Source organism: Cuculus canorus, chromosome 3 (assembly GCF_017976375.1).
Source record: "Cuculus canorus isolate bCucCan1 chromosome 3, bCucCan1.pri, whole genome shotgun sequence".
Taxonomy (NCBI): domain Eukaryota; kingdom Metazoa; phylum Chordata; class Aves; order Cuculiformes; family Cuculidae; genus Cuculus; species Cuculus canorus.
The window spans coordinates 120,003,990-120,226,060 of NC_071403.1; the positions used below are offsets into that span (position 1 = coordinate 120,003,990).

Sequence of the window (222,071 nt, forward strand, 5' to 3'; positions counted from 1 at the left end):
GACACGTTTAGCTCATCTTGGTGGAAAGTCATGGGACGGGACAAAACTTGGGCCATCCTTGGCTTTCTCTATGCTGTGCACACTTCCAGCATCACTCCCTCCTTTGCTTGCACCTGGATGTTGGTCTTATCCCTGGCTCCATTGTTTCCTGTTTCCCAGCTGAGACCTCTAAGCAGTTCCTTGCTGTATGCATTTGTATGTGTGTGCAATATATTTATTTATTATAGTTATTCAATATATACAAATATTATGTATCAATAGATACAACATGAATATTTTTCTGCATTATATGTAATTTTTACCCTTTAGATTATTATTATATGTTTTTAGATTTGTTATATATATATATATATATTATGTATCAGAGGGTGTACAGGGGAAATATCTGCGAGCAGCTGAGCCACGCGTATGGGCAGGGTATTTCCTGATGGTGTGGGAGGTGTGAGGAGCTGCAAGCCCAGCTCTCCCACTCTTCCTCTGAGCCACCTCTCTTGCACCTTGAGAAAATAAACCATGCTTCAGTGGGTTTGTGACTTGGAGGTGTAACTCCGTAGGGGGGATAGACTCTCCTTGTCCTCCTTTGTGCCTTATTTGAGGCATGGAGGGCAATCATAGAATCACCAGGTTGGAAGGGACCCACTGGGTCATTGAGTCCAACCATTCCTAACACTCCCTTAAACCATGCACAAACCTTGCACGCAGCGACACCGCTTGTGTGTGACTCAAGTGGGTGAAGCTTTTGGCTAAATGGGTTTAGCAAGGCAAAGCCGTGGATAAGAAGACCTTATGATAAGCATACACATAAAAATGTACTTTTTTTTGCATTTTATGCAAAACATGCATAAAAAAAGTCCTCTTAGGTCTGCATCATGTGAGAGGTGCAGGTCTGACGTGCGCTGCTTGGCTTTGCCTCTTGCCTGACCTCGCTTGCTCAGTCGCGACGTTTGCTCCTTGCTCACTGTCCTCCTCGTAGGGCCAGCCAGGAGGAGGGCTTGGGTGCTGGGGTGGCAGTCCTGCTAAACCAGAGGGGTCAGGAAGCAAGGCGAGAGCGCAGCCGTGCTTCCCTTGCATCAGGTCAGAGAAGGATATTTCTGGTGGAGGTCACACAGAGCACCAGCCGCTGCAGTCCTGCTCTGCAGGCTGGGACACGAGGCCTGAGAACGGAATCTACCCCCAAGGGCACAGTGTTTGCTGCGGCAAAACCCTCTGGAGATGCCTCCAGCGTGGCCTGGCATCCTCGGGACTTGATGGCTCTGCTGTTCCAGTGTCTTTTAATGCCTCCAGTGCAAATGAGGTTTGGGATTATTTGTCTTAATTCTCTTTTTTTTTTTTTTAATCCAATGAATTGCAGGTGTTACCTGCAGAAGAATAAGGTATCAGGTGCGCTTTCCTCCTACCACAGCCCAGCTGGAATTTATCCTAATGGGGAATTAATTGTAATGCTCTGGTTTGGCTGCTTTCAAATTGCATCTACCCCCAAGGTCACAGTGTTTACTGGGACAAAACCTTCCAGAGATGTCTTGAGCATCCAGGGTCTTCTAATGCCTCCAGTGCAAATGAGGTCTGCGATTATTTGTCTTAATTTTCTCCTTTTCTTTTCTTTTCTTTTCTTTTCTTTTCTTTTCTTTTCTTTTCTTTTCTTTTCTTTTCTTTTCTTTTCTTTTCTTTTCTTTTCTTTTCTTTTCTTTTCTTTTCCTCCCATTGCAGGCATTACCTGCAGAAGAACAAGTTATCAGGTGCACTTTCTTCCTACCACAGCCCAACTGGAATTTATCCTAATGGGGAATTAATTGCAACACTCTGGTTTGGCTGCTTTCAATTCCAGGTTGGAAAAGCACCCTGAGGTCTCGTGGGAGGTTTTCAGCCCTCTGGCTCCTTTTACATCAGCTAATTACTGGTGAATTGCAACACAGTCTGTGTAGGAGGAATCATCTGTGCAGCCTTTGTGTGAATAACCTGCGGGGAGATGGATTACGATGCTGCCCAAGGATGTCCCATGGGCTCAGCGTGGGATGTGGGGCTTATTCAAGGGGTCCGTGCCCGACCCCAGGGCTGTGGGAGGGAGGCACAGGGGCTGCTTACACAGAAATCCTCCTCTGGCATTGCTTGGCTGTGAGCTTTAAGTCATGAAGGCTTTGCAGCTGGTTTTTCTTCTCCTGGACTTTGCTGCTGTGAGTACCGCAATGGGGCAGTTTCCAGGGCGACTGGTAGGAGACGGGAAGGTGGAGGAGAAATGAAAGGAGCCATCATTTATGTGTTCATCAAGTACACGTCTAGTGGTGACACTCCCTGACGTGTTTATCAAACCAGCCGTTAGGACACAGCTGCTTCTTCACCATGTGAGCTTTCATGAGGTTTACGGTTTCCTTCCTACTGCTACAATCTAATTTTCCCTTCTGGCTGCCCATCCTTTCTCAAGTGTTTTCTTTAAGTGATATAACCCAGAAACAGGGGAGAAGAAACGCCCTGAAAATAAACCAGAAGTTTCTGAATAGCTTTGGATCAGCAGTAGATGACAACACTGGCCTTCTTCCACAAAGCTCAGGCTTTGTGGAAGCAAAAGCCTTATAAGGAGCAGCTGAGGGACCTGTAGTTGTTTATCCTGAAGAAAAGGAGGCTGAGAGGAGACCTCATCCCTGTCTGCAACTGCCTGAATGGAGGTTGTAGCGAGGTGGGGGTTGATTTCTTCTCCCTGGTAGCCAGTGACAGGATGAAGGGAAATGGCCTTAAAATGCACCAGGGGATATTTAGTTTGGATATTAGGAAGAATTTCTTTATTGGAAGGGTGGCGAAACATTGGCAGACGCTGCCCAAGGAGGTGATTGAGTCCCCATCCCTGGAGGGGTTTAAAAGATGGGCAGATGTTGTACTTGGTGACGTGGTTTAACAAGGCCAAATGCCGGGTCCTGCACTTGGGGCACAACAACCCTATGCAGTGCTACAGACTGGGGGAAGAGTGGCTGGAGAGCTGCACGGAAGAGAAGGACCTGGGGGTGCTGGTTGACAGCCGACTGAACATGAGCCAGCAGTGTGCCCAGGGGGCCAAGAAGGCCAATGGCATCTTGGCTTGGATCAGAAATGGGTCACCAGCAGGTCCAGGGAGGGGATTCTCCCTCTGTACTCAGCACTGGTGAGACCGCACCATAAGTACTGTGTTCAGTTCTGGACCCCTCACCACAAGAAGGATGTTGAGGCTCTGGAGTGTGTCCAGAGAAGAGCAATGAAGCTGGTGAGGGGCTGGAGAACAAGTCTTACGAGGAGCGGCTGAGAGAGCTGGGGTTGTTTAGCCTGGAGAAGAGGGGGCTGAGGGGAGACCTTATTGCTCTCTACAACTACCTGAAAGGAGGTTGTGGAGAGGAGGGAGCTGGGCTCTTCTCCCAAGTGACAGGGGACAGGACAAGGGGGAATGGCCTCAAGCTCAACCAGGGGAGGTTCAGGCTGGACATCAGGAAAAAATTCTTCACAGTAAGAGTCATGGGGCACTGGAACAGCTGCCCAGGGAGGGGGTCGAGTCGCCTTCCCTGGAGGTGTTTAAGGAACGGGTGGATGAAGTGCTTAGGGACATGGTTTAGGGAGTGTTAGGAATGGTTGGACTCGATGATCCAATGGGTCCTTTCCAACCTGGTGATTCTGTGATTCTGTGTGATTCTGTGGTTTAGTGGTGGGCTTAGCAGGGCTGACGGAGGGTCTTAAGGACACCTTGGCTGCAATGCCAGTTTCACCTGCCTGCTCCCTCCCCGCTATGGCCAGGATCAATTTGTCTTTAATTTAATCTGAAGGGAATGAGTAACTCTGCGAGCATGGTGATCTCCAAACACACTTCTGGGCACAGGAGCTTTCGCCAGGACTTGTCAGGCTTAGCAGGAAAGCAGGACTGTGGGCAGAACATTAATATGCTTCATGTTGTTCCTGGTAGCTCAGATCTTTCCAGGCTAATCTTCCAGGCTAGGATTAGATTGATTAAATCATTGATCTTCCAGGGTGTTTTGATGGGCTGATGAGTGCTTTTTGTGATAACTGCTTCTTCGCTTTTACTGATAATATTAATTTACTGTAAGAAGTGTCTCACAGCTCTCCCCGTGAACAGTCAGCAGAAGCTGGCACTCCCCCAGGAGCAGCGTACAGGAAACCTTTGGGACCGTGTGAGCTCTCCTGGGCCAAAAATGGGCCAAGGATGGTCCTCACCATCATTGTAGAGGCCTTATTGCTCTCTACAACTACACAAATGGAGGCTGTAGAGAGGTGGGTGTTGATGTCTTCTCTCATTTGATAGGTGATGGGACAAGAAGGAATGGCCTCAAGCTGCATCAGGGGAAGTTTAGATTGGACATTAGGAAAAACATCTTCACTAAAAGGGTTCTGAGGCCCTGGCAGAGGCTGCCCAGGGAGGTGGTGGACTCCCCATCCTTGCAGGGGTTTAAAAGATGGGTAGATGAGGTGCTTGGGGATATGATTTAGCAGTGGACAGATACGGTTGGACTCGATGATCTCAAAGGTCTTTTCCAAACTATTGATTCTATGATTCTATGATTCTCACTCTGGTGGCATTTGCAGCTGGACTCTAGCAATGCTCAGCTGGTGAGCTTTGCCCTTGTGAAATTAGAAGCCTTCATCATGGCCCTGCATTTGTTTACACTTTAATTTCACTTCCATCAACCACTTTGTCTGGACTGTTTCCGCCTGTCTCTCCTCTAACTTTCTGTGATTGTGACAAATAATTTATGTAACAGGCTGAATCAGGATTTGTTGCCTGGGATAAAGCACACAGGCTTCTGCAAAACTCACCTTGGTCTTGCGATTAGCCCAGAAATAGGGCCACTAATGTAATAAACACGTAATAGTCCTGGCTCTTCTCCCTCCTACGGTGACATAAATCAAGGGTGACACTCGGTACTGCAGCTACCTGGTAGGGCAGGAGTGGGCAGGACAAGGTGCCAAAAAGAAAAACCTGTTTTCTTGGATCTGGCAGGGAAATAAAAGCTGGTCCAGCAGGGACCAAATCCTGACAGGTCATCTGCAGATGTAATTTTCAAACTTACAGGCATGGGCACATGCTCTGGAAGATGCTCATCACGCCCCTTGGATGCTCAAGCAATTCCATGATGGGGATAAAAAGCTGTTTTTATGGGAAAAAAAATTAAAGTAACTTGTATTTTCTGCAACCCCATGCTGAATGTCACCCTCCTCTTTAGCATCCTTTCCTACTCCTTTGATATTGCTCCACTTTCCTCTGCTCTGTGTCCTGCAGCAGCATCTCTTAGGGCCTCTTTACAAAGGCCTGGAGTGACAGGATGAGGGGGAATGGCTTTAAATTGGAAGGGGAAAGATTTAGATGAGACATTAGGAAGGAATTCTTCATGCTGAGGGTGGTGAGGCCCTGGCTGCCCAGGGAAGCTGTGGCTGCCCCATCCCTGGAGGGGTTCCAGGCCAGGTTGGATGGGGCTTGGAGCAGCCTGGGCCAGTGGGAGGGGTCCCTGCCCATGGCAGGGGTGGGACTGGATGGGCTTTAAGGTCCCTTCCAACCTGAACCATTCTGTGTTTCTATGATCTTGTCATCCCTTGAGGACCTCAGCTGGAAAGATGTGGGGTGAGAAGGCTTGGGGAGGGAGGGCTCTTTTCCTGCCTCCATCCCCAAGGTGATGCACACCCATACATCATCCTCCAGGGTTAACTCCTCTCATGCCAGCCTGCGCTTGGTGCTGCCCTGAGGCTGGGTCCCCGCGCAAGGTCCTGGCTCCCATCTCAAGTGCCACCCACGGGGCTCTCCAGACAAAGCCAAATGAACAGTCTGGTTGGTAGCTGGTCAAAATCCGGCACTGCCATTTCAGAGTGGGAAAACCAGTGCTCCGCAGGGATGGATGGACCCAGGGAAACTGCAGGATGGATAAGTCAGCCGAAATAACCCCTCCTTTGTTTGGAGTCCCAGCAGCTCCTGGAAAATGAGCTGAGCGATTAACACTGTGGCATCAACGCAGGCTGACACAGCACTGCTAATTATAGAGACGAGGCTCAAGCAACTGCAGCACAATTAGTGTTTCTTAGATGACGCTGCAAGAGCTGTCAGAGCCGCTCGGCTGGCCCCAGATCTCCTCCAGGCTGAAGGAGACAGCACGATGCCCACCAAGAGCCGTCCCACAGCGAGCAGCGCGGATTCGCACTCTGCTGCTCCGAGGGTGGTGTCTGGGCTCATAGTCTGGACTTTAGTATCGGAGCAATCAATTCCACTTGTTTTTTGGACGAAGGCCAGATGCTCCCTACCGGTGGCTCCAGTAGGAGAGAGGGAAGAGGCCAGAGCATGACATGAAGGTTTGCAGCACTGCCCTCTGCCTCCTTCAGCCATGGCATTCCCTGAGGCTCTGTTAGGAAGCATAAAGCGCAATTTTTCAGCACTGAAATGCTGGCGTCTCGCACCGCCCATCTCTAACCACGCAGCCATTTCCTTCCACAGGAGGCAGTTTTTCTGAAGAGAAAAAAAAATGTGTGTTTTGACCAGAGTAAGCAGTGGTTTTCCTGTGCTTGCTGGTTTTGGGGGGTTTGGCAAGGTGGAGTTACTGCATAAACCCCCTATTTAACATAATCCTCATCACAGCATCCCATAGACCACCCTCTGTCCTCAAGTTCTGGGAAAACCCCATGATCGGCACCATTAAAGCACTGGAAATTCTACATTGGCAGGCAGGCATGGTCTCTGCACCCTGATATGTAATGTCCAACACTGCCGTGATCAGTGCCAGCCTGGTCACCGATTCCAGGCTGGAGCCTGAGGAGCTTAGAGAGACCCTTCTTACAGGGCTTGTTGCAATAGGACAAGGGGTAATGGTTTTAAACTAAAGGCTGGATAGAAGGAAGATGAATTTTTTTTTATGATGAGGGTGGTGAATCACTGATTGCCCAGAGAGGGCATTCGAGGTCAGGTTGGATGGGGCTCTAAGCAACTTGACCTGGTTGAAGATGTCGCTGCTCATTGCAGGTGTGTTGGATTAGATAACCTTTAAAGGTCCCAAACTATTCTATGATTCTATGATTCTATGATTCTATGATTCTATGATTTCTGATCAAAGGGTCAAACAGGGACTTGCAAGATCTCCTCGAAGGATGTAAGTGCTCAGGTCTCACGCCAAGGAACTGCACAGGCTATCAGCTGAGCAGGAAGCGTAGAAGAAGTGCTATCAAGCACCGTGTGGCTTTCCTGGAACACATGGTGGTCTGAAGATCATCTATCCCCATTGCCACAGCAAGCAGCTCTCCGCCGACACCCAGCTTGCAGACTTGGGTCCCCAAGGGGTTTCCGTGGTCCTTTTCGATGAGCAATGCCAGCGCCTCTCTCCATCACATTCCACAGCTTCCACTCTAGCACCTCTCAGCAATGTTGGAGGTGGTTAATCAGTTCGGCTGAAGAGTTTGATATTTAACTTATTTCCGTGGCCAGACAGAGGCAGGAGAAGTGACCCAACAAGGTCTCGCTCTGTTTCAGCCAGGAAAAATCACATCTTGTTCTTTTGTCAGGAAAAAAAAAATCTCTGTCACAAGCACATTGCATCTTGTTGTGTACTGGAAGGATCTGTTCCTCACCCAGACTCATGTCTCCTCTTCTGACCTCTGTGGCGGCGGGCTAAAAACTGGCACAATCCCATTGGCACAGCATCACATCCATGCACGTAAGTGCCCGGACTGCTGGCAATTTTAAAGGGTGGCCCACATGGTGCTCTTAACTTAAAAATAACCCCCTTGATTGGGCTCGCTCCATCTCACCCCAGCAACGGGTTTGGGTTTGTGCCTGCCTGCGTGTGCGACTGCACATCCCATCACCACTGCTTTAATGGATCTGAGCAAATGAGCGCAAAACCATTGAGCGCTACTGATTCTGTGTCACTGCCAGATCTTGTACTCAACCTGGGAGGGAGATAAAAATACAGCCTGCCAGGGATATAAAAATACAGCTCGTTTTGTTGATGTCAATGAGGTTTAAAATTCAAGACAAATTAATTGCATCTGTATTTTTTTTGATTGGCGAAGGCAATTTCATGAAGCATTTGTTAAAGATGCCACATAAGGAGCAATTTCCCAACTGCAGAAGTTAATAACTTTAAAACTGCTACTCAGGCTCCCTGCAAATGGGGCTTTGTGTTGCAAATCTCTTTGAGACTCATAATTTAATCCTATTTAGAAGCAAATTTCTTAGATTTAGAGCAATGAATATTTAAATGCTACCAGTTGAAACATTTTCACTTTTGAGATCATTTCAAAGCCAGGAGAGTTTATAGCATTCGGCTACTCCGAAACGCTTTAGCGCCTGCATTGATTTGAACTGTGGCTGAATCTTAAGCAGCTTAAACAGCTATAAAAGGTCAGAGTAGTTTAAAGGGTTAGAGTGGTTTAAGCAGAATATCATGTTTTCAGGGCTTGAGTTAAAGAAACGGGAGTTCACAGGCTGTCAACTGAGCAGCTGCAGATGAAGGACCTGACAAGCTTTGCTAGGAAAAAAAAGGCTCTGAAGTGCTCAGTAAGTTCTCTACTTTCAAACCTTGTCTGCTTTATTTTTTTTTTTCTAGGAAAAATAAAGAAAAAAAGGTTCAAAATGCGCAAGTTGAACAGTCACACAAAATGCACAACAAAGCAAACCGTTTGGGGCCTCCTGTGAAGGTGGGTTTGCTCTGGTTTGTTGCTGCTCCCTCCCTGTCTTTGATGCTTGTTTTTCTTCACTACGAGCCACTTCAAAACACAGCAACACTCTAAAGAGTGGTAATGAAAAAAGAAAACACCCAACACATGAGCTTTGTGGCGCTTGTGTTTAGCGCCTTCGATGTCAGATACATGCAAATTGAAAATGGAAAGATGGAGCTTTTAAAAGCTCTTCCGCGAGCCCAAGGCGGTTCTGCACAAGCACTCGGCCAGGATGATTATTTTGGATGGGAAAGAAGATAAGGGGGGAAGAAGGTCTTTTTTTTTTATAAGATATATTTATGCTGCCCTTAGCCATAGAGAAAAGCCTCTGTGTACCCTTATAATTAATTCCTTTCCACTAAAAGCCGTGCATATTCCTGTATAGCTGCTCCATTCGTGCTGTTAATGCCGGGCTGCTCAAAAAACAATTCAGGATTTAATTCTGAAAAAGCAGCTTTGGGAGAGGGAAAACTCCTTAGCATGGCATAACACAGATGGATGTAAGTGGGGGATCTATTTCCAGGTGTTTCTCCAACTGGACTGGCATAAGGACAGCATCTGTGCTGGTCCGAACAACTCACATAGGTGTTACAAAAGCAAAGTGAGAAATCCTGCAGCCGAGGTGAACCGACAAAGGCTTCTTCACATCACTTGAAGGGGCTATAAGAACGGGGCAGGACTGCGGTACCGGGTCACCTGCATGGCTCGGTCACCCACCGTCCTGCCCCTGACACTCACCAGAAACAAATGTCTGGAAAAGACATAATAACGGTAATAACACTTCCTCCACAACCCCCCTCCCGTCTCCGGCCGTTCGTGGCTTGGGGAGTGCCCGCAGCAGCTGAGGTCTCCGTGCTGGATGATGCCCTGTGGATGTCTCTCCCACAACCACCCAGGCTTCCCCAGAGAGAGCAGGACCAGCCTTTGCCACCCAAAGTCTACTCTGGTAAGGAGTTTCACAGCTTAACCAAACACTAAATTGCTTGTTTGTTTTGAGCCTGGCAACATCAGCTGCTGCCCTTATCTATTGATTTTTTTTCTATTTTATTTAAATGTTATTTTCTATTGGGTGAAGCCATGAACATCCTGTCTCCTGCTGATTTCATAAGCCTCACCCATCATAAGTTTCCCCTCCAGCCATCTCATTTCAAAGACAAGGAGCCATGACCTACTCATTGCCGGAGCTTTTTGATCTTCCCTGCATCCCTTCTCCCAAATGATGGGTGACAGGACAAGGGGGAATGGCCTCAGGCTGTGCCAGGGCAGGTTCAGATTGGACATCAGGAAACAATTTTCCACCAAAAGGGTCATCAGGCCCTGGCAGAGGCTGCCCAGGGAGGGGGTGGAGTCACCATCTCCAGAGGTATTTAAAAGATGGGTGGATGAGGTACTTAAGGAGATGGTTTAGTGGCAGATAGGCAAGGTTGGACTAGAGGTCTTTTCCAATCTGGTGATTCTATGATTCTACGATTCCAAACTTCTCCCTTCCTGCCTGTGGTGAACTGTGATGCCAGACAAGGCAGGACCACACCAGGATTGTACCCCAAAAGCATTGTTGCTGCAGAAGAAATCAACAGCCTTGGACAAATGTCCCCTTTCCAAGGATTTCATCAGGGATGGAATATCTAGTATTGTCAGAGTAGAATCCATGCAATCATTGAAGAGGAGGAACAACTCAGGTGCTATGTAACAAGATCTGACAGAAACGTAGCAGTAAATGACTTAATTATAGAATCATAGAATGGTTTGGGTTGGAAGGGACCTCAAAGCCCATCCAGTTCCACCCCTGCCATGGGCAGGGACACCTCCCACTGGCCCAGGCTGCTCCAAGCCCCATCCAACCTGGCCTGGAACACCTCCAAGGAGGAGACTTCCAGCTTGTTTCAGTGACGGTGCCAGGATGGATGCAGAGGTGCTGGGTGCCTCCAGCTGACAGCAGCATCCTCCCTCAGCCAGACAGAGCCTGTTGTGAACCTCTGGCCTCCCCAGTGGGAGGTATATATGCACTGAAATATTCCATATACTGAGATTCTCAGAGGTCTCGTTTCTCCTTCTGTCACCTTCCTCAGCCCCATTTCCCACCTCCTCAACCCCAAACTGCTCCTCTCTCATTCTATCTTCTCTCCATACCTTCTTAAGACATTTTTTCCCTGCTGGGAGCCAGAAAAACTCTCTCTGTCCATGAGTACAGTATTCCCTGCAGTTCTTACTTTTCGAGTTCCTTTGGAGACATATGCAAAGGACTTGTTTGTCAGAGCAGACATTTCCCAGGAACCGTGTCTCTTCAATATGAGGCAATGTATGTGTTGTCCTCAAAGGCATCCGGTCCTTGCTTTTATACTTGCTGTCCTGGAACCCATGTCTCCATCACTTTGGGCTCTGAGTTAGAGATAGAGGACAAGGATGCTCTAGTCTGGTAGGATTTTCTACACTCTGAGGCCAGCAAGCGGCAGGTGCCCTTCTTTCCTAAAGCGCTTTGCAAGGAGGATGCTTCTATATCACATCGAAAAGGAGCAGAACGCCTGCATCGGTGACTTTAGAATTTTCCTGCATTGCCAAGGATTTCTGGCTTGTGAACCAGGTCCTGGAGCAAGCGACCAACAAACTTCCCACCTGATGTAAAGCACCAGCTGATTTCATCATCCCAAAAACTTTCCAGGAAGCCTTTAGTCAGGAGGTCGTGTTCCCCTTCTCTCACCCAACTCATCGCCTTGGCCTCTGCAGCAGCCGTCAAGCCCAGGGGCTGGAAACGTCATCACAGAAATGGGTTGGAAAAGGCACGATTTGAGGGGAATTCCATATCACGCGTCTTTCTGCTGTGGTTTTGCAAGCAGATCATTTCCATCTTGGCTGGAGCTCCTCTCAGGATCTCCTTGAAGGGTTTTCGCCCTCTGGAGGCCAACAGTAAGAAAGCAAATGCAAGAGGGGAAAAAAAAGGAAACAAGGGAAAAAGGAAACAAGGAAAAAAGGAAACAAGGGAAAAAGGAAACAAGGAAAAAAGAAAACAATTCTTACATTTGCAGAAATGTAGTCCCCTGAGAATAGAGCTGAAAATAGGTGGTGGGCTTCAAAACAGTTCTCCTAAAAGGCTGGTGACGGGCAAGGACAACTCTTGCATGGCATTGGAAGGCTCTCTGGGACCCAGAGGCGTTGTGCGCAGCTTCAGCTTTCCCGTTCCTGCTGGAACAGCACTAACAAATGTCCAGACAATGTTGAATCATCCTGCCTGGACGATTCCAGATAAGATGCACTAATATTGTTCGTTTTACAATGATTTTATTTCCCTTTTGCCCTCCTCACATCTTTGCTGTGGGTCGTGTACTGTAGTGGACTACACAGACGCTGGAATGCATATCAGATTTCTAAATTTTCACAATTAAATGTATGGATGGCTTTTGAAATTCCGTTCATTTGCCTGTGATTAGAACCAGGGGAGGAAAACAGTAGTTTTTTTCCTTCATAAATAAATATTGGAGGGAGAAGGGACATTGAAAACCTGGGCTCAGGTTTGGTTTGCAGTGGACTTGGTCTAGCAGCATCTACATATCAGTCTGATATGATTTCCCTGTGTTGTTCTGCCACGACTTGATCCCAGTTCTCTGGAAGCCCTGATAGCCTGGGAGGTCCTTCTGTTTTTCTGCATTTTTTCTTGCCAGCCTCCAGTATACCCTCTGTCAAGCTGACACAAAACTCGGCCTCATGAGCCTCAGCAAGAACACAGCGAGTGCTGTGCATGGAGGCACGATGCCTAGAACATGCCCGATGAAGGTTGTTTTCTAGGCGTGGGTGATGTGACTCAGCGAGCTGGAGGCAGAGATGCAGAACGTACCCTCCCGGCCAATGCTTCTACTCACAACACCCGGTGTTTTGTGTTTGCTCTCTTCCAGGCAGGCCAGGTCTTTGCACATCTGACAAACAGACAGCTTGAAGCCAGATGTGTGAAAATGCCACAGGGACTCAGCTCCTACTGGTGGCTTAAACACCAGTGGGTGCTGACGAAGGGTAGGAGCCTACCGAGGAATGAAGCTCCCAAACATCTTTGTGAACCCGGATCTTGTTTCCAGAAGAGAAAGCACAGAACAGATGCAAGGGGCATCGAGGATTATTAGATTTCCAGAGCCTCAGAAATATTCATACACTGCATCTTACATCCACCCTACTGACTATTGGTCTGTAAGAATGAGTTGTCCATTTGTGACTTATACACCTCAAGAGCTCAAAAATTTCCTCTGTTCCCTCAGTATGTCACAGGTGTACATCACCATTCATGGTTGGAAGAGAGCTGTGCAACACCACGAGGCAGCCAAGCGCCCCACTCTTACCCTGCCCAGCTTCATGCACCATCTCAATGAGGTGCCCATCTCCACCATTGCAACACTCAACACCTCTGCATGGGGTCACCTCCATCTCATAGGCTGGCAAAGACTTTGCCAAGGGGAAACTAAGAGATTGTGGGAAAACAAAATCCAGATAGGAGAAGGATAATAAGGAAATCCTAGGTGGGATTGGCCGCATTCTTGGTCTTTGACCCAGAGAAGTGGTGTAGGTTTACCCAATGCCACTTGTCCAGTCCTACAGGCTAGGGTTGAGCTGTGTGTTAGCTTCTCTATAGGGCTACTTTCACTTCCCACCCCCAAGCTTATCAAAGTCCTGCTCTGCTACCTGTAGATAGTCCACAGGTAACTCAGACATCCGCGAGGTGCTCCAGGACAACAGCTCACCAGCCGTGCAGGCCTACCACCAGGCACCGTGGTTCCTTGGTGCCAACAACTGTAAGCCTGCGCAGGTCTCAACGAGTTTTGATGTTTCTTGGTCTCTCAGCACCTGGACCCACAGCCATGAGTTCAGCGCACTGGATCTTCATACTCGAGATGTCTGTTTATCTCTGACAGTGACTCTTCCCTCACTTGAATACGTCTGAACTTTGGAAAAAGCCTCTACAAACCTAACCAAAAGGAAAGAAAAAAAAATCACTCACATCTCCCTTTGTCTCAATGAAAAAAGGGAGACCATTTCCTACTGTGCGCTGCTGGGGAACCATGTGCATTCATGGGATTTCAGGGGAACTCATAGATGTTGTAGCCAGGTGGAGATGCAGGTAGCTCCTCCACGGGACCTCTCTTGGTGTGTAAGCAACTGTTTTGTGTGAGGAAGCACGCTACTTAGTTGGGTTTGCTTTCAGCAATTCCCTGTACAAGAACTATGGAAAGACAAGTGGGGGCAGGAACCTGGAGGTGGAAGAAGGTTGCTCTGGCACGATTCCCACTCTAAGGGGTTTGGGGATGATTTTGATGGGACAGTTCCCTGGGTATGGCACTGGGTGTGAATGAGGGCTGTGAAAAGAAATTCCCCCCATTTTTCAGGGATATTATACAGCGTCAATGAACCAAGTTATATTTTAGCAAAAGATTTCATGGATTTTGATTCTCTTTGGGCATCTGACCTGTAACCATGCAGCAGAGGGACAAGACTGGGACAGGAGACACTCGTTCCACCCCCACCCCCAGCAGCTCTAGGTACCACTAGAGTAAGGAGCATCAGTTAAATGTATTGCAATACCTGTGCAACCCGACACCTCCTAATGCGAGCAGAATCATTCCCAGCTCCTGCAGGCAGCAAATTACTTAATAATTGAATACTCTGCTCTACAAAAGAGATAAATCCATTTCAGTGGAGGAAAATGCATTTTAGTGACAGATCACCTCATCGCATGCGGTGAGAGGGCTACAGTCGCAAAGATGTGATCATTACTGCAGATTGGGGGTTGGAACTGGATGATCTTTAAGGTCCCTTCCAACCCAAACTATTCTATGATTCTATGATTTTATGATTCTATGATTCCATTATTCCATGATTTATGGTTGGCTTTGTCAGTGCTTTACAGGGAACCCAGGAAGGCGCCAGCGATGTTTTGAATTCTGTCTGCAGGGCTGGGATTTGTACAGCTGAACAGGTTTTAATGTGATGTTTTCCGAGGCAATAGATGTGGAAACCTGAAGTGCCGCTATTACAAAACTCCCATCCGTGCAGAGGCACATTTTAAATAAGCAATAAAGATGCAAGAGCAAGTCTGCACAGAATAGCAATTCCACTGAAAGATCACAAAGCCACAACTAGGCAGAACCCAATATTTTGTGCATGTTAAAGTAATTGGAAAGTTGCCTTGTAGCTGCTCCTCATCCTATTAAAGGACTTGCTCCTGGAAGGATACGTGGGGTCATTGTCCGCTGTTGCTAGCACTCTGCACGGTTTCTTGGCTGGGTTTCACAGGGTGCCAGTAAAGAGTTACCTGCTTGTTTACTGAAAAAGCAAGAGTTTCAGACCTTCTTTAGAAGGTGATTTAATCTTTTATTTCACATTGTTTCGCACTTGGATAAGCAGGTCAGCAGCCAAGGCTTGAACCAACAGTCGGGTCTGCTGTAGCCTTACCTTCTGCCTCGGGCAGCGCTGGTATGCAGGAACGAGGAAACCAAGGAGTGCACATACATGGATGAGTCTCTGTAGCCTTAGCACGTTTCCTCATGCCTGATGTGCACATGCCGTATTAACAAAATATGAAAAATTGACTCAGCTTGGCCTGTGCTGAGCATGAGTTGAAGCCCTAGCAAGTAAACAAACTCATAAGCCATTCTCCGGTGGAGCTGCCAAGAGGCTCTTCAAGACCAGGCAGAATTCATTGGGTGCCACGCTGCCAGAAGGCATCTGCAGCCGGCTGCTGATAAAAAATCATTACAGTTGAGCTGTCCTTTGGTTCATCTCAGTGTACATGGAGAGCTAATCCCGCAGACTATTTCACAGGAGGAAGAAAGGGAAGGTTGTTTTAGAAAAAGCAGCACAACTCTGCCTTGCCCAGCCTGTGGTTGCTCACTAGGCAGAATTGCACCATCTCATTGTAACCCCAGTGACACAGACATGTCCAAAACATTTCAAGAAGCAGCTGGTAGTTCCACTTAGTTCCAAAAATCAACCTTTGCCATGCTTATAACTGAGCACTGCATTGTGCCTGGTTGAGTCATCATCTACTGGGTAACCATACGGATGTCTCTGAAGTCACACATCGCTTGTGAGTTAGTAACTAGAAACCTGGCCTGTCTCAGCTGAGCCACTCTTTGCTCTGCAAGAATCACAGAATCACAGGATGGTTTGTGTTGGAAGGGACCTCAAAGCCCACCCAGTCCCACCCCTGCCATGGGCAGGGACACCTCCCACTGGCCCAGGCTGCTCCAAGCTCAATAAAAGAGTGTTTCTGTAGAAAGCTCCAGCTGAGCTTGGCAAAATGATAGCACGTTTCCCTCTGGGTTCATTAGCCACTAATATGATTTATGAGATGAATTTGTCACACTCTTAAGAGTATCTAGAAAAAAATGAAAAAATAATCTGGAAAGAATCTTACACCCTATAAACATCTTCCTAATGAACACTTTATGCTTATTAAGAGTGGAGGAAGTAATAGGAGCCAAGCAGAAGCAGAGCAGGGGCTGGTTTGAGATTAAACCCCTGAGGAGCATAACGGCCCGGAGTCCTTGGCTCACAGGAGTATTTAGAGCTGTATGAGGTGCTTGAAGCATCTGGCCTGGCCTCCAGCTGCCACTCAGTGGCTGTTGATGTCCCACCCACTGCACTTGGAGCCCATATCTATGTCTCCAATGTATGTGAGCACCTTGGTGATGCTTGGGGCCTTAAGTGAAGCAAAGCAATGGAGCTCCCGTGGGTTTTGTCACGGGTGCTGCATATCATGGGCTGGCTCAAGGGCAGGAAAGGTAACATCCAGTTGCAGAAGATGGTGTAATCTAAATGGACCAAAATCCTCCAGTGTAGAAGGGACAGTCCGAAATGGCTCCTGGGGACCCAGGAGATGCTCACCCTTGCTTGGGGAGAGAAACACCAGGCAATGACCTACCTAAAGGCAACTGTGTCAGCAAGGCCAGGAATGGAGACACGGAGGTGATTTCTGTTGCACCCCTGATTCCCTCAGAAAGCTGAGCTTCTCTAGGCCATCTTCATTTCTTCTGGGCTTCAGGAGTCCTAAATGCAAACCAAGAAGTGATGCCTGAGGCGTTTTCAATGTCAGGAGCAAACCACCCTGATATCCTCAGCTTCCAACACAAGGTGGCAGGCTGCCCTCAAGGTGAGGAGGTCCCTGTGGCTAGACATGCTCCTTCGTCACCACAGAAAGGGAAATGCTGGTCCTTCTTGTCACCTCTTAGAGGACTGAGGAAGAGCACAAGGTTTCTGTGGGACTTGTGGTGACTTAGGGAGAGCCATATGTGGTGAATGAAGGCTTGTAGCTGTGACAGGCTTCTCCAAGCCTGACCTCTCTCCCAAAACAGCCCACCAGCTTGGGAGGAAGGTGACCGAGGGGTGCCCGCAGCCTGGTTGTGGTGACAGTGGGATGCTGCTGTGGGTGCATCTCTTCTACCTGGAGTTTAAGTACCAGCAGCACCCTCAGCGCATCACCGTTACTGGTTTGGCTACCAGGACTTGGGGCCAGACTGGGGATGTCCCCCTTCCTTTGGACCTGTCTCATTCATATGGACTTCTCTGGTGACCACTGGGCTGTGTCTCAGCCTGGTTACCTTCCCCAGGCCTCAACCTGACCCTGACCCTATCTTGCAGGCTGACTTCGCAGCTTGACCTGGGACCTGTCTCGTGGCCTCCACCTGCCTGAAAGCCTGAACTCTTGGTTGAACCTGACCACCACCTCCAGACCTGCATCAAACCTGCACCACTTATGCTCATAGTCAAGAAGTGAGTCATAGTCAAGAAGTGGGGAGTTGCCTTTGAAGGCCTCTGGGCAGTGCAGACATAACTCTGGCTCAGCTGACCAGGGTTATTCCAAGTGTCCACATCACTCCAGGTATGGGGAGGTGCTGGGGGTGTCTACTCGCTCCCCACCACCCACTGATGGAGGACTGCAGCACCCACATGGAGCACAGAGCTCCCTGCAGAGCAGAAGATTCCCATAGCTCACAGGGCTCCTTGCCCTGAAGTTTATTCACAGGGAAATTTAGTTTATAGTGCAAAGAGCGATGAAGCATGGTGGCACCGTGGAAAGAGCAGTCTCCTTCACCACGTCTCCCATCTGCTGTAGCTGCCAGCACTAGGTGACCAGCTACCTTTGACACTGGTGTCAGAGCCCCAACACACCACACTAACAGCTTGATGCTCTGCCTTCCCCTCTCCCGGCTGGGAGCATCCCGAGCTTGTGAAGCTCATTTGCATACAGCTCTAGATGAAATCACTAAGAAGTGCCAGAAGCAAGAGTGAAACTGGATGAAAGCCTCAACCAGTGGGAACAATCAAAGGAAATCCCAGTGCTCCAGCTCCAGTTTGCCTCAACAGAGGGGAATCCAATTAATGGCTAATTTGATTTGTTTAGCTCAGAGAAAAGACACTTGACCGGGTGGTGGACATATTTTTTGGCTCTGAATCAGCCATAAATACCAGAATCGCTTTAAGGAGGCTGGAAGAAACATGCCAGACCAAGCCCAGCTCCAGCTTCCAGTTGGGGACTCAGGGTGGGCAGCAGAGGAGGCAGAGCTGCCCCTCACTGATGGACAGCTGTGCAACTGCTCACAGGGGTTCTCTTTTCCATGAATCCCTCTCTGGAAGGAGACCCTGCAGAGTTTGGCTGTGCTGGGTCTGTCCTCCCCTCCCATGTGGCTTTCTTACGCCCCACAGCCACCGCATGCCACTCCATCATTGGTGCTCAGAGACCTGCGCAGTTCACTGCACTAGAAACGCACCTTCTCTCTCCAAGAGCTTTTGATCTCGCAGTTGCCTCCCTGGGGACACTGAGATAAGGCCCGTGACCAGTTATGATCAAACTTTGCAGAAGTGATTAGGTATCCTGTGTTACTCATTATCTTCCTGTTATCATTTTCTTTTCTTCCGTTGAAAAAACTGCTGTTGTTAAACCAACCGATTCATCCTTTGCCAATGCACCGGATGAGCAGTGCCCGGCTTGGCTTCCTTCTCCCAGGTTTCCGTCTGGGAGGACTCAAGATGGGTGGCTTCTTAGTGATCCCCTACATCTAAGCCCACCTCTGGTGGGTACCTATTAACTCCTCTGAAGTGCTGGCAGCCCCAAAGCCTGGGGGAACCCCTCCTCCCCATGAGTGCACACGGAAGCTCGGCTCTTGCATTCAAATTGCTGCTGCACTAAATAAAATTAATGAGAACCTTGCTCCCTAAACACAAAGGCCTGCGTGCAGCTGTGCTGCTGCATAAACACAGCCCAACTTTGGTGACTCCCACGGGGACCTTGTCTGCCCCTGGGGTCCCTCTGTGTCTGAAGGTGCTCAAGGACTTGCAGCACCAAGCAAACTCCAGTTCTTGCTCACGTTGGGAGCGAAGAAGCTGAGCTGAGCTGCTCGCAGCTCCCCAAGAGCTATGTCGATGGGGCAGGGTGAGTCCTGGAGGCACAGCTGGAGCTGCAGCTTGTGCGTAAAATGCTTAGAGCAAATGGAACAGCCCTGGGTAGCAAGGAGCAAGCTCAAAAACTAACGTGAACAGGGTGTTCATTTAGTTCCTTTAATACTTCAGGTGTGCACGGGAATGTAACAGCATTAGGGCGTCCTTTTCAAAGGAAAATTCATTTGCAGTACAAAGCAGTCCATCGGGTGGACAACAACCACTTTCATGTGCTCAGGGAACAAAATGGAAATGCACAGCCCCAAAAGGGAGCAATGAACTGATTTAGAAGGATTTTCCCTTCTCATCTTAAGAAAGTCATTGGTGCAGTACTTGGGGTCACGAGAAGTGTCTCTGGGAGCCTCTTGCTTGCCTGCATAAAACAAGGACTTCTTGTTAGGACTGGGCAAAATTCCTCTCTAAATAAATATTTAACTAGGGATAATAGAAGTTTTCTGCTGAAACTGCTCAAACAGGAAAATTCCTATGGGTGAGTTCACTTGCCTTTTTTTTTCTTTCCTTTTTATGACACATGAGGGCTTGAACAGACTTGATCACCTCTCCCTCTCCTGCTCTGAGCCGTGTCCCCTCCTTGTCCTCTGCCCTGTGACATCTCAAGTGCTCCACCAGTTCCTCCCTCTGCAGCTTTGCTTCACCCCACTACGCTGGCCACAAACCAGCCGGGTTTCCTGCCAGCCTGGTGAGCAGAACCAGCTGCCGCAGCGGGGCATCTGCCAGGAGTTCAGGAAGGGGAGGAGGCGGGCGGTAAGAGCAAACTTGCCCGCTTACAGCAGGGATGAGCTGCTAGGACATCCTAGAGGATGCCGTGGTCCTGTGGGAGCTTTTTTGCCAGCTAAAAGTTATTCTTCAAAGTGGGGAGAGGGGCCAGGAAGCCCCAAGCAGTGATTGCACTATTCAGAAGAGCTGTGTCCTCCCAAAGACAAACAGTGCCAATAGTTCAGTGCTCTCTGCCTTAGTTTCCCCCATTAGAACGAATGCCAAAGGCTGGCTGGAGCTGCCTGGGCCAATTTTGAATTCGGGACAAAACTCTGAGGATTTCTATACAAAAGCTGAGGAAGGGGCTGGAGAACAAGTCTTATGAGGAGCGGCTGAGGGACCTGAGGTTGTTTAGCCTGGAGAAGACGAGGCTGAGGGGAGACCTTATCACTGTGTGCAACTGTCTGGAAGGAGGTTGTAGTGAGGTGGGTGCTGGTCTCTTCCTCCAAGTGACAAGTGATAGGACAAGAGGCAATGGCTTCAGGTTGCTCCAGGGCACGTTCTGGTTGGACATCAGGAAATATTTCTTCACTGAAAAGCTTCTCAGCACCGGCAGAGGCTGCGCAGGGAGGTGGTGGAGTCCCCATCCCCGGAGGGGTTTAAAAGAAGGGTAGATGGAGCGCTCAGGGATCTGGTTTAGTAGTCGACAGGTACGGTTGGACTTGATGATCTCAAAGGTCTTTTCCAACCAAGCAATTCTGTGATTCTACGATAAAAGTGGACTGACAGGCTATTGCCAGCCACCTTCAGCAAAAGCTAAACTTCTCTTTCTCTTTTACTTGGTAAAAACTGCATTCAATACAAAGGAAATATTGTAGTCTTGGAACCATTTCCATTTAAAATGAGTGTGCCGGACCAAGTACTTCCCTGGTTTTCCCAACTGCATAAGAAGGAAATATTTATATTCTTGCCAGGCTGAGCAATGTTGGTGGACAGCCATACCTTAGGTTTTCTTTCCTGCTTCTGTCACATCAGCTCATCAGAAAGTATTACCTGTTTACTCAAGATAAGACAAAGAATTTGCTCATCTGGGGCGTCTTAGGATAGGGACAGTGCTTTCAAGTGTAGACTAGTCCTAATTTCTTGCCAGATTCCCTTTTGTAACAGAAAGGATAGCGGGAAAACGATAATGGCAGGAAATGTACAACTGACCCCCGCAAAGGTAGAAGGTTTGCTCTGAATTGCAGAGAAAAGTCAGTGCTAAAAGCTGGTGGATCTTCTTCCTGGACATTTTTTTGTTTTGTTTTGTTTTTTTAGCTGAGAAATACTATTTTGTCACAAACCTTGTGGAAATGTGTCTGACTCCAAAAAACTATGGATGGATCACTGACAGGGTTACACATGCTGGCGGCCAGCCTGCTTTCTCAGTGCCTGTGATCCACAGCCACCACCCTTTAAGCCTCCAAGGAAAGCTGCCATGGGGTCCTAGGGTGTCTCAGACCCATTAGACACCTGGGACCCACATACTGGACACCTGGGATACTCAACCAAGAAGAACTACGTCTGGGCTTGGTGGAAGACCCGTAACACCTTGACCCAGGACAGTTTCTCCCAGTGGTCAAGTTCTGCAAAACTTGAGTATTCACTGATCTGCCTGACAGCTCGCAAAGATGACAGAAACCATCAACATCCATGCAGAAGACTCTGTTTTGATCCCAATATAATCTATCACACATTAAAAATGAAGTATTTTGGTTTTCCTGTATTTTCTTGTCTTAGATACCCTGTTAGAGGTTCAACATCCCAAAGCAGGATGCATATTTCACAGTAAGTGATGCATTTCAGCTGGAGGGAAAGTTCAGCTTTCAGCCACCTCTAATCTCATCCATCTTCAGCCTCCTTATCCAAGTCCCTCAGACAGACTGGACACTCTAAAAATGGAACTAGGGGAGAGTCTGCAACGCATCAGCCCTTCTGTAGTCAGGATCATCACAGTCAGTCTACGGGTGCTTGAGGTGGAGGAGACCAAGAAGAGGGGTTCCATCAACCAGTCCACAGGTCTGGTCCTCCTCTCCATCAAGCTTTGCAAACTATGTTGGTACAAAAGTGGTGTGAGAGGAAGTTTAAGCTGAAATTTACTGTCCTTCCCATTCATCTGGGACCAGTGAGGAGGTCAAATCCATACCTGATGTCAGCTGAGCCTGATGAATGCGTGCCCTAACTTAAGATCAGGATTTATTTTCATGTACACAGTCCACTGTTGATATTTATTCTCCATTTTTGTGCTAATCGTAAAGAAAGAACCACCTTTGTGTTGCATGAATAAAAGGGCCAGGTGTGCTGGTTAACACACAAACAAACCTATTTAATATATCAATGGCATTTTCAGGATATGTTAACCTGAGTTCATTATTGCCCTGTCCTCTGTGCTGCTTTCTCTCTTGGAGGTGTTTTGGGTTCTACAGCAATTATTTTCTCTCCACTTCTGCTCCACAGGTGATATTTATGTACAGAGTCTCTATCTCACAGGCATCTCAGTCATTTCTAGAGGGAAGATCTGAATGGCTGTTGGGAGAGAACAAGTCTGAAAGAAATCATAAAATAGAAATGCAGCCCATCATCTTTGGTTTGGCCAGGGACAGCCTGGAATCCTAGGATCAAAGAATCACTAGGTTGGAAAAGATCATGAAGCCCTCAGCAACGTCTCCCTACATGGATGATGTTTGGACCTGTCCCAGGCTAAGGTCAGGAAGGGACTCTCGGAAACCTCTCAAGCTGAGAGAAACCTAACCAACTGAAGACTGAGCTGGTAGAGGTATCTACAGGTTTAGGCAATGGCTGATCAGGACTTTGAGAGTATTTAGTAGGAGTAGTGATAATGGATGCAGAACTTGGCACCTGAAGAGGTAATTAAGTACTCATATCCTTATGGGCACTTAGGTTTGGCCAGGGAATTGCCTCCTCAGAAAAGCACAGGGACTTTCCAGCAAAAACTGGTCATTATACCCAGCACCTCACACTCATATCTGTTTTACTTCAGAAAACCCAACCTCATGCAGTCTAATCATGACTAAGAGATGTGAATGAAGCTGCACCGCTCTGCTTCTCTCACCCAAACCCTTTGAGGTTCAGTCGGTGGTTGCTCAGCAACACCTACATCGATTCAACACGGGTGGCAAAGATGCCAGACTTAGCCTAGGGGATCAGACCAGTGTGACCGCATACCACGGGGGCATTTTTGGTATTGGCAAATGAGAGATCTCAGGGGACAAATGAAAGCCAAACTTCGGACTTAGATCTGGGGAAGGTTGTGTCTGGCATTTGACGCCTTTGGCATCTACCTCTTTGGCCTCTGTCACTGAGGTGAGTACTTTGTTTGTTAAGAATTTTTTTTGTAGCCAGTCAGATCTGTCTTTCTCTATCAGTCTCCTTTTTTTTCTTTCTTTTTTCAAAACAGAGAAAGCACAGCAGGCTGAAGCCATTAGAGCAGCTGAGGCCCTCAACCATGGGAAAACCTCTACATGAGCCTGCCAAGAGAAGGATCCCATATCTAACAAGGCACAAGAGATTCGGTACTCAAATACCATCCTGTTCTCCTGAATTTCATTCTTGCCTTGGCTGTATCTGAGCCCCGGGGGATACACAACTAAAGTACTGATGGACATCATGGATCAGACACAAAACAAGGAGGCTTAACCAACCACCAAAAGAATGTGGTAGTGCAAAAATTCTACAAGAAGGTGGATGAGAAGAGGATACTTTTGGGAGGGGTGGGAGTGGCATCTGTTGGCATTCCCCTGAGTTGTGCCAGATTCGTTCTACTCTACCAGGAAACCAAACTTTACCCTTCCTTAATGCTGTTTCCGAGCAGAGTTTCCCCGTTTCACAAGGCTATAAGTAAACAAAGAAGTCTCTGTTAGAAGACGGGAATTCAGGTGAACCATCTCTTCTCTTCTAGTAACACAAACAAAAGCCTGCTTATGTGCCCTCCGCTGGAGCCAGCTGCCTTTCCCCACTGCTGTGGTTCCAGGTTCTTCCCTGTGTCTCACACTCAGGACACTGGCCTGGGTTTCTCTCTCCAGAATCCTTAAGGCATAGGAATATTTGGGGCTCCTCAGTAACCTCCCACCTGTTTAGCATAGAACTGTAAAAAGAGAAAGTTGTCCTATGAACCATTGAAGTAATGATTCTCCCCCTCAGCTTTACAGACAACACCTTCTACTGCAATATCGTGGACTCCCACCGTATCATATCCACCATCACTACTCAAGCCACCACCACACCTGCCCTAGACCCTGATGTAGTCCTTCTGTGTCCTCTCTACATGTCTGTTCCAAACTCTTCCCTATATTTCCAACACACCTACCCTTTCCTCCCCATCATAAACGTCAATTCATTTCTACACTCTCCTTGACCATCAGTCAACTCATATGTCTCCTGCCTGGCTCAGCCTCGTTGTTGGCCCAACAAAAGCCTTCACCATAGAGCAACCTCTTAACTGGTGTTTGACTATCTGGACATCCTTTCCATCTGCTGAGCAAACAAATAAAACATATTTGTCCTTTAGTTATTGCTTCTTTAGCCAAACCTCTGACAGGAAAGTGTTTTTTATAACTGAGATTACAAGACATGACCATATTTCTGTCCTTCAGAGAAACTGTGTGATCAGATTAAAAGGTGTAGGGAAGGAACTAACAAACATTGCAATACAGAACACATACTCATGGCTAAATAAACCCCACCCTTCTTCAAATTATTTTGCTTCTCCAGACACACATGGGGTTGTCTCCTAAAAAGTGCAATGGATATCTGGCCAGGGGTACTCTTTGAAAACGTTGTCTTCTTTTCAACCGCAGAAAGAGTGCTTCTTGTCCCACAGCAAAGGAAAACAACAAAGAATTTAATTTAATACAAAGTGCATCTGGGAGATGGACCTGTGGGTCAAAGGGAGCACATGATGGTGAAAACATCTCAGTCATGTCAGCAATGTGCCCTCATGGCCAAAAAGGCCAATGGCATCCTGAGGGGCATCGAGAAGAGTGTAGACAGCCGGGCAAGGGAGGTTATCCTCCCCCTCTAGTCTGCACTAGTGTTGTCCATCTGGAGTGTTGTGTCCAGTTCTGGGCTCCTCAGTTCAAGAAGGACAAGGAACTACAGGAGAGAATCCAGTGGAGGACCACAAAGATGATCAGAGGACTGAAGTAAGCATCTGTCTCTTGGGAGGAAAGGTTGAGTGAGCCTGGTCTGTTTAGCCTGGAAAAGGAAGCCTGAGAGGGGATCTTATAAATGCTTGTACCTATCTAAGGGGTGAGTGTCAAGAGGATGGGGCCAGATTGTGCTCAGTGGTGCCCTGCAACAGGACAAGGGGAAACAGGGCAAAACTGGAGCACGGGAAGTTCCATCTTAACAAAAGGAAAAATTTCTTTCCTGTGAAGGTGACAGGGCACTTGAACAGGCTGCCAGGGAGGCTGTGGAGTCTCCTCCTCTGGAGATACTCAAACTTCGCCTGGACACATTCCTGTGCCACCTGCTGCAGGTGACCCTACTTTAGCAGGGGGGTTGCATTGGATGAACTTCAGAGATCCCTTCCAACCCTGGCCATGCTGTGTTTTTGTGATATGTCTGCAAAGGGGAAAAAAGACGCGATTCACACAGGAAAAGTGTCATTCCCAGGGAATTGTATGAAAAACAAAGGTTTCTGTATGGCCAGAAGTTTCTATTTTGCCTAGACATTTTCTATGCAAAATAGGACATGGCCAGCTGAGTGAACGGATTATATACAGATAGGGACTCTCTGCAAGCTGGAATTCAGAAATCCTTTCTGCATTTGCCCTCCTTTGGGCTCAGTTAGCTGTAGTCATTCATGTGGTGACTCCACAGTTCCCATGGAGGGATCCGACCTTTGCTGTCTTATGCCCACTTGGAATTTGCAGTGAGTTGATGGTCATTTAGAACCAAAGAATCATAGAATGGTTCAGGCTGGAAGGGACCTCAGAGCCCATCCAGTCCCACCCTTGCCATGGGCAGGGACACCTCCCACTGGCCCAGGCTGCTCCAAGCCCCATCCAACCTGGCCTGGAACCCCTCCAGGGATGGGGCAGTCACAGCTTCCCTGGGCAACCTGGGCCAGGGCCTCCCCACCCTCAGTGTGAAGAATTTCTTCCTAATGTCTCATCTAAATCTTCCCCCTTCCAATTTAAAGCCATTAAGTTAGGCATTTAGGGCAGAAGGGGGATTGGGAAGCAGCTGTTTAACTGGAATGCTCTTTACCAGTCAGCAGCACAATGCATAAACATGTTCCAGCCGGGTCAAAAGGACTCTTTTTACTAGAAAGGATATGCAAATCCATGAACTAAACACACATGCAACCCACTGACATGTATTTCAGTCAGCACGTGTTGTAATGTGAGTCAATAGCAGTTTCACAGCCCACATGTTTTTACCTTGGAGCCCCCCACGGGCAGTAGATCCCTTCTTCTTCACCTTCATATGCACGGAAAACATTTTGGAGACTTGCCCAATGTATTGTAGCTTAATATCGTACATGATATTTGCTGCCAGAGGAAGATTTTAAATCCACCTTTCCCCTGGCAAGTTTATTATCCTAATGCTTACCTACGTAAGGCTTCCTCTCTCTTGCAAAGAAATCAAATACTAAGAAAACAGAGTACTAAGTGAAAGGAGAATATGAACATAAGGAAGGGCAGGATGCACATAGTCTATCTTCCCAGTTTTGTGTCTGCCATAGGGAAAAGATGAGGAAAAATGCTCCTGGAGGTCTTTGCCTACATCCTCTGCTCTGCCCCAGGAGGAGAATGTGGGCTTTTTGATCACAACCTAGCACACCAACTCTTCACCATGTTGGACTATGTGCCACATTGGCCAAACTTCAAAAGAAAGGTCTTAGCCCTGAAAGCACTCCCAGCCGTGTTCTTCATGTGCATGAGGTCAGTCCTGTGCACCCCTTAACTCTTCAAGAGGTTCCATTTACACTCTGCCTGAACCCTGCAGGTTCTGCTTATTGCCAGCTCCAGGAGATCTCCTCTTCCCTCCATCACCACCAAGGTCTGGCCTTCTCACTGATGCCTCCACCTGGATTATGACAACATTCTTCCATCTTCTTCTGCTGATGTCTGCCCTTGGACACATGTCTAGCCTGAGCATTCTGTTCCTTTGACATACCAGGACCATGGCCATTACTTGTGTCCCTATCCTTGTCCCATCTGTGCATCTTCCGCAACTACTTGTCCTGCTCTTTGGAGCAGGACAAGTCCTGCTCTTTGGAGCAGGAGCTCTAAGTCTGTACACCTTTAACATAAAAGTGTCCTCCTGACTGCTAGGCTTCTCCATGCTGTTATTATTACTTCTATTAATAACTTTTATGTGAAGATAATTACAACAATAAGTGGGAATTCCAAAGTGCACTGCGTTGTGTGGAGTCCTCGAGGCTCATGTTATGCAGGATGCAGCTTTGCAGAGCTCTTAACACCCAAATCCCTCAGGCGATCATTGCTGGTTTGGTAGTGCACCATTAAAAAGTATTTCCTTCATTGTCCATTGTCAAGAGAAAGGATGGGAAAACAGGCCATTGCCTGCAGCCATCGATTCTAAACAAGGCCCAGCTAACCCAAAGGAAGCTGCCTAAAGTTTCAGAAAGGGTTGGGTGGGTTGTGCTTTGTAGGTAGGGACTCAAAAATCCCCAGAGGAATTGCTGTGTGTTTTCTGCTAGGGGAAATCAAACAATCAAATGAACAAAAAGGCGACAAATTACAGGTGGTTTCCACTTCCTCTATCGGTTTTCACAAGAGCTCAATGAGTTCTCCTTCCTTCTGCAGAAGTCCCATGGCAGGGGCTTGGAATTAGGTGATCTTTAAGTTCTCTTCCAACTCAAACCATTCTATGATTCCATGATGAAATTCATACAAGTGTGGTAATCAGCTTAAAACGAGCACATCGCAAACCCAAGTCACTCAAACCCAAAAGAAACTCCCAAAGCTGGGCAATGGCAGTGCACAGCTGAAGTACTCTAGATACCCAAATGAATTGCCTTATCACTGCAATGAATTCCCGGTGCTTCAGGAAAAATGTAATCTTCAGGGACCTTATTCATGAAGCTGCATAGTTTCAGTTGACCACTGGCTGCTGCCTGCCTGCCCAGCGCACTTCGCTCCTTTTGGTATGAAATTGTGCAGCCTTCAGCACTGTCAGTTCTAAATATATTAGTCAAATCAGACATATAATGAGGCTTTTCACTGCTTCCTTCCTTCTCAGCACATTAGAGCAAAGCGATTCCAGATCTGCTGTCCCCGGTATGAGCAAAGGTTAGTTCTTTGTTTTTTGCCAGGTTCACCAGAATAACTGAAATATCCCTCTGCTATCCCTATGCACAATGGGGCATTGCCACTGACTTGATGGATATGACATTCCTTGGTGATAAGACTGGCTTGTGAGATACCTGTTGTATCATTCTTTTTGTGCATTTAATGACTTATATTAAATATAAATCATATATATAACTGGATACAGTTATACGGAGATGCCCACTCAACTTCAGAGTCCCACAGTGCTCAGCGCTGCACAAACTGATTTCCCTTTGCCATGCAAAGATGGACATAGCAAAAAGATGATAGGATTCTCCTGGGGGCCTGGAAGCCTTTCCAAATCTCTAAAACAGGTTAACCCAAACCCAGGCACACGTTACATTTATTCACACCTGATGAAATACCAAGAGTTCAGGTTTTCCTCATTTCCTTCAAAATTTTGTATGCACACCAGTGTGTGCTTTGGCAAATTGAATTGTCAGATGATGCTCTTGATGAACCATGCCTATCAGGTCTTATCTTGAAGTCCAAAGAGCCATTCCATTTTGCATAATGACACATTGATTGCAGCAAGGTCTTTCTACAAAGAGTACCGTTCATCTCACTTCATTAGAAGTGCCAGCAATGTAGATACCTGTTCCTGAGCCAACCTTTGAGGCTTCCATTAGTCACCAGGGAGAATAAACACCTCTAGTCTGAGCTGGTTTAATTACTTTCTTCTGAGGTGTTTTAGACCTTTATCTAAATGGTCTCAAAAGTACCCATTTCTCCCCAGTTCCAGATGTAAGAGTAAAACCTGCCCCAGGATTTCATGAAGATTTTAAACTGATCTCAGTGTTGAACAGGAACAGTTCTGAAACCTTGTGGGGATGGGAACCATCTTCCATCTAACACCAAGCCCAATAGCAAACTACAATGTAGACTGGAAAGAAAGTCAGGAAACCAAGAATGAACAATAAGGATACCATGACCACATTCTATATGCTTAAAAAAAATAATCACTCAGGTGCTCTGCTTTAAAGAAATACTAATTTTTACACTCTAAGTGAAGTATCTCACCTGCATTTTCTTTCCTAGTTGTCCCAACCATCATATTTTACTCATCCCAGTCAGCAGAAGGAGACAGTTGGGAATAAAGCTCCCAGCTCTAGCCAGACAGCAGGAAAATAAACTGAAAAGCCCACTGAAATTAAGAGATTGCTGTTAGATATAGAAGTTGCTGTTATGCATAAAGAAAAGTGGATCATGGTAATTAATTGAAAGAACGTAAAGAAGGGGTACGCAGCCCAGGCTCTCTCTCTGCCTCTTTTCCTCCCTTTCTGTTAAAGAAAAAAGTGTATGTCAGTGAACATGTTTGAGGTGTATTGAGCAGTGAAACGTCCAAACATCTCTTTTTGCTTTTGTAGTACAAACTGGATCATGATAGAGTAACTAAAACACAATCCTGAGTGGAAATACCAGGTTAATAAAATAAATTTCAGTTGTATCCAGAAAAGAGGATGCTATAAGCAATAGAATCTGCAGCCCTATACACAATTTTCTGTCTTAAGGTATCCTCAGAAAGATGGTCCCGGTACACTTCTGAAACACAGAGAGACTTGCTGTTCTCAGCTACCTCTACAGTCAAGAAGGAGAAGCTGATACCTCCAGAAAGCAATCACAGAGACATAGAATGGTTTGAGTTGGAAGAGACCTTAAAGATCATCCAGTTCTAACCCCTCTGCCGTGGGCAGGGACACCTCCCACTGGAGCAGGGGCTCCAAGCCCCATCCAACCTGGCCTGGAACATCTCCAGGGATGGGGCAGCCACAACTTCCCTGGGCAACCTGTCGATAGCAATAGTCACCACGTATGGCACATGACCTGTGCCATCTGACAGTTTGATGTTGGGTCACGATGCTGTAGTTTGTTATCTTGGAAGAACATCAAAGATGGTGCAAAGCCAGGAGAGACAAAAGCAAGGAAGCCATTACAGTGTCCTTCATTTTATCAGCATAAACAAGACTCTGAGTTTTGGGGAACCACCCTCATCCTCCTGGGGTGCAGTCGTTTGGCTAGTGCATGAAAAATCCCCCCCCCGGGGGCCCCAGAGTGAGGCAGCAGGACCTGCACAGCATAGTTTGTGGGTCATTCCAGGGGTAGCTGTTCTTATGGGTGCAGAAGCCTGCCCAGATTTCTTCTACAGCTTGACAAGGAGCCCTCGTACCACAGCTGCGTCGCTGGGGTGTTGCTGAACTCGAGCTCCATGTGGAAAGGCTCTCCTACAGTAATTTGCAGAGTGTCTCAGCACCTCTTAGCATGAAAGGTACCATAGCTGAAAGTCTGAAAAGCACCTACACAACTTAGGCTCCAGATCACTTTTTATTGCAACAACTGAGGCTCTTAGAAGAGTTTACTCTAGAAAAAAAAAGTCATTTCTTTTACTTCCACACCCCCGATGACCAAAAAAGTGTTTTCCTCATCTTGAAACTGAACTGCCCAGCAGCTTTGTGAGCACCCCTGTCCAAGTGTCCCTTGCATCCACCTTCCTCCCAACAGCAGGAAATTGCTTAGAAAATATTTCTCAGGTTCCTTCCTGGCCAGAGGTCATCTCCGTGTTTCAGATCTGTAGGAATCACTGTGTTCTCTGACACAACAAACGGAGAAGGAAGGTCTGCCCTGCCCATCCAGCATAGCACTTTCAGGCTCGTGGGTTTTAGCTGCAGCTCCACCCCGTGCTGGTGGAGAAGGGATCGGTTCCCACTGATGGCAGGAAAGGGAGGTCACAGGGTTTGCTTGATTAAATCACCACAACCCAAAAGGTTCTCTCTTTCTCGCTTACTGAGAATTGCTCCCAGGCTGTTTAATCTGTTCCAAAAAGAAACTCAAAACAAAAAACAAACCCCTAAGCCCAACAACCGTCAGCACACGCGGAAAAGCAGGTGTGTCTGGAGCTCTTGTGAAAACAAAGGGCAGAGACCGAGGCAGGAGTTGACACTTGGATGGGAAGTTTCCTTCCCAGCACAGAAGGACGAGTTTGGAAAAGACTCCAACACGAGCAGCACTTGTCCTACAGGTATGGACGGCGCGTGTCAAACGTTGCGTTGATCTTGTGTCTTTTCAGAGTTTGGGGCAGCTGAGGGCAGCTTTGAAGGAATTTTCAGGGCTGGATTCTGACATCGGAATATCGGAACGACTGGGAAACTCTCAGCAGGTTTCTGCTGGGAAAGCTGATGGGCGCGCGTTTCATTTTGTTGTGATTAGTTGACAGTTTTCTGTAGGATGATTTTGGATTTTCAAAGTATGAATGAAACCTTTCAAGCTTCTGACACAGTGCTACTCTCTGTTAGCTTGGGCAGTGAATTTTAATAGAGGCTATGATTAATCCAGTTTAAACTCCGGTCTGCAGGGGTAAAGACGGACATGCTCGGAAATACTGTGGTAATCTGGACTGTATTTATTGCCTCCTAAGGCATACTGTGTAGTTTCAGGGAAAAAAAACAGATCAACTGTAACTGCATTTGGATTTTTTCTATTCATTTTACATTTACTGTGGTTGGGATTTGCAATGCAGACAACAGGCACTGCTCGAATATATAAATGGTGGGTTCACTTCTTTTAAGAACAACCTCTGGCATCCCACTTTAGTTTGATATCAGCTGATGCTTGGTGACAAGGGAGAGGGACTTAGGGCACCCACAGGCTGAGGTGATACAATATGTGGAATATTTCAAAGTGGAATATTTTGATTTAAGCTAAAGTACAGTTAAGTTTCATCTAAGCAGTTGTGGTTTTTGAAAGTCAGACAGAATGTCCCTCTGGCAGCATGTTTTCTTTCTCTGATATTGTCCTTAAAACAGTGTTTTTCAGACACTGTCTTTTATTTGAAAATGATAACGTGTTGTGTTCAGTGTGCTCTGTGCTGAACAGATGTCTCTTCTTCTGTAATCACCTCTGTTTGGAGTTTTATCTGTCTTAAAGCCAAGGTCAAGCAGAGAGCTGGAGCAAGCTCCAAATTAACAAGACTTTTGACTTGCAAAGTTTCATAACATTAAAATCAGACCTTGGAAAGTAATAGACTATGCATAAGATTTTTGGGAAATTTTATACATATGCATGTAAGTGAGTTTTTTTCTCTTTGCACTCAATTGATGGAGATCACCTCCTCTTGTGTCCCAGGCCTGAAAGGATACTTGCTTTCTAAAACTCCAAAATAAGTCTTAGAGAGTTTTATTTGCTGACATTTTCAGTACCAGAGGCACTCCGGGGGACTGTGTTTGAGTGCTGTGTTTATCTTGTTTCTCTTCTTTTCTACCTGTGTTTTGAGATGCTCAAATGAAAGCTGGTTTAGTGGTGCCGTGTGGGAGTGCTGCAGCGCTGCTGCCAGTGCCGGGGGGGATGCAGGGATGCCTTCTGATATTTTCACCTCGGTTGATGTCTATAACCCCAAAGACCTGCTCCATCCAAACACCTCTGGCGCAGCAGTATCCACTGGTTGCTTAAATGACCATGTTGCAGAGGAACCACAGCCATGGTGTGACCTTGTATGACGTTTTTGTCCTGCCCCATGAGGAGAAAGTGATGCTCACCTACAGCCTTAAGGAGCTTTCAGATTTGGGGAAGTGTTGTTTGAATGCTGTAACTGTTGCTTTCAGTGACAGCTTTATGAGGGGCAAGGAGCTTATAAGAGGTAAGGGGACAGCAAGGGAAAGGGCATTGGAAATCCGAGGCTCCATTTCTCCTTGCTCCATCACTTGCTGTTGCCTGGTGAAAATGGCATTTCTTAACCCACAAGTCTTCCTCTCACCCAGAAAATTCCTCATCTATGTCTATCCCTTAAGCTGTCGTGCAGCATCTGGCAAAAATTCCTCATCTATGACTATCCCTTAAGCTGTCGTGCAGCAACTTTGCAGAACAAGGAACGTAAGGAAATGTAGGGGTAGATCTTCAGCATCTGCACAGCAGTGACACTTGACTGAATTCAGTCATGGCTTGGCCAGCTCAGCAGGAACCTGGAGTATTTGGCATTTGTCATTATTTGACTTTCCTAGATCCCTCTGAGTTTGCCTCCGGTGATCCAGGTTTAAAAAACAAACAAACATAAAGAACATGCGTAGGCTCTGGGAAGATATCTTTGTCCTCATCTCCTTGATTATTTTTATTTTTTTAACACCTCTTAGACAGGTTTAACAAAGCAGTTTTCCAAAGTCTGAATCGGAGACGTGGGAAATTCCTCAAACTAGGCAGAGCTTCCTCTCATTGTTAAAAGACAAAAGACCAGTGCAGCCTTTACTAGAGTTCCTTTTTTAACCCATTCATCTTGACCAAGAAAGCTTCCCTGCTGCTGCGCCTGCCGTTCATGGCTTCAATTCACGGTTTGCCAGAAGAAATAAGGGTTTACAGTGGGCAAGCACAGATGTGAATTGCATCATCCATGAGGGCGTCAATGGTTTGGGGTCTATATTCACACATTGTATATGAAATGTACTTGCACTTGAAATGGAAATGATTTGCTGCTGGAATTAATCTCAGGCTTGTGTAAGAATCATGGCTTTTTGATATAAAATGGGTTGAATCTGCAGTAAAACCAAGCTCCTTTCAGAAAAGAACTTTCCGGTTTTCCATGAAACAATCTCTTAGGGTTGTTATCTCAAAGAGGGGTCCAACTGCCCTTCCTGAGCTGATTCACTGCAGCTGCATGGCTATGCGGAGTTTATTTCTGAGATGATGTTGCATGCTGCTCAGCACACCTGTAGGCTCTTACCACCCATCAACTAATGTGATCCAGCACCTGCTGGGTGGGGTAATGAGGTTTGTTGCCCTTATTTGTGCTCAGCAACATCCTACAAAAGGCCTGAGCCAGCCCTGTGTGAGGGCAGAAACTGGAGTACCATGATAGTGGCCCTGCTGTGGGCTGGAAGTGGTTGAGATGGAAGGTGCAAGGTAGGTGTAAAGGAACAGGGAGCATGGGAAAGAGCTTGTAGAAGATGATTTGCAATGGCTTGTTTCTCCCTGGCAGAGGATTGATCCACTCTGTGGTTCTTTGCAGGAAAGAGCAGTTCCTGCAGAGCAGGTAACTCCCTGTGGCAGGTTGTCTAGTAATTACAGTACCATATTTGCATGTTATAATGCTGCACTGGTGGACTCTGTTAAGGAATTTTTGACTATATTTGCAGCTACAGCTGGTAGCCTGTAAGAGGTTTCACACTGACAACATCCTATGATGTCTCATGGATATTGTAACTTTAATCTATCACTTCTGCATCCAGCCCATATCTTCTCTCCAAACTTTGGTTTATGTCTGTGGAAGCCCATAAGGAATTCTTCCCCAAAGCCCTCTCTATCCTAACTCGAAGCCAAACAAGCCAGAGTCTGGCTGGGAAAGAGTTAACTTTATTTATAACAGCCCACAAGGTGTTGTGGTTTGGATTTGTGGCAGAAAAGTGTGTTGACAGCGCGACAACGTTTTGGCTATTGCTGTTGCACAGTGGCAAGGCTTTCTCTTTCTCCCACTCTGCCTCTGCAGTGAGGGAGGGGATACAGCTGGGAAAGCTGACCCGATTTCACAAAAGGGATATTTTGAACAATATAACATCATGTTCAGCAATAAAAAACAGGGGCAGAGGGCAGGGTTGTCTTCCAAGCTGGCCATGGCTTGGAGATATGCTGGGCATCTGTCTGCTTGTGGAAGGTTCAGAGGGATCATCTTCATGACACTTGCATTTCTTTCCTCTTCCTTTCCCTTCTTAACCCGTATTTATCTCAACCCACTACTGTTCTCACTTTTTCTCTTTCTATTCTCTCTCTCATCCCACTGGCAAGTGAGGAATAAGGGAGTGTCTGTGTGGTGCTTGGGCAGCTGCAGGCCAGGGTCAACCCATGACAACAGGATGTCTAGCTCACCTTTTAGGTATCTCTTCATGAACTACTTTTGAATAAACAGAAAGGTTTTCCCAGGCCAGAAATAAAATCCCCAAATGTTTAACTCCCCCGTGGCATCTCAGTCAGCTGATTTATGCAAAGTAATATTTGCTTTAGGAAGATCTCAAAGTTCACCAAAAATTCACCACTCTTGGCAATGGAATCCTTCCCTTTGGCTGAAAGGAGAGCTGAGTTTCATTTGCCTTCTTGGTTCTCATTTACATTCTTGGTATCTCTACAGCTCTTGCTTTATCAGGCTGTTAGCACAAGCACTGATGGGTTATTCCTGCCCCAGGTCCCCTCTAAACACCCTGTGAAGTGAGGACAGCTGGTATCATCCTCCTTTGGCAGCAGAGAACTGAGGCACAGAGACAGTGAGGGTGTGATTATATGCTCAGCTGATGTCAACCCAAGCTCCACTTAAAACCCACCTCGAGAGGAAACAAAATGCTGCAGGAGGCCAGGTTTGAGGATGCCTGTGATTAGCAGAGCTGTATGTATTCCCCATTTATATCTTAATACGAAACATTAATTTCCCAATGCTTTCCCCAAAAACATCATAGAGCTCTGATCTAGTATGTAATTTACTGTCCTCGGAAATTCCTCAAAACAGCAGAGCTTCCCACAATTGTTCATGCACAGAGGAAAAGCTCTACTACAATTCCCGCTTCATCTCGCTCCTGTGACCACAGGGTTGGCCCTTGACAACCATGAGGCTGAGCATGTAAAAGCCATCTTCATTCCAAAGCTGTCCCTACGTGCCATACGACAGGTCATTCTCAGCGTGCCACTGGCTCCTGAAATTCCTTCGTTGTTCCTTCTTGAAGGAGAGATTCTTTAAAATCCTGTCTGGGTCCCATGGCTCAGACCCTGGATGAGCTTCTGCGTGTCTCAAGTCTCTCTGACTGTAAAACAGGACTGATGGCACTTCCTTCCTTCCTGTCACCATCCGTCCTGTTCCAGGCCTATGGCTTAAAAAGTTCAACTGCTGTTCGTTAACTGCTGGCCCTTATCTCTCTAAGGACACTCAAGATGTTAGAATTGTAGAATGATTTGGATTGGTTAAGAGACCTCAAAGCCCATCCAGTCCCACCCCTGCCATGGGCAGGGACCCCTCCCCCTGGCCCAGGCTGCTCCAAGTCCCATCCAACCTGGCCTGGAACCCCTCCAGGGATGGGGCAGCCACAGCTTCCCTGGGCAACCTGGGCCAGGGACTCACCATCCTCACAGTAAAAAATTTCTTTCTAATATCTAATATAAATCTCTCCACTTTCAGCTTAAAACCATTCCCATGTGTCCTATCCCTGCGCTCCCTAATAAAAAGCCCCTCCCCAGCTTTCTTGTAGCCCCCTTTAAGTGCTGGAAGCTGCTCTAAGGTCTCCCTGGAGCCTTCTCAGATCTAGGCTAAACAAGCCCAACTCTCAGCCTGTCCTCCTGTGGGAGGTATTCTGTGTTATTAATGAAAACCTGTCTCAAAAACCGCCTGCTATTTCCCATAAATGCCTGGTTTTTTTTAGGACAGCCTTGCCATGGTGGCTCCAACAGTTTTTCAGCATCACAGTACCAAACTTGAGGAAGACCTATTTCATCTGACAGCAGTTAAGGAAGGCTTCCCTTATCCCTATTATAAGTGCAGATTCTTTTGAAGGTGTTGAAGCAGAGGAGGTTCCTATAAAACTAAGATTCCAGGTTGCCTGTGTAGTGAGCAGGAACACAAGTGCCTCTGAAGATTTGCTGTGGGAGTTGCCAACAGAGTTAGGTACCAACCTAAAGTCCTCTGAGCATTAGTAAAAACACTGGTCTCGTTCTTGTTGAGATACTGTCTTGATCTCACACCTAGTGCCAATGATGAAGTTGAAAGAGCTCTGATGATTTTGAAATAGACAAATGTTGCCTTCCAAGAAGTTAAATACTAATACTGTTTAGCATTCTTGAGTTATCCTCTGCTCTGGAAGACAGACCAATATGCAAACAGTGAGGTTGGAAGTGAGAACATTGGAAGAAAATATAAGCAGTTATTTTTTTCTCTCAAGATCGATCCTTGCAGAAGGTATTTATGAGATATGGACAACAGATATGTGCCTTCCCTGCTCTAGGGGTGTTCCCTCCATTTACGTGGTTCTTTCTGCAGAAGGACAATGCTGGTTTGTAATTCTACACTTTTGGTGGAAGGTTTGATGGGTCAGGCCCATAGGCAGGAAATTCCTCCTGTCCAGAGTGGGATTATACAGACTCCAAATGGCTGACACCTACACAACCTGTAGTCGCTTCCTATACAGCCAGCTGCACTCGTAGTAATAACAGGAAAAAAATCAAGGTTAATAAAATGAAATGAGCAGGAAACATCCAGTCATCAGACTTTCTCAGTGTATAGAAGTAGCCCGTGGCTGGCTTCACTTAGGGACCTAATCCAAAACTCATTGAAGCCCATGGAAACTCCACTCCAACAGATGTTGTTAGACCTCACTCTTCACTATATAGATATGGGAGTACATGGAGAGTTCCCCCTCCCTTCTATTAACACAGCGCTGAGCTCCAAATCTCTTCTTTCATTAATGTTTGCTGTAAGATAAGCCTGCCACTAATCACTGCAGGTGTCCCAAAAAGGATAAGGAGAAGATGGGAAAGTCCATGCCTACATCCCCTCTCCCATCCCAGCCATCAGAGGTGAGCAAAAGTATGCTGGTGTGTGCTTTTCCTTTCAGTACAAATGGTACTGAGCTACATGCAAAGAGCTGGGATGGCAGAAATGAAGTCATTGTTTCACATTTTCTTTTTTAATTTGTTTTTCTTTTTTCCTTCTACAAAACCCCAACACAAGGTCAAGTGAGAATCTTTAGCTGGACTTGAGCAGAATCTCCTGAGTAGCAATGAGGATGAAATGCCAGGAAGAGGGCAAGAACTGGGCTTTCCTTTTTCCAGCAAAGTGCTGATTTATATGTCTTTTTCACTTTGGTTTCAGCTGCTACTATTTTCAGCCTGGCAGATTCATGTGGTATGGGGAGAGTTCATCCCTTCGCTCATGAGTGCCATTGCATCTGTTTGCATGGAACTGACTCACAAAAACCCCCAAACTGTCCCCACAACCTCCTTAGAAGCCAAACCTCTGCTCAAGCCCTACAGACCCCTTAGCAGACCAGCTAGCTCAGCCCCATGTGTCATGCTAAGCACAAAGCTGGAATAACACAGTTCTTCAAACATCACAGAGAAAGTACCTCCCAGCCTGTTTGTTGCCTGTTTGAATCCTTATCACTAAGTGGTTCGATTTGGAGTCCTTGATTAACTTGTGTTTATTTTATTTTTGTTCTCATTCTGATGTGTTATCTCAGGTCAATGCGACTTCCCCTGCCCCCCCTTTCCCTTTTAGCCAACTCTCTCATGAAATATTGTTGTGCCTGGGTGTGTGTTTCTTAAAGTCATTGTGTGCTTTATGTCCGAAACAAACATTGTCTGAGCATCCAGCTTATTACGCACTACCCAAAGGTCATGCCTTATGCACAGAAGGGAAAGCTCTTCTGGTGTGGCTGAGGGAGAACAAACTGGATGGGCACTGAAAACAAAGGTTTTAGCCCCAGAGGCTGAGCCTCTGAAGAAATGTTCAGTAGCTGTTGAAAAAGGGTAAACCAGAGCTCAGCTGCTCCTTGGGCTGCTGGGCAGCCGTGGAACTAGAATGCCTTCTGACAGCCACGTATCTGCTCCCTTCACACCTTCCCATCTTTAGTGGTTCCTCTCTCCATGCATCCTTCACCTCCACGCATCTCATGGCGCCATAGGCTTTCATCGCAAATATCTAAAGGCAGGCAGAGCTGTTTAAGCTGCAGGGAAGTGCTGGCATGGGGACAACCAATCTTAATTAGGTTCAAAACAGGCATAGCCCAACTGGAAAGATGCAGAGCACAACAAGTATGAAAGAGGTGGGATGACTGCTGTGCTCAAATGCCTCTTCAGCCTAAACAACTGATGAGGAATTTTAAACGCAATGTGCCCTGCTACAAGGCCCTGGATAAGAGAAGCCATCCAGTTTGATCATTAAGGACCAGAATTGACCCTAATGAGTGGCAAATTCGAAGCAAGCAAAGGAGATTTAGAATTCCTTGCTTTTGGATGTTGGACACTTTTCTAGGTGTTCTTAGAGCTAACTTCATTTTGTATAAGCTTAGTAAGTGCTGTTAAACACCAAGGTCTTGCCTCAGCCTCCAGAAGCCCCTGTGCTTCTGACAGCCAGAGGTGGAAAGGACATTCTGAAGATCTGCTGCTACAAGCTTGCGTTGCTTTTGCATAACTCTTTCCAAGGTCCTCTGCTATAGAGGTGAACTTGACTTTCACCCTTTTCCACTGGGAGAGTGGAGCCTTAAATCCAACTAAGTGCAAATTGCTTATGACCTTAGGCAACCACTACCCATTAGGGAGGTTGGGGAATGGTCTCCTCAGGGGAATAAATGAGCAGAGACACAGCATTAACTGCTTTTACAAACCTTTTTGGAGGTTTGACAAACTCCTAAAGCAGAATTTATGAGGCCAATCACATAGATGTGTCATAGCCTCAGAGAGCCAGGATATGTCTTATATGAGAAATGCAGGTCAGGGTGACACTAGTGACAGTGCGGTATCTTCCCAGCGAGGTCAACCTTACAGCTAGCCAGCAACTGGGACAGTGCTAATGTCTTGCCAAACGTGGCAGGCTTTCACACCATCCTCCTTCCCTGAGTTAATGCTTAACCAATAACTATTGCACTTAATCTATGTCAGAATACCCTCACTGAACCAGCAGATTGCTGTTCTTCACTGACGAGTAGTAAATCCAGCTGTGAAGTGTTCCAGGAGGGCCGAGAGGGTTTACTGTCTGGACTGTTGAAATGCTGATGGAAATTTGTCACCTGCTCTCAGAGCATTATAACTGCTTGAAGGATGTGGTCATTTGGTCATTTGTCTGGGCAGTGTTTTCTGTGCTCTCTGTTATCAGGCTGAGTTGTTCCTATTCCAGCAATAGGGCTTTGTAAACATGAGTTTTGCAGAGTTATTCTTGCAGGAAGCACTACGTGATCATGGTATGATTTGAGCCTGACCTGCAAGTAACTGGGACTAAATTATTATCATTTTCCATGTAGACTGTTTGACTGTGTTAAAAGGTCATCAGTGATTCGTGGGAAGGTTTACTGAGGAACAGAAAAATTTAAAGTCATTGGTCAAAAAGGAAAAGTATATGCTTTGTAAACAAGAATGGAAAATGTGACTTGACATAGAAGAAGGTGCAAACTAAAGCCCTTCTCTGGAAATGGCATTTTGGGGAAACCCTTGACAAGGCTACAGATACAGTTCAGCTCCTCTGCACTTTAACCAGTGGGAATGTTTTGGTGGAGTGGTCCCGAAAGGAATTCCTGAACTCGTCTTAGAATGACTCTAGCAAAGTCCAAATGCAGCTCTGAGTACACAGATCAGTGGTCTTACATCTCCTCTTTGAACTCACTCATTGCACAGAAATTGAAGCAGTGTAGACAGACAGAGGTAATTGGAAGAGGTCAATTGACAATCTACTTGATGACCACTGCCACAAACTCACAGAGAGGCAGAATCAAGAGCTCTCTTTCATGTCAGCAATTTTATTGTCTCTTCTTAAAAACCTCCACTGAAGGGAACTTTGCAGCTGTCCTGGACAGCCTAATTCAGTGCTTTTAATCTTCACAGTCACACTTTGCTTTAGATCATTTGCTTTCACCTCATCCTTCTCCCAGCTGTCACTGTGAACGTATATGTCAGTCCTTTACTAAGTGACAGACTGTTATTGTGTCCTTACCTGAGTCTTGTTCAATCTAAACTGAACCTTCAGCCTGTTCACATCATCACATTCTGCTCATTACCTTAGCATCCACAGGGGTCTCCTTTGGAGGCTCTCCAATGCAGCAACATCTGGACACAGCACTCCAGCCAAGGCATCAACAGCATCAAGTGGAGTACTTTTGTTACTCTCCAGGTCTTGAATTAAAAATACTTGTTAATAAACTTCAGAATGAGATCAGCCTAATTTTCAATAACATCATGCTGAGCAGAGTTAGGTAGCAATTTGCTCCAGATTTCTTTCTGCAAAACTAAGGGGGCCAAAACTATATAAAGTCACATGAGAGAGAGAATAAAAGAAGCCCCCGCATTGTCAGATTCACCTCAAAATCTTTTATCTCAAAATACTTTGTCTCTTAATTCCAGTATGGTTGGATTCTGTCTTCTTCTAAAACACATCTCTGTGAATCGTAGAATCATAGAATCACTAGGTTGGAAAAGACCTTTGAGATCATAGAATCCAACCATATCTGTCCACTACTCAACCAGACCCCTGAGCACCACGTCTGCCCGGCTTTTAAACCCCTGCAGGGATGGGGACTCAATTACCTCCCTGGGCAGCCTCTGCCAGGGCCGCAGAACCCTTTCTGTAAAGACATTTTTCCCAATGTCCAATCTGAACCTGCCCTGGCACAGCTCGAGGCCATTCCCCCTCTCCTGAGAAGCTGACCGTGCAAAATCCAGATTCAAAAATAACAAAAACAATGAATGTTGTAAGAATCTGCAGTGTTTCATCCATCTTCTGAGGAGTTTTGCCATCTTTTTTCTGAGTTTGGTGTACAAGTGGCAGTGGGATTTGATGACACAAACTGCTGAGCTTAGATTCTAGAGAAGGGACTGAGTTATTAACAGCCAGGACTGGGATGAAGATGGGTGAGGTAAGAGGGCTGAATCTTGTTTGTTTCATTTTGTTTCCACCTTTACTTTTGCTTTAAACCGTATCTCTGGGGTTGCACCTACGTGGGAGCATTATGTGGGTCTATTTTTTTCATGCCAGATTAAACGTGTTCCTATGTTTTTGTAACTGTGCTTTTCCAGTGAAATACAAGCTCAGCGTAGCTCTGCCTTGGTTTGGATGAGCGCTCCTTGTTTCGAGTAGATAACCTCTAACACGCCTTTCGCTTGCCCTTCTGAGCCTGTGGTGGCTCTCTAAGTGCAGTCTCAGATGTTTAAACTAAAACTGTCCTGGGGTTGAAGGATTAAAACTTTAAACTCCAGGAAGTTCACAGTTTCTGGTGACATGACAGTACGTGATGAATGCATACAGGAAAAAACAGTGGGATGATCAGGACATCCCCTGTGCTCGCATACCAAGTGGATTACGTACCTAATGCTCTGATATTGTGCAATTTTCACATTCTCCTGAGAAGTGAACCAAGATGTCTCATACCTTTAAGCTGCAGTTCGATCATCCAATGGCTTGAGGAGAAACCCTCTTTTAAGATGTCTTTCACCTTGCTGATGTTCTTTCCCAATTCCGACACCCCAAGGTGCTGTTGGTTAAAATGATTTCAAAGTTACAGTGTCAACAACAACAAAAAAGAAGGAAGAAATGAAATCAGCCAGTTTTCCTGGCTGTTAACAACTCAGTCCCATCTCTAGAATCTAAGCTCAGCAGTTTGTGTCATCAAATCCCACTGCCACTTGTACACCAAACTCAGAAAAAAGATGGCAAAACCCCTCAGAAGATGGATGCAACACCGCAGATTCTTACAACATTCATTGTTTTTATTATTTTTGAATCTGGATTTTGCACGGTCAGCTTCTCAGGAGAGGGGGAATGGCCTCGAGCTGTGCCAGGGCAGGTTCAGATTGGACATTGGGAAAAACGTCTTTACAGAAGAAATGAAATCAGATCAGTCAAGGGCAAGGTGTGGATTCACCACAGCTGACTCGGTCTAAACAAGGAGACAGCCTAGGGAGAAATAGTGGGTGAAAACTGTGCTGATGTTCCTGGAGAGACAACTATGAACTCATGCTGATCTGCTTGTCAGGGCAAAAAGGAAGAGCACCGTTGTCTCCTTATCCTCCTGCCCTTCCTGCCTGCCCCTGCTCCTTCCCTCTTCCCTGCTTGGGGCCATGTATCTGTTCCTTTTCTTGCTCTGACACTCACTGGGCCCTTCTCCGAGTTGATTAAATTTGCTCAGATGAAAGCAAGCCAGATGTCTTGTTGCTGGTTGAGTTTTCCGCAGGGACAGTGAGTTTAATTGGTTCAGAGAGGCATCTGGAAGGCATCAACACACGGCCAGTAGTGAAACCCACCTGCCGAGACAGAGGTAGCTGCGTTTAGCACTGTAGATGTAGCCTCAGTTTTCTGCTTGTTCAGATTCCTGAACCAGCTTAGGTGGGCAATAAACCCGACTGATACCACTACAACGGTGGGGACAAGTGCATCAGTCATACCAATTCAATCACCTTAAAACTGCTGCAGAGTGGCAGGTTGAGGGCTGACTCAGCGCTTTGTGGGGAGCCGCAGGTGACCAGGTTTGCAGAAAAGAGAACAGGAATAGGCTGTGTTGTTGCCAAGGACAATGCACCATCAAGCTGGCTCACGGAAGAGAAGTTTACAGTCACCTACTGTGTTATCCTCAGTCTCCTTAATAGATGCTGGCACCTGCAGCCGCTGCAGGGCAAGCTTTGCTAAACACACATTTTGCTTTCTATGACTCAGATCCAGCAAGAGGCAAAACGCTGGGACGAGATTTAGGGCTGCTTGAAATGGAGTAACCAGCACACTCACCACAGACAGTTGATAGAGGATTGGAGACCTGGAGCCAGCCCACTGTGACACAAAAATGACCACTAATAAATACCCTAGACAGTTACCGCCAAAGGCAAGGCAAGCCAAAATCTGCCCCGTGCTGCCGTGACAGCCAGCCCTCCCATTCCCCTGGAACAGCCCATGCCAGCTGTCAACATGACCCTAATGTAATTTCTGGACCAGCCCTGATGGCACAACCCCTTAATCTGAGAAGCAGTGTCAAAGCGGGAAAGGCATGTCACCTTATCAGGCACCTTATGGACTTTTTTGCTTCCGTTTTCCTTCTGCAGCGTGAAAATGAGTGGCATTTACAGCCTGACACTTGGAGATGTGTGCCCTTTTGCGATGCCCTGGTTTGTCTCACGTGGCCTTCAGCTGCTGCATCTGAAGATCCTGGGGCCCATCTGCCTGCCCTATCAGTCTATTGTCCCCCACCGACTTCTTCTGAGAAGTCAGGATGTCCATCAGGATCTCCAGGGACCATTTCCAGTCTGTGGGGGAACAGGGACTCTGTCCATAGACCTGTCACCTGAGTAAATCACTGTCTAAAAAATAATCCCCCCAGAATGAGTTTATTCCAGGCTTTCCACAGACACTGCATGAGTGGTGTGGAAGCAAATTCCATTGATAAACCGTCTGTGATGGAACACTGTAGGGACATGGGCCCCACTGTTATCTGGACAGACGTCCCCTGTTTGTGCAGTGGCATCCTGGCTCCAGATTTTGGTCAGGGTAGAAACATATATAAGGCATCAGAGTTTCTCATGGTTACTGGGCATTTCCTGCTCTTCCTCATCTTCCACAGTAACCATCAGAGCTGTAGGTCTGCATCTCTGTGCGGTGTTGCCAAGGGCACCACCACCAGGTCCAGCCCACAGTGTGTAGGCTGCCAGCTCAGGTAGGAAAACTTGAATTTTTCCTCCCTTATTATTTAAATCAAAGCCCCGCAAACATTTTACCTACCTTCAAAACACCATTTTACTGTTTTCAGTCCTCAACACCCTCTTTTGTTGGAACAAAGCAGGTGAGTAAGAGCAGTGGAACAAGTTAGTCGGCTAATTTGCAGATAAGACGCTGAAGGACTTAGATCAGTGCAGGGGGAAATAATGAGCACTACCTGATGAATGGTATCAGGAAATATCTCCTTTTAGAATGCCTTGTGGATTTTCTGCTGCAGCATCTCTGGTCAGGTTCACACTTGAAAATTGAGTGCAGGCTCCAGAGGCTCCTGTTTTTCTGGGCAGTACTAACATGTTCAGCTGATTATACAAGTTCCTGTTCTTGGTTTCCTTTTGAGAGAAGAGCCCGGCGGTAGTAGAAAGCAGAGGATGTTTAAGTTGGATCTAATTAGAGGATCTTCTTTTTTAATCACCTGAGAAGGTAAACTATATTTTATATCTCAATGTCTTATTCGTTTTCTAATGTATACAGAATGGTGACTACTGGCCTGGGTGGGTTTGCAAAAGAAAGTAGAATTATTTTGCAAATTCTATGAAAAAGAGAAATTTTACAGAAAAAGGAAAAGAAGGTCCTGTAGATCACCTGTATTCCGGGTTAAAACAGACCTTGCTATTTACCGCTAGGAATTTCCTGCACTTTAAATTAAAACTATAAACAGCATGTTTCAGCCTGAATGCTGAGGAGAAGACGTTTGGTAGCAAACTTGAGTTTCTTTAGCTCTTTGGGGCTTTATAAGTCAGAGATACCCATTGCTTCACACAATATAGTTAGTACGAAAGATTATGAATGCATCCACAGAGCTTCTGTTTTACCAACAGGGAGAGAAATACTTGAGAAATTCCTTCCTGAAAAAATTACAGCAATTCTTTTTCAACAAGACATTAAATGAAGAAGGGGAACAGCCACATGACTTGAGAAGGACATTAATATTTTTTCCCATTTGCTAATTGATACTTGTTTAGTAGTATCCTGGCTTTCCAGATACTGGTTTGGGATTTGGGGACATTTGACTGGCTATCAAAGCCTGGGCAGCAACATGGCTCTCATTTGTATGAGTTGTCCTCTATACGGTTTATTATACATACAATTAACGGGGTATTTATTCTCAGCGACCCACAACATTTGTATAGGAATGCATTTGTGAATAGTGTAAAAGATACATGCAGAACTATAGCAGATGCTGTTTAACCTCATCATAAGCTTTGTGACATAAACTTTAATGACATTTTTTCTTTCTTTTGTCTATTTTATCAACCCATCACCAATACAATACAAGTTCTTTGTACAGATTAACCCGTTGTACCACATGATGTAATCGTATGCTGCATATAGCAATCTATCAGAAATCTGTGGTTTGTTAGTGCTTCTCTTATTAAGTCATATCACTACTTTAAGGACTTGTGCTATGGTTTATAACTTGGCTATGTTTCCCTCTTGATCCATTTTGATCTGCCTTGGTCTTGGGATCAGCCAGATCCATGGAATTCTTGAGGCTGTCACAAGTGGATGATGTCTTCTAAACAGTAAAATAATCTCTTCTGTAGAATGAGGGATGTACTGATGGATACATGCAGGAAACTGAAGAGACACTTTCTTTTCCCTGCCCCTTTCCTTCCCCATCTTTGCCAGCCGTTCAGTCTTTGGATATAAAAGCCTTTAATGTTTTTTTTTTTACTAATGGATTTTGGGGTGGGAAGATATTCTGAATCAATGACATGTCTTACTTTCTTGTTATTCCTACATAGGAGCATAACAGCAGCCATACTGGATCAGCTCAAATATCTACATAGCACAGTTTTTTGTTACTTTTTCTTTTTACCTCTATTACTACCGTAGAATATCTTAAAATTGATTTTCTATTTTTAATTGCAACTCAGTGTTCAGTTGACGTTTCCTCACACCCCATTTCTGAGTGATAACAGTCAGGTCAGATCCATCACAGAATTCATAATTTCAGAACGGTTTTGTTCTGCCGTACCCTTATCAGCACTGAATTTCCCGAGCTTCCTGACCCAGTCACTCCGTCTCCTGCGATCTCTATGCAGATCTGCACAGGCAGACTTCATTTTTGTTAGTCTGTACCATTGAAGTTTTCCACAGTGTCGTATGACTCATCTCTGCCTTTTCCACATCAGTGGAGAACAGAGGATGAGACACAGGCTTACTTGCACATTCTGGAGGAGTTCTGGTGATGTCATCTCTATATTGGAAAAGCAAATAATTTCTTTGTACTTTCATCTCCTATATTCCATCTAGGTCAGTATCCAGGTGAAGCCTCACTGCCGAGAACCACCTTTGGTGAGAAACCTTGACAAATCCCTGCTGGATACCCACGTCTGTGACAACAAGGATATTGCTTAACTCTAAGCTCCTTGCTGTCCTTTATCCGTTCGTAAGGTGAGGCCACAGACAATGTCCACATTATCATTTTCTGCCACGGGCTCTTCTGAGCAGGAAAGTCACAGTGAAGCCACACTCTAGTTGGGAGCACCAACTCTGACATTCAATGGAGTGGCAGTAGAGCGCCATTGCCAATGTCCATCACCATCTCAGGAGGTGCTGATTTTTCTGTTTCCATTCAGAGTCTTTGAAAGCCTAACTTTGTACCAACAGCCTTTTCAATACAAAAAGATCATAATTTTACAAAAGCTCATGATTTGAATCCAGTTGATGTTATCCATTCAGGTACTGTTCAGTACTGTCAAGAGTCTTCTTTCAGTGCTTTATGTTCTTAAAATTATTGTCACAGTCTGCTTGTGTTCTACATTTTCCTGTAGCTCTCTACTAGCTGTTAATTCTGGAGCTAGGAAGTGCTTCCTTAGGAATAATCAGAAAATGCATATTCATAGCAAAATACATATTTTTATGTGTTCTTCAGCTCCCTTTCTCTATTCTCTCTGTTTGCATTAAACATGTCAGCACCTGCTATAAGGGTCCATGTATGCTTTGCCTATCTCTTTATATTTCATTATCTAATCTACCACATGAGTAAATTAGCTTAGATATTAATGACCTGGAAAAGGTTGGGTTTTGTTGGTTTTGCTTTCAGGCACTGCATTATAGTCTATGTATCAGTATTCTTGTGTTTCACGTTATTTGGTTGTTAACATCTGTGCAGTTAATGGAGAAGTGTACTAAAACCTCAAAATTACAAGTATTTTTTCCAGAATATTTCACTTTTCATTGTTTCCCTTATTAGCCAAAGGGTAACAAGCAGGCAGAAATCATAGAATCATAGAATGGTTTGGGTTGGAAGGGACCTCAAAGCCCATCCAGTTCCCCCCCCGCCGTGGGCAGGGACACCTCCCACTGGCCCAGGCTGCTCCAAGCCCCATCCAACCTGACCTGGAACCCCTCCAGGGATGGGGCAGCCACAGCTTCCCTGGGCAACCTGGGCCAGGGCCTCCCCACCCTCAGCGTGAAGAAATTTCTCCTTATAGCTGGTCTAAATCTGCCCCTCTCCAAAATGCAGCCACCCCTCCTCGTCCTGTCACCCCAGGCCTTTGTGAACAGCCCCTTCAGGTACTGGAAGGTCACTAAAAGGTCTCCCCAGAGCCTTCTCCTCTCCAGGCTCAATAACCCCAACTCTGTCAGCCTGTTCTCTGAGCAGAGGTGCTCCAGCCCTCACATCATCCTTGTAGCCTCCTCTGGATCCATTCCAACAGCTCCATATCCTTCCTAAGTTGAGGATTCCAGAACTGGACACAGGACTCCAGATGAGGTCTCCCAAGAGAGGAACAGAGGGGCAGAATCTCCTCCTTCTCCCTGCTGGCCACGCTGCTTTTGATCTCCATCTGGGCCCCTGCTGTTACCACAGCCCTCTCCAAAGTGGGATGTGGTCAGTGTACTTTTGCCAAGTACTACTGCGAGGAATATTTGAAGATCCAAAGGCAACTTTTCTCGTAGCAGGTGAATCTCTAGCACCCAACTTGTCCCTGCTAGGAATCTGCTTAGGACTCTGCTTTCTCCAAACAGTTTCCCTCTGTTTTGAGTCGGTACAGTCAAAGTGGAAAAAAAAGTAGGCATGAAAGAAGCAGTCTGGTGATGATGGCAGAGGAATAATTGCAGACCTTGTTCCATGCTCTGTCTTGGATGGAGTGAACAGGCAGAGTGTGCTGAAAAGGTCTGAACATAATACTTTTGGAGAGTGTGCCGGTATTTCCTACTGTGTGAACCAGCTAAAAAGTCCCTGATCCTTTTACTTCATTTTCTTTTCAGCCTGTACAGCAAAGTCACAGGCCAAATGGCATCCCCGATGACTGCAGGTCTCCCTTGCCTGTTTCTACTGGTCACAGCGTGTTGCCAGACATCACAGGACTCAAAGTTTGAGCCACTCATCCACTACATAGTGAGTATCCTTTCCCAGCCCCATCGGTTTTCATCCGGTCTCTGCTCGTAGCACCCAGCTGCTAAAGCTCTCCTTTAAATCTACAAACGTTTAGGAGAAGACTATATAAAATTGGGTGGGGGAATGGAGCCCAGAGTCTCCCCAGTGTGTAGAAGAGATGGAGATATTCAGGAGCTGGAGTCTTCTTTCTTCTCAGTCTTAAAGCCTCTCCAGAAGGAACTGAGCAAAACTTCTGGTTTCTCCCTTGTGTTAGATTCTAATGGTTTTAAATTCTCAGCCATCCCTCGATAACAGTTACGTGAGCATTGTTCCTGATGGGATTCACCCATCCTATGAGAGAGAGAAACCAAATAAAACTTGCCTAGAAGTAACGTGTCCACTAAACTCGGGCACAGAGATGCTTACAGGTAGGTGACAGGAATCTCCCCACTGTCTTGACAGTAGGAAACATGACCAAAATGCCACTCCTTAGTGACTTGCGTTTAGATGTTGTAGTTGGACTCAGGCTTCACTTCAGTTTCCCACTTTTTCAGTAATCCTCACATACCTCTTTTGTTTCATCAGTTATGTGAATTATGGAAAGTTTTTTGTGATTAGTCCTGGATGTGGGTTTGTTAACAGAAAGTCTTTGCTCAGATACTCCCTAACTAGAAAGGACAAAAGAGGAACAGAGAAACAAAGAGACTGACCAAATGGAAGTTAATGTAGTCTGGTAAAGAAAAGTAGTCTACAAATCCACCAACTCTCAGTCTGTTACAATTATTATTATTAGACCAGAAAATACTTTTTTTCTTCTACATTATGAACTCTCTGAAGCCAAAATGGATTCTAACATCTATGCTCAGGCCCTAGAACCATAGGAACCTTAGTTCTGATGGCCTGAAGAGAGCACAGCATGCTTTTTTTTGAGCATATTGAAAGAAAGGAAAGGAAATGTGAATAGGCAAATGGGAACTCATTAAGCCGTTTCTGCCACCATCCCCTGTTTTGGCAGACCAAGCTATAGATGATTCCAGCAGCCTCATTTGCCCTTTGGCGGCTGTTCAACAATGACCAAATGTCTTGTTGGATCTCCTTTTTTTTCAAACTGTCTCTATCTCAGCACTTAGGAATTTTCATGAAGAGACTAACGCATTTTTTAAGCAACATTGATCCATGGTACTCCCTGTAAATGAGTCATCATTTAATGGTGTGAAATATGTGAAGTATTTAACAAAGTAGCAATATCCTGCAGTTCTTTGAGAGAACAGTTGAAAGAGGGAAACAGAGTCCAAACTGAGTCCAAACCTGAAGAAAGGTGTGGATCTCAGTGGGCTTTCTGTAACTCCCAAAGCTAAACTCGAAGTTGAAGCTGGTACTCCCAGCAGTGCAAAAATGCCAACGCACCTCGAGTTCGTCACTGCCAGCACAGCTGCGAAACGAAGCCCAGCTCTAATCACACACCAGATGGTTCCTTTATGTAAAGAGATGACTTAAGAGTTGCCAAGCTATTCACCCTTTCTGTAAATAAAGACTTCAGTAGGACTCAAGAAACTGGCAAAGCTGCAAATTTCCTGCCTGCGTCTTTGCTTGTCCTTTAGCTTTTCTTGCTAACTCTGGTGCCAGTGTATTTTTAGGGCATGATTAAAAAAATAAGGTGGTCTGGAACTCACTTGGCTGCACCCTACGTGAACTCAGTCATACTGGAGTTGTGCCACCGCTGTGCTGGTCAACCGTGTGCTACTGATGGCCCACAAAATAGCTGACCTGCCACCTGAGCAGGAGCCAAGGCGTTTCAATCCCGTTTCTACTCAGGTTGGCTTTGCTGCTGCAGAGCTGGAAGTTCAGAACAAGCAGGGAAAACAAAGGATAATCTAAGTCCATTTTCTGGATTCCAGGACTGAGTGACCAAGTCTCCCAAGCAGCCTGCAAGGCTGGCCCAGGACTGAGAACATTGCAGCATCCCCATGGCCAACTTGCAGCTCACACAGAGAAATCCTGCTAAGCTGAGGCAATTGCCTTGCAGAGACATGCAATGAGGCAACCACAGACTCGGGACATCCCTCAACTGGTGTTTAACATTTTCTTGCTTGGAAGATATAAATATTCTGTTTCAAGAGGAAAAGCAGGGCTCAGACTGGTGGAGGGAAAAAATACCTATGCTGGTGTTTTCCTCACTAATCCTTTCATATCAACAACAGTAGCTAAAGCTTCACTTTGTTTTGGTTTTTTTTTCCTCTCACAGAGCTTTCATCTCTTTTCTCCACAGATTGGCAGTGGGCTAGGAGAGGAGAGCTTCCAGCCAGAGATGCAGAGGCAGAAGCGAAACAGTACGTACACAAATGTATGGTAGCAGTGCAACTTTCTAGTAAGCCAAGGGTGAAATCGCTTTTGGAGACAGAACCTCTTGAGGTCTTGAGCTGCAGTCATCAAGAGGGAGACAGTTGCTGTGATCTAACCCCACCCAGCAGCTAAGCACCACACAGCCACTTGCTCACTCTCCCCCAGTGGGATGGGAGAAAGAATTGGAAGAGTAAAAGTGAGGAAACTCATGGGTCGGGATGCAGCAGTTTAATTGGTAAAGCAAAAGCCATGTGGGCAAGCAAAGCAGATTAAGGAATTAATTTATTACTTCCCACTAACAGGCAAGTGTTCCACCATCTCCAGGAAACTAGGGCTCTATCATGCGTAGCAGTTACTTGGGAAAACAAATGCCATTACTCCAAATGTCCTCCCTTTTCTTCTTCTTCTCCCAGCTTTTATTGCTGAGCATAACATGTGGTGTGGACGTCACGCTCCAGGTTATATGATATCATATTGGTTAGTTAGGGTCATCTATCCTGGCTGTGTCCCCTTCCAGCTTCTTGTGCACCCCCATCCAACTTCTTGGGAGGTCAGAGGGGGAAGAAGAGAAAGCTTTGATGCTTCACAAACACTGTTCAGCAATAAATAAATCTTGTGCTATCAACACTGTTTTCTTTACAAATCCAAATCTCGCACAAGCTACTATGAAGAAATTTAACTCTTATTCAGCCTAAATCAGTTACGTAGTAAAACCACAAACAAAAGAGGTGGAAAGTTCTGTCTGGTCAGAGATTGACCTATATAAGCACAGCTTCTATGCAAGATGAAATACGTGGTGTAGAAAAAACCCTGAGCCTCTTAGCAGGACAAGGGTGGCCAGATAATCCTGTATGCTGTGACAGACAACACATCCACTTACTGAGCCAAAGGAGAGAAGGGATGAGACAGCTTTTCCCTGTATCCACCACACCATTTCTAACAGCTGAGACCAAAGACCTCTGGCTTTTGTCAGACAAGCAGCAGATAAAACCTGGGCAGAACACCCACTGAGTAGAAAATAAGATCTCCTAAGCAGAATGTCACCCTAAGCTACCGTGACACAGCAACAAAGAACCCAGGTGCTGACATGGAAGCCATCAATTTATGCTTCACCTTCACACATAGAGTCCAATGCTGTTTCTTTTTCAGTGCTTACTTTTAACCTTCCCGCCCTGGAGTACACTGTTGACATTGAAGTAAGCCTTACGGATTCGTCTTTTCTGGAGCCAATCAAAGACTATTTTAAAAACTTTACTCTTCCAGTTTCAACAAATATTTCAAATGTAGAAATGACAGTTTCAGACATCCATGTTACAACAGGTGGGTTGGTTATTTATTTGTGTATCCTGAGCGATGTCTTTTTTTTTTGCCAGTATTTGTTCTCTCCCAGTTTTGCCAACCATCACTCTCAGCAAACAGCAAAACTGACCTCTCTCTGCTGCCTACTAAAGATCCAACAAGACCGAAGCTCTAGCATGCAGCAGCACGGTTTGTTATCTGCATCCCACCACTCCTCGTTATATAATGTTGGCATTAGGAATAGTTCTGAATGTTTTGCCTTTCCTAAGGAAGGACGAAGCCAGAGGAAGCCTGAGCCGAAGGATTTTGCTCCAGTTTGACTAACAAGCAGTGCAAGTTACTTTCAAGTTTCAGGAAGCTACAACAACAACAGCTGTTATCAAACTGTTTACTTCCCTCCATTTGCATTTGATCGTAAATCGCTGTACTTGACCCTGCAGAGATGCAGCCTTTTCCTGATATAACTCAGTATATGTATTCTTACAGGACAAGATATCAGACAGGCTTTATTACATGAGTTGTGGTTGTGCAGCGTCATATCTAAGTAGCTAAAACAGCAGGGAATATACAAACACACCAAGCATTGACAGAGGAGGAGAATTGGTACCTTCCTATCACTGCCCTATAAAGCAGTGAAAGGAAATGTTCATTGTTCTGAAAACAACTTGCCAGTGGGTCTTTCGGAGGCCTAAGCTTACAGTGAAGTTTTGGTTTTGTTTTATTAGAGGGAATCATAGAATCATAGAATGGTTTGAGTTGGAAGGGACCTTAAAGATCATCTGATTCCAACCCCCCTGCGATGGGCAGGGACACCTCCCACTGGCCCAGGCTGCTCCAAGCCCCATCCAACCTGGCCTGGAACCCCTCCAGGGATGGGGCAGCCACAGCTTCCCTGGGCAACCTGGGCCACCCTCAGCGTGAAGAATTTCTTCCTAATATCCTATCTAAATCTTCCCGTCTCCTATCACTGCATGCCTTTGTAAAAAGTTTGTCATTGTAAAATATCTGTCTTTAAAGCACTTTGTGTTAATGTCAACTTCTCTCCCGCAGTGTCTGTTAGGATACAGTCAAAACGACACAGCATCTCACCAGCAAACAGGACTTTGAATAACCATTACATTACAATATTTAAAAGCCTACACATTCACTTTCAGCGCAGGCAGTACAGAAATATCCAATCTGAAAACTACCGTAGGACTCTGCCCTATATGATATTTAGATTTTTAGGAACAGGAAATTTTTTTCACATTGCCATTCAATTACTTAAAAGTAAGACTTATCCCTCTACCAGTCTGATTCCCATTTCTTGTTAGTCATCTATAATTACTATAGTAAGATTTGCAGGGCATCAGATGATCATGCTTGCATCATTCAGGTGAACTCACAAGAAGGGCAACGTCTGGTTGAATTACTGGCATAAAGATGCAGCAGGGGAGATGTATATCATGCGATATTTTATGCCCTATTTTCCATTCTCATAGAATTTGTCTGTCTGCCTCTAGTCTGTCTGCACAGTGATGAGAACAACAGCTGTTGTTCTTGTGAGGATGGATACGCCTGGCCAAGTGCGGTGTGCAGTGAATTGAGAACTTGCTCTTCTGTCAGCCTGGCACCTGACCTACCCTGCGGCTACGTGAAGGAAAGGCCGTTCTATGGGCCGTACTGTGCGCCTCAGGCTGAAGGTAAGGAGAAACAGTGCTGAACTTCATCTTTCTGCAACTCATAAACTGTTTAGAAGATGAAATAGTGTTAAAGGTGTGATAAAGAAGCCTGTGAATATGGAAAGTCCATAGAGATGACCTAGACCTCTTCTCTTTGTGATGTGGCTCTGCTTTGAACCAAGTACTTGGAGACTTAGTGCCATATTGGAGCTCCAGCTCCTGTAATTACTCACACACCTCTATGGGACTTTCAGCTTACACTAAGCAGAGAAAGGGTTGTCCTGGCACATTTTCAAAAGGGTAACTTACAAATATGACCAAAGTGTGCCGTAGCGCTCACAAGAAGGGAAGGAACAAAAAACCTTAGCACATATGTTCTGCTTGGGTTTATTTCATGACTCTCGTGACAAGGTGCCCATGACTTTTTAGGAACTTGTCTGATGACTGGACACTTAGGCTTAGCAACACTGGGGTGGAGAACTACCTGTTGTCTCTGCCAATCAAGACAAACCCTCACGAGTCTCTACCTCTGATTTGTGATGGAGCAGCTTGAAGAGAGACCTCGAGACAGCCCTGGAGCTGGGAGCAGCCCAGTGCTGTCAGCATGCCCATGCAAATCAGCTCTGCTGAGAGGCAATGCTTTGGTCACAGGGCAGCCCTACATCAATCCTGCTGCACTACTCCCAGGACTAAAGATATTGTGTCTTCCATGAGGCAGTCCCACAGCCCTTAGCAGTCCAGGGCTCTGGGTGCAATGCTCCTCTACCGCACGGTACAGACGTCCTTAAACAGACCCAGTTTAGAAAATTCCACTACCTCTCCAAGCATTTTATGCACTTTTGTGCCCATTGATGGGTCATCACCCAGAGAATTACCCTCCCAAAGACATTGAGGGTACTTCCATTAATTTGGGGAAACAGGTGGAGATCGATTATGAGTAACTTCATTATGGAAGAGTTAAGTATCTATGACTTTTAAAAGTCTCTTTGAACACAAACGATTATATGATTCTAAGATTCTATAGTTAAGTTACAAGAAAATGTTAAGAAATCACTTTATAAGCATTGTTTTTTATTATTTTACATATATTTTTATGGCTTTTCCTTACAGACTCATGTGGTGTGGGAGAGCTCGTTGTAATGAATATGTCAGTCAGACTCGACACAGACTTTCAGGAGGATCTCCATCATTCTTCTTCTGAATTATACCAAAAATACAAAACTGACATTGAAAAAGCGGTAATGCCTTTAGCTTTCCATCTCTAAAGGTAGCAAGCCCTCTAAGAAATATATACTATTAACCCTTAAGTGTCTGGGAAATGGGGTGCCCTCTCCCTGTCTCCGTGGGGAGCTGTGAAGTATGCAGCAGTGGTAGCTCCAAAGTGGATAAAAGATTAATTCTATTGAAAGGCAGCTATAAAAATCCCATTAATTTTAATATGCTGTCTTAAAGGGTAGTATTTACGAACCTTTTGCCTCACAAGAGAGAGAAAAAAATCATGTTATTGGTCCCAGCCTAAATCCATGTGAGTGCACAGAAAACGAAGCCATCAATGAAATCATCAACACAGACAATGGAATGGAATGAAACCATTTCATGACAGTGGAGAGTTTCTTATTTTAAGCACACTACAGTAATATACAGAGGATTTATGTCATGTAATATGTCTTTGTTTCCAGTTTAATGCTAGCTACAGCTGTTTACCAGGCTTTGTATCGGCAACAGTAACTGGTTTCAGGTGAGTAAACAACTCCATTTTTTCTGGAAGACACAAATCTCTCTGTTCAGTCTCACAGAGACACCACTCAGCAGAGACTATGTTCGCTCTGGCTAGAACCCACACCCAGTATAGATGACTAACACTATGATGCAAAGGAAAGCCCAACAATTAGTAAGGAAATAGGATTGTGGGTAAAATTCATTACTATACAAAGTCTAAGAAATAATCATTCTCTATCTGTATTTGTGGGAGAGACTGTATTCCACTCAAAAGGGGAAAAGGATGTGAGTATACCCGGCATCATCTCCTGGGTCAAATGGAAGATGAATTAGGACATTGACTCTGTGTATTACACCGAATTTGGATAAAAGTGTCATTACTTAAGTCCACACATATTAAAACGCAGCTGTATTTTAGGTTTTCTAAGGCAGGTTTACTAGAAATAGACAACAGACCAAGGGCAGTGTCACACAGAGGTTTTCTTACCTTGGGAAGACCTGTAGTACAATCTCCTTGTTTACCAGAACAAGTCTTGAGTCGCAACAGGAGCCTTCACATATAAGTCCTAGAAGCGTTTCTAAGCACATTAAATAGGTCACCACAACATGGAAAAACACTAATATGCAAGGATATTTGATTCTTCTCTCATTCTTGTATCTTTCTAGGCCAGGAAGTGTTTTTGTGAACTATGAATTAAAAGCGGGAGCAGTAAGCTTTGATCAGATTGCTCATTCGAGCAAAATTGCACCACAATTTCTAGATGCATCGTATGGACTAAACCACGATACCTTCGTAGCAGAAATAACCAGTAAGTTTAAAGCTCTCTCGGTATTTTCCTTTGACCTTCACTGTAGTATTTCTAGCCTGAACCAAGTACCTGCCATGTACTCTTGGTTATTTGGCACTGGACCTTCAAGAACCATTTGTTTCTCTTGCTGTTTCACTTCATCCTGTGCCACAAAAGCTTAGCACTTACATGAAATAACCATGCAGACAGTACCTCCCATGGAAAACCAAGTTCTTCAAGCTGCTTTCTAGACTGAAACCTGATGCAGTCTCTGCATGGGAGAGAGATTGAATACCCTAAGTTCACATCCAGAACTGAGATAGCTCTTATCTCAATGGGCTGCTCACAGAAGTGGTTGAGTCCCGGTCCCTGGAGGGATTTAAAAGATTTGTAGACAAGATGCTCAGAGATCTGGTTTAGTAGTGGGCAGGTATGGTTGGACTCCACAATCTCAAAGATCTTTTCCAATCAAACGATTCTACAGTTCTATGATTCCATGATATCAGGCTGCCAGCACTTCCCATTTCTTCAAAGAAAGCAAAAAAACCTCTTGCGGTTTTCATGAGAACAGGTTCTCCATGGCTTCCTTGGCGAATTTTCTGTTGTCTGTGTTAAAATTCAGTTCCCCGATAATCGCCCCAGAGGTGCTGTGCTCTCAGCACACTGAGCACTGGACCGCCTGTCTCAGTGGATTACTTTAACCTGGTTGCTTCTCCTCCCAGTTTATCTGCTTGGAAAGTAGTGGTGGTGATAGTATTTCTGTCTCTCTGCATGAAACCTTCTAAAATCTTTGCCTGGCAAAGGTAGTAGAAGAATATATTGTGGGGAAACTGCATAGCTTCTATCAGAGCTGATTCCCTGCGATGATGCTGAGTGCATATTAGTCATGAAGCACCTCAGATTCCCAGGAGATTAAATAGATGTGGGATACGTATCACCAAATAGGTGTGGGATATGTATCAGAGGGATGAAACACATCTGTTGTGAGGAAAGGGTGAGAGATTTGGGATTGTTCAGCCTGGAGAAGAGAAGGTTTCAGGGAGACCTTATTGTAGCCTTTCAATACTTAAAGGGAACTTAAAAGAAAGATGGGGACAAAAAGAAAGATGGGGTACAAACTTTTAGTAGGGCCTGTTGTAGTAGGACGAGACATAATGGCTTTAAACTAAATGAGGGTAGATTCAGACTAGACATAGGGAAGAATTTTTTTTACAATAAGGGTGGTGAAAGACTGGAATGTGTTGCCCAGAGAGGTGGTAGAAGCCCCATCCCAAGGAACATTCAAAGTCAGGTTGGACGGGATTCTGAGCAACCTAATCTGGTTGAAGATATCTCTGCCCATTGCAGGTGCTTTGGACTAGATGACCTCTGGAAGGTTTCTTCCAACATAAACTGTTCTATGATTCTATGACTCTATGATTTTATGACATGAGTTGAAATGACAATAATACAGAACGTTTGCTCTTTGTCTTCCCAGATCGGACAAACTTCACTGTGAGTCCTGTAGACATTTTTGAAGGGGATACAGTAAGACTGACTTGTGAGATAAATTCAGTATCTCAGAATGTGACCTGGTATCACTTCAATGAGATCATCTCAACCAGCTCCAATCATTCAATTAAGAAAATATTTACAAAGAGAACTTCAAAGTCGATTCTTGAAATTATCAACATTACAATGAAGGATTTAGGTATGATTTTCTGTCATTAAAACAGCAGATGTAAATCTCTTGTTTGTCTAACTCCATAAAAAGCGAAGAGAAATGCAGTGACTGCATTTTCCTAGAGTGAATATGAAAAATACACTGTCTCTCACAATTTTCCTGTGATTTATTTTCTTTAATGAACTACACACTGGCTGAAGTGACTGTACAAGCCCCAGGATTCTCAGTGCCAGGTTTCACAGGAGACAGAGATGACTACATGGTTGTGAGGCCCTTTTGGTGTGGTAACTTGTGGTAGAATTCACCCCTGATGGCCCTTTCCCCCTTTTCAAGCATAACTAAACAAATCAGAGCTCAGACTTAGTTTTTCATGTGTTCGTTTTTAGGGGTTTTTATTGAAAATCAGAAACAAGTAAATTGCTGGGAGGAGTTATCAGGGGAATTATCTGATATTATCAGAGCTTTGACTCCAGCTCCCACTCAGTTCTCCTCTTTGGACTCCAAATTTTACATCCAGCTTCAGAAAGCTTAGCCTGTGACCAGGTATTTGGGCAGAGAGGTAGGATCCATGGGTCCAAACTTCTTTGCGCTAAGGATGCCCTGAACCTCGATGTCTCCACTCCTAAGTGTCTTACTCACTTGGGTCTCCCAATGGGGGAGGGGAACCCACATACCTGGAGCACGAAGAGCTCTGAATAACAGTTTCTAACGGAAGCCTGAATACATCCAGGGAACGAGTGCCTGAGAAAGTGGCTGATAAATGTTCATTTCATTTTGACAATATCTTCAGAGCAGTGTACGTGCGCACACTCCGAGTGCCAGCTCTTGTGAGGTCCACTTTGGGCACCTATCTCTCACGACGTATTCTGTGTAGGAACCTTTTGCACAGTCAGTCTACATTCCTACCATAACATATTGATGCCATGTGGACTATGGCCAATATACAGATCTCGAAAACACCAATTTGGCCAGTTTTTAAGTATCTCAGCCCCAGAGTGCTGGTGTCTTCTCAAGTAGCCATCAGCACTAGAGCTGCCTAATCTGGATACATCTGACACCCAGAGTCTGCAGAGACTGGACTGCAGATGACCTGAAGGTGCATTTTGATAAGCAAGTAGCAGAGCCACTGGAAAGCCAGGGAGATGTGAAAACGAAGTGTGGAAGTAGCTCCCAGCTGCTGACTCCAAAAGTAAAGGGGAAAATGGCAAAATGTGTTCTCACTGTTAAAATATTGCCTACGCTTTACAGGTTCCTACAGATGCATTTTCACAAAGAGCAATCATTTGCTGACAGTGATATATAACGCCACGAAAACAATAGCAGTGTCTCCGCTCTACATCACTCCAGACTTCAGGAGCGAGATTACATGCAACAGTCCTGAAGTGCAGACGAATGTGCTGTCCTGTTGTATTGACAAACACTTACCATTACTTAGTGGTGACTGGAAAGTAAATGGAGCAATCAATATTACAGGTAAGAGTAACAATAGATTGTCTTTCAGCAGCTGTTTGTTTGTTCTTCAAAAACATCCTCCTCCTTGGCTACCCCAAAATCCAAGTCCTAGAATGCATACAGGCTATGATCCAAAGGTGAGTGTGTGTGTGAGAAGCATGATGGATGGACAGTGTGGTACAGACTTTGTAGGTGTTGTGCAGGTGCCAGCGGGATTCTGGGCATCTCCATGCACTGAGGAGACATTAATGCTTAAATCCGTGCCATCCTGGATGGAAACAGCTGCCTGGGCCAGCATCATACTGAATATTTCCAGAAAGCTTATTTCTGCACTCTAGTTTTGAGAGCAAGGATGAGTGCATCAGTCTCTACTACTATCTCCAGCAATCTCCAGCAATACCCTTGGGGTACAAAAAGCTTCTGGTTGTGACATATTGAGGTTTGGCAACAAAGAGAGGCAGTGGTACGCTTTGAAACAGCTGCGGCAGAGCTAAATACTTGCTGCACAGTTTCCCTCTCCACCTGTAGCTGTCCTACATTGCATGCCAGCTGGGTCAGTGGCATCCCACAAAGCTTTATGTAATATGAATATGAAGAGTAAACAAAGCACCAAGCAAATGTGTCAAAGTTATGAAATAACATCAATAGAAATGCTCATAAAAGTCTATGTACCATAGTCATAAAGAGCCTACTGCCCTCTTCATATTTTGTGGGTATGGATTTACCATATACCTTTAACTGTTTGTTATATATTAAATTTAGCACAAAGCAGGACAGGGGAATGAGAGAAAACCTTCAAAGCTAACGTGCACAGTCCTTTCCACAGAGGACAGGTACTGGTGTGCGGCAATGCTTGCAGAGAGAGGAGTGATCCTGGCTGGTTTGCCTTTGATTCCCCGTGGCCAGGCTTTCCCCCACGATCTCCACTCTCATGCCGGATGCTGCACTTTCAGCCGCAGCACGGGACAGCTTTAGCGGGGTTTTCCTCTTATAGATAAACCAACACTCATCGGATTTAAAGTTGAGTGACTGTCAGGTACTTCCACATATTTATTTCAAATTAAGTTGACATTAAACCCTGCAGTATTTACTCCTGCTTTACTTCTCATAAATATAGCAGATAATGAGCTTGGGCTGAACCAGAATGTTCTTCATTTGGCTTATCCTGAGGTATGCAAGCAATGCCGTTGCTCTCGGTTAGACTGGTTTTGGCAGCAGGTGCTCAGCACTGTGCTGGGAGCCGCCTTCAGCCCTTTGAAAGATCACTGTGAGCATTGCCAGGGCGAAAGATGTGAATGAGCTACAGCAAAGATGAATTATAAGTGCCCTGCTGTCGAAGGTTACTTACAAACCTAAAAGATTTTCTTTCGCTAGAGGGATTGCTCGGGGTTTCCAGAGCCCACGTATTTTTGGACACTCATAGCCCTTCAAGGAGTGTTTATTTCTCCCCAGGAGTTTCCAGTTTCACTAAAAACTGCACGGAATACAAGCTCAACATCGATGAATCCCTATGTTCACCTGAAAAGTCAGGTACAGTGACAACATACACATGTGAGCTGCAGACAGGACACGGTGCCAGGGGCAGCTACGAGATCACGGTGATGTTCCTCTGGGCAGGTAAGAATCAGGTAGCATGTAAAGCGCCACGAGCACATTAATGCATAGATGACTTCTGTGGCTTATGTAATTTGCAAGCAAATGATTATGACAAGTGGCTCTCAGTAACATGACATCTATCTTGTGTTGTCTCAGCCCACGTAACAATATCTTCGAGTGTAAAATCATCAGTTTCCGAGGGATATCCATTCAGTCTAAGGTGTGAAAGTGATGTGAGCAGTTATGACAGCGTCAGCTGGAAAATCCAGTCTGGAAATAACATCAAAACAGTAGACTGTGATAGGTGCATCAACACCAGCAGATTTCCAGCTGTATCTGTGCTCACGGTGAAGAATGCCACACAGGACTGGAGCGGTGAGTGAACCGGGTTCATATTGGCACAAAGGATCGGCTGAAGTCACTTGGTCTGTTCAGCCTGGAGAAGAGGAGAGTGAGGGGAGACCTCATCATGGTCTGCATTTTCCTCACAGGAAGAGGAGGAGGAGCAGGCACTGAGCTCTTCCTTTGGTGACCAAAGACAGGACCCAAGGGAATGGCAGGAAGATGCCGGGGGGAGGGTAGGTTGGATATTAGGAAAAAGTTCTTCCCCCAGAGGGTGGTAGAGCCCTGGAACAGCTCCCAGGGAAGCAGTCATGGTGCTGAGCCTGACAATATTCCAGAAGCATTTGGCCAATGCCCTCAGCCCCACGGTGTGAGTGTTGGGGTGTCCTGTGCAGGGACAGGAGTTGGACTGGGTGAGCCTTGTGGGTTCCTTACAACTCAGGACATTCTGTGATTCTATGACAAATCACCACACCAGATCATTTACAGCATCCCTAGGCTTGCAAATCACTGGGAAGCCTGGGCACAGTAAATAAGAAAAGAAGTTAAAATTATAACTGCTTGGGGATAGCAAGAGGTGATGCTGCTGAGAACACTGCACTTGTTCAGTTTTAGGGCTCAAGACCATGCAGAGGCACAGGAACGATTCTGTTGACTGAGACATAGTTTTTGTGTCAATGTTTTCAGGCACCTACATCTGCACCTTCTCCCAGAAGTCCTTGGAGGGTTCTGCCAATGTGACGATCGAGGTTATTTCCTTGCCTCGGAAGCAGAACATCCTGATAGACCCCATCGAAGCATCTATACTGTGCAAAGTGCAACAAACTCTTCGGTGCTGCATAAGTCGTAACACCATGGAAGACTACACTGTTAAGTTTGTTGTTGGACAAAATGAATTTCAAGTTGGTAAGAAACAATAAACTCGCAGAATCACTAGGTACACTATGTGTCACAACCCACCCCCTGGTTATTTGTCTTTTCAGTTGGGTCTGTGTAACTAGTTTGTATTTACTGCTAGTATGACAACGCTGAGAGTACAAAAATAAAAGGGAAATTGACTTTTTTTAGGATGATTGCCATGCCTGGGGAGCATGGCTAAGGTTAATAGAAGGCAACTGAAGTCACTGCTGTAGTAATAAATACATAACAGGTAAATTCAATGTTTGATTTGCCTTGCCAAGCAGTGAGCCTCCTCATCGCTGTTCAGATCAGAAATTCCTGAAGTCCATTTATTTGCCTTTATCTTGTACTCTGCCACTTCTTTTGAACTGACTGTTCAAAGATGATCTGCTAATTCATAAAAAGATACAGAAGAGCACATTAGGCATTCAACTCAAAGAATTGTTCTGTTTTCTTCAAGAATACAGGAAACATCTTTAACAGCACAAAACCATAAGATTCATGTCTTCAAGTTTAGATCAGTTCTTAAGATTCTCTGCATGTTTTTATGCACCGGAAGTTTTCTGGTGGGTTACAAAACATTTAATTTGAAAAAAGCGAAGGTGATACAGTTAAACAAACTCAGAAAACATGCAGGAGTGCAAGAAAACAAGAGGTTGAAGTGTAAAGAATGTGGAGATTGAGGAGTCCTTCAGTTGCTAATAAAAATGCCAAGAACTTCTTGGAAGAGGTTGCGGTCCGGGACCCTCAGGAATACTGAAAAGCATTAGGAGTGTGGTACAGATCCTGAGTTCAAAAGGACCAAATAAGAACACCAAAAAGGCATCCAAGCCTAAATGAAATGCCTGTGGTAGAAGCACAAGCAGGATGAGCCTTCTCCAAAACAGCCTGGAGAAGATGAAGCTGAGTGGAGACCTTATTGCTCTCTACAACTACCTAAAAGGAGGTTGCAGAGCTGAGTATTGGTCTCTTCGCCCAAGTGATAGGCGATAGGATGAGAGGGAATGGCCTCAAGCTCTGTTAGGGGAAGTTTAGATTGGACATCAGGAAAAATGTCTTCACTGAAAGGGTTCTCGGGCCCTGGCAGAGGCTGCCCAGGGGGGTGGTGGAGTCCCCATCCCTGGAGGTTTAAAAGGCAGGGAGACGAGGTGCTTGGGGATCTGGTTTAGTAGTGGACAGGTATGGTTGGAGCTGATGATCCCAAAGGTCTTTTCCAACCTAATGATTTTGTGATTCTAAACCAGTTTCTAAAGCAGATTTTTGTTCCTGTGCAGTAAAAGAGCCTTTGGGCAAGGTTTGCTCATACAGCAGTAATTGAAAAAGTAGTGCTCATGCGGCTGCCATAAGATTTAATAAACGGGGAGTGAGAGACAGAGATCAGCATAGAAAAAGGAAGTTTTTCCACCAAGGAAGTTTTTTGCTGTAGGATCCACAGAAAATAACATTTTCTGCTATCTGCCAGCTGATTGACCCCCAAGTCTGTGTTAACCTGTCTTATTCCTTCCACACAGGCAAAGTGGAAAAAGGAAATTTATTTTGCTTCGTGTACAATTACACAGAAACGGAATGCAGCAAAAAGGAGTACAAGACACATTGCAAGTTTATTAACCGCATTGGACAGGAAGTCAACAGTGAATGGATAAAACTGCACCTGATATCTGGTAAGAAAAAGGTTACTGTTTAAAGCTGTGAAAGGAAATTCCAGTATCTTTTTTTAAACCAGGTGTCACAAACTTATCACTAGTGACATCTGTCAGAAGCAGGTTTTGTTGGCCAAGAATTTTTGTCTTTTTTTTGACAGGATATTTTGAAATGCGCAGGAAAATGTCAATTTTGCTGAAATTTTAAAAATAAATAGACAGGATATTTTGCCTTCATTGTATTTGATAGTGGCCCCAGTAGGTTCCCAAGCAGTTAAAAATCAGTCATCTTCTGTCCTTACCTCCTCCTGGTGCAGCCTGCATCACCGAGTGTCACCTCCCATATTGAAGTGTGGTCATGCAGCTCCCAGCTTGCACCAACAATTTAGCAAGAATAAAAGACTGTGATCCCTCAAGAAGTCATCTAGCTCAGGACGTCAGCCTGTGGGAGACTATATCCACTGTAAACACAAGAATGGTAAACCCACGAGACGTTGCAGAGGCCCGGGCACACCCAACTTCCAGTCAGCTCTGCAGGAAATGCTGGATCATTAGCGTCCAACGTTGCTAAATCTAATTTTGGTAGTTCTGACCAGAACTTGGCTGTTTCAGCTTCTTGTTTGAAATTATAAAGAAAGGAATGTTGGACATCTCCATAATGCAAAAATGTTGGGGTTTCCACAGTAGTTGTGGTTACGGTTGAATCGGTGTATCTGGCCAGACTTCATTCTCTTAAGCAATAAATATGCAGACATTTTATTTACTTTAACCCGTAAATAATTACTGATGGGACTAACCCAAATGAGGCAATTAGAAAGACTCGCTGTTTATCAAAAAGGTCCAGGTCTTAATGAATTTCCTCTTTGTGCTACAGCAGCACTGAGTCCTTAGCAGGATAAACTTTTTGTAATGAACTTTAAGTAGCGCCAGGTGAGGTTTAGATTGAATGTTGGAAAAAAAAGTCTTTACTGGAAGAGTGGTGAAACCCTGTCAGAGGCTGCCCAGGAAAGGGTTGGGGTCTACACCCCTGGAGAGGTTCCAAAAATGTGTAGCTGTGGCACTTCAGGACATGGTCTAGTAGGCATGGAGGTGATGGGCTGACAGTTGGACTGGGTGAACTTAGAGGTCTTTTCCAACCTTAATGATTCTATGATTCTATGGATTACTGTTCACTTAATGGTTCATACAATCCCACTCCATCCCTATCTAACTTTGCAATCTACCAGACAAATCCTAAAAGTGTGATTTGATTTGATTCAATTCAGAACTCAACGAACAAGGTGCATTCTTCACTTTCCTTTTTAATTTTAAGATAAAAAATTTGGGAACGCAACACATCTACACCCTGAATGGTCATAATTAATGAAGAAAGCAAGCTGAAATGCTATGTAATTTAAAGACCTTAATGAGGTTACAGATTTAATGGGGGTAAATTATTCATCTCCCTGCTTCTTAGTTTTCATAGAATCGTAGATTCATGGAATCATAGAATAGTTTGGGTTGGGTGGGACCTTAAAGCCCATCCAGTTCCAAAACCCCTGCCATGGGCAGGGACACCTCCCCCTGGCCCAGGCTGCTCCAAACCCCATCAAACCTGGCCTGGAACCCCTCCAGGGATGGGGCAGCCACAGCTTCCCTGGGCAACCCGGGCCAGGGACTCACCAGCCTCATAGTGAAGAATTTCCTCCTTACGTCTAGTCTGAATCTGCCCCTTTCCAGTTTATACCCATTCCCTCTAGGCCTGTCACCACAAGTTTTCTACTTCTGTGTCTTTTTCTCAATACAGATAAGAAAGTTTCCTGCTCAGACACCACTGGCATTGGAATAGAAGGGGCCACGTTAATAAAGCCGTGCTCTAACTCAAATGTTCCAGATGGTTTTACTCGAGGCAGTGTAACTTACAAGTGCTCCAAGAAATCGTGGAACGCTGTGAGGAATGACTGCCTGTCTGAACCCATAAACAACTTGCTGACTAATGCCGAGGTAACATCTATGACTTTTTGAGAGGCTGAGGGTGCGGTTGGTGGCAGAAAGCAAAAAATGTTTGTTGGGTTGGATTCATAATCTCAAATATAGGAAGTGTTAAAAATCAAATATTTAATTAAAACTATGGTTTGAAAGATACAAAGGATGATGGGCTATATCTACAAAAGTCAGTGAAACAGTCTAGGTCTCCTTCTCTGGCCCAGAGGACATCTGGCACTGCATGTACACACGAATGCTCTCTCTCCCAGACATAGTGACTTTATTCATAGTGTCCAGTGAGAAGAGCCACTGGCCTGGGGCTTTCCCTGAACCACGCTCAAGCATCGCCTCAGTGAATGTTGGTTGCCACGAGCTCACAGCGTGCTGCAGAGTACCCTAACAGCGACGCAGCAGACACAGCTGTGGGCCACTGCCCAACATCTGAGCCAGGTCCTGTTTAGTGTGTTCCTTTGGTCACTACACTTCACAGATGGCTGCTGGGTCTCGGTTTTCTTCTACAAACCATCCAGAGTCACCCTTCTCTCAGTCAGGCTAGGTGAGAACAATTATCCTTCTCTCATCAAGTACTTATGATATTTATTTTAGCAAACGAGGCACAGCAAGATCCCAGGCAGAGGTACACCTACTCAATTAAGTGTTTTCTTAACCAGATTGTTCCTTCATATGATTTGGGCCTGGGCCTGCTTTTTTCTCCCCTGAAATTTCCAGGAGCAGTCTGTGAGTTAACACAGAGACCACTCTCAGTACGCCGCTAGGATGCCCTGTCCTGGAGGATCAGTGTTGAACACTACCAGCCTGTCGAGAACATCCCTGGGTCTCTTTAGTTTACTGGAACAGGGGTGGCTGCTGCGAAGGAGGATAAAGGTCCAGCCAAATTGCACCCACATGATGTACTCTTATCTTTTGTTTCAGTCCTTGGTCAACAGTCCTCAGGCAAAAGCAAACCTATCTGACTACCTTGCAGAGCTTAAGAAAATAACAGAAAATGAGCAAAGCACAATAAGCAGTTCTCCTGCAAACCTGGATGCAATTGTTACCATCCTGGATATGGTCTCCTCTATCCCAGCAGTTGCAGACAACCGCACTATTGAAGTAAGGTTTTGTTTTAAGTCTTACCTATATTTATCAAGCCCTTTGGCCCCTTTTGTCACAGAGGATGACACTCTCTTGGAAGAAATTTCACTGTTAGTTAAGGTCAGGAACAGGAAAGTATTAAAGGACTCAGACGAAATGACAGCAAAGATACAGAAACATTTTTGAAACGTCAGAATGATGAAGACAAAGAGCCTATGCACGAAAGAGAGACTGCTGTGTGCTTAGCAACTAGAAATCTTCTAGGGAGCCATAAATGTCTCTGGCATTCTAAGTGAGAGGAAAAGACAAGCAATAGTGGTTGAAAAATTGGAGATGACACAGCAACGTGCGCTTGCAGCTCAGGAAACCGATTGTATTCTGGGCTGCATAACAAGAAGCATGGTCAGGAGATCAGTGGAGGTGAGTCTTCCTCACTACTCTGCTTTTGTGAGACCCCACCTGGAGTACTGTGTCCAACTTTGGAGTCTGCATGGACAAGGAAGACATGGACCTGTTGGAGAGGGTCCAGGGGAGGGTCACAAAAACGGTCAGAGGGCTGGAACACATCTGCTGTGGGGAAGGGCTGAGAGAGTTGGGGCTGTTCAGCCTGGGGGAGAGAAGGCTCCAGGGAGACCTTATTGCAGCCTTTCAATACTTGAAGGTCGCTTATAAGAAAGAGAAAAACTTTTGTACCTGAGCCTGTAGTGACAGGACAAGAGGCAATGATTTCAAGCTGAAAGAGGGCAGATTTAGAATGGACATAAGGAAGAAATAATTCCTTGCAATTAGTATGGTGAGATATTGGACCAGACTGCCCAGAAAAGTTGTGGGTACCTCATCATTGGAATTGTTCAAGGCCAGGTTGGATGTCCCTGCCTATGGCATAGAGGTTTCCTAAGTTAACTTTAAAAGTCAAAACCATTATATAATTCTATGATTAAGAGCAGAAATAGAAAATAAAGGTTGAAATAAAGATAGGGATCGAGCAAGGAAAATCAATTAGATGTTACAACAAATGTAGAGCAAAATATACCTTAGAAGTACTTGGAAACCTTGTTTTTGTGGTACAGAGGAAAAGCACTGCTCTTCTCAGCAGAAAAGTGCAAAGTGATGTTCTGTAGCTGGAGAACTCTATGTGAGAGAAAGTGAGAAATCAAAGATAGCACAAAAGCTGAGGAGGAAGGGAAAGAATGCTGGAGAAGAAAGAATGCTGACTAATATGTGAAAAGAAGTCACGTGACTCCAATTGTGAAAGCCTTAACTTGAAAACAGAGCATGCAGAGAGTTAACAATTGATGGTTTCACGTGGATTGAGCAAAATAAGAAAAAGCTAAGCTTTATCAAAAGGTTATTCTAAGACCACAGAGTAATTACCATTAGAAACAACAATGATCTGTATGGGATTTCAGTAACAGCATTATTCTGTTGTTGTTCCAGAATTTCCTCTCCACAGTGGACTACATTGTTGCCGATTCCACAAGTAAAGCTTGGGAAGACCTGAATGAAAAGGAAATACTCAAAAGTTCTTTGTTACTGCATTCGGTAGAAAATTTTTCCTTGCACCTCCAACCTGTCAATAGTACAATTCCTACTGTCTCTACAAACAGCATTCAGCTACAAGGTATGGTTGTCACAGAAATAAACAACACAGGTTATAGTAAGAGCTTCAACAGTAAGGAAAACTTCACCGTTGATGTGCACATTGGTGAAACTGAAATTCAGACTCTAATGCAAAATTCAACCATTGTCAGTGTGATGTACTCAAAATTTGGACGTATTTTGCCCCAGAATGAGACCGAGCGTGTGAATGGCTTACTAATAACAACGACTGTGAGCAGCAACAGAAGCCAGAAGTTCGATGTTAATATGACCTTTTCAAAGATAGACGCATCTCTAGAGAAACCTCAGTGCGTCTTTTGGAACTTCACACTCGGTAAACAGAGAGGGGGCTGGGATACTCAGGGTTGCACAACATCAGAGGTAGGAAATCATGTAATTTGTTCCTGCAATCACTTGACGTCATTCTCCATTCTGATGTCACCTGATAAATCGTCCCAGCTAATTTCTGAAGATTACATTACCTACATCGGCCTGGCCATTTCAATCTTGAGCTTGGCAGCCTGTGTTATAATTGAATCCTTAGTCTGGAAATATGTGACAAACAACACAACCTCCTACATGCGCCACGTCTGTATACTCAACATAGCTACATCACTCCTGATTGCTGACGTTTGGTTCATCGTCACTGTCTCCATCAAAGACCAAAACCAACAGATGAGCAGAAGTGTCTGTTCCGTGGTCACCTTCTTCATCCATTTATTCTACTTATGTGTCTTTTTCTGGATGCTCAGCCTGGGCCTCATTCTTTTCTACCGACTGGTCTTCATCTTACATAACACAAGCAAGACCGCCCAGAAAGCAGTGGTGTTCTCTCTGGGATATGGGTGCCCCTTCGTCATTGCAGTCATTACCATCGCCGTCACGCTGCCGAGGAACAATTACACCAGGAGTGATGCCTGCTGGCTCAACTGGCAGGACAGCAAAGCTCTTTTAGCCTTCGTCATCCCTGCCTTGGTCATTGTGGCCACAAATTTATTCATCACTGCAGTTGTTATAATAAAAATACTGAGGCCAACTATTGGGGATCGGTCAGACAGGCAGGAGAGGAACGCTTTGTTTCAGATTGGCAAAAGCGTGGCCATTTTGACACCACTGTTAGGCCTCACCTGGGGATTTGGACTTGCCACCATCATCAAAAACAGCCATCGAGCCTTCCATATCCTCTTTGCGCTGCTCAATGGTTTGCAGGTGAGTTACGTGTCTGCACGGTTTTGTTTCCTCTATGACCACTTAAACGCGTAGTGATATTCTTGCAGTGCTGTTCTTAGAGGGGGAATGAAAACAATTTCGTAGGATCATTTGGTTGGGAAAGACGTTGGAGATCATTGGGAAAGCTCAGGGTTACCTCACACATCCTTATTCCCAAAGGGCTCTTTGGGACACCCATTCCAGGAACTCAGCAGTGTTTTGTTTTCTCAGCTGCCTTAACAGATGTGTCTTACAGATAAAGCTGAAACAGAGATAACTTCCAACTTTGCCGGTAGCTTTGAGGAGAACTTTATTCCCAAAGATCAGGAAAACAGCCCTGTTATGTTCAGCTGCAGCATATCTGGTCTCATTTACAGTGCATCTGGAGGCTCTTGTGAGTTCAAGGGATCTTTAAGGTCCCTTCCAACCCAAACCATTCTTTGATTCTATGATTCAAGTAATGGGGCAGTATAAACAACATGAAACTCACAAAGAACAGCTGACTAATACTAATAACAAAGAGAAGAATTGACCAAACTACACATGGTTGAGAGTTTTCAGTCGGTATGATTTTTTTTCAGCATATTTAGGTGGCCAGTAGGTTTCCCAACAATGGGATTTCTTAAGGACACAATAGTTATTTATACTCTGACTCTTAAGAATGGCTTCAAAATTGTATGCTTCAGACCGAGCTCTCTCGTCTTTTACATCGTGAGCCTGCGAGCTTATTAGGGGAGGACGAGCAGGGCACGTCTTCCATATGCAAGAGTCCCTTTTTCCAAACACGTTTCATGCTAGCTAACTATCTGTATCATGTTTGTAGACCAGATATATACAGATTTTGAGTAGGCAAGGCCTGGAGAACTCCTACCACATTATCAGCCAGTTCTGTGAGATGCAGTCAGAAAAAATGCCCTCTGTCAAAAAGTTCAGTGTTTAAATAATCATGATGGACAATATTTGAGAGAATTAGGCAGCACTGCAATTAAAAGGTTGGTGTCATCAAATGACATGTAATTATCTCTCTCCTAGGGATTATTCATTCTGGTGTTTGGGACTCTCTGGGACAAGAAGGTAAGAATTCAAGTTATTTCTTATATTATGCGAAAATTCTGTTGGAATTTGAACATAATTGCTGTATGTACTGATTTTTATTTATTTATTTTTTTAACAAATAGATACAAGAAGCCCTGCTGAAGAGGAATTCAATGTCCAAATGGAGTTCGCAGCAAACAAAGGTTAAATCCTTGATCTAAGACTGTATTTCAGAGTTACTGCTGAATAGTCGAACATTCTCTGAGTGTCTTTTGGGTCAATTGCACTGAATTATTTATTAAAAATTGTCAGAGAAAGAGAAGACACTAACAACATAAATGTAAATATGCCTCCTTTTATCAAAGTTCATTATTTCACCTGTAATTCATGAAAAATGGTAAGGAAGTTGGTGGACATTTACTCTAAATTCCACAAGAAATAAGCCACAAAACGTAACTGAAACTTTAAGTTAGAAAACAGACGATTTCAGTGACACCATTATTTATTCACAACTTGAGAGAAATGCAAAGAGAACTTCTTAGGGAATGTGTCCTTCAGCTGTGAGCAGGAAAGGATGGAGATATTGTGATTTGAACTCATGAAACAAAGAGGCAGGTTGGCCCCTGCTTGACGCTGGGGAGAGAAAAGTGTCTCTTTTGTCGAAATCACGCCTTTGTGTTGCAAAGAATCACATTTCTATGACCAAAAGGCAGAACATAAATGAATAATGTTCTGGAACCAAGTGTCCTGGATGCGCTTCTAGGAGAGACTTGAGTTCCATACCCAGCAAATTTCTGCATTTAGCTCAAAAGTGTCAGTGCCTAAAAAAAATAGAAATGAAGTTGCAAACAGAGATTGGATCCATAAGGAAGAACTGGAAGGCTTCTTTTTCATCCACAGAGACTTTCTCTGGCTCAGTGATTCTTACACTCCTCCCTGCATTGAAACACAGCTTGATTGGGCGTCTGGAAATGCCTCTGCACAGGACAGGCATTCACATTAAAGGCCATTAAGTGCTGTTAAACACCAAGGTCTTGCCTCAGCCTCCAGAAGCCCCTGTACCTCTGACAGCCAGAGGTGGAAAGAACAATCTTAAGATCTGCTCCTACAAGCCTACTTTGCTTTTGCAAAACTCTTTCCTAAGGCCTCTGCTATAGCCCATGTTGGATAAGAAGTGACTGGGCTCAAGGTCCCTTAAATCCAACCAAGTGCAAAGCTGCTTATGACATTAAGCAACCACTGCCCATCAGAGACTACGGGCAACAGTGTCTTAGTGTGAACAAAGGAGTAAAGACACTTTAACAATAGGGTTTGGCAAACTTCTAAAGCAGAGTTTTGGAGGCTGACCACACTGTGGTGGCTCAGTGACCCAGGATGTGTCTTAAAGCCTCAGGAGAGGGTCAAGAGCTGAGGCTTTGGACTGATATTCAGCTGACAAAGAGCTTTGCTGGCTGAAAACATGTTGTGGCTACAGAGTTCTTTGTTATCCTCTTTCCACTAATGCCAAAGGTGTGTTCTTCTCCACTTCTGCTTAAGAGGGACCGGGTTCCCAGACACAGAATATAGTAAAGTTTCAGCCACCAGGAATGAAATACTTCTGTCTGGTGTGGCTGTGTGAGGATGGATACCTCTGTGTATTCTAACACAGGAATACTTGTTTCAACTTACACTTCTGCGTTCCCCTTACAAAAGAAGCCACTCCAGGGTGGGTAAAGGTTTGAAGGCATCAGAACCAAACCACTGTCACTTGGAATGGAAAAAGAAAATGGCGATAAATACTACAGTCACTCTTATATGACAATAAAACTTAGTTTCATATTGGTATCTGAACAGGGTTCCTTTATAAAAGCTTATAGATGTACTGCTAAAGAACTGGGAAGCAGACATAAAAACCATCATAATCAAGACAGATGGGTACTTAGCCTCAAAAAATTAAGGAGTCCGCTAAGGCTGGACTGTCAGCACAGAAGAGCAGCACGGGCTCAAATCACTCCAGTTTCCAATAATCACAGAATGATGAAGTTGGAAATTACATCCAGAAATCATCTAGAACCACCCTACCTCTCAGATCATGGTCCATTAGAACTCAGGGCCATTTCCATTTGGGTTTTGCGTAGCTCCGAGGATGAAGGCTCCACAATCTCTCCGTGCAGCCTTTTCCTGTGTTTGACCACCCTCGCAGTGAAAAAGCTGGGGTTTTTTTTAAGTGGTATTTCTTGTATTTCTATTTGTTCCCACCTCCTCTTGCCCTTTCACTGGGCACAAACAAGAAAATTCTGGCTCTGTCTTCATTCCCATCACCTCTTATCTTTTCTTTGGGCACCAGTGAGAAAAGTCTGGCTCTGTCTTTACTCCTTTCCAGTCAGACAGCTCTCAGCATGTCCTGGTGCATGGGGGTTTTCCTCCCCAGAGACAGAAGGATTTCGCATTTCTCTTTGCTGGACTTCACAAGAGTCCTTTCATCTCATTTCTCCATCCTCTGGTTGAGGTCCATCTGAACAACAGATGACTCATCTGGTCTACCAGCCACTCCTTCCAGTTTTGTGTCATCTACAGGCTTGATGAGGTTGCACTTTTCCCATCATCTTTGTCCTTAATGAAGATGTTAAACAAGTGTCAGACCCAGTAGTGACCCCTCTGAGTGTCCACCCCAGCAATGTGCTGAAGGTCTGGGAGGAGGCAGCCTGTGATCAGCCACGCAGAGCAGTGCTGTAAGTTCTAAGTGCTGTGGAAGCTGCCCCAGGCACTGGGAACCGCAATATTTCCTTGGCAGTTCTACTGATAAGAAATAAATACAGTAAGCTCAAAGCCTTTGGTCAAACTTTAAAAATATGATTATTTTACCTCCTTCCTCCGCCACCTTATGATGTCAGTGACAATGCACAAAACTGCCTGATCACCTCTACCATGGCGTAACCTAATGAATGAAGAAGAACTGAACAGAAAATCACGTGGTTTTCATCCTTTTATTAAACATTGCTTTTGGAAGAATGCCATTAAATTCTCAAATCACTCCAGAACCAAATAGGAAACTGTATTTCAGCACCAAGAATACCTTCCTGCCTGCCTGCACTGTAAAGAGTTGTGTTCCATTGCCCTCTAGTGTGTCAAGTTAAATTTGCGTCGGATTATCTCAGGCTATTGGCCTTTAAAGACCACCCCCAAGCACATAAATCTTAGTTTTCTGGCTGTTTTAATGTATATAGTCCCTCGGACAAGGGACCAGGACTCTGTACTGTCTGATAAGACAGTCTGGAGCCTAAGCCATGTTCGCTGGGCAGCGGTTAGAGACAGGCTGTTCCTATTCTGTGGTTTCTTTTAAAGTTGATCCCCTTCATTGCCATCAGAACCATGCAAACGGGTCAACTTGATGTCTCACAAACACCTGACTTGCCTTTCTGTGGATTGCCTGCTTGCACTACTGAACAATATGTCATTGTAATCTTTCTCTCCCCCTTCAATATGTCTACAAAAAAAGTTCCAGACTTCTGACACAAAGCAATTTTCTATCTTACAGTCGTCCTCCCTGATCCTGGTGACACCAATGCTTGCTATGAGCTACCCATTTTCAAGAACCTTTAACAACTTATGTGGGAAAACAGGTATGTGACAAGAGATTTCTCCTACTGAAGCAGAAACAAGATTTTGCTTGCATTCGCAGTCTCAGGGTCTGCCTATCCTGGTATCTATCCATATATTTGGCTATCTATCCATCCATAGATGGTATTTCACCTTCTAGTACAAAGGAACTGCAATAAGTCATTGGAACCACCAGCATAATTGCTCATAACTGCTCATGATTGTAGCATAATGGTAGCAGCATAATTGTCTAATGCTAAAGCAAGTATTGGATGGTGACACATTTCACCAATTGTAAACCCCACTAACAGAGCTTTGGTTTGAGTTCAATGATGCCATAACATGGTGCCCTTCAGTTGATTTACTGTTCATGTACTTTTCACCACCTTGGAGTTGTGTCTTCAGAAGTTCTCTGGCAGTCTTTTAATAGATGTTACCATTTCAGTTATGACTTTATTTTGCAAGAAGCATCGCAGGAAAAACGAGTCGTTTCTTTCCTAACTGTGAAATCATTGCATCCAACTGTTGCTCAGAGAAGGTGGTGACATTTGGTGCAAATGGGATATGAAGGAGTTTAATGCAGGCAAGCAACTGCTTCTTTAGAGTCTGTTTATTAGTCAGATAATGGAACAAGAAGTTCATTCTGACTGCATTGCAGTAAGTTTACATGGGTGCACCAGCCAGATACAGAAGCTTCCCACCACAAATACGAGGCTTTCCCACAACTGCTTCCCCTGCTGCTACCACCCGAAACTCCCATGTTATTGTTCCTCTCTTCCACACTCTGCTCTTGAGCTCTGGGCACCTGAGTTTTGTGTTCACAAGAGGGAGGGAGCTGGGATTCATTGCAAAAGCATGTGTTCTAGATGTGTCCTCATGCTCAAGGAAGACCACAAAGTCCCTCCTCCTGTGTAAATTACTACCCTATGGCATGATCATAGGGTCAAGCTGATATATCCTGGCAGCGTAACCAAACACATTGACTTCTGTGATTGCTGATATTGCTGTAATCCAGCTAATATCACAGCTGCAGACCAAGTTAAAGCCACCTGGGTCATCAGGACAGGTCTAGCCGTCCTTTCTTTGCAGTTTCAGTATGCCCCATGCTATCTGTCTAACCTCTACGTTCTGTTTTGCAGGAAAATACAGAGTATCTTCCTCAGAGCCATCCAGCTCTTCCTCTGAAAACACTTCCAAGTCATATTCTTTGCTTAACTGAGGCACTGCAAATGCTGAATCACGTAACTCTGAAAGGACCTCTGCCCTTTCCAAGACGCATACAAAAAGCACCCGTGAGTCATCAAGAAGTGGACTACTTCACTTTAACTAAACTGTTCCTTGGTGCATTCTTCTGGAATAATTGTTTCTGGTTAACGTGTAAGGCTGGGAAGGACTGAGAGGAGGAACTTCACAGGTGCTGCCAAGCCCTGAAGAGATGGCAAAGTGTTTCAAACTTAGAAGGATTTGAAGGCCTTCAAGTGGAAAAGGCACTGGGAGTGAAAAATTCTCAGCCTTTAAGAAGGTGCTTAGCACTATGCAGTACTGAGCCATTCATTGCAGTGCTACACACAGCTGTCGTCCAGTGGTTTTAGTATTTCCCCTATCAATGATTCCAAAGGCCTGTGTAGATAGATACACAAGTACCTCGTAGTTTCTTTACTGCCTTTGTGTTAGGATCAGGAAAGTGCCCTGGTATGCCACACGGTATAGTGCTCTCCACTTTCTATTTAAGACTTTCTGGATCTAAAGGTTCATAACTGAGAAGGTCCATTTCAGATCTTCACTTTTGACTCAGATAAAATGAGGACCATGATGATTCCTGTGTGGTCTTCTTTCAGCTGGAACGTACTGAAAGCTCCGTGTGGCACTTGTATGAAGAAAAGGAATCTTTATATCCTTAACTCTAATTGTCCTTTCCGTGATATGTAATTGAGACAGAGATGGTTGCTGGCCTCTGCATTTATTTAATGCATGGTTAAGTATGCAAGGAGTCTTTTGTGTAAAGTCTGTATATTTAGGTCTCCTCTCAGAGGAGAATCACAGTTGGAGGTCTCTGCAGTGAATATAAAACATCATGTGTCAAGCAGGATGAAAGGTTTGTATAAATTATTGCTCTAATGTTGTGTTTGTGGAATCGATTGTTTCCAAGCCCGTGTACCTTTAAAGGCAGGACCCCTGTCTTAAGCAGAGTCCTGTGAGAGAGCCTGTAAAGTATTTATAGTGAGCAGAAATGTTGCAAAACTTAATGTAAAATATGATAGATGGAATTATGAAGATTTAGACTTGAAGGCAATATCAAATACTGCTGTCAGGTGGTGCAGTCCTATTTGTATTTTGGCAAATCAAGGCTAAGTTTACTAGTGGTGAACGTGTTCTCAGGACTTTGGGATGATCCAGGATGGGAAACTGTTGCCTACAGTTACAGATATGTGTGATGGTTTGGTATGGGCAAATAGTGATGACTGGAGACAATAAAAAAGCATCAATCAAATGTATTAGACATATTGAATGTAATTTCTTTTTGCTTGAAGATATAAATATAATACTAGAACTGGAGCAGAGTTCGAGATAAAGATAGATATGGAAATCCAGAATTTCTTTCAACTGCATGGCCAGTGGAACTTTGAAAAGCAGACTTTCAGACATTATTTCAACCCAAATTTGCCTTTTAGTTTAACCGTTTAGTCTAACCCACTCTGGGAGCAGCTTGTGCAATATTGGCCTGCTGCAGAATCCAGTGCCACTCAGAATAAGTTTTATATAAACTATAAAGTACGAGTGCTGTCCCTCTAGGCAGCGCTGTCCCACCACACCTTATCTCTGTAGACATTCTACCTCTGAGGTTTCACCACTCCTGGCTGGAGAACAAGTCTTACAAAGAGCGGCTGAGGGACCTGAGGTTGTTTAGCCTGGATAAAAGAAGGCCGAGAGGAGAGACCTCATCCCAGTCTGCAACTGCCTGAGAGGAGGTTGTAGTGAGGTGGGTGTCTTTTGCCCAAGTGACAGGTGATAGGACAAGAAGGAATGACCTCAAGCTGCACCAAGGCAGGTTCAGATTGGATATCAGGAAAAACTTCTTCACTGAAAGGGTTCTCAAGCACTGGAAGAGGCTGCCCAGGGAGGTGATTGAGTCCCCATCCCTGGAGTTATTTGAAAGATGGGTAGATGAAGTGCTTAGGGATATGATTTAGCAGTAAACACGTACGGTTGGACTTGATCATCTCAAAGGTCCTTTCCAACCTAGGGATTCTATGCTTCTATGATTCTCCCAGTTCACCTAAGTGTGGATCTTGACCCCGTATGAACTAGATGTAGGCTTCTAGGAAATGAAGGAGTGACAAGTGATGCTGAGATGCTAAGATCCTAGAAAATGGCTACAAAATTATATTGAACAATGTTTATGGATACTGAGAGCACTTGCTGCAGGTAAGAGAGCATCTCAGTGTACCCAGTACAAAGCCCTGTGGTTAGCAAAACAAAGCACTTTGGGAACCAAGGAAGAGCAAGGAAGAGAGTAGGCTCTGAACAGGTTCTTTTGGGAAGACTGACAATATCAGTCTTCATATCCCAAGGAAAATGGACTGTGTTATACATTTTCCCATAAAAAGGGCACGTACTGGAATGTTTGTAGAGAGTGATTGCAGCTGGGCCTTTGAGGGGTTTTTTTTTCTGCACTGAAGAGATGCTCTGAACTCTGTTACTCTCAGGTTGAGGAGGAGCTAGTGGGCGTAGAGCCTACCCCTGGGGCAGGTAGGGTGTTTTCCTACCCCGGTGCAAAGTCCCTGTCATTTTTCTCTGCCATCACATTCTGCTGCCAGCAAGCTCTTAAGATGTATTAGAGGAGGGCAAAACCAACTTCCCAGTGCGGGGAGAAGAAATCCCTGCACCCAACCAGCAGCAGCACTGACAAGTCCAACAGCCTCCTTCTGGAGGTTCCAGATACAGTACGACATTGGGCAGCAACAGCAGTTCCCAGCAAGGCCCTGCAAGGGGAAAGGACATGTCCTGGACATGGACTGAACAATGGTTTCCTCCCACTGGAGGAAAGCTGTTCCATCGCCTTGTCTTGAGGCTGGGGACATACTTCTATTCCCATGTTTCAATAGGGAGCCAAAGCATCAAGCAGAGCCCAAATGCACCCAGTAGCATCTGACAAAACATCTTTGTGACTGGATGCTGTCACAAGTTCCTGTAGTAGAGAGGAAACAGTGTGTGGTTTGGCAAGGGTGAAGACTTGGAGACCTTGGATTATGCTGGGAGAGTAGCTTTACACTGGAACATTTGAAAACCTTATTTGGTGAGGTCTCCTAGAAAGACATCTGGCTTTGATAGGAAATTATTTCTGTGCTACAGAATTGGCCAAAATTACAGTAGTGGTTTACCATGAATTTTAAGAGCTACTCAGGTTTGTAAACCAGCACAGATCCATGGAAAATGACTGTTGGTGTCCTGATTCAGACACCTATGGATATGTACCCTTTAAATTTCTTGAGTAATTTCTCTGGGAACATTTTTAGAATTCTAATATACGTGCTTCTGTGTGACTTTTTCCAGTGTTTTGAGAGGTCCTATTCATTATTTAATCTAAGTTCCAACTGTGTTGGAGAATAAATGCATGGACTCCCAGCACTACAGTTTGCTATTGGACAAAGAAACTAAACATTTAAACAGTAGACAAGAGAGGTAGGGTATGAACTTTCATTAGACAGCAGTTCCACATGATGTGCTTTAACTGTGAAGACCTACAGAGTAAACAGATTACTGCCAAGATGTTGATAGAGCATTTCATCCATATGTTGACTGATCTTCTAAAAATTGTATTCATCATTTTTCACTGAAAGCTGTCGTCTTAGGAAAAATAGAAAAAAAAAAAAAGACTGAGATTCATCCTCCCACAGCTATTTATCTTCTAGTGATCACGGAAATGAGGACAATGGTTAATACAATGGTTCCAGCAATTCCACCAATTGTCATTCCCAGGATGTCCCCATGGACCTGTCTCGACTGACATCTCTCACCCGTAAAGAAGAAGGCTTGTCCTGATGGGCACCTGGAAAAACACAGTACAAATTCACATGGATCAGGAGTTTTGTGCTGACCTGTAGGTCCACCTCAAGGTCCTCACACTTACTACCATGGGTGGGTAATTCAGTTTAGAAAGATTCAACTCACAACATCCCCACCTTGTTTGAAGGTTGTTTACATCTCCTGGAAGTACAACATAATGGGGTTTCATTACCTCCCCCTGTGGCTGTTACAGAAACCAGTCAAAGCAGCCGAGCGATTTGTTCCTGCTGTTCCTTGAAAACCTGGTAACTCAGACCTCTGAGGTCCATAGCTCTGAATACTTATTAGCCGCATCATCTGGTTCAGAAGAAAGTAAAAGCAACCAGGGAAGAAGTCTATGATACCTGCAGCTTGCTTTCCCTTTCACATTCAGGCAGACTCCATCGTTCTGGCAGGGGTTTGGGTCACAGGGGTCTGCCAGGTCAGGCAGCCAGTCCCGAACGGGCTCCATGCCCTGGGCTGCTCTCTTCTGCCTTTCAAGAATGTGGCCTTCTACAAAGGTAGACCGTTGAGGTTCAACAGGGACTTCGGTGATATTGAGGTGAGTTATATCTTTTAAAAAGAGAAAGAAAAGAGAAAGGCATCAGGTGAGCGATTCTATACGTAATATTTTTCAGACCAGGAGCTCACAGGGTGCAACGTAGACCAGAATGTACTCCTTGTCTATTTGCCCCTTACAGAGCTCTGCTGTACCACAGCAGTTTCTGCATATTTAAAGCACAAAATAATACCGAAGTGATGGGAACTTGTCAGGTAAATCAGTGATATTCTGTACTTTGAAAGATTGTGTCAGGTGTGGCTGTCCTGTTCGAAAATGAACAGAATAAGGAAGGCCTTTTAGTATGTTCAGTGCTTAGAAATGGACGTAGCTACTGGTTAGGGTGCCTAAAGCTGTCTAAGAAGTTCACCTTCAGTCAGACATTGCTGTTCAGATTCCTCTGAACTCACAATCACTTTAGTCGACATCACCTTTCTGAAACTGAGGCACAAAAATGCTGTTAAAAGTTGATCCCCATTAGAAGAGATGATGACTCGGAGACAAAGGGGTCTTTACCATTAAATTCTGCAAAAATAATCAGGTCATCGTTTTTCAGGAAGCTTCTCCGTCTCATCTGGCTGTGGGATATGAAGTTAGTCCACCCCCAGGCTCTACTCCTATGGCAATTGCACGAGGCATCAAATGTTCCATTAATTGATGGCTTCTCCCATATTGAGACTCCATTAACATCTGCAAAGAGAATGAGTGATGAATAAGACCACAAAGTTCTACAGCTGGAAGTACAGAATGACCTTTTTTGTGCCTTGTAGCATTAAACGGGATTTATGATTTAAAATCAAGTTTAGAACTGAAATGTCGAAACAAATCATGAAGGACTGACAAATTATGGGTGACAGAAGATCCTCAGATATGATCTGCGTAAAGACTTAGTCTGTGTGAGGGCATTTAAATTCCACCACTCCCATTTATGTAACCGAACCCAAGCAACCTCCTCCTTGTCACCACCTAAGAGCTCCTTCCTGTGTAAGAACACTCTCTCATCAGTTTTTAAGTACTTGTGGTTTATGGTTGAGCAGATTTTGTTCATTGCTGCGGTTCTGTTAAAAATATTCACATCTAAGGTTTAAAACCTCCTGCCAAAAAAGTGCAAGCTAAACTTCCACTGGAGAAAGTGAAGAGGGATGGAGATTCATCTCCAGTATTTTATCCAAACTCAGTGTTGTCCTGTTCTTATTTCTTTGTATTAACGCATCCATGGGGAGTCCTAGGGGTGGATGTGGAACTATGGTGCTAGATGACACATGAAGCTGGAGTTAAAAGGTAACTCTGAAAGATTTCATAACCTGCAGTCTACAACCAGCCAAGCAAGACCATCTTCAAACGCTGCAGACTGATCTCACTGGTGTTTTCAGGTATTTTTTTCTTAAATACAGTTATGGTGTGAACCTTGTCCATTCAGACCATGGTTGTGCAAGTTAACCAAGCCTCCAAAATGCAGTTTTAACTTAAAATTTTCTTGGATTATTGATGGAATACAGCCTCCTGCTGGCATTGCACCATCCTCTGGTGATATGTCCCATATCATACTGGGCAAACCGCAGCTAGAATGGGAATTTCCAGCTCTTAGAACAACTGTGTGCTTAGAGTCAAACTCAGAAGTCCCAGGGTCTGTTCATAATAACACCAACCTTTTATGCATCACATTTCACAGCAGATGATCTTTCACAGACAGGAATTCTGAGTCACGCACAGGAAAGTGTTCCAAATTGGGAAATGCAGCCAAAGTTGTCCAGATCCAAGTCCTCCACCCAGTTCTCTGACTTGGATTCTCTGGCTTTCATTTTCACCATTTCTCCAGGCAGACATCACTTACCTGAGGCAACTTGGTCTTTGCTTGTGGTGAAGCTTTTGCTTGAGGACATCCTTTTCAAGACATCGGGGTCCTGGTCCAGGACTGTGAGCATAGCTTGGCGGTTGAGAGCTGGCCACTCCAGAACACCATCGTTCTCTCCACTGCACAAGTGAAAGGCGATGCGAGTGTAGCCACTGATGCTAGCGTGAGGATGCAAAGTTATGCCAAAACCATACCCCTCAGGACTATAAAACCGGGGGCTTTGAAGAACCTCAATGGATGTATTTTCGAGGATTTGGCTGAAGTTTCGGATGACCCACACAGCTGTGGGACATGGGGTCTCTGTCAGAGTGACATCATCGATAACAATCCCACCAGATGAAGAGCTGGGATCTCCCTTCACTCCTTGGAAGAGGTAACGGAACTTCTTCTGAGCGTTGAGGGTTACGTGGGCAATTTTCCAGCTGTGGTCACTATCCGCTGTGGTATAAGGAAAGAACAACCTTGCTCTCAGCATGATTAGTAATACCATGAAGCAGCTTATTCCTAGCCCTTCATTCCAGCTGTGTCTTTAGACAATCGGACCTTTCAAGAACCTGAAGGCTGGAGATCTTAAGTTGATATTGTGATTAGAAAATACATAGACTTATCACCTAAATGTTTTGTACGCATCATACTAGGAACTCTGCACACATCAGTGAATGACAGCCTCTAGTATAAAGAGCAACAGGCCAAGACATAAAAGTGAATGGGAGTCAATGACCCAGAATTAATTAGAATTAATTGTTAGAATTAATTGTTCTCGCTGTTTTTCCAGGGACTTGTCTTTCCCTGAAAACTGCTGCTGCTTTATTTAAGCAGGTTATCACAGATCTTGGGTTTTGACATTGGAAACACGGTGACTGAATTTGTCCCATTTAGCAAAATCGTCCAAGTGGGAGCTCAGTTCACATTTCCAAAATTATGTACGTTTTTATGTTTCCACCTGTATAAAAATCAGGCTGGGCTTCTAATTGCAGATGAGCATAGTTATTTACATCTGAACAGCTCACTGATAGATGATATAAGAGCCAGCAGAGACCTCATCAATTGACCTCCAGCAGAATTTGAGGTCCCCCTCAGTCACGGAGTGTTACGTAACACTGTCAGGAATATTGTGATTCCTGTGGTGGAGCACTTAAATGACATCATTACAGCCCATGGTTTCACTGCTCATGTAATACCACGTTCCTTATTCAAGTTGCAAGATATTCTGGTAGCTTTGGGAAAATCTTTTGGTTGTTGAGCCAATACACTGCATTCATAGACTCAGTAAGACAACTTTTCCTCCCCCGATATTCTCTACACTACTCAAATTTCCAGCATTACCTTGAAAGGTCTGAATTTTCCTCATCTTGCGCACATTTCCGGTGCCATCATCCTCTTTAAGCCAGATGATCAGCTTGTCAGAAAGGCTTCCTGTGATCTTATAGAAGAACTGGAGGCACTGCTGAATCCTCTTGGGATAAAGGATGCGGGACTCTAGGACTGCCACCTCATCTGCCTGGCCAGAGTTGGTGTTGAAGTACATGAAATAACCAGCATCTATGAAGAAATTGTAGAGCATCACCGTCTCCTTCCAGATTTCCTGCTAGGGGCATGGTGTAAATTTATCATTTCAACTCCACTCTTTTAGTGGGCGTAAGTGTAGTACTTAACACGAATAGTAGAGAAAATGGTATATGGTAACCGGCCAAAGTAGACCAGGATAAGAACAGGACTAGTAGTTTAGCATGGAACTCATTGCTGGTGGCTGATGCCAAGTTGGAAGTTCAATGTCTCAGAGATGTCAGAGATAACGAGACAGAGGATTCAGTGCTGACTGCAAGTAACTAGAAAACATAATTTTAACTTGATTTATAGAGAAGATAATCTAAATAATGCTAAAATACCTTGTGAAGAGGTTCAGGCTGGACATCAGGAAAAAATTTTTCATGGAAAGGGTCATTTGGCACTGGCAGAGGCTGCCCAGGGAGGAGGTGGAGTCACCTTCCCTGGAGGTGTTTAAGGGATGGGTGGAAGAGGTGCTGAGGGACATGGTTTAGGGAGTGTTAGGAGTGGTTGGACTCGACCTAGTGGGTCCTTTCCAACCTGGTGATTCTATGATTCTCTGAATCTAAGAGTAAGATAATTTCTTATCAATGATAAAGATAATAAAAAAGGGCTTGATAAGGATAATAAAAAAGGGTTTGATAGAGATAATAAAAAAGGGTTGGACATGGGACTAGCACTCTGCTGACCCTGACCATGAAAAAGCTCTTTTTTACAGCTTGTCCAAAGACTTTTCAAAACTCAGCTTCTCAGTTTGGGGAAACTAAGAATTCCCACCCCTCTAGTTTAGTTTCCCACTGACATTTCCTGAGATGTCCTTTACTCTAGATTTGAAATGACTTCTTTTATCCTTATATTTGCAAGGCCTCCACCATTTGCACATGAATCTTATCTCGGTATCACAGGGACTTCTCACATCTTATCTGTATTGAATTGCTCTTTTGTTATTCATTTTAGTCTATGATTAAATTAACAAGTGGCATTTTTTTAGCTGCGGTGTGAAAGCTTCTTCTGTTGGGGGTTCTGGTCTTGCCTCGGAGTCTTGTCCAAGGTAACATTTTGGGCATCAGCAGTTAAACTTGTAGCTGCATAAATGCAGGACAGTTTCTTGTATGGTTAGTGGAGCTGTTTGAGCCATTAATCGTGTTCTAACCATGTCAGGGGAATATTGTCCATCACCTCCCACATGGTAGGAATACCTACAATCATAGAAATCTTGCCAAGGATACCCAATATCTTTTTGCATGCATGCAACACTTTTTATACATTAAATTTGTATTAACTTTAAGTATGTTAAATATGATTAATGTTACTCCAAGTGAGAAACAAGGCTGTGAACCTCATTATGGTATCAAACCCCTGAATTATCTAGACTCTACCTACTTTTTGATAGGAAGGGGAAAAAAAAAGGCAATATTATCCATCTATGGCAATTCGAAGATGGCCTTGGCAAATTTCAGCATAGGAATACAGGGATCAAATCCAGAGACAGGCTGCCAACTCCTCTCTAAATGTTAGACTGAATTTTCCTTCCTTCGGTTTAGCCAGTGATAAGTCAAAAACCCAAGACGTCAAATCTGTTTGGACAAAACACAGTCTGTCTGTGCTAGAAACCAAAAACTTGCTCCCACTTGAGATGACCGCAGAATGAATTCTCTCCAGATGCCTAAATTCCTAGCGGAGTCAATGATTCTTTGAAGGTCTCCAAAAAGAGAGGCTCTCCCTACACATGCAACTCATTTAGACACTATGGAAACCCTCAAACGCATCTCCTCCTCTTCATTATGTCTTCAGACAATGTCAATATTTATTTTGTGCCAGTCCCTGGATAAGTGACTTGCGTTAAGTGCAAGTGAGGTCCTTACTTCAGACAAACTGGATTTGACCTGATAACCTCAACTCAGCAAAACAATTTTTTTCAACTACAATTAAACTTATGGGGGAAAAACGGAGAGAAAGAAGTAAAAATGAGAATTAGGAGCATGTTTCTATAGAAGCTGTCAAATGGTTTTCTTGTGTTATATTGCATTCTTGGACCTGATGGACAAGTACCACCGCTATGTGAGTTTGGGGATCTGTTCTTTCCAGCGAGTGGGCAATGTGAGGGGAATAGTCTATTTTGTCAAATTTGATCAAGTCAAATTTGTCCTGGATCAAAGAGTAACAAAGCACAACTGAATGTGCTCCAGGCCACGATTCCTTCACTCTGTACTCTAGGCAAAATCTACCACAAAAATTCCTCTTCTTCTGAAGTCTGTAGTAGTTCACCTTATGTAAAGGGTGACAAATCAGGCCCTTGCTTTCCAGAACTGCCTGTGGGGTTTAATCTTTATTCTCACATGTAACCTATCACCTTGCAATTGCGACAGGCGCTGATTCCATCCTGCTGAGATTTTTCTTCCTTTGAAAAAGGAAGAATTGCCACGTGAAAAAGAACATTATCCCTAAGTGCGCCTCATAATACACCTTGAAACTTTCTTCCACCTGCAGGTTAAGTTACAGCACTCGTCAAGGTTAAGTTATCATTCACTTTACAAATACAGCATTTACGAGTGGCTGTGACTGCTGTTTCACTCTTATCATGGGGTAACATAACTCTTACTCAGACTTTGGAAGTTGCTGTAATTCCTTTCCCAGGTTATATTCAAAAGGCTGCTAGTTAAGATTGTTCTTTGTCCCCTTTTATCTTGCTGGTGTGGAGACAATTCCACTATGTTGAAAAAGCTTAATGAGAGTGCGAGTGTCACCATAAAAAGGGTCAAGACATATGGAAAGAAAAAAGGCTTTTTGCTTAACTAGTAACATCACAGCTCAAGTGTTTGCTGGGTAGTGTCTTAAATACGGTCATTTCATCCTGTGTTTTCAGAGTAGCCAGTGCTGGGTTTTTCAAGGGTTGATTACAGTGACAGGTTCAGAGAAGTTATTAAAGATGCTCTACTCAAAGCACACAGACCAGTACAGGTACCCAGAAAGGCACCATTACTTCAGTTAACCCCTTTTCCATAGCAAAGAGTTCTTTTACTACATTTTACCTCTACAGCGCCCAGAAAGTGTGTGGTCTTCCTGCCCGGTGGCACTGCTCTGCTGATGGACCCAGTCTAGATCATCTCTGGAGCCCTGAATCATGCCACATATATTTTCAAGCTCAAAAGAACACTGGTCCAAGAAAGTGTGAGTTGAAGCTGAAAAGAAATGCACAGATGATTATTTCCAAAGCAGTATTTCACTAAAATTTCTGCTCTGATTTTGGGAGGATTATTTACCCTAGGATAGCCATCACATAGAGAAGACAACCTACAGCAGATGTGAACCCAGTGACTCAAAAGAGGAAACATGTGATTCCTGGAGGGACTCGTTGCATGGAGATACCAGCATTTGACCACTTGGCAAAAGGTTAAAAAAATCCCATGAGACAGCAGAAATACAGCGACTGATGGTGGCTGTCTTTGTGTCTACTTTAAAGGCTTGGAGAGACAAGTTGCTCTGTGAACAGTGGCGGTGTTATTTTTCACCATTCTTCTGCTGGAGGTTATTATTTTTCTTGGCTCGCTTGTCTGCATGAGGAGCATGAACGCTGTTCTTCCACTTCAAGCAAAGTCCACCCAGTTACCTGAGGCCAGTTCAGCTGAGTTTCCCTACACGTGGATGATTCTGTGGGCAGATCCACGGGGATACGAACTTATTGCTAATAATCACATGTGGTGATAACATCTTCTACTACCTTAGCAACCAAGTAGACAGAGTGTCGGACTCTAGGCTTAGCAAATCTTGGGTGCAAAATTATCTAATTAAGAGCTAAAGTCAGTGAAAGAGGAAAAAGTACAGTTGCGTTCTCCTCCCAAAGAAGACGCAGTGGAGCTGCCCACACACCGGCAGAACACAAGCACTGTCTGAAACATGAGAAGCAATATGGAAGAAATGATGTGAATGAACTTACTTTCATTGACTAACGGAACACATGTAATGACTGTTAGCAGAGACAAAAACAGGGATAAGGAGAGAATAAACAGTTTGAGTCTCTACACCACAGGCCCTCTCCCATACTACCTCAAGAGCAGCTGAAAAGAGGTTTTGTGGTTTTGGAGACACAAGGGAGCTGAACCAGCCAGGTTCAAGTACAAAGAAACAGATGGCCACGGTTAAATTAGGACTTACTGCAGTTATACATGCGATTCAATCTTTCCAAGTCAATGGCACTTAAGTCTAGACGTTGTCCAATTATGTTGTTAAATTCTGGTATCTTCGCTGTGATTGTGGGGATGCTTGAGTTTTTGTTAAATGAAAATGGTTCGTAGTGCATCAATGATTCATAGTCATACGGGGTGTTCAGGTCAGTGATGTGCTCGTCATCATGTTTCACAAAATTGTACTCTTTGCCTGGTAAAAGAACAGAAAAGTGTTTCATTTTGAAAGAAACTGGGAAGGAGGTGGCTTTAACATGGCCCCTTGGATACCGTTTTCTAAGGCAGGGTTGATATTCTCAAAAGCAATTACTTTACAATAAAATATTTGTAAGATTTAGTTATGAAGAAACTTAGACAACGAAATAATGGGTTTGGATTGCAGTTCTGCACCCTCACATGAGACTTCTGCAAGTTCAAAATCAAATAACAATGAGCTGTAAAGAATGGGCTGTGTAGGAGGTTAGATTAGACGGTCTAATATAAGCATCCATAAACAAGGGTTAGGCTTAAGGATTACAGTACTCAGTCCAGAGCCAGAAAATATTGAGGCAAATGTTCCCTAGGATATTAGATCATATATGAACAAGGAGAGGCCCTGGAACCCTCCACTCATTGAGGGGTAAGGTGTGACAGTCCTGGAATACCTCCAAGTTCTGCTCTTCTTTGAAGCAAAGAACGCATTAGCAATCTGTGAAAAAAATGATGGTTTTACCCTGGATTGTCAATATTGCTATGATATTTGTTTTGAAATGTCCTTTAGAAACAGGTTTCTCATGGTTTCTTGGAGAAAGTTTTTCATTATTTTTCATTAAGTGTCTGCTGGCACAGAGAGAGGGAACTATTTCACATACTTTGGTTTGGAAGTTTGGAACTAGAGGTTGCCAGCATTTCCAACTACAAATTTTAGGCTGAAAGCAAACGGCCTCAAGCTGCACCAGCGCAGGTTAAGACTGGACATTAAGACAAACTTCTTCACTGAAAGGGTTCTCAAGCACTGGCAGAGGCTGCCCAGGGAGGTGGTGGAGTCCCCATTGCTGGAGGGGTTTAAAAGTCAGGCAGATGAGGTGCTCGGGGATCTGGTTTAGCAGTGGGCAGGGACAGTTTGGCTTGATAATCTCCAAGGACTTTTTCCAACCAAGCACTTCTATGATTCTATGATTTTCAGACTGGCATTTGCTCTCCAAGAAGAAACAACACGTGACTGCGCTCGGTGGATAGTTACAGCTTCTATAGGCAAAGGCTGCCCTTCCCTTCTGCAAGTCCATTCGAGGTGCAAAGGTCTTCAGTCCAAGGCTTGGGATTGTATAAAAGCTTGGGATTATTTTCTTACAGATAACTGAATTGCACTTTTAATCGAGAACAGTGAGAATCTTGCTAATTAAGTGCTATCACTTTTTATAGCTGGGATAAAATCTAGGCAGGACACAGGCACGTGTAACGAAGGTGGGTTTCAGATCTCTACCAAGCAGAATGTAACTCCTCTGTGTTTCTAAAAGGAATTAAATCATGTGGTGAGGAGAGTATTTCATTATGCTGTCTTATGTATTTTCTCTGAGTCTAATAAACTTATTAGCTTTTCTCTTAACAGCAACATGAACAGGGAATCTCTTCTTTCATCATCCGGCTATCTGCATCGTAGTTTGTAAAAATGCATCATGGCAAAAACTGCTACCATACTAATTAATTTGGGTTTGCAGATCACTAATAGAGGAATAGATGTGTGTGCAGATAGAAAGAACCATCTTATCAGCCTTATTCTCCTTTAGAGGGGAAGATTGATTTCAAATGGCTTCAGTAGAAATATTCTACTTAATGAATTTACCTAACTGGAAAATCATATTTTATAGTACGGATAAAAACCTACGGAATATATGGTTTGACTGTGATAGTATCAGAATCACACTAAAGTCCATCTCCCACCATCACTGGCAAGAGTTTACGCTCAGTGTCTTTACTAGCACGCCTTCCAGAACTTGTTGTAAGCTCCCATTCACTCTTTTTCAAATATACAATCGTTAAGTAATGTGGAACCAGACCTCACAGGAGACAGCAGGACAAACTCCCTAAGGACTAGGGGGAATGCAGAGAGTTTGCAGAAACTCATGGACTCACTGAGTCTGATGACACTAAGCCTGAAGGCAAGAAGGCAGAGATACGCTGGGCAGGGGAGAGCAGGATAGAGCTCTATTTTATATCTCTCATCTGATCTAATCCTTTAAAGCTTCTTCCCGTATAAAGCAGTTCCTTCTAGTTTCAGGAAAGCCCGAATCTCCGAGTATAAAGATGTTTTTTAGATTTTGAGAGGACCTTTGACTAAAGAAAAGCCACCTCAAAGCTCACCATCCCAGTTAGTTTAAAATTTGCATTACCCAGCGGGACAAAACAGACCCAAAGAGAGAGGCAGTGATTTCTCCAAAATGAGTGAACAAATCAGTCCTGGAGCCAATGGGGAATGAGGTGTTCTGACCAAGCAGAGCCTCTCTCTTCTGGCCTTATAAATTCTGCTGTTTCTACAGACTGACTTTCAGCAATCTTAGGTGTGGCCCATTTGTTCTAAAATCATCTCTTAAAGGAGGTCTTAAAAATCTGAGGGAGAAAATAAGATACTGATAACTCTGCACTTTAAAAAAAAAAGTGACTTGAAGGTGAAAACCCACCTGGAATAATTTCATCCCACCAGATCGTCACGTAGTCATCCCGGTCTGTCCTCGACTGCTCATGATGAAATCCCAAAGCGTGCAGGATCTCATGTTCCACGATTGCTTTATAGTCACACCCTTCTCCAATAGAGAGGTTCTGTCCAGACTTCAAGTCCCCCACCATGGACCAGCACCTGAGAAACAGGGAGATCTTGCCGTCTGCGAATTAGAGTTTTCTTCTCCGTATTTAGGTTCTCATTCTGTTCACTAAATTTAACTTGATATCAAAACAGGTTTAAACATGAAAGGAATAACATAACATTATTTAGGTGTTGACCAACTGCCTTGATACCGTACAAACACGCTGCTCTGAAAGCAGAATAAACCCCCAAAACCATACTCGATACCACCTGCATGAGGCCAGCATCTTACATGCCTGCTAAGATAGACAAGCTCACCTCTAATTTTTGAGATCCATGGAATTTTAGTCCTATATCAGCTGCCATTTTGCCAAAAACATTATACATATATAGCAACAATAAACTTGTCAAGACAGACTGAGGTTTTTTGTAATCAGCTGGGATAGAGAAAGGTTCTGGGAGGGCTTAGAGTAGCAGAATTCGGTCCTTTTGAACAGCAGCTGTGCCATGCATTGGCCCTCGGTGTGAAATTATACTTTTGTGTGAGAACCGAGTTCCTCCTCCAGGACTCAGCAGAAGCTAAACGTGATTGAGGAGGAAAATAGCCCCTCAACAGATTCACTGGGAATTGTTTGAAGTAGCCTGAGGGTGATGTGAGAGGCAACTGCCAAAAAGTATCTGCTTGGACTACAGCTTCATCTGCACATCACAAAGCAATGTTGGGTCAAGTCTGTGGAAGGAGCTCTAAACGCAGTACTGTGGGTATTGAATACAAAGAGATTGAGTCTGTGGTCCCTCAAATATTGGCTTCCAGGGAGTTTCCAGTATGAGGCTCTTCAGCACCAATTTGTTAAAAATCGTGGTGCTTGCAGTCTTGCACGAGAAGTGTCATAAGACATATTACGCAAGGAAGACTTTAGGGCAGAAATCTCAGTGCCTACGGGCCTTTATGAATTCTGGGAGAACAAGAAATAGTCACAGATAATACAGTGAGGAGATTGTTATGTTTTTCTAGATGTTCTGTCAAAACATAATTAGATACAGGAAATAAATTAAATCGTTCCAGTTCCTGGAAACCTGAATCTCTGAGTATAAAACACTTTCAGATTTTGAGAGGATCTCTCGTTAAGGAAGAGCCTCCTCAAAACCCTTGCAATATTACAATAAATGGCTTTCCATAGCTTTGGGTTTTGACCTTTATTCCAAATATTTCCAAACTTAAATTCCGGCTGTTCGCATCCTTGTTAAGTTAAGGAAATGTACATCAGGGTCAATGGAAAACAACCCTAGGTAGGAAAGTGGAAAGACATGATGAAAAGCCCATGATGCTGGGGTTCACCTCCTCAAAGAGTAACCACCCAAATATCAGATGTCTAATCCAAGCTCATCATCTAAATACCCTCTGCAGTCAGCAGAGGGAGGCAGCTGCTTCCAGGCTTTGTGCCTAAGAAGGAAAAATGGTTTGCTTTCTTTTTCTTTGCTTTCTTCTTTTTCTTTGCTGACAACAAACTTGGACTAAACTTCTGGACCGCTGAAGTCAGGGGGAATGAATGCCCAGCTGATTCCACACAGCCGAACTAAACAGAAATTGATACAACCATTACCCATCTCTTTTTGTAAAGTATACGTAGGTGCTCTCTCCTTCATATGGTTTGAAATCAACGCAAGACTTAAGGCGGAACATTTCGAACGCCTGGAGGATGACTCCTTTGGCATTCAGATCTGGAAAACACACATCAGGAAAGGTCCTTTAACACACTGCAGTTCATCCACCCGGGAAAGGTAAGATATGCACACAGATATATGCATGGGACCAAAAGAAAAATGATTGTATTTGATCAAATTATGGTTTTTTAAGGTACTATAGAGGAAGAATTTGGGTCTGATGTAAAGGATCAACCTAGTTATTAATGAATTTTAATGTGAGAGAACCAGTTCTGAAAAAGGCAATTTCTTTTATCATGGTGACTCCAGTATAGACAAGGATTGGAACTAAAATATGAATAAAGTATCTGCATTACCCAGGTCATCAGCCAGAATATAAGGAACGGGAAAATTCCATCTGTATTCCTCACTTCTTAAGGCATTTCGTTGATTTTTCTGAAAAGGGAATGAACAGCTGGTGATGCATCTCTTGTGGGGAGATGAGATTTGTACCAAAGTTGTAATTAGGACAAGAGATAGATGCAGAGTTTTGAATTACTTACAGGGAGCAAGATATCACCCTGAAAGAGATCCAGTCCAGCAGCTGCAAAGCAATTTTATGAAAGGTAATGTAAAGGAAATATCAAATATCAAACGTATTTCACCTCATAAACCATATTGAGCCTGGTTATGCAAGGCTAATATCACAGAATCACAGAATCACAGAATCACAGAATCACAAGGTTGGAAAGGACCCACTGGATCATCGAGTCCAACCATTCCTAACACTCCCTAAACCATGTCCCTCAGCATTTCATCCACCCGTTCCTTAAACACCTCCAGGGAAGGCGACTCCACCCCCTCCCTGGGCAGCTGTTCCAGTGCCCGATGACTCTTTCTGTGAAGAATTTTTTTCTGATATCCAACCTGAACCTCCCCTGGCAGAGCTTCAGGCCATTCCCTCTTGTCCTGTCCCCTGTCACTTGGGAGAAGAGCCCAGCTCCCTCCTCTCCACAACCTCCTTTCAGGTAGTTGTAGAGAGCAATAAGGTCTCCCCTCAGCCTCCTCTTCTCCAGGCTAAACAACCCCAGCTCTCTCAGCCGCTCCTCGTAATATCCTCAGGCATTTATAGAAAAATAAAGAAAATCAGCCTGTTTACACTCAAATATAAGGACAGTAGCTTCTACTCAACATTTACCACTCTGCAAAGTCAGCCTTTTGGTGGTAGGATTGTGATGGATGCCGTTATCCACATCTCATTTGATAACCTCTTGCTGCCAGTCAGTGGCAACAGTCACACAATGAGGCAGTGGTCTGGAGAACACGGCAATACTGAGTAACGCATCAGAAAGAATGTTGTACAGTGCACCATAAAGGATCTGTGGCAATTTGCATTACAGGAAACAAAAAAAGGTAGAGAATAGCAGTACAATGTCTTATGTCTTTTCCATTTGATTTTCTTACCACTTATAAAGAAGTGCAAGAAAACACCTAAGTAAAACTTCATAAAAATCATATAGAGATGCTCATAATTTTTCAGGCCTTGTGAGAACTTAGATTTGAACTCACCTAAGTTTATGTCTGGAATGTCTTTGAATATTTCACCCAACTCAGCATCTGCTCCTGTGAGACAGAAAAAAAACATTACGTGATGAGATGTGGTGTCTCACACCAAGCAAAAGAAACTGCTTCAAAACTCAAAAGAGTTCACAGACCACTTACCAGCTTCATTGGAGAGGCGCCCGACCTGAAAGAGAGCGAAATACAACCCGTATAAGGTATGAGATGTCTTTGGGCTGAGAGGAGCCTATAGAAATCAGGTTTCTACTTACAGAGACAGGAGTACCATGCACACAACATAACAGAAGTGCTGCACAGAGCGGGAAGATGCTGGAGCCCATTTTTCCAATGGGAAAAGAAGCTGGTCTCTCTCATCTCTCAAAATTTATAAGGCATAGCTCTAGGCTGTCCACAGAACATCAGCCAACCAGCGACGGACTTTCCACCTTCATAACATTGTTCTGACAACAAGACTTATCTCCTAGATGGCACATGATGACATTCTTGTTATCAAATGCCCAAGTCCACCTTGGAGGAATGTTATAAAGAGGGATGTGATAACTCGATGTCTTCAGTGCAGCTGGTGAAAGACCCACCCAGATTCCATGTCAGAAGATCTCAATGTGGTCCAAAGTTGCTGACTCCTTCCACTGTGCTTGTTATCTGTCAGCATTAAGATTTTGGCTATGTTGGAGGAAAGTCATGTGCTCAAGCAGAATTATTCTGGCTTTATAGCACTTCAGTGGTATTAGAATTTGGCCTAGTGCTGTTTTCAATTAATAATTAACAGGACTTTGTAAAGATTGGAGATAAAGGAGATATGATTATGAATGTCCTGACAGTGTTTTCCCACGGCTGATTCCATGCCAGGGCTAATGTTGCAGTGCACAACACAACATGTCACTCTTTTCCTCCAGAGATGGTCACATATCTCAGTAAATCCTTGTTCTTAGAGCTCAATGCTGCTCTCTTTTCTCATAGGTTTCAGAGGACAAATTTTTGCCTATAATTTTCTGCCTTCTTTCTCAGAGGACAATGGTCAGGAAAACCTGACTGAGCCAAGGCTCCAGAAAGCTGTAGATCTCCCACAGATCCTGCACCATACCTGTTATCCACTTGAAAATGTCCCATGTGTGCTGGAGAGTCTCTTAGCCTTAGAGTTAGGCAACACAGTTCTACTCCCTCATTTCACATCTGAAATTACAAGTGATAAAGGTGAGGATGTCCAACTCTGAGCTCCTCAATTAAGTAGGAAGAGGCTTGAGGCACACCACCCACTGTACAATCACAGAGAGTTTGCACAGGAAGAGAAGAAAAAGTGCCACCTCTGGAGGTGCTTCACAATTTGCTCCCAGCAGTGTTGGCAGGAGACACTGGACTTTAATGTGAAGAGGTCGCAGAGGCAAGGAGTTTTGGGGGAGGAAACATACATGTGTACAGTGACTACCCTGACGTAGAAAAGAGTCAGTGCTCCAACCTAGAGCAACGTCTTTTCCTCTGAATGCATCAAGGTGAGAAGGTTTTCATATGAGAGAATTTGCAGATGAATTTGTAGAAAGATGTGTTCTTCTACTGAGAAAGGTCCCAGAAGACTGATATTTCTCCTGACACACATAGGCGTTCTCATTACTCAGATTAAAAAAAGCAGTTTAGGAAGTCCATGCACTACAGAGCTTAACACATCACCTGCCCGGCAGGGACAGAGGACCGTGGCTGCCCTGACCCTGCTCTGCTGAGCTCCCCGCTCTGCACCACCATCCTGGGCAATGGTGATGGGACAGGAGAAGCCAGAGCAGGAATGCTGGCAGCGACCAGACAGAGGGCACTCAACAAATCACAGCACTGCCCACTGCAGAAAAACACCTGCTTTGCTTGTGGCTCCTGGCACAGCTCTTCCCATTCAAATCTCCAAGGCTGACACTGACACCAGGGAAGAGAATACGCGGCACATTTGCATTCCTGCACCTGCCCCGCTCGCAGCAGGAGCAGCGCCAACAGCCCCTCCACCACCGCCCCTATAAAGCTCCCGTTTCCATATGTGCCATTCAGGAACAGCAGCTGCCAACCTGCACCAAGCCCTGGGGCAAGAGCCGACTTTTCCGGCACAGCACCGCTCCCCATCTTGGAGGATGGAAGCCTGTTACCCTCAGGTTAAATCCAATGTCACTTCACACAACGCCATGGCTGTGGTCATCATCTCTCTTCAGGCATTTGCTGGCCTGTGGATAAACGTTTTCATTGTTTCTGTGCTTTGCGTTGCTTTGGTGAAAAAGAAAACCTTTAACTCCAATGAGAAGATCTTGCTGTTTCTGGGGTGCTCCAGGTTTGGGTATTTCTGCTTTGTATGGCCAGTCACCTTTTTCTTAGTACTTTATCCCTGGCTCTTTTATATTCACTTCTTATTCCAGGTACTTAATGCTATTCATGACTTCTTAAATTTTTCCAATTTGTGGGTTTCATCCTGTCTTTCCATATTTTATTGCATAAAAATTGCAGACTTCAGGTACAGCTTCTTCACCTTCCTGAAAGCAAACATCGACAGGATCGTGCCATGGCTGTTGATGGGCTCAGCACTTTCATCCCTGATCATCGCCATCGTCTTCTACAAGATCGTTGATGAACTTCCATATAACAACCTCAATGCCACCAGCCTAGGGAATTTCGGAAAAATAAATGTTAAAACGGATGCACCATTTGTCCATATTTTTTTCATCAGTGTCTTCGGATATGCCACGGCATTCCTGGCAGTCCTCTTCTCTGCCCTTCCCCTCCTCTTTTCTCTCTGGAGACACAAATGCAGAATGCAGGCAAACTCAGTGAGGGATGTCAATGTGGAAGCTCATATCAAAGCCATGAAATCCATTCTGTCTTTCTTTTTCCTTTACAGCATTAACTTTATAGGTTCAATCTTGTCATTGATTTATTTTTCGGCAGCGGAGAACCCTATGTCGCTACTCGTTTTTGTATTTGAGCTCAATTTTCCAACTGTCCATTCCCTTGTTCTGATTTTCAGCAATCCCAAACTGGAAAAGACACTGTTAAGGACTCTGCTCTGGGTGAAGTGCAAGGTTTGTGGAAGGTAGGAACTGTAAGAAAAGCTGGAGACCATTAAAAACATTAATGTTTCATAATACAAAAAAAGGTAAATTAATATCTAATGCAACTCTCCAGCCAGAAGAGATGATTCAGGTGTTATATCTTCACCAACTAAGTTAAGATAACTTCTTTTGAATTATTTTATTTGTTATTGTAGTATTAGCATTTAAATTAGAGAATTCTTAGAGTTATGTAATTCATATCTGGTTCATGGGCACATGGCAAATCAGGAATAGAGATTCTGCAGACTTTCTAAAAGTGCTTTGGTGTTTGCAGATCAAAACCACTTCGCTAAACACCATGTTAATATCTGTTGTGATTTTACATTCATTTCTGCTGTCGTTGTGTGCTTTGCAACATCAGTCACTGTATCCCCAGCTTGCTCTGCTTCATCATTCCGGTGGGAATCTGTCACTCATTCACCGGAGGTGGTCACTGAATTATGAACAGCAACACAGAAATGGTCTCGGGTGGACAACTCGGGGTGAGACCCCACTCCCCACCCGGCCTTACGTGTCCTCCCTCTGACCACTTCGCTGAAAAACATCATTTTCCCTCCTGTGTGCAACTGCCAACTCAGCCCAGCAGTGGTGTTGGTGGCTTCTCTGGGAAAAGATGTTCAAGCATGTGTAAAAGCACTGTTTGACAGTGGGAGATGATGAAGCTTGTGAGAAACCATCCTGCAACAACCAAAGTCACAGAAGGAAGAGCAAGAGATGTTCCAGATGCTGGATCAGGGACTTACCTGCAGCCCACGGAGGACCAATGTGGAGCAGATATCCTCAGTGTAGCCTGCAGAGGACCCCATGCTGAGCAGCTAGACAGGACCTGAAGGACGGTAGCCAACGGAAACACCACACCAGAACAGGCTTCTCCTGAAGGATTGTTTCTCACAGGAAGGATCCCACAGCTGAACAGGTGACAGTGTGACGAGGAAGGAGAGACAAAGACAATGGACAGACCGTATGCTTGATGCTCCATGCCCCTGCACTGCTTGAGGGATGGATTTAGTGGAGTTGGGAATGAAAAAGGGAAGTTGATCCTGGGACGAAGGGGAGGTGAAGGGAAAATGTCTTAGTCTGGTCTTCGCTCCTTACCATTCTGCTCTATTTTAAACTGACAATAAATCAATTTGACTTTCCCCAAGTCGAGTCTGTTTTGCCTATGACAGTAATCGGTGAGGTTTCTCCCTGTCTTTATCTCAACCCATGAGCGTTTCCAGCTTATTTTCCGCCCTTGTTCCGTTGAGGAGTGAGGGTGAAGGAGCGGCTGGGTGGGGGTCCGGCAGCTGGCCACGGTCACCCCACCACACCAAATAGTCCAAACTTGAAATAGTTTCAGTGTGAACAGAGGAGAACATGAATTGTTCATTTCTTTCACCAGCTCAGGCCCAGAGGGATGTCCCACCTCACACCAAGTGCCAAATGTGCACTTTTCCTGCATCTCGGCAGGTTTTGTTTCTGCTTTTGTGCCCTAATTTTCAGGCCCTCTGTATTCAAAATCAACCCAGAGGGAGAGACCTTGAGTGGCTCCTGGATGCTAATTAGAAAAGTTAAATTGATGACAAAAAAATCTTAAACTGTAAGCTTTTTATTTTAAGTGTTGCCTTTTCCACAGGCAAAAGAGTACTGCCTTCCCTCTTCCTCCCCGTCTTCAAAAAAATGAAAGAGGAAGAGGTTAGTGAGAAAGTATAAGAAAACATTTAAAAACTATGAACTTTCTCTCCTTTATGGCTTTTCCTGCAGCAGTAAAGAAAAAAAATTACATTCATGTTGTTCCACTAGAAAGAAAGAGCCTGAGTTATCTAATGAAATCCGAGCACTCGGAGCACTTAGCTGCAACTAAGGAACATATACCTTTGGCTGCAACTCAGACCAGATGCCAGACTGCACTGAGCCTCAGCACCACAGCAGGAGACCCTCTTCACCACCTACATTCCCCAGGGGAGGCAGATCTTAACCACCGCATTTGAACATCTGCCCACAGCTGAATAACCTCTAAAGGACAGGCACCACCGCACCTCCATTCGTTCCCTGCAGTTGCTCAGTGCAGCGGTCCTTTATCGTGACAGCCCCCATTGCTGTCACGAAAAGACCACAAGAAATCCTTCTTATTCCCCATATCCCATGCAACACCACCCCTCAAAAGCCTGCATACCACCAGACTCTGCAGGCAAAACCATCACATTGCAGATGTTCTGACACTAAAGAATGCAGCCAGCAGGCCATGCTGAACATACTTTCTTCCCTCTCCATGAAACCCCCATGAGCATGGTGCCCAACACAGCACCACCCCAAGCACCAGCCTCATCCAGCCAGCACTGGTTATAAACCACCACCATCACAGTGCAGAACCCATTTGCTAAAGTTTCCTCTGGAGAGAGGCAATGGTGTGCTCTGCCCTGGGGAAGATGTTCCTCAAACTCAGGACACTCCACCAGCTGCCCCAAGCCCAGAAGCAGGCTTTGGTTTATCAGCATGGGAACAGGCACTCTGTCCCACTTGCACTCCCTCGCTGTCCCATGTGTGTCTCCACTAATTCATCTCTCACTAATTCATCAGCCTGGCCAACTGCAGGTGGAGCTGATGTTTGACATGGCTTGGAAAATGCAAAGGGCAAAAGGCAAAGCTGGGGTTTGGAAGCCTTTCCATCAGCAAAGATACACAAGAAGATAAAACACAGGAAAAAAAAAAAAACAGAAAAAAGTCTGGATAGAACTAAGAGAAGCACTTCACTGCTAGGGCCAAAAAGAATTTGTAAGGACTCTCCAGGTTCATTCCCTTACAGGGGACCTTAGTTCAAATTCTTCAAATACAGAAATGACACAACACAGTTGGTTTAGTGAAGAAATATATTTTATCTTTCACAGCTGAGTGTTTATACTTGTAGTGAAGAGGCTGAGGGCACTTCAAAGATGAACTGGGACCTCAGATTTAATCAAAGGGCTGAGATCTGTAAGAAAAGACAATTGAAGTAATTCATTTCATGCACAGACTATACAGTACCGTTCTATCTATCAGAAGTTTCTCCATTCTCTGCTGGAATGAAAACAAGAACTTTGCATTACTTTTTTCACAAAGAGCAAAGGAGAATCCTCCTGCCAGGAGAGTTCACAGCCTCGTGTTCGCAGCCCTTAGTCTTGCAGAATAAATCTGAATTATCACAGCATACTCTCGACTGTACTGTCTGAAGTGCTCTGAGCCTTGTACTTGGGTCAGGTCTGGTTTAATCATTATTTACTTCCCAGGCACTGACATTTCCAAAGGGAACTCACTTCGGAAGGATTAATCTCACCCACAGCTACTTATCAGTGATGGATTCCTTTGCAGCCAGTGGAGATCAGCACATCAGAAGATCAGTTCATCACAAGTATAACACAGAGGGAATGACTCCCCAGAAGTACTCGTTGCTCTCAAGTGACTCACAAAGGAGTCTAAGAAGTTCATTTTTTGGACACCTAACATGAGGTGCTATGAACACAGCCATCTGACCTGAGGCTACCACAGAGGATGGGAATGTGCAGACCCTTTAGTCTGCTCAGAGGGATACCTGCCTGCCAGGCTGCCCTCTGCACCAGACAGATCTTTTCTTCCTTCTTCCCTTTCCCTGACACCTTTGGCAGAGCAGCTGCACACAATCCTGACAAAAACTGCAACCTCAGGAGAGAAGCTTTGGATCAAACCCACCTTCTGTCAGTTTTCAGGGTTTGAGAAGGACCCCTTTATTCTCAAAACAGAGTTTTCTTAAGCCAGAAATGATACCGGCTCAGTAGCAAACAGGAAGACCGCTACATAGACTGATCTTCAAGATGTGGAGGTATAACCTGTCCTGAAACAGTGATTTTCAGGGATCAAAGGATCAAAGTCATCCAGAGGGCATTCAAAAACCAGGCAACTGAAATCACCGGGCATTTAAAATCCTTGTTCCTGAAACAGGTGACTCTCTACATGTTTGCGAGTCAAACAGAAGAGTATATACCTGTTCCGTTCCAGGAGGGATTCTGATAACTTAATACTTTACCTTCAAAATCAGCAAAGATGAAAAGACTGTCATTTTTAAGGAATTTTTTCCAGTGCAGGTCCTTGTGTGTCAGGAAGTTATTCCAGCCAACACCTGGGCTCATATAACAGTTACAGAAAGAAGAAAAAATCCCAGTGACAGATGGTTTGTCCCACTGCAGGGTGTCATTTCTGCCTGTTGTAGAAAAACACAAAAGGAATTTAAACTGATCTCCAGTCAGCCCAGTAGTGTCAATACGCAGAGAAAATCTTGCCCGGTCTCTTGATTTTCAACACTTTTCCCCACCCTGAGCATTGCTCTTTTTCTCCATGGTGCGCTCAGACTCACCAGACACGAGCTGGTCAGGGTCTGTAGTAAAGCTAAGGCTGAGGGACATCCTGTGGGTTACATCAGGGTCTTGATCCAACACCGACAAGACAATTTGTCTGTGTCCAGCCGGCCATTCAAGAAGGCTATCGTCTGGACTGCTGCAGAGGTGGAAAGTAATCCCCATGTAATTTGTGTAGGGGGAGGAATTCCTTCCGTGAGGATACAGCTGTAAAGCAAAGGCATAGCCTTCCGAGCTGTAAAATACAGGGCTTTGGATATAATGGCCTTTTGAAGTGCTGTTAAAAAGGGTTGTGAAGTTTCTGATGTGCCAGACATTGGTGGGGCAGTTTGTCTCTGTCAGGCTGGTGTCATCAATGGCAATCCCCCCGGCGGAAGTGGCTGGATCTCCTCTGATGCCCTGAAACCCATACCGGAATTTGCTCTGAACACTGAAGGGAAGGCTGGCCAATTTCCAGTGGTGTTCTCCATCAGCTGAAAGGGGAAATAAATAGACATGAGAAAGGAAAGTCGAGGACAATGTTAAATCAAGTGGTGTCTTCCTTAAATGTCTCATGACCTGGTTGGTCGGTGGTTGGCTGATGCCCTGCACCCCAGCTAATCCAAGAACAGTCTTAAGGAAACTGCCGCTGACCCAAATTCTGCTCTCATGGGCACTAACTCTGGAGCTACTCAACTAGAGGAAATGCAGATTTTATGAACTGGAGAGGGGCAGATTTAGACTAGACATTAGCATGAATTTCTTCACCATAAGAGTGGTGAGATGCTGGCCCAGGTCACCCAGGGAAGCTGTGGCTGCCCCATCCCTGGAGATGTTCAAGGCCAGGTTGGATGGGGATTGGAGCAGCCTGATCCAGTGTCCCTGCCCATGGCAGACGAATAGAACTAGATGATCTTTAAGGTCCCTTCCAACACTAACTATCCTATGATTCCTTGATTCTATAAGATTAGATTTACACTGAACATCTCAGTGAACCTTCGTGTGATAAAACTCATTTGTGCTGTCTCAAATCAAAGTTTCATCACTTTAGATGTGAAACTACATTAACACCCACCTGTAATTGTGTGAAGCTTTTGCAGCCGTCTAACATTTCCAGTTCCATCATCTTTCTTAACCCAGACAACAAGCTTATCCTGTAGACTTCCGGTTAGCCTGTAGAAAAACTGAAGGCATTTTTCCTTCCTCCTTGGATAAAGGATGCGAGATTCCAGAAAAGCTGACTGACCATCATGTCCAGTTTTTGTATCTAAGTGCATGAAATATCCCCTGTCTGGGAAGTACAAAACACAGTGGTGTGATAGAAGTTTTCGATCCATTCAGTAATGAAATGCCAGTGCTAAATAAGCTTTAGTGCGGTTTCCACTTGCCTGAGCTCCAAAGTTGCTTATAAAGTCAAAATATATATTTTGATAGAAATTAATTCTCTCTACATTTCAATTCAATGTTAAAACAAAAAAAGGCATTGAAATATGGTTTGCAAGTTAGTGTTTAGGTGATAAAATAAGGTACACACTTGGTTCTGTTCTTTATAAATGAAGTATGACCTGTGCATGTGCCAATCCTGTCAACATGTGCAACTGTAAGTGGATGAACTTGGGCAGGGATTGTTTTGCAGACAAACTAGGGAATTATTGGAAGGGTTCTGTTGAGTCAAAGCCTCTGGTCTTCTGCTTTGCCTTGAAACAGTGCCTGTAAGCCTTGTATCAATAGATCAGACTTCCCTGCAAAAGCAGCTGAAGACTTTTTTGCCTCAGCTATAGGTAAAGAATTTATTAACTTCCAGTCCAATTTCTTTACTTCAACTCATGTCCTCTGGTGCTGATGTGTTCGAAAGAACCATTTTTTTTTTCTTTAATGGTTAGCTTGCAATTCTGTCTGAAGGCTGGAATGATTCCTCCTGGGAGTCTTTGATCTTCCTGGTTACAAAGGCTGATTGCTCCCACCCTCATTCTCCTCATCAACCTGGTCAGTACATTCCAGTTCTAAAAGAAGACTGGACAAGTGCTTAAGCTTCACCCAACAGCCTCAATACAACTGTTCTCTCTATAAAATCGGTGACCGGACAGCAAGGACAGTTTCAAGCTACATCACGTTGGGCGGTTCCAAACACCCTGTAGCTGCGTCTGAAGGGCTGCAGTCTTCCATCTGTCTGGGAGCCAACGGATGCAAAAAGCAGAGATGGTGGAGAGAACGACAGCTATGAATTGCCACCAGATGCCACCCTGAGCTTCACTGCTGCTTCCAGCCACGTGCCTGTGCTTGGATGTGCTCCCAGAAGCACTGCTGGCCTCCTGCAATAAGTTCCTCTACAAATACCCGATAAAGCTGCTGATTTTCCAATAACTCCTAACCCATTTGCTCTCAGGAAACTTCTGAAAGCTGACTACTTATGTTTTAAGCTTGCCTTGTTCCCCATCTTTGAAGCTGAGCAGTGAATTATCCGTCACTAGCCACGAGAGGCAGGAAGCTGCTATCAGCTCCCCAGCCACATGCTCTGTCACACATCCAGTGCCTCTACAGTGTCAGCAAACCGCACACCCTGCAAACCACAAGCAAATAGCCTGACAAACACAGCCCAAGAGACTCATTCCACTACAAACAAAGCATTGTCATCAGCGGGACCCGAACAACCACCCTGTTCATTTTGCTCTTCACTCAAAGGTCCTTCCAAGCTCTCGCTGGTCTTTGCACCGTGCCGTTTGCTGGGTGTACATCTGTCCTCTCGCTCCCCACATGGGATGAGAACAGGAGCATCCCCTCCCCTGCCCGCTACGTGCCTGCTCGCCTCCTCACCACCTGCAAATCTGGGACCAGCGCAGGGTCTCCAAACTGTAACCAAACACATCATTAGGCAGAAAACATGGCCTGTTCCTCCCAAAAGGCACCTCTTGCACTCTCCTCCCTGGGAACAAGTTCCACAAAAATAGCTTTCTTTTCTATTCAGTATTTTTTCCCTCCTCTGCATGGTGAGACACTGCTGAGATGAACCACCACTGGTGTTTTGAGAAGAGGTGACTGGCCATGACCTCTTGTACACAGACCCGCTGCATTTCTTCTGGCTTTCAGTAGAAACTTCTGCTAAGGCTTTTTGGATCATTTACATCTTGCTCCTCTGCAGTATTTAGTTTTCTCCTCGCTGCCTTTGAAACCAACAGACCCTGCTCAGCTCCTGTGTCCTAGCAGCAATCGATATAGTGCAAACTCAGTACGGTCGTGTATGTCCAATCGATGTTCAAATTGGTGCACCAAACCAATCCCTCCATCAAACAGAGCCCAAGCAACGGTCTCCTTAGAAGAAGCAAAATCACTGTGGGTTTGCTTCTCAGACAGTCCTTCAGCCCCTCTATGTGGTTTGCCTCAAACTTTGAATTAGCAACAGCTCCACCCTCCCGACAGAGCTCTGCACCACCCAGCACCCCCTCCCTTGAAGAAATCTACAGGTGGTTTCTCCCTGCTCCGTGACACAGGGCTGAAGCACAGTTTCCTATTCTGATGATCCTGGGCTGCTTTCAATGTCAGAATTTGTCTGCAAACAAGATTCATGTATTCTGATTACTTGCTTGTGCATGGTATGATACTCCCATGGAGATGCTTCAGTTGAATTCCTGTACAATGGGAAAGTGTCAGTTCTGGTAATCTGGTGGCTTTACCTTCATCTCACTGGAGCTACCACCGATTTACCACTGGAGCTAAGTCTCAAACTGACATTTCTTCATGGGATATTAAAATGTAGGGAGGAGATTTAAAGAAGTGTTAAACATTTCAAGTTAAAATTATTAGCATCTCTATCTGAAAACTCAGGAGTTTGGTTTAGCGTCAGGTATACCGCGATTAACACTAATAGTAGGGTATTTCTAATGACATATTTATCTCACTCTCTCTTCATTTTCGCATCTCAGAAAAGCATGGGTGAAGTCTAATGACCATCTAAAACTACTTTTGTTACCTGCACAGTTTCCCACTAAAGTATGGTCTTCATCTCCTGGTTTGCTCAAAGTGTGGTCCCAATCAGCACCATCTTGTCCACTCTGCACCATCCCACAGATATTGATAGATTCAAAGGAGCACTGGTCCAAGAAGGTGAGGCTTGAAGCTAACAGGAATAAAGTAATAGATTTTACCATGTGTATTAATATCAAAGAAGGTTCTCACCGTTAAACCCATTCCAGAGCGTGTATGTGCAGCACTTCACACCAGGAAATATGTTCTTAATACAGCTGAAGACTACACAGACTTTCACATCCACGTCTCTTTTATCACACATAAAGGATGTTTCTTTGCCTTTTTCCCATTCTCGGATGAATATTTCCTTGCAGGTTGACCTCTACATACTAGTTTTCCCTTTCAGACATCCATTCCTTTCTCTAAGTCTGCCTGGGATAGGCTCTGTGCCCCATTTCTCTCTTCAGGGTGTGAATCAGAAGTAGTTCTGCTAGGTCAGGGAATACACTCAGGGGTGTGTTAACACAGCCCATCAGTACTGTACAGCGCGTTGAGTAGTACTGACTTTCAGAGCTTTGTCAGTGGAGCTGGAAAGCACAATCATCCCCATTCGTGCTCCTGACCCTGACTGTCTTATCAAACATCACATAGTCAGAAAAAGGAGGTTGAAATACTCTGATTTTGGAGAAGCCAGTTTCAGACTACAGTTACCTGAAGATTTTATCATCATCAGCTGCATGTTGATCATCATCCATGAAGGAAGCAGGTTCTATGACAGGTAATCTTAGGGGAAAGTCTGTGTTAATGAAAGGTGTTAGACCCTTGATTCACTTCAATAGTGTTCTATAAAGAAAAGGGCATCTGGCCATCACAGAGCTTGGTGCTGCAAAAGAACTATAGTTTCAACATTGCAAGAGGACCCCAAGAGTGACGTGTTCCCACTCCTCTAATGTGACTCCATCCACATTATCATGAAGTTTGACTAAGGATTTCCAAATACATATGTGGGAAGGACTTACTGCAGTTGTACATGCGATTCAGCCTCAGTAAGTCAATCCTGCTGAAATCCAGCCTCTGCCCAATGACCTCATTAAATTCAGGAATTTTCGTTGTAATGGAAGGAACGTTGCTATTGATGTTGAAAGAATATGGCCCGTAGTGCATGACTGACTCGTAATCATATGGGGTATTGAGGTCATCAAGGAAACTGTCATCGTATTTGTCAAAGGCATAGGCAAAACCTAGACAAAAACATACACCAGTGATGAGGCAAGACCAGAAACAAAACTTAGCACTCAACAACGTTTCACCTATGACTAAAGTATGGACAAGTTGCCAAAATGTAGGCAGCCAGCCTCAACCAGAGACATCCTAAAGAAAAGGAATGTTCATCTACAGATGATTGTCAGTCATTTCAGACCTGCATCATACCTTCAATAATTTCATCCCACCATATCTGGACATAGTCATCACGATCTGTCCTGGATTGCTCATGGTAAAATCCCAGGGCATGCAGGATCTCATGTTCCACTATGGCTTTATAGTCACACCTCGCTCCTATAGACACCGTCTGGCCTTTCTGAAGATCTCCCACATAAGACCAGCACCTGCAAGGCAAAGACTCAGACAACACACCCACCTTGCATAACATCTTCTGTGATTTTTATCTGCACATTAACTCAACCTCAAGATCAAGGTAAAAGTAAAAAAATCATAGTTTTTAGAATTTCCCACCTGATTTTTCCAGTCTTGCCCACACTCTAGATTTAAAATGTCAGACTAGAGAACAACATATGCCTTCAGCCTCCAGCCACAGCCTGGCAATGAGTCCCTGTTCCAGATGTGGTTGGCCACCTTGGTTCCTCTTGCCCTTCCTGGAGGGCAGTGCGTGCCCATTCTTCAGCTGGCTGCAGTTCTTGTGAAGGAGGTGGTGGTGGCAAATGCTGTTGCTCTTCAAGTCAGGGTGGCCCCAGCCCAACCAGTACAGGAAGGGGAGTAGCAGAAGACGAGCAGCATAGCAAAGTACAGCAGGTGCCTTATAACCTTGTACGATGTTGTCTACTCTTTCTGTGCAGATTGACCTAAGTTTCTAAAGAAGTGGCCCAATTTCAAAGATGCTGAGCAGCCTCCGGTGAACTCAGATTTCATTGGCTTCCCTGGTTGGGCTCTTAAATACAGATTTAAATCCTAACTTTTCATGTACATTCAAAAATATTTCATCACTGTGTGTTTAAAGAAAAATAGAGAAGTTGCCTCAAAATGCAGTGCACCCATCTCCACACACCTAAAGGTAGATCTACACTGGATTCCTAGACACAGACACTAACTGGTGTCATCAGCTTCCTGATGGTCCTTCCCAGCAAACAGTGACCTCCCCAGCCTTTAGACATCTAAAGTGTTGGCATCTACTGCTGTGTTAGTTTTCCTGGCAAAGTTACAGTCCCTGGACAGTAACAGGCATTTGGGATGTGAGTCACCAGACCTATTTTAGACTTCTATTTTAGGTGAGATAGTTCATGGCCAGCAAGAGTCACCGTCTCCTCACTGACTGCAAAGACAACCTGCGGTGACCTGCACAGCCGGAGGCTGTTGGCTTCAACATTCGGTCAGCTAAACCCAACCCAGGATCTGAAAGCATGGAAGATGTTACATGTTAACGCCAGCACACCAGTGACACACCCTGCCCCTAACCAACACCAGGAGAAGTTATTTGCATGTTTTCCCCAAACAAGTTGAGGTCCTGGAGCGTGTCCAGAGAAGAGCAATGAAGCCGGCAAAGGGGCTGGAGAACAAGTCTTATGATGAGCGCCTGTGGGACGTGGGATTTTTTAGCCTGGAGAAAAGGAGACTGAGGGGAGACCTCATCACTGTCTACAACTGCCTGAAAGGAGGTTGTGGTGAGGTGGGTGTTGGTCTCTTCTCCCTAGTAGCCGGTGACTGGACAAGGGCAATGGCCTCAAGATGTGCCAGGGGAGATTTAGTTGGATATTATGAGGAATTTATTTACTAAAGGTGTTCTCAGGCCCTGTCAGAGGCTGCCCAGGGAGGTGGTGGAGTCCCCATCCCTGGAGGGGTTTAAAAGACAATAAACGAGGTGCTTAGAGATCTGGTTTAGTAGTGGATAGGTACAGTTGAGTGTGGTGATCTTAAAGGTCTTTTCCAGCCAAGCGATTCTATGATTCTATAGTAAGTGCCAAGAATTCATTTCAGTAGCTAGCATGCAAATGGAAATTATTAAAATATAGTTTTCTTATACTAAGAGAACAACAAATGCAGATAACACCTTTGGGCAGTCTGTCTGCATTGGATTTAGCTCCTGTCTAATACAAATAAGCTCTGACAGAATGTCCTTTGTACAAGTAAGAATGAAAATTCATGAGTTGGAAAAACTATCATATCAAGCAAAGTAGCACAAAGCACATCGTTAACAAAAAATTACCCGTCCAGCTTCTCAAATTTCAGGTAAGTCTGTTCCCCTTCATAGGGCTTGAAATCAACACAGGACTTCAGCCTGAACATGTCAAACGCCTGCAGGATAACGCCTTTGGCATTCAGATCTGAAACACACAGCCAGGAGAGTAACAGCACATGTTCTCATTGGGTAATATTAGAAATATCTACATTTTCAGCTAGAAAGTAGGAGCAAGCATGCATTAAAAACATAAACATCTATAAAAATGATCTGCCTGGTGAAAGGGCAGGAGGCTCTGGCACAGTTCCCTGGCTGGGCCAAATTGGGCCAAGTCCATAGCAAGAGATGATATCTTTTATTAGATAAATTGGTAGTGCTGAAACAAACAACCAGGCTTTTGGACATTACTCAGGTTTTGCTGTGTAATTTTATTGTCTGTTATCACATAATTTCCAGTGTTGCAATCTTGGAGCTCAGGACACAGCAGAGATTCATAGGATTTTACCTCTGATTTGCTAATTGTTTTTACTCCTAAATTGTTTAGAATTTAAAACAGACCCCACAATGAGATGAGAACAAGAAGGGAGAATGCTCTGAACTTTTTTTACTTATAAAATATCTGCATTTCCTTTCTTGCTGCCCTGGGCTGTGGCTGGTAAGAGGAGATAAGGTGCAAAGTGTGCAGAAGATCAACAAGCATGTTCTTGAGATGAGGGTTTCCTGACTTTTTTATCTGGAGATCTCAGCCAAATACACTGGCTTTGGTTAAACTGGCTGCTCACCAGCACCTGCTGGTCACGGGGGCTTTATGCTGAAGGGAATGGGTGCCGGGAAGAGCTGCTTCCCTCTCTCTGGCCAGCACTACCCCCACCACTGATGCACCATAACTCGACAGCAAATGAAGCAAAAGCAGCCAGCGACCTGGACAAAACCAGAGGATATCTAAAACAGGTAACACAACGTTATTAGAATAAAAAATCTTATTACCCAGGCTGTCAGCTAGGATATAGGGGATGGGAAACTTCCATCTGTAGGAGCTGTTTCTCAGAGCATTCCTCTCCAGCTGTTAATGAGATTAAGATGCTTGTGTTACCATTTTAAGCCTAATCTACCCTCTTGCTGATGGTACTTTAGATCAGCAGCACATACCGGTAGGATAATATCACCTTCAAACAGCTTCCTTCCTGTCTCTGAAATGAGAGAAACAATTATTTAGGCCACAGTAACACAACAGGAACTACAATGTGTGTATTTTCAAAGACCACACAATCGATGAGGCTGCCTCATCAACCAACCCATCTCTAAACAGCAACTGCCCAGAAGAGAGCAAACAAATGACCATTGCCACACTATAAAATGCCACTCCTCCACCTACAGCTAAGGAGGATCTGGGATTGGATTCAGATTTCCGTAACAATTTCATAACAACAGCCCAGAGGAGTTTTTATTCTTTCTCCCAGGCTTGCATCCTGAAACAGCTACGGACTTCTGAACATTAAAGCTGATATATAGATGGAATGGTTTTGTTCATAAGTTAGACATCTCATAGCCTAACTAATCGGCTAACCTAGGCTGATGATCTGGCATTCCCTATGTGATCAAAGGAGAAAGACAAGAATTCAGGAGAGGGAAGGTGTTCAGACCAAACTGAGTTCAAACTGAAGCAATTAAATCAATGCTCTGTGTGTCTCATATCCCGTTACAGCTGTGTGTCCACCCAGTTGTCTATACGTAGGTGTTTGGTGTCATTTGAGATGCACAAGGGTGTCCAAAATATCCCCTTGGGCTGGTAGATACAAAGTTTGGGAGACCCCTTCCCTTCTAGAGTGTGGCTGGTGGGGGATGAATTTGAACTGGCAAGAGATACCTGCATTTTAAGAAGCAGATCCACATCTTCTGCTCTTTAAAAACACAGCAGCTGAGATTCTAATCTTATAGCCTTACTTTTCTAAGGTGCCAGATTGCCCACGCAGAGCTGAGCCCAAACCCCACCCCCTGTACAGTCCTGGTAGTGTAACATTTTCATCTAATACCCTCATATAAGCACTGTCCCAACACAGGCAGTTCAACTCCACACATTTTGTTACAGAAATAACTTCTCCTCAGAAACATGTGAGAGAAGGAAATAAAAAAAAACCAAATCCCAAACCTACTCCATATTTTCTGTGCTATCAGAAAAAACAGAGGAAGCTTAGACCAGAACACAATGCAGGTAACAGGCAACGTCAGGAAATGAAAACTCTCTCAAGGCCATGTTCTGAAACCCTGGGGCAGGGATGGAGGTACTTAAGCTTCATGCCTTGCTCTTAGGTCATGTGAAAGCAGCCAATTCACTTAAGAGAAATGCACCTCCACGAAGCAGAGGTTGAATTAGAGCCACTGCCAATGTTTCTCCAGGAGCTCTGCTGCAGAAGAGTGCAGTGAGGAGGGATCAGGTTTAGCCCAGTGGTTGCCGAGCCCTCCCCGAGGGCAGTTGCATGTGTTTCCGAACTGAAAGATTAACATCTTGGGCTTCCTACAATATTATCCTTGTGGAAATTCCCCGTGCTTTCCAGTTTCCCTTTACAACACCAATCTTTACAGACATTTCTGTTCTCTGCCCTGTGCCCTACTCTTGCCTTTCCATCTTCTCTGACTGCTGCCAAACTCCAAAGATGAGGTCTTTTCCTTTCTCTCCAGAAGCAGTTGGGGTCCACTCCGCACGTTTTCAATTGTCCTGCAACACTCACGGTATCCGTGATACATTAGGGACTTCTTTCACACGTGAGGGATCTTACGGTCTCCTCTGGTGCCATCACATCTGCCAGCCTCGTTCTTGACAAAGTCTAGCTCAGAGCTCTGTAATCATTCAAAACTCTGCTCATTTACTGTCCTGACTTACCTGCATTTATTTCTGGAATGTCCTTTCTAAGCTGCCCTCCGTCAACATCATCAACTATCAAAATAAATAAATACACATAAGTTAGTGACTAAATGACGTGAGTTGATACAATTTCCCACTCGATGAGCGATAGGCTTCCACTAACATAAAAATATTGCGTCCTTACCTCTGTCTTCAACAGAGTTTTGAATCTGAAACAGAGAAAGCACAGTTTCAAAAATCACAGACAAATGAAGTGAAATCTCACCCTGATTCCAAGCCAGAAAATGGAACAACAGGTGGAAATACCATAAATGCAGAGGAGCAGGTAAGCAGTGCCGTGATGCAGCATATCCTCCAGGAATCCATTTCAGAAGATCCACTGGTACTGCCTGCCCGTGCAGATACAATGTCCTGTAGGTGAACCACCCATACGAGAGCTGATAAGCATAAGCCATCAAAAAGTTGGACTTTAGAAGGAAGAGCAGATTTTAATCTTATTAGATACAGCCCTAAGGCAACCCTGCAAGCAATCTGCCTCCCCATTTTATAACTCTTCTTGGCATATTAACCCTTGTGGAGTTCAGGGTCTACCGAACTATTTAATAGGTCTGTGATCTCTTCAGAGAGAATCTCACTCTTCTCTTCAGCCTTGTGAACCCTCCTGGCACCATCCTGACATGAGGCCACCAAAGCTGCTGAGTATGGAGGTAAAAACCTCTTCAAAAGAAGAGGCCTATGGTCTGCCATCTGAATAAATCACTTTAAGAGAAGGTTTGCTCCATGGGTTTTTTTGTATTCCCAGAAATATCTCGGTAGGTGCAAACCAATTTTTGTTTCACCTGATTCTATGGGTAAAGCATCTTCTCTAATTTACAAACAGCATTATTTTTCTAATCAATAGAACGACAGCTGTCAGCTTCCAGCAAATCGTGTTGGTTCAGGTTTCCTTGGCAGATCTCAAAGACTTTGTGTCTCAGAGTACGAGTACAATGAGGGGTCCTGGCTTGGTTCTGCTCATGTACCTATGAAGCCATGTGCTCCCAGTGTTTTGCATGGGAATCCCACTCACGTCTTTCCCTGTGAACTGAAGTCATGTGGGCCAGGGTGAAGCAGGGCAGGAGGAAGACCCCTTGGTGAGAAGGTACGGGGGTAAGGCTGAGATTTGCCTCCAATGTTTGCAGAGTTTCTCCTCCTGGCAGCCCCATGAAGGGGTTTTGAGCACTCCTGCAGCTCTTTCTCCCACAACTCCCTGCACGTCCTCTTCCTGTCTTCACACCACTGATGCTACCTTTGCCTTCCCTTTGCTCCCTTGTGCAGTGTCACTCTGCAGCTCCATCCTTCAGGAGAAGGACTGTCCCAACCTGACTGCAGAGTGGGGAAACGGGAGACATTGAGCAGGAAGATCCCTGCCCATGTTTTGCAGCCTCCCAGCAGTCTTTCTTCCCCAGGAGAATGGGGACTTACAAGAAGAGGAATTGCCAAATCAGCCTCCTGGAGCCCAGCTTGCAGGGGAAGAAAACCCACTAATGACAAGCTGGCAAAAGCCATCCCTGAGTCCTGGACTCAAGGGCATGTGAAAATAAAATGGAAAGGGTTTGCCTCCTTGCCTCCCCGTCTGTAAAAATTCCATCATCTTTAGGAATAAAAACAATGGCAAATGAGATGCAAAGAAGTAGGTGATTTACTAAATGCTGCTCCTACCAATATTCCATTGCAGGGCAGTGGTGTTGTACCCAGAACCTGTAAGGCTGCTCTTCACACATGTGTCTGTCCTTCCCCCACACACAAGACAATTCTGATCATTGTCATGGTTTGAAAACTTCATTCCCAACTTTTTGGAGGTCTAAAGAACCTGGAGATCATCTGGTTTCACATTAAGTCTTGCATTTTTAGCCTCAGAGAATCATAGAATCATGGAATCATAGAATCATAGAATAGTTTGGGTTGGAAGAGACTTTAAAGGTCACCTATTCCAAGCCCCCTGGGATGGGCAGGGACACGTCCCACTAAATCAGACCACACAAGACCCCATCCAACCTGGCCTTGAAGAAATGTTTTCCTTAGACATTTCTCTCTTCAGCTGCCAGACAATTACCATCTGTAATGCAATGACTCTCTCAAACGTCATCTCAGTCAAGCACGACAGGTTTTAAGTAATCCATAATGCTTTGAGTGACTGTATCCAATCCTAGCTATGACATCGATGTTATCTAGGCAATATGGAAAACAAAGGGTGGTGAAGATCTCACTAGAGCTTTTATTTAAAGCCACCAGACTATCTGAAAAGGTTTTATGGGAACATGTGATAGGTACCATAGTTTGTTGTGGAGATGAACTCTGGGCATTTTGTTGAAATGTTTCAACTTGTTAACGCTGTAGCGAGGCGCCTAGCAAAAAATAAAAACAAAGAGGAGCATGAGATAACACTACACAAAGAGAAGTACTTGCATTTATAATCCTCAGAAAGCAAGTGCATCATTCTGAAGACAGAAAATTATGGTTGCTTATTTCTTGTGGAAACAAGGTTATTTGTTGTGCTCTAAATTTTTCCTACTTACTCAACAGGATCAGCCCAGATTTAACTGGCAGCTCTGGTCACAATGCACGAGGTCCAATGTGCCCAGTGTGGCCTTTCACTTGCCACTCCGACATTACCACTGGGAATACTAACACGGATGTCAGGGCCCTCCAAGGACAGAAATGAGCTCCAGATTCCAACCCCTTGGTTGGCTTTGCAGTTCCTGCCCGGCAGAGACAGAGGACCGTGGCTGCCCTGACCCTGCTCTGCTGAGCTCCCCGCTCTGCACCACCATCCTGGGCAATGGTGATGGGACAGGAGAAGCCAGAGCAGGAATGCTGGCAGCGACCAGACAGAGGGCACTCAACAAATCACAGCACAGCCACTGCAGAAAAACACCTGCTTTGGTTGTGGCTCCCGGCACAGCTCTTCCCATTCAAATCTCCAAGGCTGACACTAATACCAGGGAAGAGAATACGCGGCACATTTGCATTCCTGCACCTGCCCCACTCGCAGCAGGAGCAGCGCCAACAGCCCCTCCACCACCGCCCCTATAAAGCTCCCGTTTCCATACGTGCCATTCAGGAACAGCAGCTGCCAACCTGCACCAAGCCCTGGGGCAAGAGCTGACTTTTCCGGCACAGCACCGCTCCCCATCTTGGAGGATGGAAGCCTCTAACCCTCAGGTTAAATCCAATGTCACTTCACACAACGCCATGGCTGTGGTCATCATCTCTCTTCAGGCATTTGCTGGCCTGTGGATAAACGCTTTCATTGTTTCTGTGCTTTGCGTTGCTTTGGTGAAAAAGAAAACCTTTAACTCTAATGAGAAGATCTTGCTGTTTCTGGGATGCTCCAGGTTTTGGTATTTTTGTGTTCTATTTATGGGCACATTTGTTTTAACAATTTATCCCTGGATCTACTACATTCACCCCATACCACAGCTCGACAATGCTATTCAAAGCTTTTTCACTTTTTCCAACTTATGGGCTTCTTCCTCTCTTTCAGTCTTTTATTGTATAAAAATTGCAAACTTCCAACACAGCTTCTTCACCTTCCTGAAAGCCAAAATTGACAGGATCGTGCCATGGCTGTTGATGGCCTCAGCGCTTTTATCTCTGATCATCTCCATCTTTGCCTACAAGTTCACTGATGAAATGCACTGCAACAACACCAACGCCACCAGCGTAGAGAATTACCGGGGACTCAGTGTCAAATTGGATAGACATTTTTTACGCATTTTTTTCATCTCCGGCTTTGGATTTGCCACGGCATTCCTGGTAGTCCTCTTCTCTGCCCTTCTCCTCCTCTTTTCTCTCTGGAGACACAAACGCAGAATGCAGGCAAACTCAGTGAGAAATGTCAGCATGGACGCCCATATCAAAGCCATGAAGTCTGTTCTGTCCTTCCTCTTCCTGTACACCATTAACTTCATATGTTTGACCTTGTCATTAGTTTATGGCATGAAGCAGAACCATGAAATATTACTAATTATAGTGTTTCTGAACAATTTTCCAGCTGTTCATTCCCTTCTTCTGATTTTCAGCAATCCCAAACTGGAAAGGACACTGTTAAGGATTCTGCTCTGGGTGAAGTGCAAGGTTTGTGGGAGGTAGGAACTGTAAGAACAACTGGGGGCCGCTAAAAATGTGTACATTTTATTATACAAAACTCGTAAATTAATACCTAACGCAAGTCTCTTGTCAGTAGAGATAATAGAGGTGATCTACGTTCAGTGACTAAGATAAGAAAACTTCATTAAAGTCTTCTTATTATCAGTTGTAGAAATCAGTATGGTCATGTGATTAAGAGAATTCTTAGAGTTAAGTTGTTGTCAATAATGAACTAATTCAGATCTGGTTCATGAGCTCAATGCAAAAGAGGAATAGTGATTCTCCAGAACTTCTGAACCTGCTTTGGTGTTTGCTGATCAAAACCACTTTGCTAAACAACATGGCTGTACCTCTTTTAGTTCACGTTTCTTTCTGTTGTGGTCATGTGCTCTGCAACATCAGTCACTGTATCCCCACCTTGCTCTGCTTCATCATTCCGGTGGGAATCTGTCACTCATTCACCGGAGGTGGTCACTGAATTATGAACAGCAACACGGAAATGGCCTCGGGTGGACAACTCGGGGTGAGACCCCACTCCCCACCCGGCCTTACGTGTCCTCCCTCTGCCCCACTTCACTGAAAAACAACTGTGTGCAACTGCCAACTCAGCCCAGGAGTGATTTTGGTACTTCCTCTGGGAAAAGATGGTCAAGAAAGAGCAAAGTTACTGCCGGGCAACAAGAAGGGATGAAAACTGTGAGAAACAGTCCTGCAACAAAGAGAATCAGAGAAGGCAGAGGAGGAGATGATCCAGATGGTGGTACAGGAAAACAATTGTAGCCAATGGAGAAGACCTTGGTTGAGCAGATATCCTCACTGCAGCCTGTAGAGAACCCCACGCCAGAGCAGGAAGACAGGACCTGAAGGACGAGACGCCACACCAGAGCAGGCTTCCCCTGATGGATTGTTTCCCACGGGAAGGATCCCACACTGGTACAGAGGAAAGCCTGAAAAGGACGGAGAGACAGAAACAATGTCAGAAGCGTCTGCTCCATTCCCCATCCCCTTGCACCGCTCGAGGGATCCACGTAGAGGAGTTGGGTATGAAGGAGAGAAGATCAGCCTGGGACGAAGCAGGGGTGGAGGGAAACAGTCTTGTTTTAGTCTTTCTTTCTCACCATTCTACTCTATTGTAAACTGACATTAAAAATAAATTGATCTTCCCCAGGTTGGAGTCTGTTTTGCCTGTGACAGTAATCGGTGAGGTTTCTCCCTGTCTTTATCTCGACCCACGAGCATTTCCACCTCATTTTCCTCCCCTCTTCTGTTGAGGCGGGAGGGTGAAGGAGCGGCTGGCTGGGGGACGTTCACCTGGCCAACGTCACTCCACCACACCAGATTATCCAAAACTGGAATACCTTCAGCATGAACAGAGCAGAACGTGAATTGTTTGTTTCTTTCACCAGTTGAGGCCCAGAGGGAACGTCTCACCTCACGCCAACTGCCGGATGTGCCAAAGAGGGATGAAGGCCTCACTAGAGTTTTTATTTAAAGCCACCAAAATATGAGAAAAGATTTTACAGGAACACGTAGTAGGTAGAATATTTTGTTAGGGAGATGAGCTCCAGGCCTTCTGTGGAAACATTTCAGCCTGTTAAAGCTGTAACAAAGTCCTTCGCATAAGAATGTAAATAGGAGCATGTGATAAAAATATGCAAAGAACAGTCCTCGCATTTATATCCCCCCAAACAGAGAACCAGTGTATCATCTAAAGAGAGAAATGATGCTGCTTTACTTCTTGAAGCGACAAAGCTATTTGTTGTGCCTTAAACTCTCCTGCTTCCACCTCAGGATCCACTCAGATTCTGCTCCCCATGTGCGAGGTGCAACGTGCCAGGCCCTGTACAGCCCCAACTCTGCAGACAGCCCGTGCCCTGCACAGCTCAACACCCCTCGTCCCTTCAGAACCTGCAGTTTTCAGGACTCAGAGTCCTTTGGAAGCCTGAGGGGATTTCATTGTGGAGGGAACCCAGCTTGGCCCTGTCCCTCAAACCCCACTCGTTGCTGCCAGATGAGTTCCGAACCCTGGTGCAGGACTCGTGCTGTTTGCCTTTTTCCTCTGGATGCCCCATTTCAAAGAAAGTCCCTTTTATTCTCCAGCGCCTTCCCCCGACCACGTGGCCGTTCACTTGCCACTCCGGCATTACCACTGGGAAAACCAACATGGATTTCAGGGCCCTCCAAGGACAGAAATGAGCTCCAGATTCCAACCCCTTGGTTGGCTTTGCAGCTCCTGCCCGGCAGGGACAGAGGACCGTGGCTGCCCTGACCCTGCTCTGCTGAGCTCCCCGCTCTGCACCACCATCCTGGGCAATGGTGATGGGACAGGAGAAGCCAGAGCAGGAATGCTGGCAGCGACCAGACACAGGGCACTCAACAAATCACAGCACAGCCACTGCAGAAAAACACCTGCTTTGGTTGTGGCTCCCGGCACAGCTCTTCCCATTCAAATCTCCAAGGCTGACACTAATACCAGGGAAGAGAATACGCGGCACATTTGCATTCCCGCACCTGCCCCACTCGTAGCAGGAGCAGCGCCAACAGCCCCTCCACCACCGCCCCTATAAAGCTCCCGTTTCCATACGTGCCATTCAGGAACAGCAGCTGCCAACCTGCACCAAGCCCTGGGGCAAGAGCTGACTTTTCCGGCACAGCACCGCTCCCCATCTTGGAGGATGGAAGCCTGTTACCCTCAGGTTAAATCCAATGTCACTTCGTACAGCACCATGACTGTGGTCATCATCTCTCTTCAGGCATTTGCTGGCCTGTGGATAAACGCTTTCATTGTTTCTGTGCTTTGCGTTGCTTTGGTGAAAAAGAAAACCTTTAACTCTAATGAGAAGATCTTGCTGTTTCTGGGGTGCTCCAGGTTTGGGTATTTTTGTGTTCTATTTATGGGCACATTTGTTTTAACAATTTATCCCTGGATCTACTACATTCACCCCATACCACAGCTCGACAATGCTATTCAAAGCTTTTTCACTTTTTCCAACTTATGGGCTTCTTCCTCTCTTTCAGTCTTTTATTGTATAAAAATTGCAAACTTCCAACACAGCTTCTTCACCTTCCTGAAAGCCAAAATTGACAGGATCGTGCCATGGCTGTTGATGGCCTCAGCGCTTTTATCTCTGATCATCTCCATCTTTGCCTACAAGACCGTTGATGAAGTGCACTGCAAAAACACCAACGCCACCAGCCTGGAGAATTTCTGGGGACTGAGTGTCAAATTGGATAGACATTCTTTACCTATGTTTTTCATCTCCGGCTTTGGATTTGCCACGGCATTCCTGGTAGTCCTCTTCTCTGCCCTTCTCCTCCTCTTTTCTCTCTGGAGACACAAACGCAGAATGCAGGCAAACTCAGTGAGAAATGTCAGCGTGGACGCCCATATCAAAGCCATGAAGTCTGTTCTGTCCTTCCTCTTCCTGTACACCATTAACTTCATATGTTTGACCTTGTCACTACTTTATGGCATAAAGGAGAACCATGAAATTTTGCTAATTTTAGCGTTTCTGAACACTTTTCCAGCTGTTCATTCCCTTCTTCTGATTTTCAGCAATCCCAAACTGGAAAGGACACTGTTAAGGACTCTGCTCTGGGTGAAGTGCAAGGTTTGCGGGAGGTAGGAACTGTAAGAACAACTGGGGACTGCTAAAAATGTGTACATTTTATTATACAAAACTCGTAAATTAATACCTAATGCAAGTCTCTTGTCAGTAGAGATAATAGAGGTGATCTACACTCAGTGACTAAGATAAGAAAACTTCATTAAAGTCTTCTTATTATCAGTTGTAGAAATCAGTATGGTCATGTGATTAAGAGAATTCTTAGAGTTAAGTTGTAGTCAATAATGAACTAATTCAGGTCTGGTTCATGAGCTCACTGCAAAGGAGGAATAGTGATTCTCCAGAACTTCTGAACCTGCTTTGGTGTTTGCTGATCAAAACCACTTTGCTAAACAACATGGCTCTACCTCTTTTAGTTTACGTTTCTTTCTGCTGTGGTCGTGTGCTCTGCAACATCAGTCACTGTATCCCCACCTTGCTCTGCTTCATCATTCCGGTGGGAATCTGTCACTCATTCACCGGAGGTGGTCACTGAATTATGAACAGCAACACGGAAATGGCCTCGGGTGGACAACTCGGGGTGAGACCCCACTCCCCACCCGGCTTTACATGTCCTCCCTCTGCCCCACTTCACTGAAAAACAACTGTGTGCAACTGCCAACTCAGCCCAGGAGTGATTTTGGTACTTCCTCTGGGAAAAGATGGTCAAGAAACAGCAAAGTTACTGCCGGGCAACAAGAAGGGATGAAAACTGTGAGAAACAGTCCTGCAACAAAGAGAATCAGAGAAGGCAGAGGAGGAGATGATCCAGATGGTGGTACAGGAAAACAATTGTAGCCGATGGAGAAGACCTTGGTTGAGCAGATATCCTCACTGCAGCCTGTAGAGAACCCCACGCCAGAGCAGGAAGACAGGACCTGAAGGACGAGACGCCACACCAGAGCAGGCTTCTCCTGGTGGATTGTTTCCCATGGGAAGGATCCCACACTGGTACAGAGGAAAGCCTGAAAAGGACGGAGAGACAGAAACAATGTCAGAAGCGTCTGCTCCATTCCCCATCCCCTTGCACCGCTCGAGGGATCCATGTAGAGGAGTTGGGTATGAAGGAGAGAAGATCAGCCTGGGACGAAGCAGGGGTGGAGGGAAACAGTCTTGTTTTAGTCTTTCTTTCTCACCATTCTACTCTATTGTAAACTGACATTAAAAATAAATTGATCTTCCCCAGGTTGGAGTCTGTTTTGCCTGTGACAGTAATCGGTGAGGTTTCTCCCTGTCTTTATCTCGACCCACGAGCATTTCCACCTCATTTTCCTCCCCTCTTCTGTTGAGGCGGGAGGGTGAAGGAGCGGCTGGCTGGGGGACGTTCACCTGGCCAACGTCACTCCACCACACCAGATTATCCAAAACTGGAATACCTTCAGCATGAACAGAGCAGAACGTGAATTGTTTGTTTCTTTCACCAGTTGAGGCCCAGAGGGAACGTCTCACCTCACGCCAACTGCCGGATGTGCCAAAGGGGGATGAAGGCCTCACTAGAGTTTTTATTTAAAGCCACCAAAATATGAGAATAGGTTTTACAGGAACACGTAGTAGGTAGAATATTTTGTTAGGGAGATGAGCTCCAGGCCTTCTGTGGAAACATTTCAGCCTGTTAAAGCTGTAACAAAGTCCTTCGCATAAGAATGTAAATAGGAGCATGTGATAAGAATGTGCAAAGAACAGTCCTTGCATTTATATCCCCCCAAACAGAGAACCAGTGTGTCATCTAAAGAGAGAAATGATGCTGCTTTACTTCTTGAAGCGACAAAGCTATTTGTTGTGCCTTAAACTCTCCTGCTTCCACCTCAGGATCCACTCAGATTCTGCTCCCCGTGTGCGAGGTGCAACGTGCCAGGCCCTGTACAGCCCCAACTCTGCAGACAGCCCGTGCCCTGCACAGCTCAACACCCCTCGTCCCTTCAGAACCTGCAGTTTTCAGGACTCAGAGTCCTTTGGAAGCCTGAGGGGATTTCATTGTGGAGGGAACCCAGCTTGGCCCTGTCCCTCAAACCCCTCTCGTTGCTGCCAGATGAGTTCCGAACCCTGGTGCAGGACTCGTGCTGTTTGCCTTTTTCCTCTGGATGCCCCATTTCAAAGAAAGTCCCTTTTATTCTCCAGCGCCTTCCCCCGACCACGTGGCCGTTCACTTGCCACTCCGGCATTACCACTGGGAAAACCAACATGGATTTCAGGGCCCTCCAAGGACAGAAATGAGCTCCAGATTCCAACCCCTTGGTTGGCTTTGCAGCTCCTGCCCGGCAGGGACAGAGGACCGTGGCTGCCCTGACCCTGCTCTGCTGAGCTCCCCGCTCTGCACCACCATCCTGGGCAATGGTGATGGGACAGGAGAAGCCAGAGCAGGAATGCTGGCAGCGACCAGACACAGGGCACTCAACAAATCACAGCACAGCCCACTGCAGAAAAACACCTGCTTTGGTTGTGGCTCCCGGCACAGCTCTTCCCATTCAAATCTCCAAGGCTGACACTAATACCAGGGAAGAGAATACGCGGCACATTTGCATTCCTGCACCTGCCCCGCTCGCAGCAGGAGCAGCGCCAACAGCCCCTCCACCACCGCCCCTATAAAGCTCCCGTTTCCATACGTGCCATTCAGGAACAGCAGCTGCCAACCTGCACCAAGCCCTGGGGCAAGAGCTGACTTTTCCGGCACAGCACCGCTCCCCATCTTGGAGGATGGAAGCCTGTTACCCTCAGGTTAAATCCAATGTCACTTCGTACAGCACCATGACTGTGGTCATCATCTCTCTTCAGGCATTTGCTGGCCTGTGGATAAACGCTTTCATTGTTTCTGTGCTTTGTGTTGCTTTGGCGAAAAAGAAAACCTTTAACTCTAATGAGAAGATCTTGCTGTTTCTGGGGTGCTCCAGGTTTGGGTATTTTTGCGTTCTATGGATAGGCACATTTCTCTTAATAATTTATCCCTGGATCTACTACGTTCACCCCATACCACAGCTCGACAATGCTATTCAAAGCTTTCTCATTTTTTCCAACTTATGGGCTTCTTCCTCTCTTTCAGTCTTTTATTGTATAAAAATTGCAAACTTCCAACACAGCTTCTTCACCTTCCTGAAAGCCAAAATTGACAGGATCGTGCCATGGCTGTTGATGGCCTCAGCGCTTTTATCTCTGATCATCTCCATCTTTGCCTACAAGACCGTTGATGAAGTGCACTGCAACAACACCAATGCCACCAGCCTGGAGAATTTCTGGCGACTGAGTGCCAAATTGGATAGACATTCTTTACCTATGTTTTTCATCTCCGGCTTTGGATTTGCCACGGCATTCCTGGTAGTCCTCTTCTCTGCCCTTCTCCTCCTCTTTTCTCTCTGGAGACACAAACGCAGAATGCAGGCAAACTCAGTGAGGAACATCAGCGTGGACGCCCATATCAAAGCCATGAAGTCTGTTCTGTCCTTCCTCTTCCTGTACAGCATTAACTTCATATGTTTGACCTTGTCATTAGTTTATGGCATAAAGGAGAACCATGTAATGTTACTAATTATAGTGTTTCTGAACACTTTTCCAGCTGTTCATTCCCTTCTTCTGATTTTCAGCAATCCCAAACTGGAAAGGACACTGTTAAGGATTCTGCTCTGGGTGAAGTGCAAGGTGTGTGGGAGGTAGGAACTGTAAGAACAACTGGGGGCCGCTAAAAATGTGTACATTTTATTATACAAAACTCGTAAATTAATACCTAATACAAGTCTCTTGTCAGTAGAGATAATAGAGGTGATCTACGTTCAGTGACTAAGATAAGAAAACTTCATTAAAGTCTTCTTATTATCAGTTGTAGAAATCAGTATGGTCATGTGATTAAGAGAATTCTTAGAGTTAAGTTGTTGTCAATAATGAACTAATTCAGATCTGGTTCATGAGCTCAATGCAAAAGAGGAATAGTGATTCTCCAGAACTTCTGAACCTGCTTTGGTGTTTGCTGATCAAAACCACTTTGCTAAACAACATGGCTGTACCTCTTTTAGTTTACGTTTCTTTCTGCTGTGGTCGTGTGCTCTGCAACATCAGTCACTGTATCCCCACCTTGCTCTGCTTCATCATTCCGGTGGGAATCTGTCACTCATTCACCGGAGGTGAACAGCAACTGAATTATGAACAGCAACATGCAAATGGCCTCGGGTGGACAACTCGGGGTGAGACCCCACTTCCCACCCGGCCTTACGTGTCCTCCCTCTGCTCACTTCGCTGAAAAACATCATTTTCCCTCCTGTGTGCAACTGCCAACTCAGCCCAGCAGTGGTGTTGGTGGTTCCTCTGGCAAAAGATGTTCAAGAAAGTGAAAACCACTGCTTGACAGTGGGAAGTGACAAAGCTTGTGAGAAACAGTCCTGCAACAAACTGAGTCAGAAAAGGAATAGCAGGAGATGCTCCAATCGCTGGTACAAGGAAACACCTGCAGCCCGTGGAGAGGACCACTGTGGAGAAGATATCCTCACTGCAGCCTGTAAAGAACCTCACACCAGAGCAGGAAGACAGGAATGATGGATGGTAGCCCATGGAGACACCACACCGGAGCAGGCTTCTCCTGAAGGAACATTTCCCAAGGGAGGGATCCAACACTGTAACAGGGGAAAGTCTGAAGATGGCAGAGACAGTGGCTTAACTCTATGCGCCGTTCCCCATCCCCTTGCACAGCTCAAGGGATGAATGTATGGGAGTTGGGTGTGAAGGAGGGAAGTTGAGCCTGGGGAGAAGGGAAGGTGAAGGAACAATATTTTTGTTTCAACCATCATGGTGTATTTTCAACTGCCAATAAATTAATTTGACTTTCCCCAAGTCAAGTCTGTTTTGTCTATGACAGTAACCGCTGAGGTTTATCACTGTCTTTATCTCAACCCTTGAGCATTCCCATCTTATTCTCTACCCCTGTGCTGCTGAGGAGGGAGGGTGAAGGAGCAGCTGGGTGGGGGTACTTCACCTGGCCAAGGTCACCCCACCACACCAGATTATCCAAACCTGGAATACTTTCAACACGAACAGAGCAGAACATGAATTGTTCATTTCTTTCACCAGCTCAGGCCCAGAGGGATGTTTCACTTCACACCAACTGCCAGAAGTGCTCTTTTCCTGCATCTCGGCAGGTTTTGTTTCTGCTTTAGTTTCAATCACTTCCCCAGTGAAGTGCCTTTGCCAGGGGTGCAGCCCAAACCTCAGAGGCCTGTTGAAGCTCTGCAGAATTCCTACATATCCACACCGCTCTCCAGGGATCTGGCTCAGCCGTAGTATCAGCCCTGCTCAACATGGATTCACTCTGTAAGCAACCATTGTGCTTTCTCTCTGCAGCATTTTTTATAACAGCCCTTAACATATTTCTACTGGCAGAAAGCTTCTCAGAGTTTCTATTCCCACAGTAAAGTATGGTCATCAATAAATGTTTTTTCTTTGGGAGAGAGGGCCCTTGATGAGTTGGCAGGAGCAGGGCTGAGCTCTGCCTCTTTGACGGGTTTCTCCTGGCAGCCCATGAAGGTGTTCTGCACACCCCTGCACCTCTCTTGCTCCCACAGACTTTCTGCACTTTCTCCTCCTTGCGTCTTCACACCACAGTTGCTACCTTTGCCTTCCCTTCGCTCACTTGCCCAGCATGTCTGTTGTAGCATCAGCCCTCCCAAACATGGATTCACTCTACAGGAAGCCATTGAGCTTTCTTTCTGCTGCAAAAAGACCATGGAGAATCCTCTCCACCCCCTACTTCCCCACGCGACATCACCCCCCAAAAGCTCTCATACCACAAGAGTCCGCAAGCAAAACCAACATCTTGCAGATGTTCTTACACTGGATGCAGCCCAGCAGGCCACACCGAATGCACTTTCTTCCACCTCCATGAAACCCCCATGAACATGGTGCCCAACACAGCATCATCCCAAGCACCAGCCCCACCACAACCACAGCGCAGAGACCATGCGCTAAAGTTTCTCTCTGGAGAGAAGCAGCGCTGTGCTCAGCCCTGAGGAAAATGTTCCTCAATCTCAGGACACTCCACCAGCTGCCTCAGGCTTAGATGCCGGCCTGTTTAGTTTATTAACACAGGAAGGCACAATCTGTCCCTCTTGCACTCTCACTCGCTGTTCCACAAGTGTCTCCACTTGCACTCACTACTTCACCAGCCAGGCCAACTGTGGATGGAGTTGATGCTTCATACGGTTTGGAAAATGCAAATGACAAAAGGCAAAGCTGGAGTTTGAGGCTTCTCGAGTCATGTGAGAAGTCCTAAACTATCTGAGACATCTGTATGGGTTTGGGAGCTACAGCATAGGACCTTCTGGAGACCTGCAGGGTCAGCTTAGGTGCTCAAGAACTTCTCAAGTGGCAGGAGACACCTCTGTGTAGACAGCTGAGTCAGCCCCTGGCAATATCGAAGAGGGAGATGGATCGGAGAGTTGTTGGTTGCCGTTGCAATGCCTGAGGGCTGTGCCTGCATGCCAAGGACACACATAACTGAGGCATTCCAGAAGGACCAGATATGGGTAGAAGAGGGGAAGCAGAGGGGAAGGGAGGCAGATGCATAAGGAAAAGGGAAGCAGACATGTAAAAGCTGTCAAAAGTCAATACAAAGGGGTGCCCAGAGCTGCTATGGAAAACTGCTTGGAAAAATGCAAACCTTTTATAGTTGAAAAGTGAAACAGCTAAAAATGTTTTTGCCATCGTCAAGAGCAGAGGGATAAGCTCCGGACTGGTTCCACAGCATTCCTGTGAGCAGAGACACACAAATGGCTGAGGGCACTGCTGAAAATAAGGCAGGGCTCAAGCTACCTTGGCAGCCACAGATGTCTAAAAGCAGGAACGAGGGAGGATGTTTTCCCCACTGCTGGGCCAAGAATGGCAGATACAGGCTGCTAGACCCACATGTCCAGTAAAAAGTCAACATTGACATCTCCGGTTCTGCCAGAAGAAGTAACTACACCCTGCTCCCTAAGAAAAGAGAGGCAACCCCAGAGGCTACAAACCCCTGTACAGTCTCCTGGTTGACACAGGACCAGAAGAAAATAAGCAAAAGCCACAGACATCACCAGAGAGACCAGAACCACAGTCCCAGATGCTTTTATTAATGATGTAGCAGCAAAACTAATTCTCTTTCAGACAGTATGTGTGCTTGCTGTAATTTCTGTAAATCTATATATTACAGTGACTTAGAGCATCAGCATTTTTTAACATATCCAGCAGCTTTCTGCTATTCCCAATCTGATTCATGCAGACACACAGACAGATGGAAGCATTCCTACCTGTTCCCTGTTAATGACAGTACGTACAGCGTGTCACAAAGATGTGTTCTTACTGCCATCTGCTTCTCCTGTCGAGCCACATTTCCTCCTGCAGATGTATCTGAGATCCACCAGTCTTTGCTCCACACTATGAGCTGTCAGTGGCACCAAACAGGCAGAGCACACTATTGCTTCCCTGGGTGGTTTTGATTTTTCAGAGCAGAGGATGTGTAGTTCTCCCAAGAACACGGTGGGTTTCTCTCCAGCTCTTCTTTCTTGAGTTCCCAGTCTTCATCTGTCTGGTCTAAGGGGATTCCCTTCATTGCAGCTGTCCTGCAATAGTTTCTGCTCTCCACCTCTGCTCTGGGGAAGAAAGCAAGAGTGCGTCTTCAGATACTGAGTCCAGCACAGTCACACCACCCTCCATCGACAGGACCAGAGGATCATTATTCCTATGGTCAAAACATTTGCCATCAATACATGAGAAAACACTGAGGCTCATCCCAAATCCAACAGCATTCATCACCCCAAATGACCAGGTACTGACTGACAGTTGGGCTGAAGCGGAAAACCTTTGGTAAGCATCTACGTTGAGAGTTCTACCACTGGGATCAAGATTTTAACCATAAAAAAAATTAATCATAAAATCAGATCTGGAATTTAGGAGGATTAGTACACAGTCATTCTTTATAGATATCAGATATTACCTAATCTGGATCTAATTCAGCCCTGAAATTTTGCTAAACTTTGAATTCAAATCCAAAACTGAACTTGAAAATACATCTCCATTTCTGTTTCAAGTACTAATTTCAATTAAGCGATGTCATAGAAATAAAGCTGTGCTCCAGAGGTTCAACTTTTGCATGGGAAACCATTACTGTAAAAGACATGGGTTTCCCCAGCCCAGCGTCTCCACACGCAAACAACTCACAGCTCTCCTCTGGTTGCCACGGTTTTTAGCTGTGTTTTTCAAGATATCTCCATGATTTCAAAGGGAACTTAAAGCCCATCCAGTCCCACCACCTGCCATGGGCAGGGACACCTCCCGCTGGCCCAGGCTGCTCCAAGCCCCATCCAACCTGGCCTGGAACCCCTCCAGGGATGGGGCAGCCACAGCTTCCCTGGGCAGCCTGGGCCAGGGACTCACCACCCTCAGTGGGAAGAATTTCTTCCTAATGTCTAATCTAAATCTTCCCCCTTCCAATTCAAAGCCATTCCCCCTTGTCCCATCACTCCAGGCCCTTGTAAATAAGTCCCTCTCCAGCTTTCCTGGAACCCCTTTCAGTACTGGAGCCTTCTCTTCTCCAGGCTGAACAACCCCAACTCTCTGAGGCTGTCCTCACAGCAGAGGTTCTCCAGCCTTCCAATTATCTTCGTGGTCTCCTCTGGACCCATTCCAACAGTTCTGTATCCTCTTTATGTCTGAGATTCCAGAACTGAACACAAGATTCCAGGTGGGGGGTCTCATAAAAGCATAGTAGAGGGGGAGAATCCCCTCCTTGCTGGGCACACTGGTTTTGATGCAGCCCAACATATGGTTGGCCTTCTGGGTTGGATGGCTGTCCTTCTGGGTTGGATGGCTGCCCTTCTGGGTTGGATGGCTGTCCTTCTGGGTTGGATGGCTGTCCTTCTGGGTTGGATGGCTGTCCTTCTGGGTTGGATGGCTGTCCTTCTGGGATGCATCACAGAGCAAAGCCGCTGGGTCCACAGATACATGCTACATAGCTTGGGCTTACTGGATAGAGATGGAGATGGAGATGGAGATGGAGATGGAGATGGAGGTGGATAATAGAGATGGGAGATAGATATGGAGATGGAGATGATAGAGATATAGAGATAGAGATGGAGAAATGGAGATGGAGATATGGAGATGGAGATACATAACAGAGATGGAGATGATATAGAGATAGAGATAGAGATAGAGAGATGGAGATACGGAAATGGAGATAATAGAGAGAGAGATAGATGTAGACATAGAGATAGACGTAGACATAGATATAACATAGATGCACACAACCATATGTATATATATGCATATATATGCATGTGAATAAACAGATGCGTATATAAATGCCCTGGGTTTAAATAGCAGGAACCTTTGGTGCAGTTTCAGCGCCTGGCACATTGTAGAGGCTGGCAGCAGGCATGAGCTGCTCGTCTCAGTGTCACCTCGATGCCATTCCAGGCAGCTCTCACAGCATCCACAGCAAAGCTATTCTCATGCAAAAAAATCTGATGTAAATTAGGTGTTTGTTACTCGGAAACAGCTGGGGTTTTAAGGCTGTTTCCCATTCTTTGCACATCCATGCAAACCTGGGTGAGTGGTACGGTTACTGTGTAGCAGAATATTCCTAATATTTACATGTTAAGAATATTTGCATGCCAAATTTCCATGACATTTCCATGTCAATGCAAACAGTCCCCAGCACAGAGCGGTCGCTCAGCCCAGGTAGGCAGGCGTACGTTCACACTGCCAGCAGCACCTGGAGTCAGAAACAGCGTGCGAGGATCGTGGTGGTGCCAGAGGGGGCTGAATTGGGGTTTAAGAAGGATTTGGGTGCTCAGAGCCCTGTTTAGATAGGTCCATCAGACCTGCATTTGGCACAGCCTCCTCAGACTGTTAAAATGGCTTTTCTCTCTTTTTGCATGACAGGCAAATGTTCAACATTGACAGTGATGCTCTGTAACAAAATATCCCTCATATTTACATACCAATGCCACAAACACTGTGGGCAGAGGGCACACCTATCCATCACACACTTCCCTTTCTCTCTGCAGCGCACGTCACTGCCCAGGTCCTGCCACAGCCACTGAGCGCTGCCCAACCATGGACGTCACCTCTGGGACACTCTGAATGAGCAGAAGGTAATTGTGGTTATACTACAAATGCCAATTATTCCGCCTAGTTACCTGTAGGTTTGCTGACATGAGGAGGTGAAGCTGTTCCATGAAGGTTCTCATGAAGAAAATGTCCAAGGCCAGGTTGGATGGGGCTTGGAGCAGCCTGGGCCAGTGGGAGGTGTCCCTGCCCATGGCAGAAAGGTGGAAATAGATGGGCTTTAAGGTCCCTTCCAACCCAAATCACTCTATGATTCTAAGGTGAAGGTGTTCAGCGTGGCTGTAAATTATAATGGTTGGGCTGGAAAAAGTGGTTCCTGAGCTCTGGTGATAAGCTCTTGGCTGCTCACAGGTTGTGTTACATAATGAGGCGATCATAGAGGCTTCACAAATCTTGTAAGGTGTCCAGGGCATGGGCATTCAAAGCATCTTCCCTGTGATTAAGTTCTCCCAGCCACGCTCCCAGCTGAGCCAGGCAGCTGCAGGCTGAGTCAGGCCAGCATGTGGCTCTGAAAGACAAGTTTTCCACCTTAAATTAGTCATTCACCTCAGAAAACCCTCCATCAGCTACATGAGCTGCCCGAGGCTGTTGCCTAGGTGGCTCAGACTGGGGTGTTAATTATCTCATCACTCATCCAGCCACTCATCTCCCAGCCACCTCCACCAGCACCCATGCCTTTGCCTGCTTGAGGCATGGCCTGTTGGCATCACCCAGGCAATGCCCTCACCCCTGCCGTCACCTCGCTGGCTCTGGAGCACAGCCAAGAGCACAGCGAATGCTACAGATTTGGCAGAACTTGATAAGCAGGATTTAATGGCGAGATTAGTGCAAAACCAACAGCACTGAATAGGTAAGCAATTACTATAAATGATTAATAGAGGGCAACAAGCCTGCACACCTTTCACTCTCTAGACAGACAATATTTACCTGTTCTGATACAGAAACCAAGCAAGCCAAGAACGGAGAATAATATAAAGAGAAAATCTTCCTCTGGAAGAAAGATACCATTCTCAAAGAACTGGCAAATCTGAGCTTATCCCAGCTAGGGTTAATTAGCAAAGCTTAGGTATCAGCTGCTTGGTGTTTAAATTTCTTTATAGTGAAGGTCTAGGGGCAATAAGAGTTGATTCTTCTCTGCGAAAGGAAAGTTTTGCAGTATGTTAACTCCATAGATAGGCAGGAATCAGCTGGGAAGTGTCCTGGATGTGGGATGAGCAAGTGAAATCCAAAGGTCCCATCAGCTCCCACAACAGCCAGAGCTCAGAAGCAGGAACATACGGCTCCTCTAGAAAGTCTTCTGGGCTCTATACAGGGGAATTTTGCAAAGTTTGGGTGCCTCTCCCCGTGGAAGGGCACCGATGCTGTGTCAAGATTAAAGGTGGTCATGGAGCAACTCAGCAGCAACCAACAAGCTGTAGGAGTACAGCAAAAGGACAACAGGACCTACAGAACGGTTTATGTGGATTAATGAGGACATTTGCCCGGGCACCATGCCTGATTTTGAAGTTGGCAGCTCTTGTGTTGAACTGGCAAGCTGGAGCCTTTGAGTTGGGTATGTGTCTATAGAACAATCCATGCTTCATAGGGTGCTGAAGCAGACTTGAGAATGTGGCAGCAATAAAAAAGATGGTAGGTAAGGATGATGGTGGGACTGTAAATTCGCAGAATAATGCAGGGAGGAAAAGCCTTTCGGCAAGAGAGTTGGGGTTGTTCAGCCTGGAGAAGAGAAGGTTCCAGGGAGAGAGGCCTTCCAGGACCAGAAGTGGCTCCAGGAAAGCTGGGAAGGGACTTTTTACAGAGGCTTGTAGTGATAGGATGAGGAGGAATGGCTTTAAATTGAACAGCGGAAGATTTAGTTTAGACATTAGAAGGAAATTCATCCCGATGAGGATGGTGAGGCCCTGGCCCAGGTGGCTGCCCCATCCCTGGAGGGGTTCCAGGCCAGGTTGGATGGGGCTTGGAGCAGCCTGGGCCAGTGGGAGGTGTCCCTGCCCATGGCAGGGGTGGAACTGGATGGGCTTTAAGGTCCTTTCCAACTCAAACCATTCTGTGATTCTAAATAATTATTAATTGTATTATATTAAATCATTTTAAAGGATGGCTCTGCTCTCTACTACAAGAAAAACTAAATTATGCACATATGCTAATACACCTCCCAAAGGGCTGTTCTTAAGCAACACTACTACTGACTACTGTGTAGTCAGTATTCACCTCCCTAAAGGGTTAATGCTCGTTAGCTGTTGCTTTCACTTCCATTGCTTAATAACGGCTCTGTGATATCTCTATAAAAACAACACCATGCGGTAACGGTTTTAAAAACATACCAAGGCAAACCACAGCAGGCAGTGGAATTACGGAATCACAGAACTCTAGAATCATAGAATCACCAGGCTGGAAAAGACCTCTTAGATCATCAAGTCCAACCTATCTGTCACTAAACCATGTCTGTGAGCCCCTCGTCTACTTGTCTTTTAAATACCTCTAGAGATGGTGACTCCAGCCCCTCCCGGGCAGCTCTGCCAGTGCCCAATGTCCCTTTCTGTGAAATTTTTTTCCTGCTATCCAGTCCGAATCTTTCCTGACGCAGCCTGTGGCTGCCTTTACTTCCCAAAGGCTTCTCCTTGACAAAGACCCATATTTGCTTCTCTAATTCTCGTGCTTGATGGCATTAATAGGCTTTAGGTGGAAAGCTAAGTCACACACTCCTATTTGTTCTGGTTCTCCATACAGCAATCAACTTCATCGTCATTGCTGGAGCCCCCTCGGCTGCTGCGGCCGGACCAGCCATCGCTACTCACGTTTCTAAGAACATGGTGCAGTCTTGGTGACCGTAGATCTCCGCAAGCCTCCTGGGAGTGTCGCCGAAGAGGTCGGTGGCATCCATGGCAGCGTGCAGGGAATGAAGGGTGCGAAGCACCCCCAGCCTCCCCGACTCGGCAGCAAAGTGAGCCGGGGTCCGGCCCACATCGCTCCGCAGGCAATGCCGGGCGCCGTGATCCACCAGGAGCTTGACCAGCTCTGACTGCCCTTGCATTCAGCGGCAGAACAAGGAGAGAAGATGCCCCTGCATTAGACTTTGTATCTTCAGGATGCAGAAGACGGTGACACACAGCTGAACAGAACTCCCTCAGTCATGTAATGATGGATTTTACCTATGACCTGGCCATTTGTTTTATCAAGTAAATGATACTCATTAGAAAATGCAGGGTTTTTTTTTTCCAAACTAGACCGTTTCTAGAAGCATTTTGCAACAAAAACAAAATCGAAAAGCTTTCTACTCATTTCTGAACAGTACGACTCAATTAATCATTAACTAATTGCTTATTGACTACTTAGTTGTTTCATTTTGGTTTTTAATTCAATACAAAATAAAAATTAAACATTAAAAAACTGGAAAACCTGTGAACAACTTTGCTGAAACAATGGATTTTTTTTGTTAGGAGATAGCAAAATTACTTGTTTTCATCCACTTCCATACTTTTCTAACATGCAGAATCATTTAAAGAAGCAAAAAAAGCTATTTCTACCCTACTTCACAGTGCCTTGACTGAGCTAGAGCATTCCCAAAGGCATCTAGGCCATACGAGTCTCTCATCATCATTTCTTAACACCTCAATTCCATTTACTGCTGACCAACTGAGTATTAATCCATCAGTGCAAAAGGAAAACACGGTGTCAGGTGCAAACCAGCAAATCACACATTTGATTTCCGAGCAAAGGCAGATGTGATGATGCAAGATCTCAACGTGTAACAAGTGCTCTAAGTGAAGGAGAACAGGTCCTGTGTCTTTTTTTACTCTGTCTACAATTATGGATCTTATAGTGTTGCATTAATTTCTTTCTTGGGTTGCAAAGGGATATTTAACTTTAACAGACACTTCTGAGGGTGAAGGACCAAATGGGAGCTGCAAATAACCCGGGGCCTGTCTTGTTCATTCAGCCAGGTGGGATAAAGATTCCCAGACAAGTCCTGGATGTGTATCCATGGAGGGGTTCCAGGCCAGGTTGGATGGGGCTTGGAGCAGCCTGGGCCAGTGGGAGGTGTCCCTGCCCATGGCAGGGGGTGGGACTGGATGGGCTTTGAGGTCCCTTCCCACCCAAACCATTCTATGAATGTAAAACACGCTGTAATTATCTTGTTCCCTTGGGTTTGATAAACACTTGGGATAAATACAGTGGGTTTGACTTCCTGCTCATTCATGCAAGTGCGCATGAGAAACGATTCCTCTGCCCTGCATGAAGCCACCTCTTAGAAAAGTAATGTGGGGGCCAAGCAAACACACTAAATGTACACATTGTGTAAATTTGCATTACAGAAGAAATGCTAAAAAATCACTTTGAGGGTAAACACAAATTATTTTGCAGGCAAATTCTGATTTAAATTGGTATTTTTGTCCTTTACAAAGGCTTGTAGTGATAGCATGAGGGGCAATGGGTATAAAATGGAGAGGGACAGATTTAGACTGGACATAAGGAGGAAATTCTTCACTATGAGAGTGGTAAGTCCCTGGCCCAGGTTGTCCAGGGAAGCTGTGCTGCCCCATCCCTGGAGGGGTTCCAGGCCAGGTTGGATGGGGCTTGGAGCAGCCTGGGCCAGTGGGAGGTGTCCCTGCCCATGGCAGGGGGTGGAACTGGATGGGCTTTGAGGTCCCTTCCAACCCAAACCATTCTATGATTCTACGATTAAGGACAAAAGGACGATGTATGAGGATTAATTGCTATCCTAGCAAGACATAATTACAATTGCCATCACCTTTTATGACACTAACACTGCTGTACCAGAGCATGGGGTGCCGTTACCTTTTGCAGCAGCCCAGTGCAGCGGGGTCCTGTCATGCCAGTCGACATCCTTGTGATTGGGGTCGCAGCGCCCTGTTCTCAAAATCTCTTCCACCAGGTCATAGTCCCCCAAAGCTGCTGCTTCGTGGAGCTCTGTCATGCTGCACACTTCAGAAAGGTGCCTGGTGAAAGGGTGACGGTCCTGTAGAGGGTATTCACTGATGTATCAGCTCCTCCCAAGGGCAATTTTAACAGATCAAGTAGCATCTGGATTAAAAATGAGACATGCACTGTGAAAAAAAAGGAGGAATTCTCCCCCTCCCAAAAAAAAGAAAGAAAAGAAAAGGAAAAATAAGTGAGAGGAAGAGAAAAATTAACAATTTTTCTTCAAATCAGTGATCACAGGTGATGGTGATGTTTATTTTACAGTAATGGAAATGTGGAGCAAAGTGCAGTCCTTTATATAAAGGACTCGTAGACAAAACCATCATGCATTTCTAAAGGATGTTGCTAACCAACAGTCAGCTGAGGGAAAACATTTGCCACGGGTCTGTTGGTACTCACGGACCATGGAAACCGGCTCCTCCCTTGCCAACACTGCAGATATAATATCGGCAGCTTTTTTTCGTAGTGAAAAACATTCCTGTGCAAGTATCTCTCCATCTTCTTTGATGTCAATAATTAAGCTATGGCACGGTGCTTAAAAACTTTGTCTCCCTAGCCACGGTTTCCTAGAATCATAGAACTGCTTGATTGGAAAAGACCTTTGAGATCATCGAATCCAACTGTCCCTATCCACAACTAAACCAGATCCCTGAGCACCTCATTTGCCTGGCTTTTAAACACCTCCAGGGATGGGGACTCCACCACGAGTCCATCCTGCTCCTCTAGCCAGTGGGACAGGAGCAGAAGGCTTCTAAGCTGAACCATTCTAGGATTCTCCTGAACAGGAGAGAGAGAAGGCGTTTCTGTGGCAGGGGGATTGGAATTCTACGATCTTTAAGGTCCCTTCCAACTCAAACCATTCTATGATTCTGTAGAGGGACCTTGAGCCAAAGGTCTGTCCTCCTCACCCAGCCGTGCTGCAGCTCCTCGGAGGGATGTTGCAACCCAGACCGAGGGATTTACTAACACGGGGATCCCGGTGCTTGACCCAGACTTACGGCAGCGCCACAAGGGAAGCCAGAAACTCCCAGCCACATGCAAACAAGCCCATATATAAACCTGTCCTTGCCATAGAGAGGCACAACCCAGCACCTAAAGAGCTGCAGGACCCCCTGGAGCGTATAAGTGCTTTTTGGGAATGGCTCCATGCCAGAAACTTGTTTTCCAGGCTCGGGGAAGATCTCTTCCAGAAAGATTGTCTCATCTGAAAAGTAAGGCAAAGTTTGGTCCCTCCCATTCGGGGAGAGCTGGGCAGTTGGGCTGCCTGCCAGAGAGACGTCCCGCTGCGGGAACAGCCGCCCCTTGCTTGGCTCCGAAGGGCTGCCGGTGGCCCAAGAGTCCATCCCGCTCCTCCGGCCAGTGGGACGGGAGTGGAAGGCAGCCGAAACACCACACAGCAGGTATGTGGAGCACCAGGCACTGCTAAAGCTGGGAAAAAAAAAGGGTCTCGGAGAGCACGGGGATGAGTCACGTTGGCGTGAGTGGGATTTTAAGGAGCGGGGTGGTTTCTGTGCAGCTTGGCAGTGCGTCTGCTCCTTGGTTTCAGCTCAAAGCCTGTTCCCAATAGGGTCTCGCACCCTGCTCGAAGGCTCCCACTCCTCTGCCTCCCCGCTTTCTGCCCCTTATCTGCCCCCAAACACCCGTGTGTCCCTGCAGAGGGAGGGGTCACACTGGCCAAGCTGCAGGAGGGGATACAGCAGACGTGTCCCTTCCCCGCTGTGTGTACAGCCAGTGCTCCGGGAAAAAGCAAATCGAGTTTTCCTGCAGGGAAAAGTAACCCCTTTCCTGAAGTATACGTGCGCGGTGTGGGCATGGGAAGCAGCAGCCCCAGGCTGCAGCAGGGGAAACTCCGACTTGATGGAAGTGAGGGGGGAAAGAATCACAGCAAGGCTGATTAAACCCTGCATCAATGCGCTGATTAAACCTGCAGCTCCGTGCGCACCCTGCTTTGAGGGGGGGCGTTGGACTAAGCAACCTCCAGCGGTCCTTCCTGACCTAATTTCTTCCAGGGGGGCTGGCAGGGGCGCAAGGCAGGAGGTTCTGGGTGCTCTGCCAGCATGGCATTTCTCTCCCTCCAAACCAACCATCTGCAAAGTGGACACCTGCGTGGGACCCTGTGCCCTGGCTGACTTTCCAGCCGGTGGGGAGAGAGAGGGTGGGTTTAGGATGTGGTTCCTCCAAGTCTAATGAGCTCAGATATAGGTGAGAAGGTGGTGGACTGTAATATTAGTCAGGGAGAGCCTGCCTGTACTTTGCCCTGTGACACAACCATCTGAGCCTCTCCAGGAGCAGCAGGTGGTGGCTCCTCTGGGCAGGAGCTGAGGGCAGCAATGCCATTCAGACCTGCACTCACCAACCGTGCTGACATGATTTATAGCAGCCGAGAAGCTGTCGTGGCTTCTTCTTGCTGCGGACGTGCAGGATCCTCCAATGGGCAGCTCTAGGAGGAAACCGGAGATGCTCAGACCTCGATCTTTTGGCTGGTTTTAATCCTCAGCCTTCCCCTTTTTCTCTGCCTGCTCAAAGTAAAAAGCTTTATCGCTTTGAAATAGCTAATATTAGTGGTAGCGGGACCTCTCTGCAGTGGAGCTGTGCTGGCAGAGAAGTGAGAGAGGACGTTCCTGCTGAGGGAGGTACACCTGGATTTAGCCCTTGGATCCATAAGTTCCACGGTTTATGGAAAGACTGAACCGAAGTGCCTCCTCCTGTTGACTCCAAAGCTGCTGCCTGCTGCTTCCACCTGATGTCCCCACATCCCAGCTTCACAGCAGGCAGATTTTTCCACCACCCAGGTCCTGCTTCAGACCCAAAGCTACAAACAAAGGGTGAGATGAGTTGCCTCACTGCATAAAATGGAGCATTTAAGAGCAGGAACCAGAACTGCAGCTCTCAAGCAAATGCTGTCACAACACTTAGGAGTGCTTTTCCACCCCCCCACCGGCCCCAGTGAACGCTGAAAAGCTTGGACACACGGTGTAGTAACTAATGCGATCCCATGCCTTGGCGATTAGAGTTGTCTTTAGTTCAATGTCCAGTGCCAAATTTGGCAGGGAATGTATTTAAAACAAAGTACTCAGTGCTCAAGAAGAGGACAATAACACCTCCATCTGCTGGGGAATATCTCACTGGGGAGTGTTACCAAGATGAGCACATGACAGTGCCCTGAGATGTGACCGGGAGGCCTTGGTCTAACCAAGGATGCAGCAGCACCACCCGAAAGGCCAATAATCACCCTGACCATAGCATGCTTTGGGTTGGAAGGGACCTCAAAGTCCACCCAGTCCCACCCCTGCCATGGGCAGGGACACCTCCCACTGGCCCAGGCTGCTCCAAGCCCCATCCAACCTGGCCTGGAACCCCTCCAGGGATGGGGCAGCCACAGCTTCCCCGGGTGACCTCTCAGTTTCTGCACCCCATCTTGGCAAGGGGGATGTACACCCCTCCCCAGCCCTGTGTGCCATCTGTGCTCACCATGATGAGCTATCACCGAATTCCTGGGCTCAGCTTCACCTCTCTACTAAGCCACACCAAGAGACCAGAGGGAAGCAGCCTTTAAAACCCGCAGCATTCTTGTTTACTGGGAAAAAGCGGCTCCAATCAGTGGAAAAGTACACATTTGCATTTCAGTGACAGCCTCAGCCCTTTATACCCTGCAATACAAAAGGCATCAGTGTGAAGGACTCTTTACCTCCTGCACATTCCCCAAGCTCAGCTCCCCCGCTCTGGCAGCCTTCAAAGAAAGGACAAGCCAAGGCCAGGGGAAAAAATAGAAGGAAACAAAAACCAAAGGCGGGGGGAACCCCCATAGGCCCTGATAAAACTCCCTGAGCACTGCCCACCATCCAAGCGAGAGCTCCTGCACAGCAGCTGCTCACTGTTTGCTCTGCTAGAACCCCCCGTCACCCCTCCCTCCCTCCCTGGAGAAGATGGTACTCCTCCAGCCCTCAGCTGCTGGGACAGACATTTGTGGAGGTGGCAGAGATCAGGTTTTATCAGGCACCAGGACAATCCACTCTGACACCAGCACCACCATCCCCTGTCCTCCTCCGCCAGTAACAAGCTTCATGGAGATGCTGAGCAGCCTGAGGAACAGCAAACCCACTTCAGAAGGTGCTGGGAAACAGCACAGTGACACTCATGACCACATCCTAGAATGGTAGAATGGTCTGGGTTGGAAGGGACCTCAAAGCCCATCCAGTTCCACCCTCTGCCATGGGCAGGGACACCTCCCACTGGCCCAGGCTGCTCCAAGCCCCATCCAACCTGGCCTGGAACCCCTCCAGGGATGGGGCAGCCACAGCTTCCCTGGGCAACCTGGGCCAGGGATTCACACGGCACTCTTACGTGCATAAGGTCTCCTGTTGCAATCCCCTGGAGCGCTGGAGGGGAGCATGTGCAGGATCTGGCCCCAAAAAGCACAATGCCATTTCTACTGATGTTGGCTCCAGGCTTGGGATTTATAGAAAGCCTCCGTGTTTATCCCAAGTGCCAGGAAAGGCTGTCGGAGCTGCTTCCTGTGCCCTTTCAATCCCGGCTCCAGAGCCGCTGCAGGAACCAGCCAGCCACAGTCCAGGATGTCAGCTCCGGCAAACAGACTCGAATCATGAGCTAAAGACAAAACACCATTAAACACGAGGAAGCCACCATCTGCCCGATTGCGATCACGAGCCAGAGCGTGGGTGTGCTGCAATCAGATGCAACTTCCATTTTCGGATCGAGATGCTGCTCTGTTTATCGCACTTGAAGTGGTCCCAGACCTCCTTCAACGCACGCGTGGACTCCAGCCATGAGAAACTTAGGACACACATCTCAGATCTCAGCTACTGTAGAACCATCGGGGCCACAAGCTTCCAGAGTTAAAACACACACAGACATATAAAGACACAAAGTGATGCATTATGCGCTTTTCTAGCACATAAGGATTTGATTTCCAATATTGCAGGAGTAGAGCAGGGGTTACGGATTCTGTTATCCCACAGCATCCATAGGGAAATCAATCTGCTACCATTGCCATGGCTTAATTTAACTGCCCACAGGTTTTTGGTTCGTTTCTCTTCTGCTACAGAAGACACTGGAAGTGCACAGATGAATGAGTAGTTGGTTTAGGACAAAAGGAATAGGTTGATGATCCAGTGGGAGGTGTCCCTGCCCACGGCAGGGGTGGAACTGAGTGGGCTTTGAGGTCCCTTCCAACCCAAACCATTCCATGATTCTACGATGTAAACTACAGCAGCTGAAGGGCTTGAGGCTCAAGATTTCATTTGCTGCTCTTCCTTCAAGGCCTGGACAAGCTGGGAAAGCAGGAATTTACCATCTGAGGACCAAAACGCCTTGTACAGGGCACATCACTGTGCTGTTAAATATTTAAATTCCTCAAAAAGAGTAAAGCAGAGCAAACAGAGCATTTTTACCTGAACTGGGCACCTTCTCCCAAGGAACGATTTTATTTTTCCAGATGAAAGCTGGAAAGATGTATAAAAAAAAATCACATTTCAGGTGCAAAACATGCAAAATACAAATTTGTATTTCTTTCTGTACTTCTTACCATAGACAAGGTGCTTGCCCTGAGAAAAAAGGTTTTTAAAGCGTTAGAGGTGAAACTTTACTGAAATAAATTCAAGTAAAAAGATGAGTAGTTCACAGGGCAAGCAAAGGGGGTTCCCCATCTTCTTTGTGTCCTTCTCTTAATATCTATTACTGCTTTAAATGCATTAATGCTCTGCTTAACGCATTTGGCTTCGGAGAATGGTAGGAATTTTAATATTCAGTTTGCATTTTATAAATCAGTCCTAATATTTGATGACAGTTTCTGGTCCTGACTTAGTAACCCCCAAGCATCCCTCAAAACAACTTTCCCAAACAACTTTCCCATTCCAAAAAGCCAAGCTAAAGCATCCAGCACCCCGGAATGGTGGCTGCCCCCCAAACTCAGCATTTGGGATGGGTGTTCACAGCCCCATTCAAAAACCTACTGCCAAATCCTTTCGTAGCCCTGGTAACGGAAAGCACTTCTGGCCAAAAGCACTTTAATTCGGTAACAGCCTTGCAGCTATCATAAAAAAAAAGATTACATAAAAAAGTTACATAAAAGAAGTTGCAAAACTTTTTTTTTTTTTTTAAATAAATAGAATGACAATGAGGGCTGCCTGGAGTGTTTAAAAATCAGAAGGAACCTTTAGAGAAAGTGTATCATAAAATAGCACACACACTTCTGGAACCTTTATCTAGAAACTATATCATATAAGATATGAAACTATATCATAAAAGAACACACACATTTCTTCAGTAACTTAAAAAAAAAAAAAAAGGATTTATTTTTGCTTTTCTGCTCTATAATAAGGTTCCCCACAGACCCAGAAGGCTTCCCTTGGGTACTGATTTTTGTTCAGTTCCTGAACAAAAAGGGCCCCAAAGGTCACAGTTATGGTTAGGAGATCCAGAGGTTAGGAGATCTTCTGCTCCAAGGTCAATTATTTGATCCCAGTTGGATCCTGCTCCATAAATGATGCCCAACTGCCAGCTGGAACCCCACACAACAAGGATACTGAACTCGGACGATCCAACTCTTTATGACTTTATGATCCCCTTTATGAATTTACAGGAAAATAATTTTCCTGTTTTAATTCCATTTTTGGCCTCAAACTTCTGCAGTTCCAGGAATGCAGTACTTGGCCCTCCTTGTTCTCTGCTGACTCCAAACAACCCCCACCTTTGGTACACAGTCCTTGGAATCAAGAGAAAACCCTTCCAGGAGCAGCTCCTCCAGGTGCCACACCCTCACCAGCTGAAGAAGGAAGTCTTTGCAGGGCAACTTCTTGGAGAAGCAGCAGCAAAGCTGCCAAACTCAGTCCCAAAACTTGGCCAGGCTTAAAAACCCTTCCAACAGCTCTTAATTAGCAGCTCTTAATAATCAGCTCCACCACAGCCTCTCCTGCAATCCGACACCTTTCGAAGCACTTTTGTTTTATGGGAAGCAATTATAACAGAGGTGGCTTATCCGGCATTTTCTTGGAGAGATGGATGTGGAAGGGACGTTTCTCCATGTGGATGAACAGAGCCCGCAGGAGTGAAAGGGAGCGAGGAGCAGTGCCATACTTCACTAGAAGCGAGTACGTTTCCCCCTTTCAGGTGTGCTTTGGGAGAAGGGGGTAACTATGTTGTAGCGAAGCGGGTGTTGCTCTCTTCTCCCATAGGATGAGAGGAAGTGGCCTCAGGTTGTGCCAGGTGATGTTCAGATTAGGTATTAGGAATCATTTCCTCACAGAAAGCGTTCTCCGGCCCTGGCAGAGGCTGCCCAGGGAGGTGCTGGAGTCTCCATCCCTGCAGGGGTTTAAAAGACGTAGAGATGAGGCGTTCAGGGATCTGCTCGGATCATAGGTATGGTTGGACTCTATGATGTCGAAGGTCTTTTCCAATCAAACAATTCTACGTTTCTATGATCCGGTGGTGGCACCGCTGTGGTTTTTATTGTCATGTGTGTCCTAAGGCACAGAGCTGGGAGGCGAGGGCGGCAAGGGCAAGCGTGGGCAAGTCTCAGCGAGAGCAGGAGTGGACAAAAGCGGACAAGCAGGCGAGAGCAGGATGGGCAAGAGAGCAAGCATGGGCAAGTGAGAGCAAAGGAGGGCAAGAGTGGAAAAGTGAGAGCAACTGTGAGCAAGAGCAGGCAAGAGTGGAAAAGAGCAAGTGTTGGCAAGCACGAGCAAGCATGGGCAAGAGTGGGCAAGCTTGGGTGGGTGAGAGTGAGCAAGATCAAGCTTGGGTGAGTGAGGTCAAGCTTGGGCTGGCGAGAGCAAATGAGGGCAAGAGTGGACAAGCAAGAGCAAGCATGAGCAAGAGCAGGCAGGAGTGGAAAAGAGTGAGCAAGTGTCGGCAAGCACGAGCAAGAGTGGGCAAGTGAGAGCGAGCTTGGGAGAGTGAGCTTGGGTGGGTGAAAGCGAGCTTGGGAGAGTGAGAGCGAGCTCAGATGAGTGAGAGCAAGCTTGGGCGAGCTTGGGAGAGCAAGTGAGCTCAGATGAGTGAGAGTGAGCTTGGGTGGGCGAGCTTGGGAGAGCGAGAGCGAGCTCAGATGAGTGAGAGCTTGGGAGAGTGAGAGTGAGCTTGGGTGTGTGAGCTTGGGCAGGCGAGAGCGAGCTTGGGAGAGTGAGAACAAGCTCAGATGAGTGAGAGCAAGCTTGGGAGAGCGAGAGCGAGCTTGGGTGGGCGAGAGTGGGCTTGGGAGAGTGGGAGCGAGCTCAGATGAGCGAGAGCAAGCAAGATCAAGCACAGGCGGCCGAGCTCGGGCAGCGCTCCCCTACGCAGCCAGGTCGAAGTCGTCGCGCTCCTGGTTGTAGTCGAGCACCTTCTGGCGCAGGCGGGAGGCGTCCACCCAGGTGACGAAGTCCTCGAGGGCGCGGGGCACGAGCAGCGCGGGGTCGGTGGCCACCTGGGGCCCCACCCGCACGTGCCCCTGCTCCACGAAGGTGACGGCGTGCCGCAGGTCCTGGGCCATGCGCAGCCGCAGCAGCACGCAGGGCAGGCGGCGCCGGCAGAAGGCGGCGGCCGAGACGCGCTCGCAGGCGGCCAAGGAGCGCGTGTCCCGCAGCAGCCCCAGCGCCCACAGCTTCTCCAGCAGCCTGGAGCTGCAGCGCGCCCGGAACGCCTCGCTGCCCGCTCCCAGGTCGCGCAGGCGGCGGGCCAGGGCGCGGATGCTGCGCGCCAGGGCCTTGTACTGCACCAGGTCCTCCCGGCGGGACACGCGGTAGCGGCGCAGCGCCCGCACCTCGGCCAGGTTGGAGCCCGCCGCCTCCCAGCTCACCAGGTCCAGCCGCCGCAGCAGCTTCTGCTCGTGGAACTTGAGCTTCCGAACCATCTCGCAGCCGCCGCTCGCCACGCAGAAGGCTTTCCGGGGAGGAGCGGCGGCAGCTCCGCCCTGCTGCTTCCGACGGCGCCGGGAAACGCCCGGGAGCGGGGGGCGGTGCTTCTGCCCGCGGAGGGAGGAGGGGTCCGGCCCCGGCGGGGGGGGCGTCCGGCTCCGGGGAGCGTCCCTCACCGGAGAGAACATCCCTTCCCGGAGAGAGCATCCCTTCCCGGAGAGAGCGTCCCTTCCCGGAGAGAGCGTCCCTCACCGGAGAGAGCGTCCCTTCCCGGAGAGAGCGTCCCTCACCGGAGAGAGCGTCCCTCACCGGAGAGAGCGTCCCTTCCCGGAGAGAGCGTCCCTCACCGGAGAGAGCGTCCCTTCCCGGAGAGAGCGTCCCTCACCGGAGAGAGCGTCCCTTCCCGGAGAGCGCATCCCTTCCCGGAGAGCGCATCCCTCACCAGAGAGAGCACCCCCTCCCGAAGAGAGCACCCCCTCCCGGAGAGAGAATCCCTTCCCGGAGAGAGCATCCCTTCCCGGAGAGGGAGGGCATCCCTTCCTAGAGACAGCCTCCAGCCCCGGAGAGGGAGGGCATCCGGCCCCGGAGAGCATCCAGCACCGAAGAGGGAGAGCATCCCTCACCGGAGAGAGCATCCCTCACCGGAGAGAGCATCCCTCACCGGAGAGAGCATCCCTTCCCGGAGAGAGAATCCCTTACCGGAGAGAGCATCCCGGCCCGGAGAGGGGCTCCTGCCGTCGAAAAGACATCCCATCCCAGACACCGATTCCCGCCCCGAAGAAAGGGTCCCAGCCCCGAAGAAGGAATCCCTGCTCGGAGAAAGGAACCCGCTCCGGAGAGGGCATTCTGCCCCGGAGAGAGCATCCCTCACCGGAGAAAAGGTCCTGCCCCGAAGAGGGGGTCCCGCCCCCCAAAAAGAGCATCCTGCCCCGGACAGGGAGAGCATCCCTTACCGGAGAGAGCATCCCTTACCGGAGAGAACATCCCGAACCCCGAGAGAGCATCCCTTACCGGAGAGAGCATCCCGGAGCCCGAGTCCCTCCCCGCAGGCTCCGGTGTCGCTGCTGCCGGGAGAGGAGGCGGCAGAGCGAGGGGCCGGGGATGCTGCTCACACCCGCCGCCTGAGCTGGGATGCAGGGCATCCTCTCACCCCCAGGGACAGCCCAGCTCGCAGGTGTCACTCCAGGTACGGGCAAAGCTTTCAACAGCTTCTCCTGCGGGAACAGCCCTGCCTTTTCTTTCCAGGTATCAAATCCAGGTTTCATCATTCCTCTTGGCGCAATGGCTACAGCGCTGCCTTTCTCCATGGCCTCCTTCAGTCCCCCAGATGCGTAGCCTGGGTTTGTTTACCGAGGAACTGCAGAAACTTCCCTCTCGGCTGTTCATCCGAGGAGGAGCAGCTCTAGGTCAAAGCCTGGCAGGGAGGGAAGAGCCATCGCCTCTGAAACTCGCTGTTTTCAGACTCGTTTTTCCGTGTTTGTGCCCAAGAAGCGAGGCTGGGGCTGCTCTGCACCCCGCTGCGGTGGCCCCAGCTCAAGGTTTTCTCCCTGCCTTTCTGTTTGGTAGTGGTGAGGTCTGATCCTTGGATTCAGGACACTCTGCCTCAAGGAAATTCCCTAAGAGAACAGGTCAGGTTGGTGTCACGGGGTTTTTGATACTCATAAGTAGATTCTTGTGTCGGCTCAGCCTTGAACTTCCTGCTCCTGGACCTTTGATGAACGGAGTGTCTTTCAGGGTAGGTGATCCATGGAGATCTCTTGATGTGCTTTGTGTTTTCCCGCAGGTTTGTCGGTGAAGGCACCCATGGAAACGGGGAGCAGCAGCACAGAGAAATTTTACAGGATCCCCGAAGGAAAGGGACCACACTCGGTTGGATGCACAGACCTGATGACAGAAAATGCCATTGAGGTAAAGCCCTCAGTGCTTCTCCCTTTTGATTTAAGCCACAACCTTAGCTAAACAACGTGCTGCAGGTTTATCAACAGATTCATCTGCAGATGAATCAAGCAGAAGGTTTTGTCTGCGTGCAGGGATGTGCCATGGCTGATGCTCACAGCTGAGCTTTCTGTCCTCTCTGTCCCAACGTAGGATTTGTACTGGGCACAGTTCGGGATATATCAGTCTCTGCGCCCGTAGCTGTTCTCAACACGGAGATCCCAGTGGGATTTGGCAGGGTTGGGTGATGAGGATACGTAATGTTTCAGCTGCAGGGTAAAGCAGGAGGTGTCTCCTCAAAATTATATCTGTCTGAAAAAGACCAGGATGTCTGTTCTGCCAGTGAGAGAAGCCACCAGAAGAAGGGGGGGACAGGAAACGGCCACCTAATGAGCTCACATGTGGGTTTCCATTTCCAATCCTCTGGCTTTTTTAATTTTTCTGTGAGAACGTGCCTGTAATTACTCTGTGGTTTTACTCCTCAGACTGGTTGGGTAGAGTGGAACTTGGGTATCAATGTGTAGTGGTTCTTTGTGTGTTGTCCTTACGCTGTATTAGCACAAAGAAGGTGTGAATCTCTCCTTGCACTCAGCCCGCGTGTATTTCTTAGATAAGCAATCTGTGTAATTACAGTTCTCTCAGGCACAGGTAATGAATCTCTACCCCTTCCTGGGACACGATTGGTCACCGGGGGAAGCTCACTGGGACTATTCTGGGATCAAATTAATATCATCACCTGTATGGATGAAGGTCTGATGATTTCTTCCTTAATGGCCTTTGTGTCAAAGGTTGATTTAAGTTTGATGAGTAAATCATAGAATCCCTAGGTTGGAAAAGACCTTTGAGATCATCAATTCCAACTGTACCTGTCCGTTACTAAACCAGATCCCTGAGCACTTCATCTCCCCGCCTTTTAAACCCCTCCAGGGATGGGGACTCCACCACCTCCCTGGGCAGCCTCTGCCAGGGCCACAGAACCCTTTCTGTGGAGAAATTCTTCCTAATGTCCAATCTTAACTTCCCGTGACGCAGCTTGAGGCCATTCCCTCTCATCCCATCATCTCTCACTTGGGAGAATAGACCAGGACCCACCTCGCTACAACCTCAATCCAGGCAGTTGGAGACAGGGATGAGCTCTCCCTTCAGCCTCCTCTTCTCCAGCCTAAATAGAAACAAGATTCACTAAACAGACTTTTGGTACTGGTTGTGTATGAAACTGATAAACTAGTGTTCAAGAAACCAGACTTTATTCCAAAACTCACGTTCTTTTCAGCCCGAGACTTACCACGTTAAAGCAAAAGTACAGATGGAGCAAGCACATTTGCGTAGGGTGTCGCAAATTCCTTTGCAAACCAGGAAGTATGAATGCAAATTGCAGCCAGTTCATCTGCTTTAAGGTGTGCCATTGGTACATTGCTGCCTGCGTGGAAATAGTAGTGGCAAAGAAGGCATGGAGGGTCCACGTGAATGTGGGCAGCTTGGATGGTTTCCTGGAGCGCAGGCAGTAAGAGAAGATTCATCCTGGTGGTAAGAAATAGAGGAGATAAACCACAGGTTAACAAAAATTGTGTTTTGAAAGATGAACCACGACAGACTCGTAAACATCTTGGCTAGGAAAGAGAACGGTGTGTTGTACTTCTTTGCTGTGTAGCTGCTGGAGAGATTTACAGACAGCCTTTTGCTCAGAGTAGGTGGGAACACTATAGCCCCGTTGAGCTCATGGCTCTGCCTCCACATGCACCTCCTCTGCTGGACCTCACTTCCAGAAACTAACTCCCAGGGTAACATTTCTCTTGCTAACCCAGTGGAAAAAGATAACTTCTAGGAGGATCCTTTCTAATGGATATGAATTGGAGAGGGGCAGATTTAGACTAGACGTAAGGAAATTCTTCCCGCTGAGGGTGGGGAGGCCCTGGCCCAGGTTGCCCAGGGAAGCTGTGGCTGCCCCATCCCTGGAGGGGTTCCAGGCCAGGTTGGATGGGCTTTGAGCAGCCTGATGGGAGATGTCCCTGCCCATGGCAGCGGGGTTGGAATTAGATGATCATTAAGGTCCCTTCCAACTCAAACCATTCTATGGTTCTCCCCCAGTTTATCAAGCTGGATTGGGTCAGTAACAGACCATGGGACAAACCTGTGCTAAAAAAGCAATGACAGCTCCCAGCTGGAAGGGTGGATAGGATGCAGTCACCCCTGTTAAACCGATCAAATAGCATCGTCATGCCATTCCGCAAAGGGAGGCGCAGTGAGGAGGACAGAAGAAAAGATCCACCAAGATGCTGAAATAAATGGAGCAAGTAGGAAGTGAATGTTTGTAATGATTAGCTTTATTATTATTATTATTATTATTATTATTATTATTATTATTATGGGGCATTTTGAATCAGCCAGTGGGGTGTGAGCAGGGGCGGTGTAGCTCTACCTGGATGCCCACAGTTGTGCTACTTAAGACTGATTGCAGGGACACGAAGATACTGGCATAGGATTGGCCTCAAAGCCTTTGGAGCTTTAGAGTGATTTTCTTGTGAGATACAATTCTCCTGAGCTCTCATTCTTGTGTCTGGAACCCTCAACATGTTTTTATTTTACTTTTTCTCTGTTTTATGAAAATAAATATCAACCTTGAGTTTTCTTTTTTTCTCTTGATCCCAGGGAAGCTTCTTGCGCCTCTATTATCCATCATGTGACGCCACAGATAACGAAGAGGCACCGTGGATTCCAGATAAAGAGTACTATCAGGGACTCTCTGACTTCCTTAATATGTACCGGGTAGTAGGAGAAAGGCTTTTCCAGTACTACGTTGGTAAGACTGGTTCTGGTTTTATTCCTTGACTACCTCATCTGCAGTGTTGTGTCCAGTTCTGGAATCCTCAGTATAAGGATATGGAGCTGTTGGAACGAGTCCAGAGGAGGCTACAAGGATGATGCAAGGGCTGAAGCACCTCTGCTCTGAGGACAGGCTGAGAGAGTTGGGGTTGTTCAGCCTGGAGAGGAGAAGGCTGTGGGGAGACCTTAAAGCAGCTTCCAGTGATGAAAGGGGCTCCGGGAAAGCTGTGGAGGGGCTGTTCACAAAGGCTTGTGGGGATGGGACAAGGGAGAATGGGTACAAACTGGAGAGAGGCAGATGTAAACTAGACATAAGGAAGAATTTCTTCATGCTGAGGGTGGTGAGTCCCTGGCCCAGGTTGCCCAGGGAAGCTGTGGCTGCCCCATCCCTGGAGGGGTTCCAGGCCAGGTTGGATGGGGCTTGGAGCAGCCCCTGATCCAGTGGGAGGTGTCCCTGCCCATGGCAGGGGTGGGACTGCATGGGCTTTGAGGTCCCTTCCAACCCACACTATTCTGATTCTACTGCAACGGCACGAGCTGTGTGTGCGGTGTGTTAGTGCTGCGGGACAAAAAAGTGGTTTTGCGAGGAAGTGTGTTTGTTTGAGATGTGTTTGTGGAGAGATGCTTCATGTGAACGTGACCCAGTTTCAGGCAGCCCCGCTGTCCCTGGCAGCTGGGGATAGGAGTGGCTGCGTGGTTTGCTGGAGGAAGAGCTTGGGTAAGCTGCGCCTGTGCGGGAATTTAAATCCCACAGGGGAGTTTGCAAATATACAAAGGTGAGGTTGATACTAAGCTGTGAATGCCTGAGTATTCTCGAAAACCTGGTTTTGCAGGATTTAACAGATCATAAAGTCATAGGATGGTTTAGTTTGGAAGGGACCTTAAAGCCCATCCAGTTCCTCCCACTGGCCCAGGCTGCTCCAAGGCCCATCCAGCCTGGCCTGGAACCCCTCCAGGGATGGGGCAGCCACAGCTTCCCTGGGCAGCCTGGGCCAGGGCCTCACCACCCTCAGCGGGAAGGATTTCTTCCCAGTGTCTAGTCTAACTCTACCCCTTCTTTTTGAAAGCCATTCTCCCTCGTCCTGTCACTCCAGGCCCTTGTAAACAGTCCCTCCTCAGCTTTCTTGTAGTCCCTTCACGTTCTGGAAGCTGCTCTAAGGTCTCCCTGGAGCCTTCTCCTCTCCAGGCTGAACAACCCCAACTCCCTCAGCCTGTCCTCACAGCAGAGATATGGAGGCCTTGTGCTGGACTGTGGATGGGAGGAGGAGAAGGAAAGGATGTTCTTCTAAGCAGAAAGTATTTTCAGAACCAGATCCATATTTGTCTTTTATATTGTAAGGATGACATTGGTACCTTATCTTCATCATTGTTCTGAAATCAGTGGTCACCAGATTCTTGGCATCTCTCCCACAGCAACGAGTGCTTTCTCTCATTTCAGTAATAATGACATACGCTTCGATTTTTATCTAGGTTCAGTGACCTGTCCTGCAAAGTCAAATGCTGCTTTTAAGCCAGGAGAAAAATACCCACTCCTCATTTTTTCCCATGGACTTGGAGCTTTTCGGTAATTCTGCAGTTTGTTGACAAACTATTTTTGTCGTCTGTGGAGACAGCAGTCTCCAAGGATGGTTCTGAACAGATCTTCAGTAGGGGAGTGAGATCCCCATGGAGCTAAAACAGATTTGAAGAACAGGCTGCTGTGTATCAGTATGCCTCCACTAAAATCAACAGCAGTAAAGGAAAGCAGGGTGGCTCTATTTATTTGGGTTTTCCCTTTATGTTTTCATAGCATCCTAGAATGGTTTGGGTTGGAAGGGACCTCAAAGCCCACCCAGTCCCACCCCTGCCATGGGCAGGGACCCCTCCCACTGGCCCAGGCTGCTCCAAGCCCCATCCAACCTGGCCTGGAACCCCTCCAGGGATGGAGCAGCCACGACTTCTCTGGGAAACCTGGGCCATCATGAAGACTTTCTTCCTAATATCTAATCTAAATCTTCCCCCTTCCAATTTAAAGCCGTTCCCCCTTGTCCTATCCCTCCATGCCCGTGTAAAAAATACCCTCTATTAGGGGTGAGGGTATTTACCGACTATAAGGATGCTGTGAAAATCAGCTACTTGGGTTTTGGGCCGCTCTTTGTGTCTTATGTGCTACTTTTTTTTTAATTATCAGCATTTTTCCTCTGAATAGACAGTAGAACAGTAACAAGTGTTTGCGAACAGGCTTTAGCGACTGGCGTACAAAAGCCTGCTCTACTGCTGGCAAATTCAAATGGAAGGAATACTGATTGGGGGCTAGCACGTATGTAGTAAGGTCAATGTTTAAAGAGCAGCGTAATTGGAATAATTATGTTTGCACCTGTCTCACTAGGCTGCGGTTTTGATTGCAGGACGATCTATTCTGCTATTTGCATAGAGATGGCTTCCCAAGGCTTCATAGTGGCTGCTGTGGAGCACAGGTGTGTATGGGGCACGATTTTCAGTTCTGACGGAAAGAAACTTTCTCATGTTGAATGGAAGGGTTTTTATTGTAAAGAAGAATTATAGAATCATAGAATAGTTTGGGTTGGAAGGGACCTTAAAGGTCATCTAGTTCCAACCCCTGCCGTGGGCAGGGACATCTCCCACTGGCCCAGGCTGCTCCAAACCCCATCCAACCTGGCCTGGAACCCCTCCAGGGATGGGGCAGCCACAGCTTCCCTGGGCAACCTGGGACCTTAGGATTCTTTTTAAAATGAAAACCTAATATATCTTCTTCAGCCCTGCCCACACTGTTCCTCTGGCTTAACTCTCATCTAAGGGGCTTTGCTTAGATACACCCTTGGATTAAGTCCCGTGATGGATGTCACTTGTCATTCTTCATGCATGCTGTTTCTCTGTTATTGTTAGAACCTGGAGAATATAAAGGAGATGGGAGTTTTGGTGGGGTTGCTGCATTATGTAGAAAGTCTGTCTGCACTCAGTAGTGATTGCAGCAGCACTGGTTGGTAGCTTGGATCAGTTGAGATACCCAAAATCTAAAACCTCTGATGACTTCATCCCAAACCGAATGGAATACATCCCCAGAAATAACCTTTCATTGATATTGCAGAGATGAATCTGCTTCAGCAACGTATTATTGTAAAAAAAAGTCCGTTTCTGAACCACAGGAAGAGTCTACATCAAACATGGAGAAGGAGTGGATCTACTACAGGAAACTGAAAACTGGAGAGGAAGAGCGTTGTTTGCGCCATAAGCAGGTACCCATCCGCAGTCTGTGCTCTAGGAAGTGAGGCAGGAGTGGTGTGTTCAGGACTAAGTAGCAGATTCCTGCCCTTTGGCCATGTCTGAGTCTTCTGGCATGACTCAGAGGGTGCATAAATACGCATCAGGTCTCACTTTCCTGAAGATGTGAAAGCCAACAACAGCTTTCTTCAGAGCATGAGCTGCTTCCTCAGCAAGGCTTTCTTACAAAGCTGCACTCTCAAGCTTAGTCAGCTGTTTCTCCTCTCTTTCCACACAACTTTCTGTTTCTTCTCTGTGTTATCACACTTTTGCTGCCCAGCCCGGTCTTTACGTGACACAGAGTTGAATTCAAATGTTCGTGTGGCCGTAGGCTGCTTTAGCTTTTGTTTGCTGCTGGGTAGCAAGAGGAATGCCGGCTGCTCTGAGAGGGACGTTCACCTCATCATCTTCAACATGCTTGGAGGAGGGTTATAGCAATGGAAACAAGGCAGACGTCCTGTTTCTGGGCAGCATCCATGCTAGGTGTGATATGGTCATGCTGATGAGCTCCTCAAGTGTAAACTTGACCTTTAAAATACAGGAATGTTTTCTTCCAGCTAATGCAAACTCGGCCAGGGAGGTGTTTATCTCCCTGGGCCATACAGACAGCAGTACATGTGTCACTTCCTGTGGGCACACAACATCCTACTTACGACTCTAAATCCATAATGTCTGAGTCTGGAAATAACCTCCAGAAGCTGTCGCCAGCATATTTCACTAGTAGAGAAGTCAGGAGAACTGAGAGCTTGATTTGAAGTCCTGCAATGCACATCTTGCTGGCTGCCTACACACTGCAGTCCCCAAGGGCTCTACTCTTCTTTGGTTCTTTTTGGAGCTTTTCTTCTAGTAAAATATCAAAATCAAAATACCTTCTTATACCAAACAATGAAAGCCTTTACTTGCAGCAGCTTTACTACAGTTTTCAAGGATGTGCATATATATAAAACAGGAAAGGCTTCTTGGTTCTTGGGTTTAAGACAGTTAAAGACAGTTTCAAAGCTACCGTGCAGATGAGGCAGGTGATGTAATGACATTTGCTTATCAAAGTGAGCCTGAGAAGGAGCTGCAAGTCAGTCTTTCTTGTAGTTGTGTAACTTACACCTTTGCTGCACATCCCAACAACTCCTTTTCTGAGCAGCGATGGGACAAAGGAGTCGGTGGTCTTTGGTGCCTGTTATAGGGATAAATTCCTCCTTCTGCAGAGGATCTACCTAAGAGTTTCAACTCTTTGGATGTCCAAAAGTCAGTTTTGTAGTTGGTCAGACCTCACTGGAGTTCCATTCTACAGATCCATTCTGCAGTTCAGAATAGTTGTTACCCTATCAGACACTTAGGGAGCAAAAAAATCCGACCAAATTTTGTGTCCAAAGGGCTGGCAAGCCTAGAAGTTGCCCAATAATTCCTTACACCGCTCTGCCCCAACTTCTTCTTCTCTGCAGGTGCAGCAAAGAGCACAGGAGTGCATCAAAGCTCTCAACCTCATTCTTAAAATCAATTCAGGAGAGGAAGTAACGAATGTACTGAATTCAGACTTTGACTGGAATACCCTAAAGGTGAGTGAGAGGCGGTGACTACGTTTTGTTAAATGCCTAATGATGCTTCTGGTTTCCCTCTTCTGTTTCTAAACTGGTCCCTATAAACTGTTCTGAAGATCATGCCATAGATCAGCATAGGTCATGCCAAGCTGGATAGATAGTGATGGAGCTGAAATGATGCTCTTATTACTTCAATAGCATCTATTGCCTAAAAAATTATTCTCTTTCAAAAAAGAAGAGTTTGGGAAAGAACATCTCTTACAGCCCTGGATGTTTTTTTTGACAGGATTCTGTTGATACGAGCAGAATAGCTGTGATGGGACACTCTTTTGGTGGTGCTACAGTTATTGAAAGTCTCAGCAAAGAAACAAGATTCAGGTAAGTATGCAAAACAAGGCAAGAGACATTTGGCACTTGAGAGATGTGGAGCAGGGGACCTTCCCTAAGATTCCTCAGCCACTAATTAGCTCTTGAAAAGGCTTTTCTTTTTTTTTTAGCATGTCCTGTTTTCTCAAGTTGAAGTTATGCTTCCTTCAACTGTGGGAATGTGGTGGAGCATATTAGCTGTGTCATGCTATGTCGTGATACTGTGGGACCTGCAGGAGCTCCTGTGCCCAGCTGCACCTGGCAAAGGAGACCGACAAATGCAATCATGGATAAATTCTCTTCCCCCAGAGCAGAAAGAGTTTCACAACAAAATGATTCATTAACCTTTTTACCTTTCAGTATCATAGAAAGTTTCTCTTTCCCATCTCCTGCAAATTGAAGCATGCTGAGAACTTCCACACCAAGCTGGGGGGGTAGGACAATGGGTAACAGTTTTAAGCTGAAAGAGGGGAGATTTAGACTACATCTTAGGAAAAAATGTTTTCCTGTGAGGGTGGTGAGGCCCTGGCCCAGGCTGCCCAGGGAAGCTGTGGCTGCCCCATCCCTGGAGGGGTTCCAGGCCAGGTTGGATGGGGCTTGGAGCAGCCTGGGCCAGTGGGAGGTGTCCCTGCACATGGCAGGGGGGTGGGACTGGGTGGGCTTTGAGGTCCCTTCCAACCCAAACCATTCTATGGTTCTATGAAACCTTTCTGGTTTGTGACCATATCAAGGTTTTTTGACAGGTGTGGCATTGCCCTCGACGCGTGGATGCTTCCAGTAGGTGATGACATTTACCAAAACAGTGTCCAGCAACCACTGCTTTTTATCAACTCTGAAAAATTCCAGTGGGCCGATAATATCTTGAAGATGAAGAAGCTCAGCTCCAATGACACAAACAAGAAAATGATCACTATCAAGTAAGTGTCTGGGATCCATCCTTTCTGTGGTTGAGGAGGAATCTTTCTCTGTTGTTGAAGCTGTTCAGTTACCTGCGGCTGCAGAAGGACAGTCACTACTTCCTCACGGCTCAGGTTTTCACTGTTTAGATTAGACAGCAGTATCCCCCCCAGTGGAGACAGACCCCTCAGAGCAGCCAGGAACCCAAAGCTGAAGATCCTCCAAAGTCTATATCCCTGTTCTGCAGCACAGATTTTGCCCTGGGCCTCGTGCATCATCTGTATCTGAGCACGTAAACAGCTTTTGGGTGCAGTTCTGCACTCACTTATTGAAAGCGCTGAAGGGGAGCAGATGGCTCTGTAATCCTTACACTGGGAGCAGGGAGACAACTTGGTCATGAAGTTCTGCCAGGCCCACTCTTTATGGCATTCCAGTTACAACGACTTACAGTAAGCGTCTACAAAACTTCCTTCTGTGGTTAGGACAGAACTTACTGCTAATCTTCCACGCTCAAGACATTAACCTGCTTTATCTTCTGCTAAAGAAGTCAGCATAAGATGTGCAACTGTCTTTGAAGAAGTTTGTGCAACCCATGGCATCTCTTAATCAGATGACTGCACGCTTCTAAGCCTGTTGATCATTTTTCTGTTCGCAGGGGCTCAGTACATCAGAGCTTTCCCGACTTTACCTTCATCAGCGGAGAAATCATTGGAAGATTTTTCAAATTAAAAGGAGAAATAGATCCAAATGAAGCTATTGATATATGCAATCACGCTTCATTAGCCTTCCTGCAGAAGCATTTGAGTAAGTATCTGTCCACAGCAAAGTATTAAGTTTATAATACTTAATTCCTATGAAGCTTTTTACATAACAGTTCAGTTTAGAACAAGATCAGAAGCATGTGTGTCAGAAAAGGCTGATGGGAAAAGCCAAGTCCGACTTTTTCTAGAGGTTTGTTACTTTTATGATCTGAGCAGCTCAGAGTAAAATCATTGGAGTTTTGTTCTGATACTTAAAAACCTGGAGTGTCGTTTTTCCCTCCTCTACATTGTCAAGTTGATTTAATATTTCAGTGTAGCCTTACAAAGTGCCCATCACTTAACTCATTGCCACTTGTTTGGTTTTTTTTCCCCCCATTTTATAGATCTTAAGAAAGACTTCGATAAGTGGGATTCTGTTGTGGATGGCATAGGACCCAATGTTATTCCTGGTACCAATATCAACTTATCTCCAGCTGAACCCGAATAAGGAACACAAAGGAATACTGGAAATACCACGGGCATTGGGACACTAATGTTAGCCAGACGTGATGGCTTTGGCCACCTACACAGCTTTTGGGGTGTGGAACAACAACAAAAAAAAAAGGATAAGGCATTAGGTTACATTATCACGAAAACATAGAGAGGTTTTAGTTCATATGTGTTATGGGATGCTCTGAAATACTGTTAACAGAATAACTTCTGCATTATAGGCAGCTGGGGGAAAAAAATATCACTTGATGGTATTTACTCTGGTTTTGACAAAGAATCAAGTTTCCTGAGAGATTGAAGCTCCAAGGAATTCACCTACAGTTCTGTTTACCAAGCTGTAGGTCAGTTTGCATCCAGTGAGCCTCTCTTTACGCTGCAAGAAAAGTCTTTAATATGTTATTAAACTACTTAGTATTTCAGCTGTGCTCTGACAAGTTGAGAGTTGGAGCAGGTTTTTGCTCCTTTAGTCAGAGGTGGAAGGTTCTCAAACTGTCTTGTTAAAACAGAAGACACAGAAAGAGCTACAGGAAATAAATTTATGATAACAGCAGAAAAGGAGTTTAATCAGACACAGGACTTCTCATCTGAACCTAATCTACTTACATTTAAGATGTGTATTTACTGCCATGCTCAGAGAACATTTCCCTTCCAAAAGCTGCTGAAATGGTCACTCGTAGCAACCGTAATTCCCCTTCGGCAAAGCTCCAAGCAGTGCCTCTCTCTTAATCGCTGTATTACCACTATCACTTCATCATACTGTGGTTAGTGAAGTTACGGAAGAGACATGTCACTTTTGCCACTCCCTTTAAAAAGAAGTAGGGACGCATTGATGTCTCTCATGGCTGTAACGCTCCTCAGACACTGCCTTTGCCCCAGCACCAGCCTCCCCGTCTGTAGCTGTCAGGAGAAAGAGTTGACTACATCGTTGGCTAAAGAAGGCTCTGATTTATAGAGGACTCTTTGAAGCTGCCACGCAGAAGGATGACTTCTAAGTGAGTAAGTCTTGCAGAAGGGGGACTACTTGTAGCTGTAGCCTGTTTGTTTCAAAATCGGGCTACAGACAAAATAAGTGAAGCAGGCAGAGCAAGCAATGCAGTTAACAGTGTAATTAAATATTTATATAATCTGTGATCTTAACATGAGACTGCAACAACTTTTAAGACCTGTTTCCAGAATGTAATTAAATTCTCTCCAGCCTACCACCGTGTGTTGTCTCTGTTAAGGCAACAGAGAGGCAGCATTTCCCTTACACTTGAGATCTACTGTGATAGATCTTGTGCAAGATCTTTGGTTCCTATGTCATTACAGCAGCATGAAAAATCCAGAGGCGACAAAGAGGAAGAAAAAGCTATGATGTATGGGAGCGTGGAACAGGACTGCAAAAGAGAAACCTCTGTTCAACACACAAGGAGGAGAATAAAAGGTGAGAATCTGCAGCTGTTGTAACAAGTCACTACACACAGCAGGAGCAAACCCATTCTGCTAGGTCTCCTTTGTGTTTAGAGGAAAGGCTTCCTCTTTAATTATTACAATTAAGGCCATGTCATAAACACAAGTTCTATTTTGTACATACCTGCATTGTGTTTCAAAGCATTTGGCGTGGTTCACAGTGTTCTAGAGAACTAATTAGAGTCAAACCCAGTAACTGCAAGACATGCATAGATCCGACTCCAGTACACTAATCTGTATGCGTACAGCATTTGAGTTTATATGTAGGGAAAGAACACAAGTCAGTAACCAAACACTCAGCATATACCAGCCAAAGCTTTATTCCAGCTTCTTCCATTGCTTTATAACAGCATCAAGTGCAGTGCAAGACCCAAACCAACTGTTTCCCTACAAAGAAAATGCTCCCCCCCATATCACCCCAAAAAAATACTTTTAGGAAAAAAAGGAAAAATACACTTAATGCAAATTTTCCAAAAGCAAACATCAGAAAGCAGTCTTGTGTAACACAGCAGAGAACAAGTTTGTTGAAGAACTACCCACCAACAGCTACAGACAAGTTGGTGCACACACATTCAGCAACGAATCCCAATTAAGAGGCCAACTCTTATTTAAGAAAGCACAGCTATAAGAAGCCAAGCTGACAGCAGTCTGCCAACAAGCACTACTCCTTCACAGAAAAGTATAGTTGCAACAGGCATTTGTTCAGTTAGGTAGAAGAAAACTCTTTCATGGGAGTGTTTGTGTACACAGGCACTTGTTCAGCTTCATGTGGTGAATGGGTCACTTGGGTTCAGGAACATTAGAGGACACAAGGATCTTCAGCTGAATCTGAACTGCAGCCCGCTTGCTTTTCTACAGGGAATAAAAACAAACACATCAAGATGTTTCTCTAAACAAATATAGTCATAGCTTTAAACACTTCAGACTAAATATCAACATATTGAACTCTTAAGAAACTAAAAGTTTTGTATAAGGACAAGACAGTGGAAACAATGGAGTTGCTCTTGCCCAATCAGATGAAGCAAGCAGTGCTCCCAGACTCCAGTTACGAGTTCAAACCCCTCCATCCCTCAGTGGGCTTAGCATAACCCACTGCCGGACATTTTAATGCTGTGGACCAGGTACCTTTGACTCAAAACTGCCTTTCCAGCCAGCAGCCCACAAAAAAAAAAGCAAAGAAGCACTCAGATTTGGAGCTCAAACTTCACAGAAGTTGGGAAGTTTCACCTTTTGTGAAAAAGCTGTATTAAATTTGTGGCTTACTTCCAGTAATTGTACAAAATGATTGCAAACAGCATCAATTTTCACTTCCTATCCAGAGCTAGTAAGCCCACATCAGGGGGGTTGGAACTAGATGGTCTGTAAGGTCCCCTCCAACAGCGACATCGGTTCTGTGCCACACAGCTGCATGACCTTGCCTTGCATGTTCTGCGCTGTTGCTGAGAAGGTGCCTACACTACTATGGGCAAACCCGAACAATAATGACTGGCAAGAAGTAAAAAGGCCCTCAAATGGAGTGGTCAAAACTATAAAGTATTATCAAAAGCAGAAACAGCAAGATCAAGAATAATCCTGCATTTGAGTGATGCAATGGAGGGAGGATTTGTAGATTCATCAGTTTAACATTTTAATCAAGTTTTTAACTACTTAGCCCCACAAGTTAAGATATCTGCTGCAGACTTCATTATTTGTTACCCATAAAGCAGTCAGCTTTCATTACAGTTGTACTGAAATGCAATTACCAATTCAATCACTGAATACCCAGATGCTGCCTCTATTTAGGCTTAGTTCAGTGTCCATCAGGCAACCACTAGTCAAACACAGGAACAGCTTGCCCAGAGAGGTGCTAGAGTCTCCACCCTTGGGTAGATTCCAGACTTGAAAAGCAGGCCCTAAGCAACCTGATCTATTCAACCCTGTTCTAAGCACCTCCAAAGGTCCCTTTCAACCAGAACTGCTCTGTGATTTCATAATTATAGAAAACAGTACAGAATCAGAAAGAAGCTGTACCATTTTCTTTGGTACACAACTAGGTGTTTTCCAGTAACACCTCGCAATTTAAGTAACATGCACTATTCAAACTATCCTTACAACAACTAAGACAGTATTATGAGTTTAGATTAATAAACCAAGACTTCAGGGATCGGGACATTCAAATCCCAGACTACAGTGCTTAGTACTGTCTGCCTAGCTCACTGTGCCTCAGAAATATGAGCAAGAATAGCGTGCTGGTGGTGGACACTCAAAACCCTACAAAAATCTGTAATTTAGGTGCACTACCCCAGCTTGTCCTAGAGGCTCAATCCACTGGGTTAAATATATAAATACCAAATTTCTTAATCAAGACAGTAGCAGCTTTCATTGCACATACTCACCATTAAACTGAGAGTATGTAAGCTAACAAGAAAATTACAATATCAAGTAAACACATAAGCTCAAAAAAACCCTGTATTTTCTAAAATAAAGCATTTTCTAGAAAATTAGAAAGCATTCAGACACTGAGTACACAACCTCTTTGGGAGGTTTAAAGTTATGTTACCTTGAAGTAAGGACTCCTCTGTTATGGACTGCAAGTCTTCAGTTGCAGGGGTCACTGCCTAAACAAGAGGAGATTCTGTTAGGAAGCTGGCACCATCACCAAGATAGTTTTCCACAATACTAGACTAACTTTTTACATCAGCACTGATGGACTCTTATTTAACTTTGTTTTCCCCCTTTATAACTCACTACAGAAGTCCTCCATCCACTTTTTGCTTTGATGTAAATACTGCATGAGAAGAATGAACTGGAAGTTCATTTCGTTATCACTGTCAGTACCCATGGCTGATGACCACAGTCTTGGGTTCCAGACACAAGTTCTTCATTAGCTGGTACTTCACAAAGAACACTGGTGAAAGCCTTACTATCATTTCCTAATTGCTTTGTAATAGAAGTATTTTTCATGGCTTACCAGTTAGTTATGTGCTCTACTAGCATGACCCGCCAAAAGCCAGACATCAGCTTTGTTCTACGGTTCTGGATTATTAGTGGTCTTCCCGCAAGATTTCCTCCCTCCAGCTGTTTGCATTAATCTGTTCCCAGACTGAATTCAGAGTCCTCAGGCCAAACAGCTGACAGTTTATATAAACCTATATATGAGTTTATATAAATTATGTCAGTTATATAATAGATTCCTACAAATTTCTGTAGCCTCCACAGAGATCCATTAGAGAAGGACAACCCAATGTCTTAATGAAAAAACACTGTGCTTCTAGCAGCTGGCATGAATGCACAGATTGAGAGTAATGCTACCTAGCCTTTCTGTTCTTTCGGCAACACAGGAACAATCCCCACTAGCCCAGAGCGCCCTTCCTAGAAATCAGCAGTGTCTCCCCCAGCCCCCTGTCACACCGCCATACCTCAGATGACCTAGATGACTGGCGAGCCCGGTCAGGAATACCGTTCCAGACATTCTCAGGATCCACAATCTCCTCACTGCCACTGGAGAGGTTCAAGACCTGTACAGACAGAGCCAAATGATATCTAACACATCAATGAATATCAAGACCACACTCGGCAATTAAGACATAGTAGTATGAAAACACAATTGAGGACTCCTTGCCTTTGAGAAGGCTTTCAGTCTGGATCTTGCAAGGAATTAAGTTAATCTTCAATAAATTTGAATATTGCTACTAAATCTGCTCAAAGCTCTCCAGGGCTTCTAATCCAAGTACAGCAAGAGGAATGCTGGAAAACAGCTACTCTATCAGAACCACTAGGGAACTGGTGAATAGGGATATGGCTATATACCTGACAATGACACTCCTCCGAATATAGCTGAGGTTAGCTTTAGATATCAAAGGAGTTTGCTAGCAAAAGAGGTGGCTTCCATGACCTCAAGCATTCAATCTTCCAAAAAGTTACTTTTATTAAATGATCTTTTAGATTTGCAACCTTAAATTACAATTTTAAGGCTCTTTTACGGAACTATAATGCCTGTGCATATGTGTACATACACATAGGCTCTCCCTGAGCTGGAGGAAGACTTCTCACTTCTCAGGTATTCCAGTACCTGAAGGGGTTATAAGAAAGCTGGGGAGGGACTTCTTACCAAGGCTTGTTGTGAGAGGACTAGGGGCAATGGCTACAAACTGGAGAGGGGCAGATTTAGAGCAGATGTAAGGATGAACTTCTTCATTATGAGACTGGTGAGTCCCTGGCCCAGGTTGCCCAGGGAAGCTGTGGCTGCCCCATCCCTGGAGGGGTTCCAGGCCAGTTTGGATGGGGCTTGAAGCAGCCTGGGCCAGTGGGAGGTGTCCCTGCCTGTGGTAGGGGGTGGACCTGGATGGGCTTTGAGGTCCCTTCCAACCCAAACCATTCTATGATTCCATGACTCTATGATCTCATAGCTTAAACAGCAGTAGAACAAGGCAGGCATTTGATTATAGTCTACTGTTAACTTTAACTCCCACCAACCACTAATTCAATATTTCATCAAAGTAGGAATAGTTGTGTATTCATTATTAATTACAGTATAATTTAAGTTTCTTCCCAAGTTTCTACAGTTCTAACACCCATTCCTCAAAACATCAGTAAAATAACGCAAAGCTTCACAAGCATTTCCTGGTAACACAACACCACAGCGGAACATTAACTTGCAGGCCAGACAGAACCACAGACATATGAGGATGTATCTCAAACTGGAGCCAGTTCTTTCAGTCTTCCCAGTCAATGCAAGGGAATAAGACGTTAAGATGTGAAGGGAATATCAAGTGGTGACACAGCATCCACTTGGTTTGAGATGCTGCTTTTTCTATGTAGTCTGCAAGTCCAGAATCAGCCTCTGCAATACCAAGTCTTAAATTCTACGATAAGACTTCTGTAAAATATGCAAAGTTTGGAGAAAGACCAAAGAAGGAACAGATCTTAAGCACACAGAAAGAGTATGCAACCCATACTTACCCTAGTACCTTTTTCAGATATCTCCAAAATGCGAGCCTCACACCATTTTAAAGAAGTCCACACCATACATTTGGAACCAACAGCAAAGCCCTTGAGGTTACAGGTATACTCACTGTGTTCTACAAAAATGACATGTCAGTGAAGGGAGAAGAAAACACACACACAAACCCAACCCCTGAAACATGTCACCACCCTGCTCCCATACTGCCCTGTCCCCCTGCCAAACTACTTTTGCGTAATTTACATTCAGAAGTTAAAAATCTGTCATCATGAATAGTCTTGAAAATGCATCGCACCTTCAGAAATAGATGCCAATCAAAATCATTAAAGTAAGATTAGTTGCTGTTAGACTGTCAGTTATCCATGAGATATTATACTTGGTCTAATGCCCTTAACTCAAAGCACATTCACATTAACGTTAATACAGTAACTTAATCAATAAAAATTGGATTTCTATCAAAAAAGCTATTCTCATGTTTGAATGTGCACAACATTTTGATTATTTAACTCCTTAGATTTAGACACTTACCTGCACTGCGGTCAGCCAAGATCTCATTTTGTTTTTTTATTACTTCTTCAACCCCAGGCTTAGAGTCTGAAGACCACATGCATGTATTTCCACATTCTTTAAATGAGCCAGTCAAGTCTTGTTTCATCCATTCTTCCACATAACAGTCCTTCTGCCACTCCTTATGCTTCTCAACTTTGCAGTCACGTGATCTTACGGTGCAAACAGGCCTCTGATCCTTTAAGTTTTTTGTACAAAATGAAAATTGACTTTCGCTATTTGTAGAACTTCGCAGTGCAGTGTGTCCCAACCCTAACAAGTCCTCCTCACCACCTTCTCGAGATGGCTGCACATCAGGCAGCACCAGTTCCAGAAGGTGCTCAATTTCAGCACCTAGCACTGACAGCATGTCATGGGTCTTCAGGTTCTCTTGTTTCTCAGGTCCACCACCAGATGAGGACAGCCTTAGGGAAGGAGGCTTTACTTCCATCCAATCTTCTTCTGTAGCTTCGGCTTTATGAGCTCCAGACAAGTTCAATTCCAATTGCTCTGCCTTCTCTCCCAAAGAAAGCAGAGCATCAGATGGAATCAGGTCTATTGCCTTCTCTCCATTGCTAACTGAAGGCACCAAGTTCTCTCTCTCATCACACGATAAGATATCAAGACATTTCAGAGCTGCCAACTCCTGCGTCTCCTCACTAACAACTGGCAGCTGAAACAGTTCCCTTTCCAAAACTTTCTCTCTTGCTTCACCAGCTGACGCTGTCTGCATGTCAAGTGAGACTGTTTCCAGAGCTTCCTTTGTTTCTTCACCCAAGGAGGACTGCACTGAGAGTGCCTCGAGCTCCAGTATGAGCTCTTTCAGATCATTATTATACGAAGTCTGCATTTGTAACTGATCCAGTGCTACTAACAGCCCCGTTTCATCACTTGAAGATGACTGCACAGGGAGCACTGGCAATCTTGGCAGTTCTTGGTCATTTCCTAGGAAAAGACTGGCTGCTGAAGCACTGCTTGGCAGCTTAGCACCCTCTCCAAACAGCACTTCAGATAATTCCTGTTCTGCAGCTTTTCTTTCACTCCTCAAAACAGAAAGTCCGCAGCTTCTCCTTGGTTCTAGTAGTACATTGTTATCCCTCTCTCCTTCCAATAGAGGTGTCTCTCCATCGAAATTGCTTTGGTGCTCAGCTGTTTCACATCTATCATCAGCCTTCCCAGACAAATAATCAGCTGCTCCCACTGACACGTTTGCCTCTACAGTATTTAAACACACAGCTGTTTCACCCAGGAAGAGTTCAGAACACAGTAAAGCACTTTCACTTTCTTCTGGAGCTAATCCGCAAGCAGCAGTAGTTTCTGTTTTGACACAAAGACCCATATGGTTTGAACATCTGTTTTCCTTTAAGGGGTTCTCAAGGTCTGAGAAAGCGTTGTCACCGGTCCCTTTATTAGCCTTCCAAAAAGGCTTCATCTCTTCGTTAATGCTCTTGCCAGAAGCCTCCAGCTTGACAACACACAGAGGGACATCACAAGTTTTATCTTCCCGAGTTTCTACTACCACAGCTTCTAATAAGAGGTCTTTGGTCATATCATAAAACCTATCTTTTGCTTCACTAAGCCAGGAGCCCTCTGAGGATTCGAAACCTGACAGGCAGCAAGGAAATGCTTGATTAGGTACTTTGAGCAAATCACAGGGAATTTGCCTGACCATCTCCAAGCTAACAGCTTCCTCACTTCCATAATCCACATGTCTAACAAATACATTGCCACCTTCTATGCTGCAGACTTTAGCTCTGTAGAACCTTCCATCTTGACTGTATTTTGCCAGACAAATATCACCGCTTTTAATACAAGATCTGCAGTCGTTCAAAGACTTTAGTCCAAGGTTTTCAGCTTCTTCTATTTTTTCCTCTATGTATTTCATGTCCTCTGTTTCAGCATTGAAACTCCAAAAATATTCTGGATCATTTACCAGCGAGACATAAATCTTTACAGACTGACCTGCCTCTGGAAACTTCCAGATAAATGATTTGCAAGCACTTACGCTGGAAGTTTCATTTTTTTCCTGAGGAGGCAAAGGCTTACTCACAGTTAACATCTTGCTGCTCTCTGTTGAACTAGATCTTTCCCCACCTGCAAGATTTTCATTGGCTAAATCTACTGTTATTATACCTTGATGGTCACTGAGAATAACTTCCCATTTATCCTCAACCTTCTCTACAAATTCACAAGTTAGCAGAGCTTCACTTGTTCTCTCGGTGAAGTAAAGCACTGCTTTCTCTGCCCAGTCTGCACTGGGCGTACATTTATGTGCACTTAGGAAGCAGTGAATGCTTATTGCTGGAATAGATGACAAGTCTTCAGGGAGCCTGTGCGCTTGATCAACATTAATTACTGAAGTATTTCCATAATCAATATACTGTACGCTTATCAAATTGTCAGAAGTCTTCTCTTTTACTACAGCTCGGTACCACAGACTGTCTTCCAAATAAAGAGCACTGATTAAGTCTCCTGCTTGGAGAAGCTGTCCACAAGCATTCTTTGCTGGTGTCCTGTTGTTTAAGCTTTCCGAAATGCTGTTAAGCCGTGCCTCATCACTTTCTAGTTGAACATAAAAATCTAAGGGGTCATTTATACAAGACACATACACCGACGCTTTCAGAGCTGGCACTACCTTCTGTCGCAGTGGATCAGGTACAGTAAGTGTTACACACCGGCCTTCAGCATCAGATTTAATATCCGACTGCATATACATCTGGACAGAGAGCAGGGACTCCTCCCTTTCTTTATTTAAGGACAAAGCATCCTTCTTAATACTAAAGATTTCATCAGATTCTAGTAACCCAGCTGCCCCATCTCCCTTCGTAGCAGGCTGGAAAAGGTTTACATAATCTCTGAAGTGCCTTTCCCTTCTTTCCCCTCCTCCCTGGGCTTCAGAGCTGCATTTTGTCCTTTCAGGAAGGGAAAAGTCCCTGTTTAAAGGAGACTCTGCAGACTCATTCCTCTCATTCACATCCGTATTTCTAGAGCACAAAGTTTCATTTTCTACATGTCTACACAGTCCTGTACTGTTTATTAAGCTGAACTTCTCCTTCAGTTTTGCATTTATTTGAGTATTGCCATCAAATAACTCAACCAACAGTTTACCATCAGATTCCTTTGCTACTACGATCAGTTTTAATTGCTTTTCTAAGACAGCTTGCTTAAACCACACTGTAGCTTCATCGGGAACATCAGATATATCAGATAAGGAACACTTTATAGCCTGCATTGGCAAAAGCAAGATATCAGAAGCATCACTGGGTAAAGGCAGCAGATGATCTTTCTCTATTGTCTCTGTGTTCCCAAAATCCACAAAGAAGACTTCCGTCTTCGGTGTTGTTTTCATAGTTACAGCCCTGTACCAGTGATTATCAGAATACTTTGCTAGACACAAGCTCCCAGGCTTTTGCAAGGTTTCTAAACTGGTAATTGTTTCACTTAGGTGACCAATGCTATTGGTAAGGCGTGCCAAGATATCCGCACATCTTTCAAGCTGGCAGTAAAATCTCCATGGACCATCAACATGAGTAATATAAACATCTTCCTCACTCCCAATTTTGATACCGTGCATAGAATAATAGTAAGAATGAAGCCGAACCGAGGATACCAGAGGCATTTCAGGAGATAAAGGTCTGGCCATTCCTCTCTTGGTCAAAAATTGGCAAGCACTCTGAAAAGGTGTCATTAAATCTACAATGTTAAACAGTCCCTTATTGTTAACTGAAGCCAAGGCAAACACTGTACACTTCAGTTCCAAGTGAGATTTTGAAGTATCAACAAACTCTTGGAAAGCCTGAATCGCTTCTTCATCCCAAGCAAACGGATCCTGACCATTTGGCTGGATTAAGTTAAGGCTGCACCTGAAAGCCTGAGCCTCTAATCTAAGAAACTGCTCATCAGTTGAGCGAATGTTTGTTAGAGACACCAGGTCTCTGTTGCCATAGTCAACATACAGAACTTCTACTTTTTCTGCAGAAGGAACTTCACTGAGAATTAAAGCCCTGTACCATTTTTCATCCTCCGAGTACTGGGCTAAACACATAGAACTTGGCCAAGCATGTGGGTGGGATGAGTTTCCACAATACTCCTGAATCTCTGTCATTAACACCTGAAGGTCACCGCAGTTTTTAGTTAACTGACACCAAAAATGACTAGGACTTTCAACATACGACACATCTACATTAACTGTACTTCCCACCTCTAACCCACCTCTGTAGGAAGAGAATGGCTTTATTTCCATATCCCCAGAGACGGGCAGGTTTTCTTTGCCCTCATATTTCTGAACAGTTAGAGATTCACTACTTTTAGAATGGTGAATAGCTGCAACAGGGCTCTCTCTGACCATCACAGCCGCGTAAGGACTAGGTGCTCTACCAAATTTATTTAGATCAGATTCTTCTCCAAACCTCTTCTCCGTGTTTATTTGGTTTTCCTTCCCAAAACGTGCTGGGGAAGAGGTCTGGTGCTCAGCCTCACCAGATGATTTCTGGGGAGCCTCAGGTACTTTGCACCTCTGGTACTCAGCATGGCCTCCCTCGGCCAGGAGTTTACTTACACTTTTCTGTCCTAACTGGGACTGGTCAAAAATTTCCACCATGTATTTGTCACCCTGCACGCTCAAAAAATGCACCTTTAGTTCCTTGTTCAGTACAATCTCTCTGAATGCAGACACAGATGTTTCACTCCAGCTCCCTCCCGGAGGAGAAGCATCTGCCAAACCACACTTGAGAGCTAAAGAGGGTAGTTCCCTGAACCGAGGGAGCAGCTCCTTCACCGCACACTGATCTACAGTTTCTATATTGCCTTTGTCCACCAGGTATATTTCTACCCCACTGTTCAGTACCCTGGTGATCATCGCTCGATAACAGGCACCCTCTTTCCCACTGGCACAACAAAACGATCCAGGCTGCAGGTGCCACCCAGAGCCACACAGCTTCGTAGCATGGGCATAAAAATTCCACATGCTTTGCGTCAGCTGCCTGAGGAGCCGGCGATGCTCATGGAGCTGCAGCCAGAACTCAGATGGGTTTTGGATGTGGGAGACACACACATCATCAAACACACCCAACTTGAGATGCACACTGACTACAGGAGCAGAGGGCAAATCTCTGTGTGTTAAACCCACAGAAGGTGCTCCTGGTTGCAATTCTAGTTCTTCGCCTGTCAATTCTGCACCTTTTGGTTGGTCCAGAGCCTCTGTTTGGCTGACCTGCCACGGGCTGCTCAACAGGCAGCAGGCCTGCACCCCAAAAAGCTGGTTCAAGTTGATGCCATTTTCCCCATACAGGCTCACACAGTACAGGTTCTCAAAAGAGTTAAAGGCATCGATGCAAGCGCTCACTGCTTTGCCCAGCACCAATGCTTTCAGCTCAGCAATCTGTGATGGTGACCAGCCGCGACCCCAGTCCGAGATACCCTGAAGGGCACACAGATAAGTCACTACAGGCATGCGAAAACACTCAACAGGCAAATGGCGCAGGTTAGTTCTGGGCACAGCCTCCTTCCTACCATAGTCCACAAAGATCACCAGAGCCACTTGCTGGTCTTGCTCTCCCACAAGAAGGTCCAGGAGGAGGGCACGGTACCACTGGCCATCTCTGCCACGGGCAGCACAGGGTGAGCCTACTTTGGGTAATAAATCCTGCTCCCACAGCACAGACATGTGGCGCATAGTATCAGAAAGGCAATCGATCTCCTGGGACAGGCTCTGCAACTGGCAGTAGATGTGATGTGGGTCATAGACGTGGGTCACAAGGACAGGCTCTCTCACACCCAACTGAAGCCGTGGGTAGAAGTAATCCAAGACAGGGGACATGGGCTGATACAAGAGCAAAGCATGGAGAAGCTGTGGCACTGCAGAAGTTATACGGGAACATGCTGGAGGCTGCATGCTGAGATGGTTCCTTAAGTGGCCAGAAGTTTGGCAGTGCCTCAGCAACTCGCCGAAACAACTGGGAGTGACCTGTCTGGCCAGGCCCAAGTGGCTCAACTGGGCCACAAGCTGGGGCAGCTCAAGCACTATGAGGTGCGGATTCAAAATCCCCCGTACTATGCCAGACACTTCCTTGCCATGCAGGTGGCTGAGGAACTCCATCGCCTCCACTGCCCAGACGGAGACGGGTGCATCCCCACAAGCCACCACCCTGGAGCACCTGGCAGGCATGACATCGGCCACAACACAACCCAGCACCTCCGGGGCCAGCTGGAAAAGCTCCCTGCATCCCCAGGCCAAGTAACGGGCAGAGGTGACCACCATGCAGCCCTCGTCCAACAGGAAGACGCGGTAGAGCTGGCCGCAGCGACTCACCACGCAGCAGCGGTACCACAGCCCCACTAGCTCTACCAGCAGCAGGTCCCCCACGCACAGCTCGGCCCCGCGGGGCCCTAGGGATGCCGACGCCACACGGGGCCCCGCCGACACTTGGATCTCATGGCGCAGGCGTACGTGCTCAGCACTGCGCTCACCCAGCAGCCCCCAGAGCCGCAGGATGGGCACCTCGGGCCGCAGGTCGACGGCGCAGACCCGCAGGGTCACGGCGGTGCCGGGGGTCGGCATCCCCTCTCCGCCGCCTCCGCACTCCACACGAAGCCAACAGCGCCTCCTGCCCTCGGCCCATAAGGCCACGCGCCGGCCACGTGACACCCCCCGCGGCCGCCCGTCACGTGGCTGCCCCGCCGGGCGAGTCTATTTTGACCTTTCCCCCCTCTGCCCGGGGGATACACCAGAGGGGAGGGAGGAAAAGAGAGAGGCGGGGTGGGGGGAAAGGAGGGAAAAGCTAATACGCAGCGTCCATGCTGGTATACGAGGCTTCTTGAAGGCGCTAAAAAGAGGAGGGATGTCCTCAACGAAGGCTGGAGCTGCGACGGTCAGCACGGACCCCGCCATAGCTCCCCTCAACCAGAGTGGAGCGCTCCGCGCCAGCCTCGTGCTAGCGGAACGAAGGGGGGGGGGGGGGGGAGGCGTGCGTAGCTGCCATTGGCCAGAGCGGGCGCGAGGGGCGCGTGCAGAGCGAGGTTGGCGGTGGCCCCGGGGTACTCCGGACCCCATCCGGGCTGCGCTCGGCACCTCCAGGGGTGGGGCAGCCACAGCTTCCCTGGGCAGCCTGGGACAGGGCCTCCTCACCCTCGATGTGAAGAATTTCTTCCTAATGTCTCGCCTAAATCTTTTCTTCTTCCAAGCTAAAGCCATTTCTTCCAATCTAAAGCCATTAATATTCCAGAAGCATTTGGCCAACGCCCTCAGACACGCGGTGTGAATGGTGGGGTGTCCTGTGCAGGGACAGGCGTTGGACTTGATCAGCCTTTTGGGTCCCTTCGAACTCAGGATGATCTGTAGTTCTCTGGTGGAGCCATTCCGTGGTGGCTCTCCCCATGGCAGGGACACCCCTCAGACAGCTGCAAGATTGCCTGAGGCTCCCTCAGCACCCCAAGGTGGAGGCTGCCTCCTCCACCCATCACCACCCAGTCTGTGGCCACCCCGTGACGCTGGGCACCTGCTGCCACCAAAGCCTGTCCAGTTCAACCACCTGCAGCACTGGGAGGGTGACACCAGCCTGAGGGACAGCAGCATCCAGGGCTGTCCTGGCCACAAGCACACATCCCCCCCCCCCCCCCGCCCCCCCCCGAGGTCCTTGGGAAATGGCAAACGTGTGCTGCTTTGGTGGCCCCCTCGAGATCGCTTGGGCTGTCACACTGCTCTGTTTCTTCTGTTCAGCTCTGCAAGGGTGTCTTTTCTCCCTGATTTTGTCCCCTTCATCCAGGCAGCCCTTTTGCTGCCTTCCATCCTTTAGGGACAACCGTCAAAAGTGGAGGTGTAAGGAAGAAGAAGTCCCAAGACTTAACAAGCCTTTCTTAGACCACAGGAGAATAGAGACAGGGAACCCCGCTGGCATCCTTGGGCGAATTCTTGGCTTCCAAAACTGAAGCTTTAAATCTAAATATGTCCAAGTGTTTCACAGAGTAGAAACTTCTGCTTGAAAGATTTGGAATTAAAGCACGTTGAGAAGTAATGCATGAAGTGGCAAGTTTCCATATGCAAATTATTTATTTAGGTTTTAATACAAAACTCTTAAGAATCAGCACTATTATGAATCTCTTTAGTGCAGCACGCTCAGAAAAAATAAAGAGCTTTATTAACAGTTTAAACAGTTCACTACAAGACCTTTAAAATTACTGGTTTTAACTCAACAGATCAGGTAGTTCTGCATATCCACAGAGCATCTGAGTAACAGGATTGCAGGCAGGATGGCTCAGGATGTAACTGAAGAAGCAGCTTTGACTGCTGGTTTATATCGCTTGTGATGGTATGCAAAGAGGAAAGAACTCAGATTAGTTTCTCAGGCTAGCAACCAGAAAAAGAACAGTATTTCTTTATAAAAGCTTCTGACCTCCCAATAATAGTGAGATTAATTTTTCCAGGCTGGACTCACACCAAAATGCATGCAGCCGCAGCAGACCTACAGTACAACGAAAAAGTACAAATGCAAGGCAAGGAAACGCCTAAACTATATTTAATCCGAAACTGGCTCGTTGAAGATACTAATTACAAAGACTAGGCTTAAAGAAATCCTGAGTATTTATTCAGAGCTAGGTCTTGTACACTCATTCCATTACTAGATATTGCTAAGTCAAAAGACAGCTTTGTTCTGTTTATGTTACGATTGCTTTCATACTGCATTTTTGCCTCTTGATAAGTCTAGTGACAAACAGCAACAGTCCCCTTTCCTATGAAATCTGGAAAGCTTTAGGTTAAAAAAAATTAAATCACCGTATTCAAACATTTTGTGGTTTTGAAGAGAACATTGTATTTCCACCTAGAATCAAAATGGGCAGAGTGTGTATTTCCATGGAAAAGCAGTGCCTTGATGACCTTGTCTGCCACGTCAGCACTGGCACTCCTAAAGGACAAGTAGCTCAACTCAGTCCTATGGGCAGCATGTGTATTATGAGTCCTTCAGGAGAACAGAACGGAGTAGGTTGGAAAAGACAATTAAGATTATCGATTCCAACCACAAACCTAATACTGCCAACTCTACAACCAAACCATGTCTCTAAGTGCCACACCTACACATCTTTTAAATGCCTCCAAGGATATTGACTCAGCAGCTTCCCTGGGCAGCCAGTTCCAATGCTTGATAGCCCTTTTGGTGCAGGAGTTTTCCTAATATCCAATCTAAACCTCCCCTGGCACAACTTGAGGCCATTTCACCTCATCTCATCCTTTGTTACTTGGGAAAAGAGACCAGCACCCACCTCACTACAACCTCCATTCAGGCAGTTGCAGACAGGGATGAGGTCTCCTCTCAGCTTCCTTTCTTCCAGGTTAAACAACCCCAGGTCCCTCAGCTGCTCCTCATGCCCTTTGTTCTCCAGCCCCTTCCCCAGCTCTGTTCCCTTCTCTGGATGCGCTCCAGCCCCTCAATGTTCTTCTGGTAGTGAGGGGCCCAAAACTGAACACTCTGAGCAGTAAGAAGAACACAACCCCTTCCACCTTTTGTGCAAAGCAAGTTTGACATCAAGGAAACCGCTTGTATCTTTTCCAGTTCCGAGCACTACAGGCTTGGTTTGCTGAGACATCAGACCAACGAGAGGCAGTTCTTTATGTTCGTGCAAATGTAACAATAACAAAAATTCCTAAATAACTTTTTAGACCGCTTAGCCACAGAAGTTCATAGAATCATAGATTTACATGGCTGGAAAAGACCTGTGAGATCATCGAGTCCAACCATTCCTATCCGCTGCTAAACCAGATCCCTGAGCACCTCATCTACCTGTCCTTTAAACCCCTCCAGGACTCCACCACCTCCCTGGGCAGCTTCTGCCAGGGCTTGAGAACCCTTTCAGTGAAGGCATTTTCCCTGATGTCTAATCTGAACCTGCCCTGGTGCAACTTGAGGCCGTTCCCTCTTGTCCTATCGCCTAGAAATGCTGTGTTGTTCAGCCTGCTCTTGTGCTTAACAATAGGAGCCACCTCTATTATCAAACAAGCCAACTGTACTATGTTCTACTTGCTTGGCAGATTTCTCTCTGTTTACTGTTTCAGAAAGTTGATGCGGACTCCCAGCCTGAGTATTACTGTGACACTTTTATCCTATGCATAACTTTTCTTACAGCAGTCTGACAAGCAAGTAGTATCCCCACATCATGGCTACTCCTAACCAGTAAGAACTGGGTTTGGGCAGGAACTGAAACAAGTGATCCACTGCCAGTCTCCTAAATGAATTATTTCTCTATGGGGTGGTGATGCCATGTGCAATGAGAATTCAGCTTTCTGGTTCTTCTTTGTTTTGTGAATAGTGAAGTGGTTTCATGATTTTAAAAAGAACTAACGCCACAGATCCTTCTGATTTGTTCATACGTAAGCCAGAATACCAGTGACCAAGGAGCCTGTGAAAGCAAGCACTGAAGTTAGAGGCTTTAAACAGAAGCAACCCAATAAACAAACCCATTAGATTCAACTGTCTTCTCTTAAAAGTGGTATTATTATGCTCAGTCGCATATTATGGCTTTCATACAAAAACTGTAGTGTTAAATTCCTCAAGACTTAAAGAAAAACAAAAAGGTAGTCACATCTAGATTTGGGTTTGGGAATTGTCCCTTGCCCAGACTAACAGTCTAGACAGCCAAGTTGCAGTTCCCAGGCTCTGACTTACTGCTTGGCTTAATTGTACCAATGTAGCTTTAACAGCCCAGCAGTGAGCAGGAGAGAGCCACAGCCTGAATACAAGAGGGGCAAAAGGGAGATCCAGGATAGAGCAGTAATAAAGCGATTCTGGGATCAGGAGAGGAGGAATGAAAGCAGGAGAGATGCAAAGGGAGTCCAGGTCTGGGAACAAGAAGGGAACAAAGGAGAGTTTAGGAAGAGGAAAAGGGAGGAACCTGAAATCATAAAACAAAAGCAAGGAAAATCATTAGAAATTAAGCAGAACAACATTTTCCAAATTAAAGAGATGCGAGATGTGGGAGAAGCGACACTGCATGCGGTTGGGTCATCCACACTATTCAACTATGCTAACTAGAATTAAATAAGTGGAGAGACCCAAATAGTTTTAGAGAAGTGCTGATACTGAAAGAACTCTTTTACACTTGAATGCCATGTTGTTCAACTATATTGTTGAGAGAGTTAAAAGGCACTTACCATTCGCATCCAGGTTGGTATAAAGCCTTTGTACAGAGACATAAACCCTTCACCCTGTACAGTTTGAATCAAGCAGTCCATGGAAGACTTATACAGCAGACCTCTGGCAACATTCAAGGAGAACAGGTACCATTAGGATTACAGATACATGATCCAACACCACCCACCCCAACCCCAAAAAATAATCTGGATCAGATGTATTTATACAAGTTTTTTTGTAGCTCACTGAAGTCTCCTAAGACCTGAAATTCAATGAGTGATTGGGTTTGCTTAGGTGGCCATCACAACCACCCCCAGATATGTGAACCTAGAACAATGAAATTATCATCAGAAAGGTGAAGAGCAAACTAGAGACTTAGCACTTCGCTCCCAGTGAAATCAGTAAGATTTGAATTTTCTGCTGAGAAGTCCGTCTCTGAGGTGTCCGTACCTTCCCTGCTTATCTCTCGGCTGGTTCATTATCCGGGTTTTGACCACATCAGCAGGAGTTCCCAGAACAGCAGCCACCAGGCCAGAACAGCAACTGTCAACAGCAACAGGCACTTCAGGAAGAAACCAAGATTTATCACGACAATTTAAGCATCATGATTCCATTTCCAATAATATGCAATAGAATATACTAAAACAGTTATTATAAAATCATGAATAATACCTCATAACTTAACAGAAATGTGATTTAGGAGAAGGCTTGCTAGCATTGCTCTTGCTCAGATGTCCTCCCAACACCAGCTTCCCTCACCTCTGTGTGCAGTTCTAAGGCAGGGATAAAGGACCCACAATAGGCAATCGATTATATTGTTTATATAAAGCAGATTTCTTCATAATTTAATGAGTAAAAGAGGTGGTTCTGCAGAGTTTATACTGTTAATTTTTACTAATTTTGCTGAAATTTAAACTAAGTTAGACAAAATAGTAGCAGTTCTAGAAAACTGGAGATTCCTGTGCTCTTACAGGTGTTTAAATGCATCAACAAGGAACTCTTGGTGAGGGCAGCTTTGTAGCAATGGTTGCATCCTTTGTCTTGTGTGTTTTGTACAAAGATGTCCTCTCTGGCAAAAGTTCTAAAGTTATAGTTATAAAGTAGTTATAAAGGTGCTTTTTATTAGCAGCTCATGACCAAGGAATTGGGGCTTCTGCTGGCACAGAGAGGCAGATCAAGACAGTGAGGCTAGAAATGCTCCACAGTGGAAAAGGGTTAAGTGGGGAATAAGGCACCTGGCAACGCTGTGAGTGAAACTATTGTCCACGAGTGGCGTGTTCAGAAGCAAAAAGTGCTTCACTGAGTCGTAAGTGGTCAGATCTGTAAAGAAGATAATGAGAAAAACCAACATTGTCAGAAGTAAATGGTGGCAGTGCTGTTTATCACTGAGCGAGGGTGGAGGCTTGGCAAGACCCAGATTTCCAGCGCAGCTCCTCCCATTGGCACAGCTGGCACTCTGCCCCTATTTTCTGATGATGGTTGTGACACCTAGGTCCTGGCTTTAGACACGTGGATATGTGCTCCTTTCTACTACCTTCTTCTCTGATTTACCCCACAAATGATAAAATGGATCCTAAATGGAAACTGCTGCAAAAAACCACATTAAGCCAACCCAGAAAAATCATGATAAGGATGGTTCTACCTCTCCCACCTCTGTGCAAGTGTTATAAGAAATATTAGACACAAAGAGTAGATGATGTCATGGAAGTGATATCATGTTCTTCTGAAAGCAGACACGAGATATGGCATCTGGGCATCTGAATGAAAGACTGATCTTACAGTTACCAGCACCCTGGAGGTGTTCAAATAACATGTAGACTTGGCACTTCGGTTCATGGTTTAGCAGGCATGGTGGTGGTGGGCTGAGAGTTGGACTGGATGATCTTAGAGGTCTTTTCCAACCTTAATGATTCAATGATTCCGTGTTTAGATGCTGAGACTGCACATTAACATTGTGTATGGAGATACCTTAGCTAACAGTCATTCTAAAGCCCTCATTTAGCAGCTCCCATTGCAAACATTATCCATCCAGTGATTTTTTTATGGCTGCTCAGCAAGGTGTAAGCTTACACCACCACTGATTTTCTGTCTGTCCTCAAAGATATCTTTTTGGTCATGCTGCTAACTTATCCCTGGGCTGAATGACATAGAAACCAGCAGCCAAAGAAATTTAAGCATACAAAATAAAAAATTGACAAGGCAACACTAATATGTGCCACCAAGCAGAGAGCAAGTGTTTATGGTGGGCACCCACAGGCGGCGTCTTTTGGTTACAAAGACATCTCCCTCCTTACTTTATAAACAGAACCTCAGGAAGGAGAACAAAGACCATCCAATATATCCTAGCAGTTTTGGAGAGACGCAGGGAAGCTCTATCAATGTGTGGAAGGTGTGAGTGCTGCTTGGATCAGCCTAGAGCTGAGGCAGCCACTTCCCCTTATAACCCTCAGTCCCTGCCTGAACTGCACTGTAGGTGTCCCCACCTGCAGCTCCATCACACCATGCCTGGGCCTTGTTGATCTGGACACTGACCCACAGACTATCTCCCTAGCTCAGCCTTGGACCTTTCTTATCACCATGGACCTGCTGGTGACCATTGAGCTGTGTCTGACCCTAGTGACCCTCACCAGACCTGATGCTGGCTCAGCTTCCTGGCTTGGCCTTAGACCTGCCTCGTCACCACACGCTTTTCTGAAGATCTGCATCTAGATGGAACCGGGCTTCCTTTTGTGTTCTGCTGCACGTATTCACCTTGCTTGGGCATCAGGGAGCTGGGCTGTGGCTGGCGAGGTCCCTGCTTTGGTGGCTGTGGGACCCTCTCAGCTCCCAGCTCTCACCATCCCTCAGGCTCAGGCACAAACTTATCTTTAAGGAAGTTGATTTCCACAGGAACAAAACACTCAAGGCAGAAGTGACCTGCAGTGCACCTCAAATAGGTCCCCAGTGTAGATAACCAACAGACAGAGACCAGAGGAATAGATGACATCTCCTTTCTTAAGGCTTAGATGTGGCCTTAAGCGCTGCAGACCAAGTTATGAAACTCACCTCCCATGTTCACCAGGGCAGCTCGCTGGACGTTTGGCACCCATCCTGCCCAAAGCCCCCGTATCCCTCCTTCTGACAGGATCTTCACAAATGCATGGTGCACTCCTCGAAACCTGGATTCAATATGCCCCCAATAAGTAGAGAGCCCAGCCACGGTAAAACCTTTGCACAGTCCAGTACTTTGCTGCACCATGTCCTCATGTAGGAAAGGCAAGTTGTCCCTGGCCCTCTGGATCCATTTTACGATCCATTTTTGGATCCATCTTTGACTTTCGTGCAGCAATATGTTGCCAAACATACTGATTTCCCTGCTGAGCAGCAGTCTGGTAACTAATGACACTGAGGTTGCAATACTAAATGTACAAGACACCAAAGGATGCCAGCAGTTTGGGATGCAAAGAACAATGTGTCCAGGCATCTGCAGGAGGGTCTTGAGCCCTGCTGTCTGCAGGCAGCCCTGCCCTTCCCTGTGCCTGTGATCCTGCTTGAGCTGTTTCCTTCATCCTTTCTTCCATCTTCTCTTCTTCAGAAAGCATCCTTCTCTCCTGCCAGCAGAGCACTGGCACGGATGTGTTGCACATGTAGGATAGGCAAGGGTTTATGGTCTCTGAGACTGATACATCAGAATAAGGAAGGCGAGTATAAAAGGAATAAGGAGGAAGTCTCGGATCCCCCACCCTTTCCGCTGCCCAGAGCCACTGCGTGCCTTCCAGGCACTGCTTTTCCCTGAAAAGGACTCTGAGCAGCTGGAGAGAGGCAGTGACAGAAAACAGAGAGAACCACACCCTTGGCCAAAGAATAATCATGAACAGGAAAAGAACATCAGTGTCGAGAGGAACTGACCGTAACGGCTTTCCTTCCAACTTCCTTTTTCCTTCCATTTGCATCTGCACCTTCACCAGATCAGTCGGGCTGGCAAAAAACTGTCCGATGGCACCGGCAGACATGCCTCCAATGACAGCTTTCCTGCCAAGCAGGGAACAAAAAGCTGCTTCAGAATACACTGAAAATCTTCACAAATCGCAGTGCTGGAGCCGAATAATTCAGCAGCACACATCAAGTGAAACAAGGGACAGGCTGAGATTTGGGGCTGTTCAGCCTGGAGAGGAGAAGGCTGCACGGAGACCTCAGAGCAGCTTCAAGAACATGAAAGGGGCTACAGGAAAGCTGACGAGAGGCTTTTTGCAAGGACATGGAGTAATAGGACAAGGGGCAATGGCTATAAATTAGAAGAGGGAAGATTTAGATTGGACATCAGGAAGAAATTCTTCACACTGAGGGTGGGGAGGCCCTGGCCCAGGCTGCCCAGGGAAGTGGTGTCTGCTCCATCCCTGGAGGGGCTCCAGGCCAGGTTGGATGGGGCTTGGAGCAGCCTGGGCCAGTGGGAGGTGTCCCTGCCCATGGTAGGGGGTGGGACTGGATGGGCTTTAATGTCCCTTCCAAGTCAAACCATTATATGCTAACTAAAAATTAACAATTTTTCCAAAACTTCAATAAAATATCTTCTCATTCCCCCCAGGCAAAGAGTTTGTTCTGTGCCTGTATGCCACTTGCTTTGTCTAAGAAGGGACTGAACGAGATTTAACTGTTGCTGAATTAAACTTGCAAAACAAAAAATGTTTTTGCTTTTTATACAGATCGCTCCTCTCCTTGGGATGGCTGCACAGATTTAACGTAGGCTGACTTCTGGCTTCCATGCAGAAACAAAATAGCATTTTTTCCTTCACAATCTGCCTCTTCAGTAGCCAGGCAGATTCCATCTCTCAGGTTAAGATACAACACCAGAATTGGCAGACTTCTCTATTCTCTTGCTTATAATCCAATGGCATAATAATTCCTTATCCAGGCAGTAAGGCAAAGCAGCAAAACCGCAAAGTATTGCCATGCTGCTGCTGCATAACACCTGGTGGGGCCCATCCCTTCAGCAGCTGGAAATCTGAGATGTACCACTGCTCATTTCTTTTCTGCAAAGCTCCAGAGGTTGTTTGAGATGTCCATCACGGCTTTATAAAGGTATCCTGACCCCATGGGGAGCTAATCAAACTCTTGAGTGACCTGGAGGTGATCAGGGTACCAGCTGCAAGTCCAGCTTGGCTCACCTGAACCTGTTCTTTGCGTTACCTCCAGCTGGAGGATCTGTCTGCAGGAAAGCTGGGGAGGGGCTCATGATCAAGGAGTGCAGGGATAGGATGAGGGGGAAGCTTTTCAGCTGCAAGAGGGGAGATTGACATGAGATCTTAGGGAGAAATGTTTTCCTGCAAGGGTGCTGAGGCCCTGGCCCAGGTTGCCCAGGGAAGCTGTGGCTGCCCCATCCCTGGAGGGGTTCCAGGCCAGGTTGGATGGGGCTTGGAGCAGCCTGGGCCAGTGGGAGGTGTCCCTGCCCATGTCAGTGGGGTTGGAACTGGATGATCCTTGAAGTCCCTTCCAACCCAAACCATTCCATGATTCATCACAGTTATGCTGGTGTTGCGTTTGTGCAATAGCACACAGCTTCTCCAGCAGCCCTCACACACAGCTGCCATGACTCACGTGCACTTCCCAACTTCCCCTGCCCAAGCGAAAATAAAGGAGTTGCCTGTATATCACAGCCCTTGAGTCGTGCTAAAGCTGCCCTGCCTCCTCTCTGATCCAGGCTAATTCCTGCCCTGGGACCACTGCTCCAGTCAATGTGATTTGTCATGTTTCTCCATCTTTTTTTAGCAGAATGTCCTTATTGGAATAATCATGGTCCTAGTTAAGCCTCTGAGAAACTTATTTCAATGTTATGGCCTCGAGCGGCGCCAGGGGAGGTTCAGATTGGACATTAGGAAAAAAATCTTCAGAGAAAGGGTTCTCAAGCACTGACAGAGGCTGCGCAGGGAGGTGACCGAGTCCCCATCCCTGGAGGGGTTTAAAAGGCAGATAGATGAAGTGCTTGGGGGTATGATTTAGTAGTGGACAGGTAGGGTATGACTTGCTCATCTCAAAGGTCTCTTCCAACCTAGGCGTTCTATGATTCTGTGGTTTCTTAGACCTGTTCCCAGCTGAAAGAAAAGATACTGCCCTGAAACTGAAATCAGAAAGTCTGTATCAGTGCCTAAACCTCTACTTTATGTTTACCCTCCTTAGGGTAGGTAAGCCACGAAGAAAAGACAGCTTGCAGGGCCGCAGGACTCCTGCAATAAGGACAATGCCCAAACAGTAAAAGTGTAAATATGCAACCTTACCAGAAAGGAAAGCTTTCATCCTCAGATCTGCCAAGCACAGAGTCACGGAGATGTTCATACACAACCATCCGAACACCAGAGTACACTGTGGAAAACAAAAGCAAGAGATGATTCTTGAGTCTGCCATTTCTGGAGGTCATGCTGTTGTAGAAAGGTCAAGAGACTGGTGGTAAAACCCACTGGAGCTCGCCTGGGTCAGGTGGTGACTGCTCTCACGTTTGTGATCAAAACAGAGAAATCTTGAGAGCTGCCTGGTAGCAATGGTAAAGCCAGAACCTTGTAGCATCAGAGGATCTTCTGACTGAGCCATAAGTCTGCCAAGAGCCAGCATGGCTTTGCCCTCACGCTACGGAGATGTGACCACATTGCTTCCCTCTCAACTGCTGCCAAGCTCAAAACCTCCCACAAGTGCTTTTGAGGTTTGTTGCTGTCACCATATTTCCAAATAAGTCAGAGAAATCTGTTACCTGTGGCCAAACCGCTAATGCATTTCTTCATCTCAGTGCTTGTAACCTTATCTTTTTCCCCAGCCCGTCCCCACTTTCTGCAAACAGAAGATATTTATTGTTCTGAGGATTCTTTGAGTATCTGCTTGAGCTGAAGATTTTCCAGCAAAGACCACAGGGAAATTATATTTTGTTTTCCCAGAAGCTAGAACAAGGCTTTGAAGGAATGGGCAAGAGAGAGAAGAGAAGGGATTGAACCAGAATCCCATATATTCTGAAGTGGGATTGCAGGGTAAGCTGATGGAGTCCTCCTAGATATTTTGAAAGTACAACAAGATATGGCAAGCTCACTCCAAAAGGCTGTTGGTCACAGGAGGCAGGATCCAAACATGTCCCATCATGAGCAGAAAATCACCTATGTGGCGGTAGACGGCCGGCGTGGCTCCTTGCCAGAGCTTTAGTAAGCCCTCCTCCTGCACGATGCCAGCTGCAGTGCGCAACATGCCGCGGTAAGGGACTGCCTGGCCGGCTGCAGCTCCATCACGATGCTGCATGGCAGCTTCACCTTGGACCTGCAGTCGAGTTTTCGTGAGATCCAGGGGAAATGTCACTGTAGAGAAAGAGCAGGGAACAGACATGAATACGGGTACAGCAGTGGTGGCATGTACCACACTGGTAACATCTGCACCACAATCCTCCTGCCAGGAGGCCAAGGGGTCTGTGAGAGCACCAGCAGGGACCATACCCATTGGGGGTGCAGGTGATTCTTGGAGAACAAGACATTCACATCCAGATCTGTTAAAAGTAGCTCTGGGCACAAGTAACCAAAATCCATTCCCATCAAAGACCAAGTCATAGAATCATAGAATGGTTTGGGTTGGAAGGGACATCAAAGCCCATCCAGTTCCCCCCCTGCCACGGGCAGGGACACCTCCCACTGGCCCAGGCTGCTCCAAGCCCCATCCAACCTGGCCTGGAACCCCTCCAGGGATGGGGCAGCCACAGCTTCCCTGGGCAACCTGGGCCAGGGCCTTCTCGCCCTCAGCATGAAGAATTTCTTCCTAATGTCTAACCTGGATCTTCCCCCTTCCAATTTAAAGCCATTATTTGCCTGTAAAATCTTGTAGACATTCCATAGCATATGCTGAGAGATACTCCAGATAAGCTACTGATCCCTAAGCAGTGTGGTGCAGCCCCCAGGGTCCTGCTTTCCTGCATTTCAGCAACCAGTTTTCTATACTCCAGTTTTACAGACATCTCCACCATAACCAGGAATGTAAGATTTGGTTTTCCTTTGATGACCTGCATTAACTTTGAAAAGCAAATTCCCGAAGAAATCAGCCACTCACTACTAACCTGGGCAACAGAAAGTCCTGCCTCCTTAGTCTTCTTCTAGAAACCAAGCAAGCGTAAAGCTTAAATCATAAGGTTGGAAAAGACATTTGAAATCATCAACACCAACTATACTGTCCACTACTAAACCAGATCCCCAAGCACCTCATCTTCCCACCTTTTAAACCCCTCCAGGGATGGGGACTCCAACACCTCCCTGGGCAGCCTCTGACAGGGCCTGAGAAACCTTTTGGTGAAGAAATGTTTCCTGATGTCCAATCTGAACCTGCCCTGCAACTTGAGGCCATTTCCTCTCGTCCCATCACCTGTCACTTGGGAGAAGAGACCAGCATCCACCTCACTACAACATCCTTCCAGGAAGTTGCAGACAGGGATGAGGTCTCCCCTCATCCTCCTTCTCTCCAGGCTAAACAACCCCAGGTCCCTCAGCTGCTCCTTGTAAGACTTGTTCACCAAATTAGCCACTACTGGTCCTGGAGGCAAAGGTATCAACCCAAAAACCCCTTCCCTCCAGCCACAGTCCAGTGAGATCAACGCTTGCCAGGCTTAAATTATTAAACAGTCACAGCGAGCAGAGTGGAACGAACTGATTTGCAGAAGCAGAAAAGCCAGAGCAAACACCAAGGAACGCGGTGCACAGGGACTGAAGTTCTCCCTGCCCCTCTTTAAGTCGATTTTGTCCCCCATCCCTCTCAGAAAATCCCGGTGAGCTGTACCTAGTTCTGCCACAGCCGCCGCACAGGCTGACAGAGCGAATTTGCTGGCTCGGGGCCATCTCTCTGGAAGAGGTAAGCTCTTCTCTTCTTCTGCAGCTGACATCTAGCGTCTAACATGAATCAAGGGGAACCAGCCACCCTGCGAGGGTCTGCAGCACACGCAGACCCTAGTTCAGCTCTGGTCTGGGTCTTCTCAGAGACAGATGGCTGAAGATCATGTTTCTCCAGCACCAGGATCTGCAGCCTCTAGAGTACCTCCTGCAAAGTCCTTGTACAATGACACCAGAGGCTCCTGCTCAACAGGCTCCTGGGAAATGTAGTCTGGCACCAACGTTACCTTCTGCCAGGGAGCCAGCAGTGCGCAGTGTTGCCAGTTATCTACATTAAAATAATATATCATAAATGAGACCTCAAGATGATGAGCACACGTGTGGAGTCTGTTTGCTTTCTGGGGTGCTGTGATGGACAGCAGCACCTCGGGAGCCCCAAACTGTGTCCCCAGCTAAACGGCTGCACCCGAGATGGTTTAGTGAAAGCTGAATTAGCAACAGCAACGTGCTGAGCTGGAGAACCATCTCCCTAGTGCTTGTAACAATTCCCATCCCTGAGGGATTAGGCACAAAGCAGTATGGTTTCAGCAAGGGGAATGCAAACCTGAAGAGACAGAAGCCGACCTCTACCCAAAGCCCCGTATGTGACAAGTTTAAAGCTTTTCCTGGCTGAATGTTGGAGCCCTTCCTAATGTCTGATCTAAATCTTCCCCCTTCCAATTTAAAGCTGTTTCCCCTCATCCTGTCACTCCAGGCCCTTGGGAAAATCCCTCCTCAGCTTTCCTGGAGCCTCTACAGGTGCTGGAAGCTGCTCTGAGGTCTCCTTGAGCCTTCTCTTCTCCAGACTGAACAGCCCCAACTCTCTCAGCCTGTCCTCACAGCAGAGGTTCTGCTGCCCTCACATCATCTGTGTAGCCTCCTCTGGACCTGTTCCAACAGTTAATCATTAGCCATTAATCACTAACCCTCATGCTGAGGGTCTGAGGATATTCTAGAACACCCCACCCCCTGTCTACTGATTAACATTTTGGTGTGCGGTCCTAGTCACACAAATGAAGGGGGCGTTGGAGGTGGAATAGCCAGCTGAAGTCAGGTGAATTTATCTCATGGGTCACCAGCAATCGGTATTGAATTAGATCCTTCTTTGGGTTAGAATTCATTGGAATTCATGCAGTGATGAAACTACCTACCAACAAAATTCTGATAAAATGGGCATTTTGCAATCAGATGGAACCATATCTGGCTGCACTGAAGGTGTGAATGCTCCAAAGCCTTATTCTAGGTGGTTCTGCTGTTGGCATTTTTGTGCTTCCCTCCACAGCTGTTCCCTGGGCTTAGATCAGCTTGTGCCACTATAGATCAGCAGTTCATAGAGTAATTTAGGTTGGAGAGGACCTCTGGAGGTCATCTAGTACAGTCCTCTGCTCAGAGCAGGGATGACCAGACTCATCGGATTACCCAGGGCCTTGTTTGGTCACCTGAAATCCTCAGAGGATGGGAATTTCACAACCACAGGCTGCTCTGGTGCTTAACTGCTTTGTAAACCTCTTTGTCCTTATATTCAGTCAGAGTTTCCCACATTGCCTCTTATGTCCTTTGCTTCTCATCCTTTAGCTGTACACCTCTGGGGACAGTCTAGCCCTGTCTTCTCTAAAACTGCACTTTAGTGGGTGGAGGACAACAAATAGATCTCTCCTTAAAACAAACCCTGCAGCACAGCAGCATCCTATGGACAGAGCAGCTCTCCAGGGTTATTTTTAGCCTGGGGAAATAAATTCTTTTTTTTAATCCAGGCTGATTTGTGGGTGGTGGTGTGGAAGGATGTTCTCTTCCCACAGGATATTTAAAATGAGCCTGAGCTGGAGGTGGACATTTGTGTGGTCAGCTCAGTGATTTGTGGAGCAGAGAAGGGCCAGTGCACAGAAACACAAGGCTCTGCGAGGGCTGTGTGCTGCTGCAGAAAGGCAGAAAGACTCTCCAAATCCACCCACCTGCTTCCATCAGTGAGGACTGCATCGCTTTGCAAAGACGTTAACTATTACCTGCCCAGAACTAGGATCTAGTCTGATGAAAGCGAGTTAGCAATGACACCATTGTACTGGTTGTCTCCTCCCCACAAAAGTGCCTTTCGGTAGCATCTCGTGTCCTTCACCAAATCATGCCCAAGAAGCTAAACAAAACAAAATGTCTGAAACAAAGAAAAAAGCCTTTAATGAACATCTATGCAGAGGGCTGAGGGTTTGTCTTACCTGAATACAGAGAGGACTAATGGTTTTAAGCTCAAAAACTCTATGAAACCCACCTAATGATTCTATGACCCCTCTGAAATCACATCTTCTGACACTGCAGTGATAGTACAGGGGCCACCAGTGGATTTTAAATTATTAGGTCAATCTCCAAAGCCTTTCTCAGCTCCTCAGACAGTGGACACACCTGTAGCCTTTAAGGAGATGATCTCAGACAGGTGAGATACCTTCCACAAGGCTCCCTGCTTCAGGTGATGCCCGCACAAGTTTCTTGCTTTGCTGCAAGCTAAATGTCTGCAAATCATAGAATAGTTTGGGTTAGAAGAGACCTTAAAGATCATCTATTTCCAACCCCCCTGCCATGGGCAGGGACACCTCCCACTAGATTAACCTCTCTGCTTGGTAATCCTGATATTGCCAAAAAAATACTGATTTAAACTAAAGAAAGTGACCGCGTGCTTTGCCACAGCACCCCTGGCTGCTCGGGTAGCCCCCAGGAACTGGTGCAAAGTTCAAGGATTTGGCACAGGAGCAGCGATGTTTTCCAAGCGGTGGAGTTGGTCCTCATCCCAGAGCGGAGGAGAATTGGCTCTGCCTTTTCCAAAACAAGGGCTTGTCCCTGGGGGCTGCTTGGAACTTTGACATCTTGTCTCCGTGCAGTGGTCAGCTGGCAAGGCTGATAAAAGAGGCCCTGTTGATGGACTTGGCGATCCCTGCCAGCGCGGTTGTGCCGGGCGCCGTGGCAGGCGGAGCAGCAGCTGCAGCAGCGAAGAGGCAAAATGGCTCTTGCTTTCCTCTTGGCAGCAATCCTGGGACTTTTGATTGTCAAGGCTTTTGTTTTGTTTCAGTGGAGAAACTGCAGCTCCCCTCCCTGCATCAGAAGCTGGATCCCTTGGTTCGGAGCCGCCTTTCAGTTTGGGAAAGCTCCTCTGGAGTTTATAGAGCAAGCTAGGAGCAAGGTAATGGCTGGGGCGGCGTGCCTGCTCGTGGCTGGGTGTTCTGGGTGGCTGCTCACAGCGGGAAAGGCAAGGAGAAACCTCAGCTTAAAGTTCACTCCTTTCGTGTCGTGTTTTATAATATCAGGAGCATTTAGCTGCTGAAGGATTGAACCGGTAACATTGATAAGTTGTGGCTCCAATCCAGGCATGATCTGTGCTGTGTCCATCCTGTCTGGACTCAGCCCCTCCACTGTTTTGCTTTTGCAGTCTGGCTGTGTGTTAATCTCAGTTTCACGGGAAGCTCTGAGCCAGGTGCTGGGACTAGGACAGTTATTATATGCATGCCTGAAGTTAGGTGAGATTTCTGAGTCCCGGCTGGTGTCCCTCAGCATTCAAAAGAGAGACAGGCGTGCTTCCAGGCAATTTTTTCCATCCTAAAAAACTTCTCAAAGATGAGTGTGAAGATTTATCCCATGGACGTGCCTTTCTTTCTTTGTGTCTATCTGATAGAGAGACTGATTGGTTAATTTATATTTGATACTTCATTCCTAGGCAGCAATTCTAACTGACATAAACCCCATATCCCATTTTCATTTGGTGACGACACCACCTGATACTGATGCAATACCATCAGCTTCTTGAGCTTGACAGACGGGTCTAAATCTTGTGTTGCTCTGTCTTTCCTGTACCTTTCATCTGTGAGCACCAGGATCAGGTTTTTCTTCCTTCGTCTTAAGGCAGAAGGGCAGGACTGGAAGAAAACTCATTCCAGCCCATTCTCCTTGTTTCAGAAACTGTGCCATATCATCCCATAGATAAACTGATGAAGTCTCACTCAGAAAACCACAAGCTATCATAATTCTTTGACTCTCCTGATAGGAGGCTGTTAGAGAACCTCCTTGTTCTATTGAAGACATATCCTGGTGGCAACCAGATGACAGCAGCTTGCCAAACTGTCCTTCCCAGGGCAATCCCTTTTTGGGACGGATGTTTCACAATGTCTTAAGCTTGCTTTAATTGCCTTTTCCCGCAGGAAGCTTTTGGCAGAATCTCCTAGATGACATTTTAAAACAAACCTGGCGGAAGAGTCCTTTTTGGAGGCTCATTCATGGATTGAAGGAGCAAAACTTTTACATACGAAGGTGTTGAAGTACAAACGCAAACTTAGTGCCTCTGGGTTCATTATTTTAGTGTTCTTTTGCCCAGAGAGCCTTTGGACTACTCTTGGTGCTAAGGCAGCTGCTGCCACATCTGAACACACCACAGACATCTGAAGGACTTTATAAACACCAGGTTTTGTTGGGACAGACACTAGGACAAAAGATACTTTCAAGGGATGAAACCTCAATATAAGGCAAAGCAGAAAGAGAAGGCTTTCTTACATAACACCACCACCCACCACCGCCCCCCCGACTTACTGTGTGTTTGCAGACAGGACTTTTCCTTTAAGTTTTTTTCTCAGTCCAGCAACTCAGCATCCTTATGAGTTGTGACCTCTCCCTATAGTCCCCTTGGGCCAAAAGAGACATTTCCATCCAGGCTGACCACCTGCCTGCAGCACCATCATCCCGCAGCCTCGCTGTCTGCGGGGAGGGCGCCTCTCTGGCTGTCCTCTTCCTCTCCTGAAGCACCCCAGGCATGTGTCCCTCCCTCCTTCCCTACCGTCTTCCTTCCCACCTCCCACCCTGGCAAGAGGTGCTGAGGCCAGGAAGGACAAACCTTTGAAAGGAGTAAGCGCTGCAGCACAGCCAAAGAACGCAGGTGCTGCTGCCAAAGGGGTCATGAACAGGCACAGCAAGGGTTGCAAAATACATCTGTTATGATTTCAAGCTACTAAATATTGCCAGAACAGGGTTAATAGTCTAATATGAGCAAGTTGCTCTCATACAATTTAGTCTGGAAAGAGGCTCTCTGCAATGTGAAAGCTTTCCAGCTCTGTAGGATTGCATTCAGAGGAAACTTTTGCAGTGAGAGAACTCCTCCCCTGGGTTAATCCTTCCACCTGTCAAAGTGACATTCATGTCCTTTCCTTTCTTAAAGAGCGAGCTTTCTTATTATTGTCCTCTTTGTGTATATCCCTCACTGGCCTGGAGTCACGCAGCAGACTTCCACTGCTTCCAACCTGCGCTTTGCTTGAAGTTCACTGCTTCAGCTTTCCTTCTGCAGAAGAAGACGTGGGCTGGAAGAATTGTCTAGTTTTTCCCTTGTGTCACTAGTGGGTCTAAGAAAAGAAACATCCTTTGTTATTTAATCTCTGGTCTAATAAAAGATACCACCTCTTCCTCCTAAAGATGTCTGGGTAGTTGAAGCAGTTTTGCAGGTGGTCTGAGATGGGCAGGGTGGGTAACTGGAGCCCCCTTACAACATAAAATACATGTAGAGCTGCTTAATTAGGGGTTCGAAGGATGTGGTTCCCTACTTTGCCAGGCAAACATTATAAGATTTAATAAGGAATTTCACATTTCATCTGTCCACTAATTAAAGTAACACGAAAAGTTCCATTAAACCTATGAGATTTTTCTGCACTGTTGTATGGGCCTGTGGATCCATACATCGCTCCGTTGATTACGTTGGAACGTGACACCATGTCTCAGGACTCAGCTAGGTGCATCTCGGCCACCTTCTCTCTGTGTGGTTGCGTGAGGGATGGCCCACTGTGTGACATGGCAAGGGACACGCATCCTGCGTGAGATCTGGTGGAGGGGAGTCAGGCTGGAGTAGAGCACAAGGCATCTGGTGGAGTGTTTCTGAGGGCAGTGTCCACAGCCAAGTCGCTAATGGTCTGTGACCCTGATCCCATACAGAGCAGACCAAGATGCTGCGGTCCCTGAGATAAAGAGGGGATATGGCATTGATGTTCTGTGTGTGTGCATGTCAAGGGAGAGAAAACAACCCAGTGCACCTGGCTCCCAACACGAGTCTTTGGACAACTGCCACTGTCTCAGCTGAGAGGGGTTGCTCCCTGCCTGGCTGTGCCCTTGTGGAAAAATGGCTGTTTTCCCAATTTCCTTCCTTTGGGATTTTGGACAACATCCTTCTGAAAGTTTTATTTCTCTGGAGTCATACTTTCCTCTCATCATGGCACTGCTGTTTTATGTGGTGTTTCCCCACAAAAACAAGTCCTCTCAGCCCAGGCCAACCAGCCTTGGGTCTTCTCAGCCCAGCCCAACTGAGCTGACTTGACTGAAGTCCCCTCAGCTTGAGATGATAACCCATCACTTGGGTTCTTTAAATCCCCGTGGATTGTATTGTTGGAATTGCAATATCATTCAGGTATAAACTGTTAACTGAAGAGAAGGAATCTCTTCAGGGTCAGACAGGCCCTTGTGATGTTCCTTTCTGGTCCTCATGATGTGATTCGTGTTGATCTTTGTGCACTTCTGATCCAAGCTTTATAGAGAGCAGGAAGGACCACATCCTCCTTCCTGACCTCTCAGCAGCACGGAGAGGTGCTTCTACCCTGTTGGGGCTTCTATCAAAAGTATTATATCAAAAGTATTAACAATGTAGTAATGCAAAATCTTTGTTTGTTCCAGCATGGGCCTGTGTTCACAATATTCGCTCTGGGGAAACGATTTACTTTTGTGACAGAAGAAGAAGGAGCTGAAGCATTTTTTAAATCTAAAGACTTAAATTTTGAACAGGCAGTACAACAAGCTGTGGAGAAAGCAGGTAAACGAGACCTGGTTCTTCTTTAATGGAGATCAAATCTAGGTACCCAGGAACATTAAAGTCCATTCTAAAGCCCGCTGACTTTTTCATCATGACTTAAATGCTTCTCTTAACCAATGACCATGTTACAAAATGAAGGGGAAATGAAATTCTCAGGGTCAGGTTGGATGGGGCTTGGAGCAGCCTGGTCCAGTGGGAGGTGTCCCTGCCCATGGCAGTGGGGGGGAACTGGGTGGGCTTTAAGGTCCTTTCCAATCCAAACCATTCCATGATTCTATGATTACTTTTTATCATCCCACAACCCCAGTTTGAGGTCAAGTCCTTTTCTGTGGCTCAACACTCCACCTATAGATATTGGGTTGGGAGCAATGCTGTGTTGTCCTATCACTGAATTTGGAAATTAGCTTGTAGCAGTAATCAGATGTTATTCTGTAGTACAACTGTCATTAGAAGAGGGTGAGGTATACGTCCCATCAGCAGTGGTATGCTCCAATATCTCGTGCTTATATCCATGTGGAATCACACAGACAGGAATTCTTTGTGTAGTCTGGCAGTTTTGGACTGTGAAATGAGAGAGAAGCGAGATGGCAGAGAGATTAAATCACAGAATCATTGTGACTGGAAGGCACCGCTGGAAATCACCTAGTCCAAGTCCATTGCTCAGAGCAATGTCAGTGACAGCAGGTTGCTGAGGGCTGTGACCAGTTGGGTTTTGAGTATCTCCAGGGATGGAGACTCCACAACCTCTCTGGGCAACCTGTTTGACCATCCTCACAATGAAGACTTCCCTATGTCTCAGTGGAATCCCCTGTATCCCCATTTGTGCCCATCGCCTGCTGCCCTGAGAAGAACCTGGCCCCATCTTCTTTCCTCCTGCCACCAGACATTTACCCACACTGAGAAGACCTCCGAGCCTTCTCTTCTCTCAGCCTCTCCCAATGTGACTGAGACAATGTACTGCAGCATGAAGACCTAAACTGTTTTTTCTTGGGTTAGTTTATTTTTCATTTCAGTCAGTTTTGAGAAGATTCTAGAACTGAAGCTTCATGGGGCAGGAAGATGTTGCTCAGATTGGTAGAAGCAGAAGACTCACCAGAATCTTTACAGGGCTAGAAGGAAGCTTTCTGGAAATTTCACTCTAGGAAAATGAGGACTAAGGCTTTTATATTAGAATCACAACTCAGGTGTAAAAATTTTCATTCTATCTCTCCGTGAAAATCTACTTCTTCTATTTTTCAAAGTGTTTCTTTTTGTTTTTAGTTTCTGTGCCTGCAGAAGCATTTTATCAGAACCATGGTAACCTCTACAGCATGATGAAGGCAAAAATGGGTCCTTCTAATCTGCACGTGTTCACGGGCACTTTGTGTAAGGAACTGCATGAGCACATGGCACAGCTGGGCACGGAGGGCACAGGCGACCTCAGTGACCTGGTAAGGTAAGGGAGCTTTGCAGCACATCTGTAACTCGTGGTTGTCCTGTGCGGGAGCAGAAATGTGCCTGTAAAGCAGGGGGAGCTCAGGCTCTCAAGTCTTATAAAAACAGCGTCAGGGTGTTGATCACTGCTTCACAGTTTCAGGCAGCTCACAGAGTGGAGAGGGTTTCATCTAAAGGAGTTTCTCCCAGGTAGGAGGAACATCTTGGTTACCTATTTGGAAGATAAAAGAAAACACAGCATCTTCCAACAAAACCTGTTTTGATGGGATAAAAGCTTCCCCTGCTCATAAAGAGCTTATGAGCAGATGAGATGCTTTATCTTCAGCAGGATGAAAACTTCTCCTGTGTGTTCTCAGAGGTCTTAAATGAGACCTCTGCAACTGACTTTGCTGTCAGAACTTTTTTTGCTTTGAGGGTAGGGAGGCCCTGGCCCAGGTTGTCCAGGGAAGCTGTGGCTGCCCCATCCCTGGAGGGGTTCCAGGCCAGGTTGGATGGGGCTTGGAGCAGCCTGGGCCACTGGGAGGTGTCCCTGCTCATGGCTTTGAGGTCCCTCCCAACCCAAACCATCCTATGGTTCTAAGATTTTTTAGCTGTCTCAGAATTAAATCCAAAGGGCCAGCAGGTGGCTCCAACTGCCTTATGATATGCAGAAAACCAAGAAAGTGAAAGAGACTGCCTGAAATCTGTGTTTAGTTTAGGGAACACGGCAAAGGCTGCATGAGGGTTTCTCAGAGCTCAGGAGAACAGGTGAAGTGGACTGGGAAAGGAGCTCAGAGTATGCAGGACAACAGAGGAGAGAACAGGGAAGGAGTGAGATAAAAAGAAACCAAAGCAGCACTGTTCCGTCCAGCAAAGCTGCAGGCAGAGGAAGGATTTCTCAGGGTGTTTGGATGCGGAAGGGGTTGTGCAGTGGCTGGAAGGTTCACATGGGCTGTGAAATAACAGATGAGGTTAGTGGGGAGAAGGAAACCTCAACAGCAGAGCCTTTGTGCCACTGCTCAAGTGCCCAAGCGCTACCAGATGAAGATCAGGACCAGCCACAGGCCCGTGTCTCACAGCCTCTGCTTAAAATCTGCATTGAGAGTGTGAGTGAGGGGTGAGCCGTGTGCCAATCCTTCCATACTGATGTGATGCTTGAGCCTCACACCTCGACTGCTGGCAGTTCAACACACCTCATCCTGACCTAAAACTGAATCACAGAATCATAGAATAGTTTGAGCTGGAAGGGACCTTAAAGCCCATCCAGTCCCACCCCTGCCATGAGCAGGGCCACCTCCCACTGGCCCAGGCTGCTCCAAGCCCCATCCAACCTGGCCTGGAACCCCTCCAGGGATGGGGCAGCCACAGCTTCCCTGGGCAACCTGGGCCAGGGCCTCCCCACCCTCAGCGTGAAGAATTTCCTCCTTATGTCTAGTCTGAATCTGCCCCTTTCCAGTTTATAGCCATTGCCCCTTGTCCTATGACTACAAGCCTTTGCTTGTAACAGCTTCCCTATGGCTCATGAGTAATGGGGATCTTGTCCTTGCAGGCATGTGATGTATCCAGCGGTGGTGAGCACTTTGTTTGGGAAAGGCACCTGCCTGACCACTCAGAGCAAACTCAAGGAGTTTGAAGAACATTTTCAGAAGTACGATGAGGACTTTGAATACGCTTCTCAGATGCCTGAGTGCTTCCTGAGGTAATGGAGAGGAGATGATGCATGTGGTGTACCCAATACAGGCATTTTGCTTGCTGAGATATCAACCATGAGAGATGTTTCCCCTAGAGGATGATGTGTTGTCTTTGTTGATGGTGCACCCCTGGGTCAGGCAAGTTTTCAGCTCAGTGCCTCGTAAAGGTCCTGACCTTGCCTTATGCATTCTCCTGGCATAAAGCAGAAATGACCTTGGTTAGGTGGGTCCAGCTTGGGGGACGGCAGGGAGCAGCAGAACTGGGCAAAGGCCTGAGCCCAAATGTGAGTCCCAAACTGAAGGGATCTCCAAGGAGGCATCTCTGTTCTATCCCACACCTTAGCTGTTTTCCCAGCAGACTGATCCCAAGTTTACTTGGCTGCAGTGTCACAGAGCTGACCATGGGTAGAGGCAACCAGATTCCAAGAAAGGGAGCCTGTCAGTGCTCTCAGGCCCATGACAGCACCTTGAACACCTCAAAATCGTAGAATGGTTTGGGTTGGAAGGGAACTTAAAGGTCAAAATAGCCTTCAGAAAGAACTAAGGATGCTCTAAAAATGTGGCCTTTATTTTCTGAGGGGAGGTCATTTTTGAAAAGATTGACCAAAGCAATTGTCCAAAACCAGAATGAAAACCTGTAGTGCAATAGAAATGAATATCTGGGAGTCTTGCAGACACAGATCCTGGCTGCAAGATGAGCTCTGACCAAGGTGAAGTCACTGCTCCTTTCACTCAGATTGAGCTTCTTGTTTGTTTTTTTTCTTTATAGGAACTGGTCTAAATCCAAAAAATGGCTTCTAAAATTATTTGAGAAAGTAGTGTCAGAGGCTGAAAGGACCAACCCTTTAGAGACCACGTCCAAGGTAAACATCCGAGGCTACGAAATAGGATGCCTTCGTTGTGTATTCTGACTGAAGGGGTGGAGGGCAGGAATTATTCCAGTACTGGAAGAAACAAGCCAAACACATTAGCTGAGGTAGCTATATCTTAATCTTCCAGTATTGCTTTCACCTACGTTAGGACAGACCCATAATTTTGAGTACTGCTCCTCAGTTTAGTTTATTTCCTACACTGAGAGAATTGACATCTTCCGCTGGGGAATTTTAATCCAAGACTTCTGAGCTATGAGCCATCGCAAGCCTCCGGTGTCACAGCTGCAGTGAGCACTTGAAAAAGGCGATGGAAAGTCCTTTTCAGTTGTTTCTCTGAGGGCACCGCACTGCGAAATCTCAAAACCTTACATGGACTATTTTTAAACCCTGGTGTAGAGTGAGTAGATCCTCCGGCAGCCAGACTAGTAGAAAATAGCAGATTACTGGATTGGAAGCCAAGTACCCTAAATATTGAGTGTGTCAAAGCTGTGATAAATTGCCCTCCTGGTTATTCTCCTTTGCTATGGCAGGAATTCTGTCCGTATGGGTGACAAATGAGACACCAGGCTGCCCTGGGAATTTTGATTTACCAAATTATTATAGACCAGATCGTTAAGCACACTGGGTTGTGTTTAGACTTTAAAAGCTTTACATACCACAATTTCTTTCATAAAATAAACCAGAATAAAGGAAAGAAGGAGAAGTCTGGAGAGGGGATGGTGGGAGATAGGAAGTAGGAGGCATGAACTCGGTGTCTTAGATTAGGTGGGAATTTGGAAAAAAGAGTGGTCATTTTTTATTTGAGGTCAGCCTTTTCCCCTCTGAAAGGTTGACAGGAAGCTTTACTTTGAATCCATGGTTGCCCTATGTTTAAGGAAACATTGCAAACAAAGACTGATCCTAGAACATCCCACAGTTGCTGTAGTTTCAGAGAATATCAAGCCATTGAAGTCACTAACAAAACACCTGGAACTGAGAATATATCAGATATATCAGACCTTCTCTTCATAACAAGCACCTTTTTGACAGGAACAGAGAGAACATTTTCTTCATTTCCATTCATTCTGTTTGTCCAGTCCCATTTTCAGGTTGTTTAAAGCAGAGAAGTAGAGCAGGAATTCAAAAAAGAATAGTGATTTCTTTTGTATTTCTCCCACCTACAAACAACAACGTGGAGTGAGGGAACCAAAGCCCCTAAAAACTATAAGAAAATGAGGGCTGTGCAAGTAGGGATTCACATGGTGCACTGACTTCTTCTGGCCCTCTGCTGATGACTCCCATTTTCTCTTAACGGCTGCCATCTCCACTTTGTGACTGAAGAAAACCCATAACTAACATTGCTTCACTTTGATAAACTGGTTTTATGTCGTACCCTTGCATTCTAGTGAGCCCCACCTGAAATTAGATTTGAATATGTTTTTGGAAATACACATTGTTATCTTTCATTTTATAACAGACTCTACTGCAACATCTCCTGGACAACTTGCAAGGAAAACATCTAGGTCCGAATTACAGTCTCCTAATGCTCTGGGCTTCCCAAGCAAATGCTGTCCCTGTAAGTACATCAGCTACAGAAGTGCCTTCTCTCTATTCTGTTCAGGAGAATCCTAGAATGGTTCAGGAGAATCCTAGAACGGACCTCAAAGCCCATGCAGTTCTACCCCCTGCCATGGGCAGGGACACCTCCCGCTGGACCAGGGGCTCCAAGCCCCATCCAACCTGGCCTGGAACATCTCCAGGGATGGGGCAGCCACAGCTTCCCTGGGCAACCTGGGCCAGGGACTCCCCACCCTCAGTGTGAAGAATTTCTTCCTAATGTTTAATCTAAATCTTTCCCCTTCCAATTTCAAGCCATTCCCTGTGGTCGTATCACTCCAGGTCCTTGTGAAAAGTCCCTCCCTAGCTTTCCTGGAGCCCCTTCAAGTACTGGAAGGTCACCATAAGGTCTCCCTGAAGCCTTCTCTTCTCCAGGCTGAACAACCCCAACTCTCTCAGCCTGTCCTCAGAGCAGAGGTGCAAGAGCCTGTATTTGGGAAGCAAAGACTGAAGCGGAGGTCACACACCCCACATGTATTCCAAAGAAGGGATTATCACATCCACATGCATCACTACAAATGTACTCGGGCTGCAATGTCACAGAAGCAATGACAGGAAAAGCTCTCGCATTTTTCCTAAATCATTATGTCCCCTATCATAACATTTCAGGAACACGTCTCATGGCTATTAAGATCACAGTTTTAAGCTGTGAAGAGCATTTATCTCTGTTTCAAAGCACAGTGGCTGTACTATAGTAGAGACTTTCTTTTAAGTAGCCTGATGTTATCAATTGTAAAGAATACCAAAAGCATAATGTGGAGTGACTTCATCTGCGGGTAAATCCTTGAGCGAATTTGGCTCTTTCACTTTGAGGGATCTGCTGGTCAAATGCCAGTGTTGCTTCAGGGGAAGAAAAGCAATAGTTTGATTCTACTGCCACTTAAGTTTTGTCTCTGTTAGAAACAGAGTTGGTGGATTAGCAATACAAATACATCTATGCTAACAAGCCAAATATGTCTAACGCAGTTTAGGCTGACCAGACATCTACAGGAACTTCTCAGATGAAAAATCCATAGCAGAAAAACCATCCTTTATTTACTGTAACTACTAAGCTTTTTTCCAGCACAGTTATGTCCATTGCAGATATGATTTGGAAAAAAATGATAGTGAGTTATTTTTGTATGTCCTCCTAATGAATACATGTATAGAGAGAGTTGGGGTTGTTCACCCTGTAGAAGAGAAGGCTCCAGGGAGACCTTATAGCGACCTTCCTGAAGGGGCTGCAGAAAAGCTGAGAAGGGACTGTTTACAAGGGTGTGGAGTGATGGGACCAGAGGGAATGGCTTGAAATTGGAAGGGGAAAGATTTAGATTAAACATTAGGAAGAAATTCTTCATGCTGAGGGTGGGGAGGCCCTGGCCCAGGTTGCCCAGGGAAGCTGTGGCTGCCCCATCCCTGGAGGGGTTCCAGGCCAGGTTGGATGGGGCTTGGAGCAGCCTGGGCCAGGGGGAGGTGTCCCTGCCCATGGCAGGGTGGAACTGGATGGGCTTTGAGGTCCTGTCCAACACAAACCATTCTGTGATTCTAGAATATCTATTTTTTTTTGTAGATTGGACATTACTGCGATTTACCCTAAAGGAACGCCACCTGTTTCAGTGAGGTTTCTGTGGATTCACATGTTGGCCTAAGGCGTAGCCTGCTCTCTGTTATCAGCAGAACTGGCATTCCTTCCACCACTCTATCATTACGTACTTCAGTAACATTCAGCTGTAAATAGGCATACAGATATTTCTTTGTTTCTCAGAATAGCCACAACCACTGTTCTGGTGACTGGAACAATGAAAAAAAGGCCTTTCACCTTCCAAGAGGTTTTTTAAAAGCATGTTAAACCCTTTTATCCGAAACAATTTCATTACTTCTCCTTAGCCCGCGGAGTGAAGCCACAGTATCCAAATGCTTTAAAAGAAAACAAAACTACCACATTTATTTTGCAGAAGGAGGGCTGTGTCCACGTGGGGCTGTTTGGGAAATAAGAGTAAATGTTCTCATCCCTGACCAGCACAGATGGCCCATGACCAGATCTGCGTGCAGACTGCGTCTCCCGCTAGCTCTGCAAGAGGAGAGAGACTCCTGGCAGTGCTGTGGGTCCTTCTGGTTTCATCCTACTTAAGAGGATTTTACCCTTTCCTAAATTTCTTGATTTTCAACTTCATTGCATAATCAGTTAGCAAATTATCTCTAAAGGGGATAGACTAGTGCTTGTTTTGCTGTTAATTAAACCTTTTCCTGCCTTTTTTAGGGTGACTCACTGTAAGAATGCCCTGCAAATTATTCCACCTTATTTCTGCTAACATTAGTAGGAATCTACTATTTCATTTTCCTTCCATTCACGCAGCTAAAACTAATCACGCACCATGATTTAGTAATTTATTTTAACACCTAGTAATTTGAAATTAAAGAGGGATTCTGTGCTTGAGAGCTCAAAGCCAGTGCTATGTAATGTTCGCTAAAGATAAGTACGCAGCAGATGACTGGACCTAATCTCCCAGGATCTGAGCCCTTAAATGTGGATTTACCCTGGAAGCACAGCTCCCTGTGCATCCCAACTTCAACAGGCACAAAAACCTGCAAATATTTTCACCTGCTTTTGTGATTTGCTGCCACGATGCTGTAATTCTGTTCCATATTCCTGAGTTGAAGTACTTTCATCTCTGTTTAGATTGCGTTCTGGACCCTTGTTTTCATACTCTCTTATCCCTCCATTTACAAGAAGATCGTGGAAGACCTGGCTTCTGTTTTTGGCAAAGCAGGTAATAAATCTGATCTTATCCTTCTGGAACCTAGAACTGATTTATTCTGTGTTGGCCCAGCCGGTGCTCACTGGCTGGCAATAACGCGTGTTGCTGCTGAGGGTACTGCTGATAACTCAGGGTTCAGCTCGGCGTTCTTTACTCTGCATATGCTCAAGATGTATTTTTAAGAAAAAATACCTTTGATGTTAGCAAAAGAAGGTGGAAAGAGAGCCGTATATATCTGTCTACACCCAACATTTAGACTTAGGTTGATATTAACCAGTCTTATGGGGTTTTTTCATGCCTCTATGATAGGGTCAGATGAGGTCTTTCATTTCAGCTGCTTTTCATGGTGTGGTGTGCACCAGAGTTACAGATCTTCTGTGGAAAAACAGGACAGGATCTGTTCTCTTTTCTGTCATCTGAGGCCAGTTGGTCCAGCATGATTTATTCCCACATAACTAATCTTTCCCTCAAAAGACAGTCACCTACTGGGAGCAGTCATTCACATCTGCAGTCGCGTGAATGATGCTTAGACTTGGAAGACTCTTAGTTGACATGATGGGTCGAAACCACGTCAAGGAATATGCCACTAATTAACAGATAAGGACAATCATGAACCACTGCTTAAGCCCTTCTCCTGGTCCTTCTCTGTTTGTTGGTGTTAACAGAGCCCAAAAGGTCAGCCTTGACTAATTCTCTTGGTGCCTACAGTTTCTGAGGTGCCCGTGCAGTGTCCTACCAAAGTACTGAGAAAGTCCAGAGGCTTTTAACTTCCAAGATGACCTTTGGCCTCTTCTGGCAAATGCCATATCTCCACTTACCTTAGATTTATTACATTATCTTCAGTGGCTTTTCTTAAATTGTACTGATTTTGGTCTATTATTTACTTTGAATTATAAAGAAGACTTCTAAATCTAAGCAAGGTCTTAAAGACTCGAGGTATTCAATCAGAAGGGCTAAAGCAAGACGTGTCAGTAAATATCAAAACAAGTATGATATCTAATTTTTGCACAATCCTCTTTCTTGTGCCACAACAGGTAAAGATAAAATAGAAGTCTCTGAAGAGGAGCTTAAGAAGCTCCCTTTTATTAAATGGTGCGCTTTGGAAGCCATACGGCTGAGGTCTCCAGGTGCAATCACCAAGAAAGTAGTAAATCCAATAAAAATTCATGTGAGTTTTGATGGGTTTTGTTGTTTTGGGTTTTTTTTTTTTCCTCAAAAGGATCCTTTATGATTTGTCTGGAAAGGAGCCTCCCAAAAGATCTGGGTAGAATTAAAACTGTAGGGGTATTCCAGTCTCACACACCTGTTTAGGTTTAAGAGATAATTCATCATCATTAATTTAATCATCATTACTTTATGAGTGGTTTTGCTGCTTCTGCTCTCAGTCTTACTCACAAATCTGAATTTATTTTAGATTGAACTGAATTGAGCTGAAGATGCTGTGCTGATGGTTTATGAAATAGGGATCAGACACCAATGGAGTGGAAGGGACCACAGTTTAGTAACTGATAAAACTCCTTTTCTGTTTATCTTCACTGCCATTCAGAAGGGAAGTGCCAGTGTTCAAGAGGCTAAAAAATAAATGTTTGGGGGAAAAAGATTCTCTTGAGGAATCAGCACCTGTTTGTGTTTAAAAAATTACTGAAGAGGCTGGAGAACAAGGTTTACGAGCAGCTGAGGGACCTGGGCTTGTTTAGGCTGGAGAAAAGGAGGCTGAGGGGAGACCCCATTGCTGTCTACAACTGCCTGAGAGGATGTTGTGGTGAGGTGGGTGTTGGTCTCTTCTCCCAAGAGACAGGTGATGGGACGAGAGGAAGTAGCTTCAAGTTGTACCAGGCAGGTTCAGATGGGACATCAAGAAAAATGTCTTCACAGAAAGGGTTCTCAGTCCCTGGCAGAGGCTGCCCAGGGAGGTGGTGGAGTCCCCGTCCCTGAAGGGATTTAGAAGCTGAGTAGATGAGGTGCTCAGGGATCTGGTTTAGTGGAGGATGGGTACAATTTGGCTTGGTGATCTCAAAGGTCTTTTTCCAACCAAGAGATTCTATGATTCCATATAAAGCTTTCTATGAATTTGTTTGCATTTTGAAGGCAGCACTTAACAAAAGATGTAGCAAAAAATAGCAGTTCACACAATGCATCAAGAAGCAGGGAAGACAGAAATAATGTTTCTACTATTTCTATACCTGAAAAACCAAATTAGAACAAAAACCGGTCTTCCTACATTCTCCACTGTTTAGGGCTTAATTATGGAAAAAGGGGGAACAGCAAGAAGAAGCTTCAAACATGTAATATACCCACCCTGGCTTCCCCACCCTCACTTGCCCTCTGTTGGGACCTTCTGCTGATGGGAGAGAAGTGCTAGGGAGGGACTGGTTTGTCAGTGGATCCTGTGATTTCTTAAGAGTTTTTTCTCCTTTCAGAACTTCACTGTCCCTGCAGGTGACATGCTGATGTTGTCCCCATACTGGTTACACAGGAATCCAAAGTATTTTCCTGACCCAGAAGTGTTCAAACCTGTAAGTTGTTACTCTGAGCATGAGTATTTTGATTTCTTTTCTCCTCTTAATTTATTTCACAACAAAAGCATACAAACAAATTGGCTTAAAGTTGGATATTCCCCATCATGTCTGTTGTGTACAGAAAAGGTGTGCACAGAAAGGAGGGGTCTGTAGGAATAAGCAAGAATTTAAAGTTCAGTTACATGTTCCAGATAACATGGTACAGCTTTATATCACTTTGGTCTTGATTTAAAGCCTACCATGGAAAAACCCCAGTGATATCACTGTTGAACCCAACTCCGAGAACTCTCTTCTCCCTAGTATCTGTCCTGGATCGCTCACCTCCACGTCTCTGCCCGGGCCCACTCGCCTTTCCAGTCAGATGATTTCTGGTAGATATTAACTCTGCTAATTCAGTACCTCATCTAGAGTTTCTCAATTATTATTCCACCCCAGGTGGCTGTGTGGGCAGGCGTGTAACTGCTCTTTTTAGCACCATCCGCTATAGAACGATTTGCCTTTTCTAAAGAAATATATCAACGAGAAATTTAGACAAAGCTTCCTTTCTAGCAAAGCCTTCACCACTTACAAGTCCCTCATAACGACTTCTGCCTGTTTGAAGCCCTAAGAAGAACCTTTGATGCAAGGGCTTATTTCTTCAGTAACTTCATTCCTAAAAAGCAAGACAGCTTGTTTTTTAGAAATTCACCCTTTTTCCATGAGAAATGAGTGAGTACTCCTTAGACACTGCCATTCCAAATGGTATCACCTTGCTGCATCGCTGCTGAGATTTTTTTCCCCCCTTGCTTTTATTGGATGTTGATAATAACAAGTTTCCTCTTCAGAAAGCTCTAAACAGCCTCAGCTGAAAAAAATGCAACAAAATAAACAAACACAAGATTCCACCTTCTCTAAGACAGCTTCATCAGAGAAGTTAGTGGCCACAAGGGTGTTACTTGAAGGCCTTGGTAGATTTGCACTGAGTTTCTGGAGGCTGGTGTAGTTTGCCACCCAGCACTGGGGCCTTAAGCAGCCTGGTCCCGTGAGAGGTGTCCCTGCCCACGGCAGGGGTGGAACTGGGTGGACTTTAAGGTCCCCTCCAAACCATTCTATGATTCAAGAGATTTATTTCTGTCAGTGTTACCCTCCCAAGCTTTAGCCCATATTGACTTGTTCCTTGCATTGTTCCTTTTCTCTTAACACAACCTGGATGAAGCAAGGAGCCCTCCGAGTACAGACAGGCTGTTTTTGTTGAGAAGAGTTCTTTTTCTCCCACACTGGCTTGCACCTGAGAACCAGGCTGTGCAATTTCTCCTGCTTGGACAGCAAGGGTTATGAGGAGCAGCTGAGGGACCTGGGGTTGCTTAGCCTGGAGAAAAGGAGGCTGAGGGGAGACCTCATTGCTCTCTACAACTGTCTGAAAGGATGTTGTGGTGAGGTGGGTGTTGGTCTCTTCTCCCAAGTGACAGTGATGGGACAAGAGGAAATGGCCTCAAGTTGCACCAGGGCAGGTTCAGATTGGACATCAGGAAAAATGTCTTCATGGAAAAGGTTCTGAGGCCCTGGGAGAGGCTGCGGTGGAGTCCCCATCCCTGGAGGGGTTTAAAAGCTGAATAGATGAGGTGCTCGGGGATTTGGTTCAGTAGTGGACAGACACGGTTGGACTCGATGATCTCAAAAGTCTTTTCCAACCAGGTGATTCTAGGATTCTCTCACGTGACAGCTGATAGACATTTGGCTTTGCACAACATCTCAGAAAGGGTTTGTGTGCAACACGTGCATGAGCCATTTGAGAGCTGTGATACAATTTTGTGGTTGAGGGAAGGTACTGGTTGAACACCTGCTTTGTATATTTAAAAGAAAAAGGTTGTATTTTTATAAGCAGTCCAACAGCTCAAGACACAGGATTTAGGAAAATGGGGAGATATGGGAAGAATGCTGAATTTGAACACCTCTTCAATGCTTTGAGGCACCGAAGTATGTTTCCAAATGGGACCCTCATTTAATTCCCTGTGTCAGTGCAGACTTTTGAATCCAGACTCTAACAGGTTGAATGCAAAAAAAATGGTATTAGTGCAACTTTGTATTGAGGATTAGCTGTCCAAGGTCATTTTTAGCCTGCAGAAATAAAGTTAAGCTTTATTTATGTAAGGCTGATTTGGAAAAAAAAGTTTCTTCCCACAGGATCGTTGGAAAGAGGCAAATTTAGAGAAGAATGCTTTCTTGGACAGCTTTGTGGCATTCGGAGGAGGAAAGCATCAGTGTCCAGGAAGGTCAGTGAAACAGCTGGGGTTTATTTATTCCCAAACCCTGTAGAGAGCAACTCTCTTGTACCGGGCTCTTCTTACACTTGGAGATAAAGTGTTTTCATTGCTTTGCTCTTTGTCAGTTCCCTCGTGTTCAGTATTATCTGGACCTTGTTTAAAGTGATTTGAAAGCGGTTTCGTTCCTGGAAAAGACAGGTTAAGTCACGATGTAAAAGCAGAATCTGAGACTAGTGTATCACGGGGTATCCCCAAGGGTAGGAGGAAAGTCAGCCTAGCTCTGCTGCTCCGGAGGCATCTTTTCATCATGGAAGAGTTGTTCCACTTACAAACATGCCAGTTTAGAGACACAGGCATTTAGGTTGCCATAAACCAGTTCTAAACTAAACTAAAGAACATTTATTTGGTCTGAGAGTCTCTGTGACACCACTGACATCTGTGTTAATCTTCCAAATGTCTTAACTGGCTCCTCTCTGTTTGAATCCTGTCTTTCCATTAAGGCCCACGCAATTCTATGATGGCTTAAATTGCAGATCTTCTGTCTCTTCACTCCTCCAGCAATGCCAGCCTCCATGCTTCCTGCATTCCTTCTGCTGTTTTCTTTGCTGTCCCTCTTCCTGGAACAAGTCCCAGGAAGGCAGCTGCTCCTTGTTTCTGTGTTCAAATATCTCTATGCTCAGTTCTCTGCCTTCAAAACCTGGTCTCCTTGAAGAAACAAGTAACCAAGAATCCTTAGAACTATTCAATTAAAGTCAAGAGTTGTGTCCAGAGAAGGCAATGAAGCTGGTGGAGGGGCTGGAGAACAAGTCTTACAAGGAGCAGCTGAGGGACCTGGGCTTGTTTAACCTGGAGAGAGGAGGCTGAGGGGAGACCTCATCTGAAACTGCCCAAAAGAAGGTTGTAGTGAGGTAGGTGCTGGTCTCTTCTCCCAAGTGACGGGTGATGGGATGAGAGGGAATAGCCTCAAGTTGTTCCAGAGCAGTTTAGATTGGACATCAGGAAAAACGTGTTCACCAAAAGGGTTCTCCGGCCCTGTCAGAGGCTGCCCAGGGAGGTGGTGGAGTCCCCATCCCTGGAGGGGTTTAAAAGCCGGGCAGATGAGGTGCTCAGGGATCTGGTTCAGTAGTGGGCAGGGACGGTTGGACTCAATGATTTCAAAGGTCATTTCCCATCAAGTGATTCTGTGATTCTATGATTTGGAGCAAGGAATCTAGAGAGTGTTGCAGAGGAGCTGCGTTCTTGAATCTGCACCTATAGCAGGCTGGGCATGAGTGTCAGTTAAATTTTGTGAGGGCATAAACCAAGTGAATAAAACTGCCTTCACCATTTAGGCTTGCCAGAGGAAAGTGCTCACTCGCTGCTGTACCTCTGTGGCTTGTACCATATTCCTGAGCTAAATAGGAGCACAGCTGCTCTCCCAGCAAGGACAACAGCAGAATTCACAAGAGGCACTCGCAGGTACAGGACAAGCTGCAAAACAATGGGTCCTGGAAGCTGCTTGTTTATATATTCTGACCTATTTCTTTGTTCAGGCTGTTCTCTGACTCTAATAATATCCTTAAAATAAGTTTGCGGTTAGAAAGAAGATGATAACATTTCTACATAGACAAGGAGAACCTTTTTGTTTCTGACAGACAAAGTCCTTTCAAACTCTGTGGCAGCACACAAGGTAACACACGCCTTCATGCTTTTCAGCAATAATTCTAAACAAGTCACATGGTCGTGTTGGAAGAAAGGAAATTAAATCAAGGGATGTATCTAGATCCCAGGTTGCAGAGTTCTTCGTTATCACTGAACGAAACCTAATACCCTGGAGGGGTTTAAAAGATGGGTGGATGAGGTGCTCAAGAATCTGATTTAGTTGTGGACAGGTATGGTTGGTCTTGATGATCTCAGTGGTCTTTTAAAACCAAGCAATTCTACGATGCTATGAAACAATATTTCACGTTTCAGACACATTTTGATTTAATTCAGCACTGGGATTTATAAATTAATTGTATTAAACATTGAATTTGTCCATTGCAAAAGTTCATCACGAAATGAAAAGCTAATTTAATCAAACCGAAAGCTAGAAAATAACAGGCTTGTCAAATATTCTATCAAACTGATATGGGAAGAGCTCCCACAAAGCCATTTCTTTGACGTCTTTTTACCTAAAGGAGAAATGTGATGGCAGTGAAGCTACTTCTGTCTAAGCAGGTGGCTACTGCCTGTGCGACTGTGCTGATCTTGCTTGGCTCCGTCTGCTGTCTCCTGTTTTATGCTGATATTGCAAACCCTTCAGCACAATGGCCATGGTTTCGTTCTCAGACTCCATTTGCTGCAGGACCTCAATCCCAGCTGGGCTCCTGGGTTCAAGCACTCTGAGTTAGACCGGTGGGAAGCGTCGCAGCCATCGATTACACCCATTGCTGCTCCAACAGGCTGCACGTGAGGGCCACAAAGGTGGGGAAGGGTCTGGAGGGGAAGTCATACAAGGAGCAGCTGAAGTTCCTGGGTCTGTTCAGCCTGGAGGAGGCTGAGGGGAGAGCTCATTGCAGGTCACTGCTTCCTCCCAAGGGGAGGAGGAGGAGCAGGTGCTGACCTCTTCTCTCTGGTGACCACAGACAGGATCCGAGGGGATGGCAGGAAGATGCCAGGGGAGGGTTAGGATGGACATTAGGAGAAGGTTCTTCCCCCAGAGGGTGGTGGAGCCCTGGAACAGCTTCCAGGGAAGCAGTCATGGCACCGAGCCTGACATTATTCCAGAAGGATTTGGCCAACACCCTCAGCCCCACGGTGTGAGTGTTGGGGTGTCCTGTGCAGGGACAGGAGTTGGACTGGGTGAGCCTTGTGGGCGCCCTCCAGCTCGGGGCATTCTGTGATTTTGTGAGCCCTGCCGTGGGTACAGAGGTGTCAGAGCTGGTCAGCCTGCATCCGGCTATGCTTGTGTTTGAAGGACTCTTCAAACACAGTGCTTCCGCTTTCAGGGTTATCTAGAAGCACATTGGCATGTAGCCACATCACGGTACATCTGTACCAAACCAGTGAAGGCATCTCGGAGGCAGGACCTCATGCACGAGATGCTCAGGACCCCTCTGCGACCCCACTGTGACTGTCAGAGCCCACCTTTCTATGGTCCTTGCTCATTTGGGCTAGCGAGTCCTGCCTGACCTGAGCTAACTTCCATTGAAATACCTCTGCAGTGCATTCCCCCGAGCTCAAGGTCACCATGCGTTCCCTATCTCAAGGTAATTCCAGTGTGAAATTACAGAGATGATTTGGGTCTGAAGTTTCGCCAAAACAAACAAACATCCTCCCACTCTGGAGCGCAGAACGGCTCAGAGTGTGGATCCGGATGGCTCTGCAGGAGTTAGCTTGGGTCTCATGGGACTTATTAGTTTTCTCTTCACACCTGCCAGGCCAAATCCAGGCTGACGCCATGTGCAGTCCTACAGCCTTGTCCCTGCTGAATTCCCCATGGCTGTTTCACCCAGGTGACCCAGCATCTCTCAGATGATGGAAAATAAACTGTAGAAAAGCACAATAGTTTGACCTTTCTAACTAGGTGTTTAAGACATGTCTGAATTATGCCTGAATGCAGAAACCTCTTCTGCAATCCTTAGCATAAGAAATGAAACCCCAGTATAAGAAGGACGTGGAACTGTTGGAATGGGTCCAGAGGAGGCTACAAAGATGATGTGAGGGCTGGAGCACCGCTGCTGTAAGGACAGGCTGAGAATGTTGGGGTTGTTCAGCCTGGAGAAGAGAATGCCCCAGGGAGACCTTAGAGCAGCTTCCAGTACCTGAAGGGGCTCCAGGAAAGCTGGGGAAGGACTGTTTACAAGGGCCTGAAGTGATGGGACCACAGGGAATGGCTTGAAATTGGAAGGGGGCAGATTTAGATGAGACATTAGGAAGATATTCTTCACACTGAGGGTGGGGAGGCCCTGGCCCAGGTTGCCCAGGGAAGCTGTGGCTGCCCCATCCCTGGAGGGGTTCCAGGCCAGGTTGGATGGGGCTTGGAGCAGCCTGGGCCAGGGGGAGGTGTCCCTACCCATGGCAGGGGGGGAACTGGATGGGCTTTAAGGTCCTTTCAAACCCAAACCATTCCATGATTTTGTGACATCAACATTAAAACCCACTAGCCTAGAGGAGTTCACCAGCAGCTGTCTGAGATCTTCTCCAGGCTGACTGAGAAAGACACTTCTTGTGAGTCTTACAGAACACAACCTGTGCCCTTGGGTCTCGCACTGCGTTGTAATGCTGACGCATTAAATAAAAATGCCCGCTCTCAGAGCCGCTCTGATGTCATCAGGCTCCCAGCTGTATTACATAACTTTATATAGCACCATTAGTCATATTGCCTTTTCTATATTTGACTGCCTCCTCACTCCTATGAAGTTATTTCAAGTCAGAAAGTATTAGGAGAACATAAATGTTTACACAGTGGAAAGAAAACATAGCGATAAGGGCCTGGATTAAAGTAGGGTGTCGGTCTGATGTTTAACCGGAAAGAAGGGGCAGCCGCTACGTTAGTGTTCTTCACTGAGTAATTGAAGCCGAATTAAGCCACAGTGTATATTCCTACTGGAGATAAACTTTCCGGCAGAACTAAAGCATGGAATTTAAGAGATTGTTAAAGACAACCTGTGTCTTATCTGATGATAACTGAAAGATGGAAGATTGAGGTGAGGTCTTAGGAAGAAATGTTTTCCTGTGTGGGTGGGGAGCCCCTGGCCCAGGTTGCCCAGGGAAGCTGTGGCTGCCCCATCCCTGGAGGGGTTCCAGGCCAGGTTGGATGGGGCTTGGAGCAGTGGGAGGTGGCCCTGTCCATGACGGGTGGAACTGGATGGGCTTTGAGGTCCCTTCCAACCCAAACCGTTCTATGATCTGATTCTATGACAACACACATGAGGTGGTCAGGCTGGATGGCTGATGTTCTCCTGCCTTTTCTTGCAGGTGGTTTGCTATCATGGAAATCCAGTTGCTTGTTGTGCTGTTCCTATACAAATACGAATTTGTGCTTTTGGATGCAGTTCCAAAGGAGGTAAAATAAATCCATGCATTTACAAAGCATCCCACATCTTTATATCCTTCATTCATGACATGCTCTGAACAACAACGCCCAACAACAGTTATGTATAATGAAACAAAATTTTGAGAGGGGGATTAATAAACCCACTAAAATATAATTTGATCTTCATTTTAACTTAGAAGACCCAGAGTAACTACAGCGATGTTAGTGGTGCTGCACTGTCTGTGCAAGAACGCACCTACAAGGGTGTTCGTTCTCATCATTGCCTAAATGTTACGAGAGATTTTATAACTGCTTTCTGCCACTCACAAAACCAATGAGCAGGGAACTGGGTTATTAGTACTGTACAGATATGAAATCAGGTGCAGGACTTGCAGTGCTCTTCCTCTAAATACTCAGTGCTGGAAGAGAAACGGTTAGGGTAAGACTGTAGGAGCGAGTGTGACACAGAAAGGTTTTTCCCTTAAGAGAGGGTGGTGAGATTTCCGCTCTCAGTAGTGATTTCCTTCCCCATTTGCACTGTGTCCTTTCCACTTTCCAAAAATCGTTGTTCCTCACAAGCAGCGATGTCAGCAAGTCTGCCTGTCACAACCTAAACACGACAAACGTACCCTCTAGCTAAGGTGCCAGGGAGAAGAGGGAGAAGTTTAGAGTGGCAGGAGCTTTGTATGATTGCCCTTTAGGCTGTCATTGCCCTTCAGGCTCCCAGTTGGAAGCTGGAAGGAGTTAATTCCTCTGCTCTCCTTGAAGAAAGTGAGATGTTCATCTCAAGTAGTGGTAGAAAGTCCACCCAGAACACAGGAGAAGGTTGTCTTTCCCTGACTTACAGTGTGTTGTCATGCCAGTTCTCACTGGAGTTGATTGTAACTGGGCTCTGCACCCACAGGCAGTTGTGCTGGTGAAGATGTTCAAAACCATTTGAGTTTCTTAGGATCTCATGTGTCATCCTTTGTAGGGGTGAGTGGAACAAAAAGTAATCATGAAGGCCCTACTCAATGGCTTCAGCAAAGCCAAGAAATGCTCTCAGTATTTGGTCTTCATTCTCTAAGACCAAAGCTCCAAAGATCTCTTTTGGGTCTTAATATTAAGGCATGATGGTAACTCCACTAACTTAAATGTTTCTGCTGATTTTCTTCTTTTTGCAGAGCCCTTTACACCTGGTGGGGACACAACAACCCATGGCACCGTGCCGGGTCCAGTATAAATGCCGGGAATGAAAGGTGCCCAGCACTAAACAACCTTCCTTTGCCGGCCACCTCTGGATGGATGGACCACTGAGCTGCTTCCCTGCTGTACACATTCAGATGTGTTCTCTGCCTTAACAGTTTCAACTTTAAATGCTGTCCATACTCTGCCTTGTGGTATGCCATCCCAGCATAGTCGTATCTATGCTCCTCACCGGATTGCCTACCTCTTGGTATTTAAAAATCAAGCTCTCCTGCTGCATTCATAGTTTGTTGGCCAATTGCTGATGGACTTTGCAAATCTAAACTAAAGACACTAAACTCAACAGACATTCAGGACAAAATGCTGCAAGGTTTGGAAACCTTGCATGGAAGTTGTGCTCCAAGCAGCAGGAGAGCAGGTCCATCAGGCCAGGTCACTGCTTCCTGATGGTCTCTTTGAACTAAACCAAAGTTGTGCCTTGTGGTAACTCCATACAGCTCCCGGGTACTGATGTACATGAAATGCAGGACAGCGCTGAGTGGAGACGTCCAGGTCAGATCTGCAGCCACAATGAAATAGCATCACTTATGAATCACTGCCTGTGTAGGTAGGTGAGGATCTGCCCTGCTCTGTCTACAGTTAGTGCCAATGTTTTCCACATAGAATGCATTTGCAGTGGAAAAATTGCAAACATGGGAAACACTGAGGTCTTGTTTGACTGAAGCACCTAAAATTTCTCCTGAGCTTTATTTGCTCCAAAGGATTCAGAATTTGGCCTTGTGTGAATATGCAATGAAAGGAGTCCGGTTCTGGAATCTCCAACATGAGAAGGATATGGAACTGTTGGAACAGGTCCAGAGGAGGCGATGAAGATGATGTGAGGGCTGGAGCATCTCTGCTCTGAGGACAGGCTGAGAGAGTTGGGATTGTTCAGCCTGGAGAGAACTTAGAGCAGCTTCCTGTACCTGAAGGGGCTCCAGGAAAGCTGGGGAAGGACTGTTTACAAGGGCCTGAAGTGATGGGACCACAGGGAATGGCTTGAAATTGGAAGGGGAAAGATTTAGATGAGGGATTAGGAAGAAATTCATCACACTGAGGGTGGGGAGGCCCTGGCCCAGGTTACCCAGGGAAGCTGTGGCTGCTCCATCCCTGGAGGGGTTCCAGGCCAGGTTGGAGCCTGGGCCAGTGGGAATGTCCCTGCCCGTGCAAGGGGGTGGTACTGGATGGGCCTTGAGGTCCCTTCCAACCCAACCCGTTCTATGATTCTATGATATGATTTTTCCTCATATCTCATGCTCACAGACTTTCCCCCCGATCTGTTAGAGAAGGGATCAGAGCAAAGCCGCGAGGCTGCTCGTGTCTCTGCCTGCGCTGCCCAGCGGGGCCGTCAGTGCACACGTTGTACGTGTGTGTTTGTGCACGACCCTGCCGGGAATCCGTGTTCAGCCTCGCTGCAAGCTGGAGCCAGGGGCGTGCAGCTGCGGCAGCCTCACCTCCGTCAGCCTACGGATTTAGCAACTCCCTAGCGGGCTGGAACCACTCATGAAAACATTTGTCCTGAAAGGCAGGATGTATTATTATTAAAGTGTAGACTTCTGGCAGGAAAGAAGTACCTGTTCTTGACAGCCAGGGAGATGCCAAACAAGCAGGTGAAGAAAAGTGGGATTGGCTCTGGAATGCCCTGCAGAGGATGACAGCTCCGTGCACTTGCTTACTTTGCTAAGTAGAAAAAAAAAGGAGGGAGGTGGATTAGTAAAGTAATGTGGTGGTCAAGTGACAGAGCTAAATGGGGCCTTCTACCTGGATATAACTCAAAAGCTTCTGGGGGAGGGAAAGACTGCACGTTCCCACTGGGACAGGGTGAAATGGGCATTAAAAGTCATCATGGTGCCCTACTCATGACTGGATTAACAGGATCTAAATTACTGTTCCTCAAATCTTCGTCCAGTCTGCTTTTAAATACAGCAATGCTGAATTTCCATGACGGATTTCTCCTCTTGCCTGAATCTCCCTGCTGTTAGAAAGCTTTTTTACGTCGGAGGAGTCAGAGAGAGGATTTTATTCATACTCCACCACAAGGGCAGTTTCTCCTCTCCACAGACAGCAGATTTTTAATGCAAAAGTAAAGGAAAAAATGGTATTTTGACCTCTCTTTGTGTTTCTACCTTCTGGATGAGTAATGAATGTTAAAGGGAATGCAGGGGGGCATTTAAGAAGGACACTACGGGGATGGAGTGTGTCCAGAGAAGGGCAGCGGAGCTGGTGAAGGGCAGGAGCATGAGTCTTAGGAGGAGGAGCTGAGGGATGGAGGGTTGTTTATTCTGGAGAAAAGGAGGCTCAGGGGAGACCTCATCCCCCTCTGCAACTGCCTGAAAGGAGGTTGTAGCGAGGTGGGAGTTGGTCTCTTCCTCCAAGTGACACATGATAGGATGAGAGGACATGGCCTCTAGTTGTTCCAGGGCAGGTTCAGGTTGGACATCAGGAAAAATGTCTTCTCCAAAAGGGTTCTCAGGCCCTGTCAGAGGCTGCCCAGGGAGGTGGTGGAGTCCCCATCCCTGGAGGAGTTTGAAAGCTGGGTAGATGAGGTGCTCAGGGATCTGGTTTAGTAGTGGGCAGGTATGGTTGGTCTTGATGATCTCAAAGGTCTTTTCCAACCAAGTGATTCTATGATCCCTCAAAAGCCATCTTAGAAAATACAATCACTCCTCCTCCAGACATTGCATAGGACAGATCTGTCTGAGCAAAACCCATGGTCTGGCCTGGCCAGGACTATGTATTTGTGTTTGTTTATACTGGGATAAGAAACTCCCGTGCCTAAGCCAGTGAACCAAATGGTAGGAGTCTTCTTAAAGAGAGAGAGGAAATCTAAAGTTATGAGAAATGAATGATAAAACTCTTTCAAATCAAATTTCTATAATAAATCTTGGACTCTGATGTACACTGAAGAAGTGTTTCAGGACAAAACAACACAGAACCTATCACACTGCAGCCAATCCTTTTGTGACGCTTTTGAGGAAAGTAAACATTTTCCCTGAAATCATAAATTTCCCATGGAATTATAATATTTTCAGAAAGCTTGTCAAAATATTTTGAGTTCAAATTGTGAACCCACTGCCAGTGAATCTTTTCCAGTCAGTGCGGTGAAAAGATAACCCATGGTGTCAGAGCCACCTCCCAGAATAATCACAGCTTCTTTTATGTCTTCCCTCTCATGAGCGTCACTGAAGGCAAATCTCGATTGTACTCAGCAGTCAAGTGTTTCAAGTGGCCTCTTTCTCTACGCCAGTAATGGCATTCGATATCTTTTCCATGCCACCGATTGTCACAGAAACCAGAAGTTTAGGCTTAGCACGTAGGCCTCCTGAAAATAGATATCTGGAGACTAAAAGATATGGCTGTAGCCATGGAGAGGTGAGCTAAAAATAATGACTTCCTTTCGAAAAGAGATTAATTCCAAGGCCCAAGCTCTGTGCTGTGCTTAAGCACCGTGCCAAGCAAAACTCGACTTAAGCATGTGTTTTGCTTTAAGCAAACACTTTAAGTAGATTTCGCCTGGTCCAGCGGGAGGTGCCCATGGCAGGGGTGGAACTGGATGGGCTTTGAGGTCCCTTCCAACCCAAACCATTCTGTGATTCTATGGTTTGCAGAATAAGGATTGATTTCAATTTAAGCCCATGCTTATGTGCTTTGCTGGACCAGGGTCCAAATGCCTCAGTTGCTAACCTGTTGTTTGCACTGAGTCTTGGCATCTCTGTTGTAATTCTAAAGAGAAACAAAGGCGAGTGGAAACACTGAGGCAGCTTTGTTCATTTTAGGTGAAGCTGGCGAATGCTGAGGGCTTCGAGGAAAAACATTCATAGAATCATAGAACTATACGATGGTTCGGGTTGGAAGAGACTTCAAAACCCACCCAGTCCCACCCCCTGCCATGGGCAGGGACACCTCCCACCGGCCCAGGCTGCTCCAAGCCCCATCCAACCTGGCCTGGAACCCCTCCAGGGATGGGGCAGCCACAGCTTCCCTGGGTGACCTGGGCCAGGACCTCCCAGCCCTCAGCGTGAAGAATTTCTTCCTAATGTCTAATCTAAATCTTCCCCCTTCCAATTTAGAACCATTGCCCTTTGTCCCATCACTCCAGACCCTTTGTAAACAGTCCTTCCCCAGCTTTCCTGTAGTCCCTTTCAGCACTGGAAGCTGCTCTAAGGTCTCCTTGGAGCCTTCTCCAGGCTGAACAACCCCAACTCTCTCAGCCTGTCCTCACAGCAGAGGTGCTCCAGCCCTTGGATCATCTTCGTGGTCTCCTCTGGACCCATTCCAACAGCTCCTTCTCATGTTGAGGATTCCAGAACTGGACACAGGACTCCAGGTGGGGTCTCACAAGAGCAGAGCAGAGGGGCAGGATCCCCTCCCTCTCCCTGCTGGCCACGCTGCTTTGGATGCAGCCCAGGGCACGGTTGTCCTTCTGAGTTGCCAGCTCAATTTTACATGGTCACATTTATAGCATAAATCAGTGGGCTTTATAGGCAGAAAGCATCTTCCCCAATTACTTGGTACTTTCTAAATGGGTGGCTCATCACATGGCAAAAAATATTTCCTCTCCACCGGTATGTGGTGGAAGGGGAATTAGACACAAGAAAGGCATTCAAAAGATAGCAATCATTTAATTGAAACAACCAAGGAGAAGCTTTCATCCTGCAGCCTTTCTGAGTGGCCCTGGGCATGCGAGTGCCATGCAAGAGTGGCACAGAGTAAGGTATTTTTTTTTTCACTTTGATCATAAAATTACTAGGAAAGGCTTAATGGGGTTATAAATATCTTGTTTCCATGAGAGTCCTGGGAAGATAATTATAGCACCGAAGTCTTTACAAAGATAGAGCATTTATAAAATGATATTATCTGAGGACTCCAATGGATAACGCAGGGAATTCTGCGCTCTATTCCCAGCTCTCTATTGACTCACTGTGCTCTTTGGGCGAATCACTTCATCCCCCAATGATTCAGTGTCCTCTATACATTGGGGTAATAATAATAATTACTGACTGCTGCAAAGTGTGTATGGATTGAAAGCTGTAAGTATTGCTCATGCTCATCAGAGCACTCAAGACTGCTTATTGCTCATAATGGATGTCTGCAAGACTTTGGATAAGCTGTGTGCTTTCCTGAGTTGCAATTGTCATCTTTGTGCTATTGGTGAATTACTTTACTTGTAGAGTTACAGTCAAAATATTCAGAAGAAATGTTTTGAATCTCTTACTTCACTTCCTTTATGATGCTGATGAAACGGCTCTATCCCAGACTCCTCAAAATACTTTGTTTCTAAGGCAAAGCTCGGAATTTAAAGACTATGGCCAAGATTCTTGTTGAGTCAAAATCATAGAATCATGGAATGGTTTGAGTTGGAAGAGACATCAAAGCCCATCCAGTTCCAACCCCCTGCCATGGGCAGAGACACCTCCCACTGGACCTTCCCAGGGCCTCCTCACCCTCACCATGAAGAATTTCTTCCTAATGTCTAATCTAAATGTTCCCCCTTCCAATTTAAAGCCATTGTCCTTCATTCTATCACTCCAGGCCCTTGGAAAAGTCCCTCCCCAGCTTTCCTGGAGCCCCTTCAGGTACTGGAAGCTGCTGTCAACCAACAGCCTCTCTGCCAGGCAGGTACAGTGTGGCTGAGCTCTGCTCTGTGAGTCAGTCATTACGGCTTAAGATACTGCCTTTGACGTCTTTCCTCTGTCCAGATCTCCGTATTATCATTTGCTATTTTAGGCTTGTTTGTAGAACTGGAATAATACACAGATGAAAAAGAATGATTACAAGGGCGTTTTCAGGCACTAAACCTTAGGTTTGAAGTTCCTTTTTCTGAAAAAATAAACCAAAGTTTGTTTTACTGTCTGAAAACCTTGCGAGTGCTCTCTGCTTACCGTGAGCTGAAACCAAGCACCACTTTGTTAAAAGCCATTCATTGCAATGATCTGGTTGTTCCTTAAAATAGTCGGAAGACCTGAATCAGCAGGAGATGGTTCTGTCCTGTCCTATGGGTATTAATCGACATATTCATCTCTGCTAAATTCTTCTGACAGGTTCTGCCCTTGCAGTCTGGCTCAGACGCGGGGTGGATGCGGGTCTGTCGGAACAAAGTGGGCAATGAGTTCTCTATGTGCCCACGAGCCAGGACAAATCGAAGCGACAGAAGTTGTGGTTTCTATAGCATCTTCCCTGATCTACCACACCTCCAAGCACTGATCTCCACATCAAACCATAGAATCGTTAAGATTAGAAAAGAACTCTAAGCTCATCCAGTCCAACTGTCAGCCCAACACCACCATGCCCACCAAACCATGTCCTGAAGTGCCACATCTACACAGTTTTTGAACGCCCCCAGGGATGAGGACTCCACCACTGCCCTGGACACATGACAAAATACCTTGATACCTCCACACCATGACAGGTCAGCACCGGCATCTTTGTACAGGGGTTGAAGCTGGGCAAGCGGTGGGGACTGGGACTGTCCCACCTTCTGGACTTCAAGCATCTCACAACCTGGGAGTGTGCTGTGCCCCTGGATACCTCAATGGCTGATTGTCTGAAGGGGACATCTCTAGCACAGACTATTCCTGCAGAGAGATTTACATAATGAATTCACAGCACAGCGGGCTTCTTCCAGAGCTGGCACTGGAGCAGCCCAAGGGCGGAATTTACCCATAGGTCCCGTTTCTTCTGTTCTTTGTGTTTTAACTTCCCTTTACTCTTCCCATTCTCCCTGTGAACTTGAGTATTTTCACCTTTTTTTTTTCACCTTTCATCTTTTTCCCCCTTCCCAGCTCAGCTGTAAACACAGCTTACACTTTGCTTCAGGATTTTCGTGTATCCTGTCTGCTAAACATCTAAAGAGCTTAAAGCTGGAGTGAGCACCTCAAGAGTAGCATGGACAGATCAGTGCTTTGGTGGGACATAATGCCTGGATGGACTGGCTATCTCTTTCGGAGCTCTGTCACGTAGCTGAGAGAGCAGGAGGAAGAGGTACAGACTGATGTGAAAGAACGACACTCTTCAGAGGTTGCTCTCCACCATGACCAATCGCATTGTGGCCTGTATCAGAAATGGGATGGTCAGCAGGACCAGGGGAGTCATTGCACCCCAGGACTGGTGAGGCCACATCTTGAATCCTGGGTTCAGTTTTGGGTCCCTCGCTACAAGAAAGACATTGAGGACCTGGAGCGCACCTGGAGAAGAGCAACAAAGCTGGGGAAGGGGCTGGAGAACAAGGTTTATGAAGAGCGGCTGAGGGACCTGGGGTTGTTGAGCCTGGAGAAAAGGAGGCTGAGGGGAGACCTCCTCACTGTCTGCAACCACCTGAAAGGAGGTTGTAGTGAGGTGGGTGTTGGTTTCCTCGCCCAAGTGATAGGTGACAGGATGAGAGGAAATCACCTCAAGCTGCACCAGGGGAGGTTCAGATTGGATATCCTGAAAAACTTCTTCGCTGAAAGGGTTCTCTGGCCCTGGCAGAGGCTGCCCAGGGAAGCGGTGGAGTCTCCATCCCTGGAGGGGTTTAAGAGGTGGATAGATGAGGTGCTCAGGGATCTGGTTTAGTGGTAGACAGATACAGTTGGACTCGGTGATCTCAAAGGTCTTTTTCAGCCGAGGGATTCTATGACCCAGTGTCGTGGAAGCTATGACTGCTCAAGCATATTTGTGTCATGATGACCATTTCCATTTTGCCATCTCCAGTGTTCACCTCGCGCAAGGGCTGGCAGCAGGCAGCACCTGGCACCATCGAGGGGCCAGCTGTCAGTCGCCAGTGTATTTCTAGAAGATCGGTGTCATCATATATAAAAATAATAATATATAGGCATAAACTCACATGATGGGCTTAAACAAAACATGTCTTAGCAGAAGTGCTGAAAAGGGCAGTGTATACACGTCTTTATTTCTATGCACAATTCAAACACAAAAATACAGTCTTAGTTGCTACTGAACTGCTGATTTCCTCTTAACTGCATGTGATTGTGTTGTCGTGTGCTGACTAATAACTCACTATTCGCGCTCCTCTGCTTCCAGTGATATCCCAATTATGGCTTCAACAGCCACCTAAAAGTGTCAGAAAAACGAATGAAGATTTCAGAAAGAAAAGAAAACCACCAAAAGCCTTAGGTCTACGGATCGCATTTTAAGAGAACGAAACATAAATTTTTTTTTATGATCTCTCAATATAAAAATTCCTTAATCTGATGTATTTGAAAGCATTTCTGTGTCGATATCTGTAATTATAGATAAAGATTAACAAATGGTATCTTTCTTCCCGCTGAGGGTGGTGAGTCCCTGGCCCAGGTCACCCAGGGAAGCTGTGGCTGCCCCATCCCTGGAGGGGTTCCAGGCCAGGTTGGATGGGGCTTGGAGCAGCCCCTGATCCAGTGGGAGGTGTCTCTGCCCATGGCAGGGGTGGGACTGGATGGGCTTTAAGGTCCCTTCCCACCCAAACCAGTCTATGATTCTGTGAAAAGTCAAAGAAATCCGGTGCAATGGACTTCTCCATCAAACCTGTTTAGCTCTGCTTTAGAACTAGAACAAATTTTACTTCTCAATGATTAATAAACAATAATTACCGGACTATTCACTTTATAGGAGTAAATTGTGCCTCGCAGTTGATTGCACTCTGTGTTTTTTTTAATTAGCACATGTAAAAATAGTATTTGTGGTACCTTTGTTTTCTTAGTTGTTTACATTCTGAACCAGGCTAAACAATACATTCAGAAGCTCAGTGGCTAAATGAGCATCTCGATTTTTCAGAGCACCTACAACCCTCAGATTTGCACAGAGCTTCTGAAAATCAGGCCATTTATTTAGGTGTCTATATTTAGGTACATGGGTTTGAAGTGTTTAGCCTGAGGTCACAGAGCTATGGCTCATTGCATTTTTTCTTTTATTTCCATTTGGGTCACAATGGGCAAGTCACTTCGAATAATCCTCATCAGAAATCTAAGAAACAGCAGGAGAAGTGGTGAGAATTACTTGCTAAATACTATCAGGATGCTTAGCGCTTCCTCAGATAGGTGAAGTTTCCTTCCCAGAGAATTTCAGTCGAAAATCAGAGAGAAATCAATGCCTCAGGAATGAAGGGCAGTGCATTTAGAGACTGAACTTCTGTTCTGGTTAAACTGTGCTCATTTCCTATCTTTTCTTTGTTTGGAATCTTTTTCACTCCTCTCTAAATTTACCATCATTTTGACAGCCAGATGTTTTAGCTGCTCATATTTTGATTGGGTAAATCCCAGAAACGGAGTGCTTTTATTTGTTAACACAGAGAGCAAACCACGGTTTGTTCTTGAGGAATTGGAGCTGACATTCCCAGCCACGCTGCCGGATTGTGGCTGCGCATCCAAGACCGCTTTGGGGTTCCCGAGGTAGCGTGAACAGGCTCTTGGTGAACCAGCTGTGAAACGAACGGTCTCAGACTCTGCGGAGAGAAGATCGCTGGGAAAAGGACACCAAGCCTTTAAAGAAACAAGGAAATCAGGTTCCTTAACATCCTCCCTCTGCAGCTTTCCGTTCCCCTACTTCTCGGCGTGGGATGCTTGCAGCGTTGGCTGCAGGAACGCACACAGTCGGCGATTCACACAGGGATGTCTTCGTTTCGCATAGAGACGGTAGCTGAGAAGAAACAGGCAGCTCACAGGTGGAAACAGTCATCTCCAATACTGCACAAAACAAAAATCTCCTTGTCTTTCAGCATCCTTTATCGAATGGGAGAATTTAAATCAGGCCCTAATATTTCACGCTGGAAAGAACGGTATTTGTACTTTAAGGATGGGATTCGTTGCGGAACAAAAGGTGCCTCTCCCCCTTCTTGAAAACAAGATGCTTTTAAAAGTCAATGAAACCTGGGTTTCCCCTTGATCTATCATGCATCTAGGTTAAAAAAACATCTCTTGGTTAAAAATATTCTGCAACCAGAAATTGGGACATGGTATTTTTGTTGTCTTCGAAACTAAGGGTTAGCTGGAAGAAAATAAAGCTCTGTTTTGTGGGACTTTATGTTAGATGTGGAATTTTTGCAATGTCAAATCAAAAACACTTTTTTTCCGGGCAAGTCTCACTCTTGGAAGTGGATGGAAAGTGTGAAGACTCTTTGTTCCTCTTCCTATTGCTATAAAAGACACACTACTCCTGTCCGACTTTTGTCTGCTCCTAAAGATGCTCAGGAACAATATGAATATATTGAAGGGAGGGGCTGTCCCACTGCAAGGCTGTGAGTTTGGAGGTTCCCAGAGTGGTGCCACAGGTTCTCCCCACTTGCCTGACCCCCACATCACAGATCTGGAGAGAACTTGCACCCCTGTGTGCAGCTGAACCGTGGGCTTCTCTGCATCTCCAAACCCCTGAAGAAGGAAACTGCTCCATGACTGATGTGCTCATAGAACGGTTTGGGTTGGAAAAGAATTTGAAGCCCATCCAGTTCCACCCTCTGCCATGGGCAGGGACACCTCCCAGTGGCCCAGGCTGCTCCAAGCCCCATCCAACCTGGCCTGGAACCCCTCCAGGGATGGGGCAGCCACAGCTTCCCTGGGCAGCCTGGGCCAGGGCCTCATCATCCTCAGCGGGAAGAATGTCTTCCTAATGTCTAACCTGGATCTTCCCCCTTCCAATTTAAAGCCATTCCCCCTCATCCCATCACCCCAGGCCCTTGGAAAAAGTCCCTCCCAAGCTTTCCTGGCGCCCCTTCAGGTACTAGAAGCTGCTTTAAGTTCTCCTCAGGAACTGTTCTCCAGGCTGAACAACCCCAACTCTCTCAGCGCATCCCATAGCAGAGGTGCTCCAGCCCTTGGAACATCTCCGTGGCCTCCTCTGGACCCGTTCCAACAGTTTCATATCCTTCTTGTGTTGGGGATTCCAGAACTGGACACAGGAATTCAGGTGGGGTCTCACAAGAGCAGAGCAGAGGGGCAGGATCCCTTCCCTCCCTTCTGGCCGCGCTGCTTTGGATGCAGCCCAGGGCACGGTTGGATTCTGGGCTGCGAGCGCACTGCTGGCTCATGTGCAAGGGCATTACAGCCACTAATATTTTGCAGCAAGCGAAGGAAATTCTCCATTTCTGCAGCAATTTTTCATTGGTGACATTGTTAATCTCATACCCAGAACTGTGCAAAATGCTCTGTAGATAAAGGAGGGGAAAAAAAGAGACGGTCTGTCCTTCGCACATTTTTATTTAAACATCTGCAACATGTTGTATCTAAGCTGCTCTGCAGTTGCTGTGCACATAGAGGGTGGAATTGAAGAGGTGTCAAGGCAATGTTGTCTCACTGTGCTGAGTGACTGGGTGATAAAATAGCAGATGAAATTCAGCGGTGATAAGTGCAAAGTAATGTACATGGGAAAAAAATAACCCATCTACACACACAGACGCTGCCTCGAGCTGTCACTTTTGCTACAAGAGATGCGGAGGCTGAATTGTGGGGCTTAGGACGTGGTGACAAAGGAGAGCTGGATGTTAAGAATTAGTAGCCCACCCCTTAGATGACCAGGAGACCTCCAAAGTCATAGGACTCCTACCCTCTGAGTCCCTTTGCCACACAGCTCTCGCCTATTCCAGATCGAGGAAAAGTCACCACTCATTTTAGTAGAATCAAAATTTTAAAGAAAGTAACATTTTCGAACGAAATTAGAAAGGATAGAAAGGATGGTGATAAAGTTTCATATTGGAAATAGAGAAAACCACATCAGCTTGAAGGAAGGAGAGAATCATAGAATCATTAAGATTAGAAAAGAACTCTAAAATCATGAAGTCCAACCATCAGTCCAACACCACTGTGCCTACTAAACCGTGCCCTGAAGTGCCACGCCTACACATCATTTGAACACACCAGAGATGGAGACTCCACCACCTCCCTGGGCAGCATCTGCAAGTGCTTCACCACTCTTTCCGTAAAGAATTTTTTTCTAATATCCAATCTAAACCTCCCCTGGCACAACTTGAGGCCATTTCCTCTCATCCACCACTTGTTACAGGGGAGAAGAGGCCAGCACCCACCTCACTACAATCTCCTTTGAGGACAGCTGAAGGGAAATCCAATCAGAGCCTGGGAAACAGCGATGGTGAGATGGGCAAAAAAAAGAAATTTCATTTACTGCCTGGGTAACAAAGGCACATTTAACAAAACAACCAAGAAGAAGACCTAAAATTGGTTTTACACAGTGAAGAATTATCACGGCATGGCACATTGTAGAAAGCAACACCACAAATGGGCTCAAAAAGAGTGAAGACGAAGTCCTAGAGGAAAGGCTCACTGGGGCAGCTGCTCAGTGTAGTAGGTGGAGACAACCCTGAGTTCCAGAAGTCCCTACCTCACTGATTGCTGGAAAATTATAAGGTAAATAGGAGAAGAATACATCATCTATTTTTACACGGTTTTCCTAAGCATCCAGCCTTGGCTGCTGGAGACAAGATGCAGAGCTAGGTGGGTCCAACTGTGTTTTCATATTCTAAAAGAGTAACAGAAACACTCAAGGGTACGTGAATCAACAGAGTCAACATTAATTTTACTCGCTTTATCCACCCTAATCTCCAGACTCAGCCATTTGCAAGGAATCATGATCCATGTCTGGCCAAAGTATTTGGGATTATGCAGTGAGCATAAATCATAGAATCACAGAACCATAGAATGGTTTGGGTTGGAAGGGACCTCAAAGCCCATCCAGTTCCACCCCTGCCATGGGCAGGGACCCCTCCCCCTGGCCCAGGCTGCTCCAAGCCCCATCCAACCTGGCCTGGAACCCCTCCAGGGATGGGGCAGCCACAGCTTCCCTGGGCAACCTGGGCCAGGGCCTCCCCACCCTCAGCGTAAGGAATTTCTTCCTAATGTCGGATCTAAATCTTCCCTCTTCCAATTTCAAGCCATTCCACCTCATCCTGTCACTCAATGTCCTTGGAAAAAGTCCCTCCCCAGCTTTCCTGTAGCCCCTTTCAGCACTGGAAGCTGCTCTAAGGTCTCCTTGGAGCCTTCTTTCCTGCAGGCTGAACATTCAGAAGAAGAAGGGGTCACTTCTTGAGAATCTACAGATTTTGATTACTCATTTCTCCTGAAAAGAGAAAACTGTCACCAAAGCTCCTGCAAACACAGGAGTGAGGCAGTGTTTTTATTTTGATGATCAGAAATCAGCAGAATTTAGGGGGCAAAGCCTTTTGGTTCCGGTGCTTTATTTGTGTTGGAATTCAGTGTAGTTCCTTCAGTCCATTCCAGAGGCCGCTTTTGCTTACAGATTAAACCTGTAGATAAGAAGCAGCTGCAGACTGAAGATAAGGAGCAGCTCGAGATTTGGATGAGATGGGCTCAGCCTGAGGTATGAGGAACAGAACTCCCACTCGGTGCTGTGGGAGCAGGGCCACAGCATGGCTCGCAAATCTTGCACGCAGCAGCTGTTTTATCACCTCCCTTAGGGTCCTTTCCAGAATTTCAGGTTCCTCCAGATTTTGGCACTCTACAACCACTTGGGTTGTAGGAAGATGCCCACAGCATGCAGGAAGCACCAGGGCCCTCCACAGTGTGCACGAGTAGTGCCGGCGGTAAACAGTGAAACTCCAGAAGTCTCCGCACTCCCATCCCACCCCTCCTTACTCCCATCCCATTCTTCCTCAACCCCATCTCACCCCTCCTTACCCCCATCCCACTTCTCCTTGACGCCATCCCATCTCTCCTCAACTCCATCCCACTCCTCCTCAGCCCATCCCATCCTTCCTAGACCTCAACCCACTCCTCCTCGCTCCATCCCACACCTCCTGGACCACATCCCATCCTTTCT

At 45.9% G+C, this 222,071-nt stretch overlaps 13 protein-coding genes across 32 annotated transcripts; 7 read left to right on the top strand and 6 right to left on the bottom strand.

Moving 5' to 3' along the window:
• Positions 1 to 30,777: 30,777 nt before the first annotated feature.
• ADGRF5 (adhesion G protein-coupled receptor F5) lies at positions 30,778 to 76,967 on the top strand. 2 transcript variants are annotated; one of them, XM_054063479.1, is made up of 22 exons: positions 30,779 to 31,170; positions 46,828 to 46,968; positions 48,790 to 48,919; positions 51,168 to 51,228; positions 52,391 to 52,561; positions 54,043 to 54,222; positions 55,312 to 55,439; positions 55,881 to 55,939; positions 56,587 to 56,729; positions 58,186 to 58,398; positions 59,620 to 59,844; positions 61,276 to 61,440; positions 61,576 to 61,794; positions 62,449 to 62,667; positions 64,173 to 64,322; positions 66,088 to 66,284; positions 67,200 to 67,379; positions 68,799 to 70,169; positions 71,202 to 71,243; positions 71,348 to 71,407; positions 74,722 to 74,806; positions 75,923 to 76,967. In XM_054063479.1, the coding sequence occupies exons 3-22, from the start codon at positions 48,815 to 48,817 to the stop codon at positions 76,000 to 76,002; spliced, it is 4,053 nt and encodes a 1,350-aa protein (XP_053919454.1). In that variant the 5' UTR covers positions 30,779 to 31,170; positions 46,828 to 46,968; positions 48,790 to 48,814; the 3' UTR covers positions 76,003 to 76,967. The 2 variants fall into 2 exon arrangements, with proteins under 2 accessions (XP_009556734.2, XP_053919454.1); XM_009558439.2 differs by lacking the exon at positions 46,828 to 46,968 and having other exon boundaries at positions 30,778 to 31,170.
• Positions 76,968 to 77,717: 750 nt separating this feature from the next.
• On the bottom strand, positions 77,718 to 94,934 carry LOC104057112 (meprin A subunit alpha-like). Its single transcript, XM_054063509.1, has 14 exons — positions 94,231 to 94,934; positions 94,121 to 94,145; positions 93,968 to 94,021; positions 92,962 to 93,002; positions 92,776 to 92,854; positions 92,359 to 92,476; positions 90,633 to 90,808; positions 87,947 to 88,168; positions 86,824 to 86,973; positions 83,570 to 83,785; positions 82,223 to 82,681; positions 80,905 to 81,078; positions 80,195 to 80,402; positions 77,718 to 79,833 (listed from the first exon to the last, which is right to left on the bottom strand). The coding sequence occupies exons 1-14, from the start codon at positions 94,297 to 94,299 to the stop codon at positions 79,686 to 79,688; spliced, it is 2,139 nt and encodes a 712-aa protein (XP_053919484.1). The 5' UTR covers positions 94,300 to 94,934; the 3' UTR covers positions 77,718 to 79,685.
• Positions 94,935 to 94,950: 16 nt separating this feature from the next.
• LOC104057123 (taste receptor type 2 member 9-like) lies at positions 94,951 to 98,167 on the top strand. Its single transcript, XM_054063495.1, has one exon. It carries the CDS (start codon positions 95,995 to 95,997, stop codon positions 97,039 to 97,041), a length of 1,047 nt encoding a protein of 348 aa, XP_053919470.1. The 5' UTR covers positions 94,951 to 95,994; the 3' UTR covers positions 97,042 to 98,167.
• Positions 98,168 to 99,926: 1,759 nt separating this feature from the next.
• LOC104057122 (meprin A subunit alpha) lies at positions 99,927 to 114,874 on the bottom strand. Of its 6 annotated transcripts, none has more exons than XM_054063481.1 (13): positions 114,740 to 114,874; positions 113,933 to 114,006; positions 111,804 to 112,030; positions 111,638 to 111,691; positions 109,906 to 109,946; positions 109,744 to 109,819; positions 108,784 to 108,901; positions 106,776 to 106,951; positions 106,364 to 106,585; positions 105,349 to 105,495; positions 102,457 to 102,672; positions 101,402 to 101,875; positions 100,238 to 101,248 (listed from the first exon to the last, which is right to left on the bottom strand). In XM_054063481.1, exons 2-13 carry the CDS (start codon positions 113,962 to 113,964, stop codon positions 101,013 to 101,015), a joined length of 2,019 nt encoding a protein of 672 aa, XP_053919456.1. In that variant the 5' UTR covers positions 113,965 to 114,006; positions 114,740 to 114,874; the 3' UTR covers positions 100,238 to 101,012. The 6 variants fall into 6 exon arrangements, with proteins under 6 accessions (XP_053919459.1, XP_053919456.1, XP_053919460.1 ...); XM_054063485.1 differs by lacking the exon at positions 114,740 to 114,874 and having other exon boundaries at positions 111,804 to 111,828; positions 111,926 to 112,030; positions 113,933 to 114,098; XM_054063484.1 differs by lacking the exons at positions 113,933 to 114,006; positions 114,740 to 114,874 and adding an exon at positions 99,927 to 100,006 and having other exon boundaries at positions 101,075 to 101,248; positions 111,804 to 112,371.
• Positions 114,197 to 116,658, top strand: LOC128851816 (taste receptor type 2 member 9-like). The gene has a single exon (XM_054063501.1). It carries the CDS (start codon positions 114,803 to 114,805, stop codon positions 115,751 to 115,753), a length of 951 nt encoding a protein of 316 aa, XP_053919476.1. The 5' UTR covers positions 114,197 to 114,802; the 3' UTR covers positions 115,754 to 116,658.
• Positions 116,659 to 118,011: 1,353 nt separating this feature from the next.
• On the top strand, positions 118,012 to 119,376 carry LOC128851815 (taste receptor type 2 member 9-like). Its single transcript, XM_054063500.1, has one exon. It carries the CDS (start codon positions 118,426 to 118,428, stop codon positions 119,374 to 119,376), a length of 951 nt encoding a protein of 316 aa, XP_053919475.1. The 5' UTR covers positions 118,012 to 118,425.
• Positions 119,377 to 119,496: 120 nt separating this feature from the next.
• ANKRD66 (ankyrin repeat domain 66) lies at positions 119,497 to 143,226 on the bottom strand. 7 transcript variants are annotated; one of them, XM_054063504.1, is made up of 6 exons: positions 143,168 to 143,188; positions 139,785 to 139,835; positions 137,845 to 138,023; positions 134,230 to 134,475; positions 132,228 to 132,456; positions 126,426 to 126,953 (listed from the first exon to the last, which is right to left on the bottom strand). In XM_054063504.1, exons 4-6 carry the CDS (start codon positions 134,366 to 134,368, stop codon positions 126,776 to 126,778), a joined length of 546 nt encoding a protein of 181 aa, XP_053919479.1. In that variant the 5' UTR covers positions 134,369 to 134,475; positions 137,845 to 138,023; positions 139,785 to 139,835; positions 143,168 to 143,188; the 3' UTR covers positions 126,426 to 126,775. The 7 variants fall into 7 exon arrangements, 5 of the variants coding, with proteins under 5 accessions (XP_053919479.1, XP_053919480.1, XP_053919481.1 ...); XR_008449301.1 differs by lacking the exon at positions 143,168 to 143,188 and adding an exon at positions 119,497 to 120,320 and having other exon boundaries at positions 126,612 to 126,953; positions 137,845 to 139,832; XM_054063505.1 differs by lacking the exon at positions 137,845 to 138,023 and having other exon boundaries at positions 143,168 to 143,207.
• On the top strand, positions 122,050 to 125,034 carry LOC128851814 (taste receptor type 2 member 40-like). Its single transcript, XM_054063498.1, has one exon. The coding sequence runs from the start codon at positions 122,050 to 122,052 to the stop codon at positions 122,998 to 123,000; it is 951 nt and encodes a 316-aa protein (XP_053919473.1). The 3' UTR covers positions 123,001 to 125,034.
• PLA2G7 (phospholipase A2 group VII) lies at positions 135,363 to 155,325 on the top strand. 3 transcript variants are annotated; one of them, XM_054063488.1, is made up of 12 exons: positions 135,363 to 135,773; positions 145,009 to 145,133; positions 145,803 to 145,910; positions 147,810 to 147,960; positions 149,454 to 149,547; positions 150,371 to 150,439; positions 151,072 to 151,219; positions 152,684 to 152,797; positions 153,066 to 153,157; positions 153,889 to 154,062; positions 154,698 to 154,846; positions 155,187 to 155,325. In XM_054063488.1, exons 1-12 carry the CDS (start codon positions 135,512 to 135,514, stop codon positions 155,288 to 155,290), a joined length of 1,590 nt encoding a protein of 529 aa, XP_053919463.1. In that variant the 5' UTR covers positions 135,363 to 135,511; the 3' UTR covers positions 155,291 to 155,325. The 3 variants fall into 3 exon arrangements, with proteins under 3 accessions (XP_053919463.1, XP_053919464.1, XP_053919465.1); XM_054063490.1 differs by lacking the exon at positions 135,363 to 135,773 and adding an exon at positions 143,936 to 144,411; XM_054063489.1 differs by lacking the exon at positions 145,803 to 145,910 and having other exon boundaries at positions 135,374 to 135,773.
• Positions 142,463 to 143,332, bottom strand: IMP3 (IMP U3 small nucleolar ribonucleoprotein 3). Its single transcript, XM_054063502.1, has one exon. The coding sequence runs from the start codon at positions 143,219 to 143,221 to the stop codon at positions 142,664 to 142,666; it is 558 nt and encodes a 185-aa protein (XP_053919477.1). The 5' UTR covers positions 143,222 to 143,332; the 3' UTR covers positions 142,463 to 142,663.
• Positions 155,251 to 168,805, bottom strand: TDRD6 (tudor domain containing 6). Its single transcript, XM_054063478.1, has 5 exons — positions 162,212 to 168,805; positions 161,683 to 161,801; positions 160,140 to 160,238; positions 159,281 to 159,338; positions 155,251 to 157,593 (listed from the first exon to the last, which is right to left on the bottom strand). The coding sequence occupies exons 1-5, from the start codon at positions 168,786 to 168,788 to the stop codon at positions 157,541 to 157,543; spliced, it is 6,906 nt and encodes a 2,301-aa protein (XP_053919453.1). The 5' UTR covers positions 168,789 to 168,805; the 3' UTR covers positions 155,251 to 157,540.
• A 2,743-nt stretch (positions 168,806 to 171,548) lies between these two features.
• Positions 171,549 to 186,968, bottom strand: SLC25A27 (solute carrier family 25 member 27). Of its 3 annotated transcripts, none has more exons than XM_054063496.1 (9): positions 186,768 to 186,968; positions 180,462 to 180,656; positions 179,601 to 179,685; positions 177,238 to 177,360; positions 176,395 to 176,507; positions 174,585 to 174,669; positions 173,800 to 173,892; positions 173,370 to 173,472; positions 171,549 to 172,618 (listed from the first exon to the last, which is right to left on the bottom strand). In XM_054063496.1, coding segments are annotated over exons 1-9 (870 nt in total). In that variant the 5' UTR covers positions 186,769 to 186,968; the 3' UTR covers positions 171,549 to 172,546. The 3 variants fall into 3 exon arrangements, with proteins under 3 accessions (XP_053919471.1, XP_009556732.2, XP_053919472.1); XM_009558437.2 differs by lacking the exon at positions 186,768 to 186,968 and adding an exon at positions 182,116 to 182,400; XM_054063497.1 differs by lacking the exons at positions 180,462 to 180,656; positions 186,768 to 186,968 and adding an exon at positions 179,781 to 180,048.
• Positions 184,825 to 213,917, top strand: LOC104057110 (24-hydroxycholesterol 7-alpha-hydroxylase). Of its 4 annotated transcripts, XM_009558435.2 has the most exons (12): positions 184,829 to 185,370; positions 188,886 to 189,021; positions 190,282 to 190,456; positions 191,984 to 192,133; positions 192,895 to 192,988; positions 194,454 to 194,552; positions 197,253 to 197,343; positions 198,366 to 198,499; positions 199,752 to 199,847; positions 202,014 to 202,102; positions 207,035 to 207,122; positions 208,256 to 213,917. In XM_009558435.2, the coding sequence occupies exons 1-12, from the start codon at positions 185,191 to 185,193 to the stop codon at positions 208,325 to 208,327; spliced, it is 1,404 nt and encodes a 467-aa protein (XP_009556730.2). In that variant the 5' UTR covers positions 184,829 to 185,190; the 3' UTR covers positions 208,328 to 213,917. The 4 variants fall into 4 exon arrangements, with proteins under 4 accessions (XP_053919467.1, XP_009556730.2, XP_053919468.1 ...); XM_054063492.1 differs by lacking the exon at positions 202,014 to 202,102 and having other exon boundaries at positions 184,825 to 185,370; XM_054063493.1 differs by lacking the exon at positions 184,829 to 185,370 and having other exon boundaries at positions 188,887 to 189,021; positions 190,282 to 190,451.
• The last annotated feature ends 8,154 nt before the right edge of the window (positions 213,918 to 222,071 follow it).

Bases quoted from the DNA above. Each gene is read 5' to 3' on its own strand.
- ADGRF5 (XM_009558439.2), top strand. From the start codon at position 31,097: ATGGGAAGTTTCCTTCCCAGCACAGAAGGACGAGTTTGGAAAAGACTC. The intron at 62,668-64,172 runs GTAAGAAACAAT...CCTTCCACACAG, and splicing joins ACAAAATGAATTTCAAGTTG to GCAAAGTGGAAAAAGGAAAT. The intron at 66,285-67,199 runs GTAACATCTATG...CTTTTGTTTCAG, and splicing joins ACTTGCTGACTAATGCCGAG to TCCTTGGTCAACAGTCCTCA.
- LOC104057112 (XM_054063509.1), bottom strand. From the start codon at position 94,299: ATGGGCTCCAGCATCTTCCCGCTCTGTGCAGCACTTCTGTTATGTTGT. The intron at 93,003-93,967 runs GTGAGTTCAAAT...ATTGCTTTGCAG, and splicing joins CATTCCAGACATAAACTTAG to CTGCTGGACTGGATCTCTTT. The intron at 79,834-80,194 runs GTATCATAGACT...GTGTTTTTCCAG, and splicing joins AAAGGGAAAGCAAGCTGCAG to GTGCCCATCAGGACAAGCCT.
- LOC104057123 (XM_054063495.1), top strand. From the start codon at position 95,995: ATGTGCCATTCAGGAACAGCAGCTGCCAACCTGCACCAAGCCCTGGGG.
- LOC104057122 (XM_054063480.1), bottom strand. From the start codon at position 112,074: ATGGCTTATGCTTATCAGCTCTCGTATGGGTGGTTCACCTACAGGACA. The intron at 111,692-111,803 runs GTAAGGACGCAA...TTATTTTGATAG, and splicing joins AAACTCTGTTGAAGACAGAG to TTGATGATGTTGACGGAGGG. The intron at 109,947-111,637 runs GTAAGTCAGGAC...CTCTCATTTCAG, and splicing joins CATTCCAGAAATAAATGCAG to AGACAGGAAGGAAGCTGTTT.
- LOC128851816 (XM_054063501.1), top strand. From the start codon at position 114,803: ATGGAAGCCTCTAACCCTCAGGTTAAATCCAATGTCACTTCACACAAC.
- LOC128851815 (XM_054063500.1), top strand. From the start codon at position 118,426: ATGGAAGCCTGTTACCCTCAGGTTAAATCCAATGTCACTTCGTACAGC.
- LOC128851814 (XM_054063498.1), top strand. From the start codon at position 122,050: ATGGAAGCCTGTTACCCTCAGGTTAAATCCAATGTCACTTCGTACAGC.
- ANKRD66 (XM_054063506.1), bottom strand. From the start codon at position 134,368: ATGACAGAGCTCCACGAAGCAGCAGCTTTGGGGGACTATGACCTGGTG. The intron at 132,457-134,229 runs GTAACGGCACCC...GCTGAATGCAAG, and splicing joins GCACTGGGCTGCTGCAAAAG to GGCAGTCAGAGCTGGTCAAG. The intron at 126,954-132,227 runs GTGAGTAGCGAT...TTTCTTCCCCAG, and splicing joins TGCACCATGTTCTTAGAAAC to AGCAGAGGTGGAGAGCAGAA.
- PLA2G7 (XM_054063488.1), top strand. From the start codon at position 135,512: ATGGCTCCATGCCAGAAACTTGTTTTCCAGGCTCGGGGAAGATCTCTT. The intron at 150,440-151,071 runs GTGTGTATGGGG...TTGATATTGCAG, and splicing joins GTGGCTGCTGTGGAGCACAG to AGATGAATCTGCTTCAGCAA. The intron at 152,798-153,065 runs GTGAGTGAGAGG...TTTTTTTGACAG, and splicing joins TTGACTGGAATACCCTAAAG to GATTCTGTTGATACGAGCAG.
- IMP3 (XM_054063502.1), bottom strand. From the start codon at position 143,221: ATGGTTCGGAAGCTCAAGTTCCACGAGCAGAAGCTGCTGCGGCGGCTG.
- TDRD6 (XM_054063478.1), bottom strand. From the start codon at position 168,788: ATGCCGACCCCCGGCACCGCCGTGACCCTGCGGGTCTGCGCCGTCGAC. The intron at 160,239-161,682 runs GTAAGTATGGGT...CTGTCTGTACAG, and splicing joins TATCTGAAAAAGGTACTAGG to GTCTTGAACCTCTCCAGTGG. The intron at 159,339-160,139 runs GTATGGCGGTGT...CCTCTTGTTTAG, and splicing joins AGTCATCTAGGTCATCTGAG to GCAGTGACCCCTGCAACTGA.
- SLC25A27 (XM_009558437.2), bottom strand. From the start codon at position 182,218: ATGTCAGCTGCAGAAGAAGAGAAGAGCTTACCTCTTCCAGAGAGATGG. The intron at 179,686-180,461 runs GTGATTTTCTGC...TGTTTTCCACAG, and splicing joins GGCCGTCTACCGCCACATAG to TGTACTCTGGTGTTCGGATG. The intron at 177,361-179,600 runs GTAAGGTTGCAT...CCTGCTTGGCAG, and splicing joins GATGAAAGCTTTCCTTTCTG to GAAAGCTGTCATTGGAGGCA.
- LOC104057110 (XM_009558435.2), top strand. From the start codon at position 185,191: ATGGCTCTTGCTTTCCTCTTGGCAGCAATCCTGGGACTTTTGATTGTC. The intron at 194,553-197,252 runs GTAAGTACATCA...ATCTCTGTTTAG, and splicing joins CCCAAGCAAATGCTGTCCCT to ATTGCGTTCTGGACCCTTGT. The intron at 197,344-198,365 runs GTAATAAATCTG...GTGCCACAACAG, and splicing joins TTCTGTTTTTGGCAAAGCAG to GTAAAGATAAAATAGAAGTC.